The sequence below is a fragment of the Schistocerca piceifrons genome, chromosome 1, assembly GCF_021461385.2.
Source record: "Schistocerca piceifrons isolate TAMUIC-IGC-003096 chromosome 1, iqSchPice1.1, whole genome shotgun sequence".
NCBI classification, from domain to species: domain Eukaryota; kingdom Metazoa; phylum Arthropoda; class Insecta; order Orthoptera; family Acrididae; genus Schistocerca; species Schistocerca piceifrons.
In genome coordinates, this window is record NC_060138.1 from 888455297 (window position 1) to 888699089 (window position 243793).

The 243793-nt window shown below is 42.1% G+C and overlaps 1 protein-coding gene across 1 annotated transcript; it reads right to left on the minus strand.

The window, feature by feature from the left end:
- Positions 1–120606: 120606 nt before the first annotated feature.
- Positions 120607–237948, minus strand: LOC124776401 (pickpocket protein 28-like). Its single transcript, XM_047251382.1, has 9 exons — positions 237911–237948; positions 211140–211314; positions 210985–210993; positions 203946–204028; positions 195539–195708; positions 175408–175528; positions 166268–166454; positions 142253–142451; positions 120607–120767 (listed from the first exon to the last, which is right to left on the minus strand). Exons 1-9 carry the CDS (start codon positions 237946–237948, stop codon positions 120607–120609), a joined length of 1143 nt encoding a protein of 380 aa, XP_047107338.1.
- Positions 237949–243793: the final 5845 nt, after the last annotated feature.

Here is a 243793-nt window from a genome sequence, read left to right on the forward strand (position 1 = left end):
ACATAATAAACACTTTTGACCTCTAAACGGTCTGTGCCTTGTGCAGTTCTATCTCATTGACAAGTAACATTACAGAAGAAAAGTTTGGATATGTGGCAGTGGGCAGTGCATAACGAAACTCAGTTAACTAATCGTCTCATCAATAAAACTGTGTATTCACAAAAATCTCAGAAGAAGCAGAAAAAATTAGGCATTAACAAATGTTTAAATCAGCAATTTGATAAGTTTTTCTGCTTTAGATCTACGGGGAAATGAATTAAGATAGGAAAAAGATTTAAGATGAAGTTTTCTCGAGATTTTCTTACTGATTTTCGATCTTGCTGCTTGTTGTTGTTGCGGTCTTCAGTCCTGAGACTGGTTTGATGCAGCTCTCAATGCTACTCTATCCTGTGAGAGCTTCTTCATCTCCCAGTACCTACTGCAGCCTACATCCTTCTGAATCTGCTTAGTGTATTCATCTCTTGGTCTCCCTCTTCGATTTTTACCCTCCACGCTGCCCTCCAATACTAAACTGTGATCCCTCGATGTCTCAGAACACGTCCTACCAACCGATCCCTTCTTCTAGTCAAGTTGTGTCACAAGCTCCTCTTCTCCCCAATTCTATTCAGTACCTCCTCACTAGTTATGTGATCTACCCATCCAATCTTCAGCATTCTTCTGTAGCACTACATTTCGAAAGCTTCTATTTTCTTCTTGTCCAAACTATTTATCGTCCATGTTTCACTTCCATACATGGCTACACTCCATACAAATACTTTTAGAAAAGTTTTCCTGACACTTAAATCTATACTCGATGTTATCAAATTTTTCTTCTTCAGAAACGCTTTCCTTGCCATTGCCAGTCTACATTTTATATCCTCTCTACTTCGACCATCATCAGTTATTTTGCTCCCCAAATAGGAAAACTCCTTTACTACTTTGAGTATCTCATTTCCTAATATAAGTCCCTCTGCAGCACCCGAATTCATTCGACTACATTCCATTATCCTCGTTTTGCGTTTGTTGATGTTCATCTTATACCCTCCTTTCAAGACACTGTCCATTCCGTTCAACTGCTCTTCCAAGTCCTTTGCTGTCTCTGACAGAATTACAATGTCATCGGCGAACCTCAAACTTTTTATTTCTTCTTCATGGACTTTAATACCTACTCCGAACTCTTCCTTTGTTTCCTTTACTGCGTGCACAATATACAGATTGAATAACATCGGGGATAGGCTACAACCCTATCTCACTCCCTTCCCAAACACTGCTTCCCTTTCATACCCCTCAACTCTTATAACTGCCATCTGCTTTCTGTACAAATTGTAAATAGCCTTTCGCTCCCTGTACTGTATCCCTGCCACCTTCAGAATTTGAAAGAGAGTATTCCAATCAACATTGTCAAAAGCTTTCTCTAAGTCTACATATGCTAGAAACGTAGGTTTGCCTTTCCTTCATCTTTCTTCTAATATAAGTCGTTGGGTCAGTATTGCCTCATGTGTTCCAACATTTCTACGGAATCCAAACCGATCTTCCCCGAGGTCGGCTTTTACCAGTTTTTCCATTCGTCTGTAAAGAATTCGCGTTAGTATTTTGCAGCTGTGACTTATTAAACTGGTAGTTCGGCAATTTTCACATCTATCAACACCTGCTTTCTTTGGGATGGGAATCATTATATTTTTCTTGAAGTCTGAGGGTATTTCGCCTGTCTCATACATCATACTCACCAGTTGGTGGAGTTATGTCAGGAATGGCTCTCCCAAGGCTGTCAGTAGTTCAAATGGAATGATGTCTACTCCCGGGGCCTTGTTTCGACTAAGGTCTTTCAGTGCTCTGTCGAACTCTTCACGCAGTATCATATCTCCCATTTCATCTTCATCTACATCCTCTTCCATTTCCATAATATTGTCTCCAAGTACATCGCCCTTGTATAGACCCTCTATATACTCCTTCCACCTTTCTGCTTTCCCTTCTTTGTTTAGAACTGGGTTTCCATCTGAGCTCTTGATATTCATGCAAGTGGTTCTCCTTTCTCCAAAGGTCTCTTTAATTTTCCTGTAGGCAGTATGTATCTTACCCCTAGTGAGATAAGCCTCTACAGCCTTACATTTGTCCTCTAGCCATCCCTGCTAAGCCATTTTGCACTTCCTGTCGATCTCATTTTTGAGACGTCTGCATTCCTTTTTGCCTGCTTCATTTACTGCATTTTTATATTTTCTCCTTTCATCAGTTAAATGCAATATTTCTTCTGTTACCCAAAGGTTTCTACTAGCCCTCATCTTTTTACCTATTTGATCCTCTGCTGCCTTCACTATTTCATCCCTCAAAGCTACCCATTCTTCTTCTACTGTATTTCTTTCCAACATTCCTGTCAATTGTTCCCTTATGTTCTCCCTGAAACTCTGTACAACCTCTGGTTTAGTCAGCTTATCCAGGTCCCATCTCCTTAAATTCCCACCTTTTTGCAGTTTCTTCAGTTTTAATCTACAGGTCATAACCAATAGATTGTGGTCAGAGACCACATCTGCCCCTGGAAATGTCTTACAATTTAAAACCTGGTTCCTAAATCTCTGTCTTACCATTATATAATCTATCTGATATCTTCTAGTATCTACAGGGTTCTTCCATGTATACAAGCTTCTCTCATGATTCTTGAACCACTGTTAGGTATGATTAAGTTATGCTCTGCGCAAAATTCTACCAGGCGGCTTCTTTCATTTCTTAGCCCCAATCCATATTCAGCTACTATGTTTCCTACTCTCCCTTTTCCTACTCTCGAATTCCAGTCACCCAGGACTATTAAGTTTTCGTTTCCCTTCACCACCTGAATAATTTCTTTTATCTCATCATACATTTCATCAATTTCTTCATCATCTAGAGAGCTAGTTGGCATATACATTTGTACTACTGTAGTAGGCGTCGGCTTCGTGTCTATCTTGTCCAAAACAATGCGTTCACTATGCTGTTTGTAGTAGCTTACCCGTACTCCTATTTTTTTATTCATTATTAAACCTACTCCTGCATTACCCCTATTTGATTTTGTATTTATAACCCTGTATTCACCTGACCAAAAGTCTTGTTCCTCCTGCCACCGAACTTCACTAATTCCCACTATATCTAACTTTAGCCTATCCATTACCCTTTTTAAATTTTCTAACCTACCTGCCTGATTAAGGGATCTGATATTCCACGCTCCGATCCGTAGAACGCCAGTTTTCTTTCTCCTGATAACGACGTCCTCTTGAGTAGTCCCCGCCCGGAGATCGAAATGGGGGACTATTTTACCTCCGGAATATTTGACCCAAGAGGACGCCATCATCATTTAATCATACAGTAAAGCTGCATGCCCTCGGGAAAAATTACGGCTGTAGTTTCCCCTTGCTTTCAGCCGTTCGCAGTACCAGAACAGCAAGGCCATTTTGGTTAGTATTAGAAGGCCAGATCAGTCAATCATCCAGGCTGTTGCCCCTGCAACTACTGAAAAGGCTGCTGCCCCTGTTCAGTAACTACTTGTTTGTCTGGCCTCTCAACAGATACCCCTATGTTGTGGTTGCACCTACGGTACGGCTATCTGTATCGTTGAGGCACGCAACGGTATACAGGGAGAAGGGTGAGGGTGACATATATGATGATTTGCCAAAGTCTTTATTTGCATTTTCACAAACATGGTATGTGCGGTAGGCTATGACGTCACGGTCGACGAAGCTTTCAAGTCCTGATACATTGGGTACACCTGTACCACCTCGTACAATTGCGACAGTTAGCCACCCATTACCATGCGAAAATGTATCATTCAGATCAGATGCCCTACAGAAGATATCGTCGTCGTGCGAGACAGACAATCTACAAAACAATTGAAGACGTGGAAATGACAACATCTACTGCTGACAAGAAGAAGAATACTATAAAATCTGTCGCTGTACATTCACTACTAGATGGACCCGCTGTCTTTTGTGGATGTAGACTGAACTTCAGTATTGATCTGAATGATACATTTTCGCATGGTAATGGGTGGCTAACTGTCGCAATTGTACGAGGTGGTACAGGTGTACCCAATGTATCAGGACTTGAAAGCTTCGTCGACCGTGACGTCATAGCCTACCGCACATACCATGTTTGTGAAAATGCAAATAAAGACTTTGGCAAATCATCATATATGTCACCCTCACCCTTCTCCCTCTATACCCGAAATGGACGTAAGATATCTGTTAATGAAACTGTATTTATTTGGATTAAAGGTAAAGGTACATGTGAACATGTAAAATTTGTTGGAGACTGTACTTTGTATTTTCATAAATAAATTGATCTGTAGCGTAGCTGAGAACTGGGGAATGTACATCTAGAATCTGTCGACATAGAGTATGCAACAGCATGTTACTTCAGCTCTCTGAGCGCGTGACCTTTGATCCCGCCGACAAGGCGGCTCAAGGCCAAAGTCTTTATTTCCATTTTCACAAACATGGTATGTGCGGTAGGCTATGACATCACGGTCGACGAAGCTTTCAAGTTCTGATACATTGGGTACACCTGTACCACCTCGTACAATTGCGACAGTTAGCCACCCATTACCATGCGAAAATGTATCATTCAGATCAATACTGAAGTCAGTCTACATCCACAAAAGACAGCGGGTCCATCTAGTAGTAAATGTGCAGCGACAGATTTTATAGTATTCTTCTTCTTGTCAGCAGCAGATGTTGTCATTTCCACGTCTTCAATTGTTTTGTAGATTGTCTGTCTCGCACGACGACGATATGAAACTGTATTTACTTGGATTAAAGGTAAAGGTACATGTGAATATGTAAAATTTGTTGTAGACTGTACTTTGTATTTTCATAAATAAATTGATCTGTAGCGTAGCTGAGAACTGGGGAATGTACATCTAGAATCTGTCGACATAGAGTATGCAACAGCATGTTACTTCAGCTCTCTGAGCGCGTGACCTTTGACCCCGCCGATAAGGCGGCTCAAGGCCATCTTGGCAGCGCGCCAGCCGCCGAAGACTGACAAACAGCGGACGGGCGCACCTAGAACGGCTAGTGCGCCCGTACGGGATAACACGCGGCTGGCACTGTGAAATATTCTAAGTCCCTTATCTGGCGCCGCGCCAGTGCGCGGCTATAAAAGCGAGCGCTGCCCGCGGAGCGGATCATTCGCGCTGCTGCTGCTGCACAGGCAACTGCATTGAACGCTGCCAAGATGCCCTACAGAAGATATCGTCGTCGTGCGAGACAGACAATCTACAAAACAATTGAAGACGTAGAAATGACAACATCTGCTGCTGACAAGAAGAAGAATACTATAAAATCTGTCGCTGCACATTCACTACTAGATGGACCCGCTGTCTTTTGTGGATGTAGACTGAACTTCAGTATTGATCTGAATGATACATTTTCGCATGGTAATGGGTGGCTAACTGTCGCAATTGTACGAGGTGTATCATTCAGACCCCGCCGATAAGGCAGCTCAAGGCCATCTTGGCAGCGCGCCAGCCGCCGAAGACTGACAAACAGCGGACGGGCGCACCTAGAACGGCTAGTGCGCCCGTACGGGATAACACGTGTCTGGCACTGTGAAATATTCTAAGTCCCTTATCTGGCGCCGCGCCAGTGCGCGGCTATAAAAGCGAGCGCTGCCCGCGGAGCGGATCATTCGCGCTGCTGCTGCTGCACAGGAAACTGCATTGAACGCTGCCAAGATGCCCTACAGAAGATATCGTCGTCGTGCGAGACAGACAATCTACAAAACAATTGAAGACGTGGAAATGACAACATCTGCTGCTGACAAGAAAAAGAATACTATAAAATCTGTCGCTGCACATTCACTACTAGATGGACCCGCTGTCTTTTGTGGATGTAGACGGCAAGGTCATGGGGGTAGACAAGCTGCTGCTTGTAGCTAAATTGAAGAAGAAGCAATACTGTTGCCAGAAACATTGGAACTGACGGATAATGCTGGTTACAGTTTAAACCACTAACACGTTAACAAGGAGGACTTTTTCTTAAATTATGGACCACTAGCAGCATTCAGTTCTTTCATTACCCCGCTGATGGCTATGACACATAAATGGCAACGTGGAAGATAGGAGTAGTTCTAGTTTCTTTGTGAAACAACCTACCTGGACACGAAAACGTAAATTTAGAAACGCGATGTCATATCTTAAGCGAGATTCATTAATCGAAATGACAAGAAAATATATGTTGAATATAATGGAACAATTTTGAAAGTTTCCAGGAAATAAAGCTACAACCAGAGTGTTGCCGATTATATTCTGCGAAGATGCTACGCCTAAATTTCGCATTCGGAATCTGTAGCAATCTCGGTAGATATTATCACATTTTTAGGGCCGTAAATACCCCTCCTACGCCAGCGTTCAACCTATCTTTGCTGATTACGTTTCAGCTGGAATTTGAAATTTCATTGTTATCAACATCTGGTTTCAGCCAGTACTATGTGGGCATAGTTACCGTTTGTAAGCGAGATTATGACTAACGCTTGGACGTGTCGTGTGACCAGAGGAGCGCCCGTAGAACATTTGTAGGGTGCAAAATGCAAACTTGTGGAGTTTATTGCTGTATTCATGCATCAATCATATTTGTACAGGTAACACATTGGAAGATATAGAGCGTCAAAAACGAATGAATCATTTATAGTCGCCCTTTATGTTAAAGTTATTTGGAATGTATTGTTAATTCTTTAGTTACACTAATTTATGGCAAGTAAAATTCTACATAGTTTTAAAACTAGTTCCGTAGCGTGTGGCCGGTAGAGGCATATTTCCTCGGTCGTGCGCCATCTTGTACCTTGAAACGCAAGAAAGTCTCCTACCACAGAACAAGGGATATTTACAAATTAAATGAGTTTCGTTAATGTCTTACCAACTTTTCGTGCCTTGAAACTGGAAATTTATGTTACTTCCCAGTAGCTTCGATTTTAAAATATATTTAAGTTTTAACATTTATGCTTAATTTGATTTCAGTTGCCGACTATTGCCGTGTAATAAAGTAATAATGTAACAGATAGACGACTAAATACAGTACTGACAAGATTTTCTCGACTGTAAAGTTTTTAAGTTTTAATAGAATATTTGGTCCTAAGTACATGGCCACGTTGTACCTTGGAACACCCTTTTACATTTGGGAAAACCTTCATATTCTGGAGCAATATTCAAAATTTCACAAAAAGGCGCTAGCACATAAAGAGGGAATGCTATCATTTCAAAATGGAATAATAAAATGTCTTAAACTTATTACAGAGCTGGCTAGAGACGAAGGTCTGAAAAGTTTTCCAAGCTATAACACTCTCCTCTACTAAGAAAGATGTTTCCGATGGGAAAAAAACTGTGTGTTTCATGAGGTTAGTGAGAAACGTTTGTTAATTATTTTAGAATCTGCTACTCGCATAGAAATGCAGTGTTTCAAACCCCTCCGTTAAACTTGCTCCTTGAAATGAGAACCCACGTATCATATAAAATCGTTTCCAAACAAGCCACCTAGGAGCACTTCAGGCGATAGTGTAGATACTCACCTGATAGTGAACGAGGCAGTGTAGAGTCTTGAAGAAGGCACCGGGGCTGTCAGGAGCGAACGTGAGGCACGCGTAAATGTGCGCTCCCGGGCGGACCGTGCCGTGAGTAACGTCGACGCTGAAGGCGGAGCGAGGGCCCAGCCCCACGAACTGGAACTGCGCTGCCACGGCCGGCGACTCGTTGTGCAGCCTGATAGTTCTCCGCTGCATCGACACGTTGCCCTTGCAGCTGAACATCAGCTTGCGAACCGACAGCCGCAGCGCAGGACCTGCAGACGATTGCGTCATCTTATGGTTACGGAGACAAACCAAGCGGCCCACGGCTCAGCAGATGAACTTACACTCACTAAGAAAACTCAAAATACACTCCTGGAAATTGAAATAAGAACACCGTGAATTCATTGTCCCAGGAAGGGGAAACTTTATTGACACATTCCTGGGGTCAGATACATCACATGATCACACTGACAGAACCACAGGCACATAGACACAGGCAACAGAGCATGCACAATGTCGGCACTTGTACAGTGTATATCCACCTTTCGCAGCAATGCAGGCTGCTATTCTCCCATGGAGACGATCGTAGAGATGCTGGATGTAGTCCAGTGGAACGGCTTGCCATGCCATTTCCACCTGGCGCTTCAGTTGGACCAGCGTTCGTGCTGGACGTGCAGACCGCGTGAGACGACGCTTCATCCAGTCCCAAACATGCTCAATGGGGGACAGATCCGGAGATCTTGCTGGCCAGGGTAGTTGACTTACACCTTCTAGAGCACGTTGGGTGGCACGGGATACATGCGGACGTGCATTGTCCTGTTGGAACAGCAAGTTCCCTTGCCGGTCTAGGAATGGTAGAACGATGGGTTCGATGACGGTTTGGATGTACCGTGCACTATTCAGTGTCCCCTCGACGATCACCAGTGGTGTACGGCCAGTGTAGGAGATCGCTCCCCACACCATGATGCCGGCTGTTGGCCCTGTGTGCCTCGGTCGTATGCAGTCCTGATTGTGGCGCTCACCTGCACCGCCAAACACGCATACGACCATCATTGGCACCAAGGCAGAAGCGACTCTCATCGCTGAAGACGACACGTCTCCATTCGTCCCTCCATTCACGCCTGTCGCGACACCACTGGAGGCGGGCTGCACGATGTTGGGGCGTGAGCGGAAGACGGCCTAACGGTGTGCGGGACCGTAGCCCAGCTTCATGGAGACGGTTGCGAATGGTCCTCGCCGATACCCCAGGAGCAACAGTGTCCCTAATTTGCTGGGAAGTGGCGGTGCGGTCCCCTACGGCACTGCGTAGGATCCTACGGTCTTGACGTGCATCCGTGCGTCGCTGCGGTCCGGTCCCAGGTCGACGGGCACGTGCACCTTCCGCCGACCACTGGCGACAACATCGATGTACTGTGGAGACCTCACGCCCGACGTGTTGAGGAATTCGGCGGTACGTCCACCCGGCCTCCCGCATGCCCACTATACGCCCTCGCTCAAAGTCCGTCAACTGCACATACGGTTCACGTCCACGCTGTCGCGGCATGCTACCAGTGTTAAAGACTGCGATGGAGCTCCGTATGCCACGGCAAACTGGCTGACACTGACGGCGGCGGTGCACAAATGCTGCGCAGCTAGCGCCATTCGACGGCCAACACCGCGGTTCCTGGTGTGTCCGCTGTGCCGTGCGTGTGATCATTGCTTGTACAGCCCTCTCGCAGTGTCCGGAGCAAGTATGGTGGGTCTGACACACCGGTGTCAATGTGTTCTTTTTTCCATTTCCAGGAGTGTAGTATTTTTCACCAAGGAGTAAAAATTCACAAAATTTGCCCAACGTTATCTATTTATTTAAAAAGGAAGTTAAAAATTACATGTTAAACATTACATTCTACGAGGTAAACGGTGTGATTCAGTTGCCCCTGTCGCTGTCGTTTTATACAAACCGCAATCTAATATCTGGTCTTCATATTGTCTCGCTCGCTATGCACAAATTATTAGTCCTACAGAAAAAATGGAAACGATCTTTTTGTACGAAATTTAATGTACACTACTGGCCATTAAAATTGCTACACCACGAAGATAACGTGCTAGAGACGCGAAATTTAACCGACAGGAAGAAGATGCTGTGATACGCAAATGATTAGCTTTTCAGAGCATTCACACAAAGTGCTGACATGAGGAAAGTTTCCAACCGATTTCTCATACACAAGCAGCAGTTGACCGGCGTTGCCTGGTGAAGCGTTGATGTGATCCCTCGTGTAAGGAGGAGAATTTCGTACCATCACGTTTCCGACTTTGATAAAGATCGGATTGTAGCCCATCGCGATTTGAGTTTATCGTATCGCGACATTGCTGCTCCCGTTGGTCGAGATCCAATGACTGTTAGCAGAATATGGAATCGGTGGGTTCAGGAGAGTGATATGAAACGCCGTGCTGGATCCCAATGGCCTCGCATCACTAGCAGTCGAGATGACAGGCATCTTATTCGCATGGTCGTAACGGATCGTGCAGCCATGTCTCGATCCCTGAGCCAACAGATGAGGACGTTTGCAAGACTACAACCATCTGCACGAACAGTTCCATGAAGTTTTCAGCAGCATGGACTATCAGCTCGGAGACCATGGCTGCGGTTACCCTTGACGCTGCGTCACAGGCAAGAGCGCCTGCGATGGTGTACTCAACGACGAACCTGGGTGTGCGAATGGCAAAACGTCATTTTTTCGGATGAATCCAGGTTCTGTTGACAGCAACATGATAGTCGCATCCGTGTTTGGCGACATTGGTTACACGTCTCGGTCACGTCTTGTTCGCACTGATGGCACTTTAAACAGTGGACGTTACATTTCAGATATGTTACGACCCGTGGCTCTACCCTTCATTCGATCCCTGCAAAACCCTACATTTCGGCAGGATAATGCACGACCGCATGTTGCAGGTCCTGTACGGGCCTTTCTGGATACAGAAAATGTTCGACTGCTGCCCTGGCCATCACATTCTCCAGATCTCTCAGCAATTGAAAACGTCTGGTCAATGGTGGCGAGCAACTGGCTCGTCACAATATCCCAGTCACTACTCTTGATGAAATGTGGTATCGTGTTGAAACTGCATGGGCAGCTGTACCTGTACACGCCATCCAAGCTCTGTTTCACTCAATGTCCAGGCGTATCAAGGCCGTCATTACAGCCAGAGGTGGTTGTTCTGGGTACTGATTTCTCAGGGTTTATGCACCCAAATTGCGTGAAAATGTAATCACCTGTCAGTTCTAGTATAATATATTTGTCCAATGAATACCCGTTTATCATCTGCATTTCTTCTTGGTGTAGCAATTTTATTGGCCAGTAGTGTAATTAAATTTTGTACTGGGATATCTTTTCGCCGGAGGCCATGGTTTTCGAGCTAATCAAGATAAATGTACGAAAGTGACCTTCAAACGCATTTCCACCCCACACTCATTCCTCTTCACTCAGGATTTCTTGTACGTTGTTCATGGCCCTGCCTTCTACCATTGTACAAAATTTTCCGACTACACGAACTATTCCCGATATTTGGCCTTTTTTGGACTCTATTGTTCGGGATATTATGCCGCCAGCATAGTCGGCTACTTTGTTAACGTCACTAATTTAAACGTGTCACTACAATAATGAATGAAAAAGGACTTTTGCAAAGCCTTCCTCGCTTGTAACCTATCTTGTATAGACGTGTTTTATGTGGAAATAAATCTTCAGTTCTATCAGATACGACATATTTGGTGACCCCGACGATAACACAACAACACGAACGCGTTGGCTTCAGCGTTCCATACCGTATCGTAACGTGAACGTTCATTGCTTCCGTGTCAGCTGGACATCGCTCGTTATCGCACGAAAATGGGCAATCCGCCAGTCACTACACAGCCAGCTGCGAGCACCACAATTAACAGGATTACAATTAAACCCCCGTTGTCCTGGCAACACAACCCGGTCTTGTGGTTTGCGCAGCTTGAAAGCCAGTTCGCTGTTGCGCAGATATCAGCAGACGAAACGAAGTATTGGTAGCTGTGTAGTCGCAGCACTAACAGAAGGCTTAGCAGCTGAGGTACAAGATACCCTTGCTGCACAGCCCAACGCCCGACGGCAGGCGTCAGTTAAGTACGCGCTAGCTCAAAAATGTTTCACGTGGCTCTAACAACTATGGGACTTAACATCTGCGGTCATCAGTCCCCTAGACTTAGAACTACTTAAACCTAACTAACCTAAGGACATCACACACATCCATGCCCGAGACAGGATTCGAACATGCGACCGTAGCAGCCACGTGGTTCCGGACGGAAGCGCCTAGATCCGCTCGACCATAGCGGCCGGCAACGCGCTAGAGACGCGCCTATCACAATCGGAAGCGAAGCAACTAGAGAAGCTTTTACTGACTGAGGAGCTCCGCAATCGATCGCTGTCACAACTTTTACGCCGTTTGCGCACACTGGCAAGCAACACAGTGAGCTAAGACGTGCTACGCAATATCTGATTGTCCCAATTACTGTCGGACACTCAAAAAATTCTGACAGTGTGCGAGGGTGACTTAAATGCACTACGCAAACAGCGGACACGATCGTCGAGATGTATGCCGCAATAAACGTGTCGGCACTGACACCACGGCAAGAGAATACGTCTGCAGTGACATCAGCATCGCTCCAGTCTCAATTACCAGAGCTCATCACGCAAGTAGCCGATTTACAAACGACGCACACACGTCAGTGACCGCGCCGCCGGTAGTCAAGAAGTTGCAATCGCTCGCCATCGGCACAAAATTTGTGCTGGTACCACAAGAAGTTCGGCGGCCATACGCGAAAGTACACCCAACCATGCAAGTGGAAACATGAAGCCGAAACCGTAGCAACAACTACTCATACCGGTAGTGCTTGTCGACTTTTTATCACAGACCGCAACACTGAAGTACGGGGTGTTCAAAAAGTCCCTCCGCAGTGCCGTATGATTGTTCGCCTGCCTGGGTTACTTCCATTCAACTGGACTCTCCAACATTCCATTGTTTCTTTTATCTCAGCCAGCGTCAGTAGTATCGTTGGTGTGTGTTGTTACATGTTGACGTGAACGTTTAAGTTTAGTTCCTTTATTCGTTTGTTCCGTTTTTGTCACTGTTAAAATGCTAACCATTGAAAACCTGTGTTTTTAGTCGAATAAGTGTTCAAAACTAGCGGTAAATACACAGATAACAGTTTCAGTTCGTCAAACATTTAATTCAGTTTTCCCGGAGACAACACTTCCACATCGCGATACTGTGCGAGATTTGATTAACAAATTTCGAAGTACGGGTTCAGTGACAGATGTGCCGAGAAGTGGTCGTCCTAGCGTTTTGTCTGAGGATAAACTAGTCGATATTTCCTTTAAAATATCCATGAGTCCGAACAGGTCAGTAAGAAAACTCGCCCAGGAAATCGATGTTGGTGTCGGAACGGTACACACAGCTGTAAGGAAAAAATTAGAATTTTTCCTATACTGACAGTCGTGCAAGAACTGAAAAATACTGATCACGGCAAGAGACTGCATTATTGTCAATGGTCCAAAAATTTCGTTCAACAAAATGGGAGGGATATTCTTAATGAAATGTTTTTCACTGATGACGCGTGGTTTTATTTATCCGGGTACTTGAACTCGCAAAAATGGTTCAAATGGCTCTGAGCACTATGGGACTCAACTGCTGTGGTCATAAGTCCCCTAGAACTTAGAACTACTTAAACCTAACTAACCTAAGGACAGCACACAACACCCAGCCATCACGAGGCAGAGAAAATCCCTGACCCCGCCGGGAATCGAACCCGGGAACCCGGTCGTGGGAAGCGAGAACGCTACCACACGACCACGAGATGCGGGCGAACTCGAAAAATTCTCGTATGTGGAGTACTGCAAATGCATTATGTATTCGTGAGGAACCACTTCACCCTGTGAAAATAGGAGTTTGGATTGCAATTTCGAGTCGTCGGATTGTGGGTCCCATAATTTTCAACGAAACAATAAACGCACAACGATACTGCAGTGATATTCTGTACGCATTCATAGAAGAACTTGTGTTAAGTGAAATACTGAACGGTTATTTTCAACAAGTGGTGCAACCGCGCATACAGCTTGCGTTTCATTGTCACTGCTTACTGATGTTTTTGGTGATCGCATAATTTCACAGGGACTTTGACCTCCACCATCTCCTGATCTAACCTTCTGGGGTGCAGCAAAAGCAGCTTTCTATAAAAACCGTCCAATATCCATGGATTAATTGAAAACTGCAATATTCACTTTCACTGCTTCTGTTACATAAGAAATGTTACAGCTTGTGTTTGGAAACATGATTAGACGAATTGAATTGTGTATTCAACAACAGAGGGGACAATTTCAACATTTATTCTGAAAATCTGTAAGTAAAAATGAATATTCAATAAATTAATAACTTGTATTTCACTGATCTTCATTTCGGTACATTCACTGCGTCATACGGCACGCGCGGCTAACAATCATAATTTTTGAACCCCCTGTACAATACCCAGTGGACAGAGGAGCAAAAGTGTCCGTGTACCCGGTAACTCGTGTACTACGCCGAAGCTGCGACGATTTTTGACTGTTCACCGCCAACAGACCTAAGATAAAAACATACGATCAGGTCACATTGTTGGTTAACCTTGGACTACGCCGTACATATGAGTGGCTCTTCACAGTAGCGGATATAACGCAGCCTATCAGAGAAACCGATTTTTTATCTTTTAATGATCTGATACCTGACCTCCGACGCAAGCAGCTGATCGATTTCGCTACAAACCTGCATACTCCAGGGTTGGTGTGTTGCACCACTCCGATGACGGTACGTAGGGTCGCAGGAGATACGCCGTACACACGATTACTAAAAGAATTTCCCGAAATCATGCAGCAGTTGCCTACTCTCCCGCCGATTAAACCCACAACGGTGCATAACATTCTGACAACGCCAGGACCGCCGTCTCGCTCAAGCCTAGCCGTCTGACGCCGGGGAAGTTACGATTGGTGAAGCAGGAATTCCACAGGATGCCGTCACTGGGTATTTGCAGCAGAGTTTCTAGAAGCAGCTGGACAGCCCCAAACAATTAATACCTAAGAAGAAGAACAGAGGGGGTCCATATGGCCACATATGCAGGGTGGTCCATTGATAGTGACCGGGCCAAATATCTCACAAAATAAGTATCAAACGAAAAAACTACAAAGAACGAAACCCGTCTAGCTTGAAGGGGGAAACCAGATGGCGCTATGGTTGGCCCGCTAGATGGCGCTGCCATACGTCAAACGGATATCAACTGCGTTTTTTAAAAATAGGAACCCCCATTTTTATTACATATTCGTGTAGTACGTAAAGAAATATGAATGTTTTAGTTGGACCACGATTTTCGCTTTGTGATAGATGGTGCTGTAATAGTCACAAACGTATAAGTACGTGGGATCACATAACATTCCACCAGTGCGGACGGTATTTGCTTCGTGATACATTATCCGTATTAAAATGGACCGTTTACCAATTGCGGAAAAGGTCGATATCGTGTTGATGTATGGCTATTATGATCAAAATGCCCAAAGGGCGTGTGCTATGTATGCTGCTCGGTATCCTGGACGACATCATCCTAGTGTCCGGACCGTTCGCCGGATAGTTGCGTTATTTAAGAAAACGGGAAGTGTTCAGCCACTTGTGAAACGTCAACCACGACCTGCAACAAATGATGATGCCCAAGTGGGTGTTTTAGCTGCTGTCACGGCTTATCCGCTCATCAGTAGCAGACAAATTGCGCGAGAATCGGGAATCTAAAAAACGTCGGTGTTGAGAATGCTACATCAACATCGACTGCACCCGTACCATATTTCTATGCACCAGGAATTGCATGGCGACCACTTTGAACGTCGTGCACAGTTCTGCCACTGGGCACAAGAGAAATTATGGGACGATGACAGATTTTTTGCACGCGTTCTATTTAGCAATGAAGTGTCATTCACCAACAGCGGTAACGTAAACTGGCATAATATGCACTATTTGGCAACGGAAAATCCACGATGGCTGCGACAAGTGGAACATCAGCGACCTTGGCGGGTTAATGTATGGTGCGGCATTATGGGAGGAAGGATAATTGGCCCCCATTTTATCGATGGCAATCTAGATGGTGCAATGTATGCTGATTTTATCGGTGGCAATCTAGATGGTGCAATGTATGCTGATTTCCTACGTGCTGTTCTGTTGATGTTACTACAAGATGTTTCACTGCATGACAGAATGGCGATGTACTTCCAACATGATGGATGTCTGGCACATAGCTCGCATGCGGTTGAAGCGGTATTGAATAGCATATTTCATGACAGGTATTGGTCGTCGAAGCACCATACCATGGCCCGCACGTTCACCGGATCTGACCTCTCCGGCTTTCTTTCTGTGGGGAAAGTTGAAGGCTATTTGCTATCGTGATCCACCGACAACGCCTGACAACCTGCGTCAGCGCATTGTCAATGGATGTGCGAACATTACGGAAGCCGAACTACACGCTGTTGAGAGGAATGTCGTTACACGTATTGCCAATGCATTGAGGTTGACGGACATCATTTTGAGCATTTCTTGCATTAATGTGGTATTTACAGGTAATCACGCTGTGACAGCATGCGTTCTCAGAAATGATAAGTTCACGAAGGTACATGTATCACATTGGAACAACGGAAATAAAATGTTCAAACATACCTACGCTCTGTATTTTAATTTAAAAAACCTACCTGTTACCAACTGTTCGTCTAAAATTGTGAGCCATATGTTACAGCGCAATCTATCACAAAGCGAAAAAAGTGGTCCAACTAAAACATTCGTATTTTTTACGTACTATACGAATATTTAATAAAAAGTTAGGGTTCCTATTTAAAAATCGCAGTTGATATCCGTTTGACCTATGGCAGCGCCATCTAGCGGGCCAACCAAAGCGTCATCCGGTTTCCCCCTTCAAGTTGGACGAGTTTCGTTCTTTGTAGTTTTTTCGTTTGACGCTTATTTCGTGAGATATTTGCTCCGGTCACGATCAATGGACCACTGTGTAGAAGATATCTCTGCCAACGTTCATTGTAAGACTACATTTTCCACTATTGATCTAATTCGGGCGTATTAACAGATCCCTGTTGCCGAAGAAGATATTCCCAAGACAGCAGTGACAACACCTTTCGGTCTTTTCAAGTTCGCTAGGCTGCCTTTCGGTCTGCGCAACACAGCACAGACGTTTCAACGTTTCATGGATGAGATCACTAGGGACTTAGACTTTTGCTATGTTTACATAGATGACGTTTTGGTGATGTCTGCGACGGAAGAAGAACATTTACATCATGTGGCTCAGATATTTAATCTTTTACGCACACAGGGCTTAGCAATCAAACTTTCAAAGTGTACTTTTGGAAAGAGGAAAGTATAATTTCTGGGTTACACGGCAGACGCGAATAGTATTCGACCGCCGCAAAATAAAAGTGGAAGCCATAAACACACCTTTATGATCAGATAGTTATGCCGCCTTTAAGGGCTCATAAATTTTACCGAAAATTTGTATACAATTATGCACTGATAATGGCGCCCCTGAATGAATTTCCTAAGAGACACGAAAGCCAAAACACGGGTTGCATTGGACAAGGGAGGCAAACGACGCTTTTCAAGACGTAAAAACAGCAACTGCTGATGCTGCACAGTTAGCACACCCAATGTCAGAGGCTGCTCTTGCTCTTATGGTTGGTTGACGCCTCGTCTACCGCCGTCGGCGTGTACTGCAACAACAGGTCGAGCGTTGTTGACAGCCCATAGCAGTCTTCAGTCACAAGCTGCCACCTTCAAAGCAACGTTGGGCAACCTATGACCGCAAACTGTACACAGCTTACGCCGCAGTAGAGAAATTCAGCTGCGCGGAGTGGCCGCGCGGTTAGAGGCGCCATGTCACTGACTGCGCAGCCCCTCCCGCCGGAGGTTCGAGTCCTCCCGCGGGCATGGGTGTGTGTGTTGTTCTTAGCATAGGTTAGTTTAAATTAGTTTAAGTAGCGTGTAAGTCTAGGGACCGATGACCTGTGCAGATTGGTCCCTTAAGAATTCACGCACATTTGAACATTTAGAGAAATTCACGCAGGACCGACAGTTCACTACTTATACAGGTCACAAGCTTCTGACTTACGCCTTTGCTGTATAACCCGAGAATGCATCGCCGAGGCAACTACGCCATTTACATTACATTAGGCAACCATGCCATTTAGGTTACATTAGTCAACTCACCACCTTCATTGTTTAAACACAAGGGAAACTGAAAATACCATCGGGTACGCTATCACGTGTAGCGATTGTGAACGCGACAGCTGACAGCTGCTCACATGTTGAAGCTGTAGTGGCTACCAGTGATTCTGATGCACTCGCACAGGCCCAACAACGTGATAATGAGTTAACAAGATTTGTAATTTTTTTGTTTATTTATAGATGCAATCACATTCTTATGACACAGTCATAACCGGTTTCGGCCATACAATGACCATCTTCAGATTCTAAAGGCGGCATACACTGAACACAGGTTCATGCGTTGACAACGCATAAGAATGTGATTGCGACTATAAATAAACAAAAAAATTACAAAATAATCAGTCACTCATTCCATTGACAAAATGTCGTTTTTTTCCATTAATAAGATATGTTGGAATAACCTGGACAACTGAAGTTACAACGTGTCGCGATGCCTGAAGCAAATTTTGTATTGTATTGTGACCTATCTGGACTGAAAGCACGTCCACTTGTGCCACAACACTTTCGAGAGCAACCAATTGCTTCAGTGCGCAATCTGACACTTCCAGGACTACAAGCCGCTATTACATTGATCAAACAAAGTTTCATCTCGCCTGGAATGCAGACAGATTGCAAAACTTTTGTCAAGCAATGCATTGCGTGTCAGAGGAACAAGATCACGAAACACGTCAGGGCACTGCTTGGCCCATCTCTGCCGCCGAGTCAACTTTTTTCGAACATGCACACGTCGATATCGTAGGCTCGTTCAGTCTCCGAAGGCTATAGTTGTTGTCTTACAGTTGTGGACCGATTTACCAGGTGGACTGAAGTATTGCCCTTGAAGGATATCACAGCCGAAATCGTGGCGCCGACATTTTTCGCGGTTGGATCGCCAGGTTCGGCGTACCACTAAGGATTACCACAGACCAGGGACGACATTTCGAAGCCTGCCTTTCCAGAGTATTAGTTACATTATTAGGCATGAAACGTATACGCATCACAGCCTCTCATCTTGCATCAAACGATAAAGCTGAACGCCTGCATCGCCAACTGAAAGCAGCTCTACGACCTCACACGTCGCAGAATTGGATAGAGGCTCTACCTATTGTACTCCTCGGCCTACGGATGTCACACGGACGTCATCCAAAAGCGATCTAAAGGCTACGGCAGCAGAACTAGTATACGGCCAAACTCTACGTCTGCCAGGAGGATTTTTGCACGGCATAGCAGACGATACAGTCGATGCATCAGACTTTGCTGTTAGATTACGAGAGCACATACGCCAGCTTAGACCAACGGCGCCCAGAAATCAGGCTGGGAGACACTCGTTTGTTTCCTCAGATCTTTAGAATTGCAAATAAAAGGTTGCGAACGCTAGGTGTTTTCTTTGATTTAACGAAGGCTTTTGACTACCACAAAATATTACTGCAGAAGTTGGACCATTATGGAGTAAGGGGAGTAGCTTACAATTGATTCGCCTCTTACTTTAAGAACAGAAATCAGAAGGTAATTCTCCGCAATATTGAGAGTGGTAGTGATGTTCAGTCCCAATGGGTCGGTGCTGGGGCCACTGCTGTTTCTTATTTATATAAATGATATGCCTTCTAGTATTACAGGTGATTCAAAAATATTTCTGTTTGCTGATGACACCAGCTTGGTAGTGAAGGATATTGTGTGTAATATTGAAACAGTATCAAATAATGTAGTTCATGAAATAAGTTCGTGACTGGTGGAAAATAATTTGATGCTAAATCACAGTAAGACTCAGTTTTTACAGTTTCTAACTCACAATTCAACAAGAACCGATATTTTGATCAGACAGAATGGGCATATTATAAGCGAGACGGAACAGTTCAAGTTCCTAGGCGTTCGGATAGATAGTAAGCTGTTGTGGAAAGCTCATGTCCAGGATCATGTTCAGAAACTAAATGCTGCTTTATTTACCATTAGAACAGTATCTGAAATAAGTGACACTTCAACACGAAAAGTAGTCTACTTCGCATATTTTCATACGCTTATGTCATATGGTATTATTTTTTGGGGTAATTCTTCTGATTAAAAAAGGGTATTTTTGGCTCAAAAAGCGGGCTGTTCGAGCTATATGTGGTGTAAGTTGGAGAACCTCTTGTTGACCCCTATTCAATAGTCTGGGAATTCTGACATTGCCCTCACAGTATATATCTTCTTTAATGTCGTTTGTTGTTAGCAATATTAGCTTATTCCCAAGAGTTAGCAGCTTTTACTCGGTTAATACTAGGCAGAAATCTAATCTGCATGTGGAATGCACTTCCTTGACTCTTGTGCAGAAAGGAGTGCACTATTCTGCTGCATCCATTTTCAATAAGCTACCACAAGAACTCAAAAATCTTAGCAGTAGCCCAAACGATTTTAAATCTAAACTGAAATGTTTCTTCATCGCTCACTCCTTCTATTCTGTCGAGGAGCTCCTGGAAGAGCTGAAAAATTAAGCAAATTCCAGTGTTACATTGTTAATTTTCTTTATTTAAACTTACGAATTGTCACCTGAATACGTTTCTTGTATTTCATTTTATCTGTTTCTACTATCGTGTTATAATTTCTTGTATTGACTCATTCCATGACCATGGAGACTTCTCCTTAATTTGGTTCCACGGAACAATAAATAAATAAATTAAATAAAACACGTTTTCTTAGGCAGCGATGCAGTATACAAGCCGTTGCAACCGCCATACGACGGACAATATCCGGTGATTAACAGACGTGGGCACATATTCCAGGTTAGAATAAATGGTATGCCTACCACTGCTGCACTGGACCGACTGAAGCCCGCGTTTATCGGCTCTTTGGGCACAGCATGGACTGCAGGAGGCAAACGAAAAGATAAGAATATAGCATTAGAAAACACCCCCGTACCCCACAGCCGCCACGAGACGCTACGCACGCCAGGCGTCTCGGATAAGAAAACGACGCCGAAGACTGGTACCTCATATTCCGCTGGAACCATTGACTGCAGTGGCACAACGCCAGGTTCAAGAAATCAGTGGTAACATGTCAAGGCGACATGCGAAGTTTTACTTGCGATATCGTTAACACTTGGGGAAGGGAGAGTCATGTAGCATCTCATTCTGTCCCCGCAAACGCGAGTGTACAGTGGTGCATAAGCATTCCGTGTGACTAGTATTTGTCTTGTAAGTAGGCTGTTTAGGTTTATACGTTGGTAACGCCACGTAGCGCTCTTTATGAAAATCATTGACTGTGCTGTATGAAGTCTGTGGCTGGGTGGACTCATTGTTGCAATATTCGCTATTGTAGTGTTGGGCAGTTGGATGTGAACAGTGCTTAGCGTTGCGCAGTTGGACGTGAGCTGCCAGCAGTGGTGGATGTGGGGAGAAGGATGGCAGAATTTTAAGAGCGGACGATCTGGACGTGTCTGCCAGAAAGAGTAAATTTGTTATACTGGATATGTATCATAGTCTAAGTCAGTCTTTGACGGTAGAGATACAGGCCATTCTATGCCAATCTTTGCAGTAACTGTTAAGCCTTCCACACTTGTAAGCTATCTTGTACAGACGTTTCTTTCTGTGGGAATAAATATTCAATTCTATTAGATATCTCAATACTTTATCTACGAGCAGAATTACTTTGAATTTTCTGACGGATTTCGAGACAGATTTTTGATCTGAGAACTATTTGAAGTATCTTGGATTGAAATCCGAGCTAAATTTCGATGTTCTATAAAACTTTATATTTTGCGTCGTTTTAAATCTGTTATACATTTTTCATTGCTTCTCCAACTGTCGTGAACTGTTCTGTGCACAATGGCGAATCTGTTTCATAAAATCAATAATAATAAAATATCTCCATCACATCACACGACGCCTGCCGGAGTGGCCGAGCGGTTCTAGGCGCTACAGTCTGGAACCGCGCAACCGCTACGGTTGCAGGTTCGAATCCTGCCTCGGGCATGGATGTGTGTAATGTCCTTAGGTTAGTTAGGTTTAATTATTTCTAAGTTCTTGGGGACTGATGACCTCAGAAGTTAAGTCCCATAGTGCTCAGAGCCATTTGAACCATTTTGAACATCACACGACACTTGCACAGCTATGCTTTTTTTCCTTATTTTGTGGAGAACCTTACTCCCAAAGCTCTGTAATATATTATACGAACACCTTATCCTTTTTCTGAGCGCAACATCTCACCCATTATGGAGAGATGCTCCTCAATTCTTCAGGCAAGCAAACGGGAAGATATGGTACACAAAACGGATACAAACATCGTCGCAATTGTTCTCATGTCAGCTAATAAGTGCGTATTGTTTCATTACGAAGCAAGATGTGTGTTAAGTGCCCAGTGATTAGCAGTGAGAAAAGAATCGACGGTGTAGCACTACCTTTTTACATTATTCAATAACTTTTTTTTGAAAAACAGTATTGAACACAAGGGACAAACAGAGTGAGGTTATGCTGTTTTAAGGAGCTTTACGTTGTACACGGGGAAATGGAGGCTCAACCTCCATCCGGCTATCCTGACTTAACTTTTCCATGGTTTCCCGAACTAACTTCAGGCAAATACCACGGTGTTCCGATCATTAGACTAAATGTCCCGTCCTTGTCAAACTAGGTATGTAAATATGTGTGTACGTATGAAACATGTTCTAGGGTTTGTTCTTAAACTGTAATACGAAAATGTGTCCAATATCGTTGTAAAAGTGATCCACGAATTAATGAAATTCCTTCTTCTTCTTCTTCTACTACTACTACTTCTACTACTTCGAGAACGTCCACTTTTTACTGACGGGAAACCTCCCTCAACATCTGGCTGCATAGAATGTCACACGTCACGGAATGACCGAAATTCGTAGCTGATGTACAAAGTTACGGGTGATCCATAAATTATTGAAAAATAAAAAACTAAAAATATTTATAAGATATATTTTCACCTTCACGCTGATGTTTCCGAGGAAATGCACGGAAAGATGTGGATTCCTCTCGTTATTAGAAAGAAGACTTAAGTGCACTCACAATATCCGCAAATCTTTCGTTGTGTGGTGCTGTTGACTTCCTTCTCAAGCTGTCTACATTGGAGGTTTCGTGATGGCCTTAGCCCCAATTTTTTATTTATGGACGTCGCATGATCGCGAGTTAGAAATTTTAAATACCTGGCTTAGAATGTTGAGGAATGTGCTTTTTAAACAGATCAGAGATAGCTTTTATGGATTGCCTATAAATACCTGATGATACAGGTACAGTTTGCGAAACCGGTCGTGTCTTTGAATAAAAATTTTTAACAGTCGCAGCGGTCACTCTTATCCAACATGGAATATTCTGAGTGTGGTTGCCCTACATACAACGTGTTACGCATTGTTAATTATTAACATAAAAGTCTGTCTTTTTATGTATTTTTATGAAACAGTATGCCGCTACTGACAGTAAATCCCGATTTACTACTCCTGCCTTTTTTTACTTTTGGATCACTCTGTACCAAACACGTGAATCTTCGGCTATTACGGAAAACGCACAGGATGTTAAGAGGCTGTCCACGACTGATAGCTGTAACCAGTATAAAGGGTGCTCTACGATTCCTATTGCAGGCTTTTAGGGGTTGTAGAAGGGGCTCAATACACAAAGTTTTGATACGAAATCAACTACCTGGAATGTACCGTTAAGATATGAAATAAGTTTGAAGAAGAAGCACCAGCTTAGTGTTTAATATCCCCCCCAACAGTGAGATGTTTAGAGACGTAGCATAAGGCCGAAATAAGGGAGGACCGGGAAGGAAATCGGTCGTGCCCTTTCAAAGGAACTTGCCGGCACTTGCCTTAAGCGATGCAGGGAAATCACGGAAAACCCAAATAAGTATGTCCAGACGGGGATTTGAACAGTCGTCCACCCAAATGCAAGTGTAATGTGGTAACCACTGTGCTAAATTTGAAGATGGATCACATTCAGATCTGCCGCTAACAGTACGCACATAAGCTAAGAAATGGGCGCCGTCGTCAGTCCGTGTTGTGGTTATGACATGCCTCTGAGGACGTGCTTCGTCATGTAGAACAGAGCCCGACGACCAGTACTCTATGCATCACCCATTGCATGAACAACTGTAGAGCATCCAGGTGAGAGCTCAGTATCTCCGCTGTGTGCATGCCATAAAGTGGGATATTTGAAAGTACATTTCCGGACACGGGCTACTAAGTACCTTCTACAAGCTGTAGATGCCTCTAATAGGATAATAAACATCCGTTCACGTAACTGTATCTCTGTAATTTACTCCTGCTGCACCATAAGAGTTTATATGGTACGGTAATCCTACCTCCCTCATCCATGAAGAAGATTCGGCTTGCAACTGCAGAGGTTTGGTTCAAAAGAGGGCATCGCACCAATGGACGTCTTATGGGAAGTCGAAGAAGCAGCTCGGAATCGAGTGCCGAAGTGGCCAAGAATGTTGGAGACTGAAGTAGTATTTTCCATAATTAAAAAAGGTGGCATTTTACTATTTTGCTGAATTAATTTTTATCACGGAGATAATATAATGTATTCTGTTTTGTACAGAACCACAAAATTACTTGAGAATCTCCTAGTAGGCTGGAACAAGTCGTGAAGAAATAAAATTAATACAGCAAAAGGACAAAAAGCCACCTTTTCTTAATAAAATCATTGCTGTCATACCCGCTATGAAGAAAAATTTCCAGAATATTTGTGAATGATGAAAATTTTCCAGGAAGTTCGAGAATGTTCTTGAATGTTCCATTATCCTTTAAGAGCGGATCACGGAACAGTTTAAGAGACAGAAAAGGAAGTAAAGTGAAAGTAAAATTTTGGTGGTAGTGATTTGTGTATTAAATGGAACTTTAATGTGTTAAATATCGCGACTTCGAAACGTAAAAGAGACCTAGCAAATGGTGAACTAAGAAATGAAACACATAAGGAGCGAGGAACACATTAAGCTTCACTACTGAAGGGAATAAGTACATGAAATAATTTCTATTTGTTCAGTCACTTTTTACTAATATTTAATTAGCACAACGCGTTTTAGCAGCATGCTGCCACCATCACGTGCATTCCAGTTACATGTACACTACATTAATCTGAAGTGTAATTAGGTTCATTTGTGTGCGTGCAGCCGACCGCAGTGGCCGAGCAATTCTAGGCCCTTCAGTCTGGAACCGCACGAGCGCTGCGGTCAGACATTCGAATCCTGCCTCGCGCATGGATGTATGTGATGTCCTTAGGTTAGTTAGGTGTAAGTAGTTCTAAGTTCTAGAGGACTGCTGACCTCAAATGTTAAGTCCCATAGTGCTGAGAGCCATTTGAACCATTTTTGTGTGCGTGCCAGTGAGATTAAACATCGAGAACCAATCATGTATAGGAAGATACATACATTGCATGTTTTGCATGTTTAGATCATTTCATTAGTGTATTTACTTACATTTTATTGCCAATTTAATTGCCTGCCACAAAGTACTATAACAAACACATCACAACTTAACACTTTCACATAAAAAATTTTAAATTATTCCAAAGAGCCTTGACTGATAAGATAAACTAGTTTCAGTTACTACGATATTAATATACAGTGAAGATGAAGCCACCTCTATCTAGAAGCAATTACGTCATGGCACATACATATCACATAAAATGATTAATTGGTAAAGAAAATTTTGTACTGCTAACGACAATATTTTCAGTAAAATAATCATTCAGTACTGGAGAAATTTTTGAAAAAATTAAAGAGATTGAGAGAAAGCTTAACACATAAACAATGAGACGAATTTAGACAAGCCGATGGAATGGCAAAATCAGCAACCAGACGCAGAGAAAATGCTGAAGAAATATTGTAACAATCAGCGATGTTCGTGAAAGACAACGATCGCAAATGCATACATAAAATAATATAAGCGCTCAATAGAAGCAGAAATGAAGTTTCGCAGGTGAAGCATATTGTTATGATTCCACTAAAGAGTACAGGAAACACAAATGCTCTATTTTAAAGATCGGGCAACCGCAGCCAAAATTTCACATGGTGGATAAAATCTTCCGCACTGGCTATTAAAATACTTTTAAAAGACAAACACGTCATAAATGAAAAATTGATGAAATATGTCAGTTCTGCGATACCAAAGATCGCGATAGACGAATACCAGGAATGTGTTGCATAATTGAAAAAGCTCGCTTAGTACCATTGGAAGTGCCCCCACCAGAATTATTTCATAACATTATTTGAAATTAAGCAGAAAGGACATTAAAAAGCCCTCCTTATACGGCTTAAAGTTCCTGAGAAAGGAAAATGGAAATGTATCTGTCAGTAAGAACAAGTAGAGATCATGTAGTACTTATACACTGCAAAAACTACTCAAAATTACTAAAAAATGTTATTAAAAATCAAGGAACATGCACATTATCTCAGAAATCAGTCGTTTCGATAGTGGACTTAAGGCCATATGGAATATAGCTAAACGACAGAATGGACAACCAGGCACAGAAGAGGATAATATAACTATTAATTTAAATGGAACGGGTATAAATAATTGTCCATAGGTAGCAGATTTGTTTATTAATAATTTCTTAAATGTAGTAGAAAACATATGAACAAGCAGTTTAAGAAAAATATCAAAAGAGCATGTTGAAAAAACAACTCTCATAAAATTCAGTCGTATGAATGTATCACCAATTTCTCCTTCTGAAAATAACAAAATTATGGACCTCTCAAAAATAAATGCTCATTTGGATTTGATGGTGTTCCCAATACAACACTAAAGAATTATTCCCATATAATAAACAATGTCTTATATGGAATAAGGACTGTATCACTAAGTTTTGCAACTGTCTTTCACTGGCGTTGAAGAAACGGAATAGATCAATGTTTCGGAAATATAAGTCTATTGCGAAGGGAAATCATTGAAGAACTGCACAGGATTTTACATATATAGAATTACTTGCGTCACGTATTCAACACAGATATAAACAAGATCGTACCGAATGAATACAAAGCTCTTGTTCGAGCCGATAAAAGACCAGTTGGAGAACACGAATGTTTAGGAATGGTCTCTAATGTTGTGAAATGTTCTCGGTGTTCTATAAAGAAATGAATAAGTGAGTGATAGATCTGAAATTACGGTTCTAGGCGCTACAGTCTGGAACCGCGCGACTGCTACGGACGCAGGTTCGAATCCTGCCTCGGGCATAGATGTGTGTGATGTCCTTAGGTTAGTTAGGTTTAAGTAGTTCTAAGTTCTAGGGGATGATGACCTTAGAAGTTAAGTCCCATAGTGCTCAGAGCCATTTTTGATCTGAAATTAGAGGGTATTTTTGAAAACCCAATTATACTTTTGAGTACTTTTGAGCACTGGAGAGCGTAAAAATGCTAACATTTTTGCAATTTTTATATATGTTCGTTTTTATGATGTTATCGTATGTTCTCGAGTGATATAGGATGTTCTCCGAAAACAAATATCAGAATCGGGTCTTTTTCAACTACTTTACAATACACGGAACATACAGATTTCGGTAACTCATCACTGCTATATTCCATGGATTATTATTGCGTGTGCACGCATGTTAGTTTTCCAGCACATTCTTCTCCTCTATCTTTTAAGTTAATAACATTCGTGGGTCAGACTATAAACCTCTAGGTACAGGGTTCAGGCTCTAGGCGGTCCTATAGCATTTTTCGACACTTTCATATGTGGCGGGGACTACTCAAGAGGACGTCGTTATCAGGAGAAAGAAAATTGGCATTCTACGGATCGGAGCGTGGAATGTCAGATCCCTTAATCGGGCAGGTAGGTTAGAAAATTTAAAAAGGGAAATGGATAGGTTAAAGTTAGATATAGCGGGAATTAGGGAAGTTCGGTGGCAGGAGGAACAAGACTTTTGGTCAGGTGATTACAGGGTTATAAATACAAAATCAAATAGGGGTAATGCAGGAGTAGGTTTAATAATGAATAAAAAAATAGGAGTGCGGGTTAGCTACTACAAACAGCATAGTGAACGCATTATTGTGGCCAAGATAGACACAAAGCCCATGCCTACTACAGTAGTACAAGTTTATATGCCAACTAGCTCTGCAGATGATGAAGAAATTGATGAAATGTATGACGAGATAAAAGAAATTATTCAGGTAGTGAAGGGAGACGAAAATTTAATAGTCATGGGTGACTGGAATTCGTCAGTAGGAAAAGGGAGAGAAGGAAACATAGTAGGTGAATATGGATTGGGGGGAAGAAATGAAAGAGGAAGCCGCCTTGTAGAATTTTGCACAGAGCATAACTTAATCATAGCTAACACTTGGTTCAAGAATCATGAAAGAAGGTTGTATACCTGGAAGAATCCTGGAGATACTAAAAGGTATCAGATAGATTACATAATGGTAAGACAGAGATTTAGGAACCAGGTTTTAAATTGTAAGACATTTCCAGGGGCAGATGTGGATTCTGACCACAATCTATTGGTTATGAACTGCAGATTGAAACTGAAGAAACTGCAAAAAGGCGGGAATTTAAGGAGATGGGACCTGGATAAACTGAAAGAACCAGAGGTTGTAGAGAGTTTCAGGGAGAGCATAAGGGAACAATTGACAGGAATGGGGGAAAGAAATACAGTAGAAGAAGAATGGGTAGCTTTGAGGGATGAAGTAGTGAAGGCAGCAGAGGATCAAGTAGGTAAAAAGACGAGGGCTAATAGAAATCCTTGGGTAGCAGAAGAAATATTGAATTTAATTGATGAAAGGAGAAAATATAAAAATGCAGTAAATGAAGCAGGCAAAAAGGAATACAAACGTCTCAAAAATGAGATCGACAGGAAGTGCAAAATGGCTAAGCAGGGATGGCTAGAGGACAAATGTAAGGATGTAGAGGCTTATCTCACTAGGGGTAAGATAGATACTGCCTACAGGAAAATTAAAGAGACCTTTGGAGAGAAGAGAACCACTTGTATGAATATCAAGAGCTCAGATGGCAAACCAGTTCTAAGCAAAGAAGGGAAGGCAGAAAGGTGGAAGGAGTATATAGAGGGTTTATACAAGGGCGATGTACTTGAGGACAATATTATGGAAATGGAAGAGGATGTAGATGAAGAAGAAATGGGAGATAACATACTGCGTGAAGAGTTTGACAAAGCACTGAAAGACCTGAGTCGAAACAAGGCCCCGGCAGTAGACAACATTCCATTAAAACTACTGATGGCCTTGGGAGAGCCAGTCATGACAAAACTCTACCATCTGGTGAGCAAGATGTATGAGACAGGCGAAATACCCACAGACTTCAAGAAGAGTATAATAATTCCAATTCCAAAGAAAGTAGGTGTTGACAGATGTGAAAATTGCCGAACTATCAGTTTAGTAAGTCACAGCTGCAAAGTACTAACGCGAATTCTTTACAGACGAATGCAAAAACTAGTAGAAGCGGACCTCGGGGAAGATCAGTTTGGATTCCGTAGAAATGTTGGAACACGTGAGGCAATACTAACCTTACGACTTATCTTAGAAGAAAGATTAAGAAAAGGCAAAGCTACGTTTCTAGCATTTGTAGACTTAGAGAAAGCTTTTGACAACGTTAACTGGAATACTCTCTTTCAAATTCTGAAGGTGGCAGGGGTAAAATACAGGGAGCGAAAGGCTATTTACAATTTGTACAGAAAGCAGATGGCAGTTATAAGAGTCGAGGGGCATGAAAGGGAAGCAGTGGTTGGGAAAGGAGTGAGACAGGGTTGTAGCCTCTCCCCGATGTTATTCAATCTGTATATTGAGCAAGCAGTAAAGGAAACAAAAGAAAAATTCGGAGTAGGTATTAAAATTCATGGAGAAGAAGTAAAAATTTTGAGGTTCGCCGATGACATTGTAATTCTGTCAGAGACAGCAAAGGACATGGAAGAGCAGTTGAACGGAATGGACACTGTCTTGAAAGGAGGATATAAGATGAACATCAACAAAAGCAAAACGAGGATAATGGAATGTTGTCAAATTAAATCGGGTTATGCTGAGGGGATTAGATTAGGAAATGAGACACTTAAAGTAGTAAAGGAGTTTTGCTATTTAGGGAGTAAAATAACTGATGATGGTCGAAGTAGAGAGGATATAAAATGTAGACTGGCAATGGCAAGGAAATCGTTTCTGAAGAAGAGAAATTTGTTAACATCGAGTATAGATTTAAGTGTCAGGAAGTCGTTTCCGAAAGTATTTGTATGGAGTGTAGCCATGTATGGAAGTGAAACATGGACGATAACCAGTTTGGACAAGAAGAGAACAGAAGCTTTCGAAATGTGGTGCTACAGAAGAATGCTGAAGATAAGGTGGGTAGATCACGTAACTAATGAGGAGGTATTGAATAGGATTGGGGAGGAGAGAAGTTTGTGGCACAACTTGACTAGAGGAAGGGATCGGTTGGTAGGACATGTTTTGAGGCATCAAGGGATCACAAATTTAGCATTGGAGGGCAGCGTGGAGGGTAAAAATCGTAGAGGGGGACCAAGAGATGAATACACTAAGCAGATTCAGAAGGATGTATGTTGCAGTAGGTACTGGGAGATGAAGAAGCTTGCACAGGATAGAGTAGCGTGGAGAACTGCATCAAACCAGTCTTAGGACTGAAGAACACAACAACAGCAACACATATGTGGCTATTAGGTGGACTGGTTCACAGATGAAAGGAAGGTAAAGGTATACTATTTCCAACAGGAGTGCGACTGTGGCCCTCTGACCGACCTTCAGGTTAATGATAAGCTTTCTGTGGTTTTATGTCTCCAGAATACAATCGTACACGGTTTAATCTGAACTGATATTGGTGGGGCGAAAGCAAGACCTAAAAATTTCTTAGCGTGGTTCCCTACAAGTCAGATGGGGTCGGTTGTCAGCCTTCCCATTTAACCACAAATCTTTAACACAAAACCTTTAAACAACAGACAGAACAGGTTCACGAAATGTGATGAAACTATAAATAACAAAACTAATTAAAATATGTGTAATGAATGGACAAAATACCTTCCCATGTAGCATGAACTACATAGTTCAAGATTAATGTCCTAAGGATATTTAGTAAATGAACGCGCACGTACATGCGAATGGTCGCCTCACCTAGATTTGCGGATGAAAAAATGAAAAATCAGCTGAACTACAACGAAATAAGTAGTGAAAACTGTTGTCAAGAGGTTCAAGCACTGCACTTAAATAGGACAGCATGTACGATTTAAATTCATATAAAAGCACATTAACTGTAGAAAATAAATAGCAAATACTTAAACGTTAGGTCGCTACCGCGACAAAACATCTAGCAAATGCGTCACACTATTATTAATAATAAGTGCAGCCAAACTATTATAGTTCACAGATGCCTTAAATTTCTTAAAGTACGTTAGAGTTCGTGTGGTCACAAAAATAATAGCCTAAAACCTTACAACTAACTCTAAATCCTGCTCGAATTTACTCCGGAACCCACACTAACGAAATTATGCTGCATCCCGTGAAACTTATAAGTATTCATCTCGATGCCTCAATAAATTTTCCAAGTCCAACGAACGCTAAACCAAGACACTGCAATTTGCCTGCACAGTACCTCGGCAACCTACCGACAAAAGACCATGCACGCCGCCTTGCGTGCCCATTTAAGTACCTTCAGTTTAAGCATTTAAGGGATGACCGCCATTCGGAAATAAAGACAACCGCATATACATACAATACACTAGTACATCGAAAAAAATCTTATTATCACCTTGCGACCTATCACTAAATTACCTACGCTTCATTTTGAACAAATTAAACGTATCAGCCTTACACCCAGCCTTGCAACGTGTTTAAGCTCAATTTACAATTACAAATACAGTACTTCTTATGCAGGGTGTTTCACAATTCATGTTAGACACCTCTAGAGGTTATTGAGGGGACGTAGTAGATCAAGTTTCACGTAGGAACCAATGTCCGAAAACGGTTCGTTTCCGTGTTACAATGAAAACAAGAGCTACTCAATTGCGCGCTAAACGTTTCTTACGCAATTCGCCGATATAGTAGGCTACTCACATTCATGAATGGTATGATAAGGCGATATCACTCAAGTTCTCTGTTTTCATCTGCCTTGTTTTCATGCTTCTTGGCGATGCGTCAGTTGACATTACGTGTAGTACTGCAGTAACAGGATGCTTGAGTACAGGTTCACAGACTACAGCGATATGTTGTTAATTATAGCGACTCTCGCCATAATGGAAGAGAAGCTCAACGTCTGTACCACAAGTAATTTCCAGATCGTGTGACTCCATATCATCCCATGTTTGTCAGAGCAGAGCTACGGCTACGGGAAAGTGGGAAATTCACAAGAGAAGAGTAAACTGTGGTGTTCCAAGAAGGCAGCGCGATGTCCTATTGGAAGAGGAAGGGCTTCATCAAGTTGAAGAGACATCGACGACAACTCGGCCTATTGCACATGACTTGCATGCGTCTCACAGGTCTGTCTGGCGTGTTGTACCTGAACAGCAGTTCTATTCGTACCACCCTTGGAAGATACAAGCCATCCTCAAGGCGGATTTTGTACCACGTGTCAGTTTCTGTATTTGTTTTTTACACCATTGTGTGGATTTTCCTCAGTTTCCCAGCAGAATTTTGTACACTGACGAAGCGCATTTCAAGAGGGTATGTGGTTTCACCGCCCTAAGTCTAAATAGTTACATGCTGGATCAAGAAAACCCCAAAACCATGTATACACGAATATTTCAGCACACCTTCGACATCAATATCTGACAAGGTATCTGCGACGGACATGTGATTGGGCAGTACATTCTTTCTCTCCACATAATGGGTGCCAGACACGTGATATTCCTGCAGCAAATGCTGGTGAAATTTTTGCAAGATGCGCTATTTGATATTCAGCACGAATTGTGGTTCCAGAATGATAGCACAACAGTACATCTTCCAGTTCGCGTCCGAAACCATCTGAACGTAGTCTACGGGAGGGACAGGTGCATTGCCGGCCGCGGTGGCCGAGCGGTTCTAGTAGCCCAGTCCCGAACCGCGCGAATGCTACGGTCGCAGGTTCGAATCCTGCCTCGGGCATGGATGTTTGTGATGTCCTTAGGTTAGTTAGGTTTAAGTAGTTCTAAGTTCTAGGGGACTGATGACCACAGCTGTTAAGTCCCATAGTGCTCAGAGCCATTTGAACCATTTTTTTGACAGGTGGATTGGTCGAAGTGGATCACGTGCTTGGCCACCAAGATCCTCAAATTTAACGGTTATGGACTTTTTCTTGTGGAGCCACATGAAGAGTCTTGTTTATGAAATCCCTGCCCAGTCGGAGGAAAATCTGGTTGCACGGATCTCGGCTGCGGCATAAGTGACTGTCCATACACCACGCATGTTGGACAGAGTTTATGTGAACGTACTGCGCAGATATATTGTGTGCACCGTACTCGACGGTCGTCATGTCTAACAGCTGTTGTAACTTCACAGTAAATGGGAGTGAAATCTGTACATCCTGTTTTCCTTATAAGAAGGAAACGAACCGTTTCCGGACATGAGTCCCTATGTAAAACTTGATCTACTAAGTTCCCTCTACGACCTCTAGAAGTGTGTAACATGAATTGTGTACCAGTGTGTATGACACAATTGTGATTGCTCATACCCTGGGAACGTTGGGTAAAGATCTGGGAGACTCATTCTTTTCTTGTATTGCATGTATGCACCCGTGGTCCAGGGGTAGTCTGCCGCCGGCAGTGCTGCGAGGCGGTCACGCGCCAGAGCGGTGCGGGCGAGGCGCGCACCGTGTGTTTGTGTTTACTTCGGCCGCTGTAAGTGACGTTTTCTTTCTAGACCACCATGGCGCACAACTATCGGAAGAAGACATTACGTTTCAACTTTTGTTCCGACTTCACCCGACCCAAGGCCCTAGAGGCAGAACGATTTATTCGCGATGAAGTTAAAATACCACCAACGGATCTAATTGGTATCTACTTGTCCATAGTTAGCAGTACCGTCTACGTCAAAATGATCAACGATGCGGCGTGCGGCCGGCCGGAGTGGCCGTGCGGTTCTAGGCGCTACAGTCTGGAACCGAGCGACCGCTACGGTCACAGGTTCGAATCCTGCTTCGGGCATGGATGTGTGTGATGTCCTTAGGTTAGTTAGGTTTAATTAGTTCTAAGTTCTAGGCGACTGATGACCTCAGAAGTTAAGTAGCATAGTACTCAGAGCCATTTTTTGCGGCGTGCGACAAGGTGCTTCAAGAGACAAAACGTGGAATGCGGTTTTGTCATTCCGACGGTAACGTCGGACTCGTTACCGTCGATCACGCAGGTCTCGGCACACGGACGATAAATATCTACCTGCAGACGTCGTCTTCGAGGCGCTCCGTCCCTATGGCAATGTTCTGGAACATGTTGCCGAACGATGGGTACAATTTCAAACCTATCCCGTTTTAAACGGTGTTAGACAGGTCCGCATCGAATTGGGGAAACACGTGCCTTCCTATCTAGGTATCGGAGGCTGCCGTGTCATTATAATGTACGACGGCAAACCTCGGACCTGTTCCGGTTGCGGGAAAGAAGGTCAGCTACGGTCTGAATGCATTCAACGACGTGTCGCGCAGCTCCCGTTGTCGGGAGCGTCCGTCACACCCACGCTGACCGCCCTACCGGTCACTTACGCAGCGGCTCTCGCCACGTCTACAGTTTCGTCCAGTCCGTCTCCCGGTCCTTCCGATCGGCACGTCCCACCATCCCAGTCACCTACGGACGGTGCAAACGTCCCGTCTGACAACGTTGCCGCCGAACAGGCTCCCGCACCGGACGCTGAGGAGACCAGAACTTCTTCACAACACCTGTTTGACAATTTCATTGTACCCACCGACGCCTTCGAACCAGGTCGACGCTCCTCCTTGCTGTCGTCCGACACTGAGGAACACGTGCGCAAACAACGCTCGCCACGCAGGCGCAAACGACGCCGTCGTTCACCCACGGGCTCTCAAAGCGTCGCCACCCGCGACGACGAAGACGACACCCAACTAGCCGACATTTCCACGCAGAGGTCGGCGGACAGGTTTCACGATGAACAAGACGTTTCGCAGGACGAGACCACCATGGGGGTCGCCACGCACAATGTAACGATCGGTGCGCAGGTTGAGACGCCTGTCTCCCCGCCAACAACTCCAGATATCTCTCACCACGCCGCAATGGACATTGGGCACACCCACGGCACAGCAGCATGGGCCGATGACATTGAGGAAGATACGCCCCCTCCTCCGGACGAGTTGCCTCCGCCGGACGAGGCTGCTTGTTAACATCAAAAGCGAGGCACTGCAGCTGATGGGACGGGACTTCTTGTCGGTGCCCTCCTCATACTTCCTTTGTTATGGTAGATGCACGTCCACCACTGAAACAAACGTACTGGTTCGCCACACTGAACATCAACACGATCGGTACTGCACCCAAGCTGCAGCTCCTATGTGACATGCTTCGGGCCTCTGATGTCGACGTCGCCCTTCTTCAGGAAGTACGCGTTGCCACACTACCACGAGTCTACGGCTACGACTCATACACGTCAACATGTGATCAATCAGGGCGTGGAATGGCTTTTTACATACGCGATGGAATCCCACTCAAGGACACGACAATCCTTCCCTGTGGAAGGGGCATGGCTGTTACCATCTTCGACACGCGCGTCATCAATATCTACGCTCCGTCTGGCTCCAAGAAACGTCGGCAGCGGTCCACTTTCTTCGGACATGACGTGGCGCCCCTGTTTTCTGGACGCTATGATCGCCTTATTATGGGAGGCGATTTCAACTGCGTCCTCCATCCGCAGGATCAAATGCCTGGTTATTCGCCATGCCCGGCGCTGCTCACCTTAATCGAGGATTTTCATCTAGTGGACGTTTGGGAGAAAATTCGTGGCAATACCCCCAGTTTTACCAATTATACAGCACATTCTGCTAGCAGACTGGACCGGTTTTATGTCTCTGCCCACCTTGGCAACGAAGTCGCCCAAGCTGAACGATGGCCCTTTGCATTTTTGGACCACTGCACCGTCATTTGCTCCCTGGCTCTGCCACCTCAGTCAATGTGGCGCAGCAGAGGTTACTGGAAGCTTAATACCTTCCTCCTTAATGATCCACATTGCCGACAATGTATTGCCACTATATGGGCGTCTTGCGAAAGACGTCTGCCGCAGTACACATCCACGTTCCATTGGTGGCTCAAATGTGCCAAACCTTCGATCAGAAAGGTCTTCATGCAATGTGGCAAGGAAGCAGTAGTATGGCATCGAGACACCGCAAATTTTCATTACGCCGTCCTCCGTGAGCTCGGTGCGGTCCCTCCATCACCTGAAAGCCATAGGGAACGACAGCATACTGAAGCTCGTCTCCTCTCTCTCCAACGTGCACGACTGCATGGTGTCGTTGTGCGTTCCCGTCGACAGGATCTCCTACACGACGAAACCCCATCCACCATCCATGCCGCATCCGACCATAGTCGTCGACGTCGACTTTTCGTCCCCAACATCACGACCTCCGACGGTGTTCACCACACAACACAGGCGGGAGTGTTGTCTGCCTGTGCTGAACATTATCGCCAATTTTATGATGATGAACCGATGGCAACGCCAGTTCCTATGATCTCCGTCCTTCCCCTGATCGGACCTTCACCGTAACGGAGTCAACGTCCATGATGTCTACAATCACCGCAGAAGAGGTGGTAGATGCCATAAACAAGGGGGCCAAGAACAAATCACCAGGACCAGATGGTCTACCCGTGGAGTTTTACCGGGCTTTCACCACGTTAATGCTTCCTCGCTGGACGGAAATGATTCAGGAACTCTTTACTCCGTCATTCCCAATTCCACCTGAATTTGTCACTGGCATTCTTCTACCTGTGCCTGAGCCGAAGGGTGAGTCTCATGTCTCTGCATATCGCCCCCTTACACTGATGAATGCAGACTACAAAATCTATGCATGCCTCTTAGCAGCGCGCATACACACCGTCTTACCTACGATCCTTTCACCGGAGCAGACTGCACGTGCTTGTGGGGCCACCTTACAAACAGCCCTAGGAGAACGCCGTGACCTCATCGCACTGGCGTCGGTTTCTCGCCTTTGTGTAGCACTGGTATCCATCGATTTCACGAGTGCCTTTGATCGCGTTCGACACCCTTCCTCCTCATGGTGGCGACACGTATGGGGTTCCCATTACTTTTTGTCGATGCCATTCGCCGGTTACTACATCCCGCTGTCTCGATGGTACAAGTCAATGGGAGGCTTGTAGGACCGATTCCTATATGTCGCTCTGTGCGTCAAGGATGCCCTATGTCTACTTTACTATATGCCATTGCACTTGAGCCGCTCATCACTGGTCTTAACTCTAGACTGCAGGGTCTCACTTTACGTGACTACACCTTTCACTGCACGGCTTATGCGAACGACCTCCTCTTCCTCACCTGCTCCTCCACGGAACTCAATGACGCCATCAAATGGATCCAACAGTATGGACGTCTTTCTGGTAGCATTCTTAATGTCCGTAAATCGACTATGATGCACAATGGGCGCGGCCTCCCGGCTATGGTGCCGACCCCACTCCCAGTCAGTACCACCCTTCGTTACTTGGGTATCGAATTTACGAGCTCCACACATCGCACAGTGGCCCTCGCTTACCGGCGGCTTTTGCAGTCGTTTCGGCACCATGTCCGCGGTCAAGTGCACCGTAACTTAAACCAACTCCAACGTGTGTCCTATGTCAACATGTATGTCGCCCCTAAACTGGTACACGTCGCCCAGACCCTCCCAATGCCGTTACTCCTTGGCCACCGCATCCAATCAGCCTTTGGATATTTCGTGTCAGCAGGGGCACTTTTCAAAGTCCGCTACAACACTCTAACACTGCCTCCTGCAAAAGGTGGCCTCGGACTCGTCAACGTGCGGGCATGATCTTCTGCACTCTTTGTTGACACTATGTTGCGGCACAGGCAGGGTCCGGTCCCCTCCTTAACACGCAGTCTCCTAGATATCCTCCGACCAGCTTCTCTCGATCCACCGATCAATGTGGCACCTACTTCTCCATTATTGTACCACGTCGCCAATTGTTTCATAGAACTCAGCTACGTTCGGGCCGATCTTCCAGTCACCCGTCCTCCCCGTACAAAAGATTATTATCGTTTGTTTCTGCTGTCCAACCCTTGCGACCCCATGGTACTACAGCACCCTGACATTAACTGGCGAACGGTTTGGGGGTGTGCGCATGCGCCTTTTTACCGTCGTCTATGGCAAATTCCCGAGTAATAGTCGACTTTATCGCATAGGACTGGCCACCTCCCCACTCTGCCCTGACTGTCAGCTCGAAGACACCGACGAGCACCGTCTTACGTGCCCCCTGAAACGAAACGTATGGCTCCTCATCCAACGAATCGTGGGCTTTTACCACCGTGCCCCGCCAACGACAGTGTCTCCGGATTTCTTGTTGTTGCCCCAGACATTTCACTACCCTCTTGCTAAGCACCATACCCTAATCTGGTTTCGAGGACAGGATTTAGAATACCTCTTTCAGAGTGGTCCGCATACAGTCCTTGATTTCTGGTACAAAGTTGTGACCGCGCATAGCACCCTCACCCGAAAACCATCTTACCGACAAACTTTTGCCGGTTATCTCCGCAGCGTCTTCCTTGACCCCCCTCAAAGTTGGGGTGTGCCATGCCTATCTGTCACATGATACAACACCCTTATCCACGTCCTCATGCGTCGATAAAAAAAAAGGGAGAAGACAGAACATGTTGTATTTTGTTGTATTTAATGTTTTTCTAGTATTTTTGTTTAACTAACAGTCATTTGTATATGTTCAAATCGTACCTTGAAGAACTCTTGCTTAGTGTATATATATATATATATGTACTGTTAGTTTGTTCAATAAAGATTATTGTAAAAAAGGAAGACAGAATGTGTTATATTTTGTTGTATTTAATGTTATTCTAATATTTTGTTTAACTAACACTTATTTGTATATGTTTAAATGGTACCTTGAAGAACTGTTGCTTTGCCTATTATATGTACTCAAAAAAAGGGAAAAACTAAAAAAAGACAAAAAATAAAATAAAAATTGTTAAAAAAACAAAAGAAATAAAAAATAAAAATAAAAAAGGGGTAGCGTCTTTGATTCCTAATCAAAACGTCTTTAGTCCCGGGTTAGAATCCCGCCGCCGCTTAAATTTTGATTAATAATCAGCGTTGGCGGCCGAAGACTTCCAGCATAAGAAGTCTCCCCTCATTCTGCCAACGGCCTTGTCAAAGAGGGTGGAAGAGCGGACAGAGGTTCAGCGCACTCTCTTGTCCTAGGGGTGGAAAACTGCCCCTAAAGGCGAAAGAATCAGCAATGATCAACAGCATGAGGATGCAGAAGGCAATGGAAACCACTGCATTAAAGGCACGTAACATGTATCCACAAGACATGTGGCCTGTAATTGAAGAAGTGTCATGATGATATCTCCACTGGCAAAAGATTCCGGAATAGTCCCCCATTCGGATCTTAGGGAGGGGTCTGCCAAGGGGGTGGTTACCATGAGAAAAAGACTAAATAATAATCAACGAAAGAATAATGGCGTCGGGGCGTGGAATGTCAGAAGCTTGAACGTGGTAGGGAAACTAGAAAATCTGAAAAGGGAAATGCAAAGGCTCAATCTAGATACAGTAGGGGCCAGTGAAATGAAGTGGAAAGAAGACAAGGATTTCTGGTCAGTGAGTAAAGGGTGATATCAACAGCAGCAGAAAATGGTATAGCGGGAGTAGGATTCGTTATGAATAGGAAGGTAGGGCACAGAGTGTGTTCCTGTGAACAGTTCAGTGATAAGGTTGTTCTTATCAGAATCTACAGCATACCAACACCGACAACGATAGTTCAGGTATACATGCCGACGTCGCAAGCTGAAGATGAACAGATAGAGAAAGTGTATGAGGATATTGAAAGGGTAATGCAGTATGTAAAGGGGGACGAAAATCTAATAGTCATGGGCGACTGGAATGCAGTTTTAGGGGAAGGAGTAGAAGAAAAGGTTACAGGAGAATATGGGCTTGGGACAAGGAATGAGAGAGGAGAAAGACTAATTGAGTTCTGTAATACGTTCCAGCTAATAATAGCGAGTATTCTGTTCAGGAATCACAAGAGGAGGACGTATACTTGGAAACGGCCTGGTGATACGGGAATATTTCAGTTAGATTACATCATGGTCAGACAGATATTCCGAAATCAGATACAGGATTGTAAGGTGTACCCAGAAGCAGATATAGACTCAGATCGCAATGTAGTAGTGATGAAGAGTAGGCTGAAGTTTAAGACATTAATAAGAAATAAACAATACACAAAGAAGTGGGATACGGAAGTACTAAGGAATAACGAGATATGGTTGAAGTTCTCTAAGGACATAGATACCATAGATACAGCAATAAGGACTAGCTCAGTAGGCAGTACAGCTGAAGAGGAATGGACATCTCTAAAAAGTGCCATCACAGAAGTTGGGGAGGAAAACATAGGAACAAAGAAGGTAACTGCGAATAAACCATGGGTAACAGAAGAAATACTTCAATTGATTGATGAAAGGAAGAGGTACAAAAATGTTCCGGGAAAATCAGGAATGCAGAAATTCAAGTCGCTGAGGATTGAAATGAATAGGAAGTGCAGGGAAGCTAAGACGAAATGGCTGCAGGAAAAATGTGAAGTCATCGAAAAAGAAATGATTGTCGGAAGAACAGACTTAGCATACAGGAAAGTCAAAACAACCTTCGGTGACATTAAAAGCAAGGCTGATAACATTAAGGCTGTAACGGCAGTTCCACTGTTAAATGCAAAGGAGAGAGCAGATAGGTGGAAAGAATACATTGAAAGCCTCTGTGAGGGGGAAGATTTATCTGATGTGATAGAAGAAGAAACAGGAGTTGATTTAGAAAACACAGGGTATCCAGTATTAGAATCAGAATTTAAAAGAGCTTTGGGGGGCTTAAGATCAAATAAGGCAGAAGGAACAGATAACATTCCATCAGAATTTCTAAAATCATTGAGGAAAGTGGCAAAAAGACGACTATTCATGTCGGTGTGTAGAATTTATGAGTCTGGCGACATACCGTCTGAATTGCAAAGCACATCCACACAATTCCGAAGACTGCAAGAGCTGACAAGTGCGAGAATTGCACAATCAGCTTAACAGCTCATGCATCCAAGCTGCTTACAAGAATAATATATAGAAGAATGGAAAAGAAAATTGAGGATGCGCTAGATGACGATCAGTTTGGCTTTAGGAAAAGTAAAGGGACGAGAGAGGCAATTTTGACATTGCGGTTAATAATGGAAGCAAGACTAAAGATACGTCCACAGGATTTGTCGACGTGGAAAAAGCGTTTGACAATGTGAAATGGTACAAGATGTTCGAAATTCTGAAAAAAAGTAGGGGTGAGCTATAGGGAGAGACGGGTCATACACAATATGTACAAAAGCCAAGAAGGACGAAGACGGACGAGGTGCTCGTATTAAAAAGGGTGCACGACAAAGATGAACCCTTCACCCCTACTGTTCAATCTGTACATCGAGAAAACAATGATAGAAATGTAAGAAAGGTTCGGGAGTGGAATTAAAATTCAAGGTGAAAGGATATCAATGATACGATTCGCTGATGACATTGCTATCCTGAGTGAAAGTGAAGAAGAATTACATGATATACTGAACGTAATTAACAGTCTAATGATTACAGAGTATGGACTGAGAGTAAATCGAACGAAGACGAAGGTAATGAGAAGTAGTAGAAATGAGAAAAGCGAGAAACTTAACATCAGTATTGATGGTCACGAAGTAGTTGAACTGAAGGAATTCTGCTACCTAGGCAGTAAAATAAGCAATGACAGACAGAGAAGTCTATTAATATCAAATAACGGCCTTAACTTGAGGAAGAAATTTCTGAGAATGTACGTCTGGTGTACAGCATTGTATGGTAGTGAAACGTGGACTGTAGGAAAACCGGAACAGAAGAGCATCAAAGCGTTTGAGATGTGGTGCTACAGATGAATGTTGAAAATTAGGTGGATTGATAAGGTAAGGAATGAGGAGGTTCTGCACAGAATCGGAGAGGAAAGGAATATGTGGAAAATACTGATAAGGAGAAGAGACAGGAAGGTAGGACATCTGTTGAGACATGAGGGAATGACTTCCATGGTACTAGAGGGAGCTGTAGAGGGCAAAAACTGTAGAGGAAAACAGAGATTGGAATACATCCAGCAAATAATCGAGGACGTAGGTTGCAAGTGCTACTCTGAATGAAGAGGTTGGCACAGGAGAGGAATTCGTGGCGGGCCGCATCAAACCAGTCAGAAGACTGATGACAAAAAAAAGTGTGGAAATTCATAGTAACGGGACAATTTACTTATAAATTTAGTAAAATTGTCAATAATTATTTAAATACACTACTGACAGTAAAAGTAATATGCTGAAGTGATTACTAACATGATCAGTTTTCATATATCACACCATAAATACATATTGCTTCATCTGTTGTTACTTTTACAAACTGTTGTAAATAAACTGTTTATATCTTTTAAAGTGTAGGGTTTAAAATTAAGTTTAAAGTTTCAAAGAGCATGTGTCATCGGCGCAATTTCTTTGGTGTATATTCTTTTTGTGCAGCATATGTGGATAGCATGTTATGTAATTTTAGTGGAAATGTTGTACTCATTCCTTTCTCAACCAATTGTGGATGCCATTGCCCACACTCTGTCCATCCAGAGAACAGCCTCACTTCTCTTATATGGGATTTTCTCGCTAATCCAATGTGGTCAGTCCCTCTATGAAGGCATCCTGCGCTAGCCTTCTCCATGTTGCCTTGGTCACAACTTACCCGCCTAGATCGGGTTTTTCAAACCGGATGTTTCACCAGTGGGTGCCCACACAGTAGATACAGCACAGTTGGGTATTTTCGTGGTAGGAGTGGATGTAGATGTGAATATAACAGACGAGCTTCTGTATTCAATCCCCAGGAGAGATAGGCCGCAGCTCGTGGTCGTGCGGTAGCGTTCTCGCTTCCCGCGCCCGGGTTCCCGGGTTCGATTCCCGGCGGGGTCAGGGATTTTCTCTGCCTCGTGATGCCTGGGTGTTGTGTGATGTCCTTAGGTTAGTTAGGTTTAAGTAGTTCTAAGTTCTAGGGGACTGATGACCATAGCTGTTAAGTCCCATAGTGCTCAGAGCCATTTGAACCATTTGAACCCAGGAGAGATACACGTACTGGCGAAGACATACACTCGAGTGACAAAGGTTATGGGATACCTCCTAATATCGTGTCGGCCCTCGTTTTGCCTGTGTAGTGCAGCAACGCGATATGGCATGTACTCAACATGTCGTTGGAAGTCTCCAGCAGAAATATTGGTCCATGCTGCCTCTAGTCGTCCGTAATTGCGAAATTGCTGCCGGTGCAAGAGTTGGACACTAACTAATCTTTCGCTTATCTCTCATAAATGTTACATGGGATTCACGTCCGGCCATCTGGATGGTTAAATCATTCGCTCGAATTGTACAGAATGTTTTTCAAACAAATCGCGAACAACTGTGGCGTGGTGACACGGCGCACTATCATCCATAAAAATGCCATCCTTATTTGGGAAAATGAAGTCCGTGAATGGCTACAAATGGTCTCCAAGTAGCCGACCATAACAATTTACAGTCAATGATAGGTTCAGTTGGACCAAAGGACCCAGTCCATTCCATGGTCATGGATTCGTGGACTTAACGCCACGCCCAAACCCTACCATAAGCTTTTACCAGCTGAAATCGGGTTCATCTGACCAGACCACGGTTTTCCATTCGTATAGCGTCCAACCCCGGACACGAAACAAGGACAGGCGCTGCAGGCGGTGTCGTGCCGTTAGCACAAGACACCCCTGTTGGTCGTCTGCTGCATGGCCCATTAACGCCAAGTTTCGCCGCACTGTCCTAACGTATACGTTCCCACACTGATTTCTGCAGTTATTTCGAGCAGTGTTGCTGGTCTGTTAGCTTTGACAACTCTACGCAAACGCCGTTGCTCGCGGTCGTTAAGTGAAGGACGTCGGCCATTGCGTTGTCTGTGATGAGAAGTACACGGTAATGCCTGAAATTTGGTATTCTCGGCACACTCTTGACAATGTGGATCACAGAATTCTGAATTCCCTAACGATTTCCGAAATGGAATGTCCCATGCGTCTACCTCCAACTATTATTCCGCGTTGAAAGTCTGTTAATTCCTGTCACCTGAGTACAGATGACTACTTTGCAACGAATTGCCCTTTTATTCCTTGTGTACGCGATGCTACCGCCATCTGTATATGTTCATATCGCTATCCCATGACCTGTGTCACCTCAGTATATTTCGTGCTGTTGAACACGCTCTTGAGAATATGAATCTGCCCTGGAATAAGTGGTTACCGAAGCCACTGATAGTATCCCAAATACGGCCGGTTGTAATGTGGGATATGTGGCACTTCTAAAGACTAAGTTGAACCAAAACCAGCAATTTCACTCAGCGCATCGTGTGATTCATCAAGAGGTTCAAAATGGCTCAGAGCACTATGGGACTGAACTTCTTTGGTCATCAGTCCCCTAGAACTTAGAACTACTTAAACCTAACTTACCTAAGGACATCACATACATCCATGCCCGAGGCAGGATTCGAACCTGCGACCGTAGCGGTCGCGCGGTTCCAGACTGTAGCGCCTAGAACCGCATGGCCACTGCGGCCGACTCATCAAGAGGCACTTTGTGCGAAGACTGTGCAATTTGACATGGTTAAGAATGTTGTCATTAGGACCGTAAATTTCATATGATCTTTAGGAATGAATCACAGACAGTTTCGAGAGTCAATCGATTCACTGGAATCTTACTTCAATGATATACGCTATTTTTACCAAGTAGGTACCTGACCTTTCTGACCGTCAGGAGACTGTTGACCTACATTTGTTACTGCCATAACGACTTATTTCAATACTCTCAATGCTTCTTTGCAAGAAAAAGGTCAATTAATCGTATCTCTGTTTTCTAAAATTCGCGCAGTGCAAATAAAATTGGAGATATGGAGAAATAAATTCTAGGACCGTAATTTATGCATTTTCAGAATGTGACAAAATTCGCAGCTAACATTAATAACGACCTTATGAGTCACTTGTTCACTCTCTCGATAATTTAGATTAGCATCTGCGAAAAGATTTGAGGGCTGAGGTTACTTGACCCGGATTTTGTTTTTGGTTTTATTCATATCTTCCAAACGGTAGATTTCCGCAACAACATTCGAAAGTGGCAGCTATAATGTACATGTTTGGTTCTACATGTTTATCTTAACACCTTTTCTCAACCTTAAGGCTTTGCATATCGAAACATTGATCACAAAGGACAGGTAGCCACCTGCGGGACGTTCTTCGACTGTACGTCACAAATAGTATTTGTTGAGACGTTCCCTCGCTTACAGCAAAACGTCGGAAATGTACAATATACCGGTTGGCTATAATTAAAGTTTAGCTACTCGCGGAGTCCAATGTGGGCTGTGATTATAACTTGGTAGATATGCTAATGGATTAATGCGGAACTGATTTACACTTGAAAAAATTAGTTCCAATTTTGTCCACCAGGTGCAAATGTGACGCTGTACAGCATCTCGTCGACGTCTCCTGTGCTCACATTGAACAAACTGCTTAAGAGGCAGTTAATCAAAAAATCTCAATTACGCCTTTCTCACTTGTTTGACCTTTACTACCCATGTCGCGTTCCTAATCCATTACACATGAAAACATCTCTATACGTCTTTTTTGTATTCGCACAGCGCCAGATTTGCATCTGTAGCCAAAATTGAAACAAATTTTTTTCCAGTGTAAATCTATTGCGCATTAACGCATTAGAAATTCTACCAAGTATCTCTGCCATAAAATAATTACAGCACACACAGGACTTTTAATAATAACCACTAGGTACATAGAAGAAAGATAACAATGTCTGAATTTTTGTATGTAACATAAATACATTGTAAATAATAAACCAGTATTAGATTTAACCTTTCGCCACTGAATCCCTACCACGCACAGATATGACACACTACTCGCAATGCCTGGTAAGCTGAGCAGGCTCTCTCGCTTCGTCTCGCTGCACTGTGACGTATGCTTGCAGGTAAACTGCGCGCATTTACGTCAGACCTGCCCGGCTGACCCAGACCGACCTCCCGACCGATTGGTCGCGCTGACAAATACTTACCGCCAAATCTCACCTCACCAGTCAATCTCTCTTAATGTATCAGGAAAATGGTTTTGATTTCCAACTTAAAAACCATGGTACTGGCGTCCTAAGCAGTTCAGTCGATCCTGAGTAAAGTACCTTCTACTCTGAAGCAGTGTGTGCGTGCTATGAAACTTCGTGGCAGCTTAAAACTTTGTGCCGAATTGGGGCTCGAACGCGGAACCACGGCTATACCAGGTAACGATCTTACCGACTGAGCAATCCAGGCACGACAAACGACCCGCCCTCATAGCTTTATTTCCGCCAGTTTTTCTCTCTTACCTGGGGTAAAAGAGAGTTGCCGACTGACCTAACGAGGCACGATACAGGATCCTCCAATGGGAATTATAGGAACAGCAGAGAGGTAAGAGCTTTGAGGGAGGGTCGTGAGCCGTGTTTGAACAGTTTAGGCTACTGTATTTAAGCACAATAGAAGTGTTTTAGTTGGAAAGGATATTTCAGTCAGTAAGAGCACTGCTCGCTAATGGCAAGGTTCGAAGTTCGAGTCCGAGTGCAAAATATAATATTAATCCGCCTGGAACTTTTAAGTCTGTAGATATCAGAAAAGAGTTTAAAACTTAGGTTTGTCATGAAGCAAGATAGACCATATGCATTCCTGTCGTTGTGATTTTTTCATATTTGAGCATGTATGTTGCAACGGATGTAAGTGCACGTTCTTTTTTATCTGGTACCTTAGTATGTACACATTAGTGTAGTCGTTGTTTTTTTCTCTGCGTCCGTCTTCCCACAAACATATCATAAACATTACGACCTAGTGTTTTCTGCACGGTCGTTAACTGCACAGTCTTGCGCCCACGCATTCACACTGCAACATGTGACCTACTACCCAGGAGAAAACAAATATTAATGGCTTGCTCTTACCAAATGTACTTGGAGGTACAGAACTTAAATACATGAGACTTGTAATAGCTATATTCGCAAATGACGTAAATACTGATGCAATATAGTTCAGTACACCGTCGTCACTCACCAATAGAAATATCTGTACATATACCGATTACACCATAATCACAATGCTAGGATCATATTTGACCAGCCTTGTTTCATGACAAACCTATGTTTTAATTTCTTTTTTGGTGCCTATGGCATTAAAAGGCCGAATAAAATTGTGTTCTGGACTGTGACTTAAACCCGGAACCTAACAATTATCGGCCAGTGCTCTTATCGACTGAGATATCATTTTAACTAAAAGTATCTTTTTGGGTTCAAATACAATAATGAACTGTCCGAACACGGCCAAAAACCCGTCCTCGCAGCCCGTACCTCTCTGCTATTCCTGCGATTTCCAGTGGCTGGTGCTGGTCATGCCTGGATAGGTCATCCGGTAACTCTTTCATACGGGGATTAGACAGAAATATTGTCGTGCCCCTATAGCTTAGTCACTGCCATATAAAACTAGTATCAAAGATATCCCCAAAAAATCCGGATAAAATATGGAGATTTAGCAGCGTAGAAAAATTAAAGTACTCTGGTGAGACCGTTATGAAAAATGGAATGTCCAAGGAAGCACGATAGGAACGGATACGTAAACTTGAAATAACCTACCAAACATTGTGCACGATCTGCAGCAAAAAAAGTGATTTACAAAATACAAATATATATCACTGTGAAACGGTTCTGAACCCAGTAGCTGTATCTGCAGTCGACACCCTATCCCTAATTGGAAATAAAGGCCTTCTCTAAGAAGCGAAGAAAAAGGAGCGCAAAATCATTGTCACAGTCATCGGATACAGTAACTAGAATGGCGTCCACAAAATATATGTAACAAGAAAGTCTATGACAGAAAATGTTACAGACTCAATCCGCAATAAAAATGTATGATTTCACAGTGACCTCAGATTAATGGAATGGACCAGAATGATCTAAAAGAACTTCCATTTTTTTTAAATTCAGGCTCCACAACCACAATAGCCTGTTTTAGAAATACCAAAGAACCTTTCAAACTCTTACAAATCAAACCCGAAGATGCCTGTAACAGGGCCCTTTTCCGTAAGAAGATACACCGGGATATGAACCAAAATGAACATGAGCTGCCCTTGGACGAAGGAGCATGAACAAGCCCACGTACAAAGAAAGAAGAAATTATGGGCTTCAAAGGAAGCAAAGTTCACTGTCAAATGTAACAAAACTTAACATAGTCCTAGACAGCCCCAGCGAAATTATGTGCAGGGTTACCCAGAACGAATGGTCGATATTGAGGGATATGACAAGAACGATCATTGGAGAAAAAAACGTCTAGTAAATATGGGTTACAAATTGCATACCTTAAGAGATATGAGCATGCATTTTAGAGCCCATGTTTAAGGGGCTTTTTTGCTTCGGATGATCATTCTTGCCATATTTCTTCTGCAGTACTCTGTATATTTGTGCCTGTACTCCTACCACAGTATGAAAGTTTGTACCTAAGCTTGCTTCCACACTGCACACAAGACCCTATAGTTAGTCAGTTGAAGACAAAATGTACTTCTAACTGCCGACGACCATTGTTGTTTATGTATTATTGACGAGTGGCAAATCTTGTATAATTGTCAAATATAGTTCTAATGTTATATCTCTTTCTGTGGCACATCTGTCGGAGTTTTGCACCAATTGTCGAATCAGAATAAGATCTGCGTTCAGAATAATGGCTGTCACGTAAGGTAATGATGTATCAATGGAAGTTTACCTTTCACTTAAAATGAAACGAAATGCCTTAAATGTCCTGAAATGAGATCAGCGAATCAATGGCGACCACACGGTTAACCAAAGAAGACTACAACAGAATCGTAAGCTTTATCGCAGTTCTGCAGGAGAACATTAGAGTTCGGGTCAAATGAAAAAAGTAACCAAACAGGCTCTTATGACCTGTAAGAAAGGTAACACAACCACAATCTCGCTACTCTAAAGAGACTGAATGAAACGACGTGAAATGTTCTGTGTCTCGAACCCGTCATTCTGCCGCAAACGGTCTGTGGTTTTATTTGTAGAGATATAAACAATTAGCAGCACACAAAATACTTGATACTCAATTTAAAAGGTGGAAGGAGACTATTTAAGCGAATCAGGAAATAAACTACATAATATTTTGAATTGAATACTAGTTACGTTATTTTATACAATCTGTGATTTTATTTGTTTAGATAGGAACAGTTAGCAGCATACAAAATACTCGGTACTCAATTTAAAAGGTGAAAGGAGACTATTTAAGAGAATCAGGAAATGAAAGACATAATACTTTGTGTTGAATACAAGTTTCACTTACCGAGAGATGTGCCTTTTACTCCGAACTTGAGGCAACAGTTTCCGTGCTTGTCATAAACATTAAAGTAATCGAAATTGACAGAGTATGGAGTTTTTGGAGCATATTTGATTATGAAGGTAAACGACTTGTGTGGATCAGCAATGTAATTGTTGGACACAACACTAAAGTAACTATCTAGAACATTGCCCTCAGGATAACGACAGATTTCATACTCTTTTTGCTCCTGTGTAAAAAGTAAAGAACTTAAGTTCTAAAACTATTACATGCGCACTTTATTGTGATCTGGCACTTACGTTCACGAAGCATACCTCTGATGCGTTGTGGATATCGACTCTTAACTCTTTAACACCTTCTACCGGCACGCCTTCAAATTCATAAAATCTGTACTTATATTTAGGCATGTGATTAGTGTGTGTAATTGAACATGCTGGCTCGCTGAAGAGCTCACTTTTTGTTGAAGACATGATTAAAAATATATATAACTCTGCTCTTACAGTACGTCAAGAGCGCAGTATCATTTATACAAAACAGCTGAAACGTTTTAAAATAACAAAGATATTATGTTTATTTGTAGGTGATTAGCAGATAGTCATCTCTAAACTAAGTTGATAATGACAACAAAGTGAAATGTTAAATCTTAGTTATTGCGTAACACAATATTTTACTTTAAAAAAGCATGTAGAATTTGATGCAACATGAATAATTGTCTTCTAACTTTCATTCCGATCGGCAACAAGAAAAAGTAGAAAACTTATGAAGTTTTTATTTGTTGAAAAATAAGATCCCTGAGAAATGTTAACGTGAAATATATCTTCTATTCACAAGGATAAAGCTAGTGTCATTCCCAGATGAATTATTTAATAATATTATTAATGTCAGGAAATGTTTTAACATCTGATTACATCGACAAAAAATTACGAACCAAAAGGTATGCTGTGTTTTCTATATTTTGTTAGCAATTGTCTAGCTAGCCGTAACGACCTAAACGCTGACGTTGTTTCGTTATTCACTATTTAAACTGTTACCTCTTTGCTGTCAAAGACAGCAAAGGACCTGGAAGAGCAGCTGAACGAAATGGACAGTGTCTTGAAAGCAGGGTATAAGACGAACATCAACAAAAGCAAAACGAGGATAATGGAATGTAGTCGAATTAAATCAGGTGATGCTGAGGAAATTAGATTAGGAATCGAGACACTTAAAGTAGTAGAAGAGTTTTGCTACAGGGTGTTTCAAAAATGACCGGTGTATTTGAAACGGCAATAAAAACTAAACGAGCAGCGATAGAAATACACCGTTTGTTGCAATATGCTTGGGACAACAGTACATTTTCAGGCAGACAAACTTTCGAAATTACAGTAGTTACAATTTTCAACAACTGATGGCGCTGCGGTCTGGGAAACTCTATAGTACGATATTTTCCACATATCCACCATGCGTAGCAATAATATGGCGTAGTCTCTGAATGAAATTACCCGAAACCTTTGACAACGTGTCTGGCGGAATGGCTTCACATGCAGATGAGATGTACTGCTTCAGCTGTTCAATTGTTTCTGGATTCTGGCGGTACACCTGGTCTTTCAAGTGTCCCCACAGAAAGAAGTCACAGGGGTTCATGTCTGGCGAATAGGGAGGCCAATCCACGCCGCCTCCTGTATGTTTCGGATAGCCCAAAGCAATCACACGATCATCGAAATATTCATTCAGGAAATTAAAGACGTCGGCCGTGCGATGTGGCCGGGCACCATCTTGCATAAACCACGAGGTGTTCGCAGTGTCGTCTAAGGCAGTTTGTACCGCCACAAATTCGCGAAGAGTGACCAGATAGCGTGATGCAGTAATCGTTTCGAATCTGAAAAATGGGCCAATGATTCCTTTGGAAGAAATGGCGGCCCAGACCAGTACTTTTTGAGGATTCAGTGACGATGGGACTGCAACATGGGGCTTTTCGGTTCCCCATATGCCCCAGTTCTGTTTATTGACGAAGCCGTCCAGGTAAAAATAAGCTTTGTCAGTAAACCAAATGCTGCCCACATGCATATCGCCGTCATCAATCCTGTGCACTATATCGTTAGCGAATGTCTCTCGTGCAGCAATGGTAGCGGCGCTGAGGGGTTGCCGCATTTGAATTTTGTGTGGATAGAATTGTAAACTCTGGCGCATGAGACGATACGTGGACGTTGGCGTCATTTGGACCGCAGCTGCAACATGGCGAACGGAAACCCGAGGCCGCTGTTGGATCACCTGCTGCACTAGCTGCGCGTTGCCCTCTGTGGTTGTCGTACGCGGTCGCCCTACCTTTCCAGCATGTTCATCCGTCACGTTCCCAGTCCGTTGAAATTATTCAAACAATCCTTTATTGTATCGCTTTTCGGTCCTTTGGTTACATTAAACCTCCATTGAAAACTTCGTCTTGTTGCAACAACACTGTGTTCTAGGCGGTGGAATTCCAACACCAGAATAATCCTCTGTTCTAAGGAATAAACCATGTTGTCTACAGCACACTTGCACGTTGTGAACAGCACACGCTTACAGCAGAAAGACGACGTACAGAATGGCGCACCCACAGACTGCGTTGTCTTCTATATCTTTCACATCACTTGCAGCGCCATCTGTTGTTGAAAATTATAACTACTGTAATTTCGAAAGTTTGTCCACCTGAAAATGTACTGTTGTCCCAAGCATATTGCAACAAACGGTGTATTTCTATCGCTGCTCGTTTAGTTTTTATTGCCGTTTCAAATATACCGGTCATTTTTGAAACACCCTGTATTTGGGAAGCAAAATGACTGATGGTGGTCGAAGTAGAGAGGATATAAAATGTAGACTGGTATGGCAAGAAAAGTGTTTCTCGAGAAGAGAAATTTGGTAACATAGAGTATAGATTTAAGTGTCAGGAAGCCTTTTCTCAAAATATTTGTATGGAGTGTAGCCATGTATGGAAGTGAAACATGGACGATAAATAGTTTAGACAAGAAGAGAATAGAAGCTTTCGAAATGTGGTGCTACAGAAGAATGCTGAAGATTAGATGGGTATATCACGTAACTAATGAGGAGGTACTGAACAGAATCGGGGAGAAGGGGAATTTGTGGCACAGCTTGACGGAAAAAGGGATCGATTGGTAGGCATGTTCTGAGGCATCAAGGGATCACAAATTTAGTACTAGAGGGCAGCGTGGAGGATAAAAATTGTTGAGGGAGACCAAGGGATGAATACATTAAGCAGATTCAGAAGGATGTAGGTTGCAGTAGTTACTTGGTGGTGAAGAAGCTTGCACAGGATAGCGTAGCATGGAGAGGTGCATCAAACCAGTCTCTGGACTGAAGACCACAACAACACCAACCTCTAAATAAGTATTTTACTGTTATTAGAGAGCGAAATACCCTAAGTATTTGCTGTATAGACACCATAATCGCAGTGGAGATCATTCTCAGTGAGTTTTACCTAACTGAACAGCGGGATTTAAAAGATATAGTACCGCACCAAGAAACTATAGTATTAAAACTATGTTCTTCAGTAACAGTTGCTCAACCGAAGTGGCTGATCAGCGCGCCACAGTAGGGACCATTCATTGCCAACACATTGCATTTTAAGGGACTATCCATCTGGACAAACGAATTTTATCAATAACATTTCGACTAAGTTACCAAATTGATGTTATGAATGGAAGCATGATTAGAATTACTTGGGCTGGTCAGGCATTTTTGTCAGATTTACGGTGACTACGAAAAAAGCACATAGGGCCTGGCCAAGTGAAGTCCATGGCTGGAAGAGCTGGGGTATAATTTGGAATTTCCCAAAGTGTAGTTTAGGCTACTCCTAAAAGTCTTCTATCTCTTTTCCGAAACTTACCCTATTACCAAATCGTTTATGTTTCTTTCTGTCCATAGTACAGTTTGGTACCATGTTGCTCTAGTCATCAGCTACACATTTTATTTCCTCTAGCAACACCTTGCAGACGTAAGAAGACTCTCATAATATAAACAGCAGAAAAAAAATACAAGGAATTGGGATAAACATAGCGTAAATCTTATTTACTCGTGAAGACGCTACACATACCACCAACGCGCTTCAGTTGCCACTAAAGAGAAAATAAATTACCATTTAAATAAAAATCAGAAGCTGTGCAGCCAATGTAGACCATACTCAAATCTTGTGATGACTCGGTGCGCCCCGCCGTCAGCTATTTTTGCAGTCGTCATTCGGCTCGAGAATATGTGTTCCCTGAAAATCTAAATAAGGCAGAAGAAGGTCAAGAGTAGGCCTGCGCATTGTCAGAGAGTACACACTTAAAGTTTTTTCTTTTTTTTGTTGTTGACTGCACTTGGTGGGACGCTGGCATCGGCTAGTCATTGTTCGTGGAAGTGAGTGATTACATCAAGACCGAGCATTCACTGTTACCTCTACAGTTCTGGTCAGGGTTTTTGGAGATTTCCTCCAGGTGTAGAGCGAATATCAGGACTGTATCCAATGGAAATGGAAATGCCGTGTGGCTAGGGCCTCCCGTCGGGTAGACCGTTCGCCTAAAACCGGTCAAATAAATTCCTAATTGGGAGATATAAGTTCTCCGCCCCTTGGTATCCGTTCTACTCCAATAACAATAATAATCGAAAACAGCATAAAATTCCATCTCAATGCCTACACAGAGTATCATAGTCACGCTCTCGAACCGTCTGTCATCCTCTGTAAGAGGAAGGAATGAGACACACAAAAAATACATGTTGCCCTTACACTTTTCTAGGTGTTTAAGTAAGAAAGCGTTTTTATCAGGATTGAAAGTAACGTAATTTAAGCAGTTTTAGCCTGCCATTGCTGTTTAATTTAGTACATTAACTGTTTGCTTCTACCCGATATTGCTGTTTGTCCTCACGGTGGGATCTGTCTGCTGTCGTGTGTTGGCATCTAACGGTACTTACGTAATATATACAGAGTAATTCATAAGGCTGCACACAAATTGAAAGAGCTGATAGAGGAGTCTAAGTACAATTACTTTGGAATGGGGATTTACGGTGCTGGAAATACTCCTACTTGACGGAGCGTGCCAGAGTTTTCTTCGAAAATGTTGTGCCTGTACTAAATGCAGTGGCCGCTATTTTGGCTATTTTTTGTAATATACATCATTGTCTTACATTATCTTTGCTGAACCTAGAAGCGTGTACTGATTGTCCTTGCTGTTCCTGCATGCCAAAAGTTTCACTGCCTCAGGTTTATTTCCAAGACCTAAGTACCTATTTTGACTCCTCTATTAGCTCCTTGAATTTATTTGCAACCTTCTGAACCACCATTTATGAATGAAATTTCAGTCAAGAGTACGGATCACTGCGGCGGCATAGTCTGCAAATGTTCTTGTCCTCCACATATTTTACAGGCAGACTATTATGCTTCCAATGTTCGCGATTACCCGAGATTATGTGCTTTTATCAATAAACAGCCAAATTCATTTTTTTCTTGGTTGGATAAACACTTATTCTTTAGCTAGTAATTGAAAAAAGTCAACATTACAATAAAACGAAAACATAAGAAAACATCCGAGGGAAAACTCTTCGCAGTAGAAGAAACGGCTATCCTGGTGAAGATAAAAGAATAATAGTCAAAAATGGTTCAAATGGCTCTGAGCACTATGGGACTTAACATCTGAGGTCATCAGTCCCCTAGAACTTAGAACTACTTAAACCTAACCAACCTAAGGACATCACACACATCCATGCCCGAGGCAGGATTCGAACCTGCGGCCGTAGCAGTCTCGCGGTTCCGGACTGAAGCGCCTAGAGCCGCTCTGCCACAGCGGCTGGCGAACAGCTTTTAGATTGATATACAGCGACTATCAGCAAAAGCAAAATACACGTATTCTGTTATTTAAAATTTATTTAACTTCCTTTTTACAGGGCTAAGTTCGGTTTCACTGAGGTGTAATAATCGTGTTTCTTCTGTTGCCCAAAAGAGTATACAGGCAGCATATGAAAGATTTTTAAAGCAGTTTAAAAGCTAGAAAACAGCTGACGGAACCAATATTCCAGTGGCCTAAAAAGAAAGAAATTATTCAACAAATAAAAAACTTTAGCCAGTAAGGACTTGATATGATTTTATAAATGAAGAATATTTTCGTTAATACACATTGCCAGTGTAGTCTTAGACATGTTATTGGTTTTATTGCAGTTTAGTCAGGAATATAACAGGAATGTACCATGACAACCATCACTATCCACCTCACTGTAAATAGTGTGGCTCAGTGCATTCTGGCACAGTCTGCACTGTTGCCAGATTTCCCCCTCCTCTCATCCTGTAATGTCATCAGTGATGTCATATATTGTTGCCAGGTTTTCCACTTCCCTCTTTCAACCCTCCTGTTTGATGTCACTTGGCAGTTGACCTATATATAAAATAATTGGAAATAAAGAAATAGTGAGAAATTAAAGACACCTAAATTGTCTTAAATATAAATTGTTGGAAAATTATAAAAATCCAAGAAGGGCAATTGTCCTAGTAGTAGGAGGTATGTCGCTTGTGCTAAGTGAAGAACTCAAGATGGCTGATCAGGGGATAGTGGTCCAGCCTACATGGTTGGCAGATCACTTATTCTATGCATAGACTCTAAGATGGCTGACCAAGGAATAGTGGTTGAGCCTGCATGGTTGCTACGTTACTTGCTCTAAATAAAGAATCCGAGATGGTCACAGTATTTTCCCAGCTCTGTGACCCTAGAATGACAGATGACTTACCTATAAATACTGGCTTATCCTGCATGGTGGCCAGGTCACTTGCAGTAAGTTTAGAATCCAAGTTGGAGGACCTGTAGATACCAACCTGGCCTGTATGGATGTCAGATTTCATGTGTTCTAAGTGGCAGGATATTGAAATAGGCATTGTCCTAAGTTTAGAACTCACACAGCTTGCATGTTTAACCTAATTTTCCGTGGTGCCAATCCTGAGTGGCATTCAACATGTTGTTGGGCCTATCTGTACTGCTCTGCATGGTGTCGTGGTTGCAAAGATGGACCTTGCCATGGACGTCAGGAGTGAAGTTGTGCATCATGCAGCCTATTGCACACAGTTTGAGTCATAACACAATGTCCTGTGGCTGCACAAAAAGCATTATTCAACAGGGTGACGTTGCTGTCAGGCTTCCCCTGAGCCAGAATCCATAGGTGGCGGTCATCTGCTGCAGTAGTAGCCATTGGGCGGCCTGAGCGAGGCATGTCATCAACAGTTCCTGTCTCTCTGTATATCCTCCGTGTGCGAATGACTTCGCTTTGGTTCACTCCGAGACGCCTAGACACTTCCTTTGCTGAGAAACACTCTGATGGTCCAGATGGAGAAGGTGCATGAGATCCCACTGCAGCACAGATGGTACCACAACACTGGGCGACACAGTAACACACCATCATGAACTGAGGGTGTGTGGTGAGAGCATAATTATTATACAGAGGATCCAATGCCTTGCCTGGTGGTTTATCTGGCCGGCCATGGTGGACAAATGAACAACCTGATATAAAATAGGGACAGCCACTGAAACTGTTTTGGGATTCAATGTCTGAATGGAAACACAATAGTTCAGCCTGATCAAATGCTGCATCCAGGCCAATCAGTAACTGAGAAAGAGCGTCCGCATTAGCACATCATGATATGGGGTGCAAGTGAATCTCGTAGTTATAGCACTATGGAAACAGAGTCCAGCATTGCAGGCAATGGGCCAGTTTGGCTGTAAGAGATTCCAAATGACGGAGAAGAGAAACTAGAGGTTTATGATCAATAACCAAATAAAATTTAGAAGAGGCAAGGAAAAAACAAACCTTTTTGAGTGCAAACACAGTAGCAAGGGCTCTGTTGCACATGATTCAGGGGCTTGGAAGCAAACGTATTTGGGGGTTCAGAACCATTCGCGTATTTGTGTGTGAGAATAGTTCCAAGGCCATACTGGCAGGTGTCTGTGGAGAAAAAAAATTGACGTGGTGTAATTTGGACTTTGGACTTCAACAGGGTGAAAGCAAACTTGCAGGTGGGCGACCAGTGAAAGTAGCACCTATAAGTAAGACAGTATGAAAGGGCTCGAACCACTGTGACTGCATCAGGAAGAAATTTATAGTAGTGTGCAAACTTTCTGAGAAAGATCTGCAGGCCGGCCGGAGTGGCCAAGCGGTTCTAGGCACTACAGTCTGGAATCGCGCGACCGCTACGATCGCAGGTTCGAATCCTGCCTTGGGCGTGGATGTGTGTGATGTTCTTAAGTTAGTTAGGTTTAAGTAGTTCTAAGTTCTAGGGGACTGATGACCACAGCAGTTAAGTCCCATAGTGCTCAGAGCCATTTGAACCAAATGTCTGCAACTCTTTGACAGTGGTAGTATGTGGAAGAGCCACAATGGTATCAATACGCTGGTGTAATGGCTTGATGCCAGCATGTAAGACTTTTAAACCGAGATAGATGTTGTACAGCTGAAAACATGACAGTTTAGACCTGGCTGCCTGCATCACCATGAACAAGGCCCAAAGATTCCTTAGAGTGTTCATCTGTTGAGGAACCAGAGATCACAGTATCTTCCAGGTAGTTAATGCACCCTGGCATAGAGGCCATCAGTTGCTCCAAAAATTGTTGGAAAATGGCAAGGGTGATAGTTACAAAATATGGTAGGCCCTGGTATTGGTATAATCTGAAGAGAATATTCATTATGGGGATACGTTTGGAATCTTCATCCAGAGGCAGCTGCAAATAGCTTTCAGACAAATCTATTTTGGAAAGATATTGGTCCCCAAAAAGCTGAGCTAAGAGTTCATCCTGATGGGGTAAGGGATAGATGTCAATAATAGACTGTGAATTTATGAACACTTCAGAATCGCCATAGAGCCAAAGGTTTGCGTCAGGTTTTGTAACAGTTACCAACATAGTAGACCATTCGCTAGAGGAATTCTGCTTTGACTTGCTCTCAGAAAGCAACTTGGATTGGGTGGGCCCAAAAAACCAGGGGCATGCTGTCGGTTTCATTCTGATGTGAGCCTTGAAATTGGTAGCACACTCTAAACCATCCAAAAACACTGAGGAAAATTTCGAGCAGAGTGTGACCATTTGGTGGTATAGTACTTGATCTGATACCAGACGCACTTCGTCAGAAGTAGAGAATCCAGAAATTCTGAAATCCTCTAACCCAAATGAGATTTTACTGTCGCCAACACTAGAAAGGTCAAAGGCTAAAAAACTGTTTTATACTCTGTGGGAGTAAAAAACTGTCCTCTGTTAGAGAGTGGTTGTCACACTGTAAAGCATATTCACAAACTTCACTATGAGGGGCCAAGTGTGTTGTAGCATCACAAACCATCAAATCAGCATATGTTTCCCACAATATTAGAATTGAGCCAATGAGCTTTTAATTCACTTCCATATAGCAGAAATTACGGACATACTGAATGATGCGCGCAGCATATGAGGTCAGGGTTACATTGAGGTACAGTCTAACGGTGAAGCATTCCACAATCGTTAAAATCTTTGGCTGTGAGCCTGGTGCACTAGCTTGTGAGCGCCACTTTGCACACAACACAGCACTTGCTGTGCCATATATAGTGGAATACCCAATGTAGGCACTATCTAATTACCGATGTGATTGAAAACATGGTGAAAAGTGGGAAATTTTTTTAAAGAGTTTATAAATGAAAATGGAGCGCTTAAAGAAGTTTCCTGGTCTTGAAGTTTCAAAATAATCGATATTTTAAATGCATATTTCGATTCCTTATATTATGGAGAACATGTAGACCAAACCATTTTGTCCATTCTGTGCATATAGTCCAAATTCATGATTATCAGACTGGCAGTCCCACATCATCGAGCACCTATGGATGGCACTTGAAGGCAGTCAGACGTGTATACTAAGACCTATTGAATGGCAGTTTACTGGAAAGATGTGTTGGCGTGAACACTCAAAACTCTAGCGAGTAGATAAATTCGCTGATTTTGATGCTTCCTTCAAAACACATATATTCCGGTGAAGAAGTAGCGAAATTCCAAATAATTTGGCTACAGTTATCTTCAATGATGGCTTCATGGAACTCACACAGACAATGAATGTCGTGCACATTCAACTTGGCAACACAGAGTTCGAATTTTGCACAAATTACAAGGCAGACTGCCTTGTACGCTCAGAACAAAGCGCATCCATCGCCAGTAAAGAAGCCAGATCTGTGGCCCAGGAGGAATCGGTGCATGCGAACGAGATTTACCAGACTGACTAAGGCATACTATATTCTCCAGGCATTCCAGACTGCTGGTAAGTCCCAAAAAACCGACAAAAATCCTTTACAGAACTTTAAACGTGATTTCCTAAGGGTCACTTTTTTCTGGGTGTTTAGATTGCCAAAAAATAACTCAGCCCATTTTGATGCCGCTTAGCTATATTCGTAGAGAATGGAACTGGCTATGGTCAGAATCTCTAAAAGTCAAACAATTTTCAAAATATTGATTTTTTTATTTATCTTTGAATGCCCAAACAAAGTTGATTTTTCTTACTTTTTCTTCAAATAGCCATCATTTTATGAAAAAATAACATTTTTTGATTTTTCAGAGCTGCTGACCATACATTAGCATTTTTTAATAAATTTTTGGTCTTGTGTGTTTTAGACCATCCAGTTACGTGAACCAGGTACACCTACCTAACAGTGTACAGTGTGCATTATTGTCTTTGGCGCCATTTTGTTTGGTAACCCTTCAATATTTTTGGACAAAAAGATTTTAATGCTGGTGAAAGACAGATGAATAAAATGATATAAGCATTGTTTGACTTATCTTTTTATTTAACCACAAAAAATTAAATTAAATCAAATTAAAATTATTTTTTGAAATGTTGTAAATGATATAAAAATCAGACCCTAGACAAGAAAATCCCCTTATTAAAATGAAAAAAAAAATAATATTCTATGATTACAGTATCACTGAGTCATAACTGGAATCAACCAATTCATACAAATACCTAAGTGTAACAGTAGGTGGGATATTAAATGGAAAGACCACATTCAATCAAAGTATAAAGATGGTAGCGACCTTCGGTTAATTGGTATGATACTGGCGTGCAGTTAGCCCACAAAGGATATTGCTTACAATACTCATACTGGAGTATTGGTTAAGTGTGTGGGCCCACAAAAAAGTAGCAGTAACAGGCTATTTAACATATCAACAAAATCAGACATTAATTTTAATACTTTCAGCTGCTGACGGGCATTGATATATATCAATGGGGACATGTGGAAATGCGTGCCCTGACTGGAACTCGAACCCGGGATCTCCTGCTTATATGGCAGACGATCTATCCATCTGAGCCACCGAGGGCAGAGAGGATAGTGCAACTGCAGGGACTATCATGCGCACGCTTCCCGCGAGACCACATTCTCATCCTGTATGTCCACACACTACATACGAAGTGTCCCACCCCAACACACTCATTACTCGTGGAAGACATTCTTACCAAGTCCCGTAAGAGTTCGGGGAATGTGTGTGCATCCGCACAGAAGAAGAAGGTCATGGCCGGTATTGTCAGAACTATATACTTATACGGACATTTCCGAAAGAACATACACCATAATTTCGTTCTAGATGGCTACAGGTCATCAGTGGTGCCTGTTTTTTAAGACATGTCCAAAAGTACAGACACCATATCCATATAAGTATATTCACAAAAGGACAGCAAGTATGATTACAGGTTTGCTTAAGCCACAGGAGAACATCACAGAACTACTGAAAAACAAGAACTGATAAATGTTTGAAGACAGATGTCAGCCATCCCACTAAAGGTTAATTACAGAATCTTGAGAATAAGTAGTAAGTACAAACCCAGAAATATATTACAGCTACCAATGTATCGCTCCCGTAAGGACTGTGGAGACAAGACTAGCATAACTGCAACACACAAAGGTATTTGAGAAGTCATTTTTCTTGCACTCCATACACGAATGGAACAGGAAGAAACCCTGAATACATGTTACAATAGGAAGTACCTTCTGCATTGCACTTCACTGTGGTTTACAGGGCATGAACATGTAAAGAACGGTTTCACTCATACAATACCTCTCAAAATGAAAAGCAATGATAATTACTTTTCCTTGGTGCAGAGTGATAGTGAAGGTTGCTCCATATCACAGATTCAATGACATTATACAATGTTTGACAAAAATGCTACTGACAAACTTCAAGGGTTTGATAAAGGTTCTTTGATAAACAAATTAAGGACAGAACCAATGGAAAGATCACCCAGTCTCGAAAATACAGGGCTAATGACTGTCACTACGGTGAACCTTCACCAGGAAAAAATATGCATTTGTCTTCTGGCTTGTCAGAAGCTGCATCTTGCAGTTATTCCTAGAGTGTTCAGGTTATTAGAAGGCATTGAATGCTTCCACCTCTGCCGTAACAATACTTCTAGTGACTACTAGCCAGAATGGAACTTATGTTTGCTGCAGAAGGGGTGGCATAGTGATAAGTGCTGACCTCTCTAACATCTCTGCCCTGTAGGATCACTGGATGAAATTACTGGACATGGGTTTATATCCTTATTTGATTCTTTAGGATATCCTCTATAATTCCTCAAAGTTTCTTGAAATTCCTTTACCATTCAGGCTTGCAGTGGTGCAAATAATACTTTTTTGACTGATATTTCACCTGTGTGTCATCTGTCCATCTTCAGAGAGAGTTGCAAGACTGACAACAAGGTGCCAACTGAGCCCTTACGACCTTGTATACTCCACTGTGGTGGCACTGTTCATGTAGGTCATAGATGCTGGTTGGCAGAAACGATACACTTACACACAAGTGCACCTGTGCTGAAAGCGTTCAGTCATCTGGATCACTTACTGATGTATATTCAGCAGTGGTAACAGCTTGATGACTTCTGTTGTGATATTGCCACGACATTTAACAGTGCCGCCACGACAGTACGCGCAAACGGCGATAGAGGCGCTCCGCAACTCGGCTGAGCGCTGGAGCGCCACCTAGCTACGAACGGCGCCGGCCGCATGTCACGGCACGGCAGTCGAATAAGAGATACTGAGTTGTTATCATGTAACCAGTTATTGTTTCTAAGTGAGTGTGTTTGAATATCCACGCAATTATTGGTGATTAAAGGTTATAACACTTTTTGGCGCCGAGGTCGGATATTTTCACTGCGTTGTGGATTTGTGTGTTCGTGACGGGGCAGACATGGAACAGCTTATGCAAGCGCTCATTGAACAACAAACACAGCTGACGGCTGATATTCATGCGTTGTCGACGTCGCTTACTCATCGTCTGTCTTCCTGTTCTCCGCCTCCATTCCCTTCTTACGACGAGGCCGCTGAAGACTGGGAGGATTATGAGAAGTATTTGCGGCAACACTTCTTGGCTTTCGGCGTTGTCGACGCTCCTATGTGTAAGTCGTTATTTCTATCTTGGATTTCCCCGCGGATCTATCAGCTGCTATCTCAGTTTGCCCCTCTACGGGAACCTGCCTCTCTGTCCTTCCAAGAAATGTGTGACTTATTGTCTAACTATTACCGAAAAAACACCCACGTCGTTGCCGTCCGCGTGGCGTTATACCGGTGTCGTAAACAGCCCCATCAAGCTTACCGGGCTTGGGCGGCGGAACTACACGGTCTGAGTAGGAAATGTCAGTTTGTCACGGACACTCATCATGAGTCTTATGCTGATTCAATGGTTAGGGAAGTTCGGCAACGTGCCCTACAACTGCCAAACCCGTCGTTGTCGGAAGTACTAAGTATCGCTCAATCCTTTGAAGTGTCTCATGCTGCTGGCGCGCAAATAGACGCGTGGTGTGATGTAGGCGCTGTACAGTCAACTTTCGACACGGACAATTTGCCTGTTTCACAGGAGAACGAAGATGTGGCGGCGGTTCACTCGCGTAAACAACGACGCGTTGGGCCGCAACGCTCGCAGCGAAAACAGCAACCACAGAAGCAGGTCCGTTCCGCACTTCCTTCTTGTCCACGTTGTTTCGTACAGCATGACAGGGCCGCGTGTCCAAAACGTTGGGCCACGTGTAATTCATGTAGGAAAAAAGGCCACATTGCTTCTGTGTGTCAGTCCCCTCCGAACAAATAAGTTGTTCGTTACTGTTCGTGTTCTGGATAAAGACATCCGCATGCAAGTGGACACTGGCTCTGCAGTAACTTTCATTAATTCTCGCACGTATTTGGAGTTGGGCTCCCCTCCTCTGTCTCCAGTTACGTGAAATCTGAGAACTTATTATAAACAGAAAATTCCTATCATTGGCCAGTTTGATGCTTCCACTGCCTAAAAGTCTGTTGTTAGGCCCCTCACGTTTTATGTGGTGGATCATGCGGGCACTGAAAACCTGTTCGGTTATGATGCTTTCCAGTTGTTCGGGTTCTCCATTGATGATGATGTGCACCTCATATCTGAGGATATTCCGTATCAACAGCTGGATGGATTGTGTTCTGAATTTTCGTCCGTGTTCTCTGCTGGTCTGGGTCATGCCAAGGATTTTGAAGCCCACATTACTCTTAAACCTACAGCTAGCCCTAAGTTTTTCCGGGCACGCCATATTCCGGTGGCGTTGCGTGCACCTGTCAAGGCTGAGATAGACAGGTTAACAGCTTCAGGGATTCTCCTTCCTGTTACCTCCAGCGAATGGGCATCGCCAATCGTGGTGGTTTCTAAACCAAACGGGAGTCTGCGATTGTGTGGTGATTTTAAAGCCACTGTCAACGCTCAGAGCCTCATTGACACTTATCCTCTTCCCCTTTCCCCGTCCTGAGGAGTTATTTACCAAGCTCGCTGGGAGCCAGTTCTTTTCCAAACTTGACTTATCGGAGGCGTACCATCAGTTGCCGTTGGATGCCTCATCCAAGGAATTTCTCGTCATCAACACTCCTTGTGGGCTGTATCAGTACCAGCGGTTACCATTTGGCGACACTAGCGCGCCGGCCATTTTTCAGCGGTTTTTGGAACAGCTCACGGCTTCCGTTCCCGGCTGCATAAACTATCTGGATGACATTGTTGTCACGGGGGCCTCCACTGAGAAGCACCTTCGCAATTTGCGTTCACTGTTTCAGGTTTTGCATTCGGCTAGGTTGAGGTGCAATCTGGACAAATCACAGTTCTTCCAAACCTCCATTGTGTATCTTGGTTTCCACTTGTCCCGTGAGGGTATACGTCCTCTACGTCAGCACGTTGCGGCCATTAACGCTCTACCCCGGCCGTCTACGGTCAAAGAACTTCAGGCGTTTCTAGGCAAGATTGCTTATTATCACAAATTCATTCCATCCGCAGCGGCGGTAGCTCATCCTCTGCATCAGCAGTTACGCAAAAACGTCCCTTTCTGTTGGTCCGACGAGTGTGAGCAGGCTTTTGTCCGCCTGAAGGCTCATTTGCAGTCGGCGCCTTGTCTTGCCACATTCCGTCCGGGTCAGCACTTGGTTCTGGCGACTGACGCGTCACAGTATGGCCTAGGGGCTGTTCTCGCCCATCGGTATGAGGATGGGTCGGAGCGACCCATCGCCTATGCTTCCAAGACCCTCAACGATGCGCAACGGCGTTACTCTCAAATCGAAAAGGAGGCGCTCGCTATCATTTATGCTCTAAAAAAGTTCAGCGTTTTTTTGTATGGTTCTAAGTTTCACCTCATCACCGACCACAAGCCGCTGGTCTCTCTGTTCAGCCCATCGGCGTCACTTCCGGATAAGATAGCTCACCGCCTGCAACGTTGGGCCTTATACTTGTCTCGTTTTCACTATGAGATTCACTATTACCCCACGGCCCAGCACGCCAACGCTGACGTATTGTCGCGATTGCCGATGATCCCCGACCCGGTTTTCGATCGTGATGAACTACTCTGTTTCCACATTGATGAGGAAGAACGTCATGCGGTCGAGAGGTTTTCCACTTAAAGGTTTGCAGGTCGCGTCGGCTACTGCGAGGGACCCGGTCCTGCGTCAGGTGATCGGATTTGTTCAACGGGGTTGGCCGGACAGGACTAAGGGCCGGGCATCGGATCCCCTTCGCAATTACCATGCCTTGCGCCTTCGTGTGTCTGTTCGTGATGGTGTTGTTCTTCTGGCCACGGATGGCGCATCTCCACGGGTAGTGGTGCCAGCCTCTCTTCGTAAAGATGTTCTCAAACTGTTGCATGAAGGCCATTGGAGTATTTCTCGGACTAAGTCCCTGGCCCGCAGGCACGTTTATTGTCCCGGTATTGATTCGGACATCGCCCACATGGTTGCTGCGTGTGGTCAGTGTGCTCAACAACTCGTACAATGGCCTCTCTGTGGCCTGATCCGGCGCAGCCGTGGGAACGGGTGCATGCTGACTTTGCCGGCCCCTTCCTCGGTACTTATTGGCTACTGTTGATTGACGCCTTCTCGAAGTTTCCGTTTGTTGTTCGATGTCTGTCGCCCACCACTGCGGTGACGACGCTGGCTTTGTCCAAAATCTTTGCGCTAGAAGGTCTTCCATCCACGATCGTCACGGACAATGGCCCTCAGTTCTCTTCACAGGCCTTCCGTGATTTTAGTACTGGACACGGGATTCATCATGTTACAGCACCGCCCTTCCATCCGCAATCGAATGGGGAGGTCGAGTGCCTTGTCCGCATTTTCAAAAGCCGGATGAAAAAATCCCTTAGTGATTTTTCCACAGATGACGCTCTGCTGCAATTTCTGAGTTCTTATCGCTTCACGCCTCTGGGTGATCGCAGCCCTGCTGAACTCTTGCATGGCCGCCAACCGCGCACTCTACTGCACCTGCTTCACTCGGTCAGGCCTTGTGCTGTGTCCCCTAGTGTGGGAAAATACTCGGTGGGCGCCGACGTGTGGGCACGAGGGTATGGATCTCGCCCTAAATGGATTCCAAGGGTGGTCCACGCTCTTCGCGGCCACCGGCTTTGTGAAACACGTACGGACGACGGCATAGTAGTTCGCCATTACGACCAGATGCGCCCACGAGTGGTGGCCACGCTGGTGCCATCGCCCCTTCCTTCGCCTCCACCAGCCCGAGAAGCCAGTCCTGTCGCTGCTGCCAATCTACCGTACATGTTGATGCAGCCGACGTCGCTACCGCTTCCGAGTACGCCGGAATCGGCCCCAGTCGCGACTCCTCCTTCTCCGGGACCCATCTCGCTGGAGCACACCGCCAAGTCCACGACACCTGTGGATGCTGCTCCGGAGTTTTCACCCATCATCTCGTCCAGGAGACACGTTCCACGCATGAGCTTCTGTCCTGGACATTTTCGACCATACTCTCGTGTCTCTCCGCGGGATCTTCTCGGGGCCTCACAAGAGGCCATGGAGGTCTCCGCACTGTCCATCTCTCCAAGGAAGAGAGTGTTTATTTTTTCAAGGGGGGGAAAGTGTTGTGACAGTGCCACGACATTTAACAATACCGCCACGACAGTACGCGCAAACGGCGATAGAGGCGCTCCGCAAATCGGCTGAGCGCGGGAGCACCACCTACCTTACGAACGGCGCCGGGCGCTTGTCCCAGCACGGCAGTCGAATAAGAGATACTGAGTTGTTGTCATGTAATCAGCTATTGTTTCTAAGTGAGTGTGTTTGAATATCCACGCAATTATTGGTGATTAAAGGTTATTACAACTTCTCTGCAATTTAATTACACAAAGAGCAGGATCCCATGCCTTGTTCAAATTAAAACCATTATCTCTATTTATTAAGCTAATGCTTAATTTAATTTTTATGGATTCCTTGAAACTAGAATCACAGAAGGAAGAGATGGATGTTATAATCTTCATATCACTGTAATTCATTGAATGACCTGTATCTATATAATGTTCTGTCACAGCTAACTAGTCTGGCTGTAGTAAATGCATGTATCTTCAGTGTTTCATGCGCCTCTCATGAACAACACATGCCTGAAGATCACGTTAGCAATGTGTCTCTTGAGAATATGGCTTACCTTTGAGGAAAGAGCAGTCACAAAAGGCAAAATCTGATATCTTCATATCACTTCTTTCTTCCAGATCACATACTTGAAATCTTGGATTCATGTTGAATGCTCTGTGAATGTTTGCTGTGAATACCCATTAGCTTTAAAAATGTTCTTTGGGTGTGTAAGGTCTTCTTGCAAACTGTTTTGTTAAACCTTGTAGATTAAGTACTGAGGCATAATGTGTCATACCCATGGAAGTGACTGGAATGAGGTATGGGAAAACAAAGATCTACACAAAAGCATCTGGTATAGGTGAATTCACCTGCATTTATCAAAGGCCCAATGGCACTCCGCAAAGGGGGCTATGAACTGAAACTTACCCAGTGTAGTCACCAGAAGACAGCTAGTAAGGATCATTGTCAGGTTGAAAAGTCAGTCACTTTGTAGTCTGTCATACCATGACCATATTGTGACTGTTGGGAGATTGAGGGAATAAATCGTATCTTTTTCGACTGCCCTCAATAAACAAGGCACTCCAGTGGGCTGATCATGAAGTTGTTCTGCGTGTATCAACCACTGCCATCTCATGTGTTAATCCTCTTGAAGAATTTATGTACTTATAAATAATTAACAGCAATGGAAATGTAGCATCTGTGAATGGCAAGATTGCAAGGTTTTATTAGCAGCATTTGTTAAGTTGGAATTAAAAAGTAATCATTATGTTTGGGTTTGTGCCATGTGTACATGAGTGTGTAAAAATGTTCTTCACACTGTTTTAAATTTGATTGTTAACTTAAGGGATTAATGTATTTATTTTAGTATTATTCTAACATGTTATATGTTTAGTTTTTTGTATTATTGACCATGTATTGAAGCTTCTATTTTATTTTATAGGTCACTGTATATTTGAATTGGCTGTAGTGGTGAAACTGAAAGTGTTCATTCCCAGCAGGTTTTCTCTCAATGACTTTGGAGGCTTGTCCATAAACTGTTTTGTTTTTTGACGCTTGGGCTGTAATCAGTGCTTGAAGAGAACCATACAAGGCGCAGCCCAGATGATAGCTGAGGTAGGCTAAGACAAGTAATTTAAATTTAAATCTCACAAAAACTCTATACAGTTTTGAGGTAGTGAAATAAGCTGTTGACACAACAAAAGAAGAGGTAATGATTAAAATTTCATGATCTGTCATGATACGCCACGTAATGACATTCGCCATCTGTGTAGGCCCTGGTGCCCTAAAAGCTGGTGGTGATACATGGTCCACTGTTCACAGGTCCCCAGGAGTAATGGAACTGGGATGAGGAGACAGAGGCAGAATGATCAAGGTAGCAGAAGACAGTACTGTATCTGGATGTGGAAGGAGTGGTGTGTACAGAAGAAAGAAGGGGAAAGATAAGATGAGGCAGAGGGAAACAGGTTAGCAGTCATTTATGCCAGGTGGATTGTGCGAGGACAAGATATACTGGAGAGAGAATTCCCATCTGTATAGTTCAGAGAAACTAGTGCTGTAAGAGGGTATTTAAATGGCTTGTTTAAGGAAGTGTCTGTTGAAGCCATTTGTGTTGTACTGTGCAGCATGTTTGGCTACTAGATGGTCAGGCTTGTGGTTTGTCATGGTTTGGTGGTGACCATTCATGCAAGTAGACAGACAGTTGCTTGTCATGCCGACATATAGGTGCTGCACAGCACCCAGTAATTGGAGCATAGCTGCAATTATTTTATAACATAGCAGCTTTCAATGTGGCCCTGCATTATTATAGGGCAGGAAATAACTGTAACTGGACTGCCACAGTAGATGATGAGTGGATGCATGGGACACATCTTGCACCTAGATGACCACAAGGGAATGACCCATTGTCCACAGAATTTGGAGCAGAATGGGAATAGGAATTCACATGGATATTCTGTAGGTTGTGTTGATGGTGGAACATAACTTGGGTAATATGGGTACAGATTTTGGGTTGTATATCTTTTATCTCAAGGTGTAGTGGGAGATAGTTGAAACATTGGTGAAGGACATGGTTGAACTTTTCAAGCCATGATTTTGCTGAGTAATCAGAATGGTGTTTGTCAATGGCTGTTTAGCAGATTTACTGGTGTCAAAGCAGATGGCACAGGAAATCTGTTTATGGATGAGCTGGGCAGGATAATGTCTGTCAGTAAAGGCTCTAGTAAGGTTATCAGTATATTTTGACAACTCATGCTTTTCACTGTAGAATGCAGCATCCACCTTCCACCTACCTAGGTGTATTATCCACTTCTCAGATGACTCTATAAATATGTCTGTCCATATCATGCACACCAGTCACAAACAGTACCTATATTTTCACAGCTGTCATTCTTTCCAAGTAAAAAAGTCACTTCCTTACAACCTTGCCACTCACAGATGCTACATCTGCAGTGGAAAGCAGGAGTTGTCAAAATGTACCAATAAAATCACCAGAGCCTTTACTGACAGACAGTATTCCACCTAGCTCACCCATAAACAGACCTCTCATGCCATTTTCTATTTTGACAAATGTAAACCTGTTAACCAGCCACCAAACAACACTCTTCTGATCACTCATTATCACCCTGATCTTGAAAAGTACAACCACACTCATCAGCAGCCTTGACTATCTCTGTTCTTGCTGTAAGATGAGGAATAGCCTACCCAAAATCCATACCAGTAACACTCAAAGTAGTGTTCCACCATCAACCACTCCTACAAAACATCTTGTCCTTCACTATTGCAATCCTGCTCCATTTTCTGTACACCATATGTCATTCCCTTGTGGTCAACCCAGAGCAAGACCTATCTGGTACCCTCACTCACCACCCACTGCTGTAGTCCAGTCACAACCATCTTCTATCCAATGAGAGGCAGGACCACATGTGAAGATAGCCATGTCATATATTAGCCTTGGTGCTGTTATTCTGCAGCATTATACGTGGGCATGACAAGTGATCATCTTCCAACTCACATGAGTGGCCACCTGTAAACTATGGAAAACTGCAAACTTTACCATCTAGTAGCTGAACATGCTACACATCACAACAAAAATGACTTCAGCAGCTTCAGTACGTAATTCATTTTTATTCCCTTCCAGCACTAGTTTCTCTCAATTATGCAGGTGGGAATTGTCCCTCCAGCGTAACCTGTGCTCTCACAATGCTAATGGCCTATACCCATGGTAACATGTTTCCCATTGCCTCACCCTTATTTTTTCCTTCTCTCTTCTGTCTACACCACTCTTTGCCCATCCAGATCATGTAATGTCTCCCCCTCTCACTCTCCTCCCCCCTTCTTATCTGGGCATTCTCCCCCTCTATCTGTCTCTCTTTCTTGCCCCCCTCCCCACTCCCCCCTTTTCCGCCCGTCACCCCTGTCCCTGTCTTGTTTCCCTCCTTGTCTCCACCTTCATATCCATCTATCTTTCTTTTCCTCTCATCCCCCCCCACAAATTTCTCTCTCCCTCCCTCTCTCCCTCCCTCTCTCCCTCCCTCTCTCCCTCCCTCTCTCCCTCCCTCTCTCCCTCCCTCTCTCCCTCCCTCTCTCCCTCCCTCTCTCCCTCCCTCTCTCCCTCCCTCTCTCCCTCCCTCTCCCCCTCCCTCTCCCCCTCCCTCTCTCCCTCCCTCTCTCCCTCCCTCTCTCCCTCCCTCCCTCCCTCTCCCTCCCTCTCTCTCCCTCCCTCTCTCTCCCTCCCTCCCTCCCTCCCTCCGCCCCCCTCTCCGCCCCCCTCCCTCCGCCCCCCTCCCTCCGCCCCCCTCCCTCCGCACCCCTCCCTCCGCCCCCTCCCTCCGCCCCCCTCCCTCCGCCCCCTCCCTCCGCCCCCCTCCCTCCGCCCCCCTCCCTCCGCCCCCCTCCCTCCGCCCCCCTCCCTCCGCCCCCCTCCCTCCGCCCCCCTCCCTCCGCCCCCCTCCCTCCGCCCCCCTCCCTCCGCCCCCCTCCCTCCGCCCCCCTCCCTCCGCCCCCCTCCCTCCGCCCCCCTCCCTCCGCCCCCCTCCCTCCGCCCCCTCCCTCCGCCCCCCTCCCTCCGCCCCCCTCCCTCCGCCCCCCTCCCTCCGCCCCCCTCCCTCCGCCCCCTCCCTCCGCCCCCCTCCCTCCGCCCCCCTCCCTCCGCCCCCCTCCCTCCGCCCCCCTCCCTCCGCCCCCCTCCCTCCGCCCCCCTCCCTCCGCCCCCCTCCCTCCGCCCCCCTCCCTCCGCCCCCCTCCCTCCGCCCCCCTCCCTCCGCCCCCCTCCCTCCGCCCCCCTCCCTCCGCCCCCCTCCCTCCGCCCCACTCCCTCCGCCCCACTCCCTCCGCCCCCCTCCCTCCGCCCCCCTCCCTCCGCCCCCCTCCCTCCGCCCCCCTCCCTCCGCCCCCCTCCCTCCGCCCCCCTCCCTCCGCCCCCCTCCCTCCGCCCCCCTCCCTCCGCCCCCTCCCTCCGCCCCCCTCCCTCCGCCCCCTCCCTCCGCCCCCCTCCCTCCGCCCCCTCCCTCCGCCTCCCTCCCTCCGCCCCCCTCCCTCCGCCTCCCTCCCTCCGCCCCCCTCCCTCTCTCTCCCCCTCCCTCTCCCTCTCTCTCCCCCTCCCTCTCCCTCTCTCTCCCCCTCCCTCCCTCTCTTAAATGTACTGCTCTCTGAACTTTTTTGATCTTGCTGTGGAGCCACTGAGACATCTGTTGAATGACATGCCTGAGGCTATTCAGCTATCCCTTCCTCACTTTGTGCATCCCCAACTCCCCACCTCCATCTACCAAGTCGAGTCTTCTAAGTAGTTTATAGTCAACATTCAGTCTTCTCTTGACCAAGGCAATGTGTATTTGGACGTCAATGTGGCTATGTGTATGAATGTGTGTACTTTTTCTAGAGAAAGAGGAAGAGCTCAAAAGCTAGTGTGAATTTTGTTTCTGCTGCACATTTCTGTGGACCACATATTAGTCAACTGTAGGTGTATGGTTGCCTTTCTTTATTTTAATTATAAGAAATTGTTTGAGTTATTTTATTGAAAACATATTCCATATTACCACTAAGTTATGAAAACACATTAGATTAACAGCTTATTTATGTCTTGTGTATCACCAAATTAATTATTTGTAAAAACAGGAATCTATTACATGACTGAAACTTTTTGTCAACTTAATTTATTATAGAAGTTAACAAACTAAGGAGTAGTTTGATGAAAAGAGCTTCTTGTGACATCTTGCCATTTGCTAAAACACAATAATCATAGTATCTCTGTGATTGTCATTAGTCAAATAGATTTAAAAAATAAAAAAAATAAAAATTCAGTACTTCGCCATTTTAAATGATGAAAAGTCTTGCAGTTCTTGGTGGCCTACAAAACACTTCATCTACATATAAACTAATTTCATTAAAATAGTTTATTAAATGACATCCTGTGTACTGTCAACTCTGCCATGATATAAATATTCAGTTCTGCAGTGGACTATTCACTTAACTGAATTTTCCTGATATATTAAAACTGTGCTTTTAAAGCAGTTGGAACACAAGTGTTTGTGCTTTGCAAGCAGTGCTTGTCTGTTGATCTGAACTGAGCTGAGCTGGTAGATCATTGATCTCCAAAAGCTTGAATTCTGATTTAGTACAAAATTTTGTGTCACAAGTGGGTTAAAAATCTCTCTCTCTCTGTTGCCTGATGATAGTGTTCTTTCCATTCTGAGCTTCAAACATTAATAAACAATTAAGTTCTAACACATCTATTTTGATCTTGTATTCATTGTGGCCCATATTTTAAACTACAATGTATGGAGTTATTTTGACAGTATTTTTTGAAGGATGTTTATGCTACAATAATATCAGCAGTCATTATTCCATGAGAATGTAAGCAAGCCTCCTATCTACTGGTGGGTGATAGCTATCTCATAGTCATATTCTATGACCTGGCAAATCCTTTAATTGTATGGATCATAGAGCTATATTTCAAACATTAAAATGTTGTCACATCAGTTATCTAGTTGTTCATTCGTCCATAGGTCATTTACAAAATGGGATCAGATATGTCATCTTAATAGGAAGAGGAAGCAGTATTTTAACTAATTCGAACATGAAATTGTATTACCTCTTGTAGGTCTACAGTAATATGTCGTGTCACCCAATTTGATATATTGCTTGTAGTGTTTTTATACATATTTGCAAACAGGTTTGCAATTAATCTTAAAATATTTTTAACACTATGTTGTTCCCTTGGACCACTACAGAAAGTTGAATGAGCACAATGAATGAGATGTTGAGGGCAAGAAAATGGAACAAGATTAGACTTATCCATCACAGATCCTGGGTAACGTATTTTGCAGATTCATTAAGTTGTGATAGTTTTCTGTATAATGGCATTTGCTATTATTAATTATTGTTAATTCTGACCATTCACTACTCTGCGTTATCTAAAGAATCCTTGACTTTACAAGAGTATGAATTATTTAAGAAGTATGCATTAATTGATATTTGAATCATTTGGATGTTAGTTGTCTTTGTATCTACTTGGGAAATTTATTGTATAACTTTATTTACTTGTAGAAAATGCTGTTTTGTGCTTTTTGTTTGTCTCCTACTGGTAAATGTAAGTTGAATTTGACTCTTGTTCTATCATCATGAATGCTGCTTGCTATAACCCTATACCTAATATATGATATGCGCCACAGCAACAGTCCACCGGTGCACTACACCAAATATTCTGCCAATGGCATCTGCATTGGCCAACTAACAGAGGCTGCCTGCAGAGGGCTACATGATTCATGCACATGGCACAGCATCTACTGTACCAACTACTGGAGCCCTCCTCTTTAGAAGTGCAGTGCAGCTGGCACTGCCTCTCATACTGTGTTCATATTTGTCAGCAACTGCATAGCATTAAATGATGGGGATGGATGTCCTATTCTAGATCAGATGCATTAAGGCTAAGTTGGTGGAATCTAGTAGCGAAAGTCAGCAAGGGCAACAGTTTATGGCAGATGCAAAATTGGAAGCAATGTTAAGGCAAATTATGGGTAGAATGTGCACAAAAGAAGACATTAGTAGTATGAGAAAAAGACATTAGCAGGGTGGAAAAGAAAACTGACACCATTAGAACTGACATGGTTAGCTTAAAGGATGAATTCAAGAAAGAAATCAAATAAGAAATTAAGATAGTTGCCTCTAATCTTTCAGAAGTAAATAAGAAGGTTGAGGCAGTAGCTAAAGATTGTGATAAAAAGATAAAGTAATTAGAGCTGAATAATAATGAGAAATTAACATTAATGAGTAGTAAATGTTTAGAAAAGAGAAAGAAACTTTGTGATGACTGTAGTAGGAGAGTGGAGGCTTCCGAGAAATAGTGTGAAGATGAAGTCATAGCAGCCAGAAAATTTTGTGCTGAAAATAGGCTTAAAATTGAAAACCAGATTGATCAGATAAGAAATGATTTAGAAATGGAGGTAGGAACCAAATGTGCAGTAGTGGTAGAGGAAAAGCTGGTAAAAATAAATAAAAATAAAGATTCAAAATTGGCTGAAATGTAGAAAAAGATGGAAGAGGTACAAAATCTAAAGCATAGAGCGTACAGTGTCCCAAACAGTCCTTCATTTGTTAACTGTGAGAAACTTAATAATTTTGAACCATATGGGGAAGTGCATCCACTGGACTTCATTAGGGAATTTAATGATTTGCCTGAAACATTGAATGACAAAGAGAAAATGACATTTGTGAGAGGTTTTCTGAAGGGGATGCTTATGGGTGGGCAGCTCAGGTAGCTGATAGTTGTATTTCGTGGCATAGCTTTAAGAAAGCATTTTTAGATGAATAATGTTACAAAGAAAAGCAGAAGAGAATTTTGAGTGGATTTGGGGGAGGAGAGAGATTTGACTCTAGGAAGGGTACTGTGAAAGGCTTCTATCAACTTTGGATAAACAAGCTGAAATATTTGAACAAAGAGATAGGTAGTGAATCAATAATTATGGGTTTAGAAACTAAGTTGCCTCAGAAAGTTAGAGAATTGCTTGTACCCACCCCTAGGGGTAATATTAGAGATTTTTTAAAATTGTATTGATAAAGTGGAGAGGGTGAAGCCCTCAGTGAAAGATTGTAGGAGGAATTTTGATGACAGTAATCAGTCACGAAGAGAATTTCAGGTAAATAGGATGAAGAGGACTAATTATAGTAGAAATTCGAGGAATGGTTGGGTGGAGGATAGCCGAATGGGAACAGAAATGGCAGGAGAGATTCAAGAAACACAAGTGGGAGAAATGATTTTAATTCTGGATCAAACAATTTGCACTAAATAAGGCTACAGTTTTGGCTCACACTAGAGCAAGAAATGATGAACAGCCAAGTGTACATCATTGTGCTGTAATCACAGGTAAGGATAATGTAAATGATAGTAGCAAGACAAGTGTAAATTCTAATTCTAGTGAGATGTTGAATAATGATGCATGCAGTAACTTTTATCCTGTAAAAAGAGAGGAGGAAGTTACTATAATAAAATTAAGTGATGACACAGTGTGTGCTGCTGTTGCTCAGGATGTCCAAAGCGTCAAAATGAATGGTAAATTTTTAAGAGAACATAAGGGATTCATTTGTTTTTCTTTGTGGTCTAATACTGGAAACAAAGATAAACTAATTAGCCAAATATTTGAGGACAATGAAAGTGTCAATGGAGGTCTGATTCTGACAGCAGTTGTAATGATATTGGCAGTGATGAATCCAGTAGTGATGAGGATGAGGTACTTGGTTTTATAATTGATAATGGTGGCAATGTGTTATGTAAAGAAAGAATAAAGGAGGATAATATTAGGCCTAATGAAGATTTAGAGTTAGAATTTGTAAGTGGCAATGGGGAAGAGGACCATGATATCTGTCATTTGACTGTGTCTGATAATTATTTTGGTAAGCAGGATGACAGTTTTTCCAGGGAAAGGATTAATGAGGACTTGTTGTATGAGGAAGATCACATGGTAAGTAAAATGGAAATGTGGCACCCTGTAATAAGAGCAAGTGTACAAGGTTTACTGGACAGTGCTAGTGATTTGAATGACATTTCACAGACTTTTTTGAATCTATTAAGAACACAATGGGTATAGTAGTGACGTATGTTTCTGAGATAAAAATTATTAGTGCTACAGGTAAGCTATCAAAGAGTATGAAACAAGAGGTACTATTAATTGTGGAGTTGCTAGGACAGCTGTTGGTGTGCAATTTCTTGGTGATTCAAAATCTCACCATTGATGTAATATTTGGGACTAATTTCTTGTGCAAACAGCAAGTAGGGGGTTAAACATTTTGTTGGATTTATCATGTGGTGATAATGCTTACCCCAGCTGTCTGAATCAGGAACATTCTATCTTCGACTTTCATGTGATTTTGTACAGCAGGATACTTTAGTGTAGGAATTTTTAGAAAAGGATATCTATATATACTATGTTGTGTTAGTGATAAGAAATGGAATCGTAAGAGGATGCAAGAAAGGCAATATAAAGTAAAAACAGCATTGGTATTTGGTAAAAATCTGTGAGATACTGTGTTTATTTTGGTTTTATGAAATATGGTGAAAGTAAATTGGTGTCGCGGTTAAAGAAAATCTGTCAAACAAAGAGGTAAGGTAAACAGAAAGTGAAAGGTGTCCTCATATGTGGAGGAGTAGGTGCAGATTATCTGAAAACAATGTTAACATCTGGAGTAATCAGCTCATGTGTAAAGTTAGTATAATTTGGTGCAGCAGCAGAGGCAATATGCAGTAAAAACCATCTTGAATACTAGGTCTTAATATGAATTGTTGTGTAATAGAAGTGTTTGTCTTCAGTGCAATCAGTATATAGAGATAACTATCTACCTATAGAAGTGTGGCATGGTACAGCATCTTCTAACATTAAGGAAATTAAACATAGTTGCATGGGGTACTGTATGTGGAAAGAATAAGCAAGATTTGAATTTATATCACCATTCAGGCTAGAATCTCAAGCAGTTTGATGAAATACAGTGAAATAATAGTTTTTAAAAGTCATAATTTTGTCTGATCAATAATGAGAACTAAGTTTGCCTTAGCATAAGGATCTGTTACTGTTGAGTGTTTTCCAGTAGAATCAATTTTGCATCGGATAAGCAGAGCAGGAGTTTATTAGATGATGAAGCAATAATGAAATAATACAATAATGCATAACCTTAGGGTCTTACTGGCTAGGGAGCCTGTCTCTGCAGTAGGGTTATTTTTTGACAACACAGCCCACTAGCTAACAAGGTAAGAAACAAAAGTTAAATAATGGAGCTGACAGAAATGATTAATGAAAAAGATAACTGTATACAGACAAATGTGGTGTAACTATATTGATGATCTAATTTTGAACTAGGCAACGTTGAGTACTATGTATATTGGGCAATTCATGACACTGCAGCTGGGAGTGAAAGCTTGGCAGAAAGAGCAATATTTTAGTGAGGTACAAGTCATATAATATTGCATTATCGGATCTATAGGATATTGGAAAACTTTTATTGGTGTTCTGAGGTATTATGAGCTTGATGTGGTAGTACTGGAATGAAGAAAAGTAATTTTGCTGATTGACTGATAACTGTGGTACTAGTCATGTGAATAATCTGACAGGCTGACTACTTAGTGATTTTGTGAGGATTTAATTTCTGGTTGAATGATAGTAGTAATCAGAGTTTAGTGGAGAAGTACAGCAATGGTTTGGCACAACTTCCATTCCCTTAATTTTGATTTGAGTAGTGATTAAGTTATATGATGGTGATACTCTTCTTTTTTCATAATGTAATGATTATTATATCTATGATAGTGCCCATCTTGAGTTTTTGCTAGAGGTAAGGTACATACTTTGGACATTAAGATGGTGAGGTCATAAATTGTGTGAACTTAAAACCAGGAATTGCCACTTTAGTGATTTTGCAAATGGGAAAGAAACCCACATCTTTCAAGTTTACTGGTTTGAGACAGCATTATGATGTAGAGTAATGCTTTGTAGTGTAATGGGTACTTGATTTTAAAATTTTTACTAGTCTCCACCTTTCATACTACAGTCAATTTTAATGTTAGTTATTGTGATGTTATGAGAACTATATAATGTATTTATTCATGAAGTAATGACTTATTTGCCATTAGTGGGAAACATTTTTTTCCTTATACTTAGCTAGAAGTAAAGTGAGTGTACTAAAGTAGGGTGGCGGAGGAGAACTACCTCCAAAGGCAACTGACAGCAGTGCATTTTCCTTACTAACTGCCACTTTGACCTGTTGATGGTGTGGACAACTTGTGAGAAAGTTTGTTAGAGCCCATTAAAAGAGTGAAAGTGCTTGTGAAAAATACTAAACTTTAAAAAGTGAAATTTTCTGTCTGACAATGAACTGCAACACACAGTGTAATTTAACTTTTTGCAACCATTGTCATTTATTCTTTGAACCAAGACATGATTCGTATAAAGTAGAATGTAATCTTTGTTTATCAGAGAATGACATCACTTATGATAAAGATGCCTATTTTTACTAAAAATTTAACTTGTGGATATTTTGCGCCATTGTACAACACACTATATGTAAATATTTTGTATGGGGATTGTACTGTATCTCCTGGGGTGGTCATGAATTTAGAGTCTGTAAATGCCATGTGTTAATTATTGTATGAATAGCTGGCAATGTATGCCAAAGAGTAAACAAATGCATTATGTTGAAATATACGCCTTGATGAATATTTCATGGACATTCAAGATTCTGTGTCTGAACTTTCTATTCTTTTGTCTCCTTCTGTTCTTGGACTCAAAGAGGAAGGAATGATTGTCTGAAGTTCATCATGCTGTAACAGTCTGTGTAAGTTGTAAACAAAACCAAAAATATAGTTGTTCGTGACTTCAGACTTGTGTATGGTACATAATTATTTGTAAACCAAAACCTTGCTTGTCCTGAGTAGACGTGTCCTTAACAGAACATTGAACATTGTTAGGCACCACACAAGAAAATTATTTGTAATGTTCTTTCAGCTCATCTTCAAGACATGCCACTGGTTAGCACAAAACTTTCTTTCAGATACCACAAGCCACGCTTTGACTATGAATAATTAAATATATTTCACTTTCAGATTTTCTCTAGGTTTTGAGATAACATCCCAGGCAAATAGGCCAGGTCACAGGATTCTAGTTCTAGTAAAAGATTTCATCTGCAAAAGATTATGCTTGTTATCTTATATTGGTATTTGAGACAAAACCACTATCTAGAGTTATGAGTTTTATTACTTCACATTGAACTGACCTACAAAATATTATCTGCTGCTATAAGCACATAAGTTTTAACTATACTTTTGGTATATATTGAGGAATATCTGTGATAATACAAGAGAGAGCCAATTAGTTATGTATAATCCCATAACCATCCTGAGTACAAAGCTAGTACGCAGATAGCTGATCAGTGTCAGGCTAACAGTAATGTTGCATTATTCATCATTGAGAGACAGAGCGCATAATTACCTAACATAACTGTAAGCATAATATTATTAGAGTTGTTACTCCTTTTGTTTTTGTGTCACTTTATTAAAAGCTGTCAAAGCATGTTCAGTTTCCAGTCAAAGTGCTTAGGGAGCTAACTCTCATTCACATTCCAAAACTAATTTCAAAGACAATATATAATTAATTGATAATTCATAAATCTAGCCCTTCTGGCAAAGAAAGAACTAAGGCTATTAATATTCAAATAATTATTATTATATTATCTTTTATTATTTTTATTAATTACTATATATATACACTCCTGGAAATGGAAAAAAGAACACATTGACACCGGTGTGTCAGACCCACCATACTTGCTCCGGACACTGCGGGAGGGCTGTACAAGCAATGATCACACGCACGGCACAGCGGACACACCAGGAACCGCGGTGTTGGCCGTCGAATGGCGCTAGCTGCGCAACATTTGTGCACCGCCGCCGTCAGTGTCAGCCAGTTTGCCGTGGCATACGGAGCTCCATCGCAGTCTTTAACACTGGTAGCATGCCGCGACAGCGTGGACGTGAACCGTATGTGCAGTTGACGGACTTTGAGTGAGGGCGTATAGTGGGCATGCGGGAGGCCGGGTGGATGTACCGCCGAATTGCTCAACACGTGGGGCATGAGGTCTCCACAGTACATCGATGTTGTCGCCAGTGGTCGGCGGAAGGTGCACGTGCCCGTCGACCTGGGACCAGACCACAGCGACGCACGGATGCACGCCAAGACCGTAGGATCCTACGCAGTGCCGTAGGGGACCTCACCGCCACTTCCCAGCAAATTAGGGACACTGTTGCTCCTGGGGTATCGGCGAGGACCATTCGCAACCATCTCCATGAAGCTGGGCTACGGTCCCGCACACCGTTTGGCCGTCTTCCACTCATGCCCCAACATCGTGCAGCCCGCCTCCAGTGGTGTCGCGACAGGCGTGAATGGAGGGACGAATGGAGACGTGTCGTCTTCAGCGATGAGAGTTGCTTCTGCCTTGGTGCCAATGATGGTCGTATGCGTGTTTGGCGCCGTGCAGGTGAGCGCCACAATCAGGACTGCATACGACCGAGGCACACAGAGCCAACACCCGGCATCATGGTGTGGGGAGCGATCTCCTACACTGGCCGTACACCACTGGTGATCGTCGAGGGGACACTGAATAGTGCACGGTACATCCAAACTGTCATCGAACCCATCGTTCTGCCATTCCTAGACCGGCAAGGGAACTTGCTGTTCCAACAGGACAATGCACGTCCGCATGTATCCCGTGCCACCCAACGTGCTCTAGAAGGTGTAAGTCAACTACCCTGGCCAGCAAGATCTCCGGATCTGTCCCCCATTGAGCATGTTTGGGACTGGATGAAGCGTCGTCTCACATGGTCTGCACGTCCAGCACGAACGCTGGTCCAACTGAGGCGCCAGGTGGAAATGGCATGGCAAGCCGTTCCACAGGACTACATCCAGCATCTCTACGATCGTCTCCATGGGAGAATAGCAGCCTGCATTGCTGCGAAAGGTGGATATACACTGTACTAGTGCCGACATTGTGCATGCTCTGTTGCCTGTGTCTATGTGCCTGTGGTTCTGTCAGTGTGATCATGTGATGTATCTGACCCCAGGAATGTGTCAATAAAGTTTCCCCTTCCTGGGACAATGAATTCACGGTGTTCTTATTTCAATTTCCAGGAGTGTATATGTATATGTATATGTATATGTATATGTATAATGTGTGTGTGTTCTTTTTATTAAATTACATTACAGGATTTTCATATAAGTGGAAATTCGATAATAGCCTATGTACTGTAGTTTTTGATACGGAGATTTCTCCACTTTCTGGGGTCACTTGTGGTCATTGAATTGCCTAGTTAGCTATTTAAAATATCTATCTGGTCAATCCAATGAGGGGGTAATGTTACGAAGCAAGCTGGGATCTCTTTACTTCCTCTCTTGTTTTGCCATCTGCCTCCTTAAATTCATTTTTTCATTGGCAACTAATTACCATTAACATACATGAGTATAATCTGCAGTTTCATAAAAGAGAAAGGTTGGCCCTCTTTCTTAAGAAATATACCACCAGGTCTAATTTTGTGCTTAGTTTTGTGTATGTAATCAATTTCCTAATTTATTCTGACTATTCCTAGTTAATATCTTTTGTTATATGGTGAAATCAATAATTGTTTCGTGACTTAGATTCTATTGTTAACTTATAAACAAGTATAAATTCTGTGCTAATTATAAACATTTGGAAGAAGAACTACTATGATTCTTTAACTATTTATTTGGTACTATTGAAAAACATAACAGCAAAGCAAGGCCTTAATTAATTCCAAAATAATTACCAGGTATGTCAAAAGCATTGTTTGCATAACTATATCTGTTAATTTCATTATTTAAACAAATAATTCGGTCTAACCTTTCTGATAGAAGGAATTCTTAAAAAGGAGGAACTTTTAGATTTATTCAGTTAATTAAATTAATTAAGTTTTAATTGTAAATTCTGTAAATTAAACATTGAACAATGTATAGTTTCAGTACCCATTATTGTGAGGATCTGTAAAGGCCCAACTTTTGGTCCTGAGACAGTCAGCCCACTCTGTATCAGTTAAAGTAATAATGCATTAACTTAACAGTGGGATTAGTGCAACACAAATAGGCCATGTGATAAAACAATGACAGTGTCTGTTCAATAGTGTCACATGTACCATATTGTTCTGCAAGAACTGTGTGGATAGGTTTTTACTGTTCGTAGATGTTAAATGTTGAACTATTGTAGCAGTATGCTGACATTTGCCTGCCAAATGTTAATGAGGCTTATCAAAAGCTAAGCAGTAGGGAACTGGCCATCTAACTGCGTAATGTTGTGGGTTTGTGAACAATGAAAGTAAAGAACTGTGAAAAGCAACTGTGCAACTGTCAGCTAAATCATTTACAGTAGTCAGTGTAGAACTTCCACCCCCCCATTTTTCAGCTAATATAATATTGCAGTACATCGACACCGAGGACTATCAATGAAGAAGTAGAGCAGGCAAATGTTACAAGCCGCTAATGTCTATGCCCTAAAGTAGCTTCACGTGTTCTTGTATGGGGCTGAATTCCCGCTCATTACTGGCCACAAGCCCTTGGTTTCATTGTTTAATCCTTCTGCACCACTGTCCAATAAATCAACACATTGTGTCTAGTGTTGGTCCTTGTTTCTGTCTCACTTCAAGTATGAAATACATTTTCAGCCTGTTGTGCAGCAAGCCAATGCTGATGCACTGGCCTGGCTTTCAATATTAGATATTATTGTTATTTTAGCTACAGATGGGCTGTTGCCTAGGGTTCTAATCTTGGTCATTCTGTGGCGAGATGTGATTCAGCTCTAGCGTCAGGGATATGAAGGGATCTTCCACACCACATTATTGGCCCAATGATGTGTGTTTTGGCCTGGAATCCATGGTGACATTTCTCACCTGCTCCCAGTGTTTTACCCAATAGGTGGCATAATGAGCGATGCTCTTTCTGTGGCCTTTACTGCAGCATCTGTGGAAAAATATCAATGTTGGTTTTGTGAAATGCTTCCTAAATTCTTAGTGGTTGCTGGTTGTTGATGCTTTATCTATGCTTCTGTATATTATCTGCTGTCCTTCAACATCAGCCACAGCTGTGATTCACGCCCTCTCCAAAATATTTTCTATTGTAGGATTGCCTTATCATTTGTGACAGATAACTGTCCACAGTTTGTGTATCAGGCTTTCCACAATTCCTGTGCTCATCAATGCAATGACCACTTGACTGCTCTTTCTATTAACCCCAAATCTAATAGTGAAGCACAACACCTCATCCATACCTATAAGGTTTAAATGAAGAAGTGCATCATGAATTCTACCATAGATTGTGCCTTGACATCATCTTGAGTTCCTACAGGTTTACACTGGTGGAGTATCGAAGTCCAGCTCAGATGCTCCATGGTCATCCCCTGGATTTGCTCAAGCTTTCCCAACAATGCCCCCAGCCAAAGCTCTCATCAGTTTTCTTCTGGCTCTATGGCCTCAGTTTGGGAGTTTGTCCCTTGCCATGGTAAAGGCCTCCTGTCCACCATCACCTCCACCTCCTCCCCTAACACCTGACCAGCCTCACAGGGCATACCTCCTGTGGGGACAGGGCCACCCTCCTTGTGGATGTCACTGCCTCCTGACTCTCCTCCAGAGTCTAGTCCCTTGGCCCCTGCTACTGGGCTTTCCCATGATGCTACACAGCCACCGGCAATTCTGCTGTGATCTGGAATGGGTCATTCACCACCAGTGGTACCTTCACCACTGGCACAGTTCTACCACATCGAGGGACCATACGCTGAGATGCTACCACACCCTTGTCACCATTCCTTTGTTTTAAGGGAGTGGCCACCACATGTGTCCATGGCTGCTAGCCTCTTCCATCCCTACTCATCAGTTCCAACCTTCCGCCATGATCGTCATCACCTGTGACAACCCCCTCAGGGGCCATGGATGTTTCGACAGTTGCAGTAAGACAGTACCTGTGGAGTGCCATTTCCCCAAGAGGAGAAGGGTGGTATAACCTTGTACATAATACTTGGATATGTGTTGTGGCACCAGGCTGCCAGTGCACTATACTTTCAATATTCTGCCAACATTTGTGGGTTTAGCAACCAGAGGCCCCTGTTGGTGGGTCACATGACTTGTGAACATGGCACAGCATCTGCTGCACCATCTACCAGAGCCCTCCTTTTTATAAGTGCAGTGCATCCAGCCCTCACTCTCACATTGTGTTCATATGTCTTGTCAGCAACTGCTTGTATCAGTACCTGTATCATTTCTGTGTTTGTGTTAATGTCCACAACTATTGTTTGCTTGTATGTGGAAGAAGAATAACCTTTCGTTCATTAGGCCCGTGCTGTTGTTTGTGCCTTACAGTATGATACATTGCTGTTTATGAGGTGATTACTGGTATTCTTCTTTAGGTACACAACAGATTGGTTGATGTTCTATTGGTTGATGTTCTCACCTGGTACACTTACAATATTCGGCTGTTTAAAGAGATCTTTGCAGAGTGCTTGGTTACTATTTTAGTTATTATTGTCATGGCTCTTTTCTGTAGTTTGAAGCCTGTATCCATGTTTTGTAAATGGAACCACAAAAATGATTCCATAGCTTAAGCTGGAGTTCCTGTAGGAATAGTATGTAATTATAACATACTGACTGTTACATAGTCATTGCAGGATTCATAGGTGACAGCATGCAGGTGGAATTTTTTTTGGCCATTCTATTTAAGATGGTAGTCAATATTAATTTATAAAAAAATTGTTTTTACTATATAGTCTATGAAATTTTCATCCACATTTAGGTTTATGGAATGATTTTCCCTCTTTAAGCAGATATTCATGCTGTTTATTTCTTTATGTTCAATGTAAGTTTATTGCATGATGAACAGTTATACATATTCTTTGGGGTAGATTGTCTTTCTCCACTAGGAGTTCTGGTGGTTTACTTATGATTAAAATGTTATCAGCAAGAAGAGCTTTTTTCCCCATTTATAACACTGTCTAGAATGTCATTGGGGTATATATAAAAAAGAGTATCGGTCCTGAAAAGCTGCCCTGTGAGACCCTCATGTTAATACACTAGGGATCATACAAATGTTTCATTAAAATTTTTGCTTTATTTATAAACACTGCCATGTCTGTAATTTATACCCTGTTTTTCAGATATGATCAGAACTAGTCATTGGTAGTTCCTCTTTTCCATAATGTTTTTAATTTTTAAGTAAAATTTTGTGATTAGTACTATCAGATGCCATTGGTAGATCTAAACATATACCTGTTCAAAAAATGTTCAAATGTGTGTGAAATCTTATGGGACTGAACTGCTAAGGTCATCAGGCCCTAAGCTTTCACACTACTTAACCTAAATTATCCTAAGGACACACACACACACACACACACACACACACACACACACACACACACACACACACACACACACACACACACACACACCACCCATGCCCAAGGGAGGAGTCGAACCTCTGCTGGGACCAGCTGCTCAGTCCATGACTGCAGCGCCTTAGACCGCTTGGCTAATCCTGCGCGGCGAAATGTAGACCAGTGACACATTCATACTTGTCTTGTGCAGTAAGAACGACTTTTTTAAACTTTACTATGGCTGAATACACACTATTTTCCTATGACTTGTCACGTGCTTAGCAGCAGTTCAAGCCAGATCGGTGCATCATGACAATATTTAGGACAGTGTACATCAGCAGTTCAGTCTAGCTACTGTACCAATTATTCCTCCGAGCTCTCTGGGTGAGATGCTGACTACATCCACAGCACATCAATCAGAAGCTCACTAAGGAATCATTGTCAGGCAATCAGTGCCCTGTGTTTAACTTTGAACCACTATTGACCTTAGGGCAGTAACTTTACTTGTTTGGACTTGGCCCTTATGCCAGTTAACACTTGAGCAGCAGTACTGATGCAAATACACTACCGTTTTTTTAATGCTCATTGTTGTCGCGGTAATGGAGATGCCATACTTTAACTACTACTCTTTTGAGCTTCAGCAGTGATGTCAGTGAAGTTTCTGACCTTGTAGCACATATCTTTAGGCTCCAGCTCTCGGCTGTGCGAGTGCGTCTACCGGGTGACAAGTTAATTGTTTATCCTTTTCTGTGTTTTCCATGTAGTATAGTTATTAAATTTCTCCGTGTTTCTCTGTTTAAGAGGGTTAAACTCGCGTTTTTGTATGTATAAATTCACTCAGTCTTTAGAGCAGTTGTTGCTCACTTAACAGCCCGCGACGTAGATCTCTAATGCATCAGCGTCTGTTGGTGACATTCGGGAGGGTAGCAAGTCATGTATCTGGGATTGTCTGCTTTCATAGTTCACTTCTTCAGTTAGCCTTGTTAGGATGGATAGGATATGTGCATGGTGTATGCGAATGCTGGAGGAGCTGGACGCAGTTTGTGAACAGCTGAATGTGCTGTTGGCTACAGTCAATCACCTTCAGTGTGCTGCCTTGGGGTGTAGCAGTGGTGGAGAATCTGGAATACTGCATGGGTCACCTCAGGTGTCACTTGTTTTGACTATAGGTTCTGCTTCTGAGGCACATCCTAGTGTACCTCACTTGGTGGATTCGTCCTCAGAGCACAGTGAGTGGTTGATAGTAACGCATTTGTGTCGTTCAAGCTGGAGGGCCAATGTGGAGACTGGCCACCTAGCCTGGTCTGTTCACCATGTAAGTGGACAGGTGGCCACTTCTTCATCAGGGTTCGAGCAGGCACACGGGGGGAGTGGTTTATTGGTTATTGGGAGCTCAAATGTTAGGCATATTATGGAGCCTCTTAAGCAGGTATTGTTCAGGGCTGGAAAGGAGACCAATGTGGACTGGATATGTCTGCCACGGGACCTCATCTGAGATGTGGAGGCAGCCTTGCCTGTGGCTATAGAGCATGCAGGGTGCAGTCATCTGCAAGTTGTGGCTCACGTCAGCACGAACGACACCTATCGCATGGGTTCTGAGGTGATTCTCAGTACGTACGGGTGGGTGGTGGAGGTGGTAAAGACTGCTGACCTCGCATGTGGGATGCAACCAGAGCTTGCAATTTCCAGCAACATTCAGAGAGTTGATTGGAGTCCTTTGGTTTGAAGCTGAGTGGAGGGCCTCAACCAAACGCTTTGTTGACCCTGTGATGGTCTTGGCTGCAGATTTCGGGACCCGCATTATCATGTAGGGATTGATAGGACCCCTATGATAGGTCAAGGGTGCACTACACAAATAAAGCAGCTACTCAGATAGCAAAGTACTTGTGGAGTGCAGACGAGGGTTTTTAGGCTAGGCTGTAGTTTGAGGTGCTCTAATGAACACTTGCCAGTGGGTTCGCAGCAAGGGAAGTCACACGGCGTTCAGAATAAAGACACTTCAATTGTCATAATTTTATCAGTAACCTGTCAAAGTATACATAATAAAGTTCCCTAATTTACTGCCATCCAGGAAAGTTCTCGCGGTGAAATTATTCTTGAGACAGAGCTGGCTGAAGCCTGAAGTAGAAAGGTCTGACATATTTAGCAAGTCATGAAACGCATATCAGAATGACAGATTAGAGGCCGTAGGAGGGAGAGCGTTCATTGCAGTTGACAAAAATCTTTTCTCTACTGAGGTCGAAGTTGAGTGTGACACTGAAGTCATCTGGTCGCTATAACAGGTGTAGGTGAAACTAAGTTAATCGTTGGATGCTTTTACCAGCAACCCAATTCCACTGTGACGGTTCTAGAATCATTCAAAGAAAGTCTACGGTCAATAGCGCGTAAATATCCAGATTATGCAATACTAGTTGTAGGCGACTTTAACCTGCCGAGTATAGTAAACTGGGATGTCTATAGATTCATTGCATGGGGTACAGAGAGACAGTCATGTGAATACTTTGGAACAAGTTTTCTGAAAACTGTCTTGAGCAGCTAGCTTGGCAGTCCACGTTCGATGGACATATCTTAGATCTCGTAGCTACAAATAGGCCGAACCTTATCGAAAATGTCAGTATAGAAACGGGGATTAGCGATCATGATGTCATTATAACAACTATTCTTACGGAAGTTAATAAATCAGTTAAGGAGGTTAGAGTGTTTCTGCTAGATGGCGCAGATAAGCAATTATTAAAATTTCACTTAGACAGTGAATTGGCATCATTTAGTTCCAGTAAGATCGATGGAGAGGAATTATGGACAAAGTTTAAGCCGATTGTAAGTCGCGGTCTGGAGAATTACTGGATAAAGGATGGAAAAGACCCACCATGGCTTAATAAAAAAATTCGGCAGATACCGAGGAAACAAATGCGGTTGCACTCTGGGTTCAAAAGGGGACGCACAGATGACAAGTAGAGAAGGTTAATAGAGATTTATGCGCTCGTGAAATGATCTATGCGCGAAGAATACAACTACCACTGTCACACCTAAGGAAAAGATTTGACAGAGAATCCAAGAAAATCCTAGTCGTCTGTAAAACCTTAGAAGCGTCTAGGGCTTCCATTCAGTACCTTGTTGCAATTGAAGATGGCAAAACGAAAGCCGAAGTTTTAAATTTCACGTTCAAGAAATCGTTCATACAGGGCTACTATACCGGCCATCAGACTGACTCCCGTGTGGACGATGCACAAATAAGCATACCTGGCGTAGAGAAACAACTGAAAGGTTTGAAAACAAAAACGTCACAATGTCCGGAGGGAGTTCCAGTTCGATTTTACAAATACTCTATAGGATTAGCCCCTTACCTAGCTGTCTAGCTTCCATTTATTGTGAATCTCTCGCCCAGCACAAAGTCCCACGCCACTGGAAAAAAAGCGCAATTGACACCAGTATATAAGAAAGATAAAAGAACGAACCCACGAAATAAATAACTTCTGTTTGCTGCAGAATCCTTAAACACATTCTCAGTTCGAACATAATAAAATTTCTTTCGCTCATGCGAAACTCAACTTGCTCTTTTCTGACGTGATATACTGAGAACCGTGGATGAAGGGCAACAGGCAGGTTCCATATTTTTAGATTTCCGGGAAGCATTTGACATGGCTCCCCATTGCAGGCTGTTAACAAAGTTACATACCATTATGAGTGCCCCAGGGAAGGATGATATATACACAAGAATGATTTGGCGGAAGGTTGGGCAGCAATCTGCGGTTGTTTGCTGATGACGCTGTGGTATATGGTAAGGTGTCGAAGTTGCGTGAATGTAGCAAGATACATCAACAAATATCCAGTTGGTGTGATGAATGGCAGCTACCCCTAAATGTGGGAATATGTAAGTTCATGCGGATGAGTAGGATGAACAAACCTGTAATATTCGAAAACAGTATTACTAGTGTCCTGCTCGACACAGTCAGGTCGTTTAAATATCAGGGCATAATTTTGCAAAGCAATGTGAGGTGGAACGGGTATGTGAAAACTGTGATAGGGAAGGCAAATGGTTGACTTAGGTTTATTGGCAGAATTTTAGGAAAGAGTGGTTCACCTATAAAGGAGACTGCATATAGGACGCTGGTGAGACCTATTCTTGAGTACTGCTCGAATGTTTGGGATCCATACCAGGTCAGATTGAAGGAAAACATTGAAGCAATTCAGAGGCGAGCTGCCAGATTTGTCAGTGGTAGGTTCTAGCAACACATAAGCGTTATGGAGATGCTTCAAGAACACAAATGAGAATCCCTGGAAAGAAGACGAAGTTCTTTTCAAGAAACACTATTTAGAAAATTTAGAGAACTAGCATTTGAAGCTGACTGCCGAACGATTCTTCTGCCACCAACGTACAGTAGCGTAAGGACCGTGAAGATAAGATATAAGAAATTAGGGCACACACACGAGCGTACGGACAGTCGTTATCCCTCACTATTTTTGCGAGTGGAACAGGAGGGAAAAGACAAGTAGTGGTATGGGGTATCCTCCGTCATGCATCATACGGTGTCAAGTGGGGCATCGATGTAGGGTTAGATGTAGATCTAAATAAAGTTTTATTAAAAATGCATGTCACTACTGCAGATCTACATCTACATCAACATCATACTCCGAAAGCCACCTAATGGAGTGTGGTGGAGGGTACTTTCAGTACGACTATCTGATTCCTCCAACCCTGTCCCACTCACGAATAGTGTGTGGGAAGAATGATTGTCGTCAGGCTTAGATATTGGCTCTATCTCTCGAATTTTCTCCTCATGGTCAATATGCAAGATGTATGTGAGGGGGGGGGGGGGAGTAATATGTTGTCCGACTCCTCCTGAAACCGGAACCGCGCGACTGCCACGTCGCAGGTTCGAATCCTGCCTCGGGCATGGATGTGTGTGATGTCCTTAGGTTAGTTAGGTTTAAGAAGTTCTAAGTCCTAGGAGACTGATGACCTCAGACGTTAAGTCCCTGAGTGCTCTGAGTCATTTAAACCATTTTGTTATAGGTGTTTACTCCGGAATGCCACGGTTACAGATTTTGGGACAGAAATTTTAGTGAGGCTAATTAATCTTCCCATAGTGCTCAGAGCCATTTGAACCATTTTGAACCACAACGCCTCTCTTGTAATGTTTTGTATCCTGCCTGGATAGGCGGTGCGTGGGTGTGCTCCTGTGAACTGCTTCTGTAACATAAGCCGAGAGAGAAGGAAGCGAGGAGGAGCAGGAGAGGTGAAGCACTTCGTACTGCATGTAACTTTAACACTTTTAACAGAGTCAAAAACACAAGTAATTATCAAATGCATCGATAACTTTGGCTAGGATGAGCACGTAGGTGTTAAGCTGTAGTCCATGTATGGTCCTGTGAAGTTAGGATGACTGTTCTGTATAATCTCAAAACTAAGAAATACTCGTTGCTGTCCAAACTTTAAGTGAACGTAACTAATACAAAGTCTCAATAGCAAGCTAGCTCACTCGGAGAGCGTGCACCTACGTTGTGGAATCATAACTATCGACGCCACATAATGTCTGCCAGACGAGTTTGTTTAGTGTCTCAGTAACGCTCTTTTGCAAGCTAAAAGATCTCGTGATGAAACGCTCCGCTCTTCGTTGTATCTTCTCAATCTCCTCTGTCAGTCCTACCTGATAAGGATCCCAGATAGATGAACAATACTCAAGAATCGGGCGAACAAGCGCCTTATGAGCCACTTCTTTCGCAGATGAGTTACATTTCCTTAAGATTCTTCCGATGAATCTGAGTCTGGCATCTGATTTTCCCACTACCCGTTTTATGTGGTCATTCCACTTAAGGTAACTCTGGATAGTTACGCCTAGATATTTTACGGCAAACGCTGTCTCCAGCTGTTTGTCATCAATAGTGTAGCTGTACAGTAGTTGATTTCTTTTTCTATGTATGCGCAATATATTATTTTTATTTACGTTTCAGGGTCGACTGCCGGAGCCTGCACCATTCATCAATTCTCTGTAGATCGTTATGCAAATTCTTACTATGTACTGGCGTTGCTACTTTAGTATAGACAGCTGCATCATCTGCGAATAGCCTTAAAGAGCATCTGGCGCTTTCTACTAGATGATTTATGTATACCGTAAACAGTAACGGTCCTATCACATTTACCTGTGGTACTCCGGATATTACCCGTACATCTGTCGATTTTGTTCAGTTAAGAACTACGTGTTAAGTTCTATCTGCAAGAAAATCTGGAATGGAGTCGCAAGTCTGCTCCGATACTTCGTAAGCTCGTTTTCTTTCTTTCTTTCTTTCTTTCTTTCTTTTTTTTTTTTTTTTTTTCTTTTCATTAAGTGGCAGTGCGGGACGGTGTCAAATGCCTTGTGAAATCAAGAAACACGGCATCAACCTGAGCGCCGTCGTCCTCTGCACTGTGGATCTTATGGAGAAACAGAACGAGCTGAGTTTCGCAGGATTTCTGTTTGCGGAATCCATGCTGATTTTTATAGAGGAGATGTCATTTTCCAAAAACGTCATAATTCTTGAGCATAAAACATGTTCCATAATTCTACAAATGATTGACGTCAACGACATAGGTCTATAATTGTGTGCATTTGTCTTACGGCCTTTCTTAAAAACAGGAATGACCTTCGCTTTTTTCCAGTCGTTACATACCTTTCGTTGCTCAGGCGATCTGTGATAAATTACTGCTAGAAGGGGAACAAGTTCTTTCGCATAATCTTTATTGAATCTTATAGGTATCTCATCTGGTCCTGACGCCTTTCCACTACTAAGCGATTGTAGCTGCTTTTCAGTTATCTCAATATCTGGCGTTTAGACGTTCGTACGACGATTGAAAGGGGGGACAGTGTTACTGTCTTCCGCGATGAAACAGCTTCGGAAGACCGAATTCAGTATTTCGGCCTTCTCTCTCTTATCTTCCGTTTCGGCGCCGGTGTGGTCGCTGAAAGAATGAATAGATGATTTTGACCCACTTATTGATTTTACATACGACCAAAATTTCTTGGGGTTTTTACTCAGGTCGTTTGCAACGTCTTACTTTCAAAATCACTGAACGATTATATTGTTGTTCGCTTCGTTCAGCCTTTTGTTTGTCAGCTAGGTTTCTACTTGTCTTGAATCTGAGATGAAGTGCTCTTTGCTTACCTAGCGCGTTTCTAACACGGCTATTAAACCATGGTGGACCTTTCCCATCCCTTAAAACCTTACTCGGAACAAGCTTCTCTAGGGCATATTGAACGATACCTTTGAATTTTTTCATTTGTTCTCCACATCTTCGATCTCATCACCGAATATTTGATGCTGACTGCTGAGATATTCTAAAATTTGTATCCTATCACCCTTGCTGAGCAAATATATCTTCCTACCTTTCTCAACATTTCTCGTACGACCCGTCGTCATAGATGCTGTCACAGCCTTATGATCACTGCTACCTTCCTCTACGTTAAGGGATTCGGTAAGTTCAGGTCTGTTGCCAGGACGTCTAAGACGTTACCCTCATGATTTGGTTCCCTAACTACCTGCTCAAGGTAATTTTCGGACAAGACATCCAGAACAGTGGCACACAAATCCCTGTCTCTAGCATCAGTTTTCATGGCACAAGACTCCCAAAACTGGCTAGTTGAAGTCACCCCATATTACAATGGCACGATCAGGAAAATTACTAATGATGTTCTGCAAGTTCTGTATGAAGCGCTCTACAACTACAGATCCTGGCGCAGGTGGTTTATAATAGCATCCGATCACCATTCTTGACCGCTCTTTGATACTCGATTTGTCATTGACGTCTGGTTTCAACCAGCTTTCTGTTCCCAATACTGTCCGTGCATTATAACCTTCAGTAAGCGATACTAATTCTGGGACCTTTCCTCGGATGCTCCTGCAGTTTACTAAAATCATATTAATCTTTTCTGTCTCCGATCTACGAGGACCAAAATTCTCTGAGGTCACTGTGGTTGATTTAACAAGCATCTCGTCTTTGATTCCAAGGGAGGGTTCTCTAACCTAAAAAGGCCCATGTGCACGCCACACGTACTCCTCTACCCTAGTAGCCGCTTCCTGTGTTTAGTGCAGTCTGAACAGTTAAGGGGTACCCTACATTTCTGCACCTAATAGCGGAGGTCGAGTAATAGGCATCCGATACCGTCACAGAGTCATCTGAGTATCTGGTTTAGACCTTCCACTCTGCTCCAAACCAGAGGACTGCAATCAACCCTGGGTACAACACTACAAATAGACAGCTTAGCCTGCACCCCTCATGCGTTGCTAGTTGCCTTCACCAAATCAGCCAGCCGCCGTAAGGAGCCGAAGGTGGCCTCGGAATCCAAGTGGCAGGCGTCATTCGTGCCGACATGTGCCACTACATGCAGCCAGTGCGCTCGATAGCCGCCAGCAGGGCCTCCTCCACATCGCGGATGAGATCTCCCAGCAAACATACCGAATGCTTACTGGAATTCTTTCCCGCCTTGCTTGCTATCTCCTTGAGGGGCTCCAGCACCCACCTAACGTTGGAGCTCCCAATGACTAGCATACCCACCCTCTGTACTTGTCCGGACTGGGCAGGAAAATCGACCGTTGGCCCAACAGGAGAGGCATCCCGTGCTGGCTCAGATTGTCATCAACACTGGGTAGCACCTCGTACCTGTTGCTAAACGTAGGGAGCCAGTCACACGGCCTGTCCCCTCTTTTGCCTTCAGCCCAGCGACATGCGAACTCACCACTGTCTACTACCCACTCTGGAGTGAGGACGGACGGGTCAGATGTTGCGTAACAGAAGCGGCAGCGACGTGCGAGTCACCAGGGGATTTCAGTGGCACCAAAGGTGTCGCAGGTCTCGTCACTAGCGCCCCGATGTCACCGCAACTTTGAGCATTAGCTAGAAACTGGTCGACGGTTTCCAACGCAGCTTTGAGCTGTTTACGGACAGCAGCCAGTTCTCCTTGAGTCTGCTCACAACAAGCACAGTCCCTAGCCATATCGTCCTTTGCACTGGCGCCACTGAGTTTGAAATGTACACAAAATATGTTAAAGGGAATAATGAACACTGAAAGTTGCTGTGTAAATTTCTCGGTGTACTCTGAGACAGCAAGCTAGTAAACAGAAATAAATTTCTCTATTGAAGTTGAATTATTTACAGATAATTGTTATTATAAAGCCTGTTTACAGAAAAGTTACTTCACGAGATAAATATTCAAACTAGAATGCACTGATCTAAACTGTATGCTGTCTACTAGCACAAAATTAAAACTTAGTGACGTGACGGAGATTCTGGCGGCGGGAAAATTTACATTTGGAGGCCGCCCTACACAAGGATGTTCAGGAAACTTACGCAAAAACAAAAACTACGACTAATTTTCTAACCACTATTCTACACAGTAAATTACACACGTACAGTTCACTCCTGTGCAGAAGTACGTGAAAAAAAAATACTAAATTAATGAACTGTTTATCAGACAAGTGCTGCTGCGCATCCTCTCGGCTTGCCTCCGTGCTGCCTGTTATGTAAATAGATTTTATTGTTTTATAATTATTATATCTAGTTTTATTTGAAAATCGATTTCATAGCTCTTTCTAGTAATTATTTCTTGTACAAAATTTAATAACATAACAGTAGGATGCTCCAAAAATTAACTTTATTTCATAAATATGAGTTTAGCTCTTGATAAATCTCTTGCACAATGCAAAAAGGAAAACGTGGTGCAGGTCTAACAGATGAGGAAACACAACAAGTTCTTTCAACAAGTAATGAAAATCTTAGTGAAATTTGAACTGCTTGCCAGATGATATAGAGGAAATTGAATCAGATTTAGAAGCTGTCCCATTTTTTATGTGGAAAAAGATGGTTCTACTCCGTGGAGTAAAACTCCAGACAAGAATCAGTCCAAAACACTGAGAAATAACGTTATAAAAATCTTCCCTGGTCTAAAATGGAACACAAGAGGGGTGAGGTCAGAGACGCAAGCTCTGTTAAGTTATTGATTTTCACCATGTATTTTTTGTTAGTTTTATTTTTGTGTACAAAATGACATATGGAACTGGTTAAGAAACTCACTAATAATTAATCATAAATAATTTCATGTAATTTGCCATAGTTTTTAATATGGCACTCACAGATTCACATAACACAAGAATAATAGTGTACATATATTTTTCTAAATTTCCAACCGGTAAAAGTTTTGGTAATCCAAGATTCTATAATATTATTCTCAGATAAAGAAATAGACTTTAGTGACTGTGTATGCTCTCAAAAACTTTCGTGTGTTTCAATACAGGTCTACGTTTCAAGTGATTACTGGCCACAAACCACTGGTGTCTCTTTTCAACTCTTCAGCATCCTTACTGGACAAAGTCACATATAGCTTGCAGTGGTGTACTCTTATTCCTGTCATGATACTATTATGAGATACATTTTCAACCTATGGCGCAACATGCAAATGTTGACGTCTTATTGCATTTGGTGATAGATTCAGATCCAGAGTTTGATAAAGAGGAACTACGGTACTTTGCTTTCATTTAGACGTGGAATCTCAGAATATTGTTGATTGTTTTTGCTATTACTAGCAAGACAATTCCAGCTATGACTCCTGTTTTAAGTAAAGTTGTTTATTTTGTACAACATGGCTGGCTAGACAAACATCCAGGCCATGCTTCTGATACTTTGAGAGATTATTTTGCATTACAAAATCATCTTTCTGTTTGGGACAGAGTGCTGCTATTAGCTACAGAGGACAACATAACCACAGTGCTAGTCCTGTCCACCCTACGGGTTGAGATTATGTGCTTATTTCATATGGACAACAGGGGTGTTTCATATACAGAAGCGTTAGCATGCAAACATGTTTTTCAACCAGGCATTGATGGGAAAGTAGCGTGAGTTGTTGCAGCCTGCCCACATCTTGTGTGTGTCACCCTGGCCAGATCCACAACAGCCTTGGGAATGAATTCATTTGCTGCATCTTTCTTTTCATTTCTACTGGCTTGTTGTCATTTATGCTTATTATAAGTTTCTGTATGTGGTGCGTTATCTGTCTACTTCTGCAACAGAAATAATTTCAGCTTTGTCTAGAATTATTGCAATGAGAGGTCTTCTCTAAGTGTTAGTTACAGACAATGGCCCACCAGTTCACACCTCAGGACCCTGAAGACTTTTGTAAAAAAAGAGTAGTTTTCACCACATCATGGCTCCTCCTTTCCAGCCTCAGTCGAACAGGGAACCAGAATGGCTAGTACTAGACTCAAATGAAAAAATTTATTTCAGATGTGTCACTGGAAGTAGCTCTTAACTGGTTCCCCATTTCTTATAGGTTCACCCCTGTTGGCGATAAGAGCCTGTCAGAGTTGCTGCACAGTCATCAGCCCCAAACTCTGCTACATCTGCATCTGATGCCAGATCAGCTACCAGCACCAGCACAGCAACATTTCTGCTTGGTGTAGGCGCCCCAGTGGTCCCGGTCTCCTACTGTGGACTGGAGGCCGAGCGGTGACCTCTCGAGTTGTCGGGATGCTAGGAAATGACTGTGAATGCATCAGAAACGCCAAAGAAACCTTATTAATTCATGACACATTTATTCCTGTCGAGTACAATGTGGCCCGCGTAACACAGGCTGACTGAGCTTAGTGATATCAACGACCTTCCCCGAGTCCTCGCGGACTTGGAGCGATGACACGAGCTATGGGCCGCGCCAGTCTTGCTAGCGCAGTGCTGCATGCTGTCACGTAGCGATGGAATGCCCTTACTTCGGCTGCGAGCGGCTGGCAGTGCCCGGCTGGCTGGCCAGCTCGGCGGTGGACAGCAGGCCGCTGTGCGTAGGAGGCTCCAGGTTACAGTCCCGACGCTGTCGGCACGAGAAGCGTTCTCGTAGTGCGGAGTGTACTCTATCCCACACCATCTTCTTCCCTGCTCCTCATGGTGGCTCGCCCGCGGTGGATGTGCGGAATGGGCTGCAATCCCCCAGCATCATCGGCTCACCCGGTTGTGACAGGGGATGTACAGGTCCTAGGCCCCGCACGATCTCGACGACGGCTCACTGATGTAGTCATCATTGGTGGCGAGCGAGTCTGCCGTGATGTCTGCTAATCCTGGGTCGATGATTGACAGCGGCAGCAGAGAGGACCAGAGCTGGTACTGCCCCTCACGTCTGCTGCTGGATGGGCCGCCCTTACTGCAACATCTCCTTAATAAAGATTAATGTGTCGATCACCGAGCTGAGCGCTACGCAGCGTCCCAGTACACATCTAACTGCAAGTCCAACTGCGAGTGCCTTGTTGTTATCAAAGCTGGCGTATTTAAAGGAAGCACGAGGGACATCCTGGCGTCATGCTTGTTTGTAATGAACGCATTCGTTCCACTTATCCTGCTGATTTATCTGTCGTACTTATCCCTTAGATGTTCTTGTGACAGAGTTACATGTTGTTACAGCAGACTTACGCGAAGTTATGAAATGCAGTACAGCTGATGCTGTACCTCTGTCTTACACTCTTCGAAAGTCTCTGTCTAACACAAACCCACGTGCTAAGCAATTCTCTCTCACCTGTTGTGTGTAACCAGGCCATTGTCCCTGCGTGATGACACATTCCGATACATGTGCAATCCTCTTACCTCTTGGCTAACCGACTGCCTCTGGCTCTCGGCATAGGCAACGAAACTTTGACAATATTCCACGTTTCCAACTTTTTACTATTCCGCGATACTACATTGACACAGCTGTTTGGGCTCATGGATTTGTTTGCTGGAAAAAATGGGTGCCAGTGAAAATCAAGAGAACACATGGCTGATGCCTCTTCATAATCTGCATGGCTCAGGGGAAGTCATCGTGACACATTAACCAGCTGCAACCACACATGGGTGGCTGTGCACCAGGTGCGCCAAAGCCAACTCCGACATCCTCTGTCTGCCTGGCCAACTCCCACAATGCAGCTGGTGCCCTCACCTTCTTCATTGCCAGCGTTTTCACAACTGTCTTCTCTCCTGTGGGCGTCCCCTTCAACTGTCGGAGACCATGGCAGGATCTCAGCTTCCATGCTATTACAGCCAATGCCTCCACCACTTTTGCACCCATCACAGCCAGTACTGCCTGTTCTGCTTCCTTTGTAGCAACCTTCACCTTGGACTTGGATGTCTAAATGGAAGTTATGCCGATGTTGTCTGTCCCACCATATGGCCTTTCACAGGGGACCGAGCACTGTAGCTGTCTGCACTTGTGCTGTTTCTGACACTACACACTGTTGCCTGTGCAGAGTGTAACTTGACAACCTATGTTGAATGCAGAAGAAATGGATGTGAGCACAATGCTCACTTTTTTGCAAAGGAAGAGGACTGCTGTAACTACTGATTTAGCATGTGCAGAGTTCTCACATGAAGTGTTCTTGATTTGGCCACTAGCGGCCACCCAATCTGCCAATCTGCTAATGCAACAACCTGCCAGTTGCACTCCTTGCTGGAACCAACAACTATATAGGCTGGAGCAAAAGGCTCTATCAGCCATTTGTCTATTGCTGATTATATTGTACTTTGCCTTCCACATGTATGTATTGCTTATGTGTGTGTTTATTGTTCAAGCAATAAATTAAAGCATTCTTACATTAGAAGCGATATCAGGTGAGAAAATGGCAAGCTAGGTTTTGCACAAGTAATCCTTTCTAAATCTCTGCTGATTTGTGGAAAGAAGCTTTTCTGTGTCAAGTAAATTTATTACACAAGGTACACTAGCATTTCTTTCTTCTGTGTAAGTCTATATTGTGTATTCTTGTTTTATGACAAGTTCTACATACTTGGGGATCTCCTCACTCTGGATCCATGGGAGGAAAAGTACATAAAATCTAATACAACGTAATCTTTGTGCTGAATATGCTCTGCAAAGCCACAGTGTTTTAATCACCATAAAGTTCAGTAAGGTTGAAGAATTAACAATGTATTCCAAATAGCTTCAATATATTACACAACACTTAAATATGTAGAACTCAAAATATTTACAAATGCTGCACAAATAGAACATCATGTCTAAAAATGCCAAAACTGTAGAAAATGGAAATTGATTATGGAGGTCTCTAGTGCAAATTACTTCATATGAATCTAGACCAAAATAGTAGCCAAAAAACATCATATGATCCTAGCTACACTATCCTCTAGGTACAACTCTCTCCTCTATGCAAACAAACTTCATCGTGGCTACATGTATATAGCATGGCAATAAGTCAGTTAAAAACTCTAATATACACTCTGGACAAATTAGCAAGTAACAAATAGTTGGAATGGTGTAATCATTAGACAGCAGCTAATACTTGCCTTAAGATACACAGACTTAATGATCTATCTATTTTAATATTTTTGATGATCACGTTACTATATACTTTGTTATTGTTTAGAGCCTATAAGGTTAAACATTCTTAGTTTTTAGTATTTTATGCTCAAAAATACAATAAAATCCTTCTAGAACATCTGTATGACTAAAGCAGTATCTAATGAATCCTATTGCGGTGTACCACTTAATTTGTCCCAGTAATATTAAATTTATCTCTGTGATTTGAATGAAGGCTTATGCTTGAAACATCTACAATGATTACACTGATAATACACTGTTTTCAATTTATTGGTGAAAGTTCTAAAACTTGTTCATTGGAAAATCATTCTATTACAAGTTGTAATTTAGATACTATCTTAAATGAATCTCATGGATATACAAGTACATGTTCACTAACACTATTAGACAGCTGAAAAATTACTGAAACCTAGAATATTTGGCTACTGCCATTGTGTTAAGGAGAAAAAGCTAACACAGGTAACAAGAATGTAATCAGCAGGTTGTTGGAATGTGGGAAACGATAGATGGGCTATCCACATGCTGTATGTATGTTCTCAGGACAGCCAAGTAATCTTTGGATGTCTGCGCCTCTGTCTCTTCTTATGCAACTGCTGATGGAAGGTGAAAGCTAGGCGTAGGGTAAAGAAATCCAGGAACTCCAGTACACTCAACACACTGCAGCCCAGAAAAAGGCTGGCCATACCTCCAAAAGCTCCTATTAATTTAAAAAAATAGATATGAAAACATATTAAATATCGCACATTTTGACTAATGTAAACTGTTGAAAGAGGAGATATTCAGCTCTACAGAAATGTTACAGATTGTGTTGTCTAAGTGGTCATCAAGGCAAAGAATCCTGGTGCTCATTATGTAAGATAGTGGAGTGGGGTCCTTCTTCTTAGGCTTCACTCCCTTTCTCCACCAGAAAGGGTGGATTGAGTTTTACATTTATATTTCTTTCAGTTAACATAGACCTTTGAGGGTGGATGTGAATAATGTGGCAGTAGCATTAAGGAATCTTCCGTGACAAATATTGTAAATTTTGTTCTGTAAATAAAGGCAATATGGCCAGACAAATCTGTTTTATTCAGTTGTGATTACACAATTCTCAAGCAATAATTATAAATAAAGGCAAAACATGAATGGCAAAAAAAGTTGTTTTATTTAATTGTGATTAGCTTGTTCTAATGTAATAATTACCAACACAATATTACACTCAATCGAGGATGACAGAACACAAAATATTAACAATGTGGCAGGAGGATTTGTCCCACAACTTAGGGAAACTTATCCCAGAATTTGTTTGATGCTATGGTTGAGAAATCTAAATCACCTCTTGAACAGATTTTTGGGAACATATTGCTTTCATTGAAGTCTTTGGTGTAGAGATAGTTTGATGAAGCTCTCCATGCTATTCTGTCCCATACAAGCCTCTTCATCTCTGAATAACTTCAGAAACATAGATCCATTTGAACCTACATGTACTGCACTCATCCATTGGTCTCACTCTATAATTTTTACCCTATCACTTCCCTCTTTTGCTATGTTATTGATTCTTTCATACCTCGGGATGTGTTGTCAATCAGTCACTTGTTTTAATCAAAGTGTGCCATAAATTTATTTATTTATTTTACTACTGGTTCAATGTGAAGAGTGAAGAACATAGGGCATAGGTGACTACTATTCCCTTACATGTCATCTGATTCTTATGACTACAGTCTGGACTTAGTACAATTTGTAGATAACCTTCTGCTCCATGTATTTTATCCCTGTTCATTCAGGGTTTCTAAGAGCATATTTCTGTCAACATTGTCAAAATGCTTCTCCAGATCTGTTAATGCTATGAACATGTTTTTGCTTTTTTACAGTCTGCCTTCTAAGATAAGTCATTGTCTAACATGTTCACATGTCCCCGAGACTCAATCAGATCTTCCCCATGGTGTTATTCTACAAGCTTTTCAGTCTTCTGTAGATAATTCTTTTAGTGTTAGTGATACAGTAGCAGTCACACCTGTCAAGACATGTCTTCTTTGGAATTGGAATTATTACATTCTTCTCAAAATCTGAAGGTATTTTGCCTGTCTCATTCATCTTGCATACCAGGTGGAACAGTTCCTTCAAGGCAGCCTCTCTCAAGGGTATCAGTACTTTTGATAGAATGTTATCCACTCCAGGGGCCTTGTTTAAATGTAGGTCTTTTAGTGCTCTATCAAATTCTTCTTGCAGTTTTATGTTTCCAATATTGCCTTCATCTACTTCTTTTTCCCTTTCTATATTGCTACCTGAAAGTTCACTTCCCTTGTGTACCTATTCTATATATGCCTCTTGACTTCCAGTTTTCTCACATTTGCTTACTACAAGCTTGCAATCCGAGCTCTTTGTATTTGTACAGCTATTTCTCTTTTCTCCAAAGGTTTCTTTAATTTTCCTGTACATGGCATCTATCTGTCCCCTATTTAGGCATACTTTTACAAACTTGCATTTATTGCATAGTTGTTCCTGCTTTTCCATTTTGTACTTCATTTCAATTCAATGTTTAGAAATCTATCTTCCTTTTTTGCCACTTTCAGTTGCTGCATTTTTATATTTTCTCCTTCTGTCAATCAGATTCAATATTTCATTCATTACCAAAAGATTTCCACTGGATTTTGTCCTTTTGCATATTTGATCCTCTCCTGCCTGCAATATGCCTTCCTTCAGTACTAGCTATTTGTTTTCTTTCGCATTCCTTAAATCTGTTTTGGTCAATTATCACCTAAAGCTCCTTTAGAAACTCTGAAAAATGCATGGTTCTTCCAATTTAACTAGGTCTCATATGTTTAATTTTCTGCACTTCTGCAATTTCTTCAGTTATAATCACCAGCCGTTAATCAATAAATTACGGTAAGAGTTCACATGTACATGTAGAAATGTTTTGCAGTTCACAATCTGGTTTTTAAATCTCTGTCTTACCATTAGTAATCTATTTCAAACATTCCTGTGTCTCTAGGTCTTTTCCATGAATACAGTCTGTTTTCACAATTGCTTAACACAAGTATCAGCAGTGAACAATTATGCTTTGTGAAGACTACTGCCGGACAACTTTCTCTTTCATTTCATTTCCCCAGTACTTATTCTCCTAGTATTTTTCCTTCTCTTCCTTGCCTCGCAATCCAATTCCAGATTCCCATCAGAATTAAATTTTAATCTCCCTGGACTCTCTAAATTATTTCCTCCAACTCATACTACATTCTTTCTATCTCCTCATCATCTCTGGTGCCTCTTGGCTTATAAGCTTGTATGACGGACAGTCAGTAACTAAAGGAACAAACTGACATAGAAAAAAAGACTTTTTTGAAAAATAAGACTTTTACAACTTGTCAACGTAATCCCAACTATTACTGATACACTTGTCCCAAAAATGAATTAGTGTTTCGTACCTGATGTAAAGAAGTGTTTGTCTTGTTCTTTGAGTCACTTTACCACAAATTCTTTGTCATCTTCATTTTTTCTGAATTTTTCCCTTGACTAGACCAAAGAAACGAAAATCCTTGAGAGCCAAGCCTGGACTTTAGGGAGCATGAGGTAAAATCTGTAACACATTTTTCAATGTTTTCTTAGGTGGTCATGTACTAATATCATGCCTTTTCTTTGAGAACCTTGACATTTTTAAGTCATTGCTACTTTACTTTGTTCATCAGCATGTTTATTATACTCTGATGTTTCAAACAATCATAAAAGACAATCTGTGAATCCTAAAAGGTGGTGAAGATGAGATTTCACACTGATACTTGCATTCTGAATTTTCTTCTGACAGGTGAGCAGGACTGCTTTCATTCCATGATTTTTCTTTTGAACTCTGATTCAAAATGGAAAATCCATATTTTGTCACACATTAAAGTTTTGTTTATAAGAGGGTTACCTTCACCTTCACGGTGTTCTTTCAAGTCAGCACACACTTTATTTCTTGTGTTGTGGTGTTAACTCTTTTGGGACACTTGTTGCATATGTTCTGCTGTACTAGAGTTTGTGGCTGAAAATTTTATGAACTTTGCAGACACTTAGTAGCAAATGGTTTTCCTGTATGTTCAACTAAAACATGTCTGTCTTCACAAACAATATCATCGATACGGGTTTCAAGTGAAGGAGTTGACTCTCCGACCTGTTGGCCAGAAAGTTACTTGTCAGACAATGAGGTTCAACCATTTGTATACTGCTTTACTCATTTATAAAATTTCTACACTTACAAGAACTTTCACCAAGCTATAAAATCATTAAAAAAACTGTTTTACCCAGTTTTTCAAGAAATGAGTCACTGAATGTTTTCAGTTAATGTTGAAACTTCAAGCAGAGATGCCACCATTGAATGCAATATTGAACTTATAAAGAAAACAGTTTTTATACTTCTGGTGTTTCTCAGTTCATCCCAGTGATACAGGCAAGAGAGTACAAAACTCCTCCTACAAGCTGTTTCATTTCTGCCGCAATTTGACTCTTTAAATATTGAAAGTCCATAATACTACTGTGGTGGCTGTTGGTTTCCTGTCAATCTTAGGTCCAATAGTGTATTCAGTACACAGTTCATAGTATCATACTTGTATTCCTATTTTCTCATTCATCATTAGATCTTTATTAATTCAGATTATATCGAACTTCAACCTATCTGTTTCTAGTTCTAAATTCTCTAACCTACTTACCCAATTAAGGGAGCTAACATTCCTCTCACATGGAAATCCAAATGGATGATGATGTACCTTCAGAATATTTTCCCCAAGAGGATGCAATGATCATTGAACTATACACTAGAGCTGCATGCCCTCAAGAAAACTAATGGTTGTATTTTCCTCTTGCTTTCAGCTGTTTCCAGTACCAACTTAGCAAGGCCATTTTGGCTAACATTATGAGACCAGACTAGTCAATCAGACCATCTGTTGCCCCTGCAGTAAACAAAAAGACTACTTCCCCTCTTTGGGAACCATGTATTTGATTGAACTCTCCACAGATGCCCCTCTGATGTGGTTGCACCCATGATGTGGTTATTGGTATCATAGAGACATAGAAGCCACACCATGCATGTGAGTGTGGGGCACGGGGTCGTAAGTATATGCAAATTTAGTTACTGACTTGACATAATTAAAACAGGTTATACTGTAGAAAATAATAGTGAATCTAAGTTGCAAGAGACAATCTTCTATAAAAGATATGATTCAAAGACAATCCAGTGAAGAAAATTTAAGTATTTTAAATACAATTCAAGTACATAGATATTTTGTGACAATTTTGTTGATGTAGTGTTTGAGTTCTTCCATAAAATATTTAATCAATATTCAATACTGCATTTGCAATGAAACATTGAAACTTAGAAACAGACTTACTATTTGTTAAATAACAATTAGAATAAAAATCTGTAGGCAAACAAACATGTTACTTATTAACTACATAAATGTAAAATGCAATGAAGTTGGTAATAAGTTTAGAACATACCACACACTACATTTTGTTTGTACTCTAGGAACATTTAATATAATAAGCAAAGTAATTTCCAGTGTGCAATAATCAGTTAATAAAGGAATCTAACAATGAAGTCAGAAACATTAGGAAAGATATTAAAAATGAAACTGAAAACATGCAACATATTAGAAATAAAACTTTAAAACTGAATATAAACTATGAGGTGGCATTTTCCCTGGAAAAGTAGGAAGACTTTCATAGGTTATTTTGGTATAATAATGAAGAATGTGGTCAAAAGGAACCAGAAGAGAGCCAATACCTATCTCCCATCCCATGTAAAAGTCATAAAAGTGTAAACGTTTTTCCACAGAGTGTCAAGTACTGACATTCTTGCAGTGATAATAAAACTAAAAAATAAATGTTTGAGTGGTAATAACAGTATGCCAGACATAATTGTGAATAAATATGAGGACTACATGACAAAAAGACAAATCTGTATAGTAAATTCATCCTTCTGAAAGGACATTATTCCTGACGTCCTGACAGATCCTTAAGGTACTCCATCACCTTAAAGCATCAAGAAATCATATGATAAATTGTATGACAGTGTCAGTTCAGCACATTTTCAGAATTATTTCAATATTTTCTTTGCCATAAACTTTATAATCAAAGCACTAACTTGAGTTTCGAAAAGTAAAGACATCAATGGTTATACACGAATATCTCAGTACAACTAGACAACTCTAAAATTATTATTCTATAACAAAGTTTTTATCTGTCACTTATAATAAAAATAATAATAATTTCACGTGGGTCAATGGCCTGATGAGAGGTCTTTTAATCAGAATCCCCTTTGGCATCTTCAATGTCCCTAATGTATTCCAGTAATCTTACTGGGGAAAGGGCACCTACAGTTTAACATGGAATCTGAACCATGTGTCACTCCTTGTGAATCTTCACAACGTTGATAGATAAAGGTAGCTTGAAAACAGACTGAAAAAAATCCATTGACCAACCAGGTTTCGATCATTTTTCAGTTTCCAAGCGTGTACTTTAACCCTTTTTTCAATTTCGGAGATTACTGTTACTGGCATTTGGTCTGGGCAGACATCAAATGACAGTTGTTTAAGTTGATGATTGAATACTTCACCCAGTTTTTTTTTTTTATCACAGAGGGCAGCCTGCGCCCTGACTTGAGTACTCTGCACTACGATGCTGGCTCCGCTAGACAACCATGCCACATTATTTTCGTGTGAAGGCTAGTTTAAAAAGGTGCGAGAAAAGCTGCCTGATCTTTAGAACCATATCTCTCAAACACAGTACAGAAAGTGAAAGTGAAGTGTGATCAGAAGAGCACCTACCTACATCAGCGTAAAAAGAATTCATGGAAGATGTGGTGTACCACACGGTTTTATCCCCTGAATACCATATTGTTATTTTTGAAAGTGCATGAACATCTGTTTGCCAAATGCCCCCCCCCCCCCCTTCCCACCCCGCCCCCCATAGCATCTGAAGATGGCTATTGTAGGCTATGTGAAAACCGGTTATGATTGTGTCGTAAAAAAGTGATTGTATTAAAAATGAATAAAATTTGAAGAATGCACGTCACTGAGTAAACGCTTCAATGAGAAAAATCTTGCTGTAAATGAAGAAAGACAAGTCACATCAGTTTCTATCTCTCGATACAGAAGCAAGAAAGCTTGAAAATATCCTTAAGGAATGAATATTTAGGAAATGTAAGTACTTTTAGAGTGCCAGCGTATTGTTTGACGAAAATCTTGATTGGAATGTTCCCATAAACTATGTCTCAAATAAGCTTTTAACTGTACCATGCTATTTCCTAAGGTGACCAGCAAATACAGCAGTACCTCAGTTTTACTACAAGTGTACTATTTTTATTTCAGATCTATACTGCTGGTGGGAATCATCTTTTGAAGAAATTCAGTTTGCAGTTCAGTTCTCTACTGGGTGCAAAAATGGCAGCTAGTCTAATCTGTGACATATGATAAGATAACTCATCTATAGAGTTGTAAATAGATTCCTAAGAAGACAAGAAAGGATTAGATATAAATAAGAAAGATGGAAGAAAGAAACAACATGGTGGATTAACATCCAAAACACAGATCACAATACTCCACAGTATTACGAGTATAGTAAAAACCATTGTATGAGAGGAAAGAAAATCTCCTTCAGAAAGAGCACATGGCTTCATCAGCAGAAGAATCAAGTGCAGCATTAAACGTGATAACTGGAATATCACACTAAAGAAGTGAGGCAGCAACACACTGATCCATAACAGAAATTGTTTGTGCTGCATTAACTATAGTATTGAAACCATCACATTATAAAAAATATAAACTTACAACTATGCAACAGAGAACTAGCTAGCGCAGCATTATGTCTGATAACTGAACCAACACACTCCAAAGAACAACACAAGAATACTCTGAAATATATAATTGTCCAAAAAAGAACAATCAGCCATAGCAATGAGAAGAAAAAAACAAATAGAAAGGAATCCAATGAGGACCTCGTAGAGAGTACTGGGAATTTCCTAATACTAAGAAAAAGTATTGTATACAACAGTCATTGAAGGAGAGAGGTACCAAATAAACAATAATAGTTAACTTGTGCATATGTCAGTCTCCAACCTTTATTTATTTATTATTTGCTCTCTGAACCACTTCCTGTACAAGCATGTGCATAGTAGTGCAAAGACGTGCATTATGATATTAGGTAAGTATGATGTGATGGCTATTGACAAGCATGAATCTGTGGGAAGCGCTGAATTCAGACAGTGATTGGCCAACCAGCTGGGTTTTCCCTGTTACATTTACTCTTGGTTCTACCGTGACAGTTCTCTGTTTAGTGTTTGGTTATCAAGCTAAACTCTGATTAATCAAGTGAATAAATCTTGTTAACCTGAGTTCATGAACTGCTTTGCATATTTACGTCTGAAATGAAAGAAGCTGCCTATAAATTATGACCTCAAAATTGCAAGAAAAAGCAGATACCGGAGTACAGCCCCAGAAGAAGATATTTCCAGTACTTCAGTGATAACGCCTTTTGCTCTCTTATAATACCTACTCCTGCTATTTGGTTTAAGGAATGTATTTGTCATGACACAGGTTTGTAGACGAAGAACGAAGGAGCTTGGATTTACTCGGCATCTGCCCTAAATGATTTTTCAATTTTTAAAAGACGGATGAATCACATGCGGAACAAGTAATGTTTGACTGGATACATGTCTGTATGGTCTGTGATATATGTAGCAAAATGTGTTCTGTGTCAAAAACTGGTGACATTTATTGGTCGTACAGTCTCAGTTGCCAGTATTTGGAGGTCATTAAGAACATTCCTCGTCTGAAGCATTACCAGCAGTTAAAAAGATTCCTGGGAACCATCAGCTTTTATTGTCGTCACCTCTCCAGAGCAATAGAGACGTAGGCACCGATGACAAATGTGCTGGCAAATAACAACGCTACAGAAAGGCATCCCTTGCTACGGAGGCCAATGACGCGGGATGCCATTGAAAGGATAAGAGCTAGTTCGCAAAAAGCAATCCCCTTATCCCTTCCAGTCCATAATGCACCATTAGCGATAGTGGTGGATGCCAGCGAACGGACTATCAGGGCAACTCCCCGTCAGTATGTCGAGAATACCTGGAAATCTTTGCTTTTTTTCTTTCTCAGGAGCTAATGAAGGCTCAAACCAATTGGATTATGTACAAGTGAGAGCTGTTGTCCATTTATGAAGCTATTCGACACTTTCGCCCTTATATTGAAGCTAGACCATTTACAATATACACAGGTCATAAGGCAATCACTTTTGCTTTTCACAAAATCAAGGAATGTTGTCCGCTGCCAGCTAGAGTTTATCGGCAAAGTCACAACAGATATAAGGTGAATAAGAGGGACAGAAAACTTAGTGGTTGATTCTTTTTAGAGTCGACGCAAGTTTTTTGACATAAATTATGATCAGCTTAGGGCAGTGCAAGGTACAACAATATTTGCTAGACAGTTCAATATTTCTTCAGTTCAAACAAGTGCAGTTGCTAGATACAAAGGGCATTATTTGGTGTGATGTGCCTAGACCCTCACCTAGACCATTCGTGCCCAAAATGCTACGAAGAGTAGTTTTTGCCAGTATTCACAACCTCAGCCATCTCAGCACAAAAGCCGCCATTAAATGGATGACGGAGAATTTTGTGTGGCCTAGCATTAAAAGAGACTGTCGCCAGTGGTCCAGGCCATATGTAACATGTCAGGACTGCAAACAAGTCAGTGGCAGAATTTCCTAAAACAAGTTCTTTCTCTCGTGTTCATATAGATCTCACGGACCTCCTTCCACCGTCAGAAGTAAATCGTCATATATTTATCATGGTTGCCTACCTTTACCAGGACTTTGTGTAAGAGCACATGAGCACCCTAAATTTTGACATCTTGCAGATATATTGGTTATTTTTCTCTGAATGCTGTTAAACGTAATGTAGATGCAGTAATCTGAAATACAGAGCACTAAATCTACAGCGCTATGCTACGTTGTTAGTCCTCTAGACTTCGTGAAACTTGGCATCAGGGTTGCGTGCACAGTTTCAGCTGTGCACGTTTTAAGGAGTGTTTGCGCATGTGCAACTGACATAACATAATTGATTTTGTACGAGAGATACATATGGCTTTGATAAACAACATGGACAGTTAGTCCTTACCAGTCAAGTATACGTTTATATCAAAGCTACCAGGTGGAAGTACATTTTTATCCCTTTTCACTTGGCATAAATCCCACCAGACGGCAGCACACTCTTCAGATATTCCAGTTCATTCATTATATAGTATAATTAGTTCGAACACCAGTATAGGTTGTAGTTATAATGTTGGAAAAATCTATTTTGTCGGATTCTGAATGAGATACAGTATATTAAGTTTTGGATTTTATCATAGAGGAATCCATCTGAGGCACCGAGAACCATAAAGCAAATCACCATCAATTGTGGGACTATCATTTATTGATGTCTCTGACATATGATGATCTTATAGTGGGTCAGGTTTATCTGTGCTGTAGCCCAATGTTGTATATATGAGCATTCACGAAAGCTGTCCCCTCCGCCAAACCAACCAATCAACCACGAAAAGCTGTCTCACTGGTTTCTCTGATATGCACTTAAATGTGGGAGCGAAGACGATGTACATTTTGTCCTTACGGCTCTCAGCACCTGATTCGCATTCTTATCAATTGACAGTGTTCGTAGACAGTACTACTTGTATTTGAAGTGCTTATTTCAATAGTGGTAAAAATACATTTTTGTTCATTCTGAGATACAGAGTCCTGAAGTTAAATGGGCGCTGAAAAATCTACAGTTGAGATACCAGAAAGAGTCAAGTATGTATATACACTCCTGGAAATTGAAATAAGAACACCGTGAATTCATTGTCCCAGGAAGGGGAAACTTTATTGACACATTCCTGGGGTCAGATACATCACATGATCACACTGACAGAACCACAGGCACATAGACACAGGCAACAGAGCATGCACAATGTCGGCACTAGTACAGTGTATATCCACCTTTCGCAGCAATGCAGGCTGCTATTCTCCCATGGAGACGATCGTAGAGATGCTGGATGTAGTCCTGTGGAACGGCTTGCCATGCCATTTCCACCTGGCGCCTCAGTTGGACCAGCGTTCGTGCTGGACGTGCAGACCGCGTGAGACGACGCTTCATCCAGTCCCAAACATGCTCAATGGGGGACAGATCCGGAGATCTTGCTGGCCAGGGTAGTTGACTTACACCTTCTAGAGCACGTTGGGTGGCACGGGATACATGCGGACGTGCATTGTCCTGTTGGAACAGCAAGTTCCCTTGCCGGTCTAGGAATGGTAGAACGATGGGTTCGATGACGGTTTGGATGTACCGTGCACTATTCAGTGTCCCCTCGACGATCACCAGTGGTGTACGGCCAGTGTAGGAGATCGCTCCCCACACCATGATGCCGGGTGTTGGCCCTGTGTGCCTCGGTCGTATGCAGTCCTGATTGTGGCGCTCACCTGCACGGCGCCAAACACGCATACGACCATCATTGGCACCAAGGCAGAAGCGACTCTCATCGCTGAAGACGACACGTCTCCATTCGTCCCTCCATTCACGCATGTCGCGACACCACTGGAGGCGGGCTGCACGATGTTGGGGCGTGAGCGGAAGACGGCCTAACGGTGTGCGTGGCCGTAGCCCAGCTTCATGGAGACGGTTGCGAATGGTCCTCGCCGATACCCCAGGAGCAACAGTGTCCCTAATTTGCTGGGAAGTGGCGGTGCGGTCCCCTACGGTACTGCGTAGGATCCTACGGTCTTGGCGTGCATCCGTGCGTCGCTGCGGTCCGGTCCCAGGTCGACGGGCACGTGCACCTTCCGCCGACCACTGGCGACAACATCGATGTACTGTGGAGACCTCACGCCCGACGTGTTGAGGAATTCGGCGGTACGTCCACCCGGCCTCCCGCATGCCCACTATACGCCCTCGCTCAAAGTCCGTCAACTGCACATACGGTTCACGTCCACGCTGTCGCGGCATGCTACCAGTGTTAAAGACTGCGATGGAGCTCCGTATGCCACGGCAAACTGGCTGACACTGACGGCGGCGGTGCACAAATGCTGCGCAGCTAGCGCCATTCGACGGCCAACACCGCGGTTCCTGGTGTGTCCGCTGTGCCGTGCGTGTGATCATTGCTTGTACAGCCCTCTCGCAGTGTCCGGAGCAAGTATGGTGGGTCTGACACACCGGTGTCAATGTGTTCTTTTTTCCATTTCCAGGAGTGTATATATATATATATATATATATATATATATATATATATATATATATATATATATATATATATATATACTTTAGGACTCTGTATCTCAGAATGAACAAAAATGGACTTGTACCACTATTGAAATAAGCCCTTCATTTAATCATTTCCACAAACAGCAGTTCGTATTTGAAGTTGGTTGTTTACCGTGTATGAATCAGCCTTTGTGTGCAGACTCTACATGAACACTGTTAAATCCGTTTTAAGTGCTAACAGAAAAGAAAACATCGGGGAAAGTTAGCTGCAAAAGAACTAGCGTCTCCCAGACGATATCTGTTGACTGACAAAGTGACGAAATCAAAGAAGCAGGACTATAAGCGAACATTTAACAAAGAAGTGTATAATAAGCGTTAGTTGTTGGGTGGGTGCAACGTAAGAATGTCTGATTTTCAGCCCGGAAGTTAATCCGTTAACTAATACATGTGTTAGGGATTTTGTACATTTGTCAGAAAAAATAAAAAAGCGCGAAAACTACCATTGACGCAAAAATGCGAATCAGGAGGAGCGAAAGTTTAAACATTATTTCGTTCTTGCCCTAAACTATACTTAATTATGTATAAAACAACTAAATTCTCAAAGACAGTTCTCTCTTTTTTCAGACGTTATGCATATTACTATTATAACTATTATCATTAGTACAGCAACTGCAGTTGTATAAATATGTTGATAAGGATAACTGTTATACAGCACATGCTATTGTTTTCAAATTCTCATATTTATCTAAATCTCAAAATTTGTGAATATCCAGAATCTACACTCACGAGCCGCCACTGTCCCTCAGTGCCAAACAGAAACGACAGCGAGGGACTCCCTAAAAACGTGGATTTCCCGTTCCGACTTTCCAGTTCACGTCACCATAAGCCAGGGACGGCAATTTGAGTGGAAAATGTTTCTGGAACTGCCTAGGTGGTGTGGGTTCTAACTTTATCATACGACCAGCATCCATCCCACAAGCAAGGGATGGTAGGTTGCTGGCATAGAATTGTTGAAAGCCGCTCTTATGAGCCATTAAAACAGTTAACACTCAAGTGAAAACGTCTTGTCAACGCGAGTTCGTGTGTGTCTCTGTGTATTTATGGCAGAAATGCGCAGTGCTCACTAAAAATGGACTGCATGTTAGGAAAGTAATCTACATCTGCATCTATACTGCACAGTGTGTACTACTGTCACTTCCTCTCTTTCCTCTTCCAGTGACAAATGATCTGCGACAAGAATGATTTTTGGTAAGCCTCCGTTTGAGCTTGAATTTCTCTAAATTTTGTGCTCATGATCTTAATGCGAGATACATGTAGGAGGAAACTATATATCTGTTGACACTTCCAGGATAATATAGTCTCAGAAATTTGACAATAAACCACACCGTGATGCAGAATACATCCTTTGCAGTGTCTGCCACTGGTATTGGCTGAGCATGTCCATGACTCTTTCGCGCTTACTAAATGAACCTGAAGAGGGCGGAGAAAAGTATGGAAACACCACAAACACATTACTACACCTAAAACGGTGTAGGGAAACTTTGACAACCAAAACAGTTACCAGTAGTCTCAGAATGGATAAATGCAGGTCCTGTACGGTTTTCAGGGGAGTCTGACACTGATCAGCCAGAACATTATGACCACCTACCGAACAGCCGGTATATACATCTTTGACAGGGTAACAGTGGTGATGCATTGTGGCACGAAAGCAATGAGACCCTGGTAGGTTGCTGGAGAAATTTGGCACCACATCTGCATACACAAGTCACCTAAGTCCCGAAAATTATGGGGAGGGAGGCAATGAGCTCTGACGCCAAGTTCAATCACATCCCAGATGATTTTTAACAGGTTCAGATCTGGCAGGTTGGGGGCCCGGCACATCAATTGGAACTCGACACTATTTCTCGAACCATTCCGACACACTCCTACCCTTGTGACATGGCGCATTTTGTTCTTGAAAAATGTCATTGCTGTAGGGAAACATGATCATCACGAAGGGGCGTACGTGGCCTGCAATCAGTGTACGATGCTCCTTAGCTGTCATGGTGCCTTGTAAGAGCTCCATAGATATCACAGATGCCCACGTCAATGTTTCCCCGAGTGTAATGTATCCGCCGCCATCTTGTCTCTGTCCCATGGTACAGGTGTCAACAAGCTGTTCTGGAAGACAACGGATTCGCGCCCTCCCATTGGCATGATGAAGAAGGTATCAGGATTCATCAGACCATGCAACACTGTGCCACTGTGCCAGCGTCTACTGCTGATGGTCATGTACCCACCTTAGTCGTACTTGCCAATGTCATGGTGTTAACATAGGCATTTGCATGGGTCGTTGGCTGTGGAAGCCCAGTGTTGGGAGTGTTCGGTGCACTGTGTGTCCAGAGGTACTTCTCTGCCCAGCATTGAAGTCTGATGTTAGTTCCGCCACACTTCGTCGCCTGTCCTGTTTTACCAGTCTGTTCAGCCTACAATTTCCGACATCTGTAATGAGATGCCTGGACACGGTTTCTCCTTGGTTTCACCACGTGTTGAAGACATTCTCTACAGCACTCCTTGAACACCTAACAGGTCGTGCAGTTTCAAAAATACTCGTGCCAAGCCTCCAGGCCATTACAATCTGCCGTCAGTCAGACTCAGATAGATCGCACGCCTTCCCCACTGTCTGGTAGGCCTACTACATGCACCGTGCGTGTGTCTGACTAGCAGTTATCCCTCGCCTGGAGGCGCTGCTATCGCCTGGATGGGCTTAAGTCGACATTAGGTCTGTGGTCATAACGTTCTCGCTGATCAGTGACACCACTCTTCCAGCAAGATAGTGGCAAGTTGAGCCAACGATGTTACCTGAGGGTAGCGATCACGTACTCTTCTCACCAAAGTAGACCCCAAAGACGCTATAATATTGAGATCTGGTGGCTGTGATGCCTAGGAGAGAAATGGCAGTTCATCTCCGTGCTCACAAAATGGGTCTTGGATGGCGCAAGCTGTGTGAACAGAGATTGTGTCATCTTGGAATACGGATTCACCATTTTGAGAGAAACAATGCACCTAGGGATTGACCTGAGCAGCCAAAATGGTCACATAGTCCTTGCTAGTAATGTGACACATACAAGCAAATGACATTCATCCGTAGTTCCATAGACCAGGTAGACCAGGTTTTATGGCTTTAGCACCATTCTTTCCTGTTATTGTGCAATTCTCTGCTTCTGGAACTCCCTTCGTTTTCTTAGGTGCTGACAGGGTTCGTGAGTGCGGCATTCATTTCTGCAGAGACTTTTTCATCTGTCTCTACTTATTTTTCGTCAGAATCCTCTTCAATGATCGTCTGTCACGATCACTCAACACATACTTTCGTCCACGTTGTGACTTAGCGGATAATGTTTTTTTCACTTTCCTTGTATTCAACATCAGTCTTCGATATGGCGCCTCTTGAAATGCCAATCACTTCGATTCCCTTGGTTGGGGAAGCACACACCAAACCAGCACCAGCACTTTGCTTAAGTTCAAATTCATTTAGCTTGAGCATGATGCACTCTTAACTACACAGAACACTGTTCTGACCACAATTGACACTTGCAACGTATTTGAGACATTGAATAGTTGCCTTTCATGGTAAAATACAACAGCGCAACCTGCAGGCATGGTCAGCGTCTGCGTTTATCTTCGTGCACACATTTCTCGTGGTGTTTCCATATTTCTGTCCAAACCCTGTGTAATGAAATATGCTGCACTCCTTCGGATCTTTTATATTTCCTTTAACTGTCCTATCTGGTATGGATTTCAGAACGACGAGCAGTACTGATGAATTGGTCATACCAGAGTTTTGTAAGCTATCTCCTTTGTGGGTGGACTACACTTCCGTCAAGATCCTTCCAATGAATCTCTGTCTGACATTCGCCTTACCTGCTATTAGTTTTTATGTGGTTGTTCCACTTTAAATCATTCTGTAATGATATTCCTAGATCTTTAATGGGTGTGGCTGGTTCCAGTGATTGTTCTGCAACCGTATAATCCTAGAATAATGAATCTTTCTGCCTGTTTATGCTCAATACATTACATTCGTTTATGTTGATGGCCTGCTGCAAAATCCAGTATCAAGTATCGATCCTCTACAGGCCATCCTACATTTTGATATAACTTCATAGTGTTGTGGCTTCTCGGTATACAACATAATTATCCACAGAAAGACTGATGGATCATCTGACATTATGTAATACGTCATTTATATGTATTGTGAAAAGTAATGGTCTCATAATACTCTCGTGGAATACACACAAAGTTATTTTCACATATGAAGATTAATAACGTTGGTCCACAAAATAATGTCAAAAGTAATATTTTGAAGCTTCTACTGGTTGGAGAACAACCTGCCTGCACGAGCTTCCTTCAAACCCCCAGAGGGTCAGGATGTATCTCTACATGAACCTCTGCTCGGTCGTCCATTTCTACCTGTGATGCAGTGTTTACATGGACAACAGCAAACAAACAAAATGTCTTTCAGAACAAAAAATCTTTCAGTCTCGCAAGACGTTTTTTGAAGGCCACAGTGATGAAACGCCGAAATTCACACTGGACGATCTTCATCGTCGAAAGGTGAAGACAGTGTGACTCGCGTACATGAACTTTTGAAGAAAACAATAGAATGAGTGTTTCTCTGATAAACAAAACCATTGTCCACGAGACTGTATCTGAACACTTGAAGATGAAGAAAATGTGCACAAAACTCGTTCAAAAACTTTTGATTTATGATCACAAGTCCAATTGAAGACCTTTTGGAATTATGTACAAATGGTGCTACTGTTTTGGGCAAGTTATAACGGGGGATGACTCGTAGGTTTTAGACTACAACCCTGAGACGGAGAGACAGAGTTACAATTAGCACCCCTGACACTTATCACTCTACATAAAGGCACGAACAGATCCAAAGTGAAGGCAATAGGCATTATCTTCTTTATGCTAGTGGTACTGGTCACCAAGAGTTTGTACTAGTTGCATAGACCGTCAGTACTGGCTTTCATGTGGAAGTGCTAAAAAGTCTGGAAGAAAAATGATTTGCCGGTGTCAGGCCACACATCGTCAGTTTCTGGAAACTCCACCTAGGTAATGCACGCAACCACACTGCCTTCTTGGTGAGCGATTATCGAACAGACTTTTTTTTGTTTCCGCAGCTCAAGACACCTTTGAAAAGGCACTGTTTAGAGGCCACTGACAATGTGGGATCTGCTGTTACGTGTGTCTCAAAGGACATTACAACCTATGCTTTCCGGAAAGCATGTAACGACTGGAAATTTCAATGATAAAAATTTGTATTTTTAAGAATTTTGATGCAATGTTTCGTTCTGATCAATGAATTAATTTTTATGGACTTAATAACATTACTTTATGGACAGACCTTGTACGCGTGCTGTGTTCTGTTTCCAGAAAGACAGGGAACATGACATCAACTGGGGCGCCGATACTTAATGCTTTCTTGGTCTCGCGGACGAACAGAGCAAGGTGGGTTTTACACGATCGTTGTTTTCGGAACTCATGTTGATACTTACAGTCGAGAGTTTCTCCAGAAATGTCATAATAGCTAGCCTAGAACATTTGTACAACAGACCGACGTGAGAAATACACGAAAGGAAACAGAGAAGAATTTTCAAACTCACGGAGAAAATGCGTGGACCTACGTGTCATTCGTCTGCTTATGTGAAGGTGACTGCATGCTGTCACTAAGTCAATTTGGTCGCTGAAACAAGTGCCACAGCCATTCTGATTAGAGTCGAGTGCGAGCCTATCAACGAAAGTGAAGGCAAAGGAAAGAGAAAATATGCGACTCGCGTAGTTGTCGAAGGACTAACAAAAGTACAGTAAAGAGGCAGCGCAGGGTAGACCTTTACACAAGTACGGTAAATCGGTAATGTAGTTCATTGTCATAATCATCCCTTGTACACTGTACGCGAGAAAAATGTAGACGGAGTGCTGCTCGACTACGATATTATTGCGCTTGGCTGTTACCGGAAACACACCGTGCCGTTACAGTAACCAAGTACTGGAAAAACAAGGAAAATGCATGGCAGTGTCAATACTAGGTCAGTTGTGAATAAACTATTAACCCCGATTACGCGCTGATTCATGATAAGCCGACAGAACCGCCATTACTCCAAGTGCAATAATAATGTCGTCGGTTAATAGTCACACGATTCACATAGGTGCTTGACTAAGACTCCACTGACATGGCTCTTAAAAATCTCTCTCCCTTCTGGAATTGAGCTGTAATGTTACGTGCAGAGACACAATTCGACTTACCTATCAAGTCGTTCCAGTTGTATACGGTGTCTCTCTGGAAAAGGACAGCCGATATTTCCTTGAAGTAGACGTGTAGAATGGTATGGTTCCTTAAGGTGATGTTGTTGCTGCAGCAAAATCAATTTATCAGCGGTTACTGATTTCAGCTGTGAGTTGAAAGACTACTGGATAAATTTAGAAATGGGAAACACATAACATGCTTCTGCACATTAAGACTTGATGAGCATCAAAACTTATCAGTGCAGTAAGGAGGCCACACTTCGATTTTAGCAGACACTAAAACTAAATTTACTATTTACTAGTCCTATTTTATGCAGGAACGGCATAAGCGTTGCAATTAAAAAAATGAAATGTTAGATTTAATAAGCTACACTGGTTTTGAGGGTAGCTGCTGTTTACTATTATATCGACATGTTATTAAACATTGCCATGCGAATCCAAGCCGTCAGATTTCGAAAGTGCCAGTATAAAAATCCGAATGAGTACACCATGAATGTAGATTCGGGAAATAACCAACGCCTGGATGACTTTGTGCTGAGTATAGTGAAGTATGGTGCTCAGCTATAAACTGGAAAGATGAAGGAAATCGATGACAATAAATTATTTGTTTGCACCTTGATGAAAGAAAAAAATTTTGGCAATGGCGATACTTTCCTGCCACGAGCTGCTATAACCGGAACAAAATTGTGTAAAAATTATTATTTAATCCTTTGACACCAACGGTTTCAACCAGAACCGTTTTACGCACCAGAGTCTTTTGCATGAAACCACCTATGCCACTGCGAGACATAGACATCTCGTGGTACAATGAGGTACTTCTATGAATGTAGTGCATGGTAGCAGGCACTTACAGCAGTAAAAGCAACAGTCGGCGTGGAGACAGTGCTATGTGGTTATAGGAGATTGTCATATGTGACTCTTTTATTGTGATCAGATTGAAAAGATCATTGACAAAATACAGTATATATAACCAAAGCTATTGTAACATAAATTTGAGTTTATTCTACTGCTTTTATTAATAGTTTCGAAATAAGAGCACTGGGGCAGTATATATTTTTGAGATCCATTTTTGATTTTTATTTAGGACTGTAAATTGTTTTAGATATTATGAGTTCATGAAAGTTTCGAGGTGTCGGATAAATGCGAAATTGCTTTCAGATATATCTCATGAAATGATGGGTGATTTAAAAATGCATGTCCCAAAGTGAAACCAAATCCTTAAAACAATTGATTGTTTGCTTTTGACCATCTTCTCCCTGTATTCGTTGCTTACTGTGATGATAAAGAAGTATTTCGTAAATATTTTTAATATTAATTTTTTGTATTATTTGGACTCAAGGAGGTAAAGTGGCTGATCGACCTACTTTCTTCGTGTATATGAAGTTGCAATTGAGGCCTTCCTTGTCCTTTTTGATTTTTATATACATTCTCTTCATACATATATTTTTACCTTTTTCAATAATGATGCTTAACGTGCACATAATTTTTCCAGTATTTTACATAGGAATAAAATTTTCGTCGTTATTAGCTTATGGTGCACTTATTTCTCAGATGCACTTAATCAACCTTGTATTCCAACCTACTTTCGGGACAATATTAACTTACCCTAGTCCGAAATAACTTGGCATAGTTCTAAAGTCTCTGTATTTTTTACGAACTCAATGTACAAGTTTTTCAGTGATATTTTCGTTATTAATGAGTAGCGAAGGAGTAACACTGTCAGCTCCAACAGTCTCATAAGCATTAAGTACTGAAGTGAGAAACATGGTCATCAAAAACTAAAAACTATATCGACTAGCCCCAGTCTCTAGTAAGTGCACCAAAGACTCATTGGCAAGCTGATACTTTCGTAATATGGACGACTGCTCCCTCCCTCCCCATTCTTCTCCCTTTTCTGCCCCTCACACAAATGCTCCCATCCTTACACACACACAGACACGCTTGCGCGCGCCAGCGCAGTGGTATTAGACTTCGTTCTTACCCATAGTTTTCACTATATTACATCATTTTCTATTTTTGTATTGTCTTATAGCAACAATCAATCAATACACCTTCCTTTACTTGAGCTTCGTGGCAGTAGGAAACAAAAGAATGCTTTAACAAATGAAGGTAGATGTTATGGAAATTGTAAGTAGAGTGATGAGTTTGTGCAAGAGGCAGGAGAGTAGGGCTGAATATATAATTAACTGGAGAACTTCCTTTAAGAAGTCAGAAACGAGTGTCATTCGTTCGATAATCTGGCCCTCAGTTTTTAAGCTCTTTAGGAGACAATACTGAAAATTTTTTGTACTCTTTGGACTTTTGTTATCTAGGTTACCCTAAAGCACATGTACTTACAAGAATTTGGTGGTGTCGTACTGGGACTGGAAGAGCCATCCCGACGTAGCACTGAGGTAATAAGCGATGTCGAAGCAACCAGGGTAGCAGTCGCAGGACATGCCTGATTCATCTCCAGACACTTCCCCACTGTCTGGTTTGAAGCTGCTGAAGAACCCTGCATGACAATGAGTTTAACAAAGAACACCCTTTACAGTAACAGCAAAAGCCGGTTAACGTAGAATTTAAATGCGTTACGATATTAAGATTTCATTCCAAGGTATTTGTTACTGGTTTCAGAATAATTCACGCCATTACATTTAGCATATTTTTTTCCGTTCTGGTTTACATTATTTATTTTAACGTTCCATTTCGCTGAGTCATGAGTTTCAGCTATGCTTGCAGCTGTGATTATTCATGTCATTTAACATTAGACTGAGACTCAGGAGACATAGTACAAAAGTTTCGTATTACATACTTTGATGTTCACGTATTCACTAACTGCAAAGCAGCAGTTGTACTGCAGATGTATTCTAACAGATCTTTCAGCTGCATTTATATCTGGCACACAATGTAAATCATCTGTCAACTTGTTGAACAGTTTATTCCATTACAAGACGTACCTTTCTCACATCAACTGGGAATACATGTAACTGGGAATACATGGAAGATTACTTTTACTCTAGTACTGTGATCATGCAGGTCACATGTTATCTCATCATTGCAAATTAATATACAGGGTGAGACAAAAAGGACTTCACAACTTTGGAATGGTACAGAAATTTATTGAGATAACTTACAGAATCGGTAGATGTAGCGATCAAGTGTCATTTTGGTTCGTTGTGACTACCATTTGTGATACGGTCAACATTGCATCGGTAATCAATTTCTTCCCACGCTCTTTGAAGCAAATCGGGTGTACCTTGTGCAACGGCAGCGTAAGTTCGATTTTTCAGGTTGCCCTAATTGTTTAGCATGGGAGATTCTTTAGCGTATTCGGTGCGAAATTTACGCCGAACACTTGTTGCAGAGTTCGTTTCATGAAACCAAAACACACACCGAGAACACTGTGCATCAGTGAAAGTAGCCATGTAATCTGTACACTATGCTCGTGCTCCTGGTGGCGGAATGGTGTACTGATGCACTATGTAAATCAACCTTGAGGTTGTTTGGTACAAAATGACATATCTACCGATTCTATAAGTTATCTTAATAAATTTCTATATCATTCCAAAGTTGTAAAGTTCTTTTTACACACCCTGCACATTAATGTGCACATAATGTACGTGCATGCCAAAGCTAGTACGTTCAGTATTTTAAAGAATGGTTTACATAACTGTCTAGGTCTACTCCTTGCAATATACCCAATGGCACTCTTCTGAATCCTAAAAATCGCCGTATCTGCTGCGGAATTTCCCCAGAATATGATGCCATGTTTTAGATGAACATTAAAATATCCAGAGTGACAATTCATTAGTGACTGCTCATTTATGCAGCGTCTTAGGGCCCTTAAAAGCTAACATCCTGTATTCAGCTTGGAATTGTTGCATTCAATATGTTTGTCGCATTTTAGGTCACATTGTGTCCAAATATCAAGAAATATTGTTGCTTCTTCATTTAAAATGGATTGATTGTTGATGATGACATCAGGATAATGTAAGATGCTATTCTGGGAGTTATGCGAATTTATTAATACTATTTTCCTGTTGTTTATTTTATAAACTGCTTCATGTTGACCATTTACTTAGTTGACTTCTAACAGAGCTAACTACATGTTGGATATCTATTTTTTTTTTTTTTTTTTTGCTGTTTTTACTAATGCTGTGTCATCAGCAAGCTTAATTGAAGCCGTTTTAACAAAACTCAACAAACACAATTTTTTTCAAAATGTCTTTATCGGATCCTGGTTCCTTTATAAGAGCCTCATCCAATGGCTAACAAAAAATACTACGAAACTGAATATAAGGCTCTTGGTTATAGCGACATTTCACAAAACTCTACACTCCATTTCTCAAGATTCCGCAACATCAGCTAATCGTTCTTGTATTCTGGTTGGTTGAAAGTTTGATCTTAAAAGTTACATTCAATAACTTTTACAGTCGCATGTGTTTATTGTCGGGCAATGACACAACAGCCTGCAAGATAAACGAACTGTTTGCTGCGATTGTAAAAAAGTGCGTATTGCATTTCTCTTTCGTGTTCAGCCACTGTTGCACTATAAGAATAGTAGCTGTTGTAGACCGTTCTTGTTGGAACATCATTATTAAAAGATATTAGAAGATCTAGAATATTCTAAATCAGTACAGCGGGTGAAAAGTGGAGGAAAAAGCAGGAGACGACAACGTCAAAAGAGTAACAAGAGCACGACTGCACTCTCAAATGAAGATCTGGATAGAGGCTGTAACCATATTGAAACAACAAAGGAAACAGCATGGTAAGCAGCATGTTTCTGTTTCTATGACCTTACTCATTTTAAACATAGCCTGTATATAAGTAAGACAAGAGCTGAACAGGATAATTTCTTATTACGATACATGAGAGTGAATTTACTTAAAAGACGCAGAAGGAAGACGATAAATGTACACAAAGATATGTGTCAATCTCATACCGTATAAGAGAAAAAGGTTGCAGAGACATGGGTGTATGTGTAAATTTAAGGTGAATGGGGGGAGAAAGGAAAGCGAACGGAAGGGATTACTGATGTCAGCTGCGTCGGGACGTTACGTGGAATCAGCATGGACGAGTGGAAATGCGTACCGGAATGGGGTTCGAACCCGCGGTAGCCGGCCGAAGTGGCAGTGCGGTTCTAGGCGCTACAATCTGGAGCCGAGCGACCGCTTCGGTCGCAGGTTCGAATCCTGCCTCGGGCATGGATGCGTGTGATGTCCTTAGGTTAGTTAGGTTTAAGTGGTTCTAAGTTCTAGGCGACTGATGACCTCAGAAGTTAAGTCGCATAGTGCTCAGAGCCATTTGGAACCCGGGGTCTCCTGCTTACTAGGCAGGTTCTTCAACTGCGCTATCCAGGAAAAGTGCCATCGCAGCTCTGCGGACTATCTCGACATGCCTCACGACCGACCCACATCCCTATCTAGTCCCTGTCCATTTTCTCCATGCAGGAGGTAGGACGTACTTGTGCATCCGCAGTGAAGAAGGTGGCTCGTTTGCCTATCTAGGCGAATCGAATATATATGAATGCCTGGTATCTATTCTCGGAGGGATGTCTGGAAGAACAGACACCACACATTCATATAATCACTGTACGTGCCTCAACATTCAGAAAAGTGGCAGCTAAGTCTGATTTTATTTTGAGTCTAAACAAACAGTTTGTAGAAGGACAATAACTGTCTAAGGAAAACTGAGATGGACGAGCTCCCAAGCTACATGAAAGGGACGTGCAGCAGATGCAGTTCATTAAGAAGGACAACCTTTAGTAGAAATGCAGATATTCTCATTAGACACAAAAGTTTTCTGAGTGCAGTACTGAGTCATAACATAAACATACTAGAGAAACCGACGTTTCGGCCACATTTATAGTGGTCTTTTCTGGGTCTGCAGGTAGAGCCCATTGAATTCAAATACTTAGAATGTATGCTTGTAACACCTAGCTTCATAAAATAAAGAAGAATCATGCATGAAAGATGGATATGTTGAGTTTTGTAAAAATTGGTAATTTGTAACTTTTTTCTCAATAAAGGTTGTTAATGATGAACTTCAATTAGTCCTTCATCAATGCGTATCTATGTGGATGATCGATATCAATTTTTGGGATTTTTTGGAACCAACGATATTGAATACAACTAAAAAAACACGCCTCCTGTAAAATTTTGTAAATGGCTTTGTTGAGTTTTGTTAAAATGGCCCTCAGTTGTTTTATGCGAATCAGTATAAACGTCCTGATCACAGATCTAAATCATCGTAAGAGAAAGTCCAATTTCAGATCCTTGATGTACACCGTAGTTTACGTTCACGTATAAATAATACACACATCAAAAAAAGTTTTGCATCATCTCGGTTTCTAGAGTTCCTGAATCTGTACAGAAAATTGGAATAGAGATCAACATACACATCACTTCCGCCCTTTGTATTGCTCATGAAAACCACACATTACATGTTGTACCAGGATACAGCGAGACCTTCAGAGGTGGTGGTGCAGATTGCTGTACACACCGGTACCTCTAATACCCGGCAACATGTCCTCTTGCATTGATGCATGCCTGTATTCGTCGTGGCATACTATACAGAAGTTCATCAAGGCACTGTTGGTCCAGATTGTCCCACTGCTCAACAGCGATCCGGCGTAGATCCCTCAGAGTGGTTATTGTCCCACTGCTCAATGGCGATCCGGCGTAGACCCCTCAGAGGCGTTAGTGGGTCACGTCGTCCATAAACATACCTTTTGAATCTATCCCAGGCATGTTCGATAGGGTTCATGTGTGGAGAACATGTTGTTATCCTGAAGAAACTCATTCACAAATGTGCACGATGGGGGTGCGAGTTGTTGCCATGAAGACGAATGCCTCGCCAATATGCTGCCGATATGGTTGCACTATCAGTCGGAGGATGGCATTCACGTATCGTACAGCCGTTACGGCGCCTTTCATGGCCACCAAAGGCCTATGTCGGTCCCACGTAATGCCACCCCAAAACAGTAGCGAACCTCCACCTTACTGCACTCGCTGGACAGTGTGTCTAAGGCGTCCAGCCTGACCGGGTTGCCTCCAAACACGTCTCCGACGATTGTATGGTTGAAGGCATAAGCGACACTCATCGGTGAAGAGAACGTGATGTCAGTTCCGAGCGGTCCATTCGGCATGTTGTTGGGCACATCTGTACAGTCCGCGCCAGGTATCTGAGAGCTTCGTGACCGTTGCTCTGAAACAGCTCGATAGCCACTGCGCATGCGCGGAAGTGTGCAGCTCTGCCCAAATAGATTCGGTTGTCCTCAGTGTGACACGAGTGTCCTTTGTGAGTACAGTACAAGTTCCACCTTTGCGTTCTTTTTCGGTATTTATATTACTAGTGCACAGTGACTTCATACTGAATATGATGTCTATTAGTACTTCAAAACTAAAAGGCAGAAAACTGAATAGTCAGTCACAGGAGATTATACATAAGGTTTTAATGTTTATGGAGGCTGAGTCCTCTCGGGGGATGAACATTCCGGTGAACCAAGCTCAGCTGTGAACTGAAGTGGCCACAGGCGTTTCGCGTAGCGGTATCCAGAAAATTAAAAGGGAAGACAGGCTATCAGAATATCACGGGAAAGGGAAATTTGAAACTCCAGACAAAAGACGTAAACGCAAAAGACTTATAGATGTTGATAGTTTCGGTGAGGCCGTTGTTAGGAGAACTGTTTACAACTTTTATCTGGCTGAAAAACTTGTGCCTCCAGTGGAAGGAATTAAACAGAAGTTGAAAGAAGCAGTAGACTTTCAAGGTAGTAACACTAGTGTAAGGCGGCTACTAAAGAAATTTGGTTTCCGCTGGAAAGAAAACAACATCAAGTAGGCTGATATTGTTAGAGAGAAGCGATATTAGAGAAAATAGAATATCGCATTTGAAGTAAATAAAAAAATGTAGGGAAGAAAACAGACATTGTTTACGTTGATGAAACTTTTATTTTATCGTCACATGTAACTGGGAAATCATGAAGTGATAATACTGCTCACGGTCTCCTCAAACCGGTATCAAAGGGACAACACCTAATAATAACTCATGCAGCCGGCGAAAATGGCTTCATTCCTAATGCGCTTGTTATGTGGAAGACAAATCAAGCAACGGGAGATTACGACAACCAAATGAACCAACAAAATTATGAGAAGTGGTTGACAGGAAAGCTGATTCCCAATCTAACTCTATAATAGTTCTCGACAATGCGCCATATCACAATGTTAAAATAAACAGAGCTCCAACATCTCACTCAACTAAAGACGATATCAGAAAGTGGCTAACAAAGGAACGAATCCCATTCTCGGATAACATATTGAAGCTCGTTCTCTATGAGCTCGTTCGAAGAACCAAGGCAACGACCGTCGAGTATTCCGTCGATAAAATCCTCAAAACTGCTGATCACGTTGCTTTACGCCTTCCTCCTTACCATCTAGAATTAAATCCAATAGGAGATATTTGGTCGGTTGTAACTGGTAGGGTAGCTTCTAGGAACGTTCTCTACAACGTAACGTCTGTGAAAAATTTATGCGAGGAGAAATTTAAATCCATGAGTAAAGAAGACTGGATTCCATTGTGCGAACACGTTAAAAAATTGAGAGGGAATACATGCAGAAAGAAATATTTATCGACAATGAAATAGATAAGACAATCATAGATTTAGGTGGTGCAGACAGTGATAGCAGAACTAATTGCTGTGATTCTAGCTCTGAAGATGACGGAGAACTGGAAGGAGTGGCTGTGCTACCTGATAATGACTGAAGGTAAGTCCTCGCATTCTAAGCTGATCAGATTTCAAAGAGAAAAAAACCAGGCCTCTTTTATTTATAGTTTATATATAACTTCATTACTGCTGTTACGTCTTACTTTTATTTTTCTTGCCATGTACTGTGATATTTTGAAGCTGATAATAGGCCCATGATGATGCTACAGTTGATGAACTCAAGAAAAAAGTGTATCTTCAATTTGTGAATTGAGATGGGAAATGTAAATATTACTAATCTGTAATAAGACACAAAGTAAATATTTTATCCTAAGATTTATCTTAGTAGTATTTATCAAAAGAATGAATGGACTGATTTTAGCAGTTCCTCGTTAGAAAGAAGATATTTTATTATTAATACGGTAAATATGGTAAATATTGTGAAACACATTTCTCTAACGTCCTACTACTAGGGAATGTAATTCTCATAATTTTTAATTAAGTAAGAAATGTTACTGCACGCAGTTTGTTTCTCGATTAAAACAGGGACAATTACGTGTCAAGAGTGGTTATCTGAAGACGCCGGGACATTTATGTGAAAGCCGAGACGTCTGGTCAAGTATCGGCTGACATTTGACGAAAATTAAAACAAAATTTCCAAATTTTTTGGCAGTTTTAAATGTAATCTATGGTACAGCTGGACAACTAATTTGTCACGTTATTGAAATATGAAGTATCGCATAGCACTTGACAAGTTCTAGCTTTATGCTTTTCCAAACGTATACGGTAGTTTACTTACAACTATTGTTAGCAAGACACGGAAGATCCGCCAAGGCGCACTCTCTTCCTGAACCTGGAAGATAAGGCACACAGATTATTCACGAACAGCAAAAGTCACAGCGAAACAAAACCATTAGTAAAATATTTGCCGTTACACGGAGAAAATGCCTTCCGACTTAATTTATGTCGGTAACTATAAGCAATGCTAGCGCAATACACTGTATCTTACGTAAGCCACTATAGTATTTCAGTGAACGTAAAGTTGTGATCTAAAATGTTTTCAAACTGGGCCCGTTAACAGTAACTGCAGCGATGTGGACGAGATACCAGTGTAATAATTTTACAATAAAAATAATATTCAAACTGGCCGCTGCACAAATTAGAAGTATAGAAAAATGATATTTCTCCAAAACAAAACTGAATGCAGCGTCGATGATTAAAAAAAAAACTGTTTGTCTTGGTGACTGCTTTTGATGAAGGTCCTGTGATTTCTTTGAATTAAAGAAGTTTGACCAGTGAGTGGATTAGGTGTTCTGTATCGTCAATAAACCTAATGGATATTTCATCCCTAACTGTCAGCCAGCAAGTAATTTACATTAGGTGATAACGAATGCATCTGTAGCACTTTTCTTCATGGGGAGGAGCCTATCCAACAAACTTCTCGATTTTTGTGGAAACAATGCAGTTTCTCACTAACTGTTTACCAACAAAAAAATTGGATTATCAACTGCTTTCATTCACTTTTTACGAAGTTATTTAAAATAACTTTTCAGTCCCGATGTATCATATATGATACACATCGAAATTGCACACCTCACTAGTTCTTTCTTCTCTCGAGCATCACAAGAAGTCAACATTGATTGCAAACTTCGGGTTCTTAAACTGCATAGCATGTCTGAGCGAAATAAAGAAAAAAACATATTTTTCTAAATACAAGCTTCAATCACTTATTAAATTAGTACAGACATTCCACAGTTACTAGCTAATTATAAATTAATGTTATAACGGATTTATATCCTTTAAACTTTTGGGTATCATATACGATACCTCGGGACCCAACGCCAACGTAAAAGTGGACGTGAAGTTATATTTTTTTAGCTTAGTTACTTGGCTTGTCTGCGATGTTCAGAAGAATAGGTAAAGATGCCGGCTAGAAGGCTGCAGAGGCCTTACCTTTATACCGTGTGAGCAGTGCAAAGTGTTGCTTTGCTTCACTGCTGATAGGCATTGCTTTACACGTTCCACAAAAAAATAAAATTAAGTAGAAGAAGTAATACTAACTTAATACCGGTCCGTGTGGTAATATCAGGAAAAGCGAAAATACTTTGAAAAATATGAGACTTTATTTTGACAGTTTATCGAAAACACAATACATTAAGTAATAGCACAAGTTTAGAGTCAGTAAACACTCGTGTACGTGACGTACAAGGGCTGGAGAAAAACGTGAAAATACAGCGAGAAATGCTTGCTTGTCCATAAATACAGATGGTAGCCTAGCCTGTAGGATGTGCTGTTGCATCTAATAACGAAGGGCACCTGTGCGGTGTTCCCAATACCTTGTAAGTGTCAGTAGCTGTCAGAACAGTGTACCGTACAGCTGTGAGTGTATTACGTCGGAGATAAGTGAATTCGTACATTAGCAAATTGTTAGCGGTCGAATAGCGAGTGCTTCCGTAACAAAGACAGTCGAAGTATTTCGTGTTTCAATAGGCACCATATCGATTATTTATACCTCATGCACGCAAAGCGGAAAAACATCAAACGCTAAGTCACAGTGTGGACGTAAGTGTGTGCTGAGCGGTCAAGACAGACGGTCATTGCGAACTATGGGGACGAAAAGTAAGAGAACGACAGCTGAAAAAGTCACTGCCGAACTGAACGTCACACACGCGACCCTGTCAGCACCAAAACAAAACTAAGCTGGGAATTGCTCGGAGAGCAGAAACTCCAAAACCACTCACCAGTTATGCAAATGCCCGTAAAAGGAAAACACGAAGTCGAAGCCATCAAACCTGAATTATAGAGCAATTGAAGAACGTCATTTTGTTGGATGAGTCTTGTTTGAAACTGTTTCCAACTTCTAACCGAGTTTACTTCCCAAGAGTGAAACTTCGCGAGCGATCGGTGACGATTTGGGTGGTCTTACGGTGGTATTCCATGGGCGCCATTGTTACTCTGCAAGGTCGCATTTCGGCTGCTGAAGTCCGCCCCAGGGTACAATGTTTATTCTCCAATGGTGATGGCCGACAAGGCCCCTGTTCACACAGCTCGCATCGTCCAGAACAGGTCCGTGAGCACGAAGATGAATTGTCGCATCTCTCTTGTCACCAGTATTTACGCTCTTCTTTGGAGAGAAGAGTACGTGATCGCTACCCACCTCCGCCATTGTTACCAGAACTTGCAAGTACTTTACAGGAGAAATGGTCTGAGTTTCCCTTGAAAACCATACAGCACCTGTATTACGAGTCGACTGGAAGCTGTTATTAATGCCAACAGCTTTTCTACACCGTATTAGGTACGGTAATATGTTGTAATTCTTGTTTCCATTTTTTAGTCCATCCCCTGTACATTTCGTAACTTAAATGTTTCCCGTACAATGAGTTGAGAAAAGTCATGGAATAGCGATACGCAAATAGACAGACGGTAATAGTATCTCGTGCACAAAGTATAAAAGGACAGTGAATTGGCGGAGCTGTCATTTATAATCAACTACTTCAAGTGAAAAGATTTCCGACGCGATTATGACCACGCCAAACTTTGAACATGGAATGGTAGTTGGAGCTAGACGCTTGAGCTATTTCTTTTCGGAAATCGTTAGAGAATTCATATTCCGAGATGCACAGTGTCAAAAATGTGCGGAGTGTAGCGAATTTCAGACATTACCTCTCGCCACGGATAGCGAAGTGACCGATGGCCTTCACTTAGCGACTGTGGGCAGCGGCGTTTACGTAGTCAGTACTAATAGTAAAGCAATAATTGCGTGAAATAACCGCAGAAATCAATGTGGGACGTCCGACAAATGTATCCGTTAGGACAGTGCAGCGAAATTTGGCGTTAATGGGCTATGGCAGCAGAACACGTGTGGGACATAATCGAGAAGTCAGTTCGCGTACAAAATCCTGCAGCTGCAACACCCTCGCAGTTATGGCAGCATGGCTCAGGATTTCAGCAGGGGACTTCCGAGTTGTTGAGTCCACGCCACATCAAGCTGCTGCAGTACGCAGGGCAAAAGGAGGTCCGACACCACGTTAGGAGGTATCCCATGACTTTTGTCACCACAGTGTAATCCACACCGCTGGCTATAAAAATTGCAATACCGAGAAAATTACCAAGTATCGAAATATTACTTATTCAGCGTATAAAGCGTAAGAGGAAGACTACATGTTAATAACTGAAGGTGATCCGGGGGTATAAAGTGAATAATGCGCCGTGGATTATGATATTCCAAATGAATCAGCAGTTTAATCAGAACAGCACCGATTCACGGATCGTCTCAACCCAACTGCTAGACTCAGACTGTACTCAGCTACACCAGCGTTTCCAGATTGAGTTTTCGAAAGTCTCCCATAGCATCCAAAAAATTCGTCAAAATGATAGAAACTGGGCAAATTTTTCCCAACTATCTCAAAATTATTTGTTCCTTTAAACTATTAGTTTTATCAGCGTTGACATTTGGAAGAGGTCGAATTATGAGTTCAGGGCCGTAAAATTATCTTACATATCAGAAAATTATTGCACATAAAATAAAAGTTTAATTTGCAAATAAAAGCCGGCCAGAGTGGCCGATCGGTTCTAGGCGCTACAGTCTGGAACCGCGCGACCGCTACGGTCGCAGGTTCGAATCCCGCCTCGGGCATGGATGTGTGTGATGTCATTAGGTTAGTTAGGTTTAAGTAGTTCTAAGTTCTAGGGGACTGATGACCTCAGAAGTTAAGTCCTTTAGTGCTCAGAGCCATTTGAACAATTTTTGCAAATAAAAACAGACACAATGACCAGAAAAATAGTGTTGTTTCGTTGTTCTCTTGATTTAATCACCAGCGCACTACCCACATCTCACTTCGCTACTCAACACCTCTATCCCCTACACTACTATGAACACATAAATCCCTGTCTATATTTTTTACTTACATCTCCCGAAGGCTCTTAACTTCTTAAGCTCGCTGAAGCAACCGGTTTTCGGTTCTATCGTTTTTTTTTTTTCAACGTAAGTTTAATATGACTGTTAAAACCGCTCAAATTACTTGTTTCTGAAATAACTGATTTTCGTTTTTTTTTCCTACTATTTCCTGTAATAAACGTGCTTTTCACGAAAAGTCATAAGTGGTTGAAAACTAAAAAAAATCGTCAGTATTCTCCTGTTAATTTCAATTTTTTGAAATTTTGGTCAAAAATCGTGTTGTAATAGAGGATCCTACCACCATTTGGGTATTGCGAATAGTCAGCGCTAAATGCTGAAAACTGACTTTAGAGGACTCTATTTTCCTTGAAACTTCCTGGCAAATTAAAACTGTGTGCCGGACCGAGACTCGAACTCGGGACCTTTGCCTTTCGCGGGCAGGTGCTCTACCGACTGAGCTACCCAACCACAACTCACACCCCCTCCTCACAGCTTTACTTCTGCCAGTACCTCGTCTCCTACCTTCCAAACTTAATAGAAGCTCTCCTGCGAACCTTGCAGAACTAGCACTCCTGAAAGAAAGGATATTGCGGAGACATGGCTTGTTAATTTGTTTTTGAGGGTAGGTAAAAGTGTACTAAGTAGATGGTTCAAATGACTGTAAGCACCATGGGATTTAACATCTGAGGTCATCAGTCCCCACTAAGTAGACACAGACAACAGATGAGCTACTTTGTATTTTGATTGGAAACTATAAATGGATTCTTAAGTTTTAAGTTTCTCGTTATAAGGCGTCGGAAGTCGAGCAAATAGAGAGCACTGTACTGAAAGCCATAGCTCGCTTTAATCATAAATATATGTCTGAGTGAAGCTACTCATGTACTGCCACTATAAAATAAAAACGGTGAATAGCAGAGGGAGTGTGAATGAGAACAGTGCCGTATTCAAGTTTACAAAATAATGACAAGTCTTATTAAACCCTTAGTAACTAAAAGTAGCTGGCAAATCTTACACAGAAATAACAAATACAAACCAGATAGGGAACGGTGTTTTATATGTAAAGCATACATTGGGGTAGAAGCTATACAAATTTTCCACTAAATTAATCGCTCTTGCAACGTAGTCTGACTTTGTTTACATGAATCCACTGTGAGGCCCAGCTCTACTCGAATGGAATCAACTACGATCAGCTACACCACAAACTATGGCTCACATGAGAAGAGGGAGCTGTGAATATCATTTAACAACCCTCCGCCGGTGCTCCAGTGCTTTACCCTTTTACTTTGATACAGGTGGCAGCTGTTTGTCTGTGGCTCAACGACCGACCCCTTTATGGCCACAGGCAACACCAGGCCCTCCGTGGTCAGTTGCGATATGTGGCATGTCTTGAAGTGACGATCCTAGACAACATAAAACGAAAATTTAGTAGCACACCCTGCCCATCCGGAGAACGCTCCAGATGGCATTTCCGAAAGTCAGCTAGTTGTGAAACAGGAAGCCCCTCCGCCTAAAGAGAGCAGAGCCTCACACCGCAGTGCCCTCAGCACAAAACAGGACGCCAGCGTCCCTCAGAACCAAACTATGATAAATGACTGTTTGTTTCTCGTCTAAAGCGCTAGTCCTAACCCTTTACGGAACTCCCACCACACCATTGCGAGCACTAGACTATTTAACATAAATATAACTCCTATAACAAAGCAACTATTAAAAAAGAAAAACACAGTCGCGACGATAATAAATGTCCTCTCTCCACAAAAATAGGCAGAGTCCATTTTCTTTTAGTTTTATGAGCTTTTATGTTCGACAGCAGGATACAATTCTCATTTCATTATTTTGTGACATCCAATGAAGTGGATTGCCACATTTCCGACAATCTTTCAGGCCATTGGCTCACATGTCGCAAAAAAAAAAAAAAAAAAAAAAAAAAAAAAAAAAAAAAAAAAAAAAAAAAAACCACATTCATTTTATGTTCGACAACAACAATGTACACTATGACAGGTCCCCTTTCACCAATTCAATGCTATATCACTCTAGCATTTACGAAAAAAATAGTGAGAGCCTGTCTTGTCCTGTGTAGATGGGAGATTGAAATTTTGTTAAAAGATATCGCGGGAACGAAAAAAAAGAAACGCCTGTCAAGAATCATTCCGTGGTGCCCCAGTCATCTCCTTCACCCATCAAGTGGCACGTCAGTGATATCAATTAGATAGGCCAAGTAATTAAATTGATGTGAGAGGCGGTTTGCTTGGTGAGTAATTTTTGTTATCAGTAGTCGGATTACACTCACCAGATAGGTCAAATGGGAATCCATGGAGCAACGGCAATGTTCTTTTCGACGAACACTATTGAGAACCGACATTTGAAGTTGCCCTCAGAGGGATTCTACACCCCACACCACACATATTGCATAAGAACTGCGCTATTAGAAACATGACCGTAATGACTATGTTACCGTCACCCTGCCTGAAAGGCGGTCTTGAGTCTACAGGCACGGATACGAGTCACTGATAGTGGTCCACTTTCGAGCAGAAATGCTGCATGCGATTTGGAATCAAGTCTATCCATTCTACAACGTACTTGCGTTGGATCCTGTAGAGACGTCTTTTACTGTTACAGCCACTGGTGAATTATATTAGTGCCATTCTCATATCTCGAAATGAGTCACATTCTTTGAACCTACCTGCTAAGGATCCCATACAGCAAAATCTCCAGCGCTGTTTTTTAGACAGTCCCTCTGAATCTTGGTCGTGATCGAAGTCGCTTCCACAGACCGGTAAAGTTTCGTCATCTGTATTGTTGGATGACAATATCCAACAGACTATCAATCACATAAGAGGGTTCCTGTATTTTTTCTTCATAAACAGTTTAATGCATTATATTTAGGTTGTAACACACCCAATCAGTACACATAGCTATACGCTTTGTTTTCTCTAGCATGACTTAGAGATCTGTTTCAGCTGCTGCTAAACCATCATTAACACGTTTTGATCCTCTGGCTCTCACAGAAGGCTGAACATCGCATGATATTAACTGCACAGCTGCCACAACACAAATGGTAGAAATAAAACACAGAAATGTGGAAGACATCGCAACATATGGGAACTGGAAGAGTTTGCGGTATTGTAGAGTGCTTCCAACAGCTATTCAAAGGTGATGACCTGTACAGTTAATCTCATCTTCCTCATCGACAGGGTAGTGGATGTCTCGGCGGTCCATTTCAAAAAGCATTGTTCCCTCATTTTGCAGTATGTACGTGATTACTGTTCCAGTGTTGACCATTGCCGGAAGATGCTGTTCACAACACGCGTAGGGTAGTACAAATAGAAAGAGGTACTGTCACCTTATTGGTGAAAATGAATAAAAACATGTGGCAGGCATCGCAGCATATGGAAATAGGACCAGTCTGTAGCATTGAGGAAAGCTACCAAATAACTCTATGGAAATAATGACCTCTACATTTAATCCCATGCCCCACAGCAACAAGTATATCTGGTGTTCCGCCGTGGCTCCCTCCATGTCAACCGAGTGGCATCAGACAATCATTATGCGGTAACCATCAGCATATCCAGTGGACGGTCGGGATGGGAAAGGCACCATTCATATGGAATGGTGTACTGTAATACACACCGCAGTTGACAGCGAGATCAGTTCTAGCAATTTTACCCGGAAGTCGGAGAGAGTAATATCTACCACATTCTGCAACATGTGTAGAAACAGACTGAGCTGAGTTAATGCTATAGGAGAGTGCTTTGACCACTCAGTGGAAATTGGAACATGTTGTCATAGCTCCACCAACCGTGTATAATGTGTAACGTAAGCGCCAAATGAAGCCTGCTCCTGCAACATGACGTAGTATAAAAGACAGTATGAACAGCTATGATGGTGTTTCTTGTCAGGAAAATTAGGAAGATCCAACATTATACAGGTACTGCAGTCTGAAGCAGATCCCCGTCCCTCAGGGTCCACTCACGTCTTTCACCCACACATTCTAACATCGCTATTCTGTACCATCAAGCAGAGAAAAATTACGAACTATAAAAGCTCCACTAACTTCATGCAACAGATTTTTACCACATCTCACTCTTCTGATATATCGAAAACGAATACCGTCTGCATGGTGGCATTGAGCATATGCAGCGATCCTATTAAGTATACATGTAGTGATCCAATGGTGCAGGAAGCCAGTGATCAACGGCGCTTGCACAGACTGGTGTAAAGTTTCATCGCCTGGGCTGTATGGGAGCCTACTACTCAGATTATCAGCCGCAGGAGAGGGGTCCCTGTTACAGCACTTTTTCTTGCTATACGCGCTTTGTACACTGCCATACATTTTTTTCCGCCACTAATTCGTAATCTGTGTCAGTTTCTACACTGACATTAACACGTTTCGGTCCATTGACTCCCCCAGAAAACTAGACATCACACGGTGTGAATCATGTTGTTGCTGCTGATCCCACAACATACCTACACGCTAGATGATTGATATAAAAGAGTGTCACAACGTAAGAAAACTGGAACAATTTTGAGGCATTGTGGAGCGTATCCAAACTCCTGTTCGAAGGCTACTGACGACCTCTACATTTAAACTCATCATTCACAGTGACAGGATAGCTGATAGCGCTGTGTTCTGTTTGGTTAATTCCTCGTATTGCTTCCATGCATGCGATCACTGTTTCGGTGTTATCCATCACTGAAAAGTGTTGTCCCCTCCACCAACACACTTTCTCTATCTCAAACAAGCGATGTCAGTCACTCACTATGTGGTAATCAACAGCGTACCAGTGGACGGTTGGGGTGGAAAAGACACACTTGATGTGCTGTAATAATAAGCATCATAGTTGATAGTGCGATCAATTTTAGCAATTTCATCGTAATTTCAACATCGACCAATGACGCAGCAGCATGCTTACCAATTTCTGTATCATCGCTACACAGCCCCTCTACTACTTTCCAAGTACCATCGCGAATGTAAATAGATGACTGTGCAGTATGTTCATTCATTGTTAATTCTCGAACAGATACACCAAAGTATAGCAGATTGCAACCTACAAATCTTTAGCACTTCGATCATAGTGCGTAATTTACGATCTTTCTCTATGTGGATGGGAGTCACTGGGCATTCTCGCATTCGTAGGATAAAGTTAGAGACCGAAAGATCTCCTCGTATTGTCTTTGACCAGCGCTCCCTGCAGCTGACCACTACGTTCCATACATTCCACATTAGGTGGAGGAACAGTGCACACAAAGGCTGTAACTGCTGTCCCACACCCATACAAGAGCACAAGATTTCTCCGGATGCGCGAATGTCGAGCGGGTTAGCACCCCTTATCAGTGTACAGTAGATATGAAACTGTTGTGATGATATAAGAGACAGTTAACAACCAGAAACGGGTGGTTTTTATGCATGATGGAGCTCCAGACGGATCGAGTTTGCTGCATTTTAAGTAAATCAACTGCGCTATCAATTATGAAGTATTGTTCTAGTGTCTGGTGTCATTACCAAGAAGGTATAGGTAAGAGAGAACATAAACACATGCACTCCTAAGGCTACAAGGTTCTGCACTTAAAACACTCTATGATGTTAGATATTTGCTACTTCTGACCTTTTAATAGCATGGAATGCAACGCTGTTGGTATCCCAATGAAAGAAATATATTTCCAGAGCATGACATACATTCTCCTTGCAGGTTTCTCTACGATAAACTATGGTGACAAACTGTAAAATGAAAAACTACTTCCTTAAAACTTCGATTCGGTGTGATACATGTACAATAATGGTTTCCAGAGGTGTAGAGCCCCCACTGTTCACATCCAATCATGGTTCAGAAATTATACTAAGCTCGCATCAGTCCTATATAAAACGGAGAATGCCTCTTACAAAGAAAAAACGCATGGCAGTGGTGTTTGACATGTGAAATTACACGTCACGCCGCCACTAACTCCGTAAACAGGACATATGTCAAGCAGATGCAGACACGGTGATTGTATTACCTCACAGACACCTGTCGCTAACATAGAATCATCGTAGTTACGAAACTGAAGACTCGATTTTATGCCCAAGATGCGGCAAAGGAATGGAGTACGTCGCATAAATCTTCATTTATCTAGAGGAATGTGTCGAATCATGGTGGAAGTCCTCTGATGACCGAGAGGTTTGTGGTTAACGATCACAAGTAGACAGTGCTCTAAGCCACAGACAGAACAGGCAGTTGTATGCGAGTGGAGCGCAGGTTATGTCACACAACTGGTGCATCCCGACAGAACTACGGAAAAAAATTGGTCAAATGACCTACATCGAAATGTCCCTCTCTCTCTCTCTCTCTAGAAAGCATCAGCAGTCTTTCATTAAATCCTACCTCGTTACAACTCCACCTCATCCGATCACTCCATCCACTCTCTGTCATCCTTTAACGCATATGTAAGTAAGTTTAGCGGCAAATGGTTCTCATTTTTCCAGGAAAGCATTAAAGACAGCAGTCAACTCGCGTGTAGCACTATTACCTCAATTGACATACAGTAGAACGTTGCCCCGACGAAAAATAGAAGGACTGTTTCCCCCGTATCCGGTGCTTCCATCTCAACGTTTTCTCGTATTCCGCTTGCTGTCATACATTCGTTTCCATCTACAAGAATAGTTCTGCACCAATCAGAAGACATGCAAGTACTCCCTCAATTTCCCTGCATTTCGTCGTATTTTCCCTCGATTTATATGTATTTTCTGGCATTTTTTATGTCCCTTCTGTACATGCAGTCATTGCATCATTTCTCGTTCCATGTTCTGAAATTGCTTGTAAATGTAGTACAGCTTCCAACACCTAAAGCATATCAATTTGACGTCAAAATTACACCCATACCCCCAGCTCCCTACTACTTTTGCGATGCGAAGATAGGGATCCTCGCAAGACGCGAGGTGTATCAGCGAACTATCGTAATACTGCTTGGTTGTACAGTGCAGCATGAACAGGAGTGAAGCATTTCTTTTAGTTCCAACTCTAGCAAAATGCAGTGGATGTGTGAGGACACGTCAAAAGAGAATTTCTTCTTATTTTGCAACTAGCTGAGTTCCCGCTGTTTGCCGGGTATGTATTCCAATCCTGTTAGTCGGTTTCGTCCTTCCACCCCAATTTATCTTCTCATCTCCCCTCTCTCTGTCCATCTTCTCCTCCTCATTATCTCTGTCCATCTCCTCCTCCCATTTCTCTCTGTCCATCTCATCTTCTTTCCTATTCTATCCATTTCCTCCTCCTCCTCCTCTGTTCACCTCCTCCTCTCCCTATACCTTGAACTATGTGTCGAACGATGCTATATTTGTGTAGGTACATCCAGCGGCATATTTGGATATTGTCTGCGAAATATAATATGTTGCGAATAGAATTAGTAGCAAAGAAGTAATAAATTTAAACGTAATGCATGATGTGGTAGTAGCCGGACGGTGTGGCCGTGCGGTTCTAGGCGCTTCAGTCTGGAAACGCGTGACCGCTACCGTCGCAGGTTCGAATCCTGCCTCGGGCATGGATGTGTGTGATGTCCTTAGGTTAGTTAGGTTTAAGTAGTTCTAAGTTCTAGGGGACTGATGACCACAGATGTTAAGTCCCATAGTGCTCAGAGCCAGCCATGATGTGGTAGTTTTACACGTATCTCAGCGTTTATGTCGTTGTATCTCCTGATCTATGTGGAGAACAATGATATAATTTTGGAGGTACATTCAGCAGCATACGCAGATACTGCCTGCAAAATGTATTGCAATTAGAGCTAGTAGTACAGAAGTAAAAAAATTTAAATGACATGCATGATGTGACAGTTTTCAAGCACAATATTGTTCATGGCGTCATATGTAATGAACTATGACAGCTAGATCTCTCTACCCAGATGATGTTTCTTGTCTGACAGTAACCAAGTTTGGTTGAAACCGATCAATTGATTTAGAAGGAGATGTGGAACATACAGCCGGTCGGGGTGGCCGAGCGGTTCTAGGCGCTACAGTCTGGAACCGCGCGACCGCTACGGTCGCAGGTTCGAATCCTGCCTCGGGCATGGATGTGTGTGATGTCCTTAAGTTAGTTAGGTTTAAGTAGTTCTAAGTTCTAGGCGACTGATAACCACAGATGTTAAGTTCCATAGTGCTCAGAGCCATTTGGACCATTTTTTGGAACATACATAAATACATACACACATACATACGAGACTGAGGTGACAAAAGTCACGGGATACCACCTAATATCGTGTCGGACCTCCTTTTGACCGGTGTAGCGCAGCAACTCGAGGTGGCACGCACTGAATAAAACGCTGGAGGTCCCGTGCATAAATACTGAGCCATGCTGCCTCTAAAACCGTTCGTAACTGCGAAAATGTTGCCGATGCATGATTTTTTTGCACGAACTGACTTCTCTATTGCGTCTATAAATGTTCGATGGGATTCTGTTTCCGACGATCTGGGTGACCAAATCATTCCCTCGAAATGTCCAGAATTTTCTGCGCGACCGCTGCGGTCGCAGGTTCGAATCCTGCCTCGGGCATGGCTGTGTGTGATGTCCTTAGGTTAGTTAGGTTTAAGTAGTTGTAAGTTCTAGGGGACTCATGACCTCAGAAGTTAAGTCCCATAGTTCTCAGAGCCATTTGAACCATTTTGTCCAGAATTTTATTCGAAACAAATGCAAACAATTGTGGTCTAGTGGCGTGGCGAACTGTCATCCACAAAAATTCTATCGTTGTTTGGGAACATGAAGTCCATGAACGGCTGCAAATGATCGGTGATCGATTCAGCTGGATCTGAGGAGCCAGTCCATTTCTTGTAAACGTAGCCCACACCATTGGGGGTCACCACCGCCTTGTACAGTGCCATATTGACAACTTGGGTCTATGGCTTCTTGGGGTCTGCACTACACTCGAACCCTACCATCAGCTCTTAGCAACTGAAATTGGGTGTCATCTGAACAGGGCACGGTTTTCCGGTCGTCTAGGGTCCAACCGATATGGTCTCAGCCCAGGAGAGGCGCTGCAGGCGGTGTATTGTTAGCAAACGTATTCGAGTCTGTCGTCTGCTGCCATAAACCATTAACATCGTCCTGACAGATACTTTCGCTGTACATCCCACATTGATTTCTGCGGTTATATCATGCGATTGGTGTTTGTCTGTTAGTAGTGACATCTCTATGTAAACGCCGCTGCTCTCAGTCGTTTGGTGAAGGCCGTCGTCTACTGCGTTGTCCGTGCTGAAAGGCGATGCCTGAAATTTGGTGTTCTCGGCACACTCTTAATACTGTGGATCTCGGAATAATGAATTTGTGGTGCGCATACTGTAAGACCTTCAGTACACACACCATCAGATTATTTGACTTGTCGCTCTAACGAAGTAAGTGAGCGTCGGCAATATGTCTCGTGGTCTTATCGTAGCGTGTTTATCTTCTGCCGTTAGGTCAGACGGTAGAAATGCCACTTGCACGCTTAGAGTAGCAGATTTAAACAGAACTCGATTAATTTTCACGCACATTTATTAAAATAATAACAAGCATAAAAATTACTTAACTTGGTTCTGGATGCTATTTACAATTAAAAATCTGAAGTTCCTTTGGTATTGGTACCTTAATCTTATTCTGACATATATCTCATATATCTCTGATACTTGACAAAAGTGTCTATACATTTATCTTCGTGGCTATGTACAGGAATACGGTAATCTTATTAGGCGCAGACTGAAACTTGACTATAGACTGGTACAGACAAATGTAGACTGGTACAGACTAATGCAGACTGACTAATCGAATGTCTGTCCACTCATTATAATACCTCGCAGGTTGATGTATCACTGCGCGAGTGTGATCCACGAGGAGAAAAGGTTCTACGTTAGCAGCAATCTCATTGGCTGCGTTACATATTAATACGCGGATCGGCGGAAGCAGAATTTGGTCCGTCTCTAAGACAGCGCCATCTCGTAGTACGGAGACGGACGAGTGCTGCGCCTGCGATGTTGTGCTTAGCGGGCCGCGCACTAGTGGGAAAGTTGTGTACGCGCTGACTACACGGAACTATGTACACAACAGAATTACATAACGATATCGGAAATGGAATGACCCATGCATCTAACTACCAGTCTGTTAACTGCCGTCGTGTGGCTGTCACTTTGGATTCCTTTTCACAAGAAACACCCAAGTACAAATGGCAATCCGGCTAATGCACTGCCATTGTATACCCTGTTTACGGGACACTGCCACCATCTGCACATGGCATATCGCTAGCCCATGACTTTTGTCACCTCAGTGTATGTATGGATTAGAATCACAGGTGTGCAGCCATACCTCGATCTTCAGTAACATGTTTATTGACCCCGATTGTTTGTCAGTACAGTAACTAGCTTGCTCTTAAGGAAGCTGAACAACGTTTACGGCGTCGGACGTACTGAGGACGGACGGGTAGAAGTAGGGGACGCAGCGGCAACGGCGCATCATGTGTCTGGCGCGGCAGGCAGTGAGGCAGTTGGAGCGCGAGTAGTCGATCCTCGCCGTGGCGTAGCCGCCCTCGTTGGGGTACAGGCACTGGCGCTGCTGCAGCGACAGCCGGCGCACCGCGTCCGTGCTCATCGTCTGCTCTGCCGTCACCTGCACACAGCGACCAGCGCAGCCAGCGGCGTCACTCTCTAGAGACACTACTGTAACAGACACACATTAAACACAACACAAAGTGTTAGTCCACCCTCCCTAAAAGAACACGCTGAATACTCTGCAGATCTGTAGCTAGAGCACAACAAGCACCACGTGGTCACGTAACCTTCTACCGCTGCCTGAAGTCTTGGCAGCCAGCTGGTGTGTTTGTGCTAGGCTGCTGTAGGGAGGCCGGCCGAAGTGGACGTGCGGTTCTAGGCGCTACAGTCTGGAACCGAGCGACCGCTACGGTCGCAGGTTCGAATCCTGCCTCGGGCATGGATGTGTGTGATGTCCTTAGGTTAGTTAGGTTTAATTAGTTCTAAGTTCTAGGCGACTGATGACCTCAGAAGTTAAGTCGCATAGTGCTCAGAGCCATTTGAACCATTTTTTTGTTGTAGGGAATCGGGGTAGGAAAATGGATCGATGTGGAGACTTATCATAATGGCAGAAATGAGCTATCGGTTTGAATGTACCTCTGACCACGCCGCGAGCGTAGGCGCCCTATTTGGTGGTGTAAAAAATTAAATTGGAAAGAACACGTAGAAAATGGTGTGGGGAAGGCTAACCAAAGACTGCGTTTTATTGGTGTGGCGCTTAGAAAATGCAACAGACCTACTAAAGTGGCTGCCTACACTACGCTTATCCGTCCTCTTTTAGAATACTGCTGCGCGGTGTTGGATCCTTACCAGATAGGATTGACGGAGTACGTCGAAAAAGTTCAAAGAACGGCAGCACGTTTTGTATTATCGTAAAATAGGTAAGAGAGTCACTGAAATGATTCAGGATTTGGGGTGGATGTCATTAACACGAAGGCGTGTTTCGTTGCGGCGGAATCTTCTCACGAAATTTCAGTCACCAACTTTCTCCTCCGAAAGCGTACGTATTTTGTTCACGCCGATCTACATAGGGACAAACACTCACCATAATAAAATAAGGGACATCAGAGCCCGCACTGAAAGACATAGGTGTACGTTTTTCCGCGCGCTATACGGGACTGGAGCAATAAAGAATTGTGAGGATGGTTCAATGAACTATCTGCCCTGCGCTTAAATGTGATTTGCAGAGTACCCATGTAGATGTAGATGTAGATGAAGTGTTCAGTGTGTCTACAATGAACGGTGCACCATTCACGTCTACAAGGTTCAAAAATGGTTCAAATGGCTCTGAGCACTATGGGACTTAACTGCTGATGTCATCAGTCCCCTAGGACTTAGAACTACTTGAACCTAACTAACCTAAGGACATCACATACATCCATGCCCGACGCAGGATTCGAACTTGCGACCGTAGTGGTCGCGCGGTTCCGGACTGTAGCGCCTAGAACCACTCGGCCACTCCGGCCGGCTCACGTCTACAAGGAATGGTGCACCATTCACAATCATGTAACACATTGTAATAACTATGTTTACAAGAAGATAATTAGCGCAGGAAATGGAGACGAGAGTCACCAATTCTCAAAGACAATCGCCTTCAAACCCAAGAGGAATTTCTTCTGTTAGTCAATGTAGATCCAGCTGAACCATATTCAGAGCAAACATTACGAAGGAAACTCGATACAAATCATATTTGGAGACAGGTACCTCTCATAAGGCGATTTATCATAGCGGCGCATATAGCTATGGGCTAACAGCGCAACAACTAGACGTTATCTGACCAGGGCGTGTAGTGTGGTCGGACGAGTCGCCATTTTGCGTCCTTTTCTAATTATGCAAGTCTTCGACAGCATCGACAGCCCAATGTGATGTACAACCTCACCTATTAGAGGCTGGAGGTGGTCTTTTTATCGTACCATGACTTGAGACCACTCATTCGGGGTACCGTGAACATTATTTTAACACTTGTGGTCATTATCTATTGCCCATTCTGAGACATGCCGTCATCCATCCTTCCTGTTTCGTCGCAATCTTTTTAACTCTGCAATTTACTAATTAAACTTCAGTAAATTGTCTGAAATACTGGAAGTGTACTTATCCCTTGGAATTTTCTCAACAGCTTTATCCCATTCTCACTACGCGTGGCGTTCAATAAGAAATACAACAATTTTTTCTGAAGGCAGATTGCTTTTATTCAAGATTCCAACGCACAGTATTATTCCCCAATCTTCTGGCTACAAAATCCTATTTTCCAAACTAATCTCCATTCAATACGACGGCCCTACGCCACCTTACTGCGAGGATCTGTATGCCCTCATGGTACTACTCTACTGGTCGGCGTCCCAGCTAATGTCTTGCTGCAGCATAACCTTTCCATCATCACATTCTGCTTCCCACGGAGTGCATCCTTCATTGGGCTAATGCCGGCCGCTGTGGTCGAGCGGCTCTAGGCGCTTCAGTCTGTAACTGCGTTGCTACTATGGCCGCAGGTTCGAATCCTGCCTCGGGCATGGATTTATGTGCTCTCCTTAGGTTAGTTAGGTTTAAGTAGTTCTAAGTCTAGGGGACTGTTGACCTCAAATGTTAAGTCCCATAGTGCTTAGAGCCATTTGAACCATTTTTGAACCAAAACATTACGCCGTCTTGCTGTTAGCATGTGGCGCGAGGTGTGTCGCGTATGGCGAGAAGGTTTTTATAAATGTAGCGGGTGTTCTGACGGCTTCTATTGCTCTGTGCGCAATGAGGGAGTGATCGATTGTGTGTGTGTGATTTCTGTTCGGTTTCCTGCGTCATTTCTCTTAAAGCCGAAAGATGGTGTTGTTGCAAAGCATTGAGTTCACATGTTCGCATATATTGGGTTTGTTTTTTGCAGTGTAACCTTTTGTACGTAATAGCTTTCTTCTATTGTTAGTTTCCGATGTAAAATGTTGCTGTGTTTTAGAATGCTTAGATCAGTGGGGAGGTGGTTTTTGGGAACGGTTTTCGGCCTAACAGTTTGGAGATGTTAGTCGTGGTCATACATATTCATGAAACTGGCCATCCCATATAAGGAACTGAGGAGGATCTAGCAATTTTGCTTCTACAAGATAAAAGCAAAAAAGTAGGTCTACAAGAACAATTGGAGATTACTATACAAAGCGTAGGAGATTGCGATACATTAAATGAACGGTTTAAAGTTGGACATTTTTTTAAAATCTGTAACCATTTAACACCGTTAGCTTTCTGTCCATGATGGGATTTGAATTTCCGGGCTACCTGGAATGGTTATCCATCATCTTTGTTTCTTCAGCATCTCTTTGATTTCGTGTTCCCATTCGCGAAGAGCTCCCTCGAGTGACTCCAGCGTTTATCTGCACGCTGTGCTTTTCAGGAAGATACACGGACCGTGCGGCCATTTGACTGCTATTATGACGCTGCCAATACCCACAGACATAACACTACGTTTTAGTATATTTTGTCAGTTGACGGTGATGTGCACGTACATCTTAAGAAAGCGTGGTTGCAAGAGAAGTAGCGACATTATCTTATTTTTATTGCTCTTGTTTATGCTGTATAATGATCGCTTTTAGAGGTTCTTGTACAGTTTCTGTTGATGAATGCTTTACCCTCGAAACGTGTAAATTCTACTGTTATTCATCTTGTAAATAAGAGGTTGAGCTGACATTTTAATATTAGAGAAAATGTCGCAACACAAATTAAAGTGAAAGGCTAACGAATAAAAAAATTTTTAGGTTCACAGACAGCTTAGCCCTTCAGGCTGAAACTATGAAAAGCAAAAATTATTAAATGAAATATTCTTTGTAATTATGACCTGACCAATGTTGAGGATAAAAGAATCACTGACCGAGGTAGATCAAGATAGCATGGCCAACATACTGCCTTGCGTTACCTGGCTGAAAGATAACATCTCGGAGACCTTGTAATGGTACTTTGACTACCACGCCTTCGCCAATACAAAGATATAATTTACGATCGCGCATGCAGAAGAGCGCTGCGCCAGCGACCGATTTTTATAAATAATTTTGTTCTTTATTTTTTTTTACTTTTGCGTTGTTGTTGTTGTGGTCTTCAGTCCTGAGACTGGTTTGATGCAGCTCTCCATGCTACTCTATCCTGTGCAAGCTTTTTCATCTCCCAGTACCTACTGCAACCTACATCCTTCTGAATCTGCTTAGTGTATTCATCTCTTGGTCTCCCTCTACGATTTTTACCCTCCACGCTGCCCTCCAATACTAAATTGGTGATCCCTTGATGCCTCAGAACATGTCCTACCAACCGATCCCTTCTTCTGGTCAAGTTGTGCCACAAACTTCTCTTCTCCCCAATCCTATTCAATACTTCCTCATTAGTTATGTGATCTACCCATCTAATCTTCATCATTCTTCTGTAGCACCACATTTCAAAAGCTTCTATTCTCTTCTTGTCCAAACTATTTATTGTCCATGTTTCACTTCCATACATGGCGACACTCCATACAAATACTTTCAGAAATGACTTCCTGACACTTAAATCAATACTGGATGTTAACAAATTTCTCTTCTTCAGAAACGCTTTCCTTGCCATTGCCAGCCTACATTTTATATCCTCTCTACTTCGACCATCATCAGTTATTTTGCTTCCCAAATAGCAAAACTCCTTTACTACTTTAAGTGCCTCATTTCCTAATCTAATTCCCTCAGCATCACCCGACTTAATTCCACTACATTCCATTATCCTTGTTTTGCTTTTGTTGATGTTCATCTTATATCCTCCTTTCAGGACATTGTCCATTCCATTCAACTGCTCTTCCAAGTCCTTTGCTGTCTCTGACAGAATTACAATGTCATCAGCAAACCTCAAAGTTTTTATTTCTTCTCCATGAATTTTAATACCTACTCCGAATTTTTCTTTTGTTTCCTTTACTGCTTGCTCAATATACAGATTGAACAACATCGGGGAGAGGCTACAACCCTGTCTTACTCCCTTCCCAACCACTGCTTCCCTTTCATGTCCCTCGACTCTTATAACTGCCATCTGGTTTCTGTACAAATTGTAAATAGCCTTTCGCTCCCTGTATTTTACCCCTGCCACCTTTAGAATTTGAAAGAGAGTATTCCAGTCAACATTGTCAAAAGCTTTTTCTAAGTCTACAAATGCTAGAAACGTAGGTTTGCCTTTCCTTAATCTTTCTTCTAAGATACGTCGTAAGGTCAGTATTGCCTCACGTGTTCCAGTGTTTCTACGGAATCCAAACTGATCTTCCCCGAGGTTGGCTTCTACTAGTTTTTCCATTCGTCTGTAAAGAATTCGTGTTAGTATTTTGCAGCTGTGACTTATTAAGCTGATAGTTCGGTAATTTTCACATCTGTCAACACCTGCTTTCTTTGGGATTGGAATTATTATATTCTTCTTGAAGTCTGAGGGTATTTCGCCTGTTTCATACATCTTGCTCACCAGATGGTAGAGTTTTCTCAGGACTGGCTCTCCCACGGCCGTCAGTAGTTCCAATGGAATATTGTCTACTCCGGGGGCCTTGTTTCGACTCAGGTCTTTCAGTGCTCTGTCAAACTCTTCACGCAGTATCATATCTCCCATTTCATCTTCATCTACATCCTCTTCCATTTCCATAATATTGTCCTCAAGTACATCGCCCTTGTATAGACCCTCTATATACTCCTTCCACCTTTCTGCTTTCCCTTCTTTGCTTAGAACTGGGTTTCCATCTGAGCTCTTGATATTCATACAAGTCGTTCTCTTATCTCCAAAGGTCTCTTTAATTTTCCTGTAGGCGGTATCTATCTTACCCCTAGTGAGATAGGCCTCTACATCCTTACATTTGTCCTCTAGCCATCCCTGCTTAGCCATTTTGCACTTCCTGTCGATCTCATTTTTGAGACGTTTGTATTCCTTTTTGCCTGCGTCATTTACTGCATTTTTATATTTTCTCCTTTCATCAATTAAATTCAATATTTCTTCTGTTACCCAAGGATTTCTACTAGCCCTCGTCTTTTTACCTACTTGATCCTCTGCTGCCTTCACTACTTCATCCCTCAAAGCTACCCATTCTTCTTCTACTGTATTTATTTCCCCCATTCCTGTCAATTGCTCCCTTATGCTCTCCCTGAATCTCTGTACAACCTCTGGTTCTTTTAGTTTATCCAGGTCCCATCTCCTTAAATTCCCACCTTTTTGCAGTTTCTTCAGTTTTAATCTACAGGTCATAACCAATAGATTGTGGTCAGAGTCCACATCTGCCCCTGGAAATGTCTTACAATTTAAAACCTGGTTCCTAAATCTCTGTCTTACCATTATATAATCTATCTGATACCTTTTAGTATCTCCAGGGTTCTTCCATGTATACAACCTTCTTTCATGATTCTTAAACCAAGTGTTAGTTATGATTATGTTGTGCTCTGTGCAAAATTCTACAAGGCGGCTTCCTCTTTCATTTCTGTCCCCCAATCCATATTCACCTACTATGTTTCCTTCTCTCCCTTTTCCTACACTCGAATTCCAGTCACCCATGACTATTAAATTTTCGTCTCCCTTCACTATCTGAATAATTTCTTTTATTTCATCATACATTTCTTCAATTTCTTCGTCATCTGCAGAGCTAGTTGGCATATAAACTTGTACTACTGTAGTAGGTGTGGGCGTCGTATCTATCTTGGCCACAATAATGCGTTCACTATGCTGTTTGTAGTAGCTTACCCGCATTCCTATTTTCCTATTCATTATTAAACCTACTCCTGCATTACCCCTATTTGATTTTGTGTTTATAACCCTGTAGTCACCTGACCAGAAGTCTTGTTCCTCCTGCCACCGAACTTCACTAATTCCCACTATATCTAACTTCAACCTATCCATTTCCCTTTTTAAATTTTCTAACCTACCTGCCCGATTAAGGGATCTGACATTCCACACTCCGATCCGTAGAACGCCAGTTTTCTTTCTCCTGATAACGACATCCTCTTGAGTAGTCCCCGCCCGGAGATCCGAATGGGGGACTATTTTACCTCCGGAATATTTTACCCAAGAGGACGCCATCATCATGTAATCATACAGTAAAGCTGCATGCCCTCGGGAAAAATTACGGCCGTAGTTTCCCCTTGCTTTCAGCCGTTCGCAGTACCAGCACAGCAAGGCCGTTTTGGTTATTGTTACAAGGCCAGATCAGTCAATCATCCAGACTGTTGCCCTTGCAACTACTGAAAAGGCTGCTGCCCCTCTTCAGGAACCACACGTTTGTCTGGCCTCTCAACAGATACCCCTCCGTTGTGGTTGCACCTACGGTACGGCTATCTGTATCGCTGAGGCACGCAAGCCTCTCCACCAACGGCAAGGTCCATGGTTTTGCGTAGGTTTTGTTTTTAACAGCTCATGGATTACTCTCTCTCTCTGTTGTCTTGATACGAAAGACGTGTATTTTTCCGCGTTGTGTTGAATGTGCTTTTGGGTGGAAATTAAAATTATATTACAAAGCGAGGTTGTTTCAATAGTGATTCGAGGTGGTTATCGCCAAATTTGTGAACTGATCATGACAGTGACAACTTGAAGAAGTTTTCAACAGACGGAGAAAAGTGAAAGACTACAAATGGCGTCCTGGTGACAGACTTACAATCTCCGGATTTGATACAAGTGCAATTATTATAAATTTTGGACATTTTATCTAATTTTAATCACTTAATCGCATCAGAAAATGAATTTGGACTAAGTCTAATAAGTCTAATTCATTTAAATTGTAACGGCACGTGCATGAAATTTACAACAATATTGTTTTCTCTGTTATTAATTCGTGTTAATTTTCATTTTCATGCTGAGGAAATTAATTTGTTAAAAAAAAGGGAAAAGGATAACGTTCCATAGAATAATTTGCACCGACGCGAAAGAAAAATTTTGGATTCAAAAGTGTATATCTGACGCCACATTTGCAACATAAGACTGAAGAACAAAAAAAAATTGGTGAGTACAGAAATTTACATTTTTTCCAGTTTCAGGCAGCCTTCCTTTATTCCGATCCATTTATTTCGAAATTATTTTTCCTAATTGTAGTTAAAATTGATTTACTATTATTGCAAATGATAAGTGAAGAGCATATTCACAGTCATTTATTTGTGAGAGGGAAATTTCAGTACCAGTTTAATAATTCAATTTCTAATTAAAAATCATGTAGAAATATCCATTTCCATAAGAGAAATTTCAGATTTCAACATATCAAATTTAAAATTTTTTTTTGTCATTGGAAAATTTTATTTGCAATTAATTACGAAAATCGCCAGATGGACGATAGACGCGTAGAAATTGTTTCCACGGACGAGCTTAGTGAAAGTGACACACTGAAAAACATGTCCGACAGTCAAATGAATATTGAACTTAATAGTGAGGATGTTCAAGACATAATTTTACCGGATCGATTAAGGCAACAACCGCTATATTTAAACAGATATACAGGTGAATGGAGAGTGAGTACTACGTGACAAAACGCGACATTGACAACGTCAACTTCAGAACCAGACATCAATCAGACACAAAAAAATGACGAAACTAAGACACAGGACTCTGACATACTCAGCCAGATTCTGAAGTTACTTGGTGACCAAAACAGAAAATTTGACGCTTTAGACGACAATTTAAAACGTGACATTAGGAAATTTGACACTAAATTCGATGAACTGACACGGGACATAAAACAAAATTTTGTAAATCAATGGAGACAAATTGCCGACTTGACAGAAACCACCAGTAGTCTTGGAAGGAAATTTACTGACTTATCAGACAAGGTTACGAGACAAGAAAAGGTATTTATGGAATTCAGTGACGAGACAAAAACTGACTTACAACGATGTAATGAGAAATTGTCAACAGTAGTTTTTGAACAACGAAAAAACCAGTACCCAAGTTGACGAATTACGACAGTCACACAATTCCATAAAAACAAACCAAGAACACTTAGACCTGACGATTACAGACCTTTCAGACAGATTAAATGATGTAACATTGGAGCAGAAATCCTTACAGAAAAAGTTAGAAAAACTTGAAGACAGGGCAGATGTAGCATCTTTAAAGAATGACACAACTCTAGCAGAGAAACTTGTACATGAATGCAAATTATGTGATGATTATTTAGATGAGAAGTTTGAGACAATGACACAGATCATTTTAGACAAGGCAAAGGAACAAGTAAAGGGAGAAACAGATAATATTCAGAAAGAGGTACGTAAACTTAAAGAAAATGTAATACCAAGTTTGTCAGTGATACCAAAACCCATAACAGGCAACCAAAACACAAATGAGAATCCGAATAATGCTAGACCCAGCACACAGCCGAAAATAGGATTACCAATGAGTGATACAAATCCCAATGAACCATTTTCAATGCTACCACAAGATCAAAATTACTATCAGACATCACCTCACACAATGCACAGTGTGACACCAAATGCAGGACCCATAATACCATCGGGAGTAGCTGATGAAACATTAGTACGACATGGATGCTTTCAGACATTTTCATGTGATGAGAAAGACAAAGTGCATCCGATTGTTTTCATCCGCTCTTTTGACGGTATTTTCCCGAGACATTGGTTAGAAGCTGATAAAATTCGATATGTTACAAAGTTCTTACGTGGCAGAGCAGCTAAGTGGGGAGCAGCAATGAAAAGACGATGTTTAACATTTGAACAGTTTGAACAAGCATTTCTTGAGGAATTCTGGTCATCACAGAACAGCAAAGTTTCAAACGAGAAGTATACAATCCAGAAATTTACAACCAGAAGACAGAGATTTTACGTCAATACTTTGAACGCTACCTAGACAAAACATTATATTGGACAAAACCAGCAGATTTACCAGACGTAATTAGAACACTTAAAAGCCGCTCACCATTTCCTTACCGTGATAAATTAATAGGAGTGTCCGAGGACAACATATAGAATTTTTTCAGTTATGTTGATGAGATAGATGTTGTTTACAGAGATGAGATCAGGAACTTCAATCAATTGTATCCGATCCATCCAAGAAATTCGCGTACGCACAACAACAGAAATGACAGAGGCTATTGGAATCCGGCTCCGACACCACAACAAAACACTCAAAGAAATAATTCGCACTACACTGGGACAAATCCATTCAATATTAAGAGAAACAACTCGCAGCATTGGCAAGGAAACGGTAATTATTACTATAATGGTTATCCGAACAGTAATTACAATCAGAACAATAACAGTTATATTCAAAATAACAACAACAGAAGAAGGAACCGAAATCATAGAGATCAAAGAAGAGAGGATAACAGGTACCATCCAGGATATTTTCCGAGAAACAACATACAACAACATCCAAACATGTATTGTAGGAATAACAGTAATGACAATACCAGTTACAGTCATGGGCGAAATAATGTATGGGGAAATCACAATGGACCACCGCCACGATACATGCAATACAGCAACCCTCAATTCCTATCTAACGGAACTCCCAATGCGACGCGAGGTAATGTCAACAACCAAACAGCGGATACTTGGGTGACACGCGACAGAAATGTAAATATTATTGAGTTGGACAATGACCCCAACCCGCAGCAACAACCGAATTTGCGGAAAACGAACGACGACCGAGCTAAGCGCTCGAGTTACGGTCGATAGGGAGCAGAGCGCAACGGAACCGACGATTTGTTTTCTCCGATATGATGACAGTAAGAAAATAGAAATATAATTATATCAGGATGTAGATTTTAATAGTACCAGTAAAATAAAGAAGATTATTCAGGCTATAACACGAGTTATGATTGGTAGTTATGAAGTGGAAGTAATGTTAGATACAGCAGCAGCAGCAAGTGTCATTTCAATGTCCTTATATAATGAACTCAAACAAATAATGAACATACAAACATTGCCAGTACAGAATTGTCACATTATAAGTGCCACCGGTAACAAATCAAAGAACGTGAAATTTCAAGCTCTCATTAACTTCACATTTTCAAATACACCACTCAATTACAGTTCTCTGGTAGCAGATAAATTAGTTATGCATTGCATATTAGGAATTGACTTTTTGAATGAATATCAAGCAATCATAGATTTAGGAAAAGGGAAATGTCATTTAACCGTAAACCAACAACAACTGACAATAGAGTTAACAGAGGGTAAAAACTTAAATAGTAAACAAGGTAAGTTTGAACAGTTACATTTTGTGTATCCACTAGCAACAAACATATGTGATTTAACTTTTAATGAAGCTGTATCTCAGGGAATTAAACCTAATGATTCGTATGTGAAAAGCACAGAATCTGAATATCTGACGAAGGAACAACAACTTGAACTACTTGAAGTGTTGCAGCAATTTGCTGAGGTATTTGTGGAGAAACCTGGAATTATTAGAGGCTATACTTATGAGGTGGATGTTGAACCACACAAAACATACTGTAGAACATATTATAATATTCCTTGGTCAAAGTAACCCGCAGTTTTGAACGAGATTGAAAGAATGCAAGCTTGGGGTATCATTGAAAGGTCACATTCACCATATTGCAGTCCGATTCTAGCAGTTAATAAAGAGGATGGTAGTGTAAGGTTAGTGCTGGACGCACGAGAAATTAACAAAGTCATAATTCCAATCAACACACGACCTATAAATTTGGAAGAACAACTTTTAAAATTTCATAATGTACAGTATTTAACCAATATCGACCTCCGCTCATCGTTTTGGCAGGTGAACCTCCATAAAAACAGCCGTAAATACACTGCATTTCTATGTGAGGGACGTAGTTATCAATTTTGTGTTCTACCCTTTGGTCTACGAGTGAGTTCTGGAGTATTTATTGAAGCCTTAGATGCTGTTCTTGGACCACAATTGCTATCGCAAATCACAGTTTATGTTGATGACATTGTCACTGCCACCACTACTTGGGAAGAACATGTTAATCTTTTGAAGCAACTTCTGAATAAATTTTCTGACGCAGGTGTCACTATCAATTTATCAAAGACGAAATTAGGGAGGAGAGAAATCAAATTCCTTGGTCACATCATATCAACTGAAGGCATTTATCCAGACTCAAGAAAAATTGATCCAATTAAGAATTTTCCATCCCCACAGAATCGTAAACAACTCAAAGCCTTTCTTGGTCTATCTGCATTCTTCAGGAAATTTGTACCCTACCATCTCCTTAACAGTCCACATCTTCTATCTTTACTCAAAAGAAATAATATTTGGAAATGGACAGAGTTCTGTCAGACAGATTTTGAAGCAATTGAGAATATTTTAGTAAATGCACCGTTGTTATGTCATCCTGACATGACGTCAGACTTTTGCCTAGTAACAGATGCAAGTTCCTATGGGCTCGGAGCATTTTTATTCTAAATTCATGTAGAAAATGAACAAACAGTCATCAAACCTATCAGTTTTGCTAGCCGCACGCTCACTGAATGCGAAAAGTCATAATCAGTGACCGAACGCGAAACACCTACCATAGTATGGGCATTTCGCAAGTTTCGCTACTTTATATGGGGAAAACGTACTAAGCTTTATGTTGATCATCAAGCTTTTTCTTTCCTGCTATCATGCAAGTTATTACATTCACGTCTTGCACGCTGGTGTGCACCACTACAAGAATATGATTTTGATATTATATACATAAAAGGAGAATCGAACATTATAGCCGATGCTCTATCTCGTTTGCCACAAGGCCTACAAGAATTTTCAGATGAGACAGAACAAACATCAGATTTCAAAATTTTACTCATGTATGACGGTACATTTGCACCTTACTACAAAAACATGTGCAGGAAGTTAGCCATATTGCAGGACAATAATCCCAGGTGGATCCAGATAAAGAATAAATTACGTGCAGGAACAGACCCACATCTTGAAAAATATTACACATTACACAAAGAAGTACTATTTCACCGACAAAACCCTGAATCACAGCATTGGTGTGTTTGCTTACCAGAAGCTCATGTTGATGATTTTATTTTATTTACACACAGAACTTGGGGACACTATGGCGTAACCAAATGTACGGATAAGATTATACTATAGTACTATTTTCCAAATTTAAGGCGAAGAGTATTGAGGAATATTAGGAGATGCATCATATGTCAGAAAGCCAAATATTCTAATCGCACAAGCATGAATGAATTGCGTCCAATCATACCTAAGAGGCCATTACAGCTAATTTCTTTAGACATTGCAGGACCCTATCCACAAGCACATGGAGGAATGAAATACATCCTTGCTGTGTTAGATGTTTTCACAAAGTATTTAAAATTATATGCTTTACGTTCAGTTTCTACCACTGCTATTACCAGACGTCTATTAACAGATTATTTTGTAAGAATAGGAAAACCTGAAGTTATGATCACAGATAATGCAGCGTATTTTACCAGTTTAAAATGGAAGACTTTTATTGAAGAACAGAATGTTAAACATATCTTAATTTCAAGATTTCACGCGGCAGGAAACCCGGTAGAAAGAACATTTCGAGAATTTGGACAGTTTATGAGAACACACACACACCAGAGAAGCACACAAAATGGGTAGAATACCTAGCACCATTTGAACAAATAGTGAACAATTTAACTCACATTTCTACTGGACACACACCAACCGAATTAATTATGGATGAAACAGAAAGAAATGAATGGACAGACCCTCTACCTAAATTTACAGCAACAACAAATCCTGTTAGTTTAGAAGAAAAGGTAAGACAAGCTTACACAACATTATGTGACACAGCTAAGGAAAGAAAGCAGAAATATGACAGAGGTGTCAGGAAAGCACAAACATTTCAAGTTGATGAGTTAGTTTTACTAAGAACACTTCCTAAACCCACAAAACTGAAACATTTAAAAAGGGAATGGCAGGTCTTATATTCTGGACCATACCGAATTGCAAATATTCCACATCCTGGCTGTTATTCATTAGACTATCTATTAACACATAAACCCAGAGGTCTACATCCACACAGACATTTAAAAAATACATACAGTAAAATGTTAGCTAATGAGAAGAAGATAATTAATATGATATACAGTTATGATGAGGCTACATTGAAGTTATACAGATACTTACAATCTAATGAATGCAGGTAAGTCTAAAAAGCAATGTGAACCATCCAATAGCTAATTAGATATTTGGTTATAAGAGGAGTTGCTATTGAGGCATATACACATTAGAGGAGGCATATACACATTAGAGGAGGCAGAGAACTGAACAGAAATATTTTCTTTAAGAGGCATGATGATATGAGCGATGTGAGTGACTGAATGAGATGAGTGAATGTAATTTTAGTTTAATAAGAAGATAAACAGTAATATGGAGAGAGGTAAATGGAATATAAGATGAGAAAAGGGTATTATTATTATTATTATTATTGTTGAAGTAAAAAAGTAAATGATGATGAATAAGAGGAAAATATATGTATAAAATGCTGAGGAATAAGTATGTTATTTCGTGAAGAATGAATAATGGATAGGTGAGAATGTTATGAGTAATTGAGAATATGTTGAAAGGAGAGAATCTAGATTTGAACGCTATATCACATGTACTCATGGAACACAGAATGAAAGTAGTGGAAAGAGTATTATTTATTGAAAGATTGGTATGCCTGAGATAATAACTTATGTGATGTCTTATATATTCTTATAACTAAAGGTGAAAGTATAGATTTATGTGGAAAGAATTATGTACAGCAGCCACTGTTGAAAATATATCAGAAGATTTAAATCTATAACACTTTAACACTAATCTAATGGGAACTTGTAATGAAATTTTTGGAGTTATGTAGGCTTGACACTTCAAATTGGGAGAATTATTTAAGAGAACATATTTAGCAGTCCTCTAATGGCATTATTAAAGCTCATCTACTGTACTGAACTAATGCACCATTAAATAGATAGGAGAAAACAAAACGTCAGTCCTCTGTCGCGGCTCATACTCTCATCCCTCCCTCAGAAAAATTTATACACATTGATGAAATATTTGACATTATATAATTTGTGATTATCTGACAGTATGGAGAGACATACACACATATTTATCTATGAATAGAATTTTACAGGTACCACAAGGTAAATACAGAATGGATATACAGCATGGAATGCAGCAGCAATTATCTAAGAAGGTTTATTTATTTATTAAGTACAACATTTATTTATATTGCTTGATACTCATGAAAGGAAGGAGATGAACTACACAAATTTTATAGGAACATGATTGACTCGAACTATATATATATATATATATATATATATATATATATACTTATCGCGAATGGACCCAGAAGGATCACGCAAAGCTTTCTGACGTCGTTTCTTTTATATATATATATTTACCACACTGATGTACATACTTGTAGGATCCTAAGATATTTAGAGGGGCACCACTCTTAGAAACGGTAATAGAGGGGTACCACTCTTAGAAACAGCAGTAGTGGAGACACCACACTCAGAAACGGTATTAGATATAGGAAATTTTACATTATATTAAGTAAACGTGTATTTTGTCTATCATATTTTATTTTGTGTAGTCCACTGTAGGAGATAACTTTACTAGTATTTATGAAGTAGTTAGCAACCATTCCATGAACCTATCCTCCTACAGAGGGCTGTCTTGAAGCTTGAAATATGTGTAAATTTTATTCCAGGAGGCAAGACGAATTTTAAGTTGAATATTCTAGCGAGTTGCCACAATTATCTTAAAATGTTGCAAGTGTAACGAAAAGGAAAGGAACAAAAAAAGGAAAGAAAGGAAAAAGAATGAGCTAAAAAATAAAATAAATAAAATGTATATTTCAATCTGAATGTAATGTAATTCACATGTCAGCACAATGATATTGAATGTAACGTAAAAATTTACTATATTTTTCAGTTAATTCTGTATATGTACTATATGACAACAATGTAAATATCTCATGTAATGATTAATTGTAAATATTTGTGTATTTATGTACTTATTATATCAAGAAATGTATTTTAAGGAGATGTTAATGAACTGCGAAGGACTTGTGCATGTAGCACATGATTCATATAAATGGAACTGAAAATGCAAAGAAGAAACCAACGTGGTGGAACACTGGTCAAGAAATATTTACGTAGTGTCAATATGCCTTGAAGTGTATGGTGTAGTGGAAGCCGGCAGGTCTTCAGGTTGGTGTAAAGGACAAGCTCATCACCTGTCGTAGGCAGTGAGGTGTTTCCTGTGCCCTCATTGACCATTTATACCCCGGTGGACGCCATCAAAATTCGACTGCTGGAGATCACAATTTCGTGTTGACACAATGAACAAACTTTGGATTTTCTTCAAGTCACACGCAAGAGAGCCAGGCAGTACGCACACACTCAGAAGCCGATACTACGTTTAAAGACACTGGAGCAATATAATAGAAACATTTATTGTTCGAATTAATTCCATTGTAAACACGAATCATGTGAACTGAATTCAAACGCTGTGCTAAGCAACGATAATAAGCCGCAGTTCAAAGACATTAATGTTACGACTCCTAAAGAAGATACACACCAAAAAGACTGTATACGAAGACTGATATGCAAAGAGCATTGCGCTCAGAAATATTTTTTTGTAATATGTAAATTTCCTATTTTCTCATATATATGTATGTACGTAAACTTTCTATACTGCCACGCTCGCTTGCGGAGCGTGTCGGTATAGGAGGCATTGTAATGGTACTTTGACTACCGCGCCTCCGCCAATACAAAGATATAAATCACGATCGCGCACGCAGAAGAACGCTGCGCCAGCGACCGATTTTTATAAATAATTTTATTTTTTATTTTTTTTTACTTCGGCGTAGGTTTTGTTTTTAACAGCTAATGGATTACTCTCTCTCTCTTGTCTTGATACGAAACACGTGTATTTTTCCGCGCTGTGTTGAATGTGCTTTTGGGTGGAAATTAAAATTATATTACAAAGCGAGGTTGTTTCAATAGTGATTCGAGGTAGTTATCGCCAAATTTGTGAATTGATCATGACAGTGACAACTTGAAGAAGTTTTCAACAGACGGAGAAAAGTGAAAGGCGGGTCGTCCTACAAGGGAATTAGGAGGACAGCCATGAGGACTATATTGTAATTAGTACTGTGTTTCTAACAAGATTATAAGGTAAATTTCCACTAGCTTCTGATGCTATTTCCGTACAGTCGCTTTCTGTAGTGTTGCCGACCCGGTCTGCAATGCACGGTCAAATTACAGCACTATCTCAATAAATAATACGAAGTCCGCCTTATCCGTAACTGAAACCACCAAAATTCAAAACCCAATCAGATTTTCTATTTTATATTTTCACGGCAGAACCCCGAGTAAAGGAGACGCTACAACCTCGAAGATAGGGCAAAATCACTGTCCTTAAAATGTCAGAAATGTAACTGCTGATTTCCAAGTCAGCAGCCATACGATCTAGAGCCCAATGGCATCGGATACTATCATGCCAGATTGTATGTCTGTACGAGGATAATGAAGGTAATGAATGAAATCTGGCAACTTTCATTCTCCTAGAAGCCTCAAAAATGGTTCAAATGGCTCTGAGCACTATGGGACTTAACATCTTAGGTCATCAGTCCCCTAGAACTTAGAACTACTTAAACCTAACTAACCTAAGGACATCACACACATCCATGCCCGAGGCAGGATTCGAACCTGCGACCGTAGCAGTCCCGCGGTTCCGGACTGCAGCGCCTAGAACCGCACAGCCACCGCGGCCGGTCCTAGGAGCCTCCATTTGAGGAAAAGTTCATTGAGAAGATAACGTGTTGAAAGTCTTGTGTCCTACGTAATCGTTGGGACCACCATTCTCGGCGTGCCACTCTACTGCCACGTCGAAGGAAGCGGCAATGATTGTCGTTATACTGACATGCTATGGTGCTACAAACATCGTCAAACTGTCCGTGTGGGCGTTTATTTATTTATTTGAAGAATGAATAATTAAAATAAATAAATCTCTGCTCCTACCTCAAGATGTGTGATATGACTGTTCGATACACATGGCCAAGTAAACAATTTTTCTTGGTTCTCAAATGTTCAAACGTGTGTGAATTGCTAAGGGGCCAAACTTCTGAGCTCATCGGTCTCTTGACTTACACACTACTTAAACTAACTTATGCTAAGAACAGCACACACACCTATGCCCGAGGGAGGACTCGAACTTCGGCGGGAGCGGCCACACAATCATCTTGCTTCTCACAGGGGGCCGTTCAGATCCTGTATGCCGTTGAGTATGGCCCCCCTGAACCCATCGATTTCTTATTCGCATGTCCGACATTGGATCCCGTCCAATGCGAGCAGCAATATCGCAGAATAATGCAACTCAGTCTTTTTAGGCCTGTATTCTGTCATTGAATTACAAAACATGCTCGTAGACGTTTCTCATAAACAACCAACATTCAAATGCAGTTTTTGGATTACAAATGTGCTGGATAATCCTTTCCAATATACAGAATGCGGGTGGCGTTGTTGCTACCTTTGTTGTGCAGTTGCGCTGAAATGATAATCAATTGCTTACTCAGTCGTCAGAGAGACACTAAGGGCCCCGGATTCTTTATTATCGTCGATACGACATACAACTGGTGCTTTAGTGTCCACAAAGATCATCAACAGGCGGCTCACAGAAACGGGGCTGAGCTCACGGCGCTTCTTGCGCCGTCTGCCGTTGACCTCTGCAAACCGACAAGGCCGTTTGTAGTAGTGTCGGCCTGGAATCTCATAGACTGGAGTAGACTTGTCTTGAGTCCCGCTTCTGACTGAGCCCCGGTGACCTGAGAAGACGTGTCTGGAGAAGCCCTGGACGCTGGTGTGATACCACCCTGACTGTTGCCCGCCATACGGCCCGACAGGAGTGATGGTCTGCGGTGCCACTTCTGCTCATAGCAGAACCTCTTTGGTTGTCATGTGTTCATCCTTACAGCACAGCGGTACGTCGACGACATTTTGCATCTCGTTTTGTCGTCCTTCTTGGAAAGCCATCCTGTGCTTACATTTAGTTCTCCCGCCCAAGACGAGAATTTCTACTGCTTGTCTTCGCACATTCCAAACTCTACATTGGCCACCAAGGTCGCCGGAATTCTATCCAGCTGAGAACTTTTGGAGACTTATGGGCAGTGGCCTTCCAACTAGCTCGGAATTTTGACGATCTAACACACCAATAGGACGGAATTTGGCACGATATCCATGAAGAGGACATCCAACTACTCTATCAATCAGTACCAAGCCGAATAACTGCCTGAATAAGGGCCAGAGTTGGACCAACGCGCTATTTTCTTTCTTTTGGTTTATTTGTTGAGCTGTACTCTAACAGAGGAGAAAGTGTCTGAACAAGCCTGATATATTTTATTACATTCGTGGACATTTTGTGATCGCCACACAGAGACAGAACATAGTGTCATTTGTTAAAAGTGTAAATATGCTTGTTTTTCAGTGAAACTGGGGCATCAAGATAAATTATGGGGCAGTCACAGAGTGTGTAGCGTTTGTGTTGTGGAGTTAAGAAACTGGTGAAAGGAAAAATTAAAGTCCGATGTATTAGAGTTACAATGATGTAGCGTTCACCAAAGAACCGCCTGGCTGAATATCACTTCTGATCTTGCAAAGCAAATGGCTTCAATAGTTAAAAAAAACAAAAAAAAAAAACAGGAATGATTTGCTCTTATTTGGAGTCTGCCTGAGGACCTGTCCCACACAGTCCTGATGTATCGCTCCTAAGAACGTTCAGCTACTGTATACCGAATGATGTTGTACATCAGATGAGCTTTCTGAAGATTCTGATTGACTGGTGTTCAAGACATGCCCCAGCATTCCATACAGCATGAGCTAAACGGTTTAAATGTCCCACACGATACTTCAGAACTTTTAGCTTCATGGGTGAAAGAAAAGAACTTACTAGCTCCAGAAACAAGTGCAACATCTTACAGACACAGAGAGAAACGCTTGGAAAAGTATTTTAGACAGGAAGATTTTTAGTATTTGACTTCCAAACCTCATCAACAAGTTAGGACCAGAACACAGGAGAGATTACTGCAGGCTCTTCAAGTTTAAAAGGCGTGTTGCTACAAAGCCGCATCTTTCTAGCCTCAGTCCCAGTCGGTCACTCTGTCCATCTCAAGGGGACACACGAGGATCTGGACCTCGTACTTGAAAATCTAAATTAGAGTAAACATCAATGGATTATCGGCGGTGATTTAAAGGTTTTGTATGTGTTCTTAAGACAACAGCAGTGTTATACCAAGTACCCATGTTATATTTGTGAATGGAACAGCCCAGATAGAAAGAATCATTCGACAACACGAGATGGCCTCAAAGAAAAACATTGATTCTAGGATCGAAGAACATCGTTAGGGAAAGTGTAATAAAACTAAATGCATTGATTGTACCTTGTGAGCCACTCGATTAGTCACAGCACAGAATATTCTACTACCAACAATGCATATTAAATTGTGACTGATGAAGAACTTCACAAAGGAACTGCACGAAAATGGCAATCGTTTTAAATACGTAAACAACAAGTTTCCTGCGTTGTCAGAGGCAATGTCAAAGAGGGTATATTTTGTAGGGCCGCAAACGAGTGAACTAAGTAAATATGAAATTGTCAAGAATGCATGACTCTTCAGGGAAAGGGAGCTTGGATTGGTTTGAAAGAAGTGGCTCCTAAGTTCTCGTAAGATAAGAAAGATTTAAACTAAGTGGACACATGAATAACAAGGTGCAAAAATATAAAGTCTTACAATGCAACATCAGTCTGAAAGTACATTTCCTTCACTCATATTCACACAAGTTTCCAGAAAACCTCGGGGCAGTGAGTGAAGAACACAGGGAGAGGTTCACCAAGCCATTAAAGAAATGGAAAGTAGGTATCAAGGTCGTTGGAGTGCATCCATGACGGCCAACTATTTTTGATTGCTGCAACGTAATAGTCCTGCACAACACAAAAGAACATGTGACACAAGAAGTTTTTCATTCAGACGGCAGCGGCACCATTGACTTGTTCCCGAAAGTGAACAAAATGGTTGAATTTGGTGTTTTCCCTTGAATTTTATATGTTAAGTCTTAAGTAAGGCTGTCTTCTTATTTTTGTGGACTAAATTCTCTCTTATCTCTGAAAATAGTGCAATAGATTACGTATTTAAATCATGGCTGGAGCGTTATGTTAGTCTTGTAGCTCAAACAAAATGCAGAATTTCAACTTTGAAGCATACTGTAAAGTTCTGTACAAAGTTCAGTTTTCAAGAATCGTAAATTGATGCATAAGATAGAATTCTTTATGTTAATCATGCGTCTTCAACATAAAAAAATAAATTATTAGATTCCAAAAAAGCCTCCCAAAGCTTTTTCCTTTTTCTGCTCTCCTTTCTTTTTGTGGCCTGTTTTAACTTTAACAGTTTACCTGCGTTCCGTGAAGGCGATTCTACACGTTTTTGTATTCACGAATCATTAATAACGTGAGCTGTGACTAATCAAGACGCTCATAAGGTACATTCAGTGCATGTTCTGATAACGGTTCTATGGCACAAAAGTAATGTGAAAAGGGATTACATACATTCAAAAAATTCTAACAAATGTCTGTGCCAATATCAGCTCCAACGAGCCACATTTCCTTTCACGGGTGTCCATTTCGAAGAACGTTTGTCAGTGCATATGTTTTGCAGTATCTCAACAGGAGTCATTCGCTGTTAAGTGAGTGCTTCCAAAAGGCAGCCACACATGTAATTGCATGCTTGACAAGGCTGCTTGTCCAAGTGTGCTGGAGGGTGTGTAGGATAAATTTTCGCAGGCATCAGAAATGTACAAACATCTTGATTGTTGATCGAATTTCGATTATGAGTGGTGGTGTAAGAGTTGAGGCTGGTGTGCCAAGAATATGGAGGCATGTGCAAGCTTTATCAATAAACACTTCCGGGCTAAGTTGCCGTGGTCGATCTGTAGAAATTCTTCTCCCTGACGTTTCGTTCTCAACTACGGAGAACATCTTCCGAGGTGAGTCGACGACTGGCTGCTAGGAGCTGGGGCCGCCGCTTATATGGAGATCGTAGAGGGCGCCACCACACGTCACATGGCGTCGATGTGCAGCTATCTCTGGCTATCGTCTGTTCTCTTGATTGCAGGCAATCGATTGTCACGTGATTGATGCAACGTCGACCGCCATATATTGTTCAATTTTAATCCTTCTTCTTTACGATTAAAATTGTATTGATGTTTGTGGATTTGAATTGCCTCTCTGTACATACGTGTATAATAGTGTGACGTCCTCGCTAGCACGCTTGTCTCACCAAATTTTATTTCGTGATCTCCATCCTTAAAAACATGTTCCGCTACTGCCGATTTGTCGATATGTCCCAAGCGACAGTTTCTTTTGTGCTCCGTCAACCGTGTATTGATGCTGCTTTTTGTAGTTCCTATGTAAACCCTGCCACAACTGCACGGAATTTTATATACCCCTGGGGTGGCTAGGGGGTGATGAGCATCTTTTGTTGATCTTAGGCATTCACTAATTTTCTTAGTAGGTCTGAAAATAGTCTCCACCTGAAACTTGGCTAGTACTTTTCCAATGCGATCAGAGATGTTATGTATGAACGGAAGAAATACTTTTCCAGCTGATGGTTGTTGCTGTCTCCTATTTTTAGACATTTTTCTACTTGGGTGAAGTGTTCGGTTAATCTCGTTTTCGTATAACCATTTTTCGGAAAAGCCATTCGTAAATGATTTAGTTCTTCTTGTAAGTAGCCTGGTTCACAAATATTATTGGCCCTATCCACTAGTGTTTTTATGACCCCCCCTCTTTTGCCTAGGGTGTTGGTTTGAGTGCTAGCGAGGACGTCGCACCATTATACACGTATGTATAGAGAGGCAATTGAAATCCACAAACATCAATACAATTTTAACCGTAAAGAAGAAGGATTAAAATTGAACAATATATGGCGGTCGACGTTGTATCAATCACATGACAATCGATTGCCTGCAATCGAGAGAACAGACGATAGCCAGAGATAGCCACACATCGACGCCATGTGACGTGTGGCTGGCTCTCAAATGGCTCTGAGCACTATGGGACTTAACATCTTAGGTCATCAGTCCCCTAGAACTTAGAACTACTTAAACCTAACTAACCTAAGGACTTCACACAACACCCAGCCATCACGAGGCAGAGAAAATCCCTGACCCCGCCGGGAATCGAACCCGGGAACCCGGGCGTGGGAAGCGAGAACGCTACCACACGACCACGAGATGCGGGCATGTGACGTGTGGTGGCACCCTCTACGATCTCCATATAAGCGGCGGCCCCAGCTCCTAGCAGCCAGTCGTCGCCCACCTCGGAAGATGTTCTCCGTAGTTGAGAACGAAACGTCAGACAGAAGAATTTCTACAGATCGACCACGGCAACTTAGCCCGGAAGTGTTTATTGATAAAGACGCCGGCCGTGAAAGCCTACATGGGATGCATGTGCAAGCATCTGTCAGTGATTTGATTTGATGTAGTTTTTATTTGGAGCTGTTAAATTGCGTTCTCTACAGAGATTGTACTGCAATGTAGGTCAAGTGAAAGAATACAATATTACATGGAGAAAGAGAGAAGAAAACCAACAATACTATGAGGAGACAGTTTCGTTAGCATATATAACGTGAATAGTTAATATGGGAATGATGTTTTAGTTTCTTTAAACACTCTTTGCTCCATCCCATTTCACGTCCTCTGCCCCCCCCCCCCCCGCCCCCTCCCTATTTTTTTTTTTTTAACACAGGCCAAAGACTGGCAAAACTCGCCATTATCTGGCAAAGAAGTTAATGCTTGTGCGAGCATGCTGGAACTGTGTTGAGGTGCGAGGAATTTGAGCATGCTTGCTCAAGCATACTTGCACAAGCATCCTTGTCAGGCTTGCAGTGACGTGTGCGGCCGCTTTAAGGTGTCTACGGGCCAAGCCCAGTACCTGGAGGAACGCCTCCGACGCGGGCTTCACGATGTGTCCCCTGGCGATGACGTCGGGGAACTCGACCGGCGAGTGCACCAGCACCTGGAAGCCATAGAAGGAGAAGGTGGCCGCCTGGTAGTCCTCCAGCTGGGGGTCCAGTAGCACCGTCACACCCGACAGCAGGCCGGCAGCGTTCGTGCGCACGCTGGTCGGGCCCAAGGACCTGAGCAGTACGTTACAGAAATTGCTGGACCAACCAAGGGCACCAATTTTTTGATCAATAAAGGTTACATTTATTCATATTGTGTAATTGCACTTGTGTATAGCATCTGCAAGCTATGAGGACGAGTAAAAAATTACTATACTTTCTTCATATCACACACTTAACCCTAATAGTGTACATCTCTAAAATTGTTACACGACCTGTACACCAGGTCACTGTGAACCTCAATTACATGCTTTAGAAATTGGCTGAATATTGAACATTTTCTAATGAAACTGGATTCTCATATACTAAACGCATTTTATTTCACCTTTGTCACATTTTTTTTCAATCAACATTAGCATGCATGCATCTAAAATTCGAGACAAAGAAAACATCGGCATGTAAGTTTTCAGTGATTGAACTTGAAAGTCATTTGGATACAAATGTAATGAAATGTACATATTATACAAATATTTCGATATCTTCTCAATTATCTACAAATCCATTCATTCATTAGTTCCAGACTCCTAGAGTATGGACTACAATGTTACCGGCAGCTGGCCAGAATCTTCTGTTAGGGAGAGTTGTGTTGCAACAATGACCATTCTTTTCGTGGACGGCTGTATTTTCTTCATCGCTGTCGGCAGACTGATTAGTTTTGGCCTTGTCCATAACTGCTGCTGGAAAGGAAAGTCACTTAACGTCAATTTTATGATTGAACTATTCTAACAGTACTTCCATTAGTAAAAAGTCATTTCTTCGTGCCGTTTTCACATTAATGTATTTCACACTCAACGAAAAAGTAGTTACAGAATATGTCCTCCGGGGTCACAGTGACCATTTAAAAAATATTTCCGTCAAATTAATTAGACAATAGTGCCTCACATATCGAAACATCAGTCTTCTGCTAGGTCTCACTCAATATTAGATTCACTTTGCTGGTAACTGGTTGTGTATGTGAGGTGGCCCACGCGTAGTAATAAATAAAAATCTCTAGGGCCAGATTAGCGCCGGCGTACACTTGTGGAGTTAAAATTCTTGGACTACCGTCTGCGCATACGCTCTTACAGCTGGTACCACTGTGGACATGTACCCACCATTCAACCCCTACCAATTCAGCTGCGTCCCGTCAGTGACAGCGTCAATATGTCTGCTCCGCCAGCAGTTTGCGCCAAGGAGGATCAACGACCGGTGATTCCATTTCTATGGCCGGAAAGATTCATTGTAGACTTTCAGCACAATACGGGTTCAGTGTAGTTCCATGTGAAAATGTTTATCTGTGGATCGAGATGTTGAAAGTGGCCAGACGGTGTGACACACGAAAAGGGAGTGGAGCACACGCCAACGTTCATCAAAGTCGAAAAGTTTCAGCAACTGAAGAAATGGTTTAAGCAGAAGAGCGAGATACCATCGCTTTTGTAGCGTCTTGGTTGGACGTCAGTCATAGTTCAGCCTATCAGCTCATCCACGTTGAACTTGACTTTGATATAGTTTCTGCGCTATAGGTACTGACACAGCTTATTGAAGAACTCAGACTCGTTGATATCTGCTACTAAGGGCCCACCTGCTTAGCTGGGTTGTAACGAGCTCGCCTCTGATGCAAGCGGGCCCGGGTTCGATTCCCCGGCCGGCTGGTATGGCCAAGCGGTTCTAGGCGCTTCAGTCTGGAGCCGCGCGACCGCTACGGTCGCAGGTTCGAATCCTGCCTCGAGCATGGATGTGTGTGATGTCCTTGGGTTAGTTAGGTTTAAGTAGTTCTAAGTTCTAGGGGACTGATGACCTCAGATGTTAAGTCCCATTGTGCTCAGAGCCATTCGATTCCAGGCCGGGTTGGAGATTTTCTCCGCTCGGGGACTGGGTGTTGTGCTGTTCTCATCATCATGTCATCCTCATGAAGTCGGCCAATGTCGGGCTGACTGCAATAAGACTTGCACTTGGCGGCCGACCTTCCCCGGATAGGGCCTCCTGCCCAACGATGCCAAACGCTCACTTCATTTCTTTATCTGCTGCCAAGGCTTGCTCTATTGTTTCAACAGGGAAGGCGACTAATTTTTAACGCGGGTAGTCCCCAGCGATGAAACGTCTTTTCATCACTATGAGCAAGAATATGAAGTAGAGACACAAGAAGCCATCGGCAGGAAACTTTATGCCAACAATTTTTTGGGACGCAAATGAGATCATTCTGGAAGAGAGCATGGCAAAGAGAGTTACAGTGAATTATAGGAAAAAAGCTAAATGCAGCAATTCGCGCCAAACGTGGAAGTCAGTTGTAAAAATAAATAAATAAAAAGTGTTGCTGTTGATTGACAATGTACGACCGCACTCGGCTCATCACACCGTTGAAAGCATAAAGAAATTGGGTTTTGAGCTGCCGGAACACCTTATCTGCAGCTCAGAGCTCGCTGGCTCCAACTTTCACTTGTCTGAGTGGTTCAAGGGTAATTTACGAGGTCGACGTTTCTCCCCAGATGTGCGGTAATAAGAAAGGCTGCGGATCGCTGGATCAAGGGAATTGAAAAGAAAGGAGAATACCTTGAAGAATAACGTACATGTAGGATCACCATTTTTTCTAAATACACTGCAGGACGAAAAGTGTAGATCATTTCTGAATCTCTCTCGTAATAATAAACAAACGGATTAAGTGTGCCAGCTATCGGGAAGTAAGCAGATTACGTCACAAACATTTATTTCCAGAAAATGTATTTTGATCACGGCTGTTAACTTTGGTTGTCCTTTACAAATCATTGTTGACAATAACTGATATTTTTCCTTCAATATGATTAAAATGGTAAAACATTAATACGCCTAACACATTGACGAAAACCTCTTAGCATCGTTAACATGTTTTCTTAGTACCGACTAGTTCCCAGAGACAACTGGAACTTCGGCGGGCTGACTATAACGGAAGAGCATTTGTGAGTCTCATTATCAGGTGGTTTATACAAAACGTTGGCAATGGGAACTTTCTGGAGCTGTGCGCTCATGATAAAGGGTAAGGCACATTGACAGGCAGCATACAATAAGGATGCAGGCAGCGATGGCGGTGACATGTTTGCTGGCTGCCAAAGCTGTGGCAGATCTCCAGCGTTAGACGCAGTGACTTAAGGAAGCAAAGACGTTAGCGGCTTCCGATCTGTCTCCTCAAGGCTAGCATCCAAGTCTCTACCGTGAAGCGTCTACACTGGACTCTCGCAGTGATGTGCAACACTAGGTAGCTCCCTCTCCCAGCACTATGAAATAATTCTATGGGTGTGTCCATCCATCCCATCAGCCAGGAATGCTTCTTCTTCTTGTCAAAAGAATTATTTTACAACTACCTTCACAATTGCTGCGTACCGCTTTTATTTACCATGGTTAAAGAAGTACATATACGCTCGCCAAAAATGTTTTTATCGTAGGGTGGTCTTTTCTTACCGGTCTCGTAAACTGACACCGCCGGAAGAGAGGTGTGATGACGACATGTCCCTCCATATCTGCATCTATTGGCGCCGATGACACGGCGGCCTGTCGGTACCGTTGGGCCTTCCACGGTCTGTACGGAAGGAGTTTAGTTTTTTTAGTTTGGTCTTTTCTTGTGGAAGGATACTTGCAAGTACCTGGACGGAAGGAAGGAAGAAATTTTGTGGCTTCAGGGTCCCGTCGACAGCGAAGTCAAGAGAGACGGAGAACATCGGTTAGTTTCAAGAGTAGGGAAAGTTTATGAGAGTCACGGAGAACCTCAGTGTGGATGGCCGGCGTGGATATGAACCGTCGTCCAAGCGAATGCGAGTCCAGTGCAGTGTAGGAACCAGTACGCCACCTCGCTCGGTACATATATACTTACACCTGTGGACGTGTCCTTTTGTCACGTCTATCTTTGAATAGGTCCTTCATAAGAGTCTACTTTCACTCCACCTAACGTTTTGGTCCATAGCCGGCCAGTCCCTGGCCAGATACAAACTAGAAGTGTAGGGGAGTCAGTGTTGCATCTGTTTAGGCCTCTGGCTTCATACTTCAGACAGGTTCTTACAGATCGGGTGCTAAGCAGCTGTATCTTCTGTGTCTGTGCTGCAGACAACTCTCCACTGGACCACGGCGTCTCATCTGGCGAAAACAAGACTTCAAGTCTCTAAAAGAAGTTCCCAGTGATCAGTTTCCTCTTTTTTTTTGTTAAAGAAAACTAATTTTACCGGCAGAAGGTAAATGAAATGGCTAAACTGAGAACTGCTTTTTGCTATTCTTGCTCTGGAGTGTGATATGGATTCTGGGAAACAAAGGAGGAGTCCTTGATATTTTTCAATCATAATTTTGTCTCCTGTGTTAAAAATCTCTTCCGTTGTCTTACGGTCATTGCTTAGCTGGAGAAATAAGCCATAACTGTGGTCTTCTGCAGATTTCTTGAACATTTTATCAGTTCGAAAACAATAAATTTCCTTGAAACGAAAAGCTTCTCTCTACAGCTTTAAAGAGTATCACTCGTACGAAATTCAGCTTGCTCTTTGTTTTTTACATCAGATCCTGCGAACCGTGGATGAAGATTCCATGTTCCTAGATTTACGGTAAGCGTCTGACACGGCGCCTCAATGTGGACCGTTAACGAAGCTACGAGCGTACGGAATAGGTTTCCAGATATGCGAGTAGCTCGAAGATGTTGTCCTCGACAGGGTGTGTTGATTAGAGTCAAGGCTATTATCAGGAGCACCCCAGGGAAGTGTTATAAGTTCGCTACTGTTGTCCACATACAAAAATGATCTGACGGACAAGGTAAGCAAGAATTTGCGGCTGTTTGTTGATGATGCTGCGGTGTATGTAAAGGTGTCGTCGATGATGAGTGACTAGGAGGATACAAGAGGACTTATTGTTAATAAAATTTCTAGTTAATGTAATGAATGGCAGCTATCTCTAAGTGTAGACGGATGAAAATTAGTGCAGATGAGAAGGAAAAACAATCCCTTAATGTTCGAGTACATCACTATTGAAAGGGTGCTTGACAGAGTCACGTCGACTAAAAATTTAAGCGTAACCCTGTAAAGCAATATGAATTCCAACGAGTATGTAAGGGTTGCAGTTGGACAGGAGAATAGTCGACCTTATTTTATTGGGAGAATTGAGTGTATTGGGAGAATTTTAAAGAAGTGTGGTTCATCTGTAAAGGAGACCGCCTACAGAACACCAGTGCGACCCATTCTTGAGTACTGCTGGAGTGTTTGTTATCGCCACCAGGTCAGAGTAAAGGGAGATATCGAAGCAATTCAAAGGCAGGCTGCTAGATTTGTTACCAATAGGTTTGATCAATACGCAACCGTTGCACAGGTGCTTCGCGAATCCCTGGAGGGAAGACGGCGTTCCTTTCGAGGAACAATATTGAGAAATCCAGCAACAATAAAGGTAAACAAATGGAATATATTTTTATAAAAATCAAATCCCTGAAGAGAAAAGCCTAATATATATCTTCTACAAACCTTCTGAACTAGGTGGATGCGCCTGCTTGGAGACTGCTGTTAGAAGTCTCTAATCGGCATAAGGGCCCATAATTATGGCTGGTGACATTAGCAAAAAAATTTCTATACAATATTCCTTTCAGTGTTCAATTTAAGCGGATGCTTTCTTGTTCAAACGTATCGCTACTTCAGCTTGTTCCTACCCATAATATGGACAATAGCCACACTATCATACATATATTTGCAACGAAATACCCCAAAACAGCAGTTCGTATCTCGCAAATATCTGCAATTAGCATGTCTGTCCACGACATAATTCTCATGATTTACTTGCTAGAATGTCCCAGAAAGAAATTACAGTTGACTACACACCGAGACTTCAAACTTATTAAGTTATCCGAACTTGAAACTGAGGCGCAAAAAACAATTTGGGAACGTCTTCTATTCCTTTCTCAGACATAAACGAAAAACTTCAAGGATTTACTAACAAACTTACTCAACTATATGACGAGTATGCCCGCCCGAAGACCAGAAAACTAAGAGGGAAACCTACGCCTTGGCTGACTGAAGAACTGAAACTGTTCATTCGTGTTGATAAACTTGCTGTTAATTGTGTAAGTGAACATATACTTATCCATGCAGTGTTGCAAACGATTTGTGTCTTTGTGTAGTCAGTAGGTACGAGTCTGGTTACAAAACTGTGCCGTCAGTTCAGCCACTCTTTTCATCAGCGTATTTGATTCAAAGATTTTCTTTGTGTCGTATATGGAATTGAGTTCACGTGATGCTGTTACATTCGACTTCTGTTTCACGGGTCTTTGTGATGACCGGGGACCACTTGCTATTATGTTCATTCGGTTTTGAACCAATTATATGATTTAAATTCAGATAATATTCCTCACTTCAAATTCCTGATAAAATGTAAATGTAGTGTGACTAGGGCCTCCCGTCGAGTAGACCATTTCGCCGGGTGCAAGTCTTTCGATCTGACGCCACTTCGGTGACTTGCGCGTCGATGGGGATGAAATAATGATGATTTGGACATTACATCACCCAGTCCCTGAGCGGAGAAGATCTCCGACCCAGCCCGGAATCGAACCCGGGCCCTTAGGATTGACATTCTGTCGCGCTAACCACTCAACTATCGGGGGTGGACAAATTCATGATGAATTACTAGGTTTTTAAGTACACATTTTCATAATCTTTGTCGACCTCTATTTCATTATTAAGGGCTACGAGATGCTGTTGTTTGCACTTAACGACTTTGATTGAATACTTAATTTCACAAGTAGCATCCCCTACGTTTCACAATTCGCAACTACTTTTCGATGCATGCATTTTCAGCTAAAAAAGTAGGTCTTTACAACACATGCTTGTCGGAGAAAGGCTGTGCATGATCCTGCAAAAGAATATTTGTTCATATATTACAAACTACCTCGAATAGAGTATTACCTCGCTGTGTCTAAAAACGAACATTCAGATCTTTCAAACAGCTATATTATTCAACTGGCTTTAAATCGTATTACGAGAAGATATTCAGTGCGTCGAATTGAACTATAATGATTACTGTAAGAGGCCTACAGCCCTATTCTAGAGAGATAAACTACAAGTTGCTCACTGCTATACTCTTAGTATTGCTAGAATCTGGTGAGTGATATTCATGATCAATGAACTTCAATTACTAAAGCTGTGCCTGATATTTTCCATTGTGCATTTTAGCGTTAGCGTGTGTTGCTAAATTTTTTCTCCTACCGAAGTTAGACAGCATTTGTCAATGAGTTGCTTGCGTCATTACTGGGTCTGTTACAAGTCATAGTTTCTTCCCATCAGAGTAAGTAGTTCTGCTGCATAATATGCAGCCATTGCTGAAAAGAGTATACACATTACAATCTGTCACTGTCACTCCATTCAAAGTTACTTGCTGTGACCTTCCTACCAAGAAATCCTCAATCTCGCACAAATTATTTTTCAGGGACTTCTGGTACGATTCCATCATTGAAACGTTGGGAAATGATTGTCCATGAGTTCCAATAATAAACAAAAGACAGACAAAAAGCTGACATTTTCGGTCAATTATATGAAAGTCTCTCCTCAAACACACTGACCGCTTCAGTCCTCATCCAGCCAATTGGATTTAGCTTTTCCGTGTTTTGCCTGAATTACTTCAGGCAAATGCTGGGATGTTTCCTACTGTAAAGCGACGGCCGAGCATTTGTACCATCCCTGTAAAAAAGAAACCTCTGTAAGTATTAAATGTCTGTATGTATGGATTACGATACTTTGTTGTTCTTACATTGTAATATCGTGACACGGCAAACATACCTGTCACAGTGATCCACGGATGAATAAACTACTGCTACTGTACGAACAGCAAGTAACCCTCCAGGTTAGCCGAGAGCTCTAATGCGCTGCTGTCCTGTACCCGGGTAGGCCGCGCCGGTCCTGGATGGAACCTGCCCAGAGCATTACCGACGAGGGCCGGAGTACCGGCTAGCCTGGATGTGATTTTTAGGAGGTTTTCCACATCTCTCTAGGTGATTACTGGGCTGGTCCTCACGTTCCGCCTCAGCTACTCGCCTCCCAGACACTTGAAAACGTTCGCGCTCTTTCATGGCTTACACTGGACGCGGACAGCTGGGGTACACTAATCCTGTCCTGGGAGGTAAGGGGTGTCGACAGGAAGGGCATCCGGCCACCCTCTGACACTAACAGCGCCAAGCCCATAGTAATACGGCCGAACCTGCGTTGAAGTGGGATAAAGGCAAAAAAAAAAAAAAAAAATGATGAAATAATGACGGTACGAACAGAAAGTGAGGTGGTGTAAAACTGGACTCGCATTCAGCGTGAATATGGGTGGCCACCAGTAATTAGACGAATACTGGTAAATTTCCTTAAAGCAATGATACGTCGATACCTTTTCGTATCGTTGTCCAGTCCTAGTTTGTTATCATCCATAGGGACCATAAGCTATCTTTCGCCAAAGGCTATGAAGTGATACTATACATGCTAGGATATTTTAAATGTGCACACTTTCTGAAATACGCTTAATATAGATTTCAGAGATTCTGGTACTTCATAAGTACCCTTACATATAAAAGCTAAAATGTTTCTCAAAATCTGCAGTTCATCCGTTCTGCAATCAGGATCTATCTCAGTGATATTACAGCTTTTACTCGGATGACTGTTTTCTGTTGAAGGTGATGTACACGTCTCCTAGGAGTATTTCAGGGGAATATTTTATGAATAAGAAATATAAAAAAACGTAGGTATAGTCAGAAAATGTTCCATATAATCGGAAACGCATGAAGCCAACATTTTTTCTTAATTCAGTAAGGGATCATTTAAAGACTACCATTCAAAATTATCCATCTCTAGCTTCTTTCTTCGAATTTTTAGAATATGTCAGAGCGTACTGACAAAAGCGATAAGTCACCAGGCTTTTGAATGTTTTACCTCCAGGCTACAATTTGAACTAATCGAGATGTCAAACATTTATTTCAGAAGTCCATGATCAAGCTTTTGGAGAAACTAACCTCTCGTAGTTGAAAGAGCAGCAGTATCCGGCGTCAGTTTTCCGGCGTCTGAACAGCTCCTTGCATTTGCAGGACTTCCCCCTCCAGCGACATTGGAGGGCCATTTCTTCACATGGTTGAGCTAGCTGGAACGTAGGTACAGGAAATGATACCTAACTCTGCAACGTACATTTCTAATTTAAATAAATAAGACATTTTTTCGAAGTAGAAAAAAATGTAGCGTGGACATACTGATGATGTACAGACAATGCTCAAGACATTAATATTTCGTACGTATTTTCATAATACGTGCAAAACATGTTTCTTCGTTTTCTTAACTATCTGTTATATATATCGAGAACAGATACCAGAGAGAAATGAAGCAATAAAATCGCTCATGACGTATCCACTAAGGAAAAAAATCGGAACACCAAAAATAATTAGAGTAAATAAATTTCATGAGTACATTTGTCTAGGCAACATATTTTTGCGATTAACATTGAAATATCACATGTTAAGGTATGCTCGAGATATGACATTGCAACGTTGAATGTGAGCACGCAGAAGTGCATGCATTGTGCTATACAGGTGCCGCATGTCAGTTCGTAGGATGAAGTTCCATACCTGTTGCTCTTGGTCGGTCGGTACAGGGACGGTTAATGTTGCTTGTGGATGACGCTGGAGTTGTTGTCCGATGGTATTCTGATACTCTGTAGAATATGTTGAGTTACTAAGGCGGTATGTGGGCGAGCGTTGTCCCGTTTAAAAACATCCCCTGGAACGCTGTTCTTGAATGGCAGCACGACAGGTCGAATCACCATACTGACGTCCAGTTATGCAGTGAAGGTGTGTGGGATCAATATAAGAGTGCTCTTGCAGTCACACGAAATCTCAGCCCAGACCGTGAATCCAGGTGTAGGTTATAACAATACTTCCACTAACAGTTAATAAGTTAAAAAATTATCACGTCGCTCACTCAAAGTATGACCTTTTTATTGCGCAACTAAAAGGTGTTTAATGTGGCAGGTATTGCTACATCAATTGATTACAGTCAATGAAGAAAATTAACAATAATAACACTTATCTTGCATTTGCAATCCAACGACGATCTCGCTCTGGCTTTGGCTCGTAATTAAAATTGTTTTCTAGGTAGCATGACTATCGCTGTTGGTGCGAAAGGCACTCGGATATTAATTACACCGACTTGAAGAACTTACGAAGACAATCTTTCAGGATTAATTTGATGATTTATGTGTTTCGTTGGAATGTGCTTCATACTTTTTTTTAAACAATGGTCACTTGAAAATTGTTCTTCACACTCACTTTTCACAGAAATTCACATTTTTTAAACTATTTATATTTTCGCATGTTCAAAACATTACTTCAGCATACACTTTCGCAGCCGTTACTGCTCTTAATAAAACTCACATTTTTCATTGTCCACAACTCTGACTCATTTCCAACACAAAGCCAAGAATGTTCATATTCAACACAAAAACTTGACTACTCTGTACGCTTCCGCTCCAGAAGTCACAAGCCAGCCTCAAAGATAACAATAAGTACGAAGATACTCACACTAGATATTATATCGATTTCAACATCTCAAAATATCGACGTACCTACATATAAAAATGAAACCAAATTTGAATAGAGTGAAAAATATGAGACATTACGTAGAGAAATATTCATTAATCTACGGTATCGAAAAATTGGGTTGGCGGGTGGTAATGGTTTCGCAAATAAAGAACCATTACAAGGTCCATTGTGCCTAACACACAGACAGGTTTTTGCAGGCCCTAAACTGGTCTCCTTCTAATCAATCCACAACAATCATGGCACCCAGGCAGAACCAACTTTCATCAGGAAGCACAACAGACCTCCACCCAGCCCTCCAATGACCCATCGCTTGATACTGCTCAGGTCAAAAACGGCGGTGGTTTGGGGTCAGTGGAATGCACGCTACAGAGCGTCTGGCGAGCTGTCTTTGAAGTAACTGATTTGTAATAGTTGGTTGTATCACTGTGGTGCCAACTGCTGTTCAGATTGCTGCTGCAGACGCAGTACGATGCACCAGAGCCATACGCCGAACACGATGGCCTTCCCTCTTCGTAGTTCCACGTGGCCGTCCAGAGTCCGGTCTTCTTACGACGGTACTTTCTCGTGACCACCACTGCCAGCAGTCATGTGCAACGGCTACATTCCTGCCAAGTCTTTCTGCAATATCGCGGAAGGAACGTTTAGATTCTCGTAGCCCTATTACACGATATCGTTCAAAATCAATGACGCGTCAGTAGTGGCGTCTTCGTCGCCTTAGAAGCATGCTTGACTAACAATAACTCACTACGTCCAGTCTCAAAAGTAACCAACTACCACGGCCGTAACATAGTGTATTTCAAGCAAACCTGATTTGTATCCTCATAGTGGCACTACTAGTGCCGCTCTTAACCGACTAGCACGAAATCTGAACAGACATCATCTTTAAGCTGCAGAAAGAAGCCAACCAACTTAAGTTTATGTCTCACAATTCCTTTTTAGTGTTGCGATTTTTTTCCGTGCGTGTGTATCTAGGAATATTGATGACTTACCGCTCACAGATCTGGACTACTTACGCTAAGCTCAAAACACAAACTACGAAAGTTGTATTGTGAACTATATACACAAGTTGTATGATTTCTTCATGTTCAGAAACCAGTGTCTGAAACTACTCATTCTAGCGCTTTTCCAGAATATCTCTGATCGAAAGGAAGTTATCAGGAGGCCTGAGAATAATGATAACGTGCCTCCAAACGTAAAGTAGTATGTCAAAAGATTAAACATTGCGTTAAGGCTGAAAAAAATAGGAAGGAGGTGAAATGCCTTAAGATTAAATATTGCGTTAAGGCTGAAATATATGAGGAGGGAGATGAAATGCCTTCAGCTCAAATGATTTCAGAATTATAACAGCATCACGAGCCAATGGCGCAACAGGTGTGATCATGAGTGTTTTTCGTTCGTCTTCCTGTCACTTTGCAGTGTGCATATAGTGAACTGAGGCATTTCTAGTTGACCTGCTGTTTTAATACGCCATGTCTGCAAGGTGGTGGGTAGTAAAGCGCATTTAAACAGTTCTCATAAATGGAAAGTTAAAGGCTACTAAACTTCTGATATCTGTAATCGCTTAAACATTTCCTCTTCCGTTACTGTAATATGAAACATCTTCCATATAAGTTTATTGAGCACCTCCTTATTCTCTTCATGTGCAGCCAGAACTTAAATATATGCCTTGATATGTATTGTGCTTCGCATCGGAATGTACTATTGTTTGGCACTGAGGAGACGAGCGGTTCTAGGCGTTACAGTCTGGAACCGCGCGACCGCTACGGTCGCAGGTTCGAATCCTGCCTCGGGCATGGATATGTGTGATGTCCTTAGGTTAGTTGGGTTTAAGTAGTTCTAAGTTCTAGGGCTAACATTTTGAGTGAGTTACACACACTGAAGAATTTTTATTCCTTTTTGGATGTTGGGTTTTCTCCCTGTGGACCTTCTGTATTTTGTAAACCGCTGAAGTCCAGTTTCGATGCAGAAAAATATATTTTAAGGGTTGACATGATTCTTATATCTCTCGTTCGCTGAATTTTAACACCATGCAGTTCATATCTTACTTCTCTAAATGGAAATGTGGAAGTATTATGTGTAAGATAGTGACGTTGCGGGAGCTCCATCGGCTTTCACAAATTTTCTTTCCAAATATGTGAAACTGTTCCTTGGAACTGTTAAAGCATCCTCGTGCTGAATCTAGATCCTAATCTGATCACTGTTATTAAACATTGCTGAAGCGAAAGACTTGCGCAAGAAATATTTCTGTTGTGCAATACAGTACATTTACCACAGTTTACTACGGCAATTATATTGAACAACATCACTGTGTGGTTTCAAGCGTAGAGATTTAAAGAAACTGTAGTTCTTTCACTTTACCACGTTGTGTTTCCTCTGTGAAGAGAAACACTGATGGTTTCATGAATCTGTTTTATACTGTATCCTCATGCTACTTCTAGTGTAAATATATCATGATTTCTTAACTGTGAAAGTCGACGAGATGTCATTCTTGATCTATAATATTCAACTCGAGATTGTCCTAAATCTGAACTGTCACCGGAAGGCATATGGCGTATTATGGTGTCTCAGAAATTTTATTGCCCAGCCACCTAAAAGGAAGAATTGTGCGAAACGATTTGCTATTGATCTATCAATTCGTTTAAATATTTCAGGCGCTCAGACGTAAAAAACAGCAATGGCGGAGCGTTACGAGTTGTTTTGAATGCAGTGCTTTCTCTCCATAATTTCCAGATTGTGTCTGCCTAGTACTGTTGTTGCTTGCTTGTTAGCGTTTTCATTCTTTTAGTGTCTCCTGTAATTTAAAACCCACGTCAAGAGAAAATCGGTGTTGCATTTACAAGCTAATGTTAACTTCTTCTTGTCTTCTAATCATTACGTATTGTTTTGGATGCACTACAGTGCCTTACGTAATTTCCTGATAGCGTCAGTTTAAGGGTGGTACTAGAAAATGTCGTGCTTTTACAGTTTTCATTCGCTTCGTGTCTTGTTCTACCTACGTTCAACAAACTTCTATCATGTTACTCCACGTCTGCCTGACGCCTAGAAGCTAGTTGCACAACCCGTCGAAAGATAAGATTTTACTGATTGTAGCTTTGTTACAGTTTAAGTGTGTTGTAACGCTTTTCAGTTTACTATAAAAGTAGTGTCAAGTGTGACAAACGTGGATGTTGCCGTAGATTAATTAATACAGGGTGTTACAAAAAGGTACGGCCAAACTTTCAGGAAACATTCCTCACACACCAAAAAAGAAAAGATGTTATGTGGACAGGTGTCCGGAAACGCTTAATTTCCATGTTAGACCTCATTTTAGTTTCGTCAGTATGTTCTTCCACCTACGCTCAATGGAGCACGTTATCATGATTTCATACGGGATACTCTACCTGTGCTGCTAGAACATGTGCCTTTACAAGTACGACACAACATGTGGTTCATGCACGATGGAGCTCCTGCACATTTCAGTCAAAGTGATCGTACGCTTCTCAACAACAGATTCGGTGACCGATGGATTGGTAGAGGCGGACCAATTCCATGGCCTCCACGCTCTCCTGACCTCAACCCTCTTGACTTTCATTTATGGGGGCATTTGAAAGCTCTTGTCTACGCAGCCCCGGTACCAAATGTAGAGACTCTTTGTGCTCGTATTGTGGACGGCTGTGATACAATACGCCATTCTCCAGGGCTGCATCAGCACACCAGGGATTCCATGCGACGAAGGGTGGATGCATGTATCCTCGCTAACGGAGGACATTTTGAACATTTCCTGTAACAAAGTGTTTGAAGTCACGCTGGTACGTTCTGTTGCTGTGTGTTTCCATTCCATGATTAATGTGATTTGAAGAGAAGTAATAAAATGAGCTCTAACATGGAAAGTAAGCGTTTCCGGACACATGTCCACATAACATATTTTCTTTCTTTGTGTGTGAGGAATGTTTCCTGAAAGTTTGGCCGTACCTTTTTGTAACACCCTGTATAGGAGAAACGTGTCTGTTCATTGCGTTGGTGTTTCAGTGGGGAGAACGCAGAGGGGAAAGTTAAAAAAAAGTGACAGATGGGGATCTTCCATGAAGTTGTATATTATGTAACCGAGACAAGAAAGGGAAGGGAAGGGAAGGGAAGGGAAGAAAGATTTGCATCCTCGATACAGAATTAGAAATAATAAGTATAAGAGCATTACTTCATTTCTCCGGTTTTATGAGTCATACAGGTCAATTGCGTACAATGCTATTTTGTGTTTAATCTTGGATGGACTGTATTTTCTTTACACATCGTGCTCGAAAACCATCTTGTACAATTCTGTTTCGTGTTCAATCGTGAATTCACTATATTCTTTAGACATCGTGCACTAAAATCCCCTTATATGGAGTCGAAGATCGCTTTCTTCTTGAAAATCATACCAAGAGATTTCCACAATGAATGTACGCACCAACAGCTGTGGAAGGTCGCTGTAATTTGGTTGGTTTGCCAACAACATTCAAAATTAAAATACTTTTAATTCCATCCAAAGGCGATTTTACGCGAAAAACGAATATATAGGCAATATTTTTAATCCAAGTGTTAACACAAAATAAAATATTTCTCTTTGTATATAGTTTTGTCCTGGGTGAACAGTAGAAGCGAAGATATGAAATGACAAGGAAGCGGTGCATTGGATATGTTGATACTCGGAAGTAAAGAGGTAATAATCTTCTTTAGTTCGTCCGTCGAAAAGCCAACTTACATGGGAACTTGATGTGACATAATTCATTGCTCAAAGTGGCTTGGCTTTCAGAGATTCAGCTCAGAACATTGGAGATCGAAAACAAGGACAATTCTTATAAATATTAGAGCGCTTAAGTCACTGTAACCCATTTCTTGTAAAACACCTTAGCAAGGTCAGAACCCGACAGAAAGCTGGAAAGCAGTTACAAGTGCATTATCTGTCATGTGATACTCAGAATGAATTAATTTCCAGCTGTGCTCATCATGTCAGGAGCACCATCTTGAATTAGAGAGAAAACGAGAAATATCATTTAATTATTGTTGATGAAACTGCTGATTCAAATCATATTGAGCAAACAATATTCAACCTGCGTTACATTTACTTCAAGAAGGCAACTGATGATTATGAATTAAATAAACGGTTTATGGAATTTGTAGATTGTAATAAAAAAAGAGAGTTGTTATTGCACATTTGAGTCTGTCAACACATGTAAAACACTCTGTTCCTATCAGTGAATGCTGCGAACAAGGTTATGATAACGGAAGTAATATTAGAGAGCTTTATGAAGGAAATCTTACACATTTTCTTCAGGGAAATCCTCTTGCATAGTTTTCTGTGTGCGCTTGTTATAGCTTTATGTGTTGTTCATGCGGCTGAGAATTTCACGAAGCAGATACTTTTTTGTAGTGATTCCACTTCTTTACAACTTGTTCAGTAGCGTTCCACAACGATGGTAAATTCTGAAACAGTGCATTGGAAGTTCTTTATATTCCACGTCTCATACCTGCTGGAGTTCTAGGGTTGACACTGCAGTACTCACTGCAGCTCACTTGGACAAGATTGTTATTGCTGTTGAGACTGTCAGTAAGTTAAGTTTGACAGCTGAAACACGTTCTGTGGTACGGGGTGCTTTGGGTTATGTGCGAGTAGTCAAGTGTTTAATGTTGACATCAATTTCGCCGTAGTTGTTGTACCAGTTAATTACAGATGTAAATTGCTACACGCTCGAAATACTCCATCGATGCTGAGGTAAGACACTATGAGAGCTTATTAAATGAATTAAAATATCTTCACGAAAATTGGAACATCATTCGCCGTGATCTACATTTTTTGCCACGGAAATTAATGTCGATCCTGACTTTCTGGAGATGCACACTAAGAAAAGAAAATCATTTCATTGTGAAAACAGGAATGGCGTGACAGGTGTGAAATCAGAATTTTGTTCGATGTAAACTTATTTTATGTCATTACTGGCAGTCTAGTGCCTAAGCTAAAAGGCCAATACGAAACACTTAAGATTTTAGATGTACCATTTGGGCCTTATGGGAAGATGACTGACGATCAGGTCGCTGAGCCGTGAAAGTGAATTATCACTGAATACCTTAATGATGTCAGAACAGATGTAGAAAACGAAACTAAATATTTCATAACAATCCATATTTCATCCTTTGAATACATTATTTTGGGAACATTGGAACTCTTGAATAAGATACACAAGCTTAAAATTTTAAGCTTGTTTCCGTGGCTATGGGCATATTTTACACTCTTTCCCGCTGGTTCCCTTCTTTTCTTGCTACAGCGGCGTAGGCAGCTTATATAAAACGATCCTACAGGTCGCTAAAGTTTTGAAGTTTATTTGTATACTTCGATACGTTTATATATCTTGACACGAATAAACAACAAATAACTACGCATGATATAAGGTTAACACAAAATGGTTTGCTTTAGGCTTTTACTCAATAGTTTGCTCAAAGATCACATTTCACTGACAACTCCCAGCTTAATGATTTATATCACAGAAGAGAAAAAATGTTAATAGAATCATTTTACTAAATTTCTAGTCTTTCCAATTTTATATAATCCCTGGCAGTCAGTTCAAGTTATTTTCAGGCATTTTAAGAAACCCTTTAGCCTTTCCTTTGTTACTGCAGTATGGCTTTGCGCATATTTTTATGGGCGTGAAATATACATTATACAGAGACACTGCGTTATAAAGTTTTATTAGCGAAAAAATGACTACTAAAAACATAATTTGGTGACCTCAGGATCCTTGCAATGACTCTAGAACTCTTTTCATGTGTTTATTGCGTCAATTACAACTACATTCACGCCTCAGACAGGCTATTGTGCCCTAGTTTGCTGCATCAGTATGACAACTTTGAACCTCTGGATCTTGTTAACGGATAATGATTCGATAAAAAGTATCGAAATTCCTCGAGAAAATCATCTTAAGAGCATATAGTAAAGTTTTCGACGACCTGCCGTGAATAGAAATTACGCAAATGGGCATTCCCTGAATTGGTATTTCTAGTACCCAAAAATCATGGTTTTTCGAGTGTTTTTTCATAAAGGATATAGATTTTCGAAAATGTTAAAAATGTGGTTTATAGATGAATGTATAAGAAATGTACAGTAAAAATTTAAGCCATTTTCTATGGTTAGTTATTTAGATTCTTGAGACCCACGTTGCAAAAGCGGCTAAAATCGATTTTCGCGGTGTTCTGCATAACTTCAGCCACTTGGAACATATCGAAAAAAGTTTTGGAGGTCCCTGGGAATATCATCTTGAGAACATACAGTAAAATTTTCGACGGTCTGTCATCAATAGAAATTATAGAATTTGCCATCCCCGGAATTCGTACTTATCCTACCCAAAGATTGTAATTTTTCGGGATTCTCTCAGGAATCGCCGATGAACAAATGGTACTTTTATAAGCCGCCTAAGGTCCACTCTAGGTCACACCTAATGCAAAAGAACCTAGTGATTGCCACGGTTTGCCTGGCCTGGAGAAAGCGCGTAGTGTTTAAATTTTGACCCTCTACTGTAGTATAGCTGTAGTATGTTCGTTCTTCCGTTAGATATACTAATGACCGCTATGTCAAGGGTTATCCAAAACAATTGACCCGTTATCTCTTTGATAAACAGAGGCTGAGATAACACCACTGAAAAGATGCGTTTTCGCGTGCGGCTTTTTGGAACATATTGGCACCATCCACTGTTGTGTTCCGGTTGCATTTGCAGAGATCAGCTTAATGTTCAGTGTAGTGACGTAACAAGACTGTTACGCCACACGGTAGTAGCCAAAAGAAAGGCACGCTAGACTAATGCTGTGGCCGACAGTGCACGAACGGCAATAAGCAGACGGGCGTGAAGTCTGGAACATGAGAACTTATGAATGAATAAGAAGAAAAGTATGTAGATGCTTTTTACTTAACTTTTATTGATTCCTTGGAATACATCTCTCTTGAATACTCGAAGCTATAGGCACTGATACAAATGGCTCCTAGTTAGTTCGTAGCCATTAACTTCTGTTGGCTATTCTGTCTCTCGGCTAATGAGAGAGAAAGGCTTCGTACAACTGGGCGATAGCTAGGTTCGCGTACAACTGGGCGGTAGCTAGATTCTCGTACAACTGGGCGGTAGCTAGATTCTCGTACAACTGGGTCGAGTCCACTCTCGTATCACGAGACCTGCCTTGGTGGTGGCGCTAGGTCTGCGATCACCGTGGCGACACGCGGGTCCGACATGTACTACATGGACCGCGGCCGATTTAAACTACCACCTAGCAAGTGTGGTGTCTGGCGGTGACACCACATTCAGTAAGGGATTATATTTATTCTACCTACTGTACCATGGAGAATTTTTGGTGTATCTCCAATATTCTCCGAATTGCGTTATGTTTAAATCATCCCAAACTGTCTTTAAAATAACAATGTTTGAGCATGGAGTCCAGTCATACATCTTGCCCTGGGCCCACTCCTGGCTCTCAGCGGGGTTAGTGCCACCGTTAGTATGCAAATCAAGTTTTCTTTAAGGCTTTAAAAACAAGCTGTAACGGTCGTGGGCGTTAGTTACCTATCAGACTGAAAGTGGTGAGTTGATGTTAATGAAGAATGCCTTTAAGGTGAAAAAGGCGATGTTACCAGCACCTCATTAAGTTTGAATTAGGTCGTGTAATAGGGTTACGAGAAGCTGGACGTTCCTTCTGCAATGTTTCAGAAATACTTACAGGAATGTAACCGGTGCACGTGGTTGCTGGCAGAGGGGATCACGGGAGTGTACGGTTGCAAGAAGATGGATACGTGGCTCTACCGACAGGGAAGACCATTGAATTCGGAGTATGGATCTGTTGCATCTCAACTGCATCTGCAATACCAGTTCCATCAGCAGTAGGAACCACGGTGACACAACGAACTGTAACAGTTACGTCAAGGACAGCTCCGAGACAGACGGCCTGTAGCGTGCATTCCACTGGCTCCAAACAACCTCCACTTGCTATTTCAGTGGTTTCAAGCCAGAGCTCATTGGAGAACAGGGTGGAATTCTGTTATGTTTTCTGATGAAAGCTGATCCTGCCTCGGTGCCAGAGATGACCGTGATTTGATAAGAAGGAGGCTAGTTGAGGGTCTGCTAACAACCTTTCTGTGTACTAGACACAACGGATCTATACCTGGAGTCATTGTCTGGAGTGCGATTTATTATGACTGAAAGAGCACTCTCCTGGTTATCCTAGGCACCCTGACTGCAAATTTGTACAATCTGCTAATACCACTCGTTGTGCTGCCATTCATGAAAAGCATTCCAGGGAGTGTTTTCCAACAGGATAACTCTCGCCCACATACCGCCGTTGTAATTCAACATGCTCTACGGTGTCGGCATGTTGCCTTGGGCTGCTCAACCACCAGATCTTTCCCCAATAGAGCACGTCTTGGATATCATGGGACGACAACTCAAGCATCTCCCACAGACAACATTAACCATCCCTGTATTGACCAACAAAGTGTAACAGACATGGAACTCCATCCCACAAACTGACGTATAGCACCTGCACAATACAATACACGCACATTTAAATGTTTGCAGTCAACATTGTGGCGGTTACACAGGTTATTAATGTATCAGAATTTCACATTTTCAATGACTTTTTCATGTCTACTTTAATCTGTGACCTTGCAACTTAATCACTTAAATATGTTACCTTGACAAATGTATTCGCAAATTTCATCACTATACATTAATTATTTTTTGTTGCTGCGACTTTTTCCATTAGTGTACTTAGGTGTTTAAGTTTAATTTCAGTAGTCAGTTTTCCAAATTGTGTGCAGCAAAATAGTAGTACACTTATTGATAAGGTTATTATAGACAGTGATCAGGCTGAAACAAATAATTCCTACTCAACTGCTAATGGCCTGTCTGATCATGATGGACAGTTAGTGGAAATATAAAGCATACCCCTTACAACCCTGAGGCAAGTTCATACAAAACAGTGAGACTTATTAATGAGAAGAGGATACAAGGTTTTAAGAGAAGGCTAAAATGGGTGGTCTGGGATGAGACATAGCTAGAAAGAGATTCTGCTATCAAATTCCATAGTAAATTTTTGTCAGTATTTCAAAGCTCCTTTCTTAAATAATCATTCAGAAGATCCATTAAAAAAAGAAACAAGTAACTAAGGGAATTAAAATCTCATGCAAAAGGAAAATTTATGTAAAGGCCAAAGTAAGTCCAGATCTGACATTACTTGTGTATTACAAAAAATACTGTAGTATTTGAAGAAAACTCATTAAAATGTCGAGATAGATGCATGTCCTGACAAATATAAATAATGTAATAATAAGATTAAAACTATATGGGACATTGTCAAATGAGTGGCAAGGCAACCAGCCAGTGTACAGGATTCCATAACTGCTGAAAAAAATTACAATGCTGTGACTGATAATACAAAAATTGCAAGTATATTTAAGAGTCTCTTACTACATGTAGCACCAAATATAAGATTAAAGGGTTGAGTCAAAGAAGGAAGAGGATATATTAAAATTTTTCCACAAAACTTTAAACAACTACAAGTAGCATCAACATCCTCCACTGATATTAATACAGTCATAAAAATTCCTAAAAACGAAATCTCATGTCAGGTTGATGAAATTTCGAACGGAATTCTGAAAAGTTATGCCAGCTTCTCAAGTAATATTGTTAGTGAATAATGCAATGCATTAAGCCATTTCATATGAAAAGTGACAAAACAGACTTAAACAATTATCATTCAATTTCCTTACTGATATCTTTCTTTTCCAAAATATTCGATAAAATAATGAATTCAAGAGTAGTCACACACTTAAGTGAAAGCAGTTTACTTAGCATATCACAATTTGGATTGAGGAACAGTTGCTCATCTCAGAATGCTATTTATACTTTCACTTGTCAGATAGTACAAGTCTTATATAATAATATACTGGCAGCTATTATTTCTTGCAATCATTTGAAGGTGTTTGATTACATAGATCATGTTACTCTCTCAGAAAGCCTCAAGTTTAAATTTTTGCACAGCTGGTTTGAATCATATTTAACAAACGGATTGCAAAAGTTGTGCTGAATAATTGTGATAATGTCTGAAAGGTATAAAATTTTAGTAACTGGAGAAAAAAGTCACAAAGGGAGTCCCCCAGGGTTCAATTTTTGGTCCACTTACCTTCCTTATAAATGTGAATGACATTCAATTTAAAATTAAACAAGAAAAAATGATACTTTTTGTAGATAGTACCAGATTTACAATAAATCTCACTAGAGAGAGACCAACAGAAGATTTGGTAAATGTTTTCCAAAGAATTATTAAATGGTTCTCTGAAAATGAACTCTCCATGAAATTTGAAAAAAAGAAAAGGCACACTACTTTCATTTCTGTACAACATCGAGATATACCACCAATTGAAGTAGCACATGAACAGAAGTCAATACATAGAGTATAATGCTCCAAATTTCTGGGTGTACATATTGATGAATACTTGAACAGGAAAAAGCATTTTACTGAGCTTCTCAAACAGTTAAGTTCAGTTAATATTGCTCTTTGTATAATTGCTAATCGTGAAACAAACTTATCAACTACCTGGCATATTTCGCATTTTCACACTCGATAGTGTCACACAGAATAATTTTCTGAGATAACTCAGCACTTAGAAAGAAAGCATTCATTGAACAAAAGTAAGCACAAATATGGTTTTTACCCATGGACATCACATCTATTCAAGGAGATGGACATTTTAACTGCAGTATCACGATAAACATATTCACTAATGAAATTCGGCGTAAGTAATCCATCGCAATTTGAAATGAGCAGTTATGTCCATCCTACAACTTCAGACAGAAAAATGACTTTTATTATCCATTGTTAAAGCCGTCAGTCGCTCAGAAAAAAGTTCAATATGCAACAACAATATTTTTTTATCATTTGCTCCATAACATGAAATGTCTGACAGTCAATGGAGGAAGTTTTAAATCTAATTTAAAATCACTTCTCTTGGACAGCTTCTTCTATTACACTAATGAGCTTCTATTTAAAAATTGACAGGCAGTAGAAAAAAGTAACTAATTTGCTGTTGCACTCAGTGGGAATTATGTTAACTGGCAGTATATCTGCTGGTTTAGCCAGCTTATAAAATTCTTTTGTATTCGGTTTCAAATATTCTTCCTTTGATAAACCAAATAGAAATCCTACAGAACCTTCCTTCTAAAGTCTATTGTCTCTTTTCTTCTTCTCGCCTCAATTCGACTTTCCACATATCTTCAATTGCTGTACAAACTGTTTGGAATGGGTGTATAAATCTTCACTATCTTGTACCCCATTTAATACTTGCAAAATTATACCACCTTCAGGACATAGTTTACAGTTTGATACATGATGCTTGGAATACTTTTGTAGGTTTCCAAAAAACTGATACGATACTTCAAACCCTTTTGCTTGTATCAATTCATGAAAAGAAATTTCAGAGTGTGCAATAAATATCTGAAACTCAAATAGATAATGGAGATGTAAGATTGCTTTTTACGTGTAATTATTCTTCTTTTAAACTGTTAAGAGAAATGAGAACCACAAATGTCCACACATGTATGTATGCAATATTTGGTGGCATAGAAAACTGTTGAACAAATGGTTGTTAGTGAAGTAATTAACCAGGTAGCTACAGTTCTCCAAATTAATCAAAGTCGTAGACTCTATTAACATATGGCACCAAGCAAGTTCTGTATCTCCCACAATACCTAAATTTACAGATCCACATTCCGATTTCCACATAGTATTAGACAAAATATTTTGCATACAGAGTACACAAAATTTTGGGATCTAGATGTTTTGGGCAAATTTGTAGTTGGTTTGGTGAGCAGTATAGCTAGAAGCATTTTTTGTTGCTCATTACTAACGAAAAATCTTAGTTCATGTCAGTATGGTTTTAAATATAGTCCTTTTCTGACAGCCATAGAGCACATGACCCTGTTATGCCTTTTACCCTCATCAAGCAGTTATTGAGCATTTTCCACTGTTTGGATGATGGCTGCTGCTCCTGAGGCTAATGACCTGTTCCACACTCGAACAACGTGTGCTTGAAAACTAACACTATTTTTCTACTGTTCCACACTTGAACAACGTGTGCTTAAAAACTAACACTTAAATCTTTCCATGTGAGTTCTGATTTATTTTATTATAATTTTATTATAAAAATAATTTATTCCTATGTTGGTGGGCGCCAAAAAACGTTTTCGCATTTGGAGAAGAAAGTTGGTAATTGAAATTTCTTGATAAGATCCTGCTACAACGAAAACCTTTGTTTTCATGATTGCCTTCTCAATTTACGTATCATATCCACGACACTCTCATCCCTATTTCACGATAATACAAAACGAGCTGCCTTTCTTTGAAGTTTTTCGATGTCTTTTGTCAGTCTTGTCTGATATTGATCCACCAATGCACAGCTGTACTTCACAAGATGTTGGACAAGCGTGGAGTCGGCAGTCGCTTTAGTAGACTTTTTGCATTTTCTAAGTATTCTGCCAATCAAAAATAGTCTTTACTTCAGTTTCCTCAAAGCATTATCTATGTGATGTTCCAATTTAAGGTATATTTAATTGTAATCCCTAAGTATTTATTTAAATTCACAACGTTCAGATAGTTGTGATTTATCATGTAACCGAAATTTAGTGGATTCCTTTCAGTACTCACGTGAATGACTTTACATTTTTCATTACTTAGAGTCAATTGCCACTTCTTGCACCATACAGGTATCTAAATAATTTTGCAATTGCTTTTGATCATCTGATGATGAATTTTATTCTGATTGTCAATAATGGCACAGCGACCATGTTCCTCTAATACTGGTCTTATTCTGGTTTTGTATTTCTTGCTGTGCAGACGTTTTATTCGCCCTGTTGGGGAATTGTTTTTGTTATGAACATTAGTCATACATAATATTTCTGTGTACACGTATAATTCTTTCGCTAAATATTCGTCACTTTTCGAAGTTCTTAAGAATTTAAGATTCAAACCAGATGTTCTTTAAAATTCGCTATTTCCAACTCCTTTTAGGTGCTCTTTTATTCTTACAGGTCACACACCCAGGATATGTGGCCCTACCTTGCTGATATAGCTGTGACACTTAATGAAATGACAAATTGTACCTTCTTCCCCACTTGTATTGCTCATTTGTGTGGTAAGGTGAGTCGTTAAAGAATTTGTTTAAGTGGCTTAAACGTATTCTGAGGTATGGGTCTCCCTCGAATTGCCTGTGTCTTACAATCGTAATTTCTGTTACATTGTCCCACATGTCTCAGAGATTTCATGTTTTGTTCTTGTAGTCGACATGCTGTCGCTCACTAAACAGATGTTGAGACACTATGCGATTTATATGCTCTCAGAGTAGTTCTTTTCTATCCTATTACTTTGTTTACAAGTACCACAAGCCTTGCAGCTAACATGTTGACTGAACTCCAGAATTTCTCGAATTTTACATTAATCTGTCGAAACTTCCTCTAGAATTTTTGTTAGTGTGTATGGGTTTCTATTTGAACGCTTATGTTCCTGAGATTTTTGTTTATCATTTCAGTTATCGAAACAATGTATAGAGGGATGTTCTATTTGATAAGTATCTTTTTATATACTGCGCTCCTCAGCCTATCTGCTCCTGAATGAACTTTAGGTTCAAGCTCCATCACTTGGTCTTACGTCTGTCAAAATACGAACTCCTATTTCTCTATAGCTTTCCAGCGCTTTGTATTTATATATTTAACATTTATTTAAAGATCTGAGGCTACTTGCATTCACTTGGAACCATATTTTCACTTGACACACTACGCAGTGATGCAACTGCAAAGTATTTTTAAAAAGCAATACCGAGAAGCATACAAAGTTTCGTCTATATCGTCCCTCAATCAGTTGTCATGTTTTATCAATAACAAATAACTGCTACTGTTTGTGGTTCACGCAATCTTCATATAAAGTTCTAATTCCATTGAACAACATGTCAGTTCCTTTATGTGCTTGAGATACAGAGTGTAAAAGCACTGGTATAAACATTTTTATTGTTTAAAGGAGATAAAAATAACACTTTTTATGTAAAAATAATGTATTGGTGTATCATTTCCGCACAAGGAGTCTATGAAAGTTTTGACACTAGTGATTCACAGAGATGATGTTAAAACTGGTGTATGATGAATTTTCCTTTAGAGATCTTGTTGAAAATGTCATCCGTTTAGAATTGTAAACTACTGGCATCTGGTTGATAATGATTGTCTAACCGATTCAGAACAACAAAATATTTCATAAATAATGGTTGCAGCTTCACTGAAACAAGCAACCATCTCTTCTGGAGGTCTGTTGGTGTCTCATACACCAAACACAAATGCCTGTGCTTTAATATACACAAATAAGGTTTTCAGCAATATCTTGAAAACAATACTCAAGACATAGCAGTTTGAATACCATCTCAACATCACTAGCATCAAAATTTTTGTGGATCCCTTTTGGGGAAACACTGCATCTGAGATATTTTTTATCACATGTAAATGTTTCGTTTTATAACCTTTTTTTTAATTTTCTGAACATGGTTATTTTACTTCATGTATGTATTTTCAATTCGCATTATCTTGTCCGAAAGAGATAAGGTTTGCGTAATCCCTCAGCATTTGTTTTCAGGGCCCTTGAGTATGTTTGACTCGAATAAAAAATATCTACCTCCATGAGACTCCAAAAACATGAATATTTGCGCATCTGTTCGTTTTTCCATGGCAACATTATGAAATATCAACACTGCATATGAGATGAATCTCACTGACGATGGAAAAGAATCACTTTCATAGCATGCCTTGTGTGTTACATCACCAACACCTGCCAATATATCTTCTAATAAACTAGGACTTGATCTGAAATAATGTCTTTGAGTATACATGTACATGTTCAAAGCAAATTCCATCAGGATATCGAAGTAACGATATGACAACATTCATGCTGCCAAAATGTGACTGGTCCACAATTATCGATTAAGTATTGAAGTCGAAAGTGGAGAATTCTTTTTTTCTGTAGTATTTTTCTGTAGTCAATTACTAAATGGCAGTGAAAAGGGTGCTTCATCCATCTAATCGTTATTATGATTAGCAGGCAATGTATTTTATAGAAAGAAAATAAAATTACTTTCACTTTTTTATTTGCTGCACATACATACTTCATAATTTTTTGTATATAGATGCGTACATGAACATGCCTAAATATGATAGTAGTTCTGTGCATACATCTGGCATAGCAGTCATACATATTATTTTGTATTGAAGTGCCACATGAGCCAAACTTCTGGGGAACAGCTTCTTCCAATTGTTGTCAGATCTGTTCTGTAGGCTTCAGCAAAGTCTTCAATGATTTCTCATAGAAGCTGTGGCAAGCAGCTGACATATGGCAACCAGTTGTGGATGTGTTCATCAACAACATTCTGGATGGCTCATCTCGTGTATGTTAACTTCTTAGATGCACTTTGGAAAAAAAAAACAGTGCCATTTCACATTGGAGTTCTTTTAATTTGTTCCACACTATCGTGATTTCAGCTTTATAGCCATTCTCAAATGCAATGTGAAATCTTTAAAAAGTCCGACGTGCCTAAATGACATGTCGTCGTCTAAATAACATTCATTTGGTCTTATTTCGACGATGTTATGTCATTTAGGCAGGGCAGATACCTTTCGAGATTTCATATTGCTCTTGACAGTGGTTACAAACCCGAAATCATGATTGTGTGAAATAAGGGAATACACATTTACAGTCAAATGGAGGAAATTTATTTCAAAATCTTCAACATGACTGTGGTCCCCCACGAAGGAAAATTTTGATAGTTTTTGTTCATGTGTACTCTGTGTGTCATCTGCAGTACTATAGATTTTCATTGTTCATGGGAAGCACTGCTGCATATCGTGTGCTCATCCAGACTTGCTGTGACAGTCTGAGCATTTCTGTTGAGCATGGCTGCAATGAACATCGAATTTTCACGATGACGAAGCCACTCATTACTGGATAACGCGACCTTATTACTGCAATACCAATGTTTTTTTTTAAAACCACCATTGGGCTGAAGAGATGTTCTGATGTAATTTCATCAAGAACTCATTTATTGTCGGTGGCATTAATAGTGAACATCGAGCTATAGAGTGATACTGTAGCCACTGGCGTTTCAGACTGTGATTTTGTTAGAGATGATGTCACCTGCACTAATGGCAACATTGACGTATAAACTCGATAACAGCACATAGACACACACACACACACACACACGCACACACGCATATGTATACAATATTGACAATCTATGCAACAACTAATACCTATCTTCTATCTGCACTGTTTTCTTCCTGTGGTACAACAAATGCAAATGCTGCAGGTGCATGATTCGTGTTTACAACATGGTGGCTCATATGTAAATGAAAACTTTTTTCCCAGCGAGTGGTATTACTAGTGCATTGTGTCCAACCTACCGCAACTTTTTAAAAATGTTCAATATCTTTATTCTTGCAGTGCATTCAGACATAGAATCTCTGTGACCCATTTAACCTTTAAAACCCGGCTACCGTGACAGATACATCATAATGGCGTTGCTAGTATTTCCTGATATATGTGAGACAGTGTAAGGTGTGCATGCGTGTATGTACGTATGTGTGTGTGAGTGTGTGTGTGTGTGTGTGTGTGTGTGTGTGTGTGTGTACGTAATGTGGAGGTACACACCCTTCGAGGGGTGGACCAGTGACAAGGTGGCACGTGGTCGTTATGGACATGCATGTGAGAAAGGGCAGATGTTCCCATCCACCGCAGCCCAGGAGTGACCTTGGCATGTAGCGTTTTTCCCCATCCAGCTAGTGCGGCCACTGCGGTTTGTCTCTTCCCTGACCAGCTGGCTGCAGATGCAGGGGCAGATAACCTGTAGCTCTCACGCCGTTTGCTTTTGCTGGTGTATGTAGCTCCACACAGTACTCACACAGAAGCTGTTAGCAATGAAATTATCATAAAAATAATAGGAAACAAAACACCATTCTGGGAACGTTTATGGTGGAGCAGCAGTGCTTCAAAATTGTTTGTTATGTGGGATCAAGGATAAAAAAGTGCTTAAATAAAGTGAAAAAAACCTGCATTTTAAGAAAGCAGGATGCTCCAAAATTGAGCACATATACAATGGAAGGAGGGTGGGGATGGAGAAGTGGGAGGTGAAGGCATTGAGGAATGGTGAAGACCTGCGTGACTCTTTTACTCACATAGCAATATATACTACTGACTACACGAAATACTATGGCGAATTATAAGAAATTAGTTTGGTAATGTCTTATTCGCAATTATCAATTGCTCATTCCATCAACACTTTTCACATCAATGATTTAGACTCAATTTTAAGGATGCAAGATGCTCCAGAATCCAGTTTTTACTTTTATAAGAGATAATTTTTGTATACCTCAATTTATGCAAAGCAGTGCAGTTGTAAGCCACCTAAGGACCGTACATTCGCACTGTAACTGGCGTTATTCACACGTTGGAAATATAGCTCCTCGTGAATACGTTGATAAACTAACCTGCTTCATTACGCTCCCAAGCGTGTAGTTTTTGGCCAAAAGGAAGGTCTGCACCGCTATGGCGTCCTCAGACACGGATGTGGATTCCTCTGGCAGTGCCATGTCTACCATATTGAAGAGGAACTGATTGTACGCCTCTCTGCTGAGGCCCGCTGACTCTAAGCCCCTGTACAAGAAAGAGAATGTCACTGGTAGAAACTTTGAAGAATCAGTCAAGATAGCTTGATACATACTGAGGGTAACATTTTTTCACAGAGAGACAATAGATAGGTCTAATGATGTGTCTGTAGGAGACCTTTCCCATATTTGACGAGCTGCAGCCAAAGTATGAAAAGAAAGATGTGAAAAGTAGAAAAATAACGCACAAAATGTTAGTTACTCCCTTAAAAATACACAGTCTTCATTTTGAAGCTTTGCAGATGCTAGACCTGGTACCAAGCGGTTACATGATCTCTCCTCATTTCTTCATTTTATACCCCGGGGCTAAGCTTCGCACTTAGACCCATGACAGCTTCCATCAGAAACGTTGTCAGTAAAGTAAAACAGCAGATATCGAAGCCCCCAAGTGATGCCAAGCAATAAATTAGCCCGAACGCTTGCCGCATTACATTTCTCTGTTTCCATCAGTTTCAATACAGTGCCACCAGAAAGGACTACTGTCTGAGAGTTTTAGAGAAAACAAGATATTGGCATATTACCCACCTATAAGGAGAACGAAAGAATCTTTCTTTTAAGTACCAATTACATTTAAACTTACCTTTAATTCGCGTAACTCTATACTTCCATTTAAACAGATACTCGACAAGAAAGGTTAGAAGAAAATCCTGGGCATCTTCAACAAGAGTTCTTTTCCACCTAGAACCATTAAGAATTTGCGCCAGCTGGTTACTCGTTCTCTATAACATTGTGGCCTAACAAAAATCCACAACTTTGAGTGTCCCCTTCACCCCATTATACGTGGCGTATAAGCTCTCACCTATGTTGTAGCTAAATATCTTATATATTTCTGCGACCACTCGTACGCAAATTTGACCACCATATTTGTAACTATGAGTAATTTAGAGGTCACCTGAAAACGCACCGGCAGCTGTGGCCAAGCGGTTCTAGGCGCTTCCGTCCGGAACCACGCTGCTGCTACGGCCTCAGGTTCGAATCCTGCCTCGGACATGGATGTCTGTGATGTCCTTAGGTCAGTTAGGTTTAAGTAGTTCTAAGTCTAGGGGACTGATGACCTCAGATGTTAAGTCCCATAGTAAGTAGAGCCATTTGGACCATTTGAACCTGAAAACGCTCGCCTGAGCCATCAGATCTCATAGTTTTGATGTTTTATCGTTATTTATAAAATTTCTTTTACAGGATCCTCTTACATTCAGAGGCAGCAAGTTTTAGGAAGACATTACAGTACTTTTGAAACATGTTCCAACTTCATCATACTTTTTATTCAGTAACAAATACACTCCTGGAAATTGAAATAAGAACACCGTGAATTCATTGTCCCAGGAAGGGGAAACTTTATTGACACATTCCTGGGGTCAGATACATCACATGATCACACTGACAGAACCACAGGCACATAGACACAGGCAACAGAGCATGCACAATGTCGGCACTAGTACAGTGTATATCCACCTTTCGCAGCAATGCAGGCTGCTATTCTCCCATGGAGACGATCGTAGAGATGCTGGATGTAGTCCTGTGGAACGGCTTGCCATGCCATTTCCACCTGGCGCCTCAGTTGGACCAGCGTTCGTGCTGGACGTGCAGACCGCGTGAGACGACGCTTCATCCAGTCCCAAACATGCTCAATGGGGGACAGATCCGGAGATCTTGCTGGCCAGAGTAGTTGACCTACACATTCTAGAGCACGTTGGGTGGCACGGGATACATGCGGACGTGCATAGTCCTGTTGGAACAGCAAGTTCACTTGCCGGTCTAGGAATGGTAGAACGATGGGTTCGATGACGGTTTGGATGTACCGTGCACTATTCAGTGTCCCCTCGACGATCACCAGTGGTGTACGGCCAGTATAGGAGATCGCTCCCCACACCATGATGCCGGGTGTTGGCCCTGTGTGCCTCGGTCGTATGCAGTGCTGATTGTGGCGCTCACCTGCACGGCGCCAAACACGCATACGACCATCATTGGCACCAAGGCAGAAGCGACTCTCATCGCTGAAGACGACACGTCTCCATTCGTCCCTCCATTCACGCCTGTCGCGACACCACTGGAGGCGGGCTGCACGATGTTGGGGCGTGAGCGGAAGACGGCCTAACGGTGTGCGGGACCGTAGCCCAGCTTCATGGAGACGGTTGCGAATGGTCCTCGCCGATACCCCAGGAGCAACAGTGTCCTGACGGCGGCGGTGCACAAATGCTGCGCAGCTAGCGCCATTCGACGGCCAACACCGCAGTTCCTGGTGTGTCCGCTGTGCCGTGCGTGTGATCATTGGTTGTACAGCCCTCTCGCAGTGTCCGGAGCAAGTATGGTGGGTCTGACACACCGGTGTCAATGTGTTCTTTTTTCCATTTCCAGGAGTGTACTTGTTGTTGTTGTTGTGGTCTTCAGTCCTGAGACTGGTTTGATGCAGCTCTCCATGCTACTCTATCCTGTGCAAGCTTCTTCATCTCCCAGTACCTACTGCAACCTACATCCTTCTGAATCTGCTTAGTGTATTCATCTCTTGGTCTCCCTCTACGATTTTTACCCTCCACGCTGCCCTCCAATGCTAAATTTGTGATCCCTTGATGCCTCAAAACATGTCCTTCCAACCGATCCCTTCTTCTAGTCAAGCTGTGCCACAAACTTCTCTTCTCCCCAATCCTATTCAATACCTCCTCATTAGTTACGTAATCTACCCGCCTTATCTTCAGCATTCTTCTGTAGCACCACATTTCGAAAGCTTCTATTCTCTTCTTGTCCAAACTAGTTATCGTCCATGTTTCACTTCCATACATGGCTACACTCCATTCAAATACTTTCAGAAACGACTTCCTGACACTTAAATCTATATTCGATGTTAACAAATTTCTCTTCTTCAGAAACGATTTCCTTGCCATTGCCAGTCTACATTTTATATCCTCTCTACTTCGACCACCATCAGTTATTTTACTCCCTAAATTGCAAAACTCCTTTACTACTTTAAGTGTCTCATTTCCTAATCTAATTCTCTTAGCATCACCCGATTTAATTTGACTACATTCCATTATCCTCGGTTTGCTTTTGTTGATGTTCATCTTATATCCTCCTTTCAAGACACTGTCCATTCCGTTCAACTGCTCTTCCAAGTCCTTTGCTGTCTCTGACAGAATTACAATGTCATCGGCGAACCTCAAAGTTTTTACTTCTTCTCCATGAATTTCAATACCTACTCCGAATTTTTCTTTTGTTCCCGTTACTGCTTGCTCAATATACAGATTGAATAACATCGGGGAGAGGCTACAACCCTGTCTCACTCCTTTCCCAACCACTGCTTCCCTTTCATGCCCCTCGACTCTTTTAACTGCCATCTGATTTCTGTACAAATTGTAAATAGCCTTTCACTCCCTGTATTTTATACCTGTCACCTTCAGAATTTGAAAGAGAGTATTCCAGTTAACATTGTCAAAAGCTTTCTCTAAGTCTACAAATGCTAGAAACGTAGGTTTGCCTTTTCTTAATCTTTCTTCTAAGATAAGTCGTAAGGTTAGTATTGCCTCATGTGTTCCAACATTTCTACGGAATCCAAACTGATCTTCCCCGAGGTCCGTTTCTACCAGTTTTTCCATTCGTCTGTAAAGAATGCGCGTTAGTTTTTTGCAGCTGTGACTTATTAAACTGATAGTTCGGTAATTTTCACATCTGTCAACACCTGCTTTCTTTGGGATTGGAATTATTATATTCTTCTTGAAGTCTGAGGGTATTTCGCCTGTCTCATACATCTTGCTCAGCAGATGGTAGAGTTTTGTCATGACTGGCTCTCCCAAGGCCATCAGTAGTTCTTATGGAATGTTGTCTACTCCCGGGGCCTTGTTTCGACTCAGGTCTTTCAGTGCTCTGTCAAACTCTTCACGCAGTATCTTATCTCCCATTTCTACTTCATCTACGTCCTCTTCCATTTCCATAATATTGTCCTCAAGTACATCGCCCTTGTATATACTTAGAACATGGTAATTGGAAGCCCTCTTCCCTGTGTTGGCCAATGATTTTGTGGAGGATTTTGAAGAAAAAAATTACTACCATCACCATCGTTAAAACTTGACTTTCAGCGGTGTCTGAACGTTTGTGGTATGGCCTCCTGGAACCAAAAAATACGACCATGTTTCGTCTGCATCTAAAATTGCTTCATGTGAATGTTCAGGTTATCATGAAGGGAGAGAATCACGATACAAAGTAAAGCTGAAGGAACGCTGGGACAATCTGGTACTGCAAACCTACTGACAGGAATTTATATTTACTTGTTGTCACCAACCTGTACAACGTTATGGTGTACTGTGATCTCTGATGCACCGAGAACGCGTAGTCACAGATCCTGATAGCCTGTAGAGTGAGTTTCAACACCTCTGGACAATTCTCCGTCAGAAAAGCCACTGGGAAAGACAAATTCATCGCTCATTCCAGCGAAATCGAGTTTAGCCGATGGAACAGATTGAAGACATCAGGTAGGGTATTCGAAGACCTGTGTTGGCACTGAGGGGGCTATAGTTAATGAAACCACAACAGCCTGTACCTGTACAAGCAATCATAAATCTGCAGGCCTGGGTGAATCATCTCAAACGCCTAGAGTGGAAAGAACAGTAACCGTAGAATGTAATAATGTTAACGAGACTAACGAGTACTTCCGATCGACGGACAAGATTGATCATTGGATGAAATTAGCAGGAACGGTGTTAAGCATCTTCTTGTTTGCCGATCGGGAAGATTAATTAGCCTCGCTAAAATTTCTGCCCCAAAATCTGTAACCGTGGCATTCCGGAGTAAGCACCAATAACAAAATGATTCAAATGACTCAGAGCACTCAGGGACTTAACGTCTGAGGTCATTAGTCCCCTAGAACTTAGAACTACTTAAACCTACTTAACCTAAGGACATCACACACTTCCATGCCCGAGGCAGGATTCGAAACTGCGACCATAGTGGTCGCACGGTTCCAGACTGAAGCACCTAGAACCGCTCGGCCACACCGGCCGGCCCACCTATAACAGCAAAGATTATTTTGAACGAGAGACTTTTAAAACAATTCAACATTTTATTTATTTTGAAAGTAATATCTCGTATAATTACGACAGAGATATAATAATAATTTAGGAAGCTACCAGGCAAAGCGTGGAACAATTCAGAGAACACTGAAAACAGCGCGGGTCGCTACACAGCTGAATCTCTACAAGGTGATGGCAGTGAAACGGGGTCATTATATTGGACCACAGGCATATACAGTTCACAGAAATGAAAAAAAAAAACGAAACAACGACACACTCGAAGGAATTGTGATAATGGGACGGAAATCGGTAGATATGATGCACGGATAATGACAAACAAATTATTATAATTTTACTAAAATTGGATGATTTATTCAGTTGAAAGAGCTTCACAAATTGAGCAAGAAAACAATACGTTGGCCCCTTAAACGAGAAATTATTTGGCTTGGCATTGAATGATAGAGTTGTTGGACGTCCACCCGCGGAACATTATGTCAAATTGAGTCCAACTGGCGCGTTGGATCGTCAATATCCCTACTGTTTAGAGGGCTCCAAACTATCTCACTCGAGTAGATGTCTTGCTGTATAAAGTAAGTTTTGGCAAGCACGAAGACAAGTAATATAAACTCTCACAGTGTGCGGGCAGGCATTATCTTGCTGAAATGTAAGCCCAGGGTGGCTTGCCACGAAGGGCAACAGAACAGGGCACAGAGTATCGTCGACGTACTGCTGTGCTGCCAGTGTGCTGCGAATGACAACCGAAGTGTTCCTGCTATGAAATGAATTGGATCCCGTACCATCACACCTGGTTGTCGGACTGTATGGTGGGCGACAGTCAGGTTGGTATGCTACCACTGTCCAGGGAACCTCCAGACATAACTTCGCTGGTCATCGTAACGTAACTCTGTTCGAAGAAGGACTCACCTCCGAAGGCAATTCTACTCCAGCCAGTGAGGTTACAGGCCGAAGACGTGTCTGAAGAGGCTCCGGACAGCTGCGGGATACCAACATGACTGTGGCCCGTCATACGACGACTATCAGATGTACATGAACTGTATAATGGAATGATGACACTGAAAATTTGTGCCAAACCGGGACTCAATTCCGGATTTCCCGCTTATTGCGAGCAGCCGCCTTACCATTACGCTATCCGAGTACGACTCACGGCCAGACCAAACTTACATATGTCGTCAGGCATGTGTCTACAACCCGTACTCGTACATCCATCATGTATATTCCCGTACAGGGGAGACATTTCACTTGAAAGTCGCGTGCCCGGTGTCAACTGATAAATACGATATTGCAGTGCCTTTGTTATTCCAAATTACGAGGCAATACTCCTTTGAACATGCGTTCATGGGCAAAAAGGGGAGACAGCAGCGGCTATAGCCGTTACGAACGAAATACGTGAAATATATTCGCAGATGCGAATATGGACTATCATCATCAGTAATTCCGCTTATTGCGGCAGTCGTCTTACAATTAGGATATCCGGGCACGACTCATGGCCAGAGCCAGACATACATACGATGTCAGCCTTGTGTCTGCAACCTGTACTCATACATTCATTATGTACGAGGGTGAGTCAAATGAAAACTTTAAATATTTTTTAAATATTATTTATTGCGCAGAAGTGGTACAAAGCTGTATCACTTTTCAACATAATCTCCTCCACGCTCAACGCAAGTCCTCCTGCGCTTACAAAGTGCATAAATTCCTTTAGAAAAAAAATCTTTTGCTAGTCCATGCAACCACTCACGCACCGCGTGGCGTACCTCTTCATCAGAACGAAACTTCTTTCCTCCCCTTGCGTCTTTGAGAGGTCCAAACATATGGTAATCACTTGGGGTAAGGTCTGGTGAGTATGGCGGATGAGGAAGACACTCAAAGTGCAGGTCTGTGATTGTTGCAACTGCTGTACGGGCAGTGTGGGGCCTTGCATTGTCATGTTGCAAAAGGACACCTGCTGACAGCAATCCACGTCGCTTTGATTTTATTGCAGGCAGCAGATGTTTTTTTTAGGAGATCTGTGTATGGTGCACTGGTGACAGTGGTCCCTCCAGGCATGTAATGCTCCAAAACGACGCCTTTTTCGTTCCAAAAGAGAGTCAACATAACCTTCCCTGCTGATGGTTCTGTTCTAAAATTCTTTGGTTTTGATGATGGGGAATGGCGCCATTCCTTGCTCGCTCTCTTCGTTTCCGGTTGATGGAAGTGAACCAAGGTTTCGTCCCCAGTAACGATTCTTGCAAGGAAGCCCTCACCTTCTCGTTCAAAGCGCCGAAGAAATTCTTCACAAGCATCAACACGTCGTTCTCTCATTTCAGGAGTAAGCTACCGTGCCACCCATCTAGCAGACACTTTGTGAAACTGGAGCACATCATGCACGATGTGCTGTGCTGACCTATGACTAATCTGTAAACATGCTGCAATGTCATTCAGTGTCACTCGGCGGTTTTCCTTCACTATGGCTTCAACTGCTACAATGTTCTGTGGAGTCACAACTCGTTGTGCCTGACCTGGACCGGGAGCATCTTCCACTGAAGTCACACTATTTGCGAACTTCCTACTCCATTCATATACTTGCTGCTGTGACAAACATGCATCACCGTACTGAATCTTCATTCGTCGATGAATTTCAATAGGTTTCACACCTTCACTATGCAAAAACCGAATAACATAACGCTGTTCTTCCCTGGTGCAAGTCGCAAGTGAGGCGGCCATTTTTATACCGATACTGCGACGGTATGTGTGCATCTGCACTGTGCTGCCCCCTACAGGCCATTTTGCACGCTGTAGCACGCTTACCAACTTACAGGATAACGGCGTGAAATTTCGATTTGTTATTACAAATTTAAGGTTTTCATTTGACTCACCCTCGTATATTCCCGTACAGGGGAGACTTGTACTTGAAAGTCGCTTGCCCAGTGTCGGCAGATAAATATGATGTTGCAGTACCTGTGTTACGCCAAATTATAATTGTCTGTGAGGAACGAAGAGTTTCTGAATTCATGAAAAGAGTTGTGTTTTAGATGTTTTATATCAAGTCTGTACCAAGCCATGTTCTTGGGGCCTTAAGAGATCTGGAATAATTATAGAACTGATTTTTTTTTTAAAAAAAGAAGAATGTTCTCTACACGTAACTCGTACTTATTTTATAGACAAGTATCGTGATTTTATTACATTTTACGTTGCCAGTTAGACGCAAGAGATTTTGTTTGCTGCTTACTCTATTTCATGAATCGTTTCTGGAGGGTTCGCCTTTCCAATGAGTACAGAGTACCTAGTACAGAACTGCAGTCTTTTATCTGGCTGTGCCAGAAGAGAAACACGTAACTGTGCGAAAAGCGTTCGGCGGTGAGAGACGATAGGCTACGGTCAGTTGAACCAAATATCCGACCTTGGCGAATCTCGTACAGGTGACTCCGAAAGAAGATGATAACGATAACAGAGTCGTAGAAATATAAAAACTTGTCTTTTGTCTCTTTCCTTTCTAAGGTTTTAGGCTGGAGGTTACAGTGCGTTCCATAATTCCTGCCCCACACTTAACTAATGCAGTGGCTAATGAACGTGGTTTTCTCTGTTATACCAGTTTGAACACATGTCTCTTGAATTTTTATTTTTTAACACAAGCTACAGAACTGACATAATACAATTTGTGTAAATATGAACTGCGTATGTGTGTGCCTGTGTGTATCAGGCACATTCTTGGCAAATTTATATAGTTTCTTCTTTCTTTTCTTTCCTTTTACTTTTTCTTTCTTTTTTTTTTCGACCCATCATTTTCCTGACACTTTTGATGTGGACCGCCACGAATTCCTTTCCTGTGCCAACCTCTTCATCTCAGAGCAGCTCTTTCACCCAGCATCATCAGTTACGTGTCGGAAGTACTCCAGTTTCTGCCTTCCTTTACAAATAAAGCCAATAGAAAATAACAGTGGCTATGGTAACATCGTATGTATTCAGTGAGGTACAAAAATCACTACAGGTAGTCTACACTATGTTACACATTATGCTACGCACAGTAATTCTATTCTGTACGTTTGACCTCCGGGCTTACCTTTGCAGAGCCGGTACGTATACGTACGAGCACTTTCACTTTGTAGATGAGATGCCACCTTGCATTGGCAAACACTTCGCCACCATTCGCTGTACTATACGTTTCTGGACCCTACGCAACACACCTGCATCCACCATTGCCGAAGCGGCATGCACTCGAGCTATTAGGTCGTGTACGTCCATGGCTGGAGTACTATAAACTTGTTTCTTTAAATGTGGCCGCAGATAAATATGTAGTACATTAAGGTCCAGGAAACCTGGGGCCCAATCATTGGCTCTCCACGACTATTCCAATTATCCGCAACATTCATTCCAAATGTGTGGCAGTGGACCATCATGCTGAAAACATTGCTGTCACCGAACACCAGGTAGAAAGTTTTCTAATGTGTCTGGCAAAGTACTACAAAGAATCATATGACACAGGGGCGCCTTCAACTTGTCGAGCAATATGTAAGGGCTCGGAAGCACTCCTCCCATGATTCCAGCCCACAGTTTCATGCTAAAGCTTGCCTGAAAACCAAGTTCACTGGTGACACGTTGGTTGTGTTCTGACCAAAAACGGCTCATGTGGAGGTTGAAAATACCAGCACCAGTGAAGCAAGATTCGTCAGTCCATATCATGTTGTTTATAAAATGTTAGTTATTTCCCAATTGGTGCAAATGCGAGTCACAAAACTGTACTCGTCGAATGCGATCTTCCGGCAGCTGGTATTGCGTTAACACGTAATGATATGGATGTGATTATTGGTCGCACAACACTTCAACACCCAATCTTCGAGACATCTGAAACAGTCTTGCAATATCACGGGTACTTTGCCGAGGTGACTAGTGAACGGTTTCAAAAGTCGCGTCCCCTTCTGCGGAGTACGTCTATTCCTTGGAGAGCCGCTGTCTGTTATTTGTCGACGAAGATTACCGTTTTCCCGGAGGCCTTGCTCCAGGCGACGAAAAACGTACTTATCGGAGTGGCGCCTTTGAGAGTACCGTACAGCTTACGCACGAGCTGCAGCAACAGCTTGGTTATGGGATGCACCCAGCACCAAAAGCATATCGTATTCCTCGTTTGTGTATTCCAGCGGAGAACCGCCCTTGCATGGACTACAGGACGAGTTATTTTTATGTACTGCATGGTTTGTAGACAAATGGATGCAGTTTAACGGATCCCACTGTCGAGTGATGGGCTATTTTCGTGTGACAAGCTGATATCCTACTTATAAATGACTAGAACTAGGGAAGGGATGTCTAAGAAATAAGAGAGTAACCTGACGAGAATTCCAACTCTAGCTAAATGTTGGATGCGGGTTTGATGTTCCAGCAGTCTACTCAGCGAGCTACGACGGCTGGTATGCTAATATTGGGTGCTACACGTTCCCCTGTACATTCCAATGCGCTGCACGATGTTATAGTGTTACCAGCTCCTTGTTTTCATACACGTGTTTTCAAAATGCAACCGATCTAATTTTGCTAGACGAACTTTTGTCTTGAATCTGTGTGAGTAATCGCATGCCGTCGTCCAAGTGCGGCATTTATTCTTCGTCCTGTATAGAGCGTCTGATACAACTCTTTCTCAGGCCTCAGATATCATGTGATATGGAAAGGCAATAATTCTTACTAGCCTACTCGGGCCGCGCTGTATGCCAACTTCTCCAGAAAATGTCACCTATCTTTGGACCTATGACTCTACCTTATTCTGTGAAGCACGCTCTCGAGAACTATTTCGTGTGACAAGTACATTTTGCTGTTGTCAGACATAGACTTTTTTTAAGAAAATTTCAAGAACTCAGATCAAAGAGTGTATTATTCAAATACAGAGCTCGACTAGGAAATGTAAATTTCCTTGTGAAAATAGCTCATGTGAGATTCACTGCTTGGTGACATACTTATCATGCACTCCATATACCTGACGATAAATTAAAGGATCTGCTTAGCCTAAAGGACCTGTCTGTACAAGACTGTCTATCATTGATTTGAGAATACGAACAAATGTGCCAATCTGTTGAAGCGTTACAGTGCGAGGGCTCTTGCGTGTTCACTACGCGCCAACGATCGGCACAGTCAACAGACGAGGGTGACCAAATCCGTAAAACACAGGACGAGCATGTTACACGCTTGAAACCGTTAGTAAACATGTTTAGGACTGCTAAATTACGCTCTTGTTCACGCTGTGGCGTAAACTACAAAAGAGACAGTTGTTTCTACCGGAGCGCATGTTGTAATTACCGTAAAAACACCGGACAAAATTGAGGTGTGTAAAAAAAAAGCAAAAAAAATATCGGTCTCTCAAAAATACCGTTTAGCAACAAGAATTCAGGTAATGTCCATAATGCACATGTCGAACTTCACAAACTTTCACAAGGAGAACTTCGCGTGAATGCTATCTTTTCTGTCAGTAAAAACTCGTTATCCGTAACTGTTCGAGTTAAGAAAGCGGAAATCAGATTTGAAATTGTCATAAGATCGTCAAGCTCAATCGTTAACCTAAAGGAGTACCGAAAATTAGGATCGCCAGAATTAACAGACTTTAAAATTTCGCTGTTCGCTTACGGCAACCAGAAGATTCCAGTCAAAGGGCAGATGTTACTTATAAACAACCTACGAAACAGGCTGCATTCATAGTTATGGATTCAAAAGGTGCAACTAATTAACTAGGACTGGATCTTTTCAGTGCTTTGGGCTTCGAAATTCATGAAGGAGCGAATCGAATTTGAGTTGACGATTCGAATGGAAAGTTAAATCAGCTGTTGCAAAAATATGATGATATTTCTTGCAAAACAACAAGCAGTACAAGAAACACATTACGCTGAAGCTGAATGCGACGCTGAAGTTTTACAAAACACGCAACATTCTTTTTACGTTAAAAGGTAAACGAAAGCAGGAACTCGACCGTCTTCAATAGAATGACGCTCACTAACTGGGACTACGCGACGGCCGTGACGGCCTCACAGTGAATGTGGCTCCATATTGAGCTCAGGAGGGCAGGAGGGTGGAACAGCGGCTGGTCGATGAAATATAAGAATGACGTAGGAACAGCCATTATTTTTATATTGTTTTATTAGGCAATAGTTTCGATGTTCCAATCACAACATCTTCAGCCCTGTACAATGAAGTTACAAGACAGCAGATAAGCACGTACTGGGATGTGACACATAGTATTACATGAACAAAGCAATTGATACTTATTAAAGTATATAAGAAAAATAAACAGTAATGAAATGAAATATTTAGGTTATCTGAACATACAACATGATATGCATGGATAAAAAATGGATATCAGTCACCTAACAGGAATAACTGTAAAACAGTAGTGTCAATCTAATGCATACATTCATTATCTGCAAACATGTGAACGTATAAGTGACAAGGATCTGTTATGGAATAGCGCCAGACATCTAACGTAAAATTGTAAGAAACGATAAACATCTTAGAAAAAAGTAACAAATTAATAACTACAGGGTAAAAATAACTGTGGTGGTTCATAACTGGCAAAGGTCGTAAAGAAAGCTGTAACTACTACATAATATGACTAAATGAACCAAATAGGCATTAGTGCTATAGACCGTAGGACTAGAATCAAAGTAATGTAGTGTACAAATGTCAACAAACTATAAGTAAAAGTGAAGCATATCAAGTATTATATGCATAGATATCTTGTAACCTGTAGGTGAATGCACCGTTAAGAAGTAACTCATGAATTCAATGCGATACACTAGCCAAAAGTAATAGTGGCAATCTGATACAGCGTAACCAGGACATCCTTATCCATTCGTTAGCAAGTTAGTATCAATAAGAAGGTCAAACAACAGATGAAATGTGAATTAAAGACATATAGGAAACATTTGAGTAGCGAATCAAATATACACTACTGGCCATTAAAATTGCTACACCACGAAGAAATGCAGATGATAAACGGGTATTCATTGGACAGATATATTATACTAGAACTGACATGTCGTTATATTTTCACGCAGTTTGGATGCATAGATCCTGAGAAATCAGTACCCAGAACAACCACCTCTGGCCGTAATAACGGCTTTGATACGCCTGGGCATTGAGTCAAACAGAGCTTAGATGGCGTGTACAGGTACAGCTGCCCATGCAGCTTCAACACGATACCACAGTTCATCAAGAGTAGTGACTGGCGTATTGTGATGAGCCAGTTGCTCGGCCACCATCGACCAGACGTTTTCAGTTGGTGAGAGATCTGGAGAATGTGCTGGCCAGGGCAGCAGTCGAACATTTTCTGTATCCAGAAAGGTCCGTACGGGACCTGCAACATGCCGTTGTGCATTCTCCTGCTTAATTGTAGGGTTTCGCAGGGATCGAATTAAGGGTAGAGCCACGGGTAGTAACACATCTGAAATGTAACGTCCACAGTTCAAAGTGCCGTCAATGTGAACAAGAGGTGACCGAGACGTGTAACCAATGGCGCCCCATACCATCACGCTCGGTGATACGCCAGTATGGCGATGACGAATACACGCTTCCAATGTGCGTTCATCGCGATGTCGCCAAACACGGAGGCGACCATCATGATGCTGTAAACAGAACCTGGATTCATCCGGAAAAGTGACGTTTTGGCTTCGTCTTTGAGTACACCATCGCAGGGGCTCCTGTCTGTGATGCAGCGTCAAGGGTAACCGCAGCCATGGTCTCCGAGCTGATAAACCATGCTGCTGCAAACGTCGTCGAACTGTCCGTGCAGATGGTTGTTGTCTTGTAAACGTCCCCATCTGTTGACTCAGGGATGGAGACGTGGCTGCACGATCCGTTACAGCCATGCGGATAAGATGCCGGTCATCTCTACTGCTAGTGATACGAGGCCGTTGGGATCGAGCACGGCGTTCCGTATTACCCTCCTGAACCCACCGATTCCATATTCTGCTAACAGTCATCGGATCTCGACCAACGCGAGTAGCAATGTCGCGATACGATAAACCGCAATCGCGATAGGCTACAATTCGACCTTTATCAAAGTCGGAAACGTGATGGTACGCATTTCTCTTCCTTACACGAGGCATCACAACAACGTTTCACCAGGCAACGCCTGTCAACTGCTTTTGTGTATGAGAAGTCGATTGGAAACTGTCTTCATGTCAGCACATTGTAGGTGTCGCCACCGGCGCCAATCTTGTGTGAATCCTCTGAAAAGCTAATCATTTGCATATCACAGCATCTTCTTCCTGTCAGTTAAATTTCGCGTCTGTAGCACGTCATATTCGTAGTGTAGCAATTTTAATGGCCGGTAGTGTAGAAAGAGCATATCACACAACTGAAACGGCAATAAGGCTAAAAAATAACACTGTAGGCTACCAAGTCCTCAATCGAAGAAGACGTGGACAAAAGAAATGAAGTATGTCATGTGAAGCAGGGTCAGCGTGTTGTAAACAGCGAGGAGTATCGCCGTAAGTAATACTAATTTACATTGATAAATATATTTAAAAGATAAAACGAAGTAAAATGAATTTACTATAATTATAACAAATAGGAGCCATCGTCACTGGTTACCGGACAAAGCCTGTAAAGAGAAACCGCCTTGAAATCGCTAAAATGAGGCAGTATAAAACTATGTAACAAATTCACATAAAAAAATTGGTACTTAGCCTGTGAACACTCCGTGGAAATTAAGTGAAACTATAATAACAAAAACTTCTGAGCGGAAACTGTACTATAGTATCCTGAAAGCAGTAACCTGATAAGATGTTTTCGTAAGATTGCAATAAAGATAAACATGTAAATCATGACCTAACAGAGAACATCCAACAATAGATAGTACGTAGGAGAAGTATGCTATTCAACTGAATCACCATGAAAGCGCATCCCAACAGAACTGTTGTGAAAATCAGCGCTAAATGTGCCCCGAGAAGCGCTCGTTACAGACGCTATTGGTTGGAGCGACTCGTGGTACTCCGCTCCTTGCCGCTACGTGTGACCCCACCACCCGCACGCCACCTGCAGCACTGTAGGACAGATACAGAATATTGTTTGAATCCTTTCACGCATTAGACTGCGAGTATACCTACTGGAGCGGAATTTGTGAAAAATGTTCAAATGTGTGTGAAATCTTATGGGACTTAACTGCGGAGGCCATCAGTCCCTAAGCTTACACACTACTTAATCTAAATTATCCTAAGGACAAACACACACACCCATTCCCGAGGGAGGATTCGAACCTCCGCCGGGATCAGCCGCACAGTCCATGACTGTAGCGCCCTAGACCGCTCGGCTAATCCCGCGCGGCTGGAGCGGAATTTGTCGTGGAGACAAGGGGAGGGACAGTTACATAACAGAAACACGAGACATTTCAGACGAGTTCGTAGGTACAGTGTACTCACGAGGAGGAGTAGAAGCGGGCGGCGGCGGCGGCCTGGACCCTGTTGATGGAGCAGACGGTGACGGCGGGGAAGGGCACGGAGGACAGCGGGTGGTGCGTGGTGGCCACCGACGTGGCCGTGGGCGTCTCGCTCGCAGTCCGCCACAGGTCGCGCATGAAGAGCGCCGTGCCCGCCAGGCTCGCCAACACCCCGCCGGCCCACAGCAGCCTGGACTCACATCAGGAGGCGCGTCAGAGGCAGCTCTAGGTGAGGCAGCGAGTGCTACATCGACAGCATCTACATCTACAGCCACACACATACTTGGCAAGCCACCATGCAGTGTGTAGCGAAGGGTACCATGTACCACAAATAGTGATTTCCTTTCCTTCGGTAAGAACAAAAGCTGAAGTAATGAATTAAAATTTGTGCAAAGGCCGGAACGTGAACTGTGGTCTCCTACTTACAAATCAGATAAGCTGTTCACTATACCACTCTGGTGTGCTGGCTAACAAAGCTGCATGGGATACCCTAGTCCAGTGCCTCCCTTAACACACCTCAGACCATCTCGGTTTCCCTTTCTTAAACCATCAGTGCTGCCAAGGCTCGCCGATATTCGTATAGCACGCCAGATTGGAACATAACGACGAGACCTTGCCCGTACCTCTGTTGATCAGGTGTAATTACATTTTCCTGGACACGTACTGAGTCTCAATTTTATCGACAATACTGATGACTAAAGAAGAGTAGATCAAGATGGGCTGAGGTGTTAGAGAGGACACTGGGATAGAGTATTGTATGTAACAGTGTTAACCACAATGCAACGGTTGTTTAGTGGATAGCAAATTGCCTACTAATCAGGAGATCCACCAAGTCCTGGTCTTTCCACAAATGTTAATTCATTACTTCAGCTTCTACCCCTACTGGAGATAATGTTGAGACTCACTACGTCTCCAGTAAAATGTAATTACATTTCGTTTCTAGTTCCACTCGCAAATAGAGCAACGGAAAAACGACTATCTATATGTCTCCATACGAACCATAATTTCTCTTACCTTATTTTCGTTGTACTTAAGCGATGATGATGACGATGATGCTGTTTGGTTTGTAGGGCGCTCGACTGCGCGGCCATCAGCGCCCGTACAAAGTCCCAGTTTTTTCACACTCTAATTTTTTCACAGTCCAATGTAGCCACTGTCATGAATGATGATTATGGTGAAATGATGAGGACAACACAAACACCCAGTCCCTGGGCAGAGAAAATCCCCAACAGCCGGGAATCTAATCCAGGACCCTGTAATCCAGAGGCAGCCACTAGACCACGAGCTGCGGATTTGTCCTTACGCGAAATGTACGTTGGTGACAGTTAAATCTTCCTGTAATCAGCTTCAAACGCTGATTCTCTAAATTTTCCTCGCAAATAACGTCGCCATTCATCCACGGATTCGCATTTGAGTTCCCATAGGATCTCTGTAATCTCCTGTACCATATAAACACATTCCCTTAATTCTCCAACTCCTATGACTCAGCACCATGGTAGTGCTACGTCTTCCCCTTCTCATTATCCAATATAACCGAAACTGGAACAATTTAACCGTACCCTGTTCCAGGGCTTCGACTAACTTTCAGTCTACCCTCAAAGTACCAACATCCTTCCCACGTCTTCTTATGTGATAATCTGCCCACCACCCAATATACCATTCTAGTGCTGTCAGAAGTGAAACCTACCATAGACAAGGTCACGTATTAAAGAAGTCATGTCACATACCAAATCTGCAGCATATCCTTTTATGTGAGCATGATTACCAGTCAAATTTCGACTTGAATGAATGGCCACCGGAGAACTGCGACAGAGCGCAAAGTTGATTACACAGTACTGATGGGCACAACATGCTCGAGATCGATAGCTGATTCCCATGCCATGAAATCTGGATACTACTCCCAAATATCAGCTTCACCCAACTACGCAGATGGGAATTGCTTCACATCACGCCTCCCAATACTGCAGCCCTGCTAGCACCAAATCCGACCGGCATTCGTCGCATAGCCACCTCCACACTTTTTGTTAAACACTTTTCTCTCTCTGCAGTCTTCCTCTATCACACCCCTCGCTCCCTCTATGATTCACTGTATGCCACACACTACTCCCATATGTCCACGCCTAGGCTGGCTCACTGGTCTTGTTCCAGCCGCCTACTGCTTGTCCCCTTCAGCTGTCAGTCTCCCCATCATTCTCTACCCTCCTACTCCCTTCTCCGTCTCCAGCCTATACTACCCCTGTAAGCAAGCTGTTTAGGTTTTTATGTTGGTAACGCCACGTAGCGCTCTGTATGAAAATCACTGACTGTGCTGTGTGCAGTCTGTGCCTGGTTGGACTCATTGTTGGAATATTGGCTTGTGTAGTGTTGGGCAGTTGGAGGTGAGCGGCCAACAGCAGTGAATGTGGAGAGAGAGATGCCAGAGTTTTCAGCGGACGATTTGGGCGTGTGTTCATCAGAAAAAGGAAATTTGTAAAGATGGAGGTCATGAATTGATATATATATATATATCTGATGACTTTGGAACATTATTAAGGTAAATACATTGTTCGTTCTCTATCAAAATCTTTCAATTGGTAACTATGCCTGTCAGTAGTTAGTGCCTTCAGAAGTTAGAATCTTTTATTTAGCTGGCAGTATTGGCGCTCTCTGTATTGCAGTAGTAACGAAGATTCATGAGAAGTACAGGTATTTGTTAGTCAGGGCCATTGCTTTGTATGGATTATTGAAAGTCAGATTGCGTTGCGTTAAAAAGTATTGTGTGTCAGTTTAGTGATGATCAGAATAAGTAACTAGAAAACTGTTTCAGTACGTTGAGTTTTACTCAGCTGTCTTTGTATCAAATAATGTAGAAGTTTACCAGCACAGTAATTCATAATTTTTTTATGGGGACGTTACACCCCTCATGCAGCAGACTGGAGTGCCAAGAGATCCAGTTGGTCGAGACAACATAGGCCTGTGTTCTGTTACTGTTATCTTTATTTAAACGTTAACACATGAACTAGAGATGTTAACACCACTTTATTTCGTCCATGACACAAATAAACCCAATGGAAAATACACACACCAAAAAAGGTTTGCATCACCCCAGTTCTCAGAACTCCTGAGGACTGTGGATATTTTATCACAGACATAGTCCCTTTGACTGTTCAGAGATGTCACTAATTCCGCCCAAAGATGTAAACAACCATGCATGAGCAGCGCCTATTAGACGGAGGGGGTTCGACTGCCGATCAGTTCCAGTTATTCTACCAGGAAGGAGGTACACGGCTCGAGTTGTCTGTAGTACAATCATACCTAGACGGTCAATACCGCGGTTCGATCGCGTCCGCATTGTTACTTTGTGCCAGGAAGGGCTCTCAACACGGGAAGTGTCCAGGCGTCTTGGAGTGAACCAAAGCGATGTTTTTCGGACGTGGAGGAGATATAGAGAGACAGGAAGTGTCGATGACATGCCTCGCTTAGGCCGCTCAAGGGCTACTACTACAGTGGATGACGGCTACTTACGGAGGAACCTTGACAGCAACGCCACCATGTTGAATAATGCTTTTCGTGCAGCCACAGAACGTCGCGTTACGACTCAAACTGTGCGCAATAGGCTGCATGATGCGCAACTCCCAACGTCCATGGCGAGGTCCATCTTTGATACCACGGCACCATGCAGTGCGGTACGGGTGGGCCAAAAACCATGCCGAATGGACCGCTCAGGACTGGCATCACGTTCTCTTCACAAATGATTGTAGCATATGCCTTCAACCAGACAATCGTCGGAGACGTGTTTGGAGGCAACCCGGTCAGGTTGAACGCCTTAGAGGGGTGGCATTATGTAGGGCCGCCGTACGCCGCTGGTGGTCGTGGAAGGCGCCGTAACGGCTGTACGATACGTGGGTGTCATCCTCCTACCGATAGTGCAACCATATCGGCAGAATATTGGCAGGCATTCGTGTTCATGGACGACAATTCACGCCCCCATCGTGCACATCTTGTGAATGGATTTCTTCAGGATAACGCCATCTTTCGAGTAGAGTGGCCAACATGTTCTCCACACATGCCTGGGATGGACTGAAAAAGGATGTTTATGGACGATGTGACCCACCAATCACTCTGAGGAATCTACGCCGAATCGCCGTTGAGGAGTGGGACAATCTGGACCAACAGTGCCTTGATGAACTTGTGGATAGTATGCCACGAGGAATACAGGCCCGCATCAATGCAAAAGAATGTGCTGCTGGGTATTAGTGATAGCGGTGTGTACATAAATCTGGACCACCACCTCTGAAGGTCTCGCTGTTTGGTGGTACAACATGCAATGTGTGGTTTTCATGAGCAATAAAAATTCCAGAAATGATGTTTATGTTGATCTCTATTCCAATTTTCTGTACAGGATCTGGAACTCTCGGAACCGAGATGATGCAAAACATTTTTTGATGTGTGTATATCCGGCCGCTGTGGCCGAGTGGTTCTAGGCGCTTCAGTCCGGAACAGCCCTGCTGCTACTGTTGCAGGTTCGAATCCTGCCTCGGGCGTGAATGTGCGTGCTGTCCTTAGGTTAGTTAGGTTTAAGTAGTTCTAAGTCTAGGGGACTGATGACCTCAGATGTTAAGTCCCATAGTACTTAGAGCCATTTTAACCATTTGATGTGTGTATAATGGATACAATAACATCGTCTGTATCCAAAGAGATACAAAAGCTCAATGGCTAGGCTACATTAGACCGTTCATTATGCTGCGCAGAATGATTCCATTCTGTACCTTTGACATCCAGGCCTTGTTTTTTGTTAGGTAGCTTCGGAAAGGGCAGTGTCAAAAAACTTGGTGATATTTTCAGAGTTGTTAATGTGCCAGCTGAACACTCATCCCCGCAACCATAAGGTAAAGTGGTTACCCTTATGTGAATCTTCAGGTTTTCGCGGCGCAAAGACTGCTCCATTAAATTTCGGGAATGCAGCCGCATAAATTCTGCTTCTTCTTCTAATATTTCGGCTGTATATCTTTCAGCCATCTTCAGAGAGAGCCGTACGACTGACGCTCCAGCGCTCGCTCCATCCTTTTAAACTCACGGAGGTACGTTGACGACACCTTTGTAGTGTGGCCCCATGGCGAGGACAAATTGCAGGACTTCTTAAACCATCTGAATTCCATCCATGGACAAATTCAGTTTACAATGGAAGTGGAAAACGAGGGATGTCTTCCATTTTTGGATGTCTTGGTTCGGCGTAAAGAAGATGGCACTCTGGGTCATGCAGTATATCGGAAACCGACCCATACGGACTTATATTTACATGCAAATAGCTGTCACCATCCTTCGCAGACGAGTAGTGTTCTAAGAACTTTGGTACACCGAGCACACGTCATATCTGATGAAAGTAGTTTAAAAGACGAACTTTTACATTTGAAGAGAGTTTTTGAGGACAACGGGTATTCTCCACAACAGATACGTAAGGCACTAAAAATAAAACCTAAGGTGTCCGTAAGGAATGCAGAAGATGACGAGGAAACATTTAAATCCATGGCTGTCCTGCCGTATGTGGGAAGCCTTTCATCCAAAATAGGACGGATCCTCACAAAACATAAAGTAAAAGTGATTTTTCGTCCACCGGCGAAGACGGCTGCACTCCTGGGTTCCGTTAAAGATGACTTACTACTCCGCAAACCTGGAGTTTACAAGATACCATGTGAATGTGGCCTTTCATATATCGGACAAACGAATCGTACAGTCCAAGAGAGGTGTACGGAACATCGCAGGTACACTCGGCTCTTACAACCCAGTAAACCGGCTGTGGCAGAGCATTGTTTGATTCTGGTCACTCTATGGTATATGAAAATGTCGAAATTCTGACCTCTGTTTCATCTTTCTGGGACTCCGTAGTAAAAGAGGCCATTGAAATCCGCTTGGCGAAGAATTTAATTAATAGAGACAGCGGTTTCACATTAGATAAATCATGGAATCCGGCACTTTCAATATTGAACTTACAAAGACGTCGATACAGTTCAGCTCCCAGTAATACATCGATCTCCCAGCATGGATCGAATGCGCAGCCACAGACGTAACTCATGCATATGTTACGTCTTTGCCGCCGATCAACATCACTGGCGCCTTGTTCATCTGTGGAAGCATGCGCAGTGGCGCGTTCCGTGAGTTTAAAAGGATGGAGCGAGCGCTGGAGCGTCAGTCGTACGGCTCTCTCTGAAGATGGCTGAAAGATATACAGCCGAAATATTAGAAGAAGAAGCAGAATTTATGCGGCTGCATTCCCGAAATTTAATGGAGCACTGGTTACCCTTAGTCCTTCATTGTTGAAGAAGTCTTCTGAAACTTGTTTTGAGATCTACAGTGCTTTACTGGAGTTTGATTTTAACTAGGTAAGTAGGCATACTGAGTGTGATAGTCATTTATGATTGCTTTTTAAAGCATATATTGCTATTTTGATGTTCTTCATTAAGGTTGTGTTCTTTCAGTACAGCCTTGTTGGGTAAGGCTTCAGACTGAACCAGTTGTTTCGAAACTAGTCACCAGACTTAGGAATTGCAACTGTGACAGATTTGTTAATGAATGCTCCATGAAATGTCAAAAAAGTATCAACAAAATGTTGAAACTGAAAAATGATTAGAAATGACTTTACTGGTTGTGATATGCCTTCATTTTCATCTATGCTGTAAACTAATTTATCCAACCTGTTGTATGGAGCTTTACAGCTTGATATTATGTAAGAAACACTTTGCAACACTGTGGGGCTTTACACACACATAAAGAAGTGTCAGAGCTGGAGGTTGCATTATGTAACAGAAAAAAATCTAGCAATAATTGGAATTTAAAACAGTCTTTTAGTTTTTAGTTATTAACCAACTATCCACCAAACAATGAAAAGATGTATACTAGGGGAAAAAAGATTGTTATAACATACAGTTTCTCTGTGACAAATATAAGGGAAGGTTCTATCAATAGGCAAGCTAAAGAAAATTTGTAATAGAATCCTCGGATATTGTAATAAAAACTATTTTATTTTCAACGTAACTTGAATCTTGGTTTTTACATTTCACTTTAGTAGAAACACAAGACATAATTATTCACCTTTAATGAAAGTTCTGAAAAACGAAAATGTATCAACGGCGCAATCAAGGAGACTGATTTCCTTCATTGGGCCAGCAGACCAGGCAAATTAGACTTTCGCTGAAAAAAAAATTGCACAAGCTGGAAATAATTTTAATCGTTGTTGGTCACCCCAAATAAGAGTTACATGAGTTTGCGACTGTTTCTTCTTATTTACCTGCAAATGGAGCATCTATATTTTTTTTATATTTACTTACATCTACGACGAGGATTTTACTATGGATCTTATACATATACACACACAGGAAAACAACGAAATTTTTTGAATTTTTTTCAGTTTTTCGCCTATGAATCGAAAACGATGCATCCTACAGAATTTTTTTCCGGTACCAACATGAAAGAGCATAAAATTTCGTGTAGAATGACCCACTTTAAGTTCAAATCGGTTCAGCCGTTTAGCCACAATCGATCGTAAATAATCGACATTTTTACCAGCTTCGTGGAAAAGTGTATTATACTCGTATTACAACGGGTTACATCAATCGAAGAATGAGAAATGTGTACGGGGCAGCATGTCTGTCGGAAATCACCGTCGTGGAGTGGTGTGCGACAAGGATGTTGCTGCTTCATGATAATGCACGCCCCCATATGGCAAATGTCGACGCAGAAATTACGCTGACGCAAGTGGGAGACACTCACGCACAGCCCCACGGTCTTCATCTCTCTCCAAGAGATTATCGCGCCTTCTATCCCTTACAAAAGCCGTTGAAGGGTTAACGACTTCTGTCAGACGAGGATGTGCAGCAGGTAGTCACGGACGTCTTCACGCAGCAGGGCACCGTGTTTTACCAAACGGATATCTTCAAACTGATGCGTCGGTGGAATGATTGCATCAATGTTTACGACGATTTTGCCTGACTGGCTTACCGATTCTGGACTGTATGGCCTTCGATCGGAACATTTTGATCGCCTCTTATTTCTTCGACATCCACGAGACGCCATTAGGCGAGGTAATAATAACTACACTAAAATGTGTTCTAGCGTCATCGTGAACTGTGATACAGTAATAAAAATGATAACTATTCCAGAAAAATGTGCACGAGACGTGAGCAGTCTTTAAGAATATATTTTGTTCCACCGCCTGTGAAGTGCAGAACGTCAGCACGGGGTGTGATGCTTTCGCACGACATTTCACGTTGCATAACATTTCCCCATGTTATGGATCATGTCCTCCAGAGCAGTTTGCAGCAGCGTGTGCATTTACTGGAAAAGCTTCCTCTGTGGATCAACAACGGCCAGTGGTGGGCCTATTAGAACACACCGCTTTCTCCTACAGAATCCTGCAGATAAACAAAATTAAGTTCAAGGAACGATATGGCCTTTCTACATCACGCTGTCTTCAGGTGCTCGCCACTCAGACCAGCCCTATGTGATCCATTAGATATCATGCGGGCTGTACGTGTTACACAACAGGAGCACGTACCACTGCAGGTTAATCGTTATATTCTGCAGATATTGCATTATCGATCTTGCTCGTACGGTTGTTGACTTATACCACGTTGCTGGAATCTACTGTTGGTGTGTGATGACCATACCAATGGTTTTCAACTCCCAGCCCATAGCACACTGTTTTTAGCCAGTCTCAGATCCGCCAGTAATCTGAATATGTGTTACGCCGCTCAAACGTTTCACTGTGCCATTCTGCTTTCCTGAGATTGTAGTAGTTGAACATTGTAATAGTGTGCAGCATTCACACAACACAGTCAGAACCTCTATACCCAATACATTTGCCCACGAGGAATGTTATCGGCACTAAATAGTCTTGTACCTTAGTGCGCTATCTTTTTCCACACTGATTGACCTTACCTAGGTAAGGTGCTTTTTTAAATGTATATTTAATTAGGCTTTTATAATGTGCAGTTGAAGTCAATTAAAAGCTGTTGACTGACTTCTTCAAGCGAGACCCAGCACCCACGGTATAGGCGTTGTTGGATTATATTATTAAATAAAACTCTGCTTGAATCCTAGTTTTATGTACCCACTCGTAGAGCAATCTCAAATTTGTGCAGCACGATACCCAGTTAAATAACATTTATTGATGGTTGCGGCAGTGTTTGATGTGGCGACTGCGTATGACAGCCGTGTCGCACCACGTTGTCTTCATTGGTGCGAGACTGTGAAGGAAATGTTGCGCTGCACAGTGACGTGATGGCACTCTCAGTACAGTGCAATAAGCCACATTAGCCGGTTCGGTCGCTGCTGGAAGGAGGCTTCTGGAAAGTGAAGGTACTGAAGGTACTGAAGGTGTTGTTCTTCGGCTATACAAGCCAAATTCAATTGATATTTGCCTATCTGCGGTTCTGTTTGTTTTATACTTATTGTACCACATGTACAACTTTTCTATATTGTTTATACTCGTATATCATACGAAATATCTAGCAGATTCGTGTAATCTAGTAGTTATGCAGTTTCCCAGAGTTCGATCAATTATTCGTCAAAGTTTTCGTCACAGTTCTCTACCTGTTCATCCCGTAACCTAATTTATTCTAGTTCTTGTCTATGGAGTAATGCTAAAGCCTTTCTTATCCAATAAACTGACTTACTGAACATGGAATCTTTTATGTTTGATTTTGTAGTACTTTTCACCTTAATCATCATTCCTGCTATACCTTTATCAAGAACAACAGTCCCAGCGTTTTCAAAGCATTAGACCTGTTTCTGTCTACAAATCTAGTGCTCAGCCATCATTGGTTGGTCATCAAACTGACTGTTCCATAGTGTTTTCGAGAACGTCTCTAGAACAGTTTCAGAAGCGTGTGTGTCTCGTCCGCTCATTGCAGAGTTATGTTCCATACAGTTTGTTAACGGTTATCTACGTTTCTGCACTCTTTATGCCACAGCTGTGAAACATACGTACCAGTGAACTGAGGTTTCCTCTAAATCTTGGTGCTACATCTGCAAACAACCTACCGCAACGTCTCAACATCCTTCATGCCACAGTTGTGAAACATACGTACCAGTGAACTGAGGTTTACTCTAAATCTTGATGCTACATCTGCAAACAACCTACCGCAACGTCTCAACATCCTTCATGCCACAGCTGTGAAACACACGAACCAATGAACTGAGGTCTCCTCTGAATCTTGGAGCTACAAGTGCAGACGACCTACTGCAATTTTTATGATTGATATTTAACGGTAATTGAGCCATTTCGCATGTAAACTCATTTCCTATTTCAACTACTTATGTTATCAAGAAACATAGCTTGTCAATTCACCAGTCATTGCATCTGTTATCAGTGATACCAATTTATTGTTTCTGCTGACTTGTGGAAATGAATATTATGCTAGCCTGGTTGCTTAGCTTAAGTACTTCAATCTCTGATACTTTTCTCCAAATACACTCTAAGGGGAAAAAATAAGACGCACCACGAAGGAATTATCCAAATGGGACGGAAATAAAATGGCACCTCAGACCATCACTCCCACTTGTCGCGCCATGTGGCGGGCGACAGTCAGCTTGGTAACACACCGACGTACGCGACGTTTCCAGGCATGTCTTCTCTGGTCATCGAGGCTCAGTTCAAAGCGAGACTCATCACTGAAGTCAGTTCTACTCCAGTCAATGAAGTTCCAGGCCAGAGACGTGTCTGGAGACAACCCGTACAGCGTGGAATATCAGCCTGACTGTCTCCCGCCATACGGCCCGACACCCAGCAATGATGGTTTGACATGCCATTTGTTTTCAAAGAAGGCCTCCTTTGGCTGTCATCCGCGGTATCCTTACGGCACAGCGGTATTCAACTATATTCTGCTCCCAGTTTTGGCGCTGTTCACGGCAAGCCACCCTGGGATTATACTTCAGCAAGATAACGCCTCTTCGCACACTGCGAGAGTTTATATTGTTTGTCTTCACGTTTGTGGAACTCTTCCGTGGACAACAAGGTCGCCAGATCTCTCCATAATTGAGAAAGTTTAGTGCCTTATGGGCATGGCCCTCCAAAAAGCTCGGGATTTTGACGACTTAACGGAAACTGGCACAATATCCCTCGCGAGGACATCAAACAGCTCTGTCAATCAAATTAAAGCCGAATAACTGCTAGCATAAGGCCCGTAGGTGGAGAAACGCGTTACTAATTTCCTTAATATGTCAGTATACGAAGCTCTTGCTCTTGAATAAATGATCTAATTTTTCTGCGATTACATCATTTGTTTGTCTTTACATGTACGTCACATCTACTGATTTCCGTCCCTTTCGGAAATTCTTTCATGGTGCGTTTTTTAGTGTACTTCTAGTGCTAAGTATTAATGTCTTTATGTATTTTTTTCTTTGCAGCTTCATCCATCCCAGCTGAAGAGTATCCTAGACCAAAGAGAATAAAAAGACCATAAGGTGTGATCGTTCCCCACATTGTCAGCTCTTAGTATACTCTTAAAGCCCTTAGAAAGATCCTGCAACTTTCAATCGTATGTCATAATTCTGATTAACCACAAACTAGATTGTCACTGAGTCAGGACTAGACACTGATTGATAATTCTAAGAAGCAACACTGATTACAATAGTGTGGTCAGTATCGACAACATTGGCACAACGAATCAATTTCGGATTTTGTAAACTCAGCGGCTAGCCACATAAGAGATGATCAATGACGGGGTTGCAGCTACAGAGAGAAGAATTAGTTCTCTGTTCACTTAAGTTGGTTAGGAAATACGAAGCCTCTATTCTTCTGTAAGTGGTACATGTGCTGCGCTTCCATAACTGAGGTCTCTGCAGTCTTTGCCACATATGCAGAACATAGGAGAAGTTTAAAGCAACAGATGATTATTTCTGCCAACATTTTTCTAGGACTTTATCTACACCGATATGCGTCTTTAATGTTCCTCTGTAAGACTTCTCCTCAACAACTGCTAAAACCACGTCTCTGATAGCTGATGCTGGAGGCGGAAGATACAAGATGATCTCGTAAAACCGTAGACTTTAGATCTCTTCTTGTGCTTTATAAGTAATTTCTGGCCACCTATACACCCGCTCATTCATCCAATGCTCATTTTGTCTGCTGTTGAACAGCGCGTAGAACGCATTCACACGTAGAATTGCAAACCACAGACATTCTTCGTGGAGTATCCGTACAGACAATTCGGATCTACTAATCGACAAACGTTCGCCAATCACCAGCTGTTAAATTAATTACAAAAAGAACCGACTTCATATTGCGTTAACGGGAAGAAGTAATCTGATAGCGTAACTCATTCACTTTCTTCCACCGAGAGAGGTGGCGCAGAGATTAGCACACTGGACTCGCATTCAGGAAGACGATAGTTCCAGTCCGTCTCCGGCCAGTCACCTTTAGGTTTTCTGTGATGTCCCTAAATTGCTTCAAGCAAACATCTGGATGGTTGCTTTAAAAGGTCATGGCCTCTTTCCTTCAACATCATTAAAAAAACATTCGAGTTTGTGCTCCACCTCTAATGACTTCGTTGTTGTCGGGGCTTAAAATGCCAGTCTTCCTTCCTTCTTTCCTTCCTTCCTTCACTTTATTGTGCGTTACCAGTAGGTCGACTGTTCAGTAGAAGTCACATATTTTGCTCGCGTTTTAGCCCGCCTTTCTCCTCATGTACTCCAAACACAACGAAGCTTATGATCTCCTTTGCATATTATTCCTAGCTTTGCTCTCTAGCTTCAGCTTCAGTAGGCGAAACTTTCCTTATGCTCATGAATGGATTTTTCCTTGTTTCTCAAGCTTAACATAGATGCCTAATTTTTTACAGTCGTCCGTCCACTCTGATTTCGGTTTTTGTGGCAAAAGGAAATGTAACCAAACTGACTAGTTCCCTCCGTCTAAAGTACCCATTTAATGTGTTAAAAAAGTCCCTCTATGAAACACCTGTTGTGCTGGGTTGGAATTTTTTATTTTACGTCAGGTATGCCGTGTTAATGCTCATCTTAATGAAGAAATTCTTACTGCTTGGAACAGTGACCGTCTTAGAAAACGACTTAATTGTCAGTTATTATATACGCGGTAGTTGCTGTACGCAACAGCTGTGGCGCACTAAGAATCCCAAGTATAAACCTAATCATTTGTGTTTTGAGTTAAGATGGGTTTTGATAAGTACGCAGTATTCTAAAATGGCACCAGTGTCCAAAGTTATAGTTACTCTCCTTATTGTATCGAGCATCACGTTCATTGGGTCTTTACAAAAGAATCAGGTAAGAATATCTTAATTCAACGAGAAATATTAATGTACTTTTTTACATATTTCACTTTAAAAGATTTAAATTCCAAGAGTTATTAAGTTATGCAAAGGAGTACGCAGATGTGTCAATTCTTACCTTTCAAGCCAATGGACACCATCCTCCACAACATATTTCAACCCATGAATGCTCGATTCTTTCAGGTAAGTCTTAGTAACGGTTCTCCATGTACTACCCGCCTATAAAAAAAGTGTAATATTGAGAAGACACATAATAAAATTGTGGGATACTTATCGATTCTATTGCAAATCAGAGACATAAAATTCTTAAATCTTCTTCACTATACATTACGTGTATACTATCAACAATGTTTTCTACGTCTTCGCCAGAATTTGCCTGTCGACACAGGTATAAAACCGTCCATTCACGATTCAGCAGTATTGACTCCGAAAGTGGATGTAATTTTTGTCGCTACAACTGTCAGCTACGCTAAAGCGACAGAGTAGCGTATGCCACCTTTTATGAAACTTATAAGGTCTGTTCTGCGTGTATTCATACACTGCTGGAAAAAAATTAGTACACCTTTTAGTAGTTTACAATTCACTCAGGGTTTACTGTTGCATCAGTGCATGTGGAGTACGTGAAATGATTACAAGCGGTTCTGAGGTACCAGGCATCGACCCATGCCGAAACAACCATATTAGTACCTGGTGTAGCCTCCATGGGCGCCAACGCAGGTGCTGATTATGGCAGCCAGTGGATCGTATAGATGGCGAATACCGTACTGGGATACGTTATGTCACGCCTGCTCGACCTGTTCTCTCAGTTCTGTGAGAGTTGCTGGTTGATGAGCCACATGAATCACTTCTCGTTCCATCATATCCCACACGTGTTCGATTGGGGACAAGTTCGGTGATCGAGCTGGCCAGGGAAATGGCTGCACGTCTTGCAGAGCACACTGAGTTTCACAGTCAGCGTGTGGGCGAGCATTATCCTGCTGGAACAACACACCTTCCTGTTGCAAGAACGGCAAAAGAACGGGTCTCACAACATTTTGCACGTACCGGGCGCTGGTTAACGTCCCCTACAGAAACATCAAAAATAGAGAGTTGTAGGCCGAGTGGTCTAGGGCGCTGCAGTCATGGACTGTGCGGCTGGTCCCGGTGGAGGTTCGAGTCCTCCCTCGGGTGTGGGTGTGTGTGTTTGTCCTTAGGATAATTTTGGTTAAGTAGTGTGTAAGCTTAGGGACTGATGACCTTAGCAGTTAAGTCCCATAAGATTTCACACACATTTGAACATTTTTGACAGTTGTATGTTATCGCACACCAGACCATAACGCTTCTGGTGGGTCCAGCGTTCCTTGGACGAATGCAGTCTACGAGACAGCGCTCACTAGGTCTTCGTCTTACGCGCAAACTACCACCATTTTCATCCAGGCAGAATCTGCTTTCATCGTTGACAACCACGGCGCGCCATTCCAAGTGACCACCTGATGGCAACAGTCGAGCCACGCACGTCGATATTGTGGATTGGGTGGAAGACGGACTAGAGGTACGCATGCTAATAACCGGTTCGCAACCGTGTTGACACGTCTGGGCTCACAAGCTCGCTTATCTGTGATGTGGTAGCTGTACGATTTGCCACTGCTACCCTTGAAAGACGAGGGTTCTGGTGGGCGTCTGCGCTGCCTCGAGGCCCAGAACCTCGTCTAAAGGTATGAGAATGTTCACGTGACCACTGATAAAAGCATCATTGCACAACTGACGCAGCGCCTACAAATTGTGTGACAATTCACTGAAAGGAGCATTCCGCTATCCGGAAGGCCACAGTTTCACCCCTTCCAAGCTCGTTCAGTTTGCTGTAGGAGGAACGAGTGTCTCCGTGGCATAGTTCCCTGCTTGCATTACACGTTTACACCTCATTGAGCCTTCTAGCTGTGAGGATTTTCTATTAAAGGGTAGACACTGGTGGAGCTCTGGTAGCAATGCTGTCACGATATCTGTTGGCAGACGACGTTGAAACCATTACGAGTACATCTACTATCCTCCAGGTCGCATATGCTGTCATCAGATAAAAGTCGACATCTTTCCAGGTGTACTAATTTTTTCCTGCCGTGTAGATTACCTTCCCATTAAATCTTGTTAGTTAATCCCAAAAAAGTAAGAAACCAGCACAGTTTTTGCTGGACGAGTCTGGAAAATTAGTTAGAAAACGCACTCAAAATGTCGTAAACCACGAACTCAAATTTTCTCGCAAAATAGTGCCTTAGGTAATCGGTTAAATGCGCAGGTATGAACTGCCCCATCCTCACCTACCTTGGCCTCATCATTGGCCGTCATGTCACCTGGATCCCTTATCTTTGCTCTATAGAATTCAAATCCCACAACCACCTCTGATTCCTCAAACTCCTCTCTGGCCAGACATGGGGTTTGAACCCTTCTACCGTCCTCCACACCTACAAATCCTTAATCCGTTCCATCCTCTGTTATGCCAGTCCCGCCTGGATATCTGTCCCCCCCCCCCCCCCCCCCGCGGATTCAGTAAGTTCCTCCAGATCCTCAAGCGCCATGCACTCCACCTCGCCTTCCATATACGCCTCCTGTCCCCCATGCGGATCCTCCACGACCTGATGGCTTTCCCCCATCTGCTCCTATTCCTCGAACATATCTGCATAGTCTACAGCTCCCGCTGCCTTGATCCCCTCATCCCCTCGTTGTTCCTCTCCTCTCCAACCCCCGCCCTCTTCTGCACCTTCACTGTTGTCCCCTCCCTAACCTCCATCTCTACACCCTTCATCTCCTTTCCCATGATGGCTTCCATCAAATCCCCCTCCCAGATGATGCCCTCTTTTCTTCGATTTATCCCTCCTATCCACTCTGATCCTCACCTCCCCCTCGCTTCCTCTGTCCTTTTCCTGGGCTCCGTATCCCCTCTATTCCTCTCTCTGCCTCCCTTCTCTCCCCCACCCCCAAGTCCTTTTGCATTCCCCTCCTCTGCTTTTCCCCACTCCCTCTCGCGTCTGCCCAGCCTCTTATGAGTCCTCGTTCTCCGTCGGCTCCTCCCCCCCTCCTACCACTACTTTTTAACTCTCCTTCCCCTTTCTCTTTCCCATCATCTGTCCAGGTTCCCCCCATCTGTCCTCGGCTGTGGTGTGTCATCTTTGTGCCAACTTTTTAGTGCAGTGTTTTAAGTGAGTGTTCAGTGTTGTGCGTGTTTTCCAAAGTGTTGTGAACAGAAATCCTGCTGTCGCTGGGTGTGATTTTTATATCTCTTGCGAACAGAAACCAGACTGTCGCCGTGTTTTTTAATTGTCTGTCTATTAATTTACCTGTTTGCTTCCTGTGCATTTTATTAGCATCGCCAACCCTTTGTTTTATGTTTTAAGTTCCACAATTTTCCGCCATTTTACCATTTAAGTCACCGGCTGTATCGCCTGCTTTTATTATTTATTATCTTCATTTTTTTATAAAAATTCTGTAGGCTGAGGAGCGTCGTACTAAGCTGCTGCCAGCCCGCCCCCTTCAGGGGGGGGGGGGGGGGGGAATCGAATCTCAATAAAGGAAAAAAATACCAGATATGAACAATACAATCATTTTAGTAGCTTTTTCAACTGAGTAATCAACTCGCCTTATAGTGAGACTGTAGTATTACCTTTTTGTGAGTAGTTACTGGCTGTTTCTTGTAAGGCTTGGCTGCAAACAACGAGTGCGGCTGCGACATAAATTTTTCGGGATGTATGGATGACAGGCGATTCCTCCGCAGTAAATCCTGCCAAATAAATGTTATATCAGCAGGCACAAGGAAAATGCTCTCGTTTTAGCTTAAATGACATTAATACAGCGAACTAATTTGGCGAGAGGCAGTCGCAAATTTTGACCGATTGAAAGACAACAGGAATAGACTGTGTCTGGTTTTTTGAGCCTAAAAACTAGAGAACAAGCAGTAACTGCGTAAGAGGAACTTGCTTAAATTATGTACGTACTTTATCTGAAGAAAATATTTATCATCTTTGTAAAATTGGAGACAAAAGAAACCTTTTACGTTAAGGTCAAGCAAAGCTGTCGGAAAGGCAGAAGAATGCTGTAGGACGCAGACTCTTGGACTGTATTGAAGTACTAAGTAGTACATCTGGAGATTTACATGCCAGTGACAGCTGTGTAAATCTAGAAATTTTAAAAGCTTTGTGCGTGATTTGTCATTCCCCTTCTTCACCTACCATAAGCAAAGCCTTGATCAATCCGAAAATATATTGAACACCCCAGTCCTTTATTACGGACGGTCATTTTAGAAGAGAAATGCCATTATCTGCCTCTAGCACGCGAACTGGCTAAATCAGCCGGACCCAAAATTTAATATAGCCTCTGAACACGGTGTAACGTGGCATTTTTGACATATAAAAATAATTTCCACAGAACACTGATTGACAGAAAACATCCTATTACCGACTGTAGATCGAACTGCGAATCTTCGGCTCTCCAATTTTACACTCACCGTTTTTACATCACGTTTACTTGGTTGTAAATTTCGACTTATTCGTACAAAACTATAGCTTGTAACACTGACGAAGAATTCGCAAATCCTGACTAATTCAGATACAATCAATATGAGAACAATGTCTGACAATCCGTTTATATAAATGATCCATGCAACAGGTGAAAAGAAAATAAAACTTTCAGATATCAGAGAATCTGGTATAACGCAACTCAGACTGACGAAATGTTTCACGTCCAACACAATACTTTCTCAAGAGCACATGCTGCAGTACTTCAGGTTGTAGAATTTGTATTCCGGCTTGACTTACAATCAAACTTCGTCATATTCCTTCTATATGAAATAGGATTTTAATCTAATACCAAAATTCTTATAGTGATTTGTTCTTATTTTCATGGACAATGTCGATACAGGTTCACCGTAGAGCCATATAATAACATCCTTTGCTTTTGGAAGCAAACATATGAAACAGGAAGAAAACAGGAGTACCAGGCTATTTCAGTCTCTTCTTGAGAAGAATAGGAACGAGGAGCGCCGATTTCAGCGCAGTGCAAATCACGCTGTATAAAACTTTCAGCAGAGTTTGTCATTTAGCTCCACTACATACCTACAAAATATCTTGAGCGGAGCATCCTTTGTTAAATAAGCCACCAGATTTTTAAAATTTTTTATTACATTTCACTATTATTATTGGGGTCTCCATGAGGTACATCCAACTCATCCTTGATGTCAAGCCTGTTGGCGCAATGGTTGACAGATTATACTGGTATCCCAGAGGGGTGAGGTTCAAATCCTCATTCTGACTCAATGACTTAATTTTTTTGTGGTTTCCTTGTTTCATGTGAGATGGCCTTCCTTCTCCTTTTCATTATCCAGTCAGAGCTCAAGCACCGTCCATAAAGAAGGGAACATAGTCGAGATGTTTAACTGCCCCCTACATATCTCTCTGAGAATAACTTACCGGAGCTTCCAGCAAAGGTGGGGTAAACTGCCGTACCCTGTCGTAGGAACCGATGTGGCACGAAACCAAATAAGCTGCGGTATACATCAGAGGAACACTTTTTCAAATGTCTGCCCCCGGTAGCTGAGTGGTCAGCGCGACAGAATGTCAATCCTAAGAGCACAAGCTTGATTCCCGGCTGTGTCGGAGATTTTCTCCGCTCAGGGACTGGGTGCAGTGTCGTCCTAATCATGATCATTTCGTCCCCATCGACGCCAAAGTCGCCAAAATGGCGTCAAATCGAAAGACTTGCACCCGGCGAGCGGTCTACGCGATGGGAGGCCCTAGTCACACGACATTAACATTTACTATTCAAAACAGCTCAGAGTTAACAATTTATACTCCACTGCAAACTCCAGAACTTACAAGAAGTTTGCATCGATTATTTCTGTGCATTAAGGATAAGACATGGTCTCATGTCAATATGATAGGTAAATATAAGACTGCTACTCATTAGGCAATTATACGTACATTTAATACCGTCAAGATTCATCTACATATACATACATACTCCGCAATCCACCATACGGTGCGTGGCGGAGGGTACCTCGTACCACAACTGGCATCTTCTCTCCCTGTTCCACTCCCAAACAGAGAGAGGGAAAAATGAATGCCTACATGCCTCTGTACGAGCCCTAATCTCTCGTATCTTATCTTTGTGGTCTTTCCGCGAAATAAAAGTTGGCGGCAGTAAAATTGTACTGCAGTCAGCCTCAAATGCTGTTTCACTAAATTTTCTCAGTAGCGCTTCACGAAAAGAACGCCTCCTTTCCTCTAGAGACTCCCACCCGAGTTTCTGAAGCATTTCCGTAACACTCGCGAGATGATCAAACCTACCAGTAACAAATCTAGCAGCCTGCCAGTATTATTCATCAATGTATGATTCTCATAATGCGTCCTGAAAACTTATAGACGCGTTCTACTAGCTCCCAATAGGATACTGGGAGACAGAGGGAGAGAAGAAGCACTTCTGTGTGGAAGGGGCGGTAGTTTCAGTATTGCTTTTAGTCCGTTGCAAGCCTAAACAGGAAAACAGCAAAGTGAAGTACATTTTTCAGAAAACAAACATTGAGGCACTTTAATGACAGCAGCGACATTTACTGAGAATTAAACTGTTTGTGCAGCTGTGATAACATCTTTCACTGGAAATAAGGATTCCCACAATGCTTTCACACATAATGACCATATTGACAAAAATGCTAGGTTTTTGTTTTACTTATGATTATGGCCTCTCGATTGGTGTGTTCTTTACACATTTTCACTCTTATGTAGACCAATGAAACACTTATGCTGTGCGTCGTTATGCAGCTAAAGTTAGTACACTGTGGTATGAGTGCATCACTCATGTTCAAAGAAGAAAATTGTACCAACCGTTTCTCTAGCCCATGCTCCCGCCTTTTCGTGGGCATGAGTTAGCATTCTGCGGAAGAGCGTGGTAAGGTTATAAGCTCCCTTGGAGACACAGCTCCGCGACCGGCAAACGCGTGTCGACTGGCACGACGGGGGCCGTTAATCGAATGCAGAGAGCCGGCACGAACTTCGGCGAAATCTGTAAACGTAATTATAGCCAAATTACCCATTAACCCTTGTCACGCAACACGAAGCGACGGACGTCAGATACAACCGTAATATGGCGTTACCTTCGCCGCTTCCATTTGCTTCTCATAAATCATATACGACGATCAAATCAAGATTTTCTTTCTTTTGTAATTTTGGGGTACTGGGATGGCCTTCTACCTTCCGATAAGTGAAGCAGTTGACATGTAGTATTCCACAACGAACTTTTCACTAATAAGTGTTATGAAGAAATTTCGTCGTCGAAGGATGTAGCATGATGAAGTCGTGCTTTATGCCACTTTTCGTCAAGAGATTGTTATTTGGACAAGAAACAGAGATTCTTGTTGAAACACTTAACATACTGTGCGCGGGGTAGCCGTGCGGTGTAGGGCGTTTTGCCACTGTTCCCGCGGCTCCTCCCGTCGGAGGTTCGAGTCCTCCCTCGGGCATGGCTGTGTGTGTGTTGTCCTTAGCGTAAGTCAGTTTAAGTTAGATTAAGTAATGCGTAAGCTTAGGGACCGATGACCTCAGCAGTTTGGTCCCATAAGATCTTACCAAATAGATGAGAGCTTGCTGAAAAGCAATACTTTCGAATCTCTTGTACAAAAACTTTTAAATAAAATAAACATTATTAAAATTTTACATATTTATTCTACTTTAACTTCTCTCCCGATTTAAGTTAAATTATTGTGACTGAATACTATCTAATTATTTGAATGGAAACTTTCCCAATATTTTAAAACATATTTCTCCCACACTCCCAGGTATAAATTTATTTACTATTTTGAATTCTCAAGTCTATAAAACAAGATGATAGACAGTTACAGTTCATAAACATACTCTGTCTGCCTCTCGATGTCGAAGTCACTACATGGAATAAAATTTCTGTGGCTCTGCAGAATTCCGGCGATCGTCGACCCTGAAAATTCTTAAAATAAGCAGACGGACAACAATCGTACGCTGTGGGGAAGCCGTCTTGGGTGCTATGAAGTACTCCCTTTGCAGCATGGGAATCAGTGACCAAGCTGTGCATTAAATTCGATAAAAATTCAGAAATTAATGTCTCAAAATAGAGCATAAGCGACCGTGGTGCAGGCTCTACTGATTTCCCAAGATATAAAATTCCCTATACACCGAATAATGTTCCAACCACAGACAAGGGAGAAGTTAAAAACAACGAAAGAATTAAAGTACCTTTTCCAGTCATGAGTCTACCCCGATAGCTGAATGGTCAGCGCGGCGGTCCGCCACACCAAGGGGCCCGGGTTCAATTTCCGACTGGGTCGGAGATTTTCTCAGCTCAGGGACTGGGTGTTGTGGTGCACTCATCTCATCATCACCAGTGGAAGGCAACGGGAAACCACCATTGGAATCACTTCCCTAGACGCTCATGCGGAGGACCTCTCTGACGAAGCTTCCCCCATGACAAGACCTGCCGTAAGGCAGAATACAAAGTTAAAAGTTCCAGTCAAGAAATTATATCTCTCCATAAATGATCTTCATAGCTACATTTCAAGATACATCGTCCTCTTGTATGAAACAGAATGTTATCGTAATTAATCAAATTACATTCCGTTTTCAACAATGCCGTTAATTGCAGTTCTGATGTTATCCTACTCTCCGCAATTGCTAAATCCGAAATAAGTAAGCCCATACATAGTATACGTAATGTTCCACATTCTATCGACAGAGTTTTTATACCACGAGTCAGACATAATCTTTCTCTATTGCAGTCGTAATGAGTCTTTGTTCCGAACAGATCATTTGCGCGGTCACGCATAAGCATTTGAGCTGAAAGAGAAAAAGGTGACAGAAAAAGTGCGATAGCACACATCATGCCTACATATTTGCAGCGCTCTGCATTAGAGGGCTCCGACTTGTAGAGTGTAACAAGGCACTATGTAACGTAACTATGTCGTTGCGCGAGGAACAGTGTTCTGTAATAGAACTTCAAAATTCGCAGAGTTCGCCCACACATGGAGCGCCCTCTCCTTCAGTGTGACAATGACGGACCACGCACAAACACTGCCACATCTGCAAAATTCCAACACTTTGATATCACTATCAACTATCATCCCCAACACAATCCGATTTTCATCTGTTTAGAAAACTTAAAAAACGCCTTCGAGGACTTAATTTTGATATTGACGAAGTGGTGCAACCAGACGCGAGGTTGTGGTTCCATCAACAAAACCACAGACTCTACAGTGATGGTATCAACAAACTGTTCTCTAGTTTGGAGAAATGTGTTCATTGTCGAGAAATAAGTATGTAGGCTTGTAGAATAAAGACTTAAAGCGTTAATAGCGTCTGTTTTATTTTAAAAGCCAACGTCCTTGCAGCAATAGTAACACCGGTTCCCATCCGATCACCGACGTTAAGCACTGTTGAACTTCTAGTTGGATGGGTGACCGTACCGGTCTGCCACGTGCTCTTGGCAGTCACGGTGCACCCAGCCCTTGTGAAGCCAATTGAAGAGTTACTTGACTGAAAAGTAGCGGCTCCGGTGACGAAAGCTGACAATGGTTGAGAGAGTAGTGTGCTGACACACCGCCCCTCCATGTCCGTATCCACTGACGCCTATAGGTTGATAATGACACGACGGTCGGTCGGTCGCGATGGACATTACGAGGCCTGTTCGCACGGAATTTCTTATTTCAAAGGTTGTGAGACTTTTCACATAAAGGAGTCGAACGTATTACTTTTCACCATGCCCTCGTACATAAACACAGAACATATACAGGGTGGTCCATTGATAGTGACCGTGCCAAATATCTCACGAAATAAGCATCAAACGAAAAAACTGCAAAGAACGAAACCCGTCTAGCTTGAAGGGGGAAACATGATGGCGCTATGGTTGGCCCGCTAGATGGCGCTGCCATAGGTCAAACGGATATCAACTGCGTTTCTTTAAATAGGTACCCCCATTTTTAATACATATTCGTGTAGCACGTAAAGAAATATGAATGTTTTAGTTGGACCACTTTTTTCGGTTTGCGATGGGTGGCGATGTAATAGTCACAAACGTATAAGGAAGTGTTCAGGCACATGTGTAACATCAACCACGATCTGCAACAAATCATGATGCCCAAGTAGGTGTTTTAGCTGCTGTCGCGGCTAATCCGCACATCAGAAGCAGACAAATGGCGCGAGAATCGGGAATCTCAAAAACGTCGGTGTTGAGAATGCTACATCAACATCGATTGCATCCGTACCATATTTCTACGCACCAGAAATTGCATGGCGACGACTCTGAACATCGTGTAGAGTTCTACCTTTGGGCACAAGAGAAATTACGGAACGATGACAGATTTTTTGCACGCGTTCTATTCAGCGACGAAGCGTCATTCACCAACAGCGGTAACGTAAACCAGCATAATATGCACTATTGGGCAACGGAAAATCCACGATGGCTTCGACAAGTGGAACATCAGCGGCCTTCGCGGGTTAATGTATGGTGGGGCATTATGGGAGGAAGGATAATTGGCCCCCATTTTATCGATGGCAATCTAAATGGTGCTATGTATTCTGATTTCCTACGTAATGTTCTACCGGTGTTACTACAAGATGTTTCACAGCATGACAGAATGGCGATGTACTTCCAACATGATGAATGTCCGGCCCATAGCTCGCGTGCTGTTGAAGCGGTATTGAATAGCATATTTCATGTCAGGTGGATTGGTCGTCGAAGCACCATACCATGGCCCGCACGTTCACCGGATCTGACGTCCCCGGATCTCTTTCTGTGGGGATAGTTGAAGGATATTTGCTATCGTCATCCACCGACGACGCCTGACAACATGCGTCAGCGCATTGTCAATGCATGTGCGAACATTATGGAAGGCTAACTACTCGCTGTTGAGAGGAATGTCGTTACACGTATTGCCAAATGTATTGAGGTTGACGGACATAATTTTGAGCATTTATTGCATTAATGTGGTATTTACAGGTAATCACGCAGTCACAGCATGCGTTCTCAGAAATGATAAGTTCACAAAGGTCCATGTATCACATTGGAACAACCGAAATAAAATGTTCAAACGTACCTACATTCTGTATTTTAATTTAGAAAACCTACCTGTTACCAACTGTTCCTCTAAAATTGTGAGCCATATGATTGTGACTATGACAGCGCCATCTATCACAAAGCGTAAAAAGTGGTCCAGCTAAAACATTCATATTTCTTTACGTACTACCCGAATATGTAATAAAAATGGGGTTTCCTATTTTAAAAAACGCAGTTGATATTCGTTTGACCTATGGCAGTGCCATCTAGCGGGCCAACCATAGCGCCATCTGGTTTCCCCCTTCAATCTAGACAAGTTTCGTTCTTTGTAGTTTCTTCGTTTGGCGCTTATTTCGTGAGATATTTGGCCCGGTCACGATCAATGGACCACCCTGTATGCTTTAGGAGGACAGAGCAGGTTGTCGACTGTACCTTGATGATGCAGCCATCCCGGCATTTGCCTGACCTCAGTTACGAAAGCAACGGAAAACTTAAACCAGGATGGCCTGAAAGAGAAAGCTCGATACGATGTTTTTTGATATAAATACAATTGTGCTCTTCGTCGCTGCACACATCAAGCAAGAAACCCGCTCATGACACCGGAACCACTATACTACTGATATATCCTTTACAGTATCACCAGCCTGTACCAGACCGTTCGGAAAACCGACTCTTCTTGTCCTCCCCTCAATAGCGCAACCCACACGTTCTCGACAAGACTTAAGCCCGAGGAACGGACAGGCTAGTCCATTTGCCAAATATCCTCTTGTTCCAAGAGCTCCTCCACATGTGCTGTTCGCTGCGGTCACACATTAGAAGTCATAAAAATTAAGTAAAATTCGAGTGCACACTTGAAAAGACGCACATCGGAAAGGCGTAAAGTGTCACAATGTTGACCAGACAGAGTACTGTGTTCAAAGATTTGGAGGTCCGTGGTTCCTCACATAACACTTGGACCACCAAGACAATCGTGTTCGACGATGCTGAACGCACCCTCATATGACGAGGGGCGCGAACACGAAATTCACCTAGCAACGTTGTCGAACATGATAGTTTTGGTCGTGCAGCTGTTATGGTGTGGGGAGGCAAATTTTGCATAGATGTACTGACTTCATTCCATTATCTTTACATCAGTGATCTGTAACGCATACAACCGTGCTCTTCAAAGACTATAAATCATCTTCAAGATAGTCCACCTTATTTATTTTGATAAAGAATACAAATTCAGAGTCAATTTCTGTAGAGTTTTGGTACTTCAGTGGTACATGCTGTCATCTGTAAACACAATGAAGAAATGTCTAAACTTCAGGGGATACTGTGTAGGGAGGGGAGCCTGTTATCATCGTTTCATGGTTTATCCTAAAACAGGCCCAGTTATCCTATATATAACAGGTATTTGATCATGTGTGGCTTCACATCCACGCGCTATGCTCTCACTAATTATCTCCACCAACCTCTATTTCCCAGTACTGTTAAGATGCAGAAGCTGCCTAGTGTAACCTCACTTCCCGGTTGTCTCCAGCGGCATCAGTGCAATGTGTGTTCGGCCAGCAGTTACCAGCGTCCTCTCCACCTCCGTTTTGACTCTCCGTACAGCACTGCCGAAAGGAGGCCGATCACACCGCGGGCTCAGCTCAGCCATGTTCATATTGGTGCCACGAGATCGGGACGCTGTCTTACTCAGGTCACCACATATGTTGTATGCCCCATCTCTTTCCACTCTGTTGCCTGCCACACCGTCTACCATTACCTGATCATGTTTAGTGGAATTCTTACACAAAGGCCCTAAACTTTCACTCACGTACTTCAATCCGCCACCCGACTTGAAAAATGCTAGTGAACTGATATTCCTCCCCTAACTTCTCCTGTAACTGAAGACTTACACCTCTGCCATGACTGCTACCTAGCACCAGTTCTCTCTTCTTCCTAACATTTGCATTTTTCTTTCTATCCTTCCTACTCCCATATTCAAGTACTGTAGAGGTAAACTGCTGCCATCTGCTTTTATCCTATCTAATTTAATTTTACATCACTACAGTAATAAAAATGTCTGCAATATAGTGGATCCATTGAATTGAATTGTTTCCTACCGCAGTAAATTTCCTTTTATTTTTTGTTTTTTCATGTTTTTATTCAGGTTGCAAGAACAGCCGCACTTTGATGTAAAGCAGCAAGTAAATAATCATTTAAAGTTTTATATTTCCAAAAGTAGGGTTACAATCTTTTATTTCAGGTTTTGCAGGAGTTTTATTTCTTGTATCACCTTTTTTTAGAAGATTGTTTTCAGAGATTAATATTTTGTCCCTTATTGACCCTATTTGTAATGTAGCATAATTCAGACCATTAAGATATTTCTTGCGGCAACTTTCTTACCAATATTCATATTCTGTTAGTTTTATAGCAGTTTATTTCACCATATATTTAGTTCATACTGTCCTCTCAGTTTATGCCATTGAACATCATGATTTTCCACTGAATTACCTTACCACTTACCAGCCTCCTCTTCCCATCCCATCCCACGACAGGTCCATTGTGCAAGCAGTCAGAATAATGGCTTAATTTATCGAAATTTAAAGGTACCGGCGATAAAATAAATAAATAAACCCAGTAACTCTAAATTATTTTATTCTAAGGTCTACATCTTATTTACTTACTTATCAGTGTTACGAGTAATGAGTTGATGCCCCATTGCTTTAGCCTGTTGAGCAGGAACAAATGACTGCATACTACCACACTCAATGATATTTTCTCTCATCTTAATCTCACAAACTCTAACAGAGATATAGAATGGAGACGATTGAATTGGTGCACAGTCTCTCCCGAATGCCCTCTGTATAATTTTACCAGAAACAGTTTCATGACAACTACATCGCCTTTCTTCCAGGGATCCCTGTCTCAGATCCCTGAGCACCTGTGCTAGTGTTACATATGGGTTGAACTGGCTTTTCGCAATGCAAAGAGTTCATTGGAATTATTTCCTAGGAAAATAAGGAAACAAGTCTGACGTTTAATGTCCCGCCTAAGAGACGCCATTAACGATGAAATGCAAGCATAGGTTTTAGAACAATAGAGCAAGAAATGATACCCGGCCGTACCGAAGAATTCCTCCTGTTACTCGAATAACTTCACTTAGGACAACTGCAGACAATCCAGATCAGAACGGTCCGAAGGGCATTAGGCAGTGACGAGTTGTGTGATAAAGTACAAAAATGGCCTAGAAATTCGCCTATAGCTGTTCTCATTTCTGGTATATTATGCTATAGAGTTGTCCTGAAATGGTGACATTTAGTAATTTAATAAATTTTATATATTGTAGCGGCAACACAGTTTAGGATAGGGAAAGTTAATTTTGTGCAATATTCTGAGCACAAGTTACAGCCAGGTGAATGCTGGATTGCTGTGAGTTATGCATACCAAAAGTTGCGAAGTAGAGTAGAGGCCACAGGACCATCAAATTGCTGAAAGAGTATACATAGCGGTTTTGTATGTCGCAAATCACATGCAGGAGGGGCCCACTGGCGAACCAAGCATATTATGAGTACGTGACGCAAAACGGCGCATATGGCAAAATAGAGGTGCACAGCCGCATATAAATAGGTGCAGGTTTCTAACGATATTCATTCAAATGTGGCAGCTCCCCTGGACGGCGGGGCATTTCACACCACCAGCTACACGCAGCAGCACACGGGGCGTCAGGGTTCCAGTCCACAGCGGGTCACTAGTTCGACACTCTGAAGCCGACGCGGAGTCCGTAGCCACCCAGCTGCGGGCCACTCACGGCTCATTACTGTGGACATTCATCCTGGCTTCCAACACACGCCGGAGGCATCCCGAGGCGAGGGCTGCAGATTCGGACTCCGGATCATGAGCGCTTGTGGTCGCCGTGGTCTCAGCCATGCTGGCGAGAAGCACACAGCTCGCTGCTTGGCAGGAATGCAGACCGCTGAGTCAACTGCTGGCATCCTGATGACGCCACAAATCCGCTGCTGTACAAGGCCGACACACAGCAGTGTGTGCACAGGTCACTGAGGCAGCCATTCTGTGCCAAGCCTTTACGCAGACAGCGAAGTGGTGTCCTCAGCATTGTGGAACCCAGTGATGCTGATAGAGAGGAACGGGGACAGTGTAGTTGGAAACACTAAATCACTTGGAAAGCTCAGACGTGTCTTAATACGGTGCCTACTACCTCTTCCCACTACATTTGGTGTTGCTGTTACATTCAGTGGCAGAAGTTGCAACTACATTTGGTCTCAGAATAGCGAACATCGTCTGTCCAGTATGATGTTCGAGCCCACCATCTGTATTGCATTCACAAGATGTGGTGAACTTTGACCAGTTTTCTTTTCAGTGTTGGACGTTTTCTTGCCTTTGAGTGTTTTTGAGTATGGTTCATGGCAGACAATTTAGATGTTTTGATAGGCATATTTTTTTTCGTCAGAATGAGTGTTAGTGTATTTGGGGCAGTTAGATTAATTACTTTTTGTAGCATTTAATTACTTTTTTATTGGTTTGAGTATGATGTTACCAAGTATGATGATACTGAGGTGGAGGGAGTTGGGTTATGCTTGTGCTTAAATGTTTTTTTTTTTTTCGCGACTAACAGGGAATGAAAGGAACACAGTGACAGAGTCAGGGATGCAAGGTGTGTCGGAACCAGAAGTAGTGCGGATTTTGTTGGAAAAAATAGCACAATTTACAGCAGACAATAAGCAGTTGAGAAATGAATTAACATCTAGAAGTGAGCGGGAATCCGCATCTGATCAGTCCTTGTTGCCTAGGGTGCAGGAGATTGATCCAGCTGCCGCGAGTTTGATTATTCCGTTTTCTGGCAAGGCATCTGAGGATGTGCGTTCGATTGTGGAGGACTCGGAGACTTCGGCTGTAATGAATGGTTTGTCTGATGAGCAGTTGTTACATATAGCTAAGATTAGATTAACGTCTGAAGCGAAAACATATGTAAGGTGTTTTGAGGCCTTAAGGAAGGCAGGACAGTTTAAGCAGTTAAAGGAAGGGCTTTTACAAAGGTACAAAAAACAGAAAGCGCTCGGTACTTTAGAGAGAGGTTAAGTACGATGTCAAAGAGACAGGGGGAGACGATGGAGAAATTTGCAGACAGGATAAAGGAAATTAATGAGTATACTTACGAGTTGGGTCAGAGCGATGAAGCGAATAGTGTTCTGTTGCAGGAGGCAGAGCAAAGGGCACTTGATGTATTTTTGAGAGGGTTACCGACGCATATGGCACGGAAAGTGCGTGAAGGGACTCCAAAAGATTTGTATTCGGCCATTCAGCTGGCAGTTCAATGTGCGGAAAGAGATGTGGCAACAAGGGTACTCGAGAGCAAACAGTGATTACAGCGGGTGTGAAATGCTTTGAAGTGTGGTCGTACTGGACATGTGCAGAGGCAATGTACCCAGACACCGAAGAATAAAGGAAGGGGTGGAAATTGGCAGCGGCGAGGATGAAGAAGTGGAGACAGGAGAGGTGGACAAGCATTAAATGACAGAGGGGGCCAAGACCCACCTAAGGGAGCTCCCGTTTAATTTCAGTGCTACGAATACGCATGCAGATGTGGAATGTTCAGTGTTAGGATCCATAGGAACTAAAAAGCTTAAGATTTTGTTGGACACAGGTGCGTAAGTGTCAGTGGCTACTAGAAATATAATGGGACGAAGTAAGCTAGACCCACCACGTTATGGGCTGCGTGGAGTGGGGGATAAGGAGGTCACGCCATTGGGGTTGGTGACAGTTGACTTTTGAGTAGACAAAGCCTGATTTAATGCATGCATGGAGGTAGTACCATGGGAAACTGAGGGCTACAACATGATCCTAGGAGTAGATTTCTTGCATCAACATCATGCCAAAATTGATCATGCACAACGAACTGTGGAACATGGTGGAATGTTATTTCAATTAGGGGAAACTGTTGCCAATGCAGAGCTGTTGCGAAGGGCGTTCAACGTAATGAACAAACCAATTGAACCGCGTACATTAGGATTAAGGCTTAATTCGCATGACTGTGTGTATAGTCGCTCTGGATAAGTGTGGAGTCAAATCTACGTGTAAGTACAGTATGTGTTATTGAACCATTGGAGGATAATGAAGTTTTGGGTCCATTCGGTTGTTTTGTGAAACGTAGTGTTGTACGCGTACAGGAGGGGAACGACGGGAGAGTAGTTGCCGTGAACGTGGATAATTTTAGCGTTATAGACGCGGATTTGAGGAAAGGAGTTTCAGTAGCAAATTTTGATGTGCCAGTTGACGAAGACTAGTGTTCGAGAGGTAGGCGAAGTGATCAACCACTAACTGCCGATAGAGCTGCATTGCGTGACAAAATTAAGCATTTGAAAGGAGGAGAAAAAGAGAAAATGGAAGACTTATTGTGGGAATTTAAGGATTTGTTTTTTCCACAAGGGTCGTTACCAGCAACTCCATTAGTTCAACATAGGATACCAACAGGGAATGAAGCATCTGTTTACCGTAAACCATACAGAATGCTGAGGTATTTGCAGTCAATTGTGGAAGATTTCATTGATCAGCAGCTTGCGGACGGTATTATAGACATTAATAATAGTTGCTGGGGAGCAGACATTGTCGTTGTGTCTAAAAAATCTATGGATGAAACTGAGAAATACAGGTTCTGTTGTGACTACCGATACCACAGTAATAAGACAGTAACGGACGCATACCCCATTCCAAACATATCGGAGACTTTGGATCACTTAGGTCAGGGCCAGTACTTTTCTACGATGGATTTGACAAGTGGTTATCATCAGTTAGAGGTGGATCCAGAGGGTTGCCCAAAAACTGCTTTCTCTACTCCTGGAGGCCATTTTCAGCACATTAGAACTCCATTCGGTTTGAAAAACGCTCCGGCAACGTTTCAGAGGTTGCTAGACAGTGTCTTGAGGGGTATGAAACACGGCAGGGTCTGGTCCTTTTGGATGATATTACAGTGTAGTATTTTCAAGTAATATGGAGCAACATAGACAGCGGTTAAGGGAAGTCTTTATCAGGTTAAGAGCATCTCATTTGACGTTGAGCATGGAGAAGTATCATTTTGTATTAGAAGAAGTAAAGTATTTGGGTTATATTATCAGTAAGGATGGAGTGCGAACAGATCCAAGGTTGGTACAGGCTGTAAGGGATTTTCTGGAACCGAAAACAGTTGAGGAAGTGCAGTCGTTCATCGAAATTTGCAATTTATATCGGAAGTCGGTGAAGGGTTTTGCAGATTTAGCACAGCCGTTGACACGATTTTTACGAAAGGGTGTGAAATTTGAGTGGACAGAAGAGAGTCAGAAAGCGTTTAACAAACTGAAAGAAGTGTTAACATCAAGTCCGGTTCTTGCGTTTCCAGATTTTGAAAAGGAGTTTATTCTAGCAGGCGATGCATCGAATCAAGCATTAGGGTGTGTTCTTACTCAGGAAATTGATGGGAAAGAACGTCCTGTAGCCTATGCGTCTAGACAGTTGAATGCAGCAGAGAAGAACTACTCAACAACAGAGAGGGAGATGCTTAGCGTAATCTATGGAATCACTTATTTTAAATGTTACTTATATGGGAGAAGATTTCGGGTAGTGACAGATCATGCTGCATTGAAGTGGTTGTTGGGGTTGAAGGATCCGTCCACCAGACTCACTAGATGGGCTCTGAAGCTTAGTGAATTCGACTACGAGGTGGTGCATAATCCTGGGAAGAAGCACTGTAATGCGGATGCACTAAGTAGCAAGGCGGCAAAAGTAGAAGCCGTAGGTTATGACCTAGCAGTATGGTAAGAATTAAAGGACGCGGACAACGATTGTAAATTGTATCGGACACAGTGTTGTGTTGGCAGAAGAGCCAACACCGTGTTACTTGTGGGGGCCGAAATGCACGCGTTTTAGCTCACGCAGACTGGCGTGAGGAGGGAAGGACTCTACTGACGTGAGGTCTGGAACATGACAAGGAATTAGAATTCAGAAAGCGGACGTAATTAGTTTGATACTTAACTTTAATCCATTAATGATGAATGTCGCTATTGACGGTACATGATTCACAATATTGTCTGTTCAGAATTCATTCTAATTACTGAATATGGCGCCTTGCTAGGTCGTAGCAAATGACGTAGCTGGAGGCTTGCTAAACTATCGCCTCGGCAAATGAGAGCGTAAGTAGACAGTGAACCATCGCTGGCAAAGTCGGCTATACAACTGGAACGAGTTCTAGGGAGTCTCTCTAGACTAGACCTGCCGTGTGGCGGCGCTCGGTCTGCAATCACTGATAGTGGCGACACGCGGGTCCGACGTATACTAACGGACCGCGGCCGATTTAAAGGCTACCACCTAGCAAGTGTGGTGTCTGACGGTGACACCACACACAGCCACAATTTAATA

Coding starts and splice junctions, on each gene's coding strand:
- LOC124776401 (XM_047251382.1), bottom strand. CDS start 237,948: ATGGACCTGTCGTGGGATGGGATGGGAAGAGGAGGCTG. Junction 211,315..237,910: donor GGGATGGGAAGAGGAGGCTG/GTAAGTGGTAAG, acceptor ATGTGAGTCCAG/GCTGCTGTGGGCCGGCGGGG. Junction 175,529..195,538: donor GAGCGTAATGAAGCAGGTTA/GTTTATCAACGT, acceptor CGTTCCAGCTAG/CTCAACCATGTGAAGAAATG.